Raw genomic sequence first — 288358 nt, forward strand, 5'->3', positions numbered from 1 at the left:
ACTTTATTACGCCTAGGTACTCTTAAAATGTTAATAGGGCAGGATCTAGCTACATTTTTTTTTTGCATCTAGCCACTCGTTTCCGAAACTGACAATTATGTCAGAATTTAACTCGACTTCAAAATTTACTTATTTCTCTCTCATATTTTTAATAGGCTTTTAAGAAAAAAAGCGCTATCCTCAAAACGGTAATAAAATTAAGTAAATCGTAATCATAGGAAAAATTGCTCGGTGGAACAAAATTTTTGCCACTTTTAATGCGTGGATAAACGTATCGAGGGGTTCTAAACCCGTCGGTATAAACCGATGTACTTACATCAAAACTTGATGGTGAGGGGATCGGCAGTGTATTTTAGTAGTCGGTCGGGAGACTTTTATCTTTAATTATTATGTCACACTGAAGCTATGTCATTTTAGTGCGTAGATATGTGTACCGTGGCCTACGCTTCCCCTTGTTTCATATCGAATTACCTACACAATTTGACGGTGTGGGGTCGGTCGTGTATCTTCGTAATCACAAGAGAGAATTTATCTTCAACTTTACCGTCGTGGTGAAGGTATGATGTATTTATCTTCCCATTATAATAGAGTATAACAAGAGTATTTGCCTCTTAAACATAGTTTTACTGGTGTGAAAGATGTCGATCTCAAAATTGATAATGTTCAGCTGGGTGACTTCTTCTCCAATCGGCATAACCAGAGGCAGGTTGGTTCTGGAAGCCGGGAGGTAAAACAGTCTGTGCTGACGCTGTCGGAGATAACATCAGGAACATAAAAGTTGATGCTTTCTAAAATGAATGAAGCGGTTTTGAGTATTATGAACAAAGAGAGGAAGTTACTGACCACTGTCAAAAAAATGAAAAGCCTACAAAAGTTACATTTTCCGCAATGAGAAGTATGCCCTTCTCCAACTTATTATGGAAGGAAAGGTGGAGGGCAGGCGGGGTAAGGGACGGAAAAGAGCATCATGGCTCAGAAATCTCAGACAGTGGTTCGGTGTGCCGGACGCATCAGCGCTAATTAGACTAGCCCAGGGGTCGGCAAACTGCGGCTCGCAAGCCACAAAAGGTGGCCTCCGTGGTGTAGTGATCAAGACGCTTGACTCACACATGGAAGCTTTCGGGTTCGATTCCCGTTGAGAACACAAAAAAAAAGTGATTTTTCTCACGCCTGGGTGTTCTGTGATGCAATTTGTCACTGTTATTGGACATCCTGGCCTGTCGTGGTGCATTTTTTTTATTTTATTATTTTTATTTTGTTTATTAAGAAAAACAACAGCAATACAAAGAAATATACACAACATTATAAAAAAAAAAACATAAAATAAAGCCAAATCAGTTTTCCACATAAATACAATTATAAAAATCCAGTTCAGTTAAATATAATTTATAGAAGTGCATGTGTGCGAGTTTTTTTTTTGTGTGTGAGGATGCGTGTGTAAAAAAGTGGAGTGTGGTTTTGGTAGGTATGTGAATATGTGTGTGATTGTATATGGGTGTGAGGGTAGGTTTAAGGTCAGGGTAAGTGTGTATAGAAACAATTTAAAATTATAATGTAAAAATATATATTTTTTTTATAACGAAACATAATTTTTTTCAAATAATAGTTTTTTAATTTTGGTTTTAAAAGTGAGTTTACTGCAATTAAATATGTCTATGTTATTGAAAAATAAATTATAATTACGCGTCAAGCGAATCAGAGGAGAGTTCTGAGCATAGTTGGTGCGAACTGTGGGTACATGGAAAAGAGATAGATTCGTGTGACGGGTGCGGTAGCCAGAAAAAACTTAATTTTTTTCGCAGTCCTGGGGATTGGTTTGCAGCAAAGTCCTGCATCTCGTCCTCCATTGGTCTCTATTATCTGCAGCCCTCTTCAGCTCGACATATGAGACGCAGTTTAAATCTTCGCACACTTGCTCCAAATATTCCCGTCGAGGGCACCCTCTGTAATTTGTGCCCTCAGCCATTCCCTCTATGATATCATACAGGAGACCCTCATGGCGTATAATGTGGCCGATCTATTGGGCTCGCCTCTCTGAGATGGTTTTGATTAGGTGCCTCCCTTCTAATAATAATAATAATTTTAATATGCGGCTCTTTAGCCACTTGACCGCGGCTCACACAGCGCAAGAATGTCACAACCGCGGCTCACACAAAGAAAGAAAAAGCTCACATCTATTCGATTTATTTCGACTACCGGTTCTAAAGAAAAACTTTCAGGATTATTGCCACTGAAAGTTCCATCATGTGGCGAGGATATTGCAAATGGTGTCATTAAATGCATGGAAAAATATAATATTAAACTCGATAAAATTGTTTTAACGATGCAGATTGGGATTTTTTTGTAAATATTTTGAAGTCAACAAGAATCACTTTGTGCGCAGATATTCCCAGAAAAAAATGATTTAATGATCAATATTGTCATTACAATTTTAACGAAAGATTTTTGTCATAGCCAATTTTAAGAATTTCTAGTTAAAATAAAGAGCAAATACGCATATTTTCTGCTGGCTTTATACACGTACTTAATTATTAAGGTACGTTGCCATTACAGAAGAAACAGTCTAAAACAAAAAGCATTTGCCTCTCAAAGGAAATCTTAATCGTTTAACGGAGCTGATCTTTGGCTCTTTTGACTAATGAGTTTGCTGACCACTGGACTAGCCCCAGATCGTGATTTATTCAGAATTATGGTCGCCAACCTCCGGTAGGAGAAGAAGAAGAAGAAGAAGAAAATGGCTCTAACCAGTCAGAAAAAATGGGTCAGTGTGTAGGTCAAATATTTACGTATTACTAACACAGTAATTTCATTAAATTCTTTTAAACAAACTAAATAGCAATTTTATGTGAAAAATTCATCAGAGTTCATAAGATTGAGAAATTCATAAGAGAAGATAAGAATCATATTTAATGAATTTATATTAAAATACCATAATATAAATCGATTTGTGGTTAATTTGTTATAAAATCGTCACAATAAATGTAAAATAAATGTAGATTGGTTCGTTAGAATTGCTTCCACAGAGATACTAAAGATCTCAATTTGCGCATGCGCTAATTTGCGAATTCAGTACTGGGTGACCGCCCAAAAGGAACCAAAGACTAAAGCAGTTCCATATTTCAGAAACATCAACAGATGAAAGAATTGAAGGAATATTGATGTTGAAATATGGGCAGAATGGTCAATGTTACACAGTGTGTAAAAGTGGCCACTTAAACCAGCCGATGACAGGTCATAAGCCCTGTAGATGCCTAGACTTCTATATTACCTTCTTGAGAATGTTATTCATCTCTGTTGTAAATTGTTACATATTTTAGACATTGCTGGCAATAGATTTCTCGGTGCTTCAAAAGTTCAGCTTCCTGAAATAATTGGTTGGAGGAAAAGTTGAATTTTTACGAAGTATAATTTTGATTATTAGTTTTTTCCTATACTATTTTTTTTTTTGTCTATAGTGCTAATTTCAGTCATGCATAATGCACGGATCTCGACATTTGTGCACCTAAAGTGCAAAATTTAGTATTTTTATCCATACAGTGTCTCGATGAATATAAGTCATATATGCCTAGACTTCTATATTACCTTCTCTAAAATGTTCTTCATCTCTGTTGTAATATGTTCATATATATTTGGCATTTTTGCGGATGTTGGGCCACCGGGAACTTACCGATGTGAAGGTGCCTACGACAGTAGCTTGTTACTTGACCTAATGTCTGCACAATTGTAAAATATATGAGCTGTACTATTAATAAATATACATTTTTTGTCTTTATTTTTCTTATTATTATTTATGTATATGTATCTGTGTGGATTTAAGTATGAATATGTGTTTTTTTATGTATATTTTTTAGATTCCATAAGTATATTAAATCATGTAAAAGAATGCCTCGACCCGGGTTGTGCCCAGTGAGGTATTTAAAAAAAAAAAGTGTTCTGTAAAACTTCTACTTAAAAATACTTCAAACTTTACACTTAAGGCAATGAGTACCAAGACATTAAATTTAGTACATAAAGAACGTCTCTTCCCCTTTTTTTCATGGGTAATAGTTCTAGATAACTATTTGTCACTATTATTTAAAATTGTTGAAACTTCTTTATTAGTGTTTTTTTTTTCGTTTCTTTTCTTGAGTTTATTTATAAGTACGAAATATTTATCTTTATTATTTATTTATTTTTTACATCATTATATATTTGTATGCATAAATATATACTATATACCTAAGTTTTAGTTTTAAATAATAAAACATATAATATATTTTTATCGTTTGGTGTTATTCAAACAAACAAACCATCACGCCGTTTCCCCGTAAGGGTAGGCAGAGAGGATAGAACGCCACAACACTCTATCTTTGCATACAGATCTCGCTCCCTCTACATTCATACATCTTCTCATGCACGCGCGGCGATTATTCCGACTTTTGACATGTCCATCTTTAAGTATTTGTTGGATTTGGTCATGCCATGTCTTTCTCGGTCTTCCTCTATTTCTGCATCCATCAACATTCGCATTGTAAATATTCTTAGCCGTTCTCTCGCTGTCCATTCGTTCTACATGTTGGTTGGTTTTTTTAACTGGTTCAAAGTATTTCTAGTACCAAATTTTTATCGAAAATTTTATAACTGGTAATTTATTTTTTTATATGGTTTATCTTTTTTAGACTTTCTTAATTTATAAATTAATAATATTGTTTCAAATACTCTGTATTACTTATAATTATAACACATGTATGTATATTTAACTGTATTTGTAACTAATATGTAAATGGCATTAAGTGGCGTTTATTTCAATAAAAAAAAAACGTGAAATAAAAATAAATAAATAGTTTGAACACACAGAAGTCGCACCCCGACAGCATTTAGCCTACTTTCACCCTTCATACTTCGCTTCTTCGGTTTTCTTTAAGGGTAGGTTCCAGCTTGAGTCCAACTGTGAACTTCTAATTTCCCCTCTTGCGACAATTATAATTTTGAATAACAGATTCTTTTTTGTTACATTTTGATCGCTCACTTACCTATCTGATGCCTTGGTGTCTATATTACCTTCTCTAAAATGTTCATCTCTGTTGTAATATGTTAATATTAACACCTCCCTAGGGAGTTGAATCCAGTCCTTGTCTACAAAAATTTGGACAGACTCAAAATATTGTTGATAAATCCCCCTGGTCCATAAATAAGTATAGAAATAGGAAAAAAATATAAATTTTAGGCGTTGCCTAGTATGTAAGCAAAATAATTCAATTAGATGAATCTCACCCGCATAAATAAAGGTTTTAGCTCTTTTACTTCTCAAACATCAACAGATGAAAGAATTGAAGGAATAATTATTTTTTTGAAAAATATATGTATATAAAAATGTAGTACTTTATATAATTGGTAGACATTATTATTTATTACAATATTTGAGTTTGTCCAAATGTTCATAGACAAAAGACTGGACTATTTAAGGTATTCTCCATCCCTGTTGTAATTTGTTAATGTATTATTTATGTTTAACTAACATGTATTCTTGGCACATACATATACCATATATTTGTATGATAACTATTTTAAATTTCTTACATTTAAATAGCTAGGCATTTATAATTAAGTAGTTTTAGTTTTTTTTGTTATTGTTGTATTAGTATCGGACTACTTGTGCTCTAAAAAATAAAAAATCTCCATCTTAGAACAGGCTGAGCCATGTTAGATGGAGACTATCATAAACAGAGAACACTCTGTTTTCATTTTCATTAGTTTTAAATAGATTTCCTGTTATTAAATATGTACCTATACAATTTTTTTGAAAAAAAATTATTAAATAAATAATAAGGATGTTCAAATAGAAGCGGATGGTGAATGTTACACAGTGTGTGAAGAGGTCACTTTAACCAGCCAATGACAGGTCACAAGCCCTGTAGATGCCTAGACTTCTATATTAGGCGTAAGTATAGCCTGTGAGCTCGCCAATACATGACAGATGACATTAACATAACCATAGAAAAACATAGCAGTTGAGCTCTCAGAAGTAAAGCAACGTGAATGCAGCAATGCTTGAACTACATGTCAATAATATTCTAATAATAAATAATATTATTTGGCCATACGGAACTTTAAAGCACACCTTGGTTTAATTACTAATAGTATTTTATCGGTTAGGTAGGTGTATTTAAAAAAAATGTTGCGTACCTGAAAAAAGCACAAATAATTATGTTTTTGTAAATGATGTCAGTAGCGACACTCAGAGAGTGGCTTTGTGACGTTTTGACATTTTTTATAAGAAATTCATGGCGTAGCCGAAATACTGTTATAAAAACGAGGATGTTTTTGTTGATTGACGTTAGCAGGCGCTACCCAGGGGCGACTTTGTGACGTGAGAAATTATTTAAAAAAAGAGATTCATGGCGTAGCCGAAATATTGTAATTAAAACGAGGATGTTTTTGTTGATTGACGTTAGCAGGCGCTACCCAGGGGTGACTTTGTGACGTGAGAAATTATTTAAAAAAAGAGATTTATGGCGTAGCCGAAATATTGTAATTAAAACGAGGATGTTTTTGTTGATTGACGTTAGCAGGCGCTACTCAGGGGCGACTTCATGACGTGATGAAATTATTAATTTAAATATTTTTTTCATTTTAAATAGCGCGTAGCCGAGATAAGAAATTGCGTGGTGTTTCGAAATTTAACCGTGTAGGTAGCCGCCTAGTTACAATATTATTTTTGTATTTGTATAACTCCTGTTTTATAATGTTTATGTATTTATCGCTATAAGAATTAAACTAAAGATAGTTTTTACTTTTAATCGCTATCCGTTTTTTAAATTATGTTTGTAACACTCAGTAATATTTATTTTTCAAGTATTCAATGTTATTTTTGCATTTTAATTAATATTGTTAATATAAAGCGTATTTTTATTTATTCGAATTTACTAGACTGTTTTTATTACAAAAAATAAAAATGCATATTTTTCCATGTATTTTTCTGTCATAAACAATTTATTAAAATAATACACATCAAATTTCCATTGTCTGTTGATTTTATTTGCAATCTTCTTTTTTTTCGATGGTTAAAACTCTAGGAAATTCAAAGACAATAAAAATTTTACTGTCATATATTGGCGAGCTCACACGCTATACATAGCCCCTATATTACCTTCTCTAAAATGTTCTTCATCTCTGCTGTAATATGTTTACTTATGTATAAAATAGAAGCTCATTAAAAAGCAAAAAATCCACTTTGAATGGAATAAAAATCTTGTTTATAATAAGTAAGATAAATAAAAATTATAAAAAAAAATAAAAAAATATATAAATCTCAAAGAAACACAACTTTCTGTCCGACGACGCTGTCTCCCAAAAGCCCATAGCCAGAAGTATAAAAATTCTAAATCAAAATAAAATAAAAATCTCAAGTTTAAATTACATTTTGTTTATTGGTTCAACTCTCCTTAAACTTAAATAGGTACATATTCGGTATATCAACTCTATTTATATAAGTACGAGTATAATTATATCAATTGCTACATATTTAATATATACAAGCATCTCATTGCCTAATTTTAAAAACATTTAATAGAACATGATTCCCTAAGCAAATTATATTAAGTACACATTTTGCCAATACTTTTGTAACTAATTATTTTTTCAACTCATGATATTGATCGTCCAGCCCATAAGACACTGCAGATTACAAGCTCAAAAATTTCAGACCTAAATTAATTTCTGTGGATATGAAAATAAAGTTGTATTCTGTACAGGGCCTTAATCATAAACTCGGCGTAAAGTTACGCCTATAGTCCTTAAAATATAGTTTGATTAGAATGACAGTTGTCAGCAAAAGTGACGACATAACTTTGTAGTAATTTATATTGACACACCAAAATCATTCGTATCTGGCATGTTATTTTTTTTTTTAAATACAATGCTTGACATATAAATCAACACAAATGTACAAAATCAGCTTTAAAACAAACAAAAAAACAAAAATAAACCTAATTATCGACGGCGTTCTTACAAGGTTACATCATTTTGCAAAAATGTTAGAGATGGGACAAATTGATCAATGTAAATTGATTGAATAAAAAATATTCATGTGATTTTGTTCATGAAAAAAAGTATAAATGTCTTACTTTTTGGTGAATAATTGTCTTAAACACACTATAAAAGGCTTGTTTTTGCGTTTTTATATCAATTTTTGGAAACAGAGTTTCATGTTTGCATGAAAAAACCTAAATGAAAGAAAGCCTTGACAGATCACTGTGGTTTAATCTAAATTCTTGTTAATATTACGATGTTTTTTTTTAATATTTGCACAATTTTTTTATAACGCACATATTGGGAAATATCACATACTAGGAATACCGATAAAAATATATGAAATGGATTAAGAATAATCAATTGTATTTTCGAAATCAATATTCATGTTCTGGAGAAATGTTTTCATACATAAATGTAAAAAAGGAACCCAATAAAAATACGTTCGTAGAAAAACGCGACGTGTTCTTGGTTGTTGTGACGTCAAGATTCATGAAATTGTTTTACACAAATTTCAATGGCAGGAACAAATAAACATGAATCGTGACGTTTTAGGGGCGTGGCCAATGGAATAACCGTTTTTGCGGGAATTCAAAATTACAAATTTAAAAGTATTTTTATGCCACTAAATACTTTTTACTGGACAGTATTTCATAGACCTTTATTACTTTCAAAATGTTAAAAAATAAACGTGATATTTCCCTATTATTCCACTATACTTATGTGTAACTTTATGCTTAGTTTATGAGTAAGGCCCTGTATTTATTAAAGGAATTATTTAAATTATCATTTATACTTGAAAAATTATTTAACAATTATTTTTAATGAGCTCTGGCTCTCAAAATTATCATCAACGATCGACGTATAATTAAACAGACACGTTACTAGTGTTGTTGGTGATCGGCCGAATTTCCGGTTTCGACCAATAAAACAAGTTTCGGCCGCGGTCTTCGGATTACTTTCCGCCGTACTCGGGTGCATCTTATGGATCGTGATGACAGAAGTTATATGTACAACAGATCGACAAACCAAAACGCGCTTAAAATAAACAAATTAACTCATTGAATTTATGCCTCGTAACACATGAACTTGAAAGGTTTAACAATAAAAACGCCTGATTTGGAGGTTATAAAGTGACTTGGTAATGAGACACAAATAAAGATGAACTAAGGAAAAATGCACATTTCTTTCATACATGAATGATTGTATAAAGATCTTGATTTTCAATCACTTTTTTTTACAATTGTTTGGGGCAATGTAATATTTGTTATGTCTCAGATGCAGCTGGTAAAGGAATTGCGTGTCTATTTTATTATACGTCATTGACGAATAAATTTTATTGTACCAGAGAGGAATTAAACATTAATAAAAAGGTTAATCTCGTTTTTTAAACTTATCTGTAACGGACTAATCGATATTATGCATTTTCTTTTATATACATACAATGAAGAAATTGAGCTCGCTAACGATAATTTAGTTTTTTTTTTATTAAGGAAGGACTTTGAATTTTTTTACTGATGTAATAAATTTTGTATGTTTTTTTACGGTATCTTAATTTCTTTATTGTACCTACATAAATATTTAATTTTAATTAACAATGATTTAAATATTTGTATTTGTAGACAGGCTGGATTTCCTCCCAAGGGAGTTATTTAGATCTGAATATGTTGCAACATAGAGGAAAAACATTTGGGTTTCAGCTCTTTTACTTCACAAAAGTCAACAGATAGAAGAGTTACGGAAATGTGGATGTTAAAACATGGGTAGAATTAGTGAATGTTACACAATGTATAAATAAGCCCTGTAAACGCCTAGACTTCCATATTCCCTTTTCAAAAATGTTTTCCCTCTCAGTTGAAATAAATTTAGATGATTGTAATTGCTTTGTAAATTGCATTTTTTTAGGCATATAAAATTAGTGAAGAACGGTTTTTCTTCAAACAAAATATAAAATAATCACACAATTGGTAAAACATGTTTGAAAAAAATAGTACGGATCCTTTAAAGAAAATGTTGTTTCAATCGATTTCTATGGTTTCACAAAAGCTCATACATAAATATGACAAAACACATGCTTTGCACATTGCACACGTTCGATTCAATATATTAATGGCATTAAATATACCACTGTTTTAAGGTAGTATTATTTCATTGTTTCATTTATAGTTGGAATTAAATCAAGACAGGCGTTGACGGCCATTTATCGTGATTTTATTAAATGAATTAACCGCTTTCAATTAAATTAATTTGTGTTGTTTATAATGATATTTATTTTGCATATGAAAGCAGGTGTTGACACCACTTGAGTAAGGAACGTGTAAAACAGCAGTTGGAAATATTAAAACATGGATTGAAAACATAAATTAGTAATGCGCAACACTGCAAAAGAATTGAAGAAATATGGATGTTCAAACATAGGCGAAATGGTGAATTTTACACAGTGTGTAAAGTGGCCACTTAAACCAGCCAATGGCAGGTCATAAGCCCTGTGAATGCCTAGATTTCCATATTCCCTTATTTAAGGTATTCTCCATCCCTGTTGTCATTTGTTAATCTTAATGACTCCCGAGGGGGTGAAATCCAGTCTTTTGTCTACGAACATTTGTACAAACTCAAATATTGTAATAAAACCAGCTGGTCCAAGAAGAAGTTTAAAAATTGAGAAAATTGTTTTCAGGCGTTGCCTAGTATGTGAAATAATTCAGTCAGATGAATATCTGCACATCAATAAAAGGTTTCAGCTCTTTAACTTCACTAAAATCAACAAATGGAAGAATTGAAGAAATATGAATGTTCAAACATAGGCGAAATGGTGAATGTTACACAGTGTGTAAAGTGGCCACTAAAACCAGCCAATGACAGGTCGTAAGCCCTGTACATGCCTAGAGTAATGTAAAACATGGTTTGGAAATATGGAAAACATGAGTTAGGAACATACATCAGGGGTTGGAAATACGTAAAACATGGATTGCAAACGTGAAGCTTTGGATAGAAACACGTAAAACATGGGTTGGAAATTAGTAAAACATGTGTTAGAAAAGGGTGTGTTGGAAACATGTGTTGGAAACATGTGTTGGAAACATGTGTTGGAAACATGTGTTGGAAACATTTGTTGGAAACATGTGTTGAAAACATGTGTTGGAAACATAAAGCAGGGATGGCGTTAATGAGGAAATTAGCAAGTTTTGAAAATACGGGTATTGCACTTTTTGCAATGTACATTAATTTGAATACTGCAAAACGGAGACTGCTGGTCTAAATGTTGGAAAGTTTCTTAAAACAGTGGTTTATTTATCACAATTATAAGTAGGCCTCAATAATATTTAATATACAGATTTTAAAAATAATAATCTAGTTAATTATAATTTAATATTTACATAATTAGTATCACGGATATTTAAGTAGTTTAAGCACAAATAAATAACCTTTTTACATTGTCAAATAGCTCCTTTAAAAATCTATTTTACAGAAAAGATTTATTTTCAGATTGGTTTTGATAAAAAAACAAATGAATGTAAAATTATAAAGTTTATATTTGAAGCTGTAATTTTGTGGTTATTCATTATAATAAAATAAATAAAACCACGTGTAGTATTTAGTGAACGTGATAAAAATAAAAAAGGAATCAATTCATTAGTTACGTAAACCTTGACGAAGAAGCTTGTTTGCTTTGAAACCGGTCGGTGGAAAATAAAAATTGTGGTTAAAAACAAAGTTGTTTTATTTATTTTATTACAATGTAAAATTCTTCGTCACTTTAAAAATTGATTTCACCGAGGAAGAAAATTAAATAAAGTTAACTTTATGTATGTGAAAATGACAGTTTTATAGAAACAGAGATGAAAACGCTTGTTCTTGTATCTAGCATTTGGAAAAAGTAACATATTGTTGATTAAATCAACTGGTCCAAGAAGTACAAAAATTGAGATGCATTGTATTTTCTGGCGTTGCCTAGTAGGTGAAATAATTCATCCAGATGAATCCGACCCACATCAGTAAAGCTTTTGGCTCTAATACTTCAAAACAATCGACAGATTGAAGAGTTGAGGAAATTCGGACGGTTAAGCATTGCTCAGATCAAATGCTAAGACTTCCATAATATCTTACTAAAAATGATTGAAATGAAATGTTGCAATATGTTTCGACCTACATTGTTAATCAATATTTATTAAATTGAAAACAAATTAAAATTTAAGGCTTCATGGTTTAAAAGCTAAGACGCTTGCCTTGGACAAGGATATCCGGGTTCGACTCCCAGTGAGATCACAATAAGTAAAATATGATTTTTCTCAACTCTCGTTATTCTGTGCCATACCACTGTAATAGAACCTTATACTGTACTAGTGGATCCGACAGATGTCAGATGCCTTGACCAAATGTTGACAAAAGACTTTTTATTGATAAGTAGGTACCTTGGTACTTGTTTGTGATTAAATTCCAAAACTAAAAATTATCAATATCAAAAAATATTGAATTTAAGTAGGTACTTGTTTATAGTTGAAATCCAAAAGATAAAATAAATATTTTTTCAAATATGGCATTCTTTTTGCAAACGTCAAACTCCGGTCGTCTCACCAACAAAGGGATGTATGTACAAAGTAAGAATACGCTTTTTTTAAAATGTATTGAATTTAATATTATTAAAGTGTTCCCAAAAATCCAATAAAAAGAAATAAATGGGTAGAAATTTTAAGGAATTTAAGGAAAGAATGTGATTGAGGATTCACAAAAAACAAACGCTGTTTTTAAACTTTCAAAAACAAACTTTTTTTACTCGCAAAAAATCAACATCTTTCCATTTTTTTGCAAACGCATTCTCCTCGAATGCAACCCTGGTAAATCGATGAATAAAACATTTATGCTCCTAACTTCTTTTTTACATATTCGATTGAAGATTTAAATATCTACGAACACGCACAGCGCAAAGATCTATATTTCTCTGAAAACCGCACGTAAATCGGTCAAGCCGTTTAGGAGCACGGTGACATCACACGTACAGTGGAATTATATATATAAAGATATAAAAAAGTAACATAAAAAATCCTTGTTTCCAGTTTGAAAATATAAAAAATTAAATTAAACAGCAATCACAAATAACGAATGTGTATGTATGTACATTTTTAATTATAAAAACTATAGTTAAAGTTTTATAGTATCTACACATTTTAACTAGATTTTTATACTATTTATTATTTATACTATACAAAACGCTTTAAAATTATTTAGTCCATTTGTTAAAACCAACTTATTACACAAAAAAATTCAGTTGCAACCATGAAGAAGACAGACACAAAATACTGTTGGGCGTTAAGACTATATTTTTTTGCTTCCGTGTGTGACTTAAATCACTGTTGATATTATTAAATACAGGAAAATCATAGAAAGATCAGGGTTTTTTTTATGATTATTTGTTAATACTTTTTAATTAAGTAAAAAAAAAATTTTTTTTTTGTAGGTCTTTTTTTGTATTTTTGAAATTACTCTGCGTGCGACGTCTCAAGTTTTCTTTTTCTTCTCGATGAGTTCTGCTGATTGGTCAGTTGACTTATTGCAAACCGGAAATCTATCACAGCTCTCTTATTATTAGTAAATTCGGAAGAACTAGTGACGTCGTTCAAAGTAGTTCGTTTTTATAAAAAACTTTGTTTTTTTTTTCATACATTTTCAGGAAACTTCGCGACACAATTTAATGCTCTAAATTTTACCGCGCGTAAGAATACATTTTTAAATCCAATTTCCTGTAGGGCTGAACTTTATCATTAAATAAATGAATTTAATCGTTAAAAACAAATTGTTTTGAAACAGCTGGTAAAATGAATGCAGAATTAAAAGTTTAACGTTTTTAAAAAATATTCATATTTTGGTTTATAACCATATAGAATCTCTTCTGCACAGTTGCAACAGATCGTTTAAAAATCACTTTACAAAAATGTACACGAATTTTAATTTATTTCAGACGTGAATGGGTTCCTCTTCTGTGTCCGAGGCCGTTTGGGGCCGAGGGGGCGCGGGAGGGCTGCCCGGGTCCAGGTCTGGGCTGGGGCTGCGGGCCGCCCGATGCGGGGACCCGTACAGGCCCAGAGGGCCGAGCGGGCCCAGGGGGGCGGAGGGGCCGGCCAGGCCTAACCCCAGAGGAGGCATGATGGAGCCGATGGACGGCGGGTATAACCTGCAAGGAAGGAGGGGAGATGTTTGTAAAAAAAAGCGAACTTGAAAGCATTGGTGGAAATAATTGCAGAGATAAAGAATTTCGTAAAATTGTAGAAATGGGTGGACACATTGGCATAAATAATACATTGACATGCCCCATAGAGTAAAATATTTTTAAAAGAAGTGACATCAAAACGTACCCATAGTTACTAAGTACTGTTTATTCACACCAGTAGCTCAATCACAAATGACTATCGACGGGCTAATAAGCGACGTGATAAAAAATTCTCACCGTGATTGTTTATCGTATTCGCGATCACAATGAAACATCCGTGAACACCTATACTAAATGTCAAAATATTTACGTTTCGCGACGTATAATCCTGCAGCGCAATCACATATTTGAATTTCACCGGTGTAAATATGAAAAAAAAAATTACAATACTGCTATTTTTATTTATTTATTTATTGTTTATCATGATATTTATTGCATTTGGCCGGTGGTTGGCAAGCCAAATGTCAAGAAAAGCATTCGCTAAACCAGCTGTCATTTCGTATTTAAGTAAGAAAATCAGTCCTATAAAATTTTACAATGTGCATTAAACCTTATTTAATAAGCATCTAAGGGCGTGAGTCGCACTTTTTTGTTATAAATGGGTAGCATTGTTTTTATGAGCCATTGTTTTCGTCAATATTATCCAGGCGCTTAACGGAATCAGTTCCGCGGAGTGTAAACTTTTTGAATTTCGGTAGTTTTAAAACGTGTTCGAATTCGTTATGTGATTAAGTTATATTTTTACTAACAAAAAAATATTTTTATCAGTACAGATAATTAACAAAACGTTCAGAGAGTGATAAACTTCAAACCTCGGTTGAGGGCCGAAAGAAGAATGGAGTATTTTTTAAAATAATTTTTAGGTTCAATGTGATCCAAAATGCAACTTTTTAGACCCCTCTCACTTTGATGTCTAAAAAAATAAAAAACTTCAAACATCATCGGCCCACTTAACTGGGTACGTCTTTGATAGTTGATGGAAGATGTTTCCACTCAATCGAGCCGCACGGATACTTGATGAGTTAGGGATGTCATTTGAAATAATTTGGCTTGTTTGCTCACCTATAAGGAAGGGGTTTCTGCAGAGTGACTGCTGCTGCCGCAGCAGCCGCTTGTCTGTAGTACAGGTCCGCCGCGGAGGTGGGAGGAGGAGGCGGGCCCCCTTGCCCACCCTGGGCGTAGCCCCAGCACGCCGCGTACCCGCCGCCCCCGTACAGCCGCTGGAAGGCCGCGTAGTTGCCGGCCTCGGCCAGCAGCTCGAGGCCCACCGCCGTCTGGCGCTTCCATTTCGTTCTGAAAGAATGAGACATAAGCGTAAGTTAATGAGACGCAAGTGTAAATTAATGATACGTAATGATATACAAGTGTAAATTAATGACACGTAATGATATGCAAGTGTAAATTAATGATACGTAATGATATGCAAGTGTAAATTAATGATACGTAAGTGTAAATAAAACTCCATGAACCGATTAGAGGCTTTTGAAATGTGGCTTCACCGGAGAATGCTGAGAATTCCGTGGACAGATTTAGTGACCGACGTGGAGGTGCTGAGACGAGCCAGTGCCGAAAAAGAACTACTGTTCTCATTAAAACAGAGAAAACTCGCATATTTGGGCCATATCATGCGCGGAAGCAAATATGCGCTTCTACAGCTGATCATGATGGGGAAGATCGAGGGAAAGCGTGGAGTTGGAAGGCGACAGATGTCCTGGCTGAGAAACATCCACGACTGGACGGGAGTGCGCGGGGTGGCCTACTCTAGAGTGATCGCTAACGTCAAGGAGACCTGATATGGCATAGAAAGAAGAAGAAGTTTAAATAGGTTTATATTTTTGACAGAGAGAGATGCAAAAACCAGTAACATCAATTTAGAAATTAATGTAAATATTATAAAAAACACATTAAATATGTTTTTTTATACAAAAAGAGCACTTTAAAAAAAAGAAAAAAAGTATCTTAGTTTTCCTAATGTGCACAAAATATACTTTTGCAGATTTAACAATTAGTACCATGCAGTAATCATGTTCATTTCATTTATTATTTTTCTGTTTATTCGCATCTTCAAATCCGATTCTCTTTCACACATTCAGCCGTCTCTCTTCCTCGGACTCACCCCATCTCCACGCTTCAATAAATTATCAATTAGTGGCTCACCAGAGCGACGCCGGGGTGAGTACAGCGCCGATAATGGATTCACTGGGTCCTCAGTCCTAACCGCGCCAACCCTGTTGTGGCGTAGCGTGGATAATCCACTTGAGAAGTGGCGATAATTATCGTATTAAAGAATCGCCACCCGACCCTACCGAGTTATGAGGACCTTTTCGGGTATTTGTGATCATGACATAATTGCTAACTTAATATTTCAGTTCGGGGACACAACGGCGTTTTAATCAAATAATTATACAACTATTATGAATCTTTTCTCGGATCGGTTTCTCATTTAATAACATATATACAAAAATCTAAAAATGTTACCTGTGTCGATATTCGCTAATAAGCGGAATGGGGAATGTTGTAGTACGTAAAGTGGCCACTTAACCCAGCCAATGACAGGTCATAAGCCCTGTAAACGCTCGAATATCCATAATCCTGAATTTGAAAAAAATCTACCCCATCTCTGTAGGGATATTAATAAAAAAATAAAAAAATAAATTAAAAAAAAAAATCTATTATGAATGATCACTATTTCTTTATTTATCCACATCCGCTTCTAAATAGAGCGTATGGGCATTACCAGATGTCTCCAGGGAAAGTACTCGTACATTCTTCTGCACACCTTCTTTCCAAACAAAACGTATTCCAAAACGAAAGCCATTTTCAGGAGAAGTGTACAAGTTTGGATTTTGTCTAAGTGAAGAGACCATTGCAGGAGACTGCTGCAAGATATCGCATAGATTTATATTTATTTATTATTTATTTATTTATTTATTGACGGACATTGTCCATGTATACAATTTATAAGGTTTAAATATTACAATAAAAGAGTAGTTTAAAACATTTAAAGAAAAAAGAAAGAAGCATTGACAAACATAAGGGACATCGAGACAAGATCTGGACTATTTATTTAGTGCTCGTTTAAATCGTTGTAAACTTAAACCAAAAAAGTCCAGACCCTGTCTTGAGTTAACAATACGACAAAGGCGGGTCATTGGAGAATTTAGGCCATCGTTTGTTCTATGCTGATCGATGAACAGTACTTCATTGTTTCTCAATCTACGAGTCGGAATATTGAATTTTACTTGTCCCAGTAATGATGGAACATCGATTATACCATTTAGTATGCCGAACATATATATGGAGTCAATATTAGTTCTACGTTTTTGTAGACTAGAAATATTTAACATTGACTCTATTTCAGCACAAGAATAATTATCTCTCTCTAGTCCAAGCATCCACGCTATTTTTCGAAGCAAGCGATGTTGGACTGATTCAATGTGATTTATGCGATTGACATAGAATGGAGACCAGACCACTGAGGCGTATTCAAGAAGAGGGCGAACAGTTGAGCAATAAAGAGTTTTGATTGTACGGACATTAGTAAAATCAGAGGATATTCTGTTAATGAAGCCAAGTAATTTCAGTGATTTATTTACTGTATTCTATATGCTCGTTGTATGTCAGTTTATAGTCCAAAACAACTCCTAAATCTCTGATGGACTTGACTACATCAATTTTGGAGTTTTCTAATAGGTACTCGGAGGAAATTGGTTGTTTTGTTCTATGAAATGACATTATTTTGCATTTTTTAATATTTAGTTCTAATTTATTGACTTTACACCATCGGTTAATTTATGTACTATTAAGCGTGTTTTCCAGATGTTTATTGAAATATATACTTAATTAGTGAAACGGTAACTGTTCTTGCTCTTGCTATTGCAGTTGAATGGGCCGAGGAGGTACAACGTTTTTTTATTATTTTAAACATCAAAGAGAAAGGGGTCTAAAAAGTTGAATTTTGGATCACATTGAACGTAAAAATTATTTTAAAAGGTATTCCATACTACTTTTGGCCCTCAACCGAGGTTTGAAGTTTATCATTTTCTGAACATTTTATTGATTTTCTATTTGGATAAAATAATTTTTTGTGAGTAAAAATATAACGTATTCACGTTACAAATTCGAACACGTTTTAAAACTACCGAAACTCAAAAAGTTTACACTCCGCGGAACTGATTCCGTTGAGCGCCTGGCTAATATTGACGAAAACAATTTCTTTGGCCATACTTATTTACAAGGTTTGTAAACAAGTATGGCCAAAGAACACTTCATTAAATAATTACAATTTTTTTTTAATAAGATTCCTTAAGATGATTTTAAAAAAAAATGTTGACAAAGCTTTTAAGAAAAAAATAATTAAATGGTTAATGTGTAAACGAAGCTTTATATTGATTATCATTTAATGTCATCTATTTTAATTTTTATTAATAAATTTTGTGTAAAAATTAGGTATGCTTTTAGTTCTTAATGATGTTTATATTACTTTTTGAATTTATATAATTTCTTTAACGTTTCTCTTTGTAAAGAAAAAATAAGAAACCTGCTGACAAGCTGGTTTCGCTGTTTAGGGGGTTTCATTATTTTTCCTTTTGTATTTTCTGTTCATGTTTTTACCTTCTTCAATAAAAATATTAAAATAAATAAAATAAAAAAATGGCTCATTAAAACAATGCTACCCATTTATTACAAAACAAAGTGCAACTCACGCCCTAAGATGCTTATTTAATAAAGCGTAATGCACATTATGAAATTTAATTGGAATACTTAAATACGAAATGACGCCGCTTTAGCGCAAAGAGTTGGCTTTTTCGAAAACTTCAAGCTCTGGTTGAGGGCCAAAAGTAGTATCAAATTATTTTTTTTATATTTTTTGCATTCCGATTAATCAAAAAGGCAATTTTTTGGACCCCTTTTATTTCAAAATAAAGAAAAAAATATATCAGCCCACCCTAATGTACAGGTATTTTTATTAGTATTTATCAGATCAATGGTCGATATAACTTATCAATAACTTTCGTTGCATTCTCACGACCGCAATCGATATCAGCTGATTCAATACCCATTCGTTATATGTATCTGTATCTACTTGACGCCTGCCTCTCAACAAAAGTAAATCCATATTAACATCGATACGTCACGCATTTCAGTTTAAGTCCCGCTAAAAGCTGACTACGCGGTCCATTACATTCGATCTGCACGAAAATCGTTTTTTTTTACATCGCAAATACATTTAGAAGAGAATTAGTGAGTAACCGCGTCAAATCAACCCCTCGCATATCTGCTTTTCTATTATTGAACATGATTTATTTTCGTAATTGAAATGATAATGGTCCAAATAAAACGAACCGCTCGGAGGTCCCCTTTCTGCATACGCAGCGCGCCGGACGGTAGCTGTTCGGAGAATGCGCTTGTACGAGCAGAGGGGACAATGGGTCACAATAGAACACTTGAATCGCATGTTAACCCAGGCGTAATGTGATCTGTAAAAATCACTGCTATTTTATTTAATTGTAATGATAATACGTTTTCGTATTTATGTTTTCAATTTTAAAAAAAAAGAAATATTTGCGATCTTATGGTTTAGCCATTTTTTTTTAATTTTGAGGGCCATTTTCAACGATTTGTAAACAACTCACTATTAGAAAATGGGAATCAAGTTTAGGTAGAGTAGGATTCGAGTCCGAGACACTAGCCACAGGACCACAACCCGATTCAAATTTAAATTAAATTTAAAAAATATTTAAATTTTTTTCAGCAGAGAGGGAAAACGTCTTTGAGAAGGGAAAAGAGAAGTCTAGGCATTTACAGGGCTTATGGCCACTTTACACACTGTGTAACCAGCCAATGACAGATCATAAGCCCTGTAAATGCCTAGACTTCCATATTCCCTTCTCAAAAATGTTTTCCATCTCTGTTGAAATAAATTTAAATATGACCAACTCCCTAGGGAGAAAATCCAGCCAGTCTGCAAGCATTTGGACATACTCAAACATTGTTAAAAAATATTATTTAAAAATCAACAACATTTTCCGTTTGTCCGATTTTTTTTAGACAACGACTTTATTTCATTCCCAGGAAAGTTGTTAAGATTAACATAGAACAACAGAGATGGAGAGCATTAAAAAGAAGGAAATATGGAAGACGCAAGACTCAAGGTTCAATTACAACCGGTAGTGTGATTTTGAAGTTTCGGTGGGGATTTCCAAAATTACAAAACTTTCAAAAATCATGGCAATGATAAATACAAAACATTTTTTTTCCTTTGATATTCTGTTAATGAATAAATAAATATTTTAAAAAAACACTCAACTAAACTGGTTGGTAAGGAAATAAATAATTAGTTTAAAACAGCAAAAATAATTTTAATTAAAGCTAAATATTTTTTGCTAGGATCTTTCCATTATTTAGACGACGAAACCAACAATCTGTATGCAGAGATAGAGTCGTGTGAGGTGTTGGATTTGTTTGTGTGTGTAAATAAATACATCGTGTTCATGTCAATGGACGATGAAAGAATGGTAAAACAAGTATATATGGTGAAAATGAACGGTTACTTGAGACGAGGAGGGCCAAGAAAGACGTGGCATGATCAGATAAACCATGTCAAAAGCAGAAAGAGATCTCAGGTTCGATTCCTGACATGATTGATTTGAAATATTTATTCAAAAGTGTGTTTTCACACTAGAATGTTTCATAGTCTCTGGACTGGTACCTGAAGCGTAAGACTGATCATCTAAATTTCATGTAACAAAATAATAATCAAGATACGCTGCGATTGGTGTATCAATACAGTGCCCTATGCAACATTAGGTGCGGAAAGGGAATGATGATGAATGTGGAAGAAGCTAGGAATATAGGTATGCCAGGATAGACGTGTGTGGCGGTCCATTATCTCTGCCTATCTCTACGGGAAAATGGCGTGATGGTAGTAGTAGTAGTAGTAGTTGTACAGGGCTTATAAACTATCATTGGCTGATTTAAGTAGCCACTTTGCACACTCTTTAACATTCACTATTCTGCCTATGTTTTATCAGCCAACTGCCAAATTTTCTCAACCTACATCAATAAAGGTTTCAACTCTTTCATTTTTATTATGTCAACAGATGGGAGAGCAAGAAGGGAATGTGGTTGTTAAAACATAGGCAGAATGGTGAATGTTACAAGTGGTCACCTAAACCAGCCAACGTGTGTAAACTTCCATATTTCCTTCTCTTAAATATTCTCCATTTCTGTTAATAAATATCATCACTACCATCATCATTCCCTTTCCGCACCTAATTGTACATAGGTCACTGCATTGGTACACCAATCGCAGCGTATCTTGATACTTTTTGGTACACGAAGGAAAGATGATCAGTCTTACTATTCAGGTACCAGTTCAGGGACTATGAAATATTCTGGTGTGAAGCGTGTCGGGAATCGAACCCGAGATCTCTTGCATGGTAGGCAAACGCGATCACCATTACACCAGGAGGCCGACATATACATGTGTTTAATATTTTTAAAGTAAATTTCTTTTATTATAAATATTTAAAGCATTAACTTTGTGGTCCAACATTTTAATATTATGTTAATAAAATTTGTATAAAACCACTCACCGACTTATCTGTCTACCGGTTTCGAGACGTAACCCGTCTCTTCTTCAGGACAACAACACTACACCAACATGCAAATATCAGTTACGTCTCGAAACCGGTAGACAGATAAGTCGGTGAGTGGTTTTATACAAATTTTATTAACATAATATTAAATTATTTTATTTTTATTTGTCGTAACAGAAATAAAGAAAACACAATATTATTTTGTATTTAAAAGTTATTTTCAGATATCAACCATTACCAATAAGTAACATCAATATAATATAGCAGACGTAGAGTTTATTTATTTATGTATTTATTTTACTAGGTAAACAAAGAGTATGTACACATATATTGCCAATTTATTTGTATATTAGAGTAAGAAACTCATGCACACACCAAAAAAATTGTTTACACTTAATACAAACATTTAAATTATGTTCCATATAATAAATGTAAAAGAAACGAAATGAAAAGATATTTATAAAATAATAATGTTAAATGTCTGCTTCTCTCAAAATTTCTATAATTTTTGACCAAAATTTACATACGTTGTCACAAAAAAGAGAGTTAAATAATAGTCATCGGAACCCATAGATACATAAGTAAAATAATGATATTTTTTATTGATATAGGATATAGGAAAAGGTTTATTGTAGATAGGCAAATAAAAACGAAACGTTTGCCATCTCCGAACTCATTTTATATAGGACGTTTGCACAAACATGCCTGTGAATTATTTTAAATCTTAATCAGTATGGGTCTTTAATCAATTTATATAAAAAAAACTATTTCAAATGATCAAATTCCGTAAAAAAGAGCGCAATAAACAAACGAAAAGTACGTTCGATACAAAATACATGAGGCGCTCTCTGCCAACTTTAAATAAGCTGGCTTTAGATTCCCATATAAAACTCAACATGAACAGACAAACAGTATATGAGTTTACTGTTTGCATCACATCTGAATTGCGCCGTGAAAAAAGCCCCATAAGAACCCAACATGAGTGAGCGAGATAAGAAGACATCGTGTCGTTCGCGCACACGTTCGAATCTCGGGATGCAAACAGTGCGAACGTCGAACAGATCTCTAATTCTTATGCGGTGCGAAATTCAAACAACGAAATGAATTATTTTTAAGCGTTTGTTCCAAATTTGGTAATTTTAAAGTGAATTAATAGGCAAGCCCGGCTTATGGGCTTCTATGGAAATACCGCCACTGAGTCCAAGTACAGTCAGTTCAACACATCATCGTCGTAACGCTCGCGTGACGTTTGTTGCGCGTACATGCAATAAATACTCACAAAAAAACTCGAACTTGGTGTCTTCTGTCCACCTCCACCTTGGATAGGAGCTCCAACCCTCAAAAACCAACTAAATCCTACAATTTTTTATCGCGTCGGTAATTACCGATAAGTGCGGTCATTATGATTAAACTGCAGGGCCAACAACGGGCTGTAGCGCCACTGATAATGATGATTTATTTGAATCTTCCACCTAGACCTACGTATTCGTTACCAGACGAGTTTTCTATCTCTGTTCAAATATATGTATGCCAAAGATACATCTGTTTAAATGTTAATAAGCGTATTAGCATTTTTAAATCGTGGTTATTACGAACCCTTGAGATTTTTTTTACTCTGAACATCCAGTGACATTTATCAATGCTTTTATTGTACGGTTTTTTGTTAGCTAATAAAATTATCATCAATAAAACACGCGTGGGGCATTCTTCATTCAACTACCCTTATTTTATTGGAAAAAATCGCCCCCTAAATACTACGATTGGGGTAGTTCAATTTCAAAAGAAAATAGAACAAAAAATTAAAATTCAACAATGTTTTCAGTATTTCAATTATTATTTTTTTTTCAACTTGATTAACTTATTTTAAATAATACTTATATCACAAACTAAAATTATCATAAATCAGAAAATACATAAAGAGACTCTTGTCAAAAGGATAAAGGAGAAAAAAAAATTACATGTGGTTAAAAACAAAGTTATTTTATTCATTTTATTATTTATGATTGTATTTATAATATAATTAGATCTTATAAATTTATAAATATTTGTTGGCTTTCCAATGAAATAAAATAAAAATAAATGGCAAACAAAACGAAATGAGAAAGCAAGCCACGAAGTCTATGCAATACGCCAGTTTTATTATAATTATTTTTTTATATTTTTTTTGGTGTTTTATTCAAGTATGAAATAGCTTATTGCGGTAAATACTGCATTTTAACGTTAAAAATGTTAAAAGTGGACTCTTGTGTTTTATCCTCTAAGGCAGTCTAAGGTACAGATTAAGGTCTTAATTTACTTTCCATGACATTAAATTTAAATACTTGAACCACCCTGCAGCTCTAAAGGGTATTTTAATAAAATAATAAATAGACATGCTAACAGAAATCATCCCTTCTGGGGGAAGCAAGTAGCCACGTCTCCACCCAAGTTGAACTGATCAACATTTATCAAATTATTATGTGAATTTGTCTTGTAGCTATAGAGAGGCAACCAACCACGATTGCATTACCAAAATCGAGACTATTATGGTCTGCAACCCTCTCTTAGAAAACGCACTTAGTCAGAGATCTAGAAACGTTATTATTTTAATTTATTTATTGCTCAAAAGACTTTATTGGGTGCGCGCTTACAAGGAATGCTCTTTTGTGAAGCAGTAATTTCTTTGTGTTATACGACAGTACAAAAATAAATTTAGGGTCTATTGTGTTAGTGGTTAGTTGAAATAACTCCGTAGCAACAGCGAAGAAAAACTTTCTTGATAAGGGACTATAAAAGCCTAAGCATTTACAGGGCTTATGACCTGTCGTTGGCTGGTTTTTGTTTTTGGTGTCACATTCGCCATGTCGGCCTCGTGGTGTTATGGTCTGCGCGTTTGCCTGCCATGCAAGAGGTCCCGGGTTCGATCCGACATGGTTAATATGAAATATTTATTTAAAGGGGTGTTACCACACAATAATATTTCATGGTACCTGAAGTCTGTTACAAAAATGGTCAAGATACGGTGCGATTGGTGTACAAATGCAGTGCCCTATGCACCATTAGGTGCGGAAAGGGAATTGTGATTAATATTCACCGTTCTGCCAGTGTTTAAATATCCATTTTTCTTCAACTCTTCCATCTGTTGACGTTCGTCAAGAAAAAGAGCTGAAACCTTTATTGATGTGGCTGAGATTCATCTGGCCGGATTATTTCACCAACTAGGCAACGCCTTTTTTTCCATTTTAAACTTTTCATACCAGTTAATTTAATTGACAATGTTTTGAATGTGTCCAAACGACGAGCTGGATTTCCTCCCTAGGGAGTTATTGAGATCTTCTGAATTAATATTGATGTTTTTTGTTGGTATTTCTTGATAAAACTCCATAGTTAATGATTATGATAAAATTATAAATAAACTTATCAATGAAACTTCTTGGTTTAGTTTTACTTTTTATTATCTTGACCAACGAGCGCTTTCGCCTAAGTAGGCATCTTCAAGACTAGTGAATTGTTTACAACGTTATTTCATTTACCGCGATTTTAATTGAATTTAACTCTATTAATTTCACTGCCCCTTTCACTGTGAGTTTGGCAAATTATGCGCAAGGTCTTTATCCGATATTTTAATATTAAAATCCTATTAGTTGTATAAATGGACAATGTCCTTTAATAAATAAATAATCGTTTTCGAACAATATAGCACAATTCAAAAAGAAAAAGTAAAAATAAATCTACTTAGTCTGTGTTCAGAGAATAAACGTATTCAATGAAATTAATTAAAAAAAATAATACGTATATTAGCCCTTTTAAAACCAGCCGTTAGATTTATTGGATAGAGTTAATCTGGTTCCAGGGAGTAAATTAGACTCATCATTAGGTCTGTTTTGGGGGTGGTTTCGAGTAGAGGGTTGCAAGGGAGGCATTATTATGCTAATGAAATTTTGAAATACGCTAATAATAAGCTCAACAAAAACATAAGTGGATTGATGCATTACCTAGTAATACACAAGGATGATTTTGAATAACACAGGATAAACTAAAATTTAGTTTACATTTATTTACAACAGAGGGAAAATATTTAAGCGAAGGGAATATTAAAGTATAGGTATTTACAGGGCTTATGATCTTTTTTTTGCTTTATTATTTACCTTGCTTATAATATACAAGGTTTAAATTTCAAAAGTGGATTTTTCTGCAATTAAATTTCTTCAAATTTATCTAAACTGTTGGGATCAGGAGGGATATACTAATGTGGGCCAATCAGGAACTTCTCAGCATTTGCTTATGTGGAGAGGAAACCACTCAAAAGTCTTCAGGAGAAGCCGGCCTGTTGGCAGCAGTCAACGGGCCTTCCGTTCCACTAGACTAGAGGAGTGTTCGGCATTTTCTTTCCTACTTTGGTTTATTTTACCAATAGCCTGAACTATATTGATCATGTATAATACTACCTCTCGTGTGAGTTCTTTATTACCTATCACCGGCTTATGATCTATCATTGGCTGGTTTTAGTGATCATTGACATCATTCCCTTCGGGTACCCCAGCGTCTAGTTATTTGAGATCTTAGATAGAAGTCGATTATATATTTTTAGAATAATAATGTTTGTGAAAGCAAATTATTCAACCAAATCCCAAAAGAAACAATCCCACACTGCCAGAAGTCAAACTAGAAGATGTGTCATGGGGTCTATCACAAACTCTGAATTCGGGCAAATAAATTTCAGGTTTCTGGGTCCCAAAATATTCAGTATGTTACCCAAACATTGCTAAGCTATGACCCGGATTCAATTGAATTAATTTATTAAAAATTGATTACTGGGTTTAGGTCTAGAAAAATCATAAAATTTACTCAAAATACATTTTTGAATAATAAATGGTATAAATCAATATAGTTTAACTGTATAGTAAATTAACTCGTGGGTAGTAATGTTATTGTTTATTTTGCATAAAAATGTCTGCCTTAAAACAGGTTGTACCTAGTTAGGCAGACTAGACATGATCCAGATAAATCTATTACCTAAGTGTGTATGTAGTAGATAAAGTAATTTTTATTTTTGTTAAAAAAAAACATGATTTTTATAATAATAATAAATATCATTATTAACATCAAACCCGTATGCTCTACTGAGGATGTGCATTGATAAAGTTAAGTAAATAGGCGGTGTCAGAGAAATTTGATAAACAGGTATTTGGATATAGTTTTTCTGCCACTCTCTCGCAAATGCCTCCACGATCTTCTCGCTAATCCGTCGTCGCTCTATATTCAGTTGAAATCATTGCGCGTGTGTGTCATCGATAAATGGACCCAGGGGCGAATCGTCCCTAGTATTCTCCATTTAAAAACTAGTATTACGAACATAATTTCCGAAGGACTATTTTTTTTTGAAAGTGTACTGTTAACATATTATGTATCACATAGGACATGTGGCGTTCGAGGTGGCCAATTTTGGCATTATTAATTTTAAAAAGAATTGGCCAGCGTTCAGTGTTGACATTTAAATCACAATGGACATATCTACTGAATTTCATTGTGGTATTTTTTTATGAACTTTTGTATAAGTATTGTATTAAAATAGTGTAGAATAAAGCTGCGTTCATCGCATAGTCAATAATAATTGTTGTTTAATTTATTTTCACAGATAAAACAGTCGTTTATAATTACATTACTTACATACTATTATGTTCTTAATGATATTTTTTTGTAGATTACCTATAAAATAAATCACTGCTTGCCACTGCTATGATCACAAGGTAAAAATTCAAGAATAATACATTTAAAAAATGGTTTCTGAAAAATAGTTTACCACCCTTTTTGAATACTGTGTAGGTACCTTCAATATTTAAAAAAATATTTATCGTTTCACTTTAGACTCCCTTTAAGTTAGCTAATTCAATGGTAAAAGTAGCACTTACTTGCGCTTGCGCAGTTTCGATGATTAGATGGGTAATTTTTAATACGCGGTACAATCATTCAAATGCGGTTTTGAAAAATCCTTTGTTATAAAAATAACGCAATCAAATGATAAATCTCGATGGGATTTTAAGAGGGGAGAAATTATTTTGTTTATTTAAATAATTATTCGAAATTCCGGTTGAGATGCGATCTCTTAGACGAAAGTGTTGAAAATCATTTAATGATTATTCTTGGAGCTTTGCTTTGTAGTATGGTGAATTTGCTTAAAATTTGTCGTGGTTTAATAGGATAATGTGCTGCTGCGGTGGTTGTTGTGAGGTTCAGTGATTATGTTGTGGGTTATTTTACATGAACCTATATCAACAAATCTTCTGGTTCTTTCCAAAAATTGAAATTGAAAATGTTACGTTCTCTGTAATATTTTTCTTTAAAGCTTTCAAGAGTACATATTTGTATATTGTTTAGAAATGTTAATAATTAGTACATATGTTCGTGATAATTAGATATAAGTTAATATTAGGACATTCATGTATAATGTTTGTACTATTTTAAAACGAAATAATTTATTTTTTTCAATTAAAAAAAATCATGGTATTGGTTGGGGACTGTGTATTTTTGTTTTTTTTAGTTATTATTTTTTTATTTTTTTATTTTGAATCTTCAAATAGGGGCACGCATAACATTTTCTTATGTGTGCTCTAATAATAACAATGTACATGTATTAAATTTATAATTATTATTATTTATTTTTTTTCCATTATAAACAAAGATTAATAATAAAAATAATGTGACCACACTGGGGTAACCCGTGCCGAGGACACCTAACAATATACAACAACAACAACAAACCATCACGCCGTTTCCCCGTAAGGGTAGGCAGAGAGGATAGAACGCCACATCACTCTATCTTTGCATAAATATCTCGCTTCTTCTACATTCATGCATCTTCTTATGCACGAGCGCATTTATTCCGACTTTTGATGTGTCAATCTTCAAGAATTTGTTGAATTTGTTCATGTTAATATTTTTAGCCGTTCTTTCGCTGCCCATTCGCTCTACATGTCCAAACCAACGCAGAGCACCTTTCTTGATTTTATCGACGATGCTTATCTCTGCCTTACATAATGCACGGATCTCAATATTTGTGCATCTTTCGTACATAGTTTTACGTTTTACCACACATAAACTTATATTACATATTTTTATATTTGTGAATAATCAAAGACTTAATTCTTCTTTGCAGTCTCGATTCTGGGGATTGGTTTGCAGCAAAGTCCTGCATCTCGTCCTCCATTGGTCTCTATTCTCTGCAGCCCTCTTCAGCTCGACATATGAGGCGCAGTTAAAATCTTCGCACACTCGCTCCAAATATTCCCGTCGGGGGCGCCCTCTATAATTTGTCCCCTCAGCCATTCCCTCTATGATGTCGTGCAAGAGATCCTCATGGCGCATAATGTGGCCGATCCACCGGGCTCGCCTCTCTGAGATGGTTTTGATTAGGTGCCTACCTTCTTCGATTCTATTGAGAACCTCGTCATTAGTGATGTGGTCTCTCCAGCAAATTCTTAATATTTTTCTGTAGCACCACATCTCGAAGGCCTCTAGTCTTTTTTCATCTCTTTCGGTAAGGCACCATGTCTCACAACCGTACATCAATATGCTCCATACATATGTCTTGGCAAGACTTAATATACTGAGATAATTAACAAATATTCAGACAGTTTTAAACATTACATTTATAAGTTTATATTTAATTTATGTACACCTATTGATTAGGCCGTTTGAAAATGTGTCACAGCGTAAATAAATTCGTATACCTGTCTCCTTTTCTCTCGCCCACTTGAATCCTGTCCCTTTTGCACCTTTATATTTTCAATAACTTTTCATTTGATTATTTTGCCACCTGGGGTCACTGTCCGCTTTAATCACGATTAAATTTCATGTTCGGTTTGGAGTTTTGCCGCTTAAGCAGTAAAATAAGAAAATCTACAAAAAAAGGTCAGTCCATTCACTCCATTTACATTTACACAATTTAATATACCTACTGTCGAGAACCAGCTCACGCATCGCCACCTATAGTATTTATATTATAAAACGTACAAAAAAGTAAGTTTCGTTTTGTTAGTGAATATAATTTGAACTTTCCCCTTATTGATCCAAGTGATTGTAAAAAAATAACATTTAAAATACGCGTCTTAAAACATACTTTTTTGTCTTATACTTAGTTTCAATAATAAAGTCTTATTTTATCTTATCTTATTTTATTATATTTTATCTCTAATTCTTAATATTTTTAATATATTTGTATTTTCGACACTTGACACTTGTGCAATATTTACACACATGTCCACTCTCATTCCAATATAACACCCACTCACCCACCCTCTCACTCACTTACACTCACACAAACACACTAGTATGTATTGTACGTGTATTTAATGTATTTCTGTGGATATCCGTCATTGGTTTTATTCTCTGTATATTTTTTTTGTTGTATTTTTGTTACATATATTACTGTTGATATCCCCAATAAATGAAAAAAAAAAAAAAAAAAAAAAGAACAAAAACATAACATAAACTATACATTTGTGGAGCAGTTTATTCGATATTGAATATTTAAGATGTTCAATGTCAATTAGTCGTTTATCAATTGTTCTCTCTGCCTACCACTTGAACGGTGCGATGGTGTCTTTAAAACACTCAAATATAATGTTTTGGGAGCTTCCTTCTAATATACATCGTATATACTTCGGGAAAAGTTTCTTTCCAGAGCATATCTCTATTATGTAATCCGCATTACAACTTCCTGAATGCATCGCAAGATGGCGTGCCAAAGTGAAATGCGTTTTCAGCCTGCAAATGTCGCTGCATAAACGTTTCTAAACGCCTTCGTGTTGGCTCGCCATAAGGAAATGCATTTTGCACTTACAAATACCCGCTACTCCTCACGAGTAAACGCTATATGATAGCTTTGCTGTTACGCGAATTGCGGCGAACCAGGCGCCGCGCACGCAACCCTTGCGCATTGTGATTTTATTATTACTACTACTATACACGTCATTTTCCTGTGGGGGTGGACAGAGAGGATGGACCGACATACACGTCTTTCCTGAAATACATTCCTAGCTTCTTCCGCAGCCATACATGCCCTGCGGCGGTGTCTGCTTTTGACATGACCAGTAGCTCAATCACAAATAACTATCGACGTACTAATAAGCGACGTGATAACAATTTCTCACCGTGGTTGTTATCCTATTCACGATTACAATGGAACATCCGTGAACATATTAAATTTATTTATTTATTTGACGGACTTATGCATTCCATTTTAACAAATGACAAAATATTTACGTTTCGCGACGTATAATCCTGCTGCGCAATCCCATTTTTTTATATTTCACCGGTGTAAATATGAAAATATTGCAAAACTGCTATTTTTATTAATTTATTAATTATTTATCATCCTATGGCGGCGGTTGGCAAGCCAAATGTCAAGTAAAGCAGTCGCCATAGTAATTGTAATTTAATTTTCACTTTTTTGTCTTATATACTCGTTACTATTTTGCAAATGCAATGTATTGTATTATTTTTTATAGTTAATGATTTTTTGCCAGAAAACTGTATTTATTTACGAGAAAAACAAAAAACAAACTGAAACGAGCGTTGACCTAGAGATTACTCACGCGTTGACTTATGACTGCGATAACTTAAGCATGTTCATTATTGTTATTGCGATCGCTTAAATGCTTAGCACGTCGATAGTTATTTGTGATTGAGCTGCTGACTTGATATTTTGGTTCATTTATAAAATTTACGGCCTTTGCAAATTACAACAGTTATATTCAGAAACATATGTACAAAAATTGATGTTAAAAATAACATCAAACTATGCAGCAAAGACAAGCAAGGGCAATAAAATACTGGTACACACAATATATTTAATAACACTATCAAGACTTAGAACTTACCCATGCCAATCCATCTTTATCTCACACTGTGTTAATGGCGAAGAGACTTACGAAAATCCGGAAGATCTATTCCCAAGTTCAAATTTGTTCAAAAATCGGATAATGCCATGTTTTTCTTGGAAAGTTCTTGTCCTACGTTACCGTTCATTCCCACCATATATACATGTTGAACCATTATTTTGTCATCCATTCGTTCTACGTGCTCATGCCATCTCAGTTACCCATTCGTAATATTATAATTCATTATTCGTAACCCTAGACTACATTGATTTCTCGCACATCCGTCTAAGAGATCGCATTTCGACTACATTCACTTCGCTTTTATCCTTCCCTTATCAGTTGCATGTTTCACTTCAATACATAAGTGTTGAGACTTAAACCCAGTTGTGCACTATAAAAATGTATAATAAAACAATTAGGGGTGTTTCGATTATTACTGGGGTAGATGATGAGTCAAATATTTTCATCCGAAAGATCTGCTTTTTACGAAGCCACTTCGGGTGGATTCCGAAATATCCCGAACGGATAACGCATCGGGTATTTATGTATTTGCTCACTGGTAAGGATGAAATAAATTAATCAATTCGATATCAACGCTGGACTTTTTTTCAGTACGCCCACTTTGAAGTAATAATATATTCACTGATTATATAACTAACATTGTAAAAATATAAGTTTGACCATTTTATCCGCATAATAAATATTAATCCAAAAACCGTGTTAACCACAGACGGATGAAGGTAATTATTTGTCAATATCGTGTAAATACTAAATAAATACATAGATTAAATGACATAAAGGATGTATTATAAATGTCGCTGGTTTTTGTAAACATTTTAATATTGTGTACCTCCATTCATTGAAAGAAATTTTGTAACGACAACAATGTTTTGAGTATGTCTAAACGCTTACAGACTGGCTGGATTTCCTCCCTGGGGAGTTATTTATATCTAAATTTGTTGCAACAGAGAGGGAAAACATTTTGAGAAGTAAATATGGAAGTCTAGGTATTTACAGGGCTTATGACCTCTTATTGGCTCATAGGTCATAAGCCCTGTACATGCCTAGACTTCCAGATTCCCTTCTCAAAATGTTTTGTTGTAAGATTCAATATGTCCATGTATTTGTAATTTTCTCAAACTGAACGGTTTGGGTAGGTAGGAAGAAATCGCTTTAAGGCAATATGCCCGCCCTTATATGCATGTATATATATTGGATATGCATATACAGTTTAAATAAATAAACTGGTAGAGGAAAGATGAAAGCGTAGTGAACGCTGTCGATATTCGACCTCGTGGACGAATGTGTGGGAAATCAATGTATGACGTGGTTACGAATAATGAAATCAGGCGAGAGTGCGAATCCGAGACAGGTATAATTGATAAGATTTAGAAATGGTCTCTGAGATGTCATGTAGTACGAATGGATGACGAAAAAATGGCGAAACAGATATACGTGGTAAGAATTCAATTCAATTCACTTATTTAAATATAACATATACATTACAAACATATATTAAATACGTACATATTATAAAAAAGAAAAATATATACGAAAGAGACTCATGTCAAAGTAGCAGGAGAATCCTGCTCCGGGAAACCCCTTCGGATACATGGAACAGACCAACATCCAGAGCGATATTGTTCAGCATAGCGGTAGCCCTTCCAACGGCAGGGTGCTCCTGTATATCGGAATGTGAAACAATCTATGCTGACGCTGTCTTAGGTACATACTTGTCAGGAACATAAAAACCGATGCTCCTCATAATCTCAGGATTGTCGACCATACCGCGCAACAATCGATAAAAATGTGTAGTCAAATACACATTCCTTCTAGTCCCTGAACTGTAGTAGCCGAGCATACCCTGGAGAAACTCGGTCGGGTAGAGCCGAGGATAATACCCGCACTCTCTCATGATATCTCAGAAACATTTTTTGGATTTTCTCTATCATAAGAGAGTACTTCAGTTCGTGTGGCTCCCAAACCATCGAGCCATTTTCGAGTCTACTTCTCACCGAGGAGTTGTAAAGAGTTCTCAGTACGCGGGCATTTTCGAAAACCCTGACAGTACGCAGAATAAATCCTAACATCTTCAATGCATTACCACTGATTGAATAATGAACGGTAACGTAGTACAAAACGACCAAGAAAGACGTGGCATGATCAGATAAACCAATATTTTAAGTCATGTCAAAAGTAGGCAGAACCGAGGAGCATGTGTGACACGATGTATTATTGTGGAAGAGCTTGGAATGTATGTCAGGATAGACGTATGTCCCGGTCCATTTGAATCACTTAACATCTTTCAAGTTCTTGGTTCGATTTTTTTTTTTTTAAATGAATATTGGTGGTTCTGGATGATGCTCAAATAACTAACTATCTTACAAGTTCTGAACTCTAAAATGGTATTGGAGGTTCCGGGTGAGGCTCGAGGATACTCTGCTTTAGTTATCGATGACCTCATCACAAAGTACGAACACGTTTCATTCATTATACTGCAGCAGGGAGGCGGTAACCAACACACGATGATTTATCGCCCCTGTCACTAATGACACGAATATTGCCGTATGCTTTATTTATTACTTTCTCACTCGAGACTAGAGTTGACTTCACAAGGATACTGAGGGTTACTCACTTAGTCGTTTTAAAGGGGTGACTTTGAGCAGTGAAAAACGCGTTCATTTTTATTTAAAAAAGAAAACTTCATCATCATTCCCTTCCCGCACCTAATGGTGAATAAGGCACTGCACTTGTACGCCAACTTAACCCGTAAGGCATTCGTGTCCATTTCCAGTGACAACTACAAAATTTGTGATAATTATTATAAACATTAACTAAATGTTACGATGTGGTTAATGTGATAAAAAAGAACAATAGTTCAGCTATCTTTTTCAAAACATAGCGATGTCGCGTAGCCCGTGACTGTTAGTTTAAATATTGACAAGTGAGAACTTAACGCCGGCTGTAATTCAGTAATTAAAACAATAGTGAAAGGTGAAATTGTTGCAATTTGCATTATTTTCGAATAAATGTAAGTTTGTTTTACATGCCTGTAGTTTGGTCTCTTTATAGGGTTTTTCTTGAGATTAGGTAGAAAAATATCAGATGTCATTTTTATGTGACACTGCCGATTTCTGTGAATAAATTAATCTTTTGGTTTGTCCTAAAAAACAGAAAAATACATTTAGAAAGTATAAAAATAAAGTTATTCGCATACATACGCACCTAAAGGATATTATTACTGTTTTAATTAATTATTTTTAAATTAATTTTTTACCTATTTATTACAGGAATTTACAAGTAATTATTTATATAACAAATTAATTAAGTAGTAAAAGTAAACAAATGTATTTTTTATTTTTGCTGTTGGTTCATCTAAACTGCCTAACTAGGGATAGCTTCCCCGTTCTAAGGCAGTAAATTATGTATTTTATTATAATAATAAAAAGTAATTACAGTTTTATCATTGTGTGTGCTTTTTCAGTCTTAAAAGTAAACGATAAATATCCAGAAAAAACATGAATAATACCAAAATCTCTATATCCCAAGTCCTAAGTCATTTCTAGTAAAACAAGAAATCAGCTTACGTCCTTCTACATCGGACAACAATTTCTCTGACTCCCTCCGACCAATATGGATTAAAAATGCAGTCAAATTTAAATTTAAATCAAAGATCTATGTACAGCAATGTCCTTTCAAAAGAACTCAAAGAAAATCCCACAGTACAAGTAAAAAGCTCTTTTGACATGCACTGTATGCTTAATTAAAAAGAAAAAGTGATGTCAAAATAAAAATACACCATTGTTTCATTGGTTGCCATTTCAAGGATTAAGAAATTGTGGCGTATGACAGCACTGAATATTTTAAACCCTTAATTGTGTACACATATCTTCGTACTGGGAGAGCCAAAAATTTCAACAAGAGAGCATTTTTGTTTTTATGCTCCAATATCCAGAATGTGTAGATTAGTCAATTCGTTAAAAATGTGGAATACTTTGGGATAGATCTTTCCGTTTTTTTTAGATCTCTTTGCCATTAACACAGTATGGGATAAAACTGGATCAGCATGGGTTAGCTCAATTGATAATCGTATTAATTAGTAAATTGTATGCCGTTATTTTATTACCCTTGTTTGTCTTTGCTGCATAGTTTTATGCTCTTTTTGTTAAGTTTCTGATACATTTGTTTCTTCATATAACTGTTGCGATTGACTTAGGTAGCATATTTATTCTATTTATTTATTTATGTATATATACGCCCAACGGGTATTTTTAAAGACAAATGTAATTGTTATAAAATAAAGTAGAAAGACACGATGGTATATGGTAGACTTGGTGGGAGTGGAATCGGGAGAGAGGTGTTTATAGTTGAATTTGATTTAGTGATCGTTTGAAAGAAGAACATTTGTTATCAAAGAAATCAAGACTGGTATGTTTGTTGGCAGACCTAAGAATTCTGGGCATAGGGGAATGAAAACTATAGTTAGTTCTATGGTTATCGGTATGAATAAGAAAGTTTTGTCTGAGGTTTCTAGTTGGGATATTTAATGTTATTGAGTTTAATAGTTCAGAGGCATCTAATAGTAAGTTGAGAATTTTAAATAGGACTAAAATGTCAGATTTATTTCGATGATCTTGTAAAAATATATAAATTTAAGTTAGTTTCTACTTTATTATACGTATATATGTTTCTGGATAAGCCCAACTTTCAGCTCATCTTTCTTGAAAATCTTATAAATAAATAAATAACTTTTAAATCTGCGTGAAAGACCATTGTTTAGTTTTTGTTTGAGAATAGTGAGGACGTTAAATAAACCATTAAATATTTTAAAGATGCAGATTAAGTCAGCATTAAATTAGCGTTTTAAAAGATTTGATAGATGGAAAAAAAGTTCATTATCGGTAAAGTGATAATATAATTCTAACTATCAAAAATTCCGGTTTTTAAAAATTGTTTTCGTATTTTCCTTATCAATTTTTAAAAACACTTTTTTTACATATGTCGCCCCTTTACTCGTCAATGTCTAGTTACCCCGTATCACTTGGTCAACCAAATCATTAGTTGTGTACAATAAATGACAGATGTCGCGAACGTTGACACCGAATTTAAATGTCAACTGTCAATTTGTAACCCCTCACTGATATTATTGTTATTTAATGACACCGCACTACATTCGAAATTCAAACGATGTCATATACTTTTTTATTCCTAAATTATATACTCGCGTTGTAATGCTTCCGACTAGCGGGTTGTGGTTAGCGTACTTGCCTGCCAGAAATAAAGTTCCGGGTTCGATACTAGTTTATTAAAAATATCAAATTTATTGTAACACCTCCGTCTCGTGTTCAAATAATAGTCAGCGCGTTCGTCTGCCATGCAAGGGGTCTCAAGTGAAATATTTAGGTGTTAAAAAAGATGTTATAACTTCAGAAAATTTCATAGTCCCTTGACAGGCACCTGAAACGTGAGATTAATCGCCTTAACTTCATGAATTTGATATGAGAAAATGGAAGTTTTGGAAAATGCCGAAATAAATACAGAGCTTTTGATCAATTGGCTGGTTTAAGTGGCCATTTTACACACTGTGAAACAGTCATCATTCTGCCTATGTTAAAACATCAGAATTTTCTCTAGACTTTTGTGGAGTAAAAAATCTAAAACCTTTATTGATGTGGTTTAGATTCATAGGCAATGCCTAAAAATACTCTTAAATTTTTATATTTGTTTTTATACCAGTTAGTACAATTAACAACCCTTTTATTTTTTTGTTTTCAAACAAAAAAACCATCACGCCATTTCCCCGTAGGGGTAGGCAGAGAAGATAAAATGCCATATCACTCTGTCTTTGCATGCATACCTCGCTTCCTCTACATTAATACGTCTTCTCATGCACGCACGCCTTGACATACCCATCTTATTATCCATTAGTATTTGATGGACTTGATCGTGAAATGTCTTTCTTGGTCTTCCTCGTTTTCAACATCCATCAACATTCGCATTGTAAATCTTTTTAGCCGTTCTTTCGCTATCCATTCGCTCTACATGTCCAAACCAACGCAGCACCCCTTTCTTGATTCAATCGATAATGCATGTCTCAACCTTGCATAGTTCACGGATCTGGATATTTGTGCACCTATCATACATAGTTTTACCACGCATTTGCCTGAGGGATCGCATTACTTTCATCATTATTTTTCCAAATCTAAACTTCGCTCCCATAAATTTATTTACATTTCAACATATACGAGTATTAAGCTTTTTTCATATTTATTTTCTATTGCATATATACATGAATCATAAAAATATTTTTTTAATTTTATTGGTTGGTTGGAAGAAAGTGCCATTTGGCAATAAGCCCCCCACCAATATACAATTAAAATTATGTACAAAAAGTTAAATTATTAATTTTAAAAAAAATATTTATCATTTTTTCTTTTTATTGTTATTAAATTTATCAGACTGTGATTTTTTTTCTTATTTGTTTATATTTCCATACATATATTATTTACATAGAAATATAAAAATACACTTTAGAAAAATACATCTTAAAATTAAGCTATGACATAAATTGGAAAAAATGCCCTTAATTATTAATAATATAAATATAAATATGGTATGACATGAAAAGAAAAGAAAAATAAAATAAAAACCAAATTTACAAATGCTGATATTACGAAGATATGATTTATTTGCAGTATGCATTTTTTTTTTTTTTTTTGTTTTTTTTTGTTTTTTTTAAAGAATGTGTCTATCGGTATCTATTCCCTCATTCTTGTATGTGTGTTGACTACACAGCACCGCACTAGAACGCGCGATTTTTTTTAGCATAGCGAGGGAAGGGTTAATCATTAATCTAATTTCAATTCGTTCAATAAATATATTTTAAAAATAATAATCTGACATTGTGAATTTAGTTCACGAATGCCATAATTGATTTACATTCGAAAAAATGTGATTGCTCTAATTATCAAACCGCCCCTGCTCGGGAAACGTACCTAATGCAAATGTAATGCGATTTTAATAAGAGTTTGCGTTTTAGTCGCTTTTACTCCTTATATTAAACACTTAAATACTAAAAATATTTTTTTTTTAGTAATGGACTAAAACACCCTGCCGTGGACATTCTACGCTAAATTAAATGCGTTGTACTTTGTAAAATTTTGTCCGTGAACGAGCGGGTGAAAAATTCATACAGTTTTGTCTGAACCAGGATCGTTGGCCCGTATTACAATGTAGCACAAAGCACAAACAAATAAAATATAAACTTATTTTTATACTTTTATATATATACACACACACATACATACACCCATGCGCATACACATACATACATTCATAAAAACATAGACAAATTATTTATGCGAAATTCCATGGTTGCCATCTATAAATATATTTTTTTTAATTATTCCTTATTTTTATATTTTATTATCGACATCCATTAAGAATCTCCAATCCGTGGCAGGCATCAACTTTTCTGACTCCCTACGACCAATGTCATGAAAGAGCGAGGTCAACACCTTCCGCAACTGGACAACACTCCCGTCTTTCCACGATTCTGGTAAAAGGTTATAGACCTTTTTGCCTACGTAATAGTGTTGTCTCGATGCCAGAACAGTGTTGACCCCTTCACTTAGTATCAGATCCCTATTAGAGTATCTTGTATTATGGTTGTGGTTGACGCTCGGGTAAATGTCTCTATTTATGTGTGTAACCACTACCGTTCTCAATATATACTGTTGAATAATATTCAGTACTCTGAATTATTTGAAGAGCAAGACTTGTTCTTGGATTTGATCAACTTTCGCAAGTATCTGAATCATGAGATAATCTTGTGGCTGTTAATAAACATTTTCCCAAATGAGATAATATTTCCAAAATAAAAGACATGATTCTGCTACTGAATTACGAAATTTTGAGAAAACAGATTATATTTAATTTTATTTATTCTTGTATTCTTTGAAGGGCGGTAAGCCGTGTATTATGATAAAAAAATATCTATCTTTAATTTTATTTACAAAGTAAAATTATGTTTTCCGTGTAAATATTTTGTAAACACATTCAACTACCATAAGGTTACCGGCAAAGATACTTCAAATTTTCATTTAAAAAAAAGGTGGTGCTGTTTTATTTTCTTAATTATTGTTTCTAGTTTTTTTTATTTGAATATTTATTTATTAACCTTTACGGATTACATTCATTTTACAAAAATAATATATAAAATGTTTTATTCATACTTTGTTGTATAATATTTTTTTTTACATCTTTTGAAAAGTTTCTCCGAGTCTTTTGTTTAGATTTGTCTGGTAGTTTATTGTATAATTTCAGTCCCCGGTTTATTGTCTCACTGTCCTTATCTCGTTTTGGAAGCTTGTTTATAATATTTTTCTGATATTCTCGTATTGAGCCCATGTTGACTACAATTTTTTTCAAGTTTTAGTTCTTCGTCTACAATTACATCAGTGGCAAAATTATTATAAATTTTAATTATTCTAGTTTAAAGAGTTCATTCGTATACATATTCACTAACATATTATGGCTTTTTAGGCTGTGCCCGTGTTGAAACATATTAATAAATTAAAATAATTAATAATTTCATTAGATACAATACAAAAAAAATAACAATATTTTTTTTTAAAAGCAATCCAAATGTTTTTATATTTTTATTTTCTACTTAAGTACCTTGAATTATATAACTATATAAGGACATTCAATCCATCTCATCTTCACATTCGTTTGAAACTGCCCTAACAAGGCGAAAAAATTATCACAAAATTTTTGTTTTTATATTTTTTATATTTGTAAAAATAAAATAAAGTGTTCTGTGGACTCAAATCGGTGTTTGATTTCTAATATTAAAAGTTTATAAAATTGATGGGTAGTTAATAAATTTATTTATTTATGTAGGTAAATGAAACCAGTTTTTTCCACTCTGACAAAAACAGAAAAATAACTTTAAATATTTTTTATTCAACTTCTTTTGATGCAACTGGACTTAAGTGGATCAGAACGTTTGGGATGATTATCCTCTAAATGGTCCTTAGACTGGCAAATTATCACCTGTATAACACCGCCAGGTACAAAAACTCAGTCAATTCAAGTGGGTTACCTGGCGGCGTGTTTGACTCACTCTAAGCGACGCAGAAGCTACGAGTTAAAAAAACGTATTCATTTTGCCGGCCTAATTATTTAGTATATAAACTTAAATGGGCTCAGATTTAATATCATTTGAGCTTTCAAAAAAAAATATTTTTTTAAATTTTTTGAACCTGTAGCAATTGCACAGAAATCTTTAATCCGAGTCATTTAAAAAAAAAACATCTCGTTATCCAAGTGACTTGCTCTTCAAAGAATTCAGAGTACTGAATATTATTCAACAGTATATATTGAGAACGGTAGTGGTTACACACATAAAGAGAGACATTTACCCAAGCGTCAACCACAACCATAATACAAGATACTCTAATAGGGATCTGATACTAAGTGAAGGGGTCAACACTGTTCTGGCATCGAAACAACACTATTACGTAGGCAAAAAGGTCCATAACCTTTTGCCAGAATCGTGGAAAGACGGGAGTGTTGCCGAGTTACGGAAGGTGTTGACCTCGCTCTTTCATGACATTGGTCGTAGGGAGTCAGAAAAGTTGATGCATGCCACGGATTGGAGAACCTTACTGGATGTCAAAAATAAAATATAAAAAATAAGGAATAATTTGAAAAAAATAATATTTATAGATGACAACCATGAAGTTTCGCATAAATAAATTGTCTATGTTTTTACGAATGTATGTATGTGTATGCGCATGGGTGTATGTACGTATGTGTGTATGTACATGTGTATATATGTGTATATTTATATATATGTGTGTATATATGTGTATGTCTGTATGTATATGAATCAAAATGTGTATCCGAATAAGTTTATATTTTGTTTGTCTGTGCTCTATATTAATTCGTTAACTATTATAATATATTAAAATGTAATTGCCTAGCTTGGAACGGGGTATGTACCCTTGTTAGCTGGGCAAAGTGAATATGAAATTGTATTTTGATAAAGAGTCTGAATAAATAAATAAATAAATACACTGGCGCGAAAAATCGGCGCTTACTTAAAAAAAATAATAAAATATATTGCATTTGCCAAATAGTAAATTATAATAGCCCTCCAAGCCCAGTAGCTCGGTCACAAATAACTATCGACGTGCTTAAAAATATGCTTAGCATTTGAGCGATCACAAGGAACAATAATGAACATGCTTAAGTTATCGCAGTCATAAGTCAACGCTCGTGTCGGATTGTTTTTTGTTTTCCTCGTAAATAAATACAGTTCACTGGTAAAAAATCGGCGTTTACTAAAATAATAATACTATATATTTTATTTGCAAAATAGTAAGGAGTATCTAATACAAAACTGAAATTAAATTACAATGACTATGGCGACTGCTTTTCTTGACATTTGGCTTGCCAACCGCCGGCTAAATGCAATAAATAGCATGATAAATAATAAATAAAAATATCAGTTTAAGAATATTTTCCATATTTACACCAGTGAAATTCAAATATGTGATTGCGCAGCTGGATTATACGTCGCGAAACGTAAATATTTTGACATGTACTTTGATTTTTTTTTGCACCACAACAGGCCAGGAGGCCCAATTACAGTGGTGAATTACATCACAGAATACCCAGGCTGGAGATAAATCACATTGTAATTTTTATGTTCTCACCGGGAATCGAACTCGGAACCTTCCTTGCGTGAGTCAAGCGTCTTGACCACTACACTGCAGAGGCCGCCTTAATATTAGGTGTTTACGGATGTTCCATTGCGATCGCGAATACGATAAACAACCATGGTGAGAAGTTGATGTCACGTCGCTTATTAGCACCTAGATAGATATTTTTGATTTAGCTACTGATAAACACACCTGTGATTGAGCCCTGGGGTTCTGGTTATATTTCACACACTGATCTGTAGTCTTCTTCCGCCTGGATACAGAAAACTTAACTTTAGAACCACTTTTAGTGACAATGAACGACTTTATATTATATAACTAACGACCTTTTCGGGTATTCTAAAATCAGAGGTCTTTTACAGAACCTCTATAATCTTTTAATTTCGGACTCACATTAAGAAGGTTAATGATAGAGAAGGTTCGCCGAATCTGACGGATATAACTTTTTTGCTGTTATGAACTTAAAAATTGTTATTTGTTTACTTCTACAATATGTTCTAAGAATTAGAGGAACTCATAGAATTGTATTGAATATAATATCTTTGATATGAATTGATAATAGAGGAAAAACTTTTAGATTTTTTTAGTCACACCTTTTCCTCATCACATGAATATTGTGTATGAAAAAAGCATTTTTTACATGTGCAAGCCAAAGCTTTTTATAAAATCGGATAACTAAAAAACAGCTTTAATTTAAAAACAATTATGTATATTTATAGATATACCTACAAGAGATATCAAAAGAAATATGTATTCTAATGTAGAAAGAACGCACAAACAAATTGGCTCGATCACAGTAAAGCAACAAATAAAATATAATTTAGGAATATTTATACATCATAAAAAAATTAAGGGGATAAATTAAATTAAAAAAATATATAATCAAATTTAACCAACAATGTAATACATATGAAATAAGGAATAAAAAAAACGATAAGATTATCAATGAAGATAAAAACAGAATCTCAAAACTCGTACGAGGGATTGAAGCTGTATGTAAATATATATGTAAATCAAAAAACCTAGTACTTTATATAATTGGTACACATATTATTTATATTTTTATGTATTTCATTGCTTTATATTTGTTTGATTATATATTATACTAGATTATTTATGTTTAAGTAACATGTATTCTTGGCACATATATATACTTTATATTTGTATAATAACGATTTTTAATTTCTTACATTTGATTATCTAGGCATTTATAATTAAGTAGTTTAAGTTTTTCTTTTTTATGTGATTGTTTTATTTATTTATTTATATTTGGATAATTTATATAGCGCCGTTTTTGTGAAAATCACCTCAAGGGCGTTTTATTAGTATAGGACTACATATGCTATATGCTATAAAGATAGAAAATCTCCATCTTAGAACAGGCGGAGCCATGTTAGATGGAAACTATCATAAACAGAGAACACTCCGTTTTCATTTTACATTAATTGGTTTTATATAGATTCCCTGTTATTAAGTGTGTATATTATTTTTTTGCAATAAATTTATAAATAATAATAATATTAATAAACAAAATGTTCAGACAGTTTTAAATACTATGTATTTATGTTTATAATTAATTTATGTTCATCTATCTTATTTATATTACAAAACGCACAATTAAATAACAAAAACCTAAAATAAGTTGTACACTTGTGGAGCAGTTGATTCAATATTGGTTTGGGCGAAAGAGACAATCCATTTTACTTCTACCTAGCTCCACTATCCATTTTTTAAAGTCTTTTCAAACATTTTCTCGTTGCTAATTGTTTTAATAGATTGTGGAAGTAGTTTATAAATTTTATTTAAATAATAATTGGATAATTTGTATTCTCATACTTTTCTTTTATTTATTGACTCTTGCGTGGCTGTGATGTCACACTAGTCGACATAGGCCACAATACTTGATACGTCGGAACAAATCCAACACATACGGTATCACCCAAAAAAGAAACATATTAACTGAATTAATTGATAAACTGTTTTTATCTTTATTATTAAGAAATAATTTTTCAATACTGTTATTTATAATAATAAAAATACTTTAAAGTTTTATTCAACTTTTATTTATAATTATTTTATATTTTTTTACCAGTGACCGGGTTTTGTCGTGACCGACATCGTCAGACTGATGGGAGACTAAACAAATTTCTATGTTACTGTTATTTGTATAAAAATATTTGGTTAAAATTTGAAAACATTTGTGTCTATTTGATAATAATTGTTGATTTCAAGTCATCGGAAGCAATTATTAAAGATATCCTAAATTTATTGGATTTACCAGAAAGCATTGAAATATTTTTTATTAATTGAAAAAATATGTGTTAAGAAATTTTTATAAAATTAGTAATGTTATTTAAAGTTTGTATTAGTTATTAAAATGTTATGAATTAACTATAAAGCATTTATAAATGAACAATTCGGTCGACGTATATCCGCTCAAGAAAGTGGTTCCACGGGACTGAAGCTGCAAAAAAAGTAAAAATTGTTCCCCGACCTCCACCGCGGAGTAGTACGTCTGAAAGAAGGGACAAGATCACAAAGTGCGTGAAGATTGATTAGGATACCCATCAGCATGAAATGGAATCAACAATATCAAAAACAAATAATTAATAATCATAAATAAATAAGACCATCGAGGTTATAAACTCAAATTTGATCCACTATTAGGCCCGCTCGGTAGCCAAGAGCTGTTGCTGCTCGCCTGCTGACACCAGATCATTAGACACCGGACCTTTCCCATTCAGTTTATAATGAGCAGAATGACTGGTAGATGGAGTGGCGGTGAATCAGAAGACAAAGTGCCACAGCGGAATAGATCGGCAGCTTAAACACTAAAAACTCGGTGAGTAAATACAGGGGATTTGCCGGCAATCGTATCGTGGCGGGCCCAGACCAAGCTCACGATAACTCGAACAACAGTGGCTCAATCACAAATAACTATCGACGTGCTAATAAGCGACGTGATAACAATTTCTCACCGTGGTTGTTTATCGTATTCGCGATCACAATGGAACATCGACGCCCCTTCTTTATTTACATTTAAGTCAAGATTGAAATGTCACTATCTAAATGTTTAAATTGTTCCTTTATCCTTCTTCTTTCCTTCCTATCCCCTCTCCTTTCTTCATAGTATGGTGTTAATTTTTTTTTTGTCAATCTTTGTTTTTATTTTTTGTATAAAATTGTACGATTCAATGTGTCCATGTATTTGTAATTTTCTCAAACCAAACGGTTTGGGTAGGTAGGAAGAAATTGCCTTAAGGCAATATGCCCGCCCATATGTATATGAGGGTACTACTTGCAAACCCGGCAAAATCCAAAATCTAAAAAAAGTGAGATTCTAAGAGAAACTTGTTCAGAATACAATTTTTTACAATAATTATAACATTGTCAGTACAAAATACGGCTTAATTTGTAAGAACTTGACTTTTAAATTGTCTTGTTTGTTGCAAACATGGCAACCTCTACTTGAGTATTGTAAAATTGGAATGTATAATTTAAATTTATTATTTCTCTACAGTTTCTTGACATAATCATGCTTATGTCAGCACTGCTTACGTGTAAAATATTTACTGATTATAATAAAACAATTGTTTAAAAAAAGTTGAAGTCAAGTATTATATCAGTTTATTGCGATTTGCTCAAAATAAAGAAAGATGGAATTTGCCGGGTTCGCAAATAGTACCCTCATATATGTATTGTAGTGGAGTGGCAATATCCATAAAAAAAAATATTGAATGTACCTACCTATTGTATAAACATTTTTGTTAACTATGTATTTGTTTTTTATATTGGATTAAATAAAATATAAAAAAATTATACAAATATAATGTTTTGTTTTTTAATCAACTTCCGGCAGCCATAAAAAAACTCCACAAGTGCCAATGTATTTAAGAAAAATGTTTGCAATTGGTTGCTGCACATCGATAGGGACGAGGTTGTCAATTTTATTAAAGTTCGAGATTAGCAAAAGTTTACAAATCTGCTTTCCTTTCATACTTTTATTTGCTTTTTATATATATTGATAATTTTATGTTTTTTTCATTATGTATTTTTGTATAATTTAATTTAGTACGTACTATTATTTTGCATATTATTTATTGCTCCTATTTCTTATATTTCTTAGTGAGTTTCTAGAGAACATATCTCAATTATCATTTCAATTATGCTTTTAAATATATATTCTTTTTCTGTTGATTTTAATGATACTCTTATTTTGTTTTTTTTTAATACTACTATATTTTACTATTATTTTGTTGATATTTGATTATGTGTGATTCTCAATTTGTATAATTTATATTTTAAAAATTATTTCTGATTATCTTTTTTGCATTGTATTCTTTGGAATTCTATTATTTATTACATTTACCTTTTTTTCTAGATTGTTATTCTATGTCATTATAACTCGGTAGTCAGATGGCAGAAGGGACCATCTGTAATTTTCAAAAATGTTCAGGAGAGCCGAAATACGTCTCAATTTCAAGACTTTAATCCACTAACTAAAATATTTTAGTGTTGCTTTTCAATAACAAATTACCATTATAAATGACGCTGATTTTTTTATTTTTTTGCTGCGTGTATTTACTGAAATATTAATTATTTTTTTTGAAAACTAAAACATGGACAAAAATACAGATGGTCCCTTCTGCCATCTGACTACCGAATTTGATCTAATTCATTTTACTATGTATTTTTATTGTTATTTACTGTGGCTTGACATGGGCATAGCCTAAAAAGCCTTAATAAGTTCATTAATATTTAAACTAGTGTTATTTTGAATGAATAAATAAATAAAGTGTTAAATAATAAATATTGTTGAAATACCACGTTTTTCTTCTGAATTCGGCAGGCGCCATGGCGCAATGACTGCGCACTTTCGCCGGTTTTTTCGGGGGTCCTCGGGCCGGCGGGCCTTCAGCTCGCACCGATCCCGGTCTACGAGACCCGCCCGACTCTCCATGTCCCTCTCCTGCTAATAACACGGCTCTCTAACCTCCGCGGATACTTCCACGGAGCTATTAGGCCGCGGACCCTGGCTGTCGCTCCGGGCTTTGTAAGCAGATAGGCCCGGTGCACTTATTTGTTTGATAAAGACTCGAACCGCTACTGGTTTTTACGCCTAGAAACGAAGAAGCGATTTCGACATTTTTTTAAATAATCGTTGTTACAGATCCGAATGAGAAAATCGTGAAATATTCTCAGCCGAAATCGCTAATCAAAGTCATCGTTTCGTACGTTCGTTTGGCTATTTGTACGTTGTATTAATATGCAGAAACAATATTAAAAAAATAGATATTTGTGTTATCGGGTGCAGTAAGGTCAATTCTATGTTCTGCTAAAAACAGCCAGACCGCTTTCATACAAAAAAAACTGTAATAATCACGTGCGAAGGTTTTCACGGTCACTGTTATTATTATTATGGATAACTTAAAGCGCCATTTTTGTAATAAAATACCTCATGGGCGCTTTACATAGTGATTCCATACTCTGGTGTTCAAAATAATATTTTTTACATCCTTTGAAAAGTTTGTCTGAGTCTTTTGTTTTGTTTTGTCTGGTAGTTTATTGTGTAATTTCCGTCCATGGTCTATTAGTCTGGTTGTCCTTGTCTTGTTTTAGAAAGTTGTTATTAATATTTTTCTGATATTCTCAAATTATGTCCATGTAGACTACAGTTTTTTACAAGTTTTAGTTCTTCGTCTACAAATACGCTAGTGGCTAATTTATGAATAAATTTTATTGATTCTAGTTAGAGAGTTCAGTCATATATAAAATTGCTTAGTTTGTTTGAAAAGATCTCTAGTTGCTGTTAGATAGGGAAGGTCATACACTAACTTTAATATTTTATTTTGTTGTGTTTTTTAGCACGTCTATAGTTATTTGTATTGAGCTACGGCATGGTTAATAAAGTATATTCGATAATTGTTTCCGATAAATGTGATTTTCTAAACAACATACGTCTAACACGAGGTAAAAGAGACTCCATTATAATCATCAAGTAATTCCTAAATTATAACTTCTACAGTCGCCAACTGTTATACAATTACACATCAAATCTGATCAGAACGACTCATCAAATGAACAAATATGATAGCGATTTTAAAATTATAATTAACAAATATAATAATTAACCCTTTTTTTATATCCTGGTGGCCGAGTCTTGGTTCAGACCCGAGGGTATGGGAGCTTAAGCGTTTTGATATTTTTAAGTTTTTTATTTCGGAAATTTCTCCACGTGTGGCGTTTCAAGCTATCGTCCACTTCTTCTCAATCAGTTTTGCCGATTGGTCCGTTCGCGAATTTTTTCAAAACCCTCTTATCATTGGTTGATTTTCATGAACTAGTGACGCGGTTCAAAGTAGTTCGTTTTCATTAAAATATTTTTAATTATTTTTTTCATACATTTTCAAGAAACTTAGAATTACAATTTAATGCTCTATTTTTTACCGCTCGCGAGAAACATTTTTTCTATCTAATTTCCCGTAGGGCTGAAGTTCCTCATTGGAAAGATAAGAGTAAAAGGTGGCTAATGCTGTCAAAATTTTAAACAACACTATACCTAAAATTTATTACAGGTATAGTTCTCATTTATATTTTAAATAGGCTTCTGTGATAAAAAGTGCCCACTTCAAACCGATTATAAACTCCAATAAATCCTAATTCAAACCAAAAATTCTCGCTTCAACATGAGTTTTATATGACTTTTAGAAATTATCTAGACGGTACGCTTAACGATCGTCTGTATTTATTTCCCGATTGACTACAAAGCCGGCTCCTTTAACTTTTCTATACCCACCACTCAGAAAGATAGGGAAAAAATGTAATAACTAAATTTATTGTTTGCAGCGAAAATTTTCAAACTCTTAGGTATTCTTATATGCTAATAGGGCAGAACATAGCGACATTATTTTTTGCATCTAAGCGTTCGTTTTATTAAACTGACAGTTATGTCAGAATTTAATTCGGCTTCAAAATTTACTTAATTCACTCTCTCAAGAAAAAAAGTGCCAACCTCAAAACGAAAAATTGCTCGGTGGAACCAAATTTTTGTCGCTTTTAATGCGCACATAAACGTATCGAGGGGTTCTGGACACGTCGGTAAAAACCGATGTACTTACATCAAAACTTGATGGTGGGAGGATCGATAGCTTATCTTTTTAATCGCTAGAGAGAATTTCTCTTCAACTATACCGTCCAGGTGAAGGTAAGACGTCTTTATCTTTCCACCATTATCGAGGCCCTGAAATCATCCTTCGTAGGATGAATTGCCAATAATAAAAAAAAATATCAATGATCCATTTCCATTCGAAAAGTTTTGAAAAGACTCAGACTCTTGCCACGTGATCCAATAACTTAAATATTTATTTTGATTTTCCTACCTTCTATTTTGGTACCAAGTCTTGACCTGGGTATCCGTAAGTCCTAGTTTAGCCGCCAACTCCATGCGATCCTGCACACTCAGGTACTTCTGTCTCTCGAAGGACTTCTCCAAGGTCTGCAGCTGGTGGTCCGTGAAGGCCGTCCGGGCCTTCCTCTGCTTCTTGGACAGTGGCCCTCCCTGGCAGCCCTTGCCCGCTGAACCGACGTCGTCGGAGTCCTCTTTCCCACCTGAAGATGAAGAGAAAATTGGATTAGAAGAATAACTTCCAGTATAACTATATAAAATAATTGAACAGCGTGAAAATCCAACTCAACACATAGACTTAGCTAGATATATTTATTGCATACCATATAAATATACTCATTAAAAGGAGAAAAAACGAATGTAAACTCTCTTAATTAAATTAAGGTAAATTGATAGGTTACGAGTCATTTTTTTGATTTGTGAATAACTTGTATTATAAATACAAATAGTCTTTTCAAATGTATTCCCGATAGTAAAAAACTTCAGGGGTTCGGAAAATTGGCCTAAAAACATGTTTTCTTTTACACGGTAAAATAAGGGGCATTTAATGAGGAATTTTAGCCTAACTGGAAATCGGATACAAAAAAGGTCTTCTTACGCGCGGTAGAAATAAGAGTATTAAATTATATGGCAATGTTTCTTGAAAATAGGCGAAAAATATATATATATATTTTTAATGAAAACTTTTTTAATGCGTCTTGGAAATCATCTGTGTACTGATTCAAGATGTCTGACGTAGACATCATAAAATGAAGACTATGGTACCTAAGTATAGTCCTTCACCTGACGACGAATAAATGCGATTAGCTTTTTTCTGGATTCAAACATAACAAAATACGCCTAATTTTAAATACTTGTGTTCTATAATTGAGCGCTGTCTTTACATCAATATTATATTATTAACGTGATTGACAGTTTAACAGTGACATGTCAGCTTGACGGCGCAAAGTTGACAGTTTCTTGTCAATATTTGACATATTGGTTTACTGTGTCAATATTTACGGGGGTTGAAAACACTAAGTGCCTGTAATAGGGGTGACTTCGAGTGAAGGAAAACCGGTTAATGTTTTCAGGAAAATACTTTCAGGTATTTTCATGATGTTCTGATTAATATGGTGGAACGTATTTTATTTTTACTTATTTATTATTTATTTAGAAAGCTGTTATATAGGTTTACGCGATTTCAGCTTTGCTCGATTTTCAACTATCGTTATGAACCGATTTTTCGCCTATACATAGCTATCGACCGTCGTCGACATTCATGTTGGCGAAAAATAATATCAAGTATGTTTCCCAAATGAAGGACATTTATATAAACTCCCCTCAAAACAAATATAACTATTTAAATTCAAGTGTACATTTCAAATCAGTACTTCATCATGTACTCATGTAAACCAGAATAATTTCTTCTTTTGTCATCTGTCTTACAATAAAATATAACAAAAAAAACTTATGTTCAAATTGAGATATTTAAGTTGAACCCGATAGCTCCACCCCTATTTAAAAAAGATTGTCCTTTCCAAATTTGAAGGGGTTGCTTTGTAAAGAAATTGAAGAAATATTGCATTGTGCCCCGCCTAGGACATTAAAATTAAAAATAATAATTCATGACCCTTTTGTAGTTTAAACCGGTTATAAGAACAACTTATAAAGCATTGTTTGTATTTAACATTTTTATTATTATTTGGTAAGGTATCCAAAATAAAAATACTTTAGTTGGATTTAATTTTACTTTTTCTTTTGAAATATACTGGAGTGTATAATGTGACGCGTTTCGTCTTGTTAGGGCATTATCAAATTAATTACATATCTATTTACATCATCTTACAGTAAACATAACATTAAAACTCATTTCATTCTTCATATAACTAAAATTTGTAAAATTATACAACTTCTTTAAAATTTCACAATCTTGATTCATTAGCCCACAGAGAAATATTTTCGATCAGATCCTGCTTTACAAAATTTGTAAATAAAAAAATTGATTAACAATATTTTGAGTTTGTCCAAATTTTTTGTAGACAAGGACTGGATTCAACTCCCTGGGGAGCTGTTTATATTAACATATTACAACAGAGATGAAGAACATTTAAGAGAAGGTAATATAGCGTTGCCTAGTATGTAGGTGAAATAATTTAATTAGATGAATCTCACCCGCATAAATAAAGGTTTCAGCTCTTTAACTTCACAAACATCAACAGATGAAAGAATTGAACGAATATAGATGTTCAAATGTCGGCAGAATGGTGAATGTTACACAGTGTGTAAAGTGGCCACTTAAACCAGCCATTGACAGGTCATAAGCCCTGTAGATGCTTAGAGTTCTATATTACCTTCTCTTAAATGTTCTTCATCTCTGTTGTAATATGTTTAAAAAATTGATTCCCCAGAACTAATTAATCTACTTGCTTACCGTGTCCCAGACCAACTAGGCTGTCTGATATTTTCTATATTCCAAACATTAAGGGCCTTATTTATTAGATTTCCTTATACCAGGTTTATATTACAACAACAACAACAACAAACCATCACGCCGTTTCCCCGTAGGAGTAGGCAGAGAGGATAGAACGCCATAACACTCTATCTTGGCATACAGACCTCGCTTCCTCTACATTCATACATCTTCTTATGCACGCACGCCGATTATTCCTACTTTTGACATGTCCATCTTCAAGTATTTGTTGGACTTGATCGTGCCATGTCTTTCTCGGTCTTCCTCGTTTTCTGCATCCATCAACATTTGCATCGTAGATCCTTTTAGTCGTTCTTTCGCTGTCCATTCGCTCTACATGTCCAAACCAACGCAGCACCCCTTTCTTAATTCTGTCAATAATGCATGTCTCAGCCTTACACACTTCACGGATCTCGACATTTGTGCACCTATCATACATTGTTTTACCACACATTCGCCTGAGGGATCGCATTTCGACAGCATTCAACCTACTTTCATCATAAATAACTATACCCGGTTTAACTATTTATAACCGATATAAAAAATAACTTACTTATTAAAATATTTATTACCTAGAATAACAATTTACAGGTTATTTCATACTTATTTTTTTAAACAGTCAACACTGATATGTGCGCGTGCGCAGTAACTTTTATAACAACACAAACAAACGTCAAAGTCGAATTGAGACTACTGTCAGTGTAATCGAGAACATGGAGAAAACCGTTAGAAAAAAAAATCAAAATTTGGAAGAAGAGAAGTTTAAAACGAATTCTATAATTTATTCGTGTTTATTTTTTTATCACAATTAAGCATGAAATAACCTGTGAATTGTTATTATAGGTAATAAATATTTTTGTAAGTAAGTTTTTTTTATATCGGTTATAAATAGTTAAACCGGGTATAAGGAAATCTAATAAGTTAGGCCTTACATCTTCTAAGAGCAACTTTTGTTTTTATGCCTCAATGTCCAGAATGTGTAGATTGGTCGATTCATCACACGACTTGGAATTCTTTGGGATAGATCTTCCGGCTTTTCGTAGATATCTTCGCGACTAAAACAGTGTGGGATGAGTTGGATTGGCATGGTTTAGCTCGAAATCTTATGCATTTAGTTTTTATGTATATATTGTATACCATTATTGTATTGCCCTTGTTTGTCTTCGCTACATAGTTTTATGTTCTTTTTGTTCAGTTTCTTGTATTCACGTTTCTTCATGTAACTGTTGTAATTGGCTTAGGCCGTATATATATAAAAAAATAAAAAATTAAATCAGTCTCTTTTTTATTGGAATCCAATTGAGTTCGTCTCGCATTTTTTCTATTTTATTACATCTCCCTTTCTTTAATATTTCTCACGGCTTTATTTTAAAGTACTTCGAATTTATTTAAATTTCCGTCATTGGCTGGAAATAATACTGTAGAGCAGTTACATATATGTATGTAAAATAATTAAAATTTTCAATGTGAGTTCTGCAGTATTTTTATCTATTTTATTCTTCAATCTACCTAGAAAATATATCTTTTTTTAAAAACATGCTCAAGCACTCAAAGTTGATTTCGAGTTTTGTGTAATTATTTTGATTGAGTTTATATAAACAATGTTTGAGTATGTCCAAATGCTTGCAGACTGGCTGGATTTCCTCCCTAGGGAGTTATTCATATTTAAATTTATTTCAACAGAGAGGAAAAACATTTTTGAGAAGGGAATATGGAAGTCTAGGCATTTAGAGGGCTTATGACCCGTCATTGTGTGTAAAGTGGCCACTTAAACCAGCCAATAACGGGTCATAAGCCCTGTTAATGCCTAGACTTCCATATTCCCTTCTCAAAAATGTTTTCCCTCTCTGTTGAAATAAATTTCAATAGAGTTTATATTAAACTAGCGGACCCGACAGCCGTCGTCCAGCCCGAACGTTGGCTTGCCTGCTATAAGCTTAAAAACCGACTTTCCATTAAAAAGTAGGTATCTAGGTACTTGTTTATGGTTGAATTATAATCATAAAATAATTATTTTTCAAATATAGAATTCTTTTGGCAAATGTCAAACACTTCTCAACAACAGTGGTGCACTATATTCATGAATGAGATTTTCAAAAATGTATTGAATGCCAGTCAATATTATTTTAGTTTTACCGAAAATCCTGTAAAAATAAATAAATCGAAGAAATTATAGGGAATGAAAGGAAGGAATCAGACTAGGATCCATAAAAAGCGAATTTTGTTAGTAAATATTAAAAAACAATCCCTTTTCAAACACGAAAAAACAACATTCTTCCATTTTTTTTGTATATATGCATTCTCGTCGAACGCAACCCTGTTAGATCAATAAATAAAAAGTTTATGCTCCTAACAACTTTATAATAAATTTAATTTAAGATTTTAATACAAAAATAATGCAACTTTTTTCTTATAAATGGGAAAAAAACCGGGGTACACTTTATTCATGAATGCGATTTTCAAAAATGTATTGCACGACAGTTAATAATGTCACAAAAAAACATCATTCTTCCATTTTTTTGCATTTGCATTCTCTTCGAATGTAACCCTGGTAGATCAACGAAAAAAAAAATATGCTCCTAACTTCTTTATTACAAATTTGATTAAAGATTTTAATATTTACGAACACGCGTAGCGCAAAGATCTACATTTCGCTGAAAACCGCACGTAAATCGGTCAAACCGTTTAGGAAAAGTTCAGTGACATCACACGTACAGAAGAATTTTATATAAAAAGATGAACACCTGATGACGGGTAATTCTGAATGCCCGAAACTTGTCATATTTATATTTTACTCGTGTGTGGCGTAGAATAGTGTTTAATTTTTTTTGTGCGTTAAAAAAATTGATGGAGGTGACATCTAACAGATAACCACGCGTCAAATATTATTTGCCTACGCTTTATACTTTAAACCGATACTTTTTCACTACGGATTTGATGAGGTCACGTAATTTTCTGATTGTATAAGCTTCATCAGCACATTGTCAAGGATAAATGTACCTAGGAGCCAAAAAACAAACCCAAGACCTCACAAATACAAAACATCCATTTAAACGACTACTCTTTAGGCCAGGGGTAGGCAAACCTTTCCCTTTTATTTACACTTACCTGTCAGGGCCCGGTTATTATTATTATTATTATTACTATCATGGATAACTTATATAGCGCCATTTTCGTAATAAAATACCTCAAGGGCGCTTTACATAGTGATTATATTGTTAAATTAATTTAATTGAAGCTTTTAAATTTGTAATTTAATTAATACAATATATTTTGTCGTCACGTGCTACGGATTTATTCAAATGATTTGGAGAACAAGTGGGTTTTAAGTTTTTTTCCGAAACATCACTTCACTTTCACAGCCTCGCACCTCTGCTGGGAGAGCATTCCATGCCATGGGGCCTGCGACCGCAAATGCGCGTTCACTAAATTTAGTGCGCTGTTTGCGTAGAGGTATAATAACTTTTCCTCTCGCCGTAGACGTAGCTGATCTAAGCGTGAGACGCCTGTCAGCTAGTTCATCTGGAATGCGTAGTTCTCTTAGATATTCCGGAGCCGCGGAACTGAGCGCGTTACAACGGAAGTAAGCAGAGTTGTCTTCAATGGGGAAGTTAAGTAGTTTTTTATTTGTTAAACTTAACTAAGAAATTAACTAAAGAACTAATTAAGAAATTAACAAACAAACAACCCATCACGCTGTTTCCAAGTAGGGGTAGGCAGAGAGGAAAAAACGCCATACCACCCTGTCTTTGCATACATACCTCGTTTCCTCTACATTCATACATCTTCTCATGCACGCACGTCGATGATTTCTACTTTTGACATGTCCATCTTCAAGTATTTAATGGACTTGATCGTGCCATGTCTTTCTCGGTCTTCCCCGTTTTCTGTATGGAGGAGAAGAAGAATTTGTGTATCTGGGAAGTATGTTTACTAGGGATGGAAAGACCGAGAAAGATATTGAAAGGAGGGTGAGTGCCGGGAACAGGGTGAACGGTGCACCGAAATCTACTTTGCCAAAAAAATGTTTATCGCAAGAGGCTAAACTAGCAGTTTTCAACGGAGTTCTAATGCCAACTCTAATGAATGGAAGCGAAGTATGGAATTGAAAAAAATATGATGAAAGTAGGTTAAATGCTGTCGAAATGCGATCCCTCGGGCAAATGTGTGGTAAAACTATGTATGATAGGTGCACAAATGTCGATATCCGTGAACTGTGTAAGGCTGAGACTTGCATTATCGACTGAATCAAGAAAGGGGTGGGGTGCGTTGGTTTTGACATGTAGAACGAATGGACAGCGAAAGAACGGTTAAAAGGATCTACGATGTTGATGGATGCAGAAAACGAGGAAGCCGAGAAAGACATGTCACGAGCAAGTCAATCAAATACTTGAATATGAACATCTCAATAGTAGGAATAATCGGCGTGCGTGCATGAGAAGATGTATGAATGTAGAGGAAGCGAGGTATTTATGCAAAGACAGAGTGATATGGCATTCTATCCTCTTTGCCTACCAATACGGGGAAACGGCGTGATGTTTTGTTTTTTTTTCTCTAAGTTTTGTGATTTTAAAATTACTCCGCTGTGACGTCTCAAGTTTTCTACGGTGAGTTATCCTAATTGGTGGGTTGACTTTCCGGCAGTCGGAAATGTATCACAACACTCTGTAATTGGTTGATTTCGGAGAACTGGTGACGTCGTTTAACGTAGTTCATTTTTATCTAAATAATTTTTGTTAATTTTTTCGTGCAGTTTCGAGAAACTTAGCAGTACAATTAAATGTTTTAATTTTTACCGCGTTCTTTTAAATCCAATTTTCCGTTGTATTAAACTTCCTCACTGTCTATTAAGTAAAAGTGAATTGGTTTTTTTTAAAACTGAATTCTCAAAGCACTCTCTTAATTAAAACCTATCCAAAATTCCTTTTTCTTCTCTAACTCATATATTGTCCATGCGGTTTGACTGTGGAATCATCTCCCATCCAACATTAAATATTACTAAAGCATCTCTATTTAAATATACCCTTTCTCTTCCTTAATATATCCTCTTTTTCTCTTTCCCATGGAGTACTAGTATTGATTTAAGTTAATTCGTATGTAAATATTGTTATTTCTTGTTTTGTATATTTTATTGGTTGGTTGGAAGAAAGCTCGCCAATGTACAATTTAATTAATGTATAAAAAGTTAAATAAATAAATGTAATAAAAAATATTTAAATAACAGCGGCCTTGGTCAGCTCGCGGGCCGCAGTTTGCCTACCCCTGCTTTAGGGCCAAAAATCATTAACTTGCTTGTTTAGGTGGTCTTTGGAACATCAAATATCCATCAAAGATAAATCGATTAAAAAAAGTATCGTAGAATAATCTCAACATTGGTTCGATTTGTTTTTTCTATGGACTTTTGTAATGTTATTTGATTTCGACAAGAAATGCAATTTCATGCAATAATTGTAATTTTAAATTATCCGTCCGCCTCGTAACGTAGTGGTTAGCACCTTTGTCTACAGAGCGCAAATTCCCGGGTTCAATTCCCAACCAGCTAAAGTGCTGTTTTTTTTTTTAAATTTTGTTTGGACATTCTGCAGCTCCTTAAAGATGTTAAAACTGTGCTTTATGTATTTTTTGTCTGTGTCTGGAATTTTTTTTAAACTTAAATAAAATTAAATATTTTGAAAGACGTGTTAACCTTTTTTACTCATTATCGTATGCTGCCCGTGCAAACGACAAAAAACAATCCTTTAAGAATAATTATCTCAGTATTTATTTGTATTCTTGTTACAATATTTATCTATTAATTAATTTTTTTAAATGAGTTACGACAGTATTTTTCTTTGAAAATTTATTATTAGATTTTTATTTTAATTCAGGAATATTTTTATTTGCTGATAAAATTTAAATGACTCTTAAGAATATTTTTAGCTTATGTTAGATTTTTGTTATTTCATTGTGCGTTTAGTAATATAAATAATATAAATGTACATAAATTAATTATAAACATAAATACGTAGTGTTTAAAATTGTCTGAACATTTTGTTAATTATCTCTGTTTGTTAAGTTAATCTTCTTTGTTTATTCTCAAATGTAAAAATATTTTTTTTAAGTATATTGTGAAGTGTCCTCGGCACGGGTAACCCCAGTGAGGTCACATTATTTTTATTATTAATTATAGTTTGTAAGAGAAAAAATATGAATAAATAAATACACAGTGACAAATATAATCCAATATACGAAATTGTTTTGAAAATATTCTAGAATTGGTCAGTATAAAACGGTATTGTGAATGCGTCTTCGCAGTTGATTCACCAAGTTTAGTGTGCCGGCCTTCTGATATTACAGCAGCCACGTGTTTCATCCTTCGTGGGACGGATGTGGTGGGCTCGTGGTGGACGCCACTTCACGCTTCGAGTGAGCCGAGGTTCGGTGCACGACATGTAAGGATGTCAGTATTCTTGGACACTTTTAGTCCACCCAACTGGTCGAGCGGGTAATTAATATTTTGTAATATTTAACCGCTGCGTTGAAAGGTTTCACTTTCGCCTGGTTTACACTCGTACTTTTATTAATTTATTTATTTTTGGAAGGATAACAGATAAAATAACAAAAAAAACATATTATTTTGCTAAGTTACGGCGGTTTAAAAAAAATAAAAAATTACAGTTTTTAACCGTTTTGTATGGTAGCGGAGTATGGTATTAAAAAAAACGAGAATAAAAATAGGCTAAATGCTGTCGAAATGCGATGCGATCTCTCGAAATTCAAGTCGAAAATAGTCAAAATATATTCTTCCTCGCTAATTTACAACAATTTAGAGAATGTTCAATTATTATAATTATGGATATCTTATATAGCGCCATTTTTGTAATAAAATACCTCAAGGGCGCTTTACATAGGGATTCTATTGTTAAATTAATTTAATTGAAGCTTTTAAATTTGTAATTTAATTAATACAATTTATTTTGTTGTCACATGCTACGGATTTATTAAAATGATTTAGAGAACAAGTGGGTTTTAAGTTTTTTCCGAAACATCACTTCACTTTCACAGCCTCGCACCTCTGCTGGGAGAGCATTCCATGCCGTAGGGCCTGCGACCGCAAATGCGCGTTCACTAAATTTCGTGCGCTGTTTGCGTAGAGGTATAATAACTTTTCCTCTCGCCGTAGACGTAGCTGATCTAAGCGTGAGACGCCTGTCAGCTAGTTCATCTGGAATGCATAGTTCCCTTAGATATTCCGGAGCAGAGTTGTGCAGTGGCTTGTACATAAGCCAACAGAGTTTGTATTTGACCCTCTGTGGAAAACTTAGCCCTTGTAGTTCCCGAAGTAGTGGAGTGATATGACTGAACTTAGAGATTCCGAAAATAAGTCTCGCTGCAGCATTCAATACAGATTGTAGGCGAGTTATTTTTTTATTTAATAAAGTTCATTATAATATGTTGAACATTATATTAAGTTCTCCAAAACCAAATCCATTTTCAGGAGAAAGGTACAATATTAACGTATCACAACAGAGGGGAAGAACATTTGCGAGAAGGTTATATAGAAGTCTAGACATCTACAGGGCTTATGACCTGTCATTGGCTGATGAAATGCAACATCAACAAATGAAAAAACTGAAGGAATATAGATGTTCGAATATGGGCAGAATTGTGAATATTACAAAGTGTGTAAAGTGGCCGCTTAAGCCAGCCAATGACAGGTCATTAGCCCTGTAGATGCATCGACTTCTATATTATATTCTCGCAAACGTTCTTCGTCTCTGTCGTAATATGTTAGTATCAACAGCTAGCAAGGGAATTGAATCCAGTACTTGTTAACAAAAATTTGGACAAACTCAAAAAATTGTTAAAGTGTACAAGTTTGCATTTTGTCTGGGGAAAGTTACCACTGCAAGAGACTGCTGCAAGACGTTGCATAGATTTGTATTTAAAAAAAAAAAGGATTTTAATAAACTACCAGACAAAATAAGCAAAAGACTCAGACAACCTTTACAAAATATGTTAAAAATATTATCAATTGCAGTAGAATGTGAATTTTAAAAGTAAAAATATTTTGTTTAATGTATGTAACCCGTAAGGGTTTATCAATGAAACTTAAAAAAATATATATAAATATACTATTAAGCGTGTTGTACAGATGTTTGTTAAAATTTATGTTTGTGTTATGATTTTATTTTATTCCTTAATTAATACGCATGCTTCCACTTTCCATTATATTGTATCCAAATAGGGCTCTTAGCCTCGTACAGTTAGGAATACGTTATTATTTTTTTATGGAATGTATCTTTGTATGAATAAATAAATAAATTTGTTAATAATTCATAGTATCTTCATCGTACACTGAGCAAATATCGCGATCAACTTTGGTAGAAAAAGAGAAGAAAGAGGTGTCGAAAATGCTCTCATTCGTCTACTTAACATTGCATTTTGTAGGTTTATAATCAAATAAAATAATTGTGTAACGTAAAAGCAAACTGTTTCATGATGACAGTTTGGAGCCATGTGGGCAAAATATTTAGTTTAGTCTACTGCTGGAACAGTTTCTCAATGTTAATTAATCTGTAATTTGTCACGAGGCACGCTGCTATAAACTGTTATTTATGAAACAGCTTCAGAAATTGATCTCAGGATTAATTTTTTGTTTCCCTGGTGAGTAAGGGAGAGCTACGGTTTTACTCACGCACAGTCACATTGTTATTTTTAGAAACTGTTTAATTTGATGTATGATAAGTGCACAAATGTCGAGATCCGTGAAGTGTGTAAGTCTGAGAAATGCATTATCGACAGAATCAAGAAAGGGGTGCTGCGTTGGCTCGGACATGTAGAACGAAACGAAAGATGATGGATGCAGAAAACGAGGAAGGCCGAGAAAGACATGGCACGATCAAGTCCATCAAATACTTGAAGATGGACATGTCAAAAATAGGAATAATCGGCGTGCGTGCATGAGAAGATGTATAATGTAGAGGAAGCGAGGTCTTTTTGCCAAGATAGAGTGATATCGCGTTCTATCCTCTCTGCTTACCCCTACGGGGATACGGCATGATGGTTTGTTTGTATTTTTGTTTAATTTAATAACTTTTTTTCTTTACTGTAACAGTTTCGGCTATTTCGAAATAACTGTTTAAAAAAATCATCATTTTTTAATTATTTGCATTAGCTGTTTCGGATGAATAACTGTTTTAAAACAACTGTTATATTTTTTACCGCCTTCACTTCACACGCGAGACGGAGGATTTTGATATTCTGCATTCTAAAATAAATAAACAAAAAAAACAATAATTGGCAATACCTAAATCATTGTTCTACCTTACAATGTAAAAAAATCACAAATCGGTCGCATACCGCGAGACATTAGAACATAAGCTTGTATTATATGGGTTTGAAATTGGTACAAGATAGTATTTATCGTTTCAGTATTTACTCTGTGGAAGAACATTTTGAATTTATCTAAAATGAAACACTCTGTAAACTTACACACAAGAGTTTAATACATAAAAACACGACCAGTTTCTGGTATTTAGTATTACCCATCCTCAGGTGTAAATGTGAACTAAACATAAATACATACACAGATTAGTACTGGTAGGGTCGGATGGAAGGGGGAAGGCAATGTGAAGTGGAAGGGGTGGGTTTTTCCTAATAACGGGGAATCAAATTCATAGAAAACTTTAATTATTAATATTATATTTCAAAATTCATCACCCCGCAAATCAGTGGTCGAACATCCCATTTCCAGACAATAAAAAACGATTTTTTTCCGAGTACCTTAGCCTTGTACATGACACGTAAGGCTACTAAATACAGGGGTCCAAAAATATATATTTATAAATAAAACTTAAAAAAACCTTGTACATTTAAAGTTTAAATGAGGTCTCTTTTAATATTAGATTCGGCAGCTTTCTGCAAAATGTTTTCAGCAAAAATTTTAGGCTATGTGGTCAGCCAGACTTTTAAAAAACCCAAACTTCCTTTGATACATAATTAAATTATTTTAAAAGTTAGTACAACAAATTAATTGGGTGATTCTTTACAATTAAGTACCCTTATATGAACCGCGTTGTGGTCCCGTGGTAATATTGTGGACTTACTCCCACTTTGCGGTTATTTTTAATTAATTAGATTTTTTCTGTATCTATCGAAATACATTTTGTAAATTACTAACCAAGTCTTCTTTTGACCAGTCAGTTTTTTGGATTGCTGAAAGATATTTTACAAGCAATAAGTCTGCCAAAGCACGTCTTTGTACGTGAAGATTTAAATAAAAAATAAAATAATGTAATTTTTTTTTTTTTGGTAAACAAACAGTATGTACACATATATTGACCATTTCTTTGTATATTAGTGTAAGAAACTCATGCACACACCAAAAAAATTGTTTACACTTAATACAATAATTTTAATTTTGTTAAATATAACAAATGTAAAAGCTAAGAAATGAAAAATATGTATATAAAAATAAAGTTAATTAAATATCTGTTTTTCTCAATATTTCTATGATTTTTGACTTAAATTTACATACATTATCATAAAAAAATATCAGCCTCAGTAAATCAATTGTTATATTGGCCGCAAATTCTAGGCATTGTAGATTGTTTCAGAGAGTTTGTTGACGCGTTATTTGTGTAAAACAGAAGATTTTGTCTTGTCGGTCTAAATGGCACACGGAATGGAAGTCTGTAAAAATAACTAGTCTAACATTATTTTTCGATTTTTAAAAGAGTTTATTCCGTGGTACTGCATACTTTCAGCATAGTTAGAGAAGTTAATTTTTAACCTGTAGTCGACCTGCCTAAAGAATTTTTGTTGGACCCTTTCTAGTCTATTAATGCTTACATTATAGTAAGGTGACCAAATAGGTGTACAGTTTTCTAGCTGGGGACGAACAAATGTTTTGTAGAGTTTTTCATATGTCTCTGCACGTTTAAATGGTTTCAATACTCGCATAGTACTTGAATTAATTAATTTTAGAGTACCTGCTGTCAGCACTAGGAGTACTTTATTGTTTCGTTGCTCCAGTACTTCTTCCAACCAGTAAAACAATTCATTGATACCGAGACTGCATAGGTCAGGTAACACTTATGGAACGGCTGCAGATATTCTGTCCAATTCTTTACCATCTTATAAGTCCACAATATAAAGTTTATTTGTAGCTGCTCGTCAAACTATTATTGACAATTCAATTTCATAAATTAAAAAAAATACTTACTTGTTTATTTTTATTACTTTATACTTGTTTTTATTTTTTTACTATTATATCAAATTGCACTGTAGTATTGGCAAATACGCATTTCATAGATGCTTGCTTGTTTATTAATTTAACTTTAAAATGTCTTTCTTGCTTACCGTAACACTTTATTTATTGTTTGCCTTACAGAATTTATTTTATAAGCTTTCATAATATTTCATAATCTTTGCATTTTTTGTTTATATGCTTACTGTTTTTTCTTGCATACCTTTGTTATTATTGTTTTTTTTTTTTTTTTACTTCGTAAATTTTTTTATCATATCCTTTTTAACTAATTTCACAATTTTTTTCTGTATACTATGTTTATTATTTAGTTTGTTGGCATGTATTTCATTTTTATTTTTTGTAAATGCCTTTTGGGCGTTAATGAACAAAATAAATAAATAAATAAAAAATAGGTCCGACCATTTTATATGTTTTTTTCGGGACTGATTCAATATGAATATTAAAAATTAGTTTCGTATCAATAATAACACCTAAGTAGCGAATTTGACTATCTGTTATAGAGATCGGGGTATTATTGAAAGAGTAAGGAAAGCTGATCGTCGTTTGTTTGCGCGAAATACAAAAAGAATGACATTTTTTAATATTTAATTCCAGTAAATTTTGATTACAATACTGAAAAAGTCTGTCGAGATCTTCTTGCGTTTTTGCAGTCAGTAATAAACTGCACAAAATCTTGTTCCATTTTCTGACCCACATCATACTCGCTCAACTGATTATTACGAGTTCATATATGAATACTTTGTAAACGCATCAAGTGTATTATGCCAACACGAGAGGTATTCCTTAGTACATCGAACCACAAGCCCTGTAGTTCTCGTGTGAAACCCTACAAAGCTTAAGAATCACTGAAGCGAAAAAGTTGAGACAGACCTGATATTATGTAGGTACACGCTTTAATAACACGGAGTATGTTAGTACTGAGTCCGAGACGCCATTTTGTGCTAAAGATTGCGTTGTCAAGAACGAAATTCATAAACTTGTTGTAGATTTTTTATTTAATATAATATAGAACAAGCTACGATAGAAGTGCTACTAAAAGTGAACTGACATTTATTGATAAATACATAATATTTCAAATATCTGCCTTCTAATAACATATAAAATGATAAATCAAACTTCTATAACTAACTTATACAAAAAAATATTCATGTAAAAAAGTGAATTGAACAGGAATGTTGCTTCTTATAAAATGAAATAATACGGACCAAAATGGACACTAAGTCGTTGGAACAATGGACATAATCCCCCAGTCTACACACGTGCGTTTCCAGAAATTCTCCAGCAGCCAGTGGATCACATGGTGACGGTATCTACCTACTGTCTACAAAAGATTCTCTTCGGACATCTATCTCCCTTTGTTAACCATGGAGTTGATACAGTGCTTTATTTATTTAGTTTTTTTATTGATTACTTCTTGGCATGAACACTTGACAAACTTACTACTATGCTCTATTTTTTGTATATTTATTGATATCATTGTAACTTTGCTAGAATTCCACTCGTCCATGCTCTTTGTAGCTGCACGATGATTTGTTATCTAGCTTTCACATACCAACTTTAAAATACCTAAATTTTGTAAATGGGGTCTAGAATTCCAATCATCTATGCGCTTATTAGCTGCAAGACGTGTTGTAATCTTACTCCTTATTATTATTTGTATTATTTTTTATTTTTTTTAGTATCATTAATACACTAAATTTATTTGTCAATTTTCAAAATGTGTAAATGGGGGCTGAATTTCTAACTGTATATGCGCTCTGTAGCTGCAAGACGTCCTGTAATCTGGCTCCTATCTGTTATAATTTTAGATCGATCTAAATTGAAAACGAGGAACTAGAATCCCAACCGTCCATGCGCTCTGTGGCTGCAAGACGTACTGGGATATTTATTAATTGTACAGCGCCCTTGAGGTGATTTTCACAAAAATGGCGCTATACAAATTATCCAAACATTATTATTATTAAGCAGCAAGAAAGAGCTCTTGCGCTTGAAGAGGGACTTACATTCAATTATCTTAATATTATCTTTATATTTCGCATTACCAGCGCATTATTTTACAACTAATTTGTCTATCGCATCTTTGCCATACAATGCGCAAATATCACGAGCGTCTTTCAAGGAGGTGTCGTAAATGTTCACTTTCGTCTACTTGACATTCGATTCAAAACGTCGAAAGCTTGTAACAAAAAATAAAATAAGTAAAAGCAAATACGATGCCTAGTGGAACAGAAAATTTTCTTTCAAATGACGTACCATTTAAATTTATTTCAACAGAGAGGGAAAAAGTTTTCGAGAAAGGAATATGGAAGTCTAGGCATTTACAGGGCTTATGACCTGTCATTGGCTGGTTTGAGTGGCCACTTTACACACTGTGTAACCCTTCAACACACTGTGTTCCCTTCTCGAAAACTTTTTCCCTCTCTGTTGAAATAAATTTAAATACGAACAACTCCCTAGGGAGGAAATCCAGCCAGTCTGCAAGCATTTGGACATGATCAAACATTGTTGAATTACTACTGGTAAAAGAAGAAGTATAAAAATTGGAAAATTGTTTCCAGGCGTTGCCTAGTAGGTGATTTGGTTCAGCCGGATGAATCTCACCCACGTGATAAAGGTTTCAGCTCTTTCACTTCGCAAAAGTCAACAGATGGAAGAGTTGAGGAAATGTGGATGTTCAAACATGGGCAGAATGGTGAATGTTACACAGTGTGTAAAGTGGCCACTCAAACCAGCCAATGACAGGTCATAAGCCCTGTAAATGCCTAGACTTCCATATTCCCTTCTCGAAAACTTTTTCCCTCTCTGTTGAAATAAATGTTAATACGAACAACTCCCTAGGGAGGAAATCCAGCCAGTCTGCAAGCATTTGGACATAATCAAACACTGTTGACGTACCATTTTGTTAAATTTTTGGTGTGGAGTTTTAAATTTGAAAAAAAACGGATTTGCAAGTTATTTTTCTAAGAATGAGAAAAAAATTATTAAAATTTACATTAAAAAAATAAAATGACATATTTTAAATATCCTTTATATCCTTCAATAGTTATTTTTTGTTTCTTTTATTTGAACAATATTTTGAGTTTGTCCAAATTTTTGTCGACAAGGACTGGTTTCAACTCCCTGGGGAGCTGTTTATATTACCAGATTAAAACAGAGATGAAGAACTTTTTAGAGAAAGAAATATATAAAGCAAAAATAGGTAAAATGTGTCTACTGTTTATGAAGTTTGTGCTATTGGTCTATATAAATTGGTTATGTTTTTTATGATTATTTTAGTTTTTTTTTACTGTTTATTATGTTAATGATTATTAGGTTAATTGGGTTAATTGAGTTTTTTTATTGTTTTTATTATGTTAACTTTGTTAAATAGCTAATCTTAGGTATGTTTCACATTTTGTAAAATGTTTCCCTCGGCACGGGACACCCCAGTGAGGGAACATTATTCTGTACAAAAAAAAGAATACAAACAATGTAAAAGTATAAATTAGCACGTGATCTGTCATAAATCATATTTTCCGGTAGTCAAAATGGAGAGTTTATCTGATTTAAAAAAAAATATAAACAATTTTACTGTCCTGCGACCTTCTTCAAGTGATTTTTAATAATTTGTTTTAATTATATCTAAAATGTTTTAGGTTTGAATGTGTTTTAATTACTTGTGATAAACAAAGAAACACGAATAAACTAAGGAACTAGTTTTGACCTTCTCCTCTTCGTCCCAATTTTGAATAATTTTTTTAACGGTTTTCTCCATGTCCTCAATTACACTGACAGTAGTCTCGATTTGACTTTGACGATTGTTTGATGTTTGTTATAAAAGTTAGTACGCACGCGCACATATCAGTGTTGAATGTTTAAAAAATAAAGCGCGAAATAACCAGTGAATGGTTATTCCAGGTAAAAAATGTTATAATAAGTAAGCGTTTTTTTATATCGGTTGTAAGGTTTTAAGGTAACAAGACAGACATAACAAGAATACAAAGACAACAAAATAAAATTCTTAAACTAACATACAACCTACCCTACCTGACCTCTACGACTGAACTGTACAAAAAAAACGCACCAGTTTGACATAAACTACTTGACTAAAATTGAGACTTGCACAAAATAACACTGGGAAACATACAAGACGACGACATAATATTAGTCAAAAATGCTGACATACACAAATATAACACCTGACAACAACAACACTATCATATTGAAAAAGCAAAGACAAACACAGGACAGTCAAAAATACTACATAATGGACTTAAACACTACAACGACTCACCTTGCTACTTGAACACTTTTACTGGAGACAAATTTAAAATCAATCTGAAAAAGCACATGATGACTGAACTAACTATACTAGACGAGACATAAAATGACTAGACAATATTAAATTTCTAATGTAACCCTAATGGTTTTTTTTAAATTGTAAATAAATAAATAAAAAAAATATATATAAAATTGCCATATAAAATGAATTGTTTGCTTCAAATAGATAAAGATAAAATAAATAGTAGTATTTCCAGGTCACAAAACGTAAGTACGCGACCTAGAACAGGTGGTAATATCTTAATTCCTAAATTAAAAACAACTTTTTTCTATTAATAACAAATTGCAAACAAATTAAAATACAATATTACAACTAAATACAATTTTTAACATTAATCAAATACATATATTTACATTAACGTTTCCCATTACGTAAAAGAAATTAACCATTCTTGTGTACATAATAGGGAGTGACGTCTTACAAAAGATTATTTTATTTTAATCAATAATATTTTAAAAATAACATATATAAATTACAAAAAAGATATTAACGATGTTTTCAATCAGTGTTACAGAAAGAAGAATTATAGATGTAATTTTTTACTTCTTTCTTAAATATATTGTATTCCTGACTGTACATTTTATTATCTTTGTTCATTTCACTACTGCACAACATCATTATACTTACAATGGAATATTTTTATTCAATGAAATGAACAAAAATAGTTATAAGTGCAGTCAGGAATACAATATATTTAAGAAAGAACTGAAAAGTTACATTTATAATTCTTCTTTATGTACCACTGATTAAAAACATCGTTTAAATTTTTTTGTAATTTATATATGTTATCCAAAAAATATTATTAATTAAAATAAAATAAACTATTGTAAGACGTCACTCCCCATTATGTACACAAGAATTGTTTTTTTTTTACGTAATGGGAAACGTTAATGTAAATATGAGTATTTGATTAATGTAAAAAATTGTATTTATGGTAGTGCCAATTTCATTGGTCACATTTGACATTTGTCTGTTTTAGCTTCATAGTGAGGTGACCTGCTTAAAAACATGGATTAAAGTGAATGAATCGATTCGGACTTCAAACATAATATATGTGAATTGAATTCAGTTACTATGAAAAAGTGCTTATAGGTACTGTAATTTTATTTTAAATATGATAAGTCGAATCCCTGTCCGATTATTATTTACTATTGTAAATTTTAGGAACAAAATAAGATAAGTACATAATTTAACAAAATTATCAACGTTCGTTTTTTCTGGGTAACATCCCTAGTGTTAAAAAAGAAAAAGGGTTTACTGATGCAACATTGTAACGAAGTTTAGAACAGAAAAAGTTTATTATGTTTAGAATGGTTTATTAGTGAAAGTAAATCGTAAAATTACCTTCTTTTGTCATTATTACAATAAATATGTAATCGTAATTGAAAAAAGTTAAGCAATTGTGTAGTTCTAAATTCGAAAAAATAAATAATATTTTATTACCGCCCTTACAAGGTTATGTTGTTGAATTTTGATGAAGTGTCAAGTGTGACCTATTAAATTGGCCCTACTGTAGTTGTAATATTATATCCTATAATTATAATTTAATTTTATATCCTGTAATTATTTTCATGACTAAAAATTGTGTTGCTTTTAATTGAAAAAAATCTCTTATTGTTTTTATGTATATTTCATTTTTACTTTTTATGTTTATTCATTTACATATGTTTTATTTTTCTTTTTAATACTAGTATTTTACACGTATCTTAATTTTTTTAATATTATAAATGGTATATTCTGTAATTTATTTTTATTCTTCAATTTTTAATTACTAACGATAAATTTTCAAATTTGTATTTATGCTTCAATTTTTATTATTATCGGTATGTTTTCTAATTTCTATTTTTGTTTAATTTCTTTATTACTAATGTTATATTTTATAATGTGTATTTGTGGTTCAATTTTTATTATAATCGGTATGTTTTCTATTTTATAATAATTATGTCTCATTTCTTTACAATTAATGGCATATTTTCTAATTTATTTTTATGATTCAATTTTTATTATTATTACTTGCATGTTTTCTATTTTATATTTATATTGATTTTTTCTAATGTTATTATTATTCTTTGAATTTATTAAGCATCATTTAATGAAATAAAATTTAAAAAAACACATGAAAAAATAAGGTCCTTCTTAAACACACGAATTTCTTAGCTAGTCGGGACCTGAAACAAATAAACTCTGTACTTTTTAAAACTGTGAAATACATAAATAAATATTGTATTTTTATTCGTAAAAAAATCGGGTATAGTTGTTTCTTAATGTAAACCTGGTATAAGCAAATCTAATAAGTAAGGCCCAATAAAGTTCATGTCGATGAATAAATAATTAAAATATAAGCCTAAATACAACCCTGATGAATATACAATCGTAAAATATACATACATAATTAATGAGGCGTTTACTTACAAGTGTATCCAACACGCACTCTAATGTATTCATTACTTTGCGTTGAATTAAATCAAGTAATATTCAATTAAATTTGCACTTTATTCATAATTTAAAAAATCAGATTAAACGATCATAATCATAAGACTACAATGTTGCAAATCTGCACCAAGTCTCGGCAGGAAAGACATACTTATATTTTATAATACAATAGAGATGAAGAATATTTTAGAGAAGAGAATATGGAAGTCTCGGCTCATGACCTGTCGTTGGCTGGGTTGAGTGGCCACTTTTTTATTTTATTTTTATTTTTATTTACTTAGGAAAAAAAGCTCAACATTATCATCATTCCCTTTCCGCACCTAATGGTCCATCGGGCGGTGCATTGGTACACCAATAGCAGCGTATCTTGATAATTTTTGTTTCATGACGGTAAGGTTGCATCGGGTTGTGGTCCTGTGGCTAGTGTCTCGGACTCACAGACCAAAGGTATGTGGTTCGAATCCCACTCTACCCCAACTCGACTCGTTGAAAATGGCCCTCAAAATTAAATATTTGGGTAAATCATAAGAACGCAAATATTTCTTTTTATTAAAAAAAAAAAAAAAGTTAACAGTCTTACGTTTCATGTACCAGCCTAGGGACTATGAAATATTCTAGTATAAAAACACCCTTTTTCTTTTTTATAAAAGAATACAAAATATATAAAAAAATCGTACATACATCCAGTTTTTCACAAATATAATGAGAGAACATGTTTTTTTTTTAACGGAAAAACTCGCTAAGCCTCTATATTGAGGCTTGTCTTAGATAGAGGAGATATGGAAGGAGGTAATGAAAAATACACCACAATACCCAGACCAATGGGGAAAAAAATGTTTCTTGGATTTTTTTCTTGCAACTGGAGGGAATCGAACCCGCGATGCCAGTTTCACAGTTGGCCGTCTTACCAACTGCGCCATGGCGCCTGTCAATGCCTGTGTTACACAGTTAAGAGTAAAATAGTTTTTGTTTTCAAAGGCATAAAAGTTTATAATAATATCCCCAATGAACTAATAACTATTCAAACGTCTCTAAATAAATTCTGAGTAAATTTAAATAAAAAAATTTAACTCGAGCGAAAACAGCATTTTTTAATTAGTATTATTATTTTCTGTTTTTCTCTTTATTCCGAATATTTTTTTTTTTTTTCTCATTTATATTTGAAATATAACTTCAAATGACTTGAAAACTATAACAGTGTAAGTCACTCTTCAAGCACAAGAGTGAGTCTCTTTTTTGTAATGTTACAGTTGAGAGTATTCGAAACAAACCTATAAATCTCCACCAAAAACGGAAAATTAGTTCATTATTCAAATAATACATAAAAACCTTCCTAACTAAATAAAAGCGTAATTTAAAACCGTCTCTAAATCTTGCATTTTTTTTTTTAATTATACTACTTGACACCGCATACTTCTCATTCTCCATAGAGTTGGTGAAGCATAGTTAGAAATCTCAAAATTCTTTTTTCAAAGTTTTTCGCAAATATCTCAGTAAATCCTTCTACGTAGATTTATTATTCACTTTATTTATTTAACACTTTATATACATATACAATTGATATACGTCTAAGAGCGGGCATACTGCCTTAAGGCGATTTCTTCCTACCCACCCAAACCGTTCAGTTTGAGAAAATTACAAGTACATGGACATATTAAATCTTACGATTTTATACAAAAATTAAAAACAAAGATTAACAAAATAAAAAAAATTAAAAAAATAACACTATGCTATGAAGAGAGGAGAGGGGATGGGAAAGAAAGAAGAAGGATAAAGGAACAACTTAAATATTTGGACAGTGACATTTTAATCTTGACTTAAATGTAAATAAAGAAGGTAGGTTGTTCCACAATTGAGCAGCCACTACTGTGAAAGAAGAGGCAAGAAAATTAGAGCGATGAAACGGTATTAAAAGGGTTTTCTAATTACTAGAACGAAGAAATACTCCGTGTTGTGATGAAGGTTGGAAGAGCTCTCTCAGATAGACAGGCGAAGTGGGATTATTTAAAATATTGTGAAGAAGTGATAGAATGTGAATGTTTCTTGTTTGAGTGATACTGAACCAGTGTAGTTGCGTGCGATATTCGATTATGTGTTTTTTTCTAATACGTATGCGTCTAATACCCTCAGTTATAAGATTAAATAAATATATTAAAGTAGATTATAATAACATTTAAAAAACATGAATCATTTTATGTTACAAAATTAGTTAAGTAATAATTTAGAAAATAATGATCATGAAAATATTCAATTCAATCTAGGCATACGTTGGAATAATATTAATGTTATATTATGTCGATGTATGAAAAGCGGAAATATATTTTATAAGTTCGCGCGCATGCGCGTACAATACTCATTTCCGTCTGAATCCGCGCTGCGATAGCGTAATGGCATATTTGCCATGAAATTGTCACGGTAAATTGATCCGTATTCACGATGGGCATAGCGTGCCTTTTCGTTTTCCCGGCGCGGCGGAGCGATGACGTGTTGTGGCCAAAGCTTAATTCGCTAATTCAGAAATCGCGTGCGGGGTGCTGGCGAGCCATTTGGCTCCCATTTTGGCTTAAAAAATGGCCCTAATGTTGTGGTTTTGTTAACAAATAACATTACTATCGCTTCCCAAAATGTGGGCCCTACAATTATTAAGAAATTCTACATAAATACGACATTACACGACCTAAATTGTTATCGTTAGTTTTTTTACCATTTATTTTTAGTTTTATTTTTGTAAATAAAAAAAACATTAAAATATACGGTAAAAGACAGAGTAAAAAAATATCAATTGAATTAAACATTCTAACCGCACTTACGAACACTAACCCCTCATTGTTATTTCATTATTTTTTTAACACTAACCCCCCATTAAGCTCTTTCGTACAGAAAACATTTTTAAAAGAGGAGTTAAGGTCTGGATTTTCCTTAGTGGGAAGTATATAAGTGGAAAACTCCTTGATGATTTTCCGAATGTTTGAGTATACTGTTTACCATATTGATGTGCCATACATTTGGTTTTTTATTGTTTTTATGATTGTTGTATTTCTGATACTTTATAATATTTGTGATGATATACTCATGAGTCTGTGTCAACTAATTGCTCGTCCCGACTCAACACAGGACTTTTAGTGCCATGGAGTTGGGACGTATGTCTCAAATAATGTGAAATAAACTGTCTTAAACTGAACAAATAAATAATAATGAATAAAAATAATAAATTGTGTACATTTGATATACAAGTATATATTAAATGAGTTTGTAATTAACCCCGAAGAAGGCAATATTTTGCCGAAACTAGATGGTTTATATATATATTTTAAAGTGGTGCATTCAAAATAAAGTTATTTTAATAAATTCCTTTAAAGTAGTTATCACGCGCCATTGTTCTCGGACTTTGCAACAATGGTGATTGGACTCATAAAGGTAATAAACCAAAATCAGTGATCGAACATCTCATTTCCAACATAAAAAAATAACCGTTTTTTTCCGAGTACCTTAGCCTTGTACATGACATGACACGTAAGGCTACTAAATACAGGGGTCCAAATATATTTTTTTGAAATATATACAGGGTGTTCTTTAAACCCTGTCACATCTGAAACCACAATGATCAGTTTGAGCAAGAAGACATATCGGCACATTAAAATATTATTTTAGAACGAATAAAATTTAAAAAAAAAATATCAATAAAAGCAAATGGTTGCTTACTTCTGCAGGGGTGAAACAAGGAGGGGGAAGGGGGGAGTCTGATACTGCGCCGCGCTCCCCTCACTTCTCCCCTGCAGAAGTAAGCAACCATTTGTTTTTTTTAATATTGCATTTTCAAAAATTATCTTTGATCAAAATATATTTTTTATTATGCTAAAATGTCTTCTTTCCCATACTGATCACCGTGGTTTCGGATGTGACAGGGTTTAAAGAACACCCTGTATATTAAATTAAGTTAATGTTTGTGTATTTAAATTAGAAAACGTAGGAATGTGAACATTAGACGAATCAGATAAAGTTCCATTTTCCTTCTATTAAGGGAAAACTGACGCCGACGCCGTCGCCGCCCGGTCCGTCGGCGCAGTTGGAGTAACTTTTGGAAGCTCTAGTTCCACGAGATTGGCGCCATTTCCCCTAATTGCCCCAAAGTGGAAGCACGCACTTCCACAAGTTATTGAAATGCGAAATGGACTGGCCACTCTACCGTGACAATCGGAGCAACGCCCAGAAACAATTACGTCACAAGTGCGGAAAATTGGGGAACTCTCGAACGGCCTAAATTACAATGTGAATTTAATGGGAGTTATCTTCAATGGGGAAGTTCGGTGGTTTTAAAGAAAATATGTTAATAGACTATTAAACTAAGCCAAAAATTTTTTTTTTTAATTTTTATATATCGTATTATCAGCGCTACAATTTTTTAAAGGTTTGTATTTCTGAAATAACTCCGCGTGTAACGTCAGAGGTTCATTTCCGCTTATTCTCATTCAGTTCTTTTATTTATTTATTTATTTTTTAACTTTTTGTACATAATGTTATTTGTATATTAATAATTTTTTCCAACCAACCAATAAAATAAAAGTTTTTTTTTTATAATTCAAGTTACAGAACACATTCAATGGAAAAAGAATTGAAAGCTAAAAATATACAAAAATAGAAATAAACGTATTTCTTTATAAATTACCTTAAATCAAAACTATTACTCAATGGGAAAAGGAAAAAAAGAGGAAAGTGAGGGTGAGGGTGAAAAAACAGTATAATTTTTTGAAATTATGTTGATAATTGTGTTAAATGAAGGTAAGATGATCAGTCTTACGCTTCAGGTATCAGTCCAGAGGCTGAAATATTATGGTGTAAAAACACCTTTTTAAATAAATATTTCATGTCAACCCGTCATGAGACCTCTTGCATGGTAGGCAAACGCACTGACCACTACAATACAAGGCGGACGAAATCGTGAGGTACACAATAATTTTCATTTATTTATTTCGACGGTTTACGCCTTGGACAAAGTATAAAATAATATTGAAAAACAATTATGATTAAACAAAACACCTGAACACAGTATAAAAAATATAGATACATGAAATAAAATCAGCAGAAAATAAGGAAATAATAAATAAAAATTAAATCAGAAATTATAAAACAGGCATGCAGCAAATTAACAATAAATAAAGGGTTTAAATAAAAAAGTATTGAAGTAACAGAGGCAATGTATCATTGCATCCGATCATTGAAAATATTATACTGTTCTCTTGTAAGAAGTAATTTAGATTTTAATTCATCAATATGGTCACCCTGCTATAATGTTCATGTTTATAATATAGAAAACATTCAAGATAAATTTCTACGATATATAAACTACAAACTAAACATTCCAATACAAAATGTGAATTATGACTATTTATTAACACTGCTTAACCCAACAACACTTTCAGAAAGAAGAATTATTAATGATCTCATTGTACTGTATAAAATTGTAAACTCTCTTTTTGACGCACCAAAAATACTTGAATTGATTAATTTTAGAGTACCAGCTGTCAACACTAGGAGTACTTTATTGTTTCATTGCTCCAGTACTTCTTCCAACCAACAAAACAATTCATTGATACCGAGACTGCATAGGTTAGGTAACACTTATGGAACGGCTGCAGACATTCTGTCCAATTCTTTACCATCTTATAAGTCCACAATATCAAGTTTATTTGTAGCTGCTCGTCAAACTATTATTGACAATTTAATTTCATAAATTAAAAAAAATACTTGTTTATTTTTATTACTTTATACTTGTTTTTTTTTTTTTACTATTATATCAAATTGCACTGTAGTATTGGCAAATACGCTTTTCATAGATACATATTTTTATTTCTTATTTTTTCGTGATAATATATGCTTGCTTGTTTATTAATTTAACTTAAAAATGTAATGAGTAATGATTTCAAAGTAATGATTTTAAAGTAATGATTTTAATTGATATAATGATAAATAAAATAAATCTAAGTTTCCATGTTTATTTGCTAACATGTACAACCGTGGAATAGGTGAGTATTTGGCATTGTTTGAACTATGCAAATTAATAGCAAAATAAGTATTTTGTCTCTTCCCACGCTGTCTCATATAAAAATTAACACAATTTAAAAGTTCGGGACTGCCAAGAACCTTATTTAATAACTTGAAAAGCAGCACTAAATCTGAAATTTTCCTTATATCACTAATACATATTAATTTAAACTGCTTCATTAAATATTTAAAGTAAAGCTCTTCAATTGGAATGTTTATTTTGAAATTTATAAATCTTAAAAACTTGTGTTGGACCTTCTCCATACTGTTTATATGGGTAACATTTCATGTTATATCCCAATTCAACACAGGGCTCTTGACCTCGTAGAGTTAGGGATGCGTTTTTTTGTTACAATATATGTATCTTTTTATGAATAAATAAAAAAAAGTAACAAAAATTAGATTCAAACAATAGTTAAAAATAATTAAATATTTTGATCGTGATCGCTAGCACAACGTCCCTAGGCAGAAAAGAAGATAGCGTGAGAATTACAATTACGAAGATTAAAATTTAACAAGCGCGATGTTTTCTTCTGCGCGTTTTCTTTTCGTTTTCTTTTTCTATTGGGGTGAGCATAACCGTGTAAGTATGTAATAGTCGTAATGACTGTGGCGTTGTTAGGATTTGGAAATCTCACTTTGTGGGGTGTAAGGCGCCCCACGTGGTCATTTCAGTAATCGATGTTAGAATTCTATTCAAATGAGCTCCTTTACAACCCTCGTTTAGAAAGTTTTAACAACAAAAAATATAATTTAAAGTTATGTTAATAAAATAAATAAAACAACTTTGTTTTTAACCACTAATTTTTATTTTTCACCGACTGGTTTCAAAGCAAACAAGCTTCTTAGTCAAGGTTTACGTAAATAATGAATTGATTCTATTTTTATTTTTATCATGTTTACTAAATACTACACGTGGACCCAATAAATCAAGTCGTTTTTTCCTTACACGGGTGGTAATTTGATATTTTTATTTTCGATTCAATCTACATTGGAAAAACTAAAATAAATTTTAATATTAGAGTAAAAGAACACTTAAGATGCTTTAATAATAATAATTTTTCTGAATTCGCAAATCATCTGATAGAAAATAATCATAACTTTAATAAAGACACTGGATTAAAAGTACTTCATGTTGAAAATAAAATATTTAAATTAGACAACTTAGAAATCTTAGAAATTAAAAAAGCGATTCATAATAAGAAAACAATAATTAATAACCAAATAGACAATATTTCTTTTAGTCGTCTCCTGTCTTACTTCGAAAATAATTCAAATATAAACTTTATATAAAGTAATGTTATTTAAAATTATTGACAGGGTGACATTTTTGTCAGCATCGTGGTGTAATGGCCAGCTCAAGAGCCTACTATGCAAGAGGTCTCGGGTTCGATTCTCGACATGGTTGATATGAAATATTTATTTTAAATGGTTAGTTATCACTCTGGAATAGTTCATAGTCTCTGGACTGGTACCTGAAGCGTGAGACTGGTCACCTTACCTTCATGTAACAAAAATGATTAGGATACGTTGCAATTAGTGTAGTGTAGTGTAATGGATGCGAATCGTGACACCTCACTAGGGCCCAAAGAAGCAAAATTCTGAGTTTTGAGAATAGGTGTCTCACAAGAATATTGTGTGTGCGGTGATTTGACTTTGTGGGGAATGAAGTAATAATAGAATAAACGCAGCTAATTCCGGTGACAACTGTCATCAAGCGGAGGCGATACGGTTGGCTTGGCCATGTGCTGCGGATGCCTCCTGAGAGCCTTAACCACGCTTGCCTACTTTACAAGGCATCAGGTTCTCGAAATCCTGGACGTCCACGGCTGACTGTTTGTTGGCAATTCGTGTCAGAACATCGGGACGCGAACCTGACTCGCGAGGATGCACAAGAGCTGACAGCAGACAGAGATTCTTGAAAGATCTTTGTGGACACCATATGCTACCAGGGAGTGGACGTGGAATAATGAAATAATGTGCAAGGACTTGAACTGCGCCTCATGCGTTGAGCTGAAGAGGGCTGCAGAGAAAAGAGCGCAGTGGAGGACGAGATGCAGGACTTTGCTGCAAACCATCCCCTAGGGTTGAGACTGCAAAGAAGATCTCAATCTTGCGTGACTTACAGGAATATAATGTTTCAGGGAAATATTTTTAATAAATACACTAAAAAGTTTTGTATCTGTCACCCGCGTTCAAGTAATTTATTCTCCACGCAAACCGAGCTGGAACAATTAACCATAATTAGAGACGGAATAGTTTAGCTACCCTGACACGAACGGCGAACACTTACTGGGGGTAGAAACTAATACTACCCTGGTCATTTCACAACATAGCCCCCGTCCATACAACTAAGGTAGATTCCGAATCTAATTATTTCACTCGTTACAGATAAGATTCCGAGGAGTGATACGCAACTACCCTTGAAAAAACATGCGTTATTATTTTAATTAAAACTTTTAAATTTATAACACGCCACATTATGAATACATATTTATTTTAAAAAAATAAAATAATATAGCATTAACTTAGTGGTCAAACATTTTACTAAATCTAATTAAATATTTGTACATAATCACATACCGGCTTTCATATGTTTACTGGTTTCGAGATAACTATATTTTCGAAATTAAGAGAAATTATTATTTCTACTTTTGACATGTCCGTCTTCAAGTATTTGATGGACTTGATCGTGCCATGTCTTTCTCGGCCTTCCTCGTTTTCTGCATCCATCAACATTCGCATCGCAGATCCTTTTAGCCGTTCTTTCGTTTCGTTCTACATGTCCGAGCCAACGCAGCACCCCTTTCTTGATTCTGTCGATAATGCATATCTCAGCCTTACGCAGATCACGAATCTCTACATTCGTGCACCTATCATACATCGTTTTACCAAACATTTACCTTAGGGATCGCATTTCGACAGCTTTAACCTACTTTTATCATCATTTTTCCAATTCCATACTTCGCTCTCATATATTAGAGTTGGCACTAGAACTCCATTGTGAACTGCTAGTTTTACGTCCTGCGATAAACATTTTTTTTGCCAAAGTAGATTTCAGTTCACCATTCACCCTGTTCCCGGCACACACCCTCCTTTCAATATCTTTCTCGGTCTTTCCATCCCTAGTAAGCATACTTCCCAGATACACAAATTCTTCTACCTGATTCAGAATATCTCCGTTCACACTGATCTCACATTTAGTTATATTTTCATCCCTTTAGAAAACCATCACTTTCGATTTATCAAAATTGTGCGTGTTTTTACTTTAGAATATTTAATAGTCCCTGGACCGGTAAGTAAAGCTTAAGACTGATCATCTTACATTCATGTTACAAAAAATTATCAAGATACGCTTCAATTGGTGTACCGATGCAGTGCCTTACACACCATATGGTGGGGAAAGGGAATGGCGATTATGAAAGAAAATAATATAATAACGAATGCACACAGACCACCCTTAGTGATTTCATAAAGTAAAAACTGAAAGCATTTTCAGAAAGTAATTTTCGCCTTCATCAAACAACACGGCGTACATAATAAAAAAATCTACCCCAAACAAGTTAAATTTTACACGTTTCCTTTAAAATCACTCTCTTTCCCCCTTTCTCCTTCCCACTCCCCCCGTATCACCCCAAAAGCCTAATTTGTAAATCTAATCCTATGATCAGAAAAATATCCCACCCTCGATTATTCGTAAATGGTATGAGTTTTGTTACGGTACCTGATTTTCGATCTTAAGTTGTATGTACACTTAACACGCTTAGGGTTATATTCGTGTTTGCATGATTTAAGGGAGTTTTTTGTGTTATTTGAATTCAAAAGCCAGAAATATAATGACAGCTGTATTTTGAAGTTCTTAATGGGAGCAAAGAACCTTTTTAAATGTATCACCCAGTACCCGCTTTCAAAACGAATTCTAACGGAAAAAAATTCTGAATGATATGGACTTATTTGCACTAATTTTTTTAAAATGATTTTTATCTGGGATTAGCCAACGAGTTGATAACACTCGTCCAGTAGCTCAATCACAAATAACTATCAACGTGCTTAAATATATGCCAAGCATTTAAGCGATCACAATGAACAATAATGAACATGCTTAAGTTATCGCAGTCATAAATCAACGCTTGTGTAATCTCTAAGTCAACGCTCGTGTCGGTTTGTTTTTTGTTTTCCTCGTAAATAAATACAGTTCATTGACGAAAAATCGGCATTTACAATGAAAAATAATACAGTATATTGCATTTGCAAAATAGTAATGAGTATCTAATACAAAAAAGTGAAAATCAAATTACAATTACTATAGCGACTGCTTTTCTTGACATTTGGTTTGCCAACCGCTGGCTAAATGCAATAAATATAGCAGATAAATAATAAATAGAAGATGTATGAATGCAGAGCAAGCGAGGTCTGTATGCTAAGATAAAGTGTTATGGCGTTCTTTCCTCTCTGCCTACCTCTACGGGAAAACGGCGCGATGGTTTGTTTGTTTTGTTTTGTTTTTAAAAATGGTAGTTTTTGAATATTTTCCATATTTACACCAGTGAAATCCAAATATGTGATTGCGCAGCAGGATTATACGTCGCAAAACGTAAATATTTTGATATTTAATATTAGGTGTTCACGGATGTTGCATTGTGTTCGCGAATACGATGAACAACCATGGTGAGAAATCGTTACCACGTCGCTTATTAGCTCGTCGATAGTTATTTATGATTGAGCTACAGGGTTCTGGGGCTCAATCACAAATGACTATCGACGTGCTAAAAAATGTGCTAAGCATTTGCAAACGCCATAAATAAGTTCCGTAGTCAAACTTCAAATCTATTAATCTGTGGTCAAATCAAAAAAGTCAAGGCGCGTGTAATCTCGTGTCGGTTTGTTTTAATTAACAATTAAAATGGCTCTTCCACCAAACGCCTTAAGATATATAAATGTAATATAATATAATAAACTACCCAGTAAAATCAAAGAAAATAAAACGTTGTGTTTGTTGTTTATCATGTTCATACCTTCAACAATTTTTTCGTTTAATTGCTTTCTCAATTTGATTCAAAACAAATAAATAGCATGATAAATTGTAAACAAAAAATAAAATAAAATTATTTTACTTACAGTTTAGGAATATTTTCCATATTTACACCGGTAAAATTCAAATATGTGACGGATTATGCGTTGCGAAACGTAAATATTTTGAATTTTGACATTTAATATTAGGTGTTGCCAAGCATCAGGTTAAAGTATGATAATATTAAAAAATATAATAAATCGATCGATAACTTTCACGGATGTTTCATTGTGACCGCGCATACGATAAACAACCACGGGGAAAAAATGTTATCACGCCGCTAATTAGCACGTTGATAGTCATTTGTGATTGAGCTGCTGGTTCTGTTTTTAATACAGAACTGTATTTTCCGCCCGTCCGTACACAGAGAGTTTATTGAAATTACCGGTTCAGTGGTATTTAAAATTATTATTAAACTATTTAAATAAGCCTACTTTTTATTAAAGCTTTTATGCGTCGTATAATAATATCGCTACGAATTCATAAAGTTTTTTTTACTACTCCGCGCGTGACGTCACTAGTTCTCTTCGGTTAGTGGTCCTGATTGGTGGGTTGGCTTCCCGGAAACAGAAAACTTTTCACAATACTCAACAACATTTATTTCCAGGTTTCCGGCACGCCAATCCATCAATTATACAACTCGCCTAAGAGAATTAGTGACAAAAAAAAATATTTTTTAACTTTGCATATTACATTACATACATTTCTTATTTGTACAAAATTTTCCCAATCAGCAAAAGTGTTGGTATAAGAGGATATGTTATATTATGACACAATTGTTTATAAAAAGTCGATAAAATAACATCACATATAACTCGTCACACGGGCTGAAAGAACTGTTTTATTTAGGTGTTCTTTAAGTGCGTATATGTTTTGTATATTTTTTAGGTCATTAGATAGGTTGTAGAAATTTATTGCTGTATACACTGTAACGATTATATTTCATCCTGCCCCATTTAAGCAGCGCGTAATTAACCACGGGTCCAAATAATATTTTTTGGTACGTCAAAATTCAAGTATGGCAATACCACGTCAGACCGTGCATTTTGAAAAGCAAAGACCGCCCGCGACAAGCAAAATTTGTGAATAAACGTGTAACTTAAATGGGGCAGGATGAAATATAATCTTTACAACACAAAACTGTTTTTTTTTTCTGTTAGTCCTAGGCTGTTCGCAAGTTTGACACTATTGTATTTATTTTATGTATATTCTAGTTAAAATTATATTTAATATTTGTCTTTATTTTGTCCTATTTATCTTAATTATCATCTTAACCTTTTCTGAGTAATTAATTAATTCATCTAAATTGAGCATTTTTGTTATTCTATATAAATCTGTGGTTCTAGTGTATTTACTAAAATCAAATGTTACTTTAAGTGCTTTATTTATTGTTCTTTGTATTGATTATTGCATTTGTTTACTACACTGTGACCATTATTATTATTGATTATAATCCAATATAAATTTTTACGATATATAAACTACAAGTTAAACATTACAATACAAAATGTGAATTATGACTATTTATTAACACTGCTCAACCTAACAACACTTTCTGAAAGAAGAACTATTAATGATCTCATTGTACTGTATAAAATTGTAAACTCTCTTTTTGACGTACCAAAAATACTTGAATTGATTAATTTTAGAGAACCTGCTGTCAACACTAGGAGTACTTTATTGTTTCATTGCTCCAGTACTTCTTTCAACCAACAAAATGATTCATTGACACTGAGACTAAATAGGTTAGGTAACACTTATGGAACGGCTGCAGACATTCTGTCCAATTCTTTATTATCTTATTAGTCCACAATATCAAGTTTATTTGTAGTTGCTCGTCAAACTATTATTGACAATTCAATTCCATAAATTTTAAAAAATACTTGTTTATTTTTATTACCTTATACATGTTTTTTATTTTTTACTATTTTATCAAATTTCATTTTTGTATTGGCAAATACGCATTTCATGTATACATATTTTTATTTCTTCTTTTTTCGCGATAATATATTTTTGCTTGTTTATTAATTTAACTTAAATTTGTCTTTCTTGCTGTAACCGTAACACTTTATTTACTGTGTTTGCGTTACAGAATTTATTTCTATCTTTGCATTTTTTGTTTATATGTTTTTTGTCTGTTCACTGTTTCACTGTTTTTTCTTGCATACCTTTGTTATTATTGTTTTTTTTTTTTTTACTTTGTAAAACCTTTTATTATATCCTTTCTAACTAATTTCGCATATTTTTTCTGTATATTCTGTTTTCTTTAGTATGTTAGCATGTATTTTATTTTTATTTTTTGTAAATGCCTTTTGGGCGTTCATGAGCAAAATAAATAAATAAAGTGTGGAAGTAAAAAAGCATTGTATATCATTAGTTTTGTACTTTTATCGTAGACTTCTGTTCTTTTCATTATTCTAATAATTGGATCCAGTTTTTTTATAACTGCTTTGATATGTTTTGTCCACGCTAATTTGTCATCCACTTCCAAACCCAAGTACATTTGCCGTTTGTTTAATTTGCTCATCTTTAATTAATAGTTTCAGAAACACATCTGTTATTATGTGTAATATTTATTTCTTTCGTTGTGACAAATCAGAACCATTCGTTGAACTCCACAGCACTGCTCTACGGCGCCGGAACAGTATTTTAATAACATTTTTAATGTGAGTTCAGCTCGTTTTCCCCACTTTTCGTTTCGGTGGAAAACGTATAATTTTTCCGGCTGCCATTCATAATGTATGTCCGTACACGCTCGCAAGTAACACGGAGTCAGCGCCTACACCTGAACGGTGCTCAGACACGCCATCCACTTTGGATCGTTTTGTAAAGTGACTGTTATCCTGCCAGGTATCTGTCGATGGAAATCGCCCGATAAATGGCACCCAGTCAATCACTGGGACTCTTACCCTATTGTGAAAAATTTAACGGCATCGATAACAGTATTTTGAACATGTATGTTTGCAGACGAGGCTAGATTTTACTCCCAGTAGAATGGAGAAATTCAGAGGTTTAAAAAAATAAATTGTTCATATACCTACTAGTACTTCTGAAACCAGCCACCAAACTTCTGGTGGTTCGATTTTATAACTAACATTGAAGTCCGAGAACGGACGCAGCAGCCTCCTATAACGAGCGTCTTGAGGATGCGGCGGTGGACCTGGTTTGGACACGTGCTGCGCATGGTTCAGGAGAACAAGTTGCCTCCCAAGTTGCCTCCCAAGTTGCCTCCCAAGTTGCCTCTTCCTCAAACCTGCGGGCTCGCGCCGTCCAGTAAGGCCGTCGATGACGATCTTTCGACTTTATTCGGCGGAACTAAGGGGCGCCGGATTGACGTGGGAGGAGGCGAGAGTGCTGGCTGGCGATAGGGTCTCCTGGAGCCAATTGGTGATGACCGCATGCTCCACAAGGAGCGGATTAGAAAAATAGAGAGAGACTTTTAAACTAAGCCGTTTAAAAAAATAAAATTACATATCGTATTATCTGCGCTATGATTTTTTAAAGATACGTATTTCTGAAATTACTCCGCATGAGACGTCAGAGGTTCCCCTCCGCTTATTCTCTGTCAGTTCTGCAGATAAGTCCGCTTACGGTAAGTAAACCGGATATCTTTTAGAGCTCTCTTATCATTGGTTGATTCATATGAACTAGTGACGTGTTCAAAGAAGCTCGTTTTTATTAAAATATTTTTAATTATTTTTTCGTACATTTTCAAGAAACTTCACCGTACAATTTAACATTCTAATTTTTACCGCGCGCAAGAAAACATTTTTCGAACCCAATTTTCCGGAGGGCTGTAGGGGCTTATTATGAAGGGCGTGAAATAGGCAAACAAGATGTACTTTGGGCATTTAAAAAATATGTCCTTTTTGGAGTCAAGATTCTTTTAGTTTCTCCGGTGAGCAGGTTTTCACTATATATTTTTTGAGTGATTCCCTGTAAGTTGGATTCAAATGAAGCAGTGTAATAAAGTGAACATTAAATAAACAGAAAAATAATTGACGAACATAGAAGAGCGTGTAAACTAAGGCACCCTGAATACTTTATGAACACAGGATATATTTTCACCTTCGAACCAAAGATTTTGAATAAAACTATAAATAATTTATACGTTCATACATTTGGTATTGCCAAAAGTGCTATGAGTCGGCTGGTGAAGATCTGGGAGAATCGCAGTTTAACCATTAACACCAAAAAGAGACTGGTGAAGGCCTTGGTTTTCTCAGTGTTCATGTATGGTGTGGAGTGTTGGACACTGAGGGAATCTGAAAAGAAAAAAATCGAAGCTTTCGAGATGTGGTGTTGGCGGCGAGTGCTCCGGATCCCGTGGACGGCCAGACGTACGAATACATCTATTTTCCAGGAACTGGACATAGGAGAAAGACTGATATCCATGTGCGAGAAAAGAATCCTGCAGTTCTTTGGGCATATTTCCAGGGGAGACTCTGATAGTTTGGAGAAAACTTTTCTCCTGGGAAGTGTCGAAGGGACAAGGTCGCGTGGACGTCAACCGACAAGATGGAGCGGCACAGTCACTGAGTTATCAGAATCATCACTGACGAATGCCTATAGAAGAGCACAAGACCGTTCCAGATGGAGGGAGACTGTCCACAGACGAGCCATGCCTGGAGTCAGGCGTAATCACCATCCTCAGACATGAGGCACGGATTGAAGAGATTATGCATTTAGGGTAATTAAAATACAGACACCTTAATAACATAAACAAAGACCAAGGATAAAATTAAACACGACATGGTACCCGGCATTACACGCTACAAAAATGACACGAAATGTGCCTACTGCCGACTGCGACACGATACAAATTACTGGTACATAAACACACATTTTTTCGTACAAAATACAAAGTTTACCCTGAAGATGGCTCCTGCAATGGTACCCGAAATGTCGGAATGAATCCAACTAATACGGGATTACCCAAAAAAGATACACATTGATGTTATTTTTATATGTTGTGGCGATGAACACCAATAGCCGCGAGATTTGTCAACCTGTCTTGTCGGACCGAAGAAAACCTTGTGAGTTATTAAGATTTAATTTCGAAGCCTAGGCATTTGGCACTGGCTGTTTTCATGAAAAATACAAAAACATGTTTTTTATTCAATTTACTCATCCACTTAACAGTGGCCACTTTAACCGTTCAACGGCAGGTCATAAGCCCTGTATATGCCTAGACTTCTATATTCCCTTCTCTAAAATGGTCTCCTTTTCTGTTGTAAAAGGTCTCAAAAAATTAAGATTGAGATAAACGTTGAAAACGGACAGATGTCGCGTCGCTTGAGGTATTGTTAATACATGTTGATGTATCTACGAAAAACGCGTTTTTCTTGTGCATCGTTAAAAATACCCAAATCAGGCGTGCTAGCTGGCCTACTGCATCCCATTAAGATTGCAATTGATTGCAACATTGTAAAGACATTTTTAAGAGGAAGTCTAGACATTTACATGGATTACGTTGAAATATGGATGTTTTTACATTGGTAGAATGGTAAACGTTATACAGTGTGTAAAGTTGCTCCTTAAATCAGCCAATGACAAGTTACATACCCTTTAAATGCGTAAATCTTCACATTATCTTCGCTATAATGTTTTACATCTTTTTTAAATATGTTATTACCATAGAATTATAACATACCAGAAGGAGCATAGAATCATATTTGTATGCATAGCACTGCGTCCAAAAATCTGAAATCCCGCGTGCGCGCATGCGTGAAGTGGCTGCGAAATGTTACCAGACTGCGAACAATTAACTATCACAACACAAATACAAGATAATTTTGTGTATTTTTATGTTATGTTTTACCACGACAAATATTTTACTGACTGGAGTATAAAAAAGGTATTTTTATTAGGCAAACTTAAAAAAATTAAATAACCATTAAGTAATTAAGTAAACTAATACCGTTTAATTTATACTTAGGTTTATTAATAGAAAGTCGGGTCAAAAAATCAACCACCTTGGCAATACCAACAAAATATCTTCCTTGGTTTATTTAACAATCTGACAGATGATAAAACAGAATTCTGAAATAATATTATTTGTGAATTTGCTACTTACACATAAAATGTGATTCCACCCTATTCCCTTTTAATCCGAGCAGTATTTTGACACTTAAAAACGACACAATTTAATTTAAATCGGCAGATGAGTACTAAGTGACTTCTACACAGTAACTAATGGCCAAAACGTATAACTATTCATTTATTTTTTTATTACATATATACGGCCTAAGCCAATTACAACAGTTACATGAAGAAACATAAATGCAAGAAACTGAACAAATAGAACATAAAACTATTTAGCAAAGACAAACAAGGGCAAAACAATAATAGTATACAATATATTAAAAAAACGAAAGACCAAAAACTTTGAGCTAAACCACGCCAATCCAACTTCATCCCACACTGTTTAGTCGCGAAGAGATTTACGAAAAGCCGGAAGATCTATCCCAAAAAATTCCAAGTCGTGTGATGAATTGACTAATCTACACATTCTGGACATTGGGGCATAAAAACCAAAGTTGCTCTTAGAAGATTTTATAAATAGCAGATTTTGACTTCTGGTGACACGGTTGAGAACATGAAAAGAAATTGATTGTAACAGAGATGGGACATCACTTAAAGCATTAAGTATTTTGAAAATGCATATAAGGTCCATCTCAGTTCTACGTCTCTCCAATGAAGACAGATTAAGAGATTGCTCTATTTCAAAATAAGAATAATTACCCCTTTGAAATCCAAGCAACCATGCCACTTTTCTTAGAAAACGGTGTTGGACAGACTCGATATGGTCAATATGAGTCCTGTAGAATGGAGACCAAATAGGAGAAGCGTATTCTAGATGGGGTCGAACTAGTGAGCAATAAAGAGTTTTGATGGTATTAATATTTTTGAAGTCCGCCGTCACTCTATTGATAAAACCGAGAAGTTTGAGAGATTTGTTTACAATATTATCAACGTGTTCACGATAGGAGAGTTTACTATCTAATGTAATGCCAAGATCCTTTATTGACGAAACCATTGAAAGGGAAGTATTTTTTAGTTTGTAGTTGAATTGTATAGGTTGTTTTCGTCGCGAGAAAGATGTTATTTTACATTTGTCAATGTTAAGTTGAAGACAATTGATGTCGCACCATTCAGTTAAGTCGGCTTCAGTTTGATGCGCGTACGCGGTTTCTGGAATATGATAGTTTTATGGTTAATACAAATGTTATACGTGTTTCAGAAGCTTTTACAAAAAATTCAATTATAAAAATACATCATGTAATAAATTACTTAGACAAACATAGTTAATTACAAATTACCATCAAAACGACATTATTACAACTAATGACTAAGTTTTAATGGCGGCCATAATATAAAATGTGTAATTAGATGAAAAACGTAATGAAATTATTACGGATATGATTATTACCTGTTAATTATATTATGGCGTCATAGGACATCCGATATTCGAAATCTATATTGTTTTACGTGCCGTATCAAAGTCATTATATCTCATTAGCAACAGGTAACATTTCATATTCTCTAATTACGAATTAATTTTTAATTTTTTTTCACACGCACTATCAAAATTGTACAAGAAAGGAAAAAAAGATATGGTCAATATTATTTCCATTTTCAGTCAAATTCAGAATAGAAGCGGCCCGGACGGTATTTAATAAAATAAACAATCTTCTTTGTGACAATAATATTAAATTCACATGTTCTCGGCAGAAAGCGCTGAAGAGAAAAATAATGAATTTTAAAAAAAATATATATATATTTGAAATTTTATTTATAAGCCCTTTTTTTATTTATGTATTTGGACCTCTGTATTTAGCCTTACGTGTCATATACAAGGCTAAGGTACTCGAAAAAAATCGTTTTTGCTTGTCTTGGAAATAGGATGTTCGATCACTGATTTTAGTTTATTACCTTTATGAGTCCAAACACCATTGTTGCAAAGTCCAAAAACAATGGCGCGTGATAACTACTTTCAACTACAGTGTGGATATCTGTTAAGGATATTCCATCTTTCCTGCATTCTGCTTCAAGATTATGGCGTTGTAAACTGAAAAATGGGCACTGAAATAACAGATGTTCGATGCTCTGTGAAGAAATATCATCGCATGGACAATAGTCATCATTCCTTAATTTAAACATTGTTTTCAGGCGTTGCCTAGTATGTGAAATAATTCAGTCAAATGAATCTCTTCACAACAATAAAGGTTTCAGCTCTTTGACTTCACTAAAATCAACAGATGGAAGAATTGAAGAAATATGGATGTTCAAACATAGGCAAATGGAGAATGTTACACAGTGTGTAAAAGTGGCCACTTAAACCAGCCAATGACAGGTCATAAGCCCTGTAAATGCCTTGACTTGCATATTCCCTTATTTAAGGTATTCTCCATCCCTGTTGTAATTTTTTAATCTATATAGATAACTTCTCATAGCTCCGTGTCCGATAAAAATTTGGATATATAATTTATAAACCCTTACGGATTACAAATATTTTTTTATTTTTTAAATTCATATTTTAATGTTAATAACAAAAATTCTAATATTTGTTTTGAAGGTTGTCTGAGTCTATTGCTTACGTTTGTCTGGTAGTTTATTATATAATTTCAGTCCTTGTTTATAGGTTTTAACTGTTTTTTGCTGTTTTAGGCTCTAGTGAGGTGCCACAATTCGCATCCGTAGAGGAGAATAGGTGTTGTGCAGGCATATAGGCAGAATTATGTTTTCACTGAGTAAATATCCGATCCCCAGACAGCCTTCATACTGTTAAATGTAGCGCCTGCTATTCCTAGCCGCACTCCCAGTTCTTTTTGAAAACTGCTATTTTCTGTAGCGTATACTCCCAGGTATTTAAAACTCGACCCTTTCGATGACTATGCTCGACGGTCAGGTTTTGACATCAAGGCCAAAAAACATATAGTAAATGGGTTTTTGCATTACTGACTTTTAAACACATACATAATAAGTATTTAAAACCATGATTTTCTAACACAAAAAGACCAATTAAATTATGTAAAACACAAAAATAAATAAATAAAAAAACTTAAATGAGAAAAGAATAATTTTCAGTTTATAGAGTCTTTATTCAATAAAATATACATATTATTACAATATTAATACATTATAAATAAAACAAAGTATTAAGATATATTTTGTCCCGATAAACTATTCAATAATAGTTTGTCATCGGGTGCTCAGACATTAGTTTTAATTAATAATCAAATAAGAAGAGTACAGACATAATACTGTATACGAATAAAATAATAAACATAAAAATAGTAAAGTAAGTAAAGATATATTTATTTTTATTTTTTTAAGTAAGCAAATAGAGTAAAATAATACAATTAAAATTAAAGAATAGTAATTTACTTAAATATATTACTTAAATATAAGAAAAAAAAAATAAACACATATATAAATAGTGTGTGCTCATAAATGTAATCAAAACAAGATAAAAAAATAAATTAAACAACTATCGTTAACATTTGCGTTTTCCATGGACATTATTATTGGTAATAAATTTTAAAAAAATACGGAATGCACACTCCAAGCCATCCATGCACACATATGTGAACGCATATATAAAAATACACAAACACATACATTACATGAGGTACATATACACATTTACATATTATCAACCACTCAAGATGTACATTCAGCAACATTCCCAATTATTCAACTCTATGATAGAGACATACAGGCCTCTGTGGTGAAGTGGTCATTACAAGTATACACTGTCCGTAAATTGTTGCTATAACACGGTGATACCTATCTAGTAATTCTTCCAGGCACCAGGCACGACGTGCTAATAAGAAATGGGATTTTCGGGATGGAATGGGATTGAAATGGGATTTTTATGTGAGCTTTATCGATTGGTGAAATAAAACTTTAACAAAACTATATATATGCGAAGTTGTAGCGGTTCCAATATCGTGAATTTTTACAAAACGAAATAACTACACTACATAAAGTTTTCACAAAGCGAAATATCTACATATTTTTTTTGGGGTGTTATGTTTTTTAAAATCGAAAAAAAATCACAAACAAAACATGATTTCAGCCAAGTAAAAAGAAGTATAATAATTATAATAAAATAATATTATTTGGCGGCCTCCGTAGTGTAGTGGTCAAGACGCTTGACTCACGCACGGAAGGTTCCGGGTTCGATTCCCGGTGAGAACACAAAAATTAAATTGTGATTTTTCTCAAGCCTGGGTGCTCTGTGATGTAATTCACCATTGTAATTAGGCCTCCTGGCCTGTTGTGGTGCAAAAAAAATGTTAAAAAAAATGTACTCAACAGTCACTATGGCTGCCCAAATTTGGATCCCATGTTCAAGCTTAAACAAGATGCTCGTCTTCGAGGCCACAGTCCCAGGCTGGAGAAAACCAGATTCAATCTAAATCCATGGCAGCATTTTCTGAGCAATGTAGTTTTTTATGGTTTGAATAAGCTGCCACAAGAGCTGGGCCTCGATTATGATGGAAAGATAAAGACGTCATACCTTCACCTTGACGGTATAGTTGAAGATAAATTCCCTCTAGCGATTATAAAGATATGAAACAAGGGGAAGCGTACGTCACGGTACACAAATCTACGCTTTAAAATGACATAGCTTCAGTATGACTTCATAGTTGAAGATAAAAATCTCCCGACCGACTATAAAGGTACACTACCGATACCCCCTCCATCAAGTTTTGATGCAAGTACATCGGTTTATGCCAACGGGTCTAGAACCCCTCGATACGTTTATCTACGCGTTAAAAGTGACATAAAATTTGTTCCACCGAGCAATTTTTCCTTTAATTATGATTTACTAAAAAATTTAATCGTTTTGACGTTGGCCCCTTTTTTTCTTAAAGGCGAGAAATATGAGAGAGAAATAAGTAAATTTCGAAGTCGAATTAAATTCCAACATAACTGTTACTTTAATAAAATGAACGCCTAGATGTGAAAATAAAGTCGCTAGATTCTATCCTATTAACAAATAAGATTATCTAGGTGTAAGAAAATAACCTGTCTAAAAAAATAATTTAGTTATTTTATTTTTTCCATCCGTTTCACTATCTTTCCGAGTGTATGTATGTATCTAGACGTCAAAGAAACCGGCTTTGTAGTCGATCGGTAGATACATACAGACGATTGTTAAGCGTACCGTCTAGGTGATTTCCAAAAGTCAAACAAAATTCATGTTCAAGCGAGCATTTTCTTCTTAAATTGAGATTTATTGTAGTTTATATACGCTTTGAAGTGAGCACTTTTTATTACAGAAGCCTATTTAAACTATAAATGAGAACTATTTTAAATGTTAATGACGTAAGGAACGAGGACTAATTGTTTGTGGTCATTCCATTGGCTTGTTTTAATTATATGATGTCGATATAACAAGTAGGTAGAACATACCGAGGTAAAATACAGATAGTACAAAAGTTAAGTATACCGTCTCGATATAATACAGATGAAGATAGTGTTCATAATCGAGGCACTGATCTCAACGTGTAGTCTCAACGGGTTCAAAAATGGACTAGATTTGTTTCGTAAAAGTTAAAGTGCGCCAGCAGCTAACTTTCATTCAAATAGATTAAGCGCATCAGCAGCTTCAACCTAGCCAGACCGAAGGGGGTATTCGAATCCCTCATAGACCGATTTGGTCAATTTCACTTTATGTACATAAGCATTCGACAAATAAAAATGAATAAAATACACAAATGAGTAAAATATGTGTACTCGTAAACATTAACAAATGATTGCACGGTCATAAACACTTCCAGCGTTTTATTCTCCTGACGCCATATACAAGTAGGCGCTGGGGTCGTTAGGTCCCCCCGTTCGGATCATGTGTAATTTTTGGATGCTTAGTGAGGGAAAGGTTAAGCTGCTCGCTTAAAATTAACATAATAATAATGAAAAAGTTTTCTTTATGAATACAACGTGCAGTCATAAATGTTCATATTAATACTTAGTCCATTATAATTTTTATAATTACGTCTAATAAATGAATTTGAGGTATGTGTTTACACAAGTTGGTATATAAAAAAGGAAATTTAAGCTGGTATAGCGAAGAGGACAACGGACACCAATATTTTGTAAAAGGATCGGCGAATGAACCATATTATTTAGAATAAAAAAAATAAATTTAAATAAAGCATATTTAAGACGCCCTTTTTGTAGTGATTCTACATTAATTTTTATCAAAGATTCGCCGCTATCATTTTAAACGATATTCTAGGCTCTTTAAAAATTTATTTTGAATGTTCTCGATTTTATTAATATATCGTGGTTATACAAATAAAAGGGATCATTTGCAAAAATGACGAAATTGAGATTATTTACTTTTTGGCATCGTATTAGCATAATGCTTGACTGGTAAAAACGCCAAGTCGATCCGACACTCTTAAAAGAATTTAAAATTTAATTTTATTTAATTTAAAAGTAAAACTGACCAACACACGTAGTCACTTTTATTAGTAAATTTAAGATCCAGAAAATTGACTAAGTAACAGTTTGTCAATTTTACTTGTAGGTGATGTCATCAGTAAAAAGTTAGTTAGAGTTAGTAGTTAGTAGTTAGTAAGTTAGTATACGTTTTGTATTTGACAGATACGGTTTTTTTTATAAAAAAATCATTAATTAAATTTGTTCTTTAGATTATTACGTAACACTTCTTAATTATTTGTTCTTTTTCATTTATTTGGATTTCTGGATTTCTTCACAAATATAAAAAATGGAAATTATGAAATAAAAAATCCCAATAACATTATTTATAGTTATAAAATAAAATACTATCTCCCTCAACGAACGAAACAATAATGATTATTTGTAAAATTTCATGTCAAATTTTACAGTTAAAATTGACGTTTTAAGTTTTTCAATTTTTTTTTTATAAAAGTAATAATGTTTTTTAAATACGTTTATACTTAACATTAAAGTTAAAAGTACCGTACATGTATTGTAAAATTACCAACCACCTACTTGAAAAATCTGATCTTTGAGAAGCAATTGAACTCTAGAAAAACACTAAAATGGCTCCCCTGAACATTATTGATTTGTCACTTGGTCAATTTCTCTTGTATGCCCACGATATACATTATACTGGAGGGACTAATGAAACGAATTCGAGTTGACTACGTATTACAAATAAAAAAATAAAATAATGTAATAGGTTATCTGATAACGCCGTCTAACATCGATATATCTTATTGTTTCTTTGTGATCGGAGCTCTAGTTATAAATACAAATAGAGCAGTTAATGTCCTTATTAATTATAGACGGTTAACCTTTAGTGAGCGAGTCTGATTTATGCATAGGATACTTTAACCGTCGCATGGCGAGTGTATTTAGTCCGCGGCTAAGGCTTAGGACTTAATATGAAATAAATTTCGAACAATTACAAAGCTGAAAGGTAGCATTGAAAATTAATGGACTTTTCTATTTTCATACGAAAATAATTAAACCAATTTTTTTTATTTTTTTTTATTTATAAATCATATAACACAAAGTATAATACATTAAATTACATTCCCAGGAGTTACAATTACTCAATTCGGGATATAAAAATAATTATTTATTTGAAAATGAATGATTTTATGTTTTAGAACTAAACCATAAACAAGTACCTAGGCATTAACTTAAATTCAATATTTAAATATTAAATCTTTTTAGTTTTGGAATTCGATCCATGTTTTTATTTTTGTAAAACTAAACTCATTATATTGTTATATTGTAAAAGGCACTTGTGCCGTATAATAAATAAATAATTGCGGGAACGAAAGAATTCTAAATCTATTTTAATATGCCGATATCTCAACAGAGACTGAAGAATTACAATGTGTATCTTATTATTTATTTGAAAAAACGACAGCCATTAAAAAAATACCATATTTACAAATAAAACAAAATTATGTAAATACCTAAGTTGAAGTTTTACAGTGCAACTTTCATGGCAGTTTTCGAGAAATGCGTTCTTTTTTAATACCGACGCCGATAACTCTCCGTCATTATTTTACAACAAATAAGCTATTCATGTATTCTTTTTTGTTCTCCCTCGATTGAAGGCAAATTGAGGGATATGTCGAAAATGCTCACTTTCGTCTACTAGACAATCCATTTAAAGGCTTTTTTAGTTGGTTTTGCATGTTGTTTTAATTAATATCCTGACGAAAAGACGGGTACGTCTCGAAACCGGTAGATATAGAAAAGTCGGTAAGTGGTTAACTCATAAAAGACTGTGGTAAATAATCCCTTTGCGCGCGGTCACATCGTGTTACCACTAGTAAAAGACGGAATGTTCTAAAGTTCAGACATTTAAAAAATAAAAAGTTAATATTACCTTTTTCATAATTTATGCGAATAAACATATAATTTAGCCTTTTTTTAGCAACATAAACCAAAAATCACAAACACGCCGCTCATGTTACGCGCGTGCGTTCCCCATCACTGACATCAACTGACTGAAAACTAAATCTGTTTTAGACAACACCCACCGCAGAATAGCGTCTCTGTCTTTGTTGTTATGCCTTCTATCTTTGTGCTCTCTCTTGTATAAGGTATCTGTATAGATGTGTTGCTGAATTAGCGGACATTCATTTTTCGGGTAGCAAGAATAAATATTTTTTGTATTAACATTTAGCATAGTTTTATAAATTTTACTTTTCAAACCGGGTGTAAAAATGTCCATTTGAAGATTACAAAAAATACGAATTCATCATTTTTTAAAATAAGAGAGATACATCAAGTCTTGTGTCCTATGTCGACTAGTGTGACATCACAGCCACACAAGAGTTAAATACAATATTTAATAACATTTACTGAAGATTTTTTAAATAAGCATAAGTTTTGTGTGTTTTTTTAACAAACTGTGAATTGGCTTAAATTACAATAGCTAAAATGTGCTAAATGCCTCTAAAAAACAGGAACTTAAAAATTCTCTTTAATTGCCAAAATTACCCCACGTTCATAGTCTATTAGTCTTAGTTATACCAATATTATTTGCATTTCAAATTTGTACCCTGTTATTACCTTTTTACATAGTAAAGAGTAATTTGTGCTATTAACATAAATGGAATTAAGATTAGCTAGTGGTGGTAACAAGTAACAAGAAGGGGTGGTCGGTTGAGGGGGTAGCGCAGTATAACAAAAAACGCCCACTGTATGTAATATCATATTAACAATTTGTATAGAGTTATGGTCAATAATATAATAATTTTGATCCATATTGACGAGATTTCACCTGAAAAGTATCAAAATCACTCCAACTAAATTAAACCTTAGATCACATAACATTAATTTGACATATTACAATATCATATCGCCCTCTTCTAGAATATGCCTCCGTGGTCTGGTCTCCATTCTACGTCAATCGCATAAATCACATTGAATCAGTCCAACATCGCTTGCTTCGAAAAATAGCGTGGATGCTCGGACTAGAGAGAGATAATTATTCTTATCCTGAAATAGAATCAATGTTTAATTTTTCTAGTCTACAAAAACGTAGAACTAATATTGACTCCATATATATGTTCGGCATACTAAATGGTATAATCGATGTTCCATCATTACTGGGACAAGTAAAATTCAATATTCCGACTCGTAGATTGAGAAACAATGAAGTACTGTTCATCGATCAGCATAGAACAAACTATGGCCTAAATTCTCCAATGACCCGTCTTTGTCGTATTGTTAACTCAAGACAAGATCGGGACTTTTTTGGTTTAAGTTTACAACGATTTAAACGAGCACTAAATAAATAGTCCAGATCTTGTCTCGATGTCCCTTATGTTTGTCAATGCTTCTTTTATTTTTTTAATGTTTTAAACTATAATTTTATTGTAACATTTAAACCCTATAAATTGTATACATGGACAATGTCCGTTAATAAATAAATAAATAAATCATTATCATTGTAATTTTCTCATTTGCACCTAGTTTTCGATATATATCTGGCATGGTACTTGATATTTGGACGTCTTTTTTCCTGAGAGAAAACATGATTTTTTAAATATTTATCCTTGAAAATCTTAAAGCATAGTCGTGGTGCAGTGGTGGGGGGGGCTGAAGAAGCCACTTACTCACTAATGGTTGAAAGAACATGGAAGAAGTTTCTTTATTACCTCTACGAGCGCACTGAGAACTTTTTACAACTCCTCGGTGCGAAGTGGACTCTCTTATGATAGGAGAATCCAAAAGAAGTTTCTGAGATATCTCTACATGAGAGAGTGCGGGTATTATCCTCGGCTCTACCCGACCTAGTTTATCCAGGGTATGTTTTGCTACAACATTTTAGAGACTAGAAGGAATGTGTATTTGACTACACATTTTTATCGATTGTTAGCGCAGTTTGGTCGATAATCCTGATATTATGATGAGCACTGGTTTGTATGTTCCTGATAATTACCTAAGACAGCGTCAGCATAGATTGTTTCATATTCCGATATACAGGACTAACCTGCCGTTGGAAGGGGTACCGCTATGCTGAACAACATCGCTCTGGATGTTGATCTGTTCCATGTATCCAAAGGGGGTTTCCGGAGCAGGGTTCTCCTACTACTCAATATCAATACATAGATGGTGCTCCAACACGCTAGTGAAAGCTTTCTCATTTAATAAGATATATACAAGAATCAAAATGATACCAGTGTCGATATTCGCTAATAAGCGGAATGGGGAATGTTGTACGTAAAGTGGCCACTCAACCCAGCCAATGACAGGTCATAAGCCCTGTAAACGCTCGAATATTGATAATCCTGAATTTGAAAAAAAAAAAATTCTACCTCATCTCTGTAGGAATATTGATAAAAAATATTCTCCTACTACTTTGAAAAGAGCCTCTTACCCGTATTTTTTTTATTTTTATAATATTTACGTCTTGAATTTTAGTTTATTTTGTATGCGTAATTTAAAAATAAATGAATTGAATACATGAGAGAATGAATACTACCCATTGCACTACCCATCGTTGTTCCTTTTAGGTATGCTCGGTGTCACAAGTTTGCGGACCAGAAGGAGCATTGCCTAGCTTATGGTGGCCTTTAAGCCTTCCGAGAGAGGTGGAGCTTTTCTATTCTGCATTACCAGCTTTAGACTCTTCCTCTCTAACTATGTATCATAATGTGTATTAGTGACTTGTTCGTATTTTTTATTATTGTTTTTAGTAAATAGACTTTACTCGTATGTTGGACCTTAATTAACGTTTGTCATTTTTTTTAAATGTGTTTTGTAATTAACTGATTTCACGCATGCTTTTAACACGTACGACTTTTGCTCACAAAAAAAATATCTTTTGTGACCCCAGATGAACAAATTAAGTTCTCCAAAACGAAAGGCATTTTCAGGAAAGTGTAAAAGTTTGGATTTTGTCTAAGGAAATAGACTATTGCAGGAAACTACCGCAAGGTATTGAATAGTTGTTATGCGTGTTGTCCAGATGTTTGTTTAATAATTTTTAATTTTTACCAATGATCCAATGATCTGCAAGCTTCCACTTTTAATTATTTTGTATTCCAACTCAACACAGGGCTCTTGGCCTCATATAAAATTTCTATTAAAAAATGGATAGTGGAGGTGGGTTGCGCTCGGATCGATGAGCGGATCAAGCCAAATATGTAAAATGTATGCACTGTTTATAATTTTTTTTAAATTAGTCTATATAAATTGGTTATGTTTTTTATGAATATTTTTGTTTTTTATTATTTATTATATTAATTATAATTAGGTTAATTGGTTTAATTTCGTTTTTTTATTGTTATTATTTTGTTAAGTAGCTAATCTTAGGCACGTTTCACATTTTGTAAAATGATTCCCTCGGCACGGGACCCCAGTGAGGGAACATTATTCTGTATAAAAAAAGAATACAAACAATTTAAAAGTATAAATAAATAAATGAAAATAGACATAATGAATAATGAGACTACTTAACCATATTTTTTATTTTATTAATAAAGCAATGCTTCAAAAGTTATAAATGGACAAGTAAATTATTTAAATTTATTTACTATTTTTTTTCTTATGATTTCTGATTTTAAAACTTGATAAAATTAAAACTGCTTATTTAATATAATATTTTACACATAATAAAATCAGCCTATAAACGTCCAACTTCTAAAGATAAATATTTTCTTAGAGATAGAGAAACGCTTTTTGTATGTGGGCTCTAAACAAGTCGCTCTGCCTCGCGGCATGAATGTTTTTTTCAAGGTTTTCTTTCATGAAATGTGTTCAAAAAGTTGTCGTTTTTATAATAAGGAATACTGAGACTACTTAACCGGGTTTTTTATTTTGTAAATATCGCAGTTCTTCAAAAGTTATTTACCAAAAACAAAAAAACAAAACTTTTTTATAATTTTTTTTCCTATTTTTGAAATCAATTTCTATTTAAAATGGTTTTGGAAATCAATTTCTTGACTCCGATTTATGCGAAAATGATACCAAACATGACCTAGTAGTCAAACTGACTTTGATTTAAATCGTAGACTGACGCGCGGCAGATGGACACTTTGACACACCCCCCCTAGCCCCCTGCGGGGGTGCCAACCGGGCTTTATCAACTTAGTTTGACCAGTAAACAACTGTGCTAAGCGGCTTGCTTTAATCACATTTTGCAAAGTCCGTGTCAATACGACCCCTACTAATAAAAATAGATACCCATTTGAGCTCGTGTTTCAAATGCTATAGAAGAAATGTGTAATGTTATACAATTTCTTTCTTAATCGATCAATTAATCAAGTTTGACTCAATAATATTATATTTCACACACTTTTACGTTAGGAAAATTCACGCATTGTTAGCATCAAAAACGAATGCGGAAGATGCCAAGTTAACCCTTCAAAGCGTCAGTTTTTTTTATTAATAATATTTTCACACATTAAATAAATGTTCGTTGCAAGAGGAAAAAGAAGGCAGTTCACGATGGAGTCCTGATCAGCTTTTTCAGCATCAGCTTTTTTATTTCAGCTGGGACTAAAACTAAAACTTAGAATCTCACCGGCATAAATAAAGATTTCAGCTCTTTAACTTCACAAACATCAACAGATGAAAGAATTGAAGAAATATAGATGTTCAAATATGGGCAGAATGGTGAATGTTACACAGTGTGTAAAGTGGCCACTTAAGCCAGCCATTGACAGGTCATAAGCCCTGTAGATGCCTAGATTTCTATATTACCTTCTCTTAAATGTTCTTCATCTCTGTTTTAATATGATAATTATTTGAATAAGTTAAAAGTCACCTCGAAACGCCCATGATTAAAAGGTTTAAATTTAATGAATAAATTTTTGACGCTTTTTGATTCGTTGTTATGTTATACATATAATCAACATATTACAACAGAGATGAAGAACATTTTTGAGAAGGTAATTTAGAAGTCTAGGCATTTACAGGGCTTATGAGCTGTCATTAGCGGGTTTCAGTGGCCACTTTACACACTGTGTAACATTCACCATTTGTGATAAATGTGTGATAAATCCATCTGTGATAAATCCACATGGTCGAAGAAGAATTGAAGAAATATAGGTGTTCAAATGGGCAAAATGGTAAATGTTACACAGTGTGTAAAGTTGCTACTTTAACCAGCCAAAGAAAGGTCATAAGCTCTGTAGATGCCTAGACTTCTATATTTCTTCTTCTTCTTCCTTTTCCAAATCCGCTCCTAAGTGGAGCATGTGGACATCACCAGTTGCCTCCAGGAGACCCTATCGCCAGACAGCACTCTCGCTTCTTCCCATGTCAATCCAGCGCCCCTTAATTCCGCCGAATAAAGTCTAAAGATCGTCATTGACGGCCTTCCAGGACGGCGTGATCCCGCAGGTTTAAAGAGGAGGCAACTTAGGTTTAGGTTCTCTTGAGGCATGCGCAGCACGTGTCCAAGCCAGGACCACCTTCTATATTATCTTTTCTAAAATGTTCTTCATCTCTGTTGTAATGTGTTAATATTAACAGCTTCCCAGGAAGTTGAATCCAGTCATCGTCTATAACATTATACCACGTGTTGGAGCAATAGATGCCAAAAATCAATGTTTATCAGGGGAAAATATTTGAAATCAAATACCTGTGAAAACCGACTCTTTTAACACCTTTGACGCTTCTTCTGCTGCAACCAAACATACTGCAATTCACCATAGTCGATTTTTATTTATTATAACAAAGAAAGCCAAGCACAGCGACAAAAGCATCAGATAGAACCGTTATGTGTTTGTTGTCAGACAAAACAAAATGGCCGCCAATTTGTTGCTAACCAACATCGCTTGCGTTCTATGAAACATGGTGATAGGGCTTCTCTATAGGTTGACGCATCATTACTCTGAGACGAAAACCGACTGACTCAACGTGACAACCATCAACTCACGTCGCAGGTCACAGATCGCGCTGCCGAGTCGCAAGTTCCGAGATGCACCCGAGTACCACCGAACGTAATCCGATTAAACCCGACCCTGTGGATTCGGCTGATAAATTGAAACTTTGGTCGATCGCCAATCTAAAAAACTGCCACTTGCGCGTGAAGGGTTAAGGCCTAATGCCGACTCGAGCATCTAGAAACGTCAGTAGAAGCAAGTGAACGCGGTAATCGGCACTATTGGCGTGATGCACTCCTATTAGGATGCATTGTAATATGCTTAATGTGGTGCATAAGACAAGGTCTGATGACGCTTATGCAACGATTGCAAGAGCTCTCTACAACACGCTTAGTGCATTTATTGAACGAGGAAATACAAAACAGCAGATTTTAATTACAATATTTTGAGTTAGTCTAAATCTGTGACATTTAGGTAAAGAGGTACATGTCACTAAAATATAATAAAATAGTTTGATAGTCCGCACAGACCCAAACTCTGGAAAATTTTTCAACCATATGGCACCCCGCCTATAAAACAAGCCGAATTTATCAAAGCCCTCCACTCAAGTAGCGAATGCCGAATCAGAATCAACGATGTTGTCACAGATCGGTTTGAGGTCACCACCGGAGTTCGTCAAGGTTACCTCCTTGCACTGTTCCTTTTTATAATCCTTATGGACTTCATTTTCAGGAAGTCAATTCCACTAGATCGAGGAATATTCATCTCCTCCTCCCAAAACCCTGCGACCTAGAGTATGATGATGATGCGTTTATAATTGACAATTCAGTCAGGCGTCTTCAGGCCACTGTAGATTACCTAAATAGGTACTCCGCATGCATGGGCTTAAAAATCAATATTGCAAAATCCCATGTACTGTGTACTTTATGCCTTGATGCCCAGGTCCCTTGAATCTGTTTTTTGGTTGTCTGGAAGATATTGCTTTTAGCAATAAGTCAGCCAAAGTACTTGAAGATTTAAATAAATAAATAATGAATTTTCAATTATTGGTGTCCCGCACCCTGTTCATTCACCGCCTAGTGTAAAAAAGGTTCATTGACGCCAGGTCAAATAAATAGATGACATTGATAAATGCATTATTGAATCCAACCCGCCAACCACACACAAGGCGGATACGCGTACTTTTACTAACAAGATAAGATATAATTTGTTTATATCTATTTCCTAAAGATTTATATCTTTTGGTTTACAGAATATGTGCGCTGTCTATGGTTTATAATGGAATGTGCATTGCTATGTAAATCCAATCAGATAAAACAGTTGCATTCGATCGAATACACTTCCTTCTAGATACTTTTATTAAAACAATTGCGGCGTACAATGCACTTTGCTTGATTACTACACTTTCTGATTGTTTTATTAAATTTAAATCTGGTTTGTTTTATCGTTCAAATGTGAACAAACAAACCGCAGTATATTACAACCTAATAATTATTTATTTTATTCATTTTACATTCTAAAACAAAGACAGTAGCTCAGTCATAAATAACTATCGACGTGCGTAAAAACATGCTAAGCATTTGAGCAATCACAATGACCAATATTGAACCTGCTTAAGTTATCGCAGTCATAAGTCAACGCGTGTGTAATCTCTAAGTCAACGCTCGTGTTGGTTTGTTTTTAGATTTCCTCGTAAATATTTTTTTTTATTCATTTATTAACGGACATTGTCCATGTATACAATTTATAAGGTTTAAATATTACAATAAAAGAATAGTTTAAAACATTTTTTTAAAAAATAAAGAAGCATTGACAAACATAAGGGACATCGAGAAAAGATCTGGACTATTTATTTAGTGCTCGTTTAAATCGTTGTAAACTTAAACCAAAAAAGTCCAGATCTTGTCTTGAGTTAACAATACGACAAAGGCGGGTCATTGGAGAATTAAGGCCATAGTTTGTTCTATGCTGGTCGATGAACAGTACATCATTGTTTTTCAACCTACGAGTCGGAATTTTGAATTTTACTTGTCCCAGTAATGATGAAACATCGATTTTACCATTTAGTATGCCGAACATAAATATGGAGTCAATATTAGTTTTACGTTTTTGTAGACTAGAAATAGTTAACATTTACTCTATTTCAGCATAAGAATAATTATCTCTCTCTAGTCCAAGCATCCACGCTATTTTTCGAATAACTACAGTTCATTGGCGAAAAATCGGCGTTTACTATAAAAAATAATACTGTAATATTGTATTATTTTTATTATTTTATTTTATTTTTATTTTTATAATATATTGAATTTGTAAAATAGTAAGGAGTATCGAATACAAAAAAGTGAAAATAATATTACAATTACTATAGCGACTGCTTTTTTTGACATTTAGCTTGCCAACCGCCGGCTAAATGCAATAAATAGCATGTTAAATAAAAAATAAATAAATAAAAATAGCAGTTTTGGAATATTTTCCATATTTACACCAGTGAAATTCAAATATGTGATTGCGCAGCAGGATTATACGTCGCGAAACGTAAATATTTTGACATTTAATATTAGGTGTTCACGGATGCTCCATTGTGATCACGAATACGATAAACATCCATCGTGAGAAATTGTTATCACGTCGCTTATTAGCACGTCGATAGTTATTTATGATTGAGCTACAGTACATTTTGTCAGATTTACAGACAAACGAGTGATAAAGTTCTCCTGCACAAGACGCTTAAAACTCCACCTTTTCGAGGATTACTTTGGCTTTGCACCATTTAAAACAATTTAAAAGTAATAATTTTAAAATCAAACATAACTGAATGAATATGCATCACATTTTGATATATTTAGTTTATCTCTGCCTAACTTAAAAAATAAATTGACCAACATATTTTTATCAAAAAGAGCAAATCATCTTCAGAAGATTGGGTTGGAATAGTTATAATTTGATTGATTAATGTATTTTGTTATTGTATAATTTCTTTACAATATATATGTATTTCAAGTAATTAATAATGTGTACAGTACGAGTGTATTAATATTTCATACTCGATTTTTTTTAAAAATTTATTTTTAAGCACTCTTTATACCACATATATGTAAATGGCAGAAATTCCGTATATAAATAAATAAATACATAAATAACCATAATACACGCTTCACGTGAAACGATGGTTAAGTAGTACCAATAATATGTTATATGTACGGTTAAAAATATGTTATAGGTCTGTGACAATGTATGTAAATTTAGGTCAAAAATTATTGAAATTTTGAGAGAAGCAGACATTTAACATTATTATCATATAAATATTTTTTCATTTCGTTTCTTTTACATTTATTATATTGAACATAATTTAAATTATTGTATTAAGTGTAAACAATTTTTTTGGTGTGTGCATGAGTTTCTTACTCTAATATACAAAGAAATTGGCAATATATGTGTACATACTGTTTGTTTACCTAATAAAATAAATAAATAAATAGGTCTCGGATTCGTTTCTTGACATGTTTGACATGAAATATTTATTAAAGAAGGTGTTTTTACACTAAAATATTTCATGGTCCCTAGACTGGCACCTGAAACGTCAAACTGATCGTCTTACCTTCGTGTAACAAAAATGATCAGGATACGCTGCGATTAGTATACCAATTTAGTGTCCTGTGCATCATTAGGGTCGGAAAGGGAGTGGTGTTGTTGACGATGATAAATATTCGTTATTTTTTTGTTTTTTTAATACTAGTATTTTAAAATATGAGGGTATTAATAGCGTAATTTAAAACGGTCTCTAAATCTTGCACAAACAGATTTCAATTATACTTTTTTCTTTCTTTCTTTTTTCTTTTTCTTTTTTTTTCAAATTGTTCGCAAATATCTCAGCAACTCCTTCAATGGAGATTTCTAAGTTTGTGTCTTTTTTCTTTTCAGTTTTTATTCAAAAAAACATACACATTATAAACAATATTAATACATTATAAAGAAAACAAAGTATTAAAATATATTTTGTCCCGATAAACTATTCAATATTAGTTTGTCATCGGGTGCTCAGACATTAGTTTTAATTAATAATCAAATAAAAAGAGTACAGATACAATACCGTATACGTATAAAATAATGAACAGAAAATAAAATAAAATAATAAACAGATAAAAATTGTTTAATTTGAACCTGGTTTTGGTCCCGCGAAGTATTGTGGACTCACAGGCCAAAGGTCCAAGGTTCAAATCCCACTCTACTACAACTCGATTTCCATTTATCGGGCACAAGTTATTTACAACTTTTAGGAAATGGTCAGAAAATTGAAATATTTGAGTAAATAATAAGAACTCAAGTATTTTTTTTTTTAATATTTTTTTTTTTTATGTAAGAAAATAGAGTTAAATAATACAATTAAAATTAAAGAATAGCAATTTATTAGAATATATTTAAGAAAAAAAATTAAACACATATATAACTAGTGTGTGCTTCATAAATGTAATCAAAACAAGATAAAAAATAAAACAAAGTAAATCTAAAATTTCAATTCAAATCTACAGAAAAAAATAATAATAATAAAATTAAAAGTACCTATTAAAATTGAGACCTAAAAAATGTAAATAAACTGTAAAAGAAATAAAAGAAAAGGTTAACTAAAGAAAATAACAAAAATGTATTTAATGAGAGGTAAAAAAAATGTTTTACATAAATAATAAATTAACGTTCTGTCTACTAACCACTTACGTAATAAAAACATAATTTTATTTTTACTATGACATGTTTTCATGTCAAGTGGTAACTTATTAAATATTTTTGTAATCCAACGTACGTTGTCTATATTTATTTTTAAATTTTGGTACTACTAGGCCATCAACAGATGAAAATCTTGTTAGATAGCTGTGTTCTAATTTATTTTTATACATCGAGCTGAACATCTGTTGAATAATTATTTTGCTCCATTACTTAATCTACCCTTAACTGGTAAAGCTTTTAATTTATTATACATAAATGGAGTATTATGTCTCTGATTGTATACATAATTGGGTGCAATCAATTTGACAAGTGCATTTTGAACATTTTGTAGATATTTAATGTTTGTTGCACAAGAATGTCCCCAAGCGGTGATCGCGTATCTTATTATGGATTCTCCCAGAGACAAATATACTTATCTAAGTATAAAGAGAGGAACTAAAAACTTTAATTTGTGCAGTTGACTAACTACAGATCTTAACTGTTTGCATGTTTTCATAACATGAATATTCCACTTAAAAAAGCAATCAATAGTTATACCTAAATAAACATATTCGTCCACAATGTCTAATTTATCGCATAAGCAAACTCTATCAAAGGTAGAGGTCTGAAGGCATTCAAAATTATGAGTTTTTACAAAAGGTAACATATTTATTTTAGTAACATATTATTTTTTTATTCTCGTACCCATTATGTCGTATTTTGCTCAATGTAACACGACGTTTCAACACCGTCTTTAGAGGAATTTTTTAGCAATGTTTTTTAAAAGTTAAATCGATTTCTGCTTTTATAATACCCGTTGTGACGTCACAAAACCTCGGGGGTCGTCCAATAAACGTGACAAACTCATTGTCAACTATTCCAAATATAATCCCTTTTGACTGTCGAAGATTAGTGTCAACAAACACTTATGACGAAATACAAAACCGTGCTCGCCCGTAAACTCAAAATCAAACATACGGGGCTGAAAAAAAAGTACACGCATTTTCGTTTAAAAACGATTTATAAATTCGATCGTAGTTAATCTTGTTGAAAATATTTTAATGCACATTTCGGGTTTCGTTACTTGCTGTCTCTTTCTATCTCGTGCGTTGTCAGGGGCGAGTGAAAGTGATAGCATGTTAAGATTTATTAAAAATTTAACCTCATTGATATCATGATACGATTTTCATATTTATTGTTAAGTGATAATTTTGTAGTTATTTTGATACAGGACGTTTAAAAAGTGTCTAAATAAAAATATAAAAACAGACTGATTTAAAAAATATTTGTATGGATAACTTATATAGCGCAATAGGGAAATATCATGATTTTTTACATTTTAAAGTTATAAGGGTCTATGCAATAGTCGCATAATTTTTTTTTTTAAATTTATAATTTTGAATACCCTCAAAAACGTTAATTGCATTAGCCACGCCCCTAATACGTCACAATTCATGTTTATATTCAACTTTGTTCCTAACGATTCAAATTTTTATGGAACATCGTCACGAATCTTGACGTCACAACTATCAATGCCAAACATGTCGCATTTTACTAGTGACATATTTTTTTACAATTTCTTTTTTAAAGTTATATATGAAAACATTTTTTCACAATATCCATATTTATTTTTAAAATACATTTAATTATTCTCAATGCACTTCATATATTTTGATCGGTATTTGTAGCATGTGACATTTCCCTATTACTCAAAAATGTTTTTTCTCTCTGTTGCAATAAATTTATATTGTTGATTTTTTATATATATTTTTTTTATCATATTCCATACATAAAATTATTTATTTATTTAACTTTATACAAATATAAGGGCAGGCATATTGCCTTAAGGCAATTTCTTCCTATCTACCCAAACCGTTTAGTTTGAGAAAATTACAAGTACATGGTCATATTGAATCTTACGATTTTATACAAAAATTAAAAACAAAGATTAACAAAAAAATAATAATAAAAATAACACTATACTATGAAGAGAGGAGAGGGGATGGGAAGGCAAGAATAAGGATAAATGAACAACTTAAATATTTGGATAGTGAAATTTTAATCTTGACTCTAATGTAAATAAAGAAGGTAGCTTATTCCACAATCGAGCGGCTACTACTGTGAAAGAGGAGGAAAGAAAATTAGAGCGATGACAGGGTATTAAAGGGGTTCTCTCGTTACTAAAAAGAAGAGATAGTCCGTGTTGTGAAAGAGGTTAGAAGAGCTCTCTCAGATAAACAGGCGAAGTGGGATTATTTAAAATATTGTGAAGAATTGAAAGAATATGAATTATACATGTATGAAGAGTTGTTTTTCTATCTTACTAGGGTTACTAACTCCATTCTAAGCTAGTCAAAAATATATTAAAAACAGTAATCAATACATAAAAACAATAAATAAAGGTAAAAAACGTAGTGAATAAGATAATTAATTGCATGACAAAAAAACATAGTTATTTAAAAACATATTTCAAAAACCCCAGTAAAATACGTGGTAAAAATCTCTACCTCAGAGGCAGACGGATGCCAATCCAAACGTCAAATGTTCAACAATAGCCTGAAGAATCTACTTTCTCAAAGTGATTTCTAATCATTCAGTTTATTAATTTGTATGTTTAATATTTTAATGCATTGGTTCATTCATTGTAAGACTTACATTTCTTCAAAATCAATTGACATGATTATAAACTGGATACGAAATATCATTTCATCAAATTCTGGATTTGAGTCCGTCTGCCTCTGAGGTACAGAAATAAAATACATAGTAAATGACATAGTAAAGAAAATAGCATGGCAAAAAACTAATTTTAGAAAAATACAGTAAGATACGAAGTGTATTTATTTATTTTATTTATTTATGTATTTCATAGTTTTAAAATGTACAGTGTTTCTTTGTTTCAGGTCCCGACTAGCTAGGAAATTCCTGTGTTTAGGAAGGACCTTATTTTTTACATGTGTTTTTTTTAATCTATTATTTCATTAAATGATGCTTAATAAATTCAAAGAATAATAATTACATAAGAAATAATTAATATAAAAATAAATTAGAAAACACGCAAGTAATAATAATAAAAATTGAATCATGAAAATAAATTAGAAAATATGGCATTAATAGTAAAGAAATGAGCCATAATTATTATTAAATAGAAAACATACCGATAATAATAAAAATTGAAGCATAAATTAATATAAATTTGAAAATATATCGTTAGTAATTAAAAATTGAAGAATAAAAATAAATTACAGAATGTACCATTTATAATTAGAAAATTAAAGGTACGTGTAAATACTAGTATTAATAAGAAAAATAAAATATATGTAAATTAATAAACATAAAAAGTAAAAATAAAATATACCTAAAAACAATAAGGAGATATTTGTCAATTAAAAGCAACACAATTTTTAGTCATGAAAATAATTACAGGATATAAAAAGGTCTACCCCTTATAGTTAAAAGAAAAAACAAAGTAAAATATGTAATTTAAAAAATGTAGTATTTTTTTATTATTAAATTCAGATTTAATTTTAAACTCCCTGGTTTTTTAATCCAAAAAGCACGCATGCTTGACTGTTGCATTTAAAAATGAATACATAAAATCTGGTTCGTTTCTGTAGCCAGAGCTCTCACCGGGCTCGGGGCCTGGATTAACTTGTCAAGAGGCCCCCTGCCCTGTTATATTTGAAGATATTGTAATCTGATTACCATTATTATATAGATAGACCCTTTAAATTCACGGGCATGAAATTCCCCCATTTTGAATTGACAATATTTCTACTAGTAAAATAACGTTAAAAGTCAATCGGGGGAAATCCGATCTTGTAGTCTTGGTCAAAAGTCTAAACTCATTTTTCTATCTATTTTTTTGCAACCGAGAGGGCTAAATTTTTTTAATGGTGATTTTGTAAGTTTAGATATTTATAGAGCTTATGACCTGTCATTGGTAAATTAAAGTGGCCACTTTACACCAGGGGCGAACCGTGTATAGAAGCAATTATGCGCAACTTACCATTTTATTTGATTAACCATAATAATGTTTTATTTTGTAACTTTATTTACAGAAAAACAAAAAAATAATACAAAAATTTATTATAAATCATTTCCACCGTTTGAATTTTTATACTAATGTAAATAATTAAATTATAAATAATAAAAATAATAAATAATAATAAAAATAAATAAATTATAAATTTAATTAATTATAAATTTAAATTAAGCGCGCCCAGCGCCTTCGGTGTGCCAAGAAACTAGCCGATTATTCCAGCTTATTTTTTCATACAAATAAGTGTGCTATATTTTAAACATATTAACCCCAGTGCGGGTTTTTCTCCTAGATTAAACTTGAAGATTACACAAATTATTTGAAGATTCTTGATTTGGAAAACAGTATTTCAAACATTATTTCTTAAGGGCTATTTTTCTTGAAAATGGTACTTTTGACATAAGACCATAATTACTGTCATGCGTCATATTAGAACAATTTTATCAGTTGACATTTCAATTGAATACCTAATATTGACTGAATTCATAGTGCTATTTTTTATTTATTTTTTAATGAGTTATTTATTAAAGTAATGGATAATATATCTATATAATATAATATTTGACTTTAAAAAAAATGACAACCTCGTCCCTATTATTTTACATATTACGCTATCTTAAATTTTATGATGTTGATTCAAACGAATAAAAATCATCCCCCGAGACCTATTAAGTATTGGAATATTTATATCGAATCGGACGAAAGTTACTGTGGTATTTGATTCCATATAGAGATGCATTTACGACAATTTTACAGTCGACTTGCTACAAAGGACATCAAAGGACCTTAAGGCTAAGCTTTTATGACATCCTCTGGGACAAAAAAGATCCAGAATATGTTTTGAAACGGTATTAAAAATTTAACCACTGTTTTGTAGACACACTACCTACAAACAAATAAAAATATGTATGTATCAAAACATTGGAGACTTCTATTTTCTAATAGTGAGTTATTTACAACTCGTCGAAAATGACCCCTAAAAATAAATATTTGGGTAAATCATTAGAAAGTAAATATTTATTTTTAAAAAAACCTTTTATATAATGTACAGTTGTACACTGTACAGAATATTTTTTTGGCGGACATAAGAGTATATCTGCAAAAATGACATTTTTCATGAGAGCAAAAACCTAATTGTTTAGCTACAGAACTCAGATTTTGCAAAATGGGTTATTATTTACAGATAATTTTATTTATGTAACAAGATTCAAGTGATTTGTACAAATCACAGAAATATTCCAGATATACTACTTGAACCATTAAAGATGGGACAGAAATAAGTAAAACTAAAATCAATTTTTTTCAAAATTGTGGACTTCTTATGAAAGTAGTTATCTACTACGTTCAAATACACCTGTTCCTTTCACAGCGCGAGTAGCCTCATCAGCATTTAGTCGAGCCATTTAGCGTGTATTCCCTCGGTTGATTTTCGTTTTGAATTAACATAAGGTATTTTCCTAGACAAATGGAAGATTGAACATTGAGAATTTATTACACATGTAATAATTGCGTTTGCATTCGCCATTTCCTAGGCATTGTAAAAGTGATTTAAAAAGATATTAACATTCTACGGCTATAAACAGTGACTTCAATGTAGTTGCATATAAAATTATGAGTTTGAAGGCGATTGTCTTAGCGCGCAATTAATTCGAGTGATTAATTGGTGGCTTCCTGCTTGCACTTTCCCCGCACTTTACTATTGCGAATAATTCTTATTTATTTATTTTTATTGACAGAGTAATTTGATCATATTTTACGCAAAAAAGTACTATCTACTAATATCATAAATGGACGTATATATGCAGAAAAGATCCAACTGTCAAATTACAGTTTTGAGATATTTGAGGAAATATAAGATCACCCTAATATAAAATTACAGATAACTACTTGATTTGAAAAATTATTGTCAATGATGGAAATAGTATTTCTCTTGCCAATGGTGTTTTATTTGTTCAAAAATAACATTTCATTTATCAGTTTTATGCCTATTTATGAAGCTGGATCATTTTTGCTTAAACAGATTTTAACATTTTTAAATGCAAAAAAAGTTCAAACTACATTTCTTAAAATTTGGCTACTGGGTTTGAATAGAGAAAAATCTGAAAATTTACTCAAAAACCCTCTAAAATAATAAATAGTATAAATCAATATTGCATAACTCTTTAATAAATAAACTAGTAGGTAGTCATGTTATTGTTTATTCTGCATAAAAATGTCTGCCTTAAAACAGGTTGTACCTAGTTAGGCAGACTAGACATAATGCAGAGAAATCTATTACCTAAGTATGTGTGTAGGATAAAATATTCTGTATCGATTTTAACAATAAGTTCAAAAAAGATCCAAAGTGAGTTGGATCTTTTCTGCATATATACGTTCAAATGTAAAAGTGTGTTTGTCTGTTTGTGTTTCCTTCACGTCGCAACGGAGTGACCGATCGACGTAATTTTTGCATAGGGATAGTCGGAAAGATGAGCATGAAGAAATAGCCTAATGGACTATTAAACTAAGCCAAAACTTTTTTGTAATTTTTTTTATGTATCGTATTATCAGCGATATGATTTTTAAAATTTTTGTTTTTCTGAAAATTTATGAAATTTCTCTGCATGTGACGTCAGATGTTCTCTTTTTCTTATTCTCTGTCAGTTCTACCGATTAGTCCGTTGACGGTAAGCAAACCGGATATCTTTCACAGCTCTCTTATATGATAATTGGTTGATTGATATGAACTAGTGACGTCGTTCAAAGTAGTTCGATTTTTCGTTTCAAGAAACTTTGCCGAACAATGACGAACTTCAGCCTTACAGGAAATTGGATACAAATTTTTTTTTCTTGCGCGCGGAAAAATTTAGAGCATTAAATCGTACGGCAAAGTTTCTTAAAAATGTACGAAAAAAATAAATAAATAAAATAAAAACGCACTACTTTGATTGACATCACTCGTTCATATGAACCAACCAATGATGTGACAGCTGTGAATAATATCCGGTTGGCTTACCGTAAACGAACTAATGCAAAGAACTAAGTGATAAGAACCTCTGACGTCACACGCGGAGTTATTTCAGAAATACAAAACTTTATAAAATCATAGCCCTGATAATTAGACATGTAATTTTTTTTTCTGGGTTAGTTTAAAAGTCTATGAACAAATAATAAAATTAAAAAAAAACATTTAACTTTCTCATTTAATGCTCTTCTTTTTCTTTTTGAAGCGTTGGAGTGTTTTTATTCTTTAAAATGCTTCTATTTATAAAAAAATTAAGTTATTTCTTTAATAATTTTCCTGTTCAATATATTATCTTTAAATCATTGAAACAAATTTTACACAAATATTTCGTCTTTATATACATAAGTACCATTGTACTAAAGTTGAGTTTAAATTTCACGAAGCGTAATCTGCCGGCAGTAAAGTATTTTTACTTGAGGATCAAACGTTTGAGTATATTTATCATCAGAAGTACCCTAGAATATCAACTTTTTTATCTAATGTTTATTTAACATTTTTTTGGTATATTCAAGGTTGTTAGTCAGGCTGGATTTCTTCTATAGAGAATTATTTAGATCTAAATTTGTTGCAACAGAGAGGGAAAACATTTTTGAGAAGGCATTTAAAAAAAATATACACTTTAAAAAATACATCTTAAAATTAAGCTATAATATAATTTGGAAAAAATGCCCACAAAGGCTTCAGCGTCTGAGCGTGGGTCATTTTTTTTAAATGATGATTATAAGTTCATGGCCTATAATATATATGTTATGATATAACCATGAAAAAAAAAACAAACAAGATAAACATATTATGCTGATAGAACAAAAACAGGATTTATTTGCAGTGTGTATTTCATTTTAAATTTAATTAATTTTTTTTAAGGTTATTCCTTCCATGCTAATCCAAGACCTCAAACTTACTTATTTGTTTATGAACAGCGTTTTAAAATAGAATAATATTATGGTTTATTTACTTTCAACGAGGATTTTTCGCATTTTAAGTACTTAAATATAAAACAGTTTAGAGCGTCATTGGATTATTTATATTCTGAAAAACCTAAACGTATATTTAAATACTTATAAAGCTGCAATAATTAATTCACCCCAAGGCTTCAAAGTAATGCATAGTGGTAACTATTTAATACTATATCTTAAACTCGTCTTTAGTATGTAAAATACTCCATAATCTAAACTATGCAACATTAATACCGAGTTGAACAACCCAAGTTCGATCACAGCATTCAAAATAATAACTAAGCGTAATATTTTTTTCAAATCGTCAACAATAAACGTATGTTTAAAGCTCGTCTTCCTTGTGTGTAAGCCATAATTTTCCTCCCTGAAAACCAGTTATACGCTTTGTATGAAAATCGTTTTGAACGAAACTGTATAATTATTTCATAGATATTAAACTGTTAAAAATTTCGGGCGACTTCCGAATGGCCCCAAGGCGTAAGGGATGCTTTTATTTAAGGTTTAATAATCAGTTGTATCATAGAGTGGACTAGAGTAATGTCCGATCTAAACTTGTGTATAAATATTATTGGGCGATTATAATACTATTTGATCAAAAACCTACGGAATTTGCCCATCCCGAAAATCTTTATTTCATTTTATTTTATTTACTTTTAATCTTCATGTAGAAAGAATAGGTACTGTTCGGAAAAACTACCAACAGCATTTAGTGGCGAGCCTTGAATTATTTTATAGGTTATCTACCAAAAAATGTTCATTAATTTGTACCTTCGTATAAGTACATAATATGTAAGTGATTGTTGACTATTTTTTCTGTGGTTTTGTGAAAATCAACTCTAAAAACAATTACGAAACCACGCGATATACGTAGTATTATAATACACTATTTTAATACAATACTTGTACAAAATGTTATTGACAAATACCTCAATGATATTCAGCAGTAACTGTAAACACTGAGCACTGGTCGTTCCTTTTTAAATGAATAATGCCAAAAACGGCCACTGCGAACGCCACATGTCCTATGTGATACATAATAATATGTCAACGGTATCAAATCAAAGAAAAATAGTCCTTCGGAAATAACGTTTGAAATACTAGTTTCCAAAAATCTTCAAATAATACAACAGAGTATAAATAAAGACTCATGTATTATTTATCTAAAATGAATGTATTAATCCGTGAGGATTAATAAATAAATTTTAAATAAAAAATAATTGAATAAAAAGCTTTTTTTAAAACTTTAATAAACGATTATTTTTTTAAATAAGGGTTTTTACGGTCATAGTTATCAATTTGTTTCTTTTTTGGGTGAAACCGTGTCTGTTGGATTTGTTCCGACGTTTCGGCTACCATTGCAGGAGCCATTTTTAGGGTAAACTGAGTGTTTTGTAGAAAAAAATATATGTGTTTAAGTACTAGTAACTTGCACCGTGTTGCAGTCGGTAGTGAAGATGGCTCCTGCAATGGTAGCCGAAACGTCGGAACAAATCCAACAGACATGGTATCACCCAGAAAATAAATAAATTGATTATTTATTTGTTTTTTAACATTTTTTTTTTTAAGATTTGGATTTTTTTTTTGTTTTTATATTTTTCTCGATATTATTTATTACATGAAGGCATGATAATTAGTCTTACGATTCATATGCCAGTCTATAGATTGGAAAATACTCTAGTATTAAAACACATATTGAAATAAATATTTTTTTTTTTAAAGAAAAAAGAAATATTAGCGTTCTTATAATTTGCACAAATATTTCAATTTTGGTGGCCATTTTCTACAAGTTGTAAATAACTCGTTATTAGAAAATGGAAATCAAGTTGGTGTAGAGTGGGGTTTGAACTTCGGGCCTCTGGCTCGTGAGTCCGCAACACTAGCCACGAGACCACAACCCGATTCATATATATATGTCAACCATGTCGGGCATCAAACCCGAGACCTGTTGCATAGCAGGCAAACGCACTTAGGTTCCAATTGACCACGAGGCGGACGCAATTAGGTTCGGATAAAAGAATAATGCATCATCCATTGTTATTATTTGATCGCTCCCAGGGTTTTAAAATTATTATTTTGCGTTTCTAATTGTTAATTGCTTTAGTATACATAACATTTTTGTGAAAACGGACCTTAAATAATGTGTCAAAAAAAACTATAACTGTTGAATTATGCTTCATTCAAACCATCCCTCCACTCCTAATAAAGTTTGACTGATGTTTCGGTCAACAGATGGCATTGTGTACGCTTCAAAAAGAACGCTTTTTATAATTTAATTCCAAATTTAAATCGACCCTTTGTACTGTAAGCGTATCGAATGACTGAAATGATAGAATCGAGGATGTTGGGCTTTCAGATTATTTTGTGGCGATTAGAATGGCCCATTACAATAGTGGATATTTTACATTATGCGCATTCCTAACGAATTTTGTGTTTTTTCAGATGTAATAAACATTAGTTTTGTCTACTGGGATTCAAATAATGTTTATAAATAATCATTTTCAGATAGAAAAAATTAAATGTGCTCATCATCATCATTTTCCTTTTTACACCAGGTGGTGCAAAAAGCACTGCATTCGTACAATAATGCGGTGTATTTCGATCATCTGTTACATGATCAGTCTTACGCTTCAAGTGCCAAATATGGAACAATGAAGTGTCTACACTTTAAACTAATATTTTTTATTATTAGAAATTAATTGATTATTAGGATTAGGAATCGAATCCAAGACCTCAAAGCACGAAAGGCGAATTATATAAAGCGGACTACTTAAGTCGATTTATGTTTTTATGATTACTACCCAAGAGTAGCTATCGAGTACAAAACACTCGTCCAGGGATGTGATTTTATTTTACATTGAGACTTGTAATGCTTCATTCGCTCGGACAAACAAAGTCATATATATATATACATTGTTTCATCATCACACCCGTTGATGGTAGGTCACATGTTACTTGAAGGCAAGGTGATCAGTTTTACACTTCAGATTCCAGTCCAGGAACATGAAATATTGTGTACTAACCCATAACCTCAAGCATGGTAGGCGAACGCGATAACCAGTACACTACGAGTATGACTTGTCTCCACATCATCATCATTCCCTTTCCGCACCTAATGGTGCATAGGGCACTGCATTGGTACTCCAATCACAGCTTATCTCGACCATTTTTTTTGTTACATAAATGTAAGATAATCAGTCTTACGCTTCAGGTACTAGTCCAGGGACTATGAAATATTCTAGTGTGAAAACACCCTTTTAAATCAATATTTCAAATCAACCATGCCGGGAATCGAACGCGAGACCTCTTGCATGGCAAACGCGCTGACCATTATACTACGAGGTCTTCACTCAATTTTCGTATTCGGGATTTTTACCTGAGACTCAATGAAAACTCAATGAAAATTGTTTCATGTGTTTTATTGTTAATTATTATGGTTTAACACGGGAACAGCCTAAAAAGCCACAATTTGTTAGTAAATATGTGTGCAATTGTAGTTTAAAATGAATAAATAAATAAATAATAATGTTATCAATCGTTAAAATGCACAAGTCGAGATAACTTAATTTTTCAAAGACAAATTTCGTTGGTAAAAGTTTAAATTTCGAAAGACCAAACTTGATTGGTTGAGAATTAAAGATGGCTGGAGAGAGCGGCTGTCAAACCGAATCAAAATCAGGCCTGCGTCTCATTCGCTCTCTCGCAAAGCGGCGGGAGACAAAGCGAGACGGGCCGAGGTATCGTAGGTGGAATTACCACGAATTAACTGTCACAAATCGATTAAGGCGGCTGCTGCGTAAAAAAAAACATTCTGTTCGTTACGATGTCATTCACAATAATATGATTTTAATAAAGTGCCTTGAAATTAGACTATAATTGGCTTAATTTGATCATAGCCGAGTGTATACGTATGTATGAACGGATTATACCTACACAGGGGTGTCAAAAATATTGCGTGTCGCCAAAAACACGGGAGTTTTTTGTTTAGCAATAAAGAATTCAGTATTTTTTTTATTTTTTAACAGACTTCAAACCAAGCCAATTTTTTTGTACAGTATTATCGCTACAATTTTATGAAGTTACGTGATTTAAAAATTACAATTCCTTCGATGTCACGAGTTTAAGTCTGACATTTCAAAAGAGAAAAAGCACTCTTGAAAACAAGTCAAACACGGCTACCCGAAAACCAAAAATCCACCATTTCACATAATTGATTAGCTATAACAATACAAACACGTGTTCTGTGACGTTTCAATGTAGTTTATTTATTTATGTATACGCCCAATGGGCATTTTTGAGAGAAAAATATGAACAAATATATATTTTTTCATTTAAAATTATTATAAAAGAAGGGCACAATGTTATATAGTAGACTTCGTGGGAGTGGAAGCAGGAGAGAGGTGTTTATAATTTAATTTGATTCAGTGATCGTTTGAAAGAAGACAACTTGCTATAAAATAAATCAATGCTGGTATGTTTGTTGGCAGACCTAAGAATTCTGGGCATAGGGGAATGAAAACCATAGTTAGTTCTATGGTTATTGGTATGAAAGAGTAAGTTTATGTTTATTAAAACGCGTTTTTATTATTTTTTAACTTTAATTTACTTTCTCATTGCGTTATAACTAAAGTTAAAAAAATACATAATATTACTGAGACGCATAAATCACTGATATGCACATATCACTAATATGTGCATATATCACTGATATGCATTCATAACTGATATGCATATATCACTAATATGTACATATATCACTGATATACATATATCACAATATATATGTAAATAATATTTATAATTCAGTATAATATGTAAAAAAAATTAAGAGACATTCCCGCGTTTCACACCTTACTGAGATTCCCATGGCACTGTGAAGTTGCTTTTGTTGCAAATTATAAAAAGCAAAGGGGATTTACCCGTAGCAGGGGAATAACATGCATCGACAGCATATCTAGAGATATACTTTTATCCGTATATATAATGTGGTTTAAATAAACAAAAAAATATTTCTTAATTATAAAAATTTGGCTGAGAGCCGTTTTAATAGTACAATTGAATGGTTAAAAAGCGAGAACTATTAAACGAGACTTATAATTTTCCTTTCAATTGGGAACACAACTCTTATTAACACAAGTAAAAAAAACGCAAGCGAGCGGGGGTTTTACTGGCAGAATATATTCCCTCAGGTATGACAATTTGATTTACGTATGGGGTATTTTTTGAGTAATCCCGTGTTGAGTAGCCATCTTGAGGATTAAATATGACTAACTGTTAGTTAACATAACCTACAGAAGAGACTCTCGCGGTCTCTTTAAACGAACTCTGCCACTAGTGGCGCTGTCAGTGCCTTGGTAAAGGGGGCATTGATATAACGTCAGAGTGATAGTTCACTATAGAAGCTTTTTATCTCTATTGCATAGAACAAAAGCGATCCAAATTTTTTGCGTTGGTTTTTTTTTTATTTTTATATTTGTTTTTCAAAAATATTTACAACATAGTCTTAAATTAAAATCCTGCTGAGTTGCATACATACAACCCGTCGGCAGGTTCTTTTAAATTACATCGATTATTTACACTAAACCTACATTGACAATAATTTTACTTGAAAAACATTACATATTACATTATGAAAAATTAAAAACTATCACTAATACAAAAAACGTTTTTCTAATAACTTTAATTTGAGCAAACGTCTCACTCCTGTTTTCACTCAGTATTTTTAATATTGTTTGGTAACATGTTAAATATTTTAGGTATACTGTATTGCAGTGTCCTTTTGCCATATTTATTGGAATATCTAAGAACAGCTAGCCCTTCCATACTAGTAAACCTGGTGTTGTAATCATGTACCAACTTGTGTTTATACTCGGAGTGCGACGCATGCTGACAAATTAATTTGTACCAAAGTAGAGCCCTAACAAATAATTTATTTATAGATTTATACATCAATGATATTGAAATATTGATTTAACAACAATCGTGAATAACTCTCGCCCTCCAAGCCTAATTTTTTAAAGAGCCCGGCTACTGTGTGGAAGGCCAGAGTTCTCATTTTACTAAATCTCTCCTTCCAAGCCCAGATCCGTAAAGTATCAGGCTATAAGGTAACACGCGACCCCTTTAATATCCTCAGGTTTAACTAGTAGTCCCCCGAGGCTTGTTTAATGATGTAGAGCATCACATTTACATGCGTATAGGTGTTTCCTCATCTGCACTGCAGAACCTTCATCTAGAAGTTTCGGAAAGGTTCATTAAGCAATATGTTTGTTCAATCTACAGTGCCCCTTACAGGGCTCTAGTGATAACCCTCACTTGATTTTGGCTGAGCTTTACTGCGTCAAAAGCAAACTCTTCTATCAGTTCCATCGGATGGTGCTGACTATGCTCTGTTTCCTTGTCCATGACCTAAGCTCGTTACGAGGAGGACATTTGGGCAATCCGCAATAGGTCTCAGGGCGGGTAACTCTATTAGTCAGTGGCCTGTTATTGCTCCAAGGATTCCCATAAAATTGAGTTCTTAAAGTTCCCTACGGATTCAATATATTTTTTTTTTAATGTTTTCTCTAGTCACGACACTTTCTTAATTCTGAGATTGCCTTCATTCAAACTATGAAGTCATTCATAGGTTCATTTGGCAACCCTGTTTGTGAGTCGTATTGGATTATAATGGATTATGAGTGTGTGTTGGGCATTTTAAACATTTTTAAGTGACTTTTTTGTGTACTTTGTTTAAATAATAGTGCAGAATCAGTGATTTTGTTAGCAACGCTCAACGAACTAAATACAACGTTATATTATTATTTATTATTTTGAAAGCATTTTTGGTCGTAAATAATGTTTTATATTTACATTATAATGACGTCATCAAAGGCAATTTTGCGCCATAACTACATACCCACTTAAAATCGTACGTATTTGTTTCCGGCAGACACAAATCGGTTTATTAATTGATAGCTTTTTTATCAAACGATTTATAAATTTATTTAACTTTTTGTACATAATTTTATTTGTACATTGGCGGTCTTATTGCCAAATGGCAATTTCTTCCAACCAACCAATAAAATAAGTGACAGAACATATTCAATAGAAAAAAAATATTAAAAAGCAAAAGAAATGTAAAAATATAAATAAACGTATTTGTTTATAAATTACCGTAAATCAAAACTATTACTCAATGGGAAATAGGATAAAAGAGGAAAAAGGAAAGGAGGAGAGATTAAGGAAGAGAAAGGAGATGTTTCTTCAGACGTGATTAAAACAGAGATAGTGTAGTAACATATTTGATGAGAATAAGCGAATGATTGAAATTTAACATGTTAAATACTCAGGACTAACAATAGACATACAATTGACATGGACAATTCAAATCAGTAATTTAATTAGCAATGTTAAAGTTAAATCAGAAATTTTGTTCAAATCGTATCTAAAAGACGTTCTGAGATATTTATAATTATGTAACTAAATATATGTATATTTTTTTAACAATTTTATTCCCCCGTACTTACATTTGGCAGTTCTGGCACATGCAAAACATTATTTTAACTTTTTTGCATGGAATCGCTGGACCCTCCCCACTCAATTACGCCATAAGCAAGCACCATTTGTATCTCTGTCATCAGTAATTTAATGTTTCAAATATCCGTCTCATTGTCTAGAGCATCCATTACTGCACCGCTTGTCTGAAATTCGCTTCAAATTTACAAATAATTAACTTAGCCCGGGTCCCCAACCCCTCCCTCGGGATCTTAGAGATAATTGCACAAGGAACAACCCCTGATATACCTCAATTGTTCAATTAAAATTGAGTCATATCAAATGACATTATTTGAAAGTTTGTTTCGCGTAGCTATAAAATCGGGGTAAGTTGAAACGAACTTTCTACCTTTTAATGGATTTCTTTGTTTGCTGACATCACTAATTTCAACGAGAAAGTTTAATGCCAACCAAAATTGTATTTGATCCTTCTTTTGACATACTCAATATTTATTTAATGTTTTTTTTTGTTTTTTATTTGATTTATTTATTTATTTAATTTTTTTAATTTATTTATTAGTTTATACATACATTGTTACAAAAATGGCACAAAAAACACTCTGGCAAATTCTGCTTGTACTAGGAGTGGGCTCAGTATATGAAGGGTCGGTAAGCCAGAAATATTAGTATGCCTAATGTTACAATCGGTTCCTATATGGGCAAATGCCTGTTCTAAAAAACCGATTTGTTGCGGCAAATATGGTTTTCGAATATGTTTCCCATAAATAAAAAATAATATTGAAGAAATAGAAGAACAGTTATAGCCCAAAAGAAAAGAAAAGAAAAAAAATAGTACAGTTTACATTAAATGTAAAAATACAATTATACATATAAATATATAGCATACATACTACATACATACATACATATATATACAAACATATACATATATACGCATTTCATAGATACATATTTTTATTTCTTAATATTTTCGTGATAATATATGCTTGCTTGTTTATTAATTTAATTTAAAAATGTCTTTCAAGCTTACCGCAACACTTTATTTATTGTTTGCTTTACAGAATTTATGTCATAAATTTATATCTTTGCATTTTTTGTTTATATGCTTACTGTTTTTTCTTGCATACCTTTGTTATTATTGTTTTTTTTTTTTTTTACTTTGTAAAACTTTTTATCATTTCCTTTTTAACTAATTTCACAATTTTTTTCTGTATATTCTGTTTATTATTTAGTATGTTAGCATGCATTTCATTTTTATTTTTTGTAAATGCCTTTTGGGCGTTAATGAACAAAATAAATAAATAAATATACTTATTGCCATGTGTGCTCACATGACATACGTATTTACCAGTGGCGAACGGTAATTTTATAAATAGGTAAGCTCTAAAAAAAATATCATTTATTTGTACCTACACAGTAGGTTCATAATATAATTTAAGTTATGTATACTATAAATAGTTATTTTTCTGTGGTTCTGTGTGATACAACAACTCTCATCTATAAAATCAACTTAAACGACGTATCTTCGTGATATATTATAATTGTATAGCTATATAATCCATTATTTTAACACATAATTTATATAAAAGTTTATAATTTAGTCATTGAGGGGAGATCCTTAAGCCCACCATCCACCCGCAGCTGTTATAGAGTCCTGGGGGACTCTCTGTCAACTGCGCATAGAGGAAAGTTATAATAAATATTCCTAAGGAATACAAACTCTATGCAGATTCAGGAGGGGGGACGAGGACGTATGGACAGAGGCTAACACGTCGTCCCCACCCCTCAGAATCTCCTCAATGCCTCTGTTTTTTTTTATATTAAAAAAATATGCACACAAACAATTTACATAAATAAACGTATCCAAACGTACAAAAACAATTTCTTAAAACTATGGTAACATAACAAACACAACTTACAGAAAAACATAAGTAAAAACACGGATATTTACAATAAGAGAACGGCTTTGGATAAAAAAGGACTCCCTGGGTGGTCAGAGGCAGAGGATCCGAATACCACCCCCGTAAGGGGAGGACAAAACAAAAGAACGTGTGAGTTGTGCGTGAAATTCAGTCAGTATTAGATATTCTCATAACGATTAAAATGTCAACTGGCTAATTTGTTCTAGAAATGAATAATGCCAAAAACGGGCACATCGAGCGCCACATGTGTTGCGAGTCATATGTCAAAAGTATCATCTAAAAGAAAAATAGTCCTTAGGAAATAATGTTTGAAATAATGTTTTCCAAATCGAGAATCTTCAAAGAATTTGTGTAATCTGCATGTTTACTCTGGGAGAAAAATCCCGCTACTGGGTTTTATATGTTCAAAATATAGTACACTTATTTGTATGAAGAAATAAGCTAGAGTAATCGGCTAGTTCCTTGACTCATTGCTGGCGCTGGGCGAGCTTTATTAATATTTTTATTTATATCTGGAGAAAAGTAATGGCAATGATTTATAAGAAATAGTAATTATTTGTTTGGTTTCCTCTAAATAAAGTCACAGTAAAACATTGTATTGGGTAGTCAAATATAATGGTAAGCTGCGCATAATCGCTTCTATACACAATTCGCCCCTGGCACACATATTCATATTCCTATGTGTGCTAAAATAATGACATCACATATATATTTACAGATAATTTACAAATTGTTTGACACACATGCCTTAACGTTAGGACAGACGGTATCCGAATTTTTTTATGAATTGGTATTTGAAGATTGTTTTTCTCTCGTTCTTTCGCAAATGCCGCTGGTACTGATTTTGCCCAACTAAAATCGACAAATCGACGTTTCGCTGTCCCGTTTCTGGCTCCTCAAAACTAAACAATTTTATTGTTTTTTAAAAGAGTATGTAAATAATAAAATCACCTGTGTCGCAATTTTTTAGATTTTCAAAATTATTTATCATATGAAACTAAGTGCTTTTTTGGGTTTTCGAATGGTGCTAGCTCAAAGATAGTGATTATGTTTTTCTGCCTTTCTGATTTGATATAAGGGTAAATTTTATTGAATTATTTTTTTGTGGTTTACACGCTAACATAGCGATCTCTTCACGCGCGATTCCGTTCAGAATACCAGCCCAGAGGGAAAATTACAAAGGCTATCTCCATCGGTACATACCGAGACGGTATACGTAACTTTTGTACTATCTCTATCTATTAATGTAATAATGTTTTCCCTCTCTGTTGCAATGAATTTAAAGGTAAATGTGTAGTTCACGAAATTCTCTACACGGCAATGTTGCCAACTCAAAACCGGTAAAATATGTCATGTTTTGAAATTGGGCGTCAAATTAATTTCATATTTTTGTTTTAAATCACCTTTAAATCCTACATTAATCGCGGCCCAGCTTTTAGCTGCTCGCTTAAAACCAAAATAATAATAAATTTTATGCATCTTCTCTAGCATAACAATTAAACCTAGTCTCCATATTATGATGTTCACATCAAAAATGTTGAATCAGTTCGAGATCGATTTTTGAGAAAGAAAGGCCGGAGGTTGGGCTTATCCAGAGACCAATAAACGTATAATGAGTTAGAAACTATTTTAAATATATCTTCTCTTCAAGACCGTCGAAATAAATCCGACCTTCTAGTCCTTTTTAAAATACTCAACTCACTCTTTGATGCGCCTGAACTACTGAGCCCAATAAAATTAAATATCCCAACTAGAAACCTCAGACAAAACTCATTCTTTCATACCGATAACTATAGAACTAACTGTGGTTTTCATTCTCCTATGCCCAGAATTCTTAGGTCTGCCAACAAACATACCAATCTTGATTACTTTGATAAAAATTTGTCTTCTTTCAAGCGATCACTGAATCAAATTCAATTATAAACACCTCTCTACGCTTCCACTCCCACAAAGTCTACTAGATACCATTGAGTCTTTCTACTTTTTTATATTTATCAAACAAAGATAACACAGATAAACTAACTGTATTACAAAATAAAGCCTTTAGAATCATTTTGAAAAAAAACAGATATACGAGGGTAAAGTCGATGGTAAATGAAATGAAATTATTAACATATAAACAAAGAATATTTTACAATACAATGATATTTGTTCATAAAATTATAAACTCTAATAAAAAAACAGAAATTTGGAAAAAAATTGATCGGAACCAGCATGAACACGATCACAATACTAGAGAAAAGAACAAAATTAGACTTCCATTTAGGAAAAAAGCAAAGTCACAAAATTCGATTTTATTTAAAGCAATTAAAAAGTATTACGAAATGGAAAAAAATATTTATGAAGAAAAAAACATATCAAAATTTAAAATAATGGTCAAGGCATATGTGATAAACAATTTATAAATTAAATATATTTGCAATGTTATTATTAGAACACACATAACAATATGTATGATATGTGTGCCCTACTTTAAGATTTAAATAAATAAATAAATAAATACGTCTTTAAAAATGCCCATTGGGCGTATATATAAATAAATAAATACCTAACCTATCCGTTTGAACACACTTTGGTTTGCATGTCAGCTCTCTATTATACTTGTACTCGCTTAGTAGCCGAAGTTAGGGAATGCATAATTCTCCGCTCACTGCATGTCCGTGTTCTCCGTAATAACTTGTAATTATTAAGCACTCATTTCTTTGATTGCCGATTTGATTAACCGTGTACTGTTTATCTCAGAATTCCCGGAATCAATAGTTATGTAAAGAATAATTAATTCGTAACGTCAACAAAGTAATAAGACAATTGATTACACCAATCAGTCTCAACAGATTAAGAAGTTGAAATATTTTTACGGTATTAATGCTTATGATACGCGATTTACCTACATTTTTCATGCTGTCTTCAAGAATATACATTTTTTGTTGTTTTTTGATAGAGTTGACAGAGAGAAATTGTGGAAGGTTATATCGGAGTATGGAGTGAATGGTAACCTGACAAGGGCTATTGCGTCACTGTATAAGGACAGCACAGCATGTGTGAAGGTAAATTGGTCATTCACATGGTGGTTTAAGATTCCAAAAGGAGTCAACAGGGATGTGTAATGTCACCATGGTTGTTCAACATATACATCGATAACTGTATGAAAGAACTGAAAGATTTAAGAATGGGAGCAAAAATGAGTGGTGTAACAGTTAACTGTCTTCTGTATGCGGATGATGCCGTGCTTCTTGCTAGCAGCAAAGAAGACCTTCAATTCTTGGTAACAAAATTCTACGATGTATGCAAGAAAAGCGATTTGCTTATGAATGTTGATAAATCGAAAGTGATGGTTTTTGAAAGGGACGAAAATATAACTAAATGTGAGATCAGCGTGAACGGAGACATTCTGAATCAGGAAGAAGAATTTGTGTACCTGGAAAGTATGTTTACTAGGGACGCAAAGGCCGAGAAAGATATTGAAAGGAGGGTGAGTGCCGGGAATAGGGTGAACGGTGCACTAAAATTTACTTTGGCAAACAAATGTTTATCGCAGGAGGCTAAACTAGCAGTTCACAACGGAGTTCTAGTTCCAACTCTAATGTATGGGAGCGAAGTATGGAATTGGAAAAATAATGATGAAAGTAGTAAGACTTATGACTGCGATATCTAAAGCATGTTTATTATTGTTCATTGTGATCGCTCAAATACTTAGCATGTTTTTAAGCACGTTGATAGTTGTGATTGAGGTACAGGAATAATGAAAAATTTCTCGCATGCATTAATTTATTTTTTTTTGTTCACATAACCAAAAACTAAAAAATCCCACATGGGCTTGGCCAGAGCGTATGGGTATACTAAATCTAGAATACATTATGAAATCTATGGTGTTGATGCAATTATAAATACATTTTTAAAAAACGTGTAAAATAAAAATTGAAAGTTACATTCTTGTTTTTAAAAAATAAAAATAAAAATTCGGATCCTTACTTCCGCTTTAAATCCATATTTTGATATTTCGTTCTATTTTTTATATCGCTTAAAAAGTTATTTTCTTGTATTTTTTATTACTCTAATTTATAATTATAACATCATTTTTGTATTATATTCTATAAATTTTAATGGTATTATTATTTTGTGTACCTACTGGTTTATGTTTGTTACTTCATAGATATGATTTATATGTTTTTAATGTTATTTCTTTTATTAGGAATATTATTTTTATTAATTTTTCATTTGCAGCACTGACGTTTTTTTTTTTACCGTTTTTGCTTGTATATGTAATTTTTAATACTATTTAAATGTTATTTGTGTTTTTTTTATACTTTTTTTAGCTTGTTTACATAATTTCAATACGTTTTTGATAAAAAAAAATTAACCTGTATTGGGTGTGCGCATATTTTGTTAATAAAAAAAAATGATTTTATTTTGTACTAGTTCAGTGTGTATATATACATACATGTAATTTTTAAACTTTTTAAATTTTCTTTCCCAGATTGCATAATGTAAACATCATTTTGAATTTATTTCCATGCCTAGTATTCTGTTTTTTTTGTTATTTTCAAGTATTTTTCATACCCTTTTTAATTTGTAGTATATCATAATTTAAATTTTTCTGCTTTTGTAAATAATATTATAGTTTAAAATATAAAAACGTCTTTAAATAAATTTGTTATCTGTATGTCCCTAAATGAGTTTTTTTTTTTAAAAACTTCTTGGGAATATTGTATATAATTATGTATAATATGTTTTTCAATTTAATAAAAAAATAAAAAAAAACTTTGCGGTTATTCATTATAATAAAATAAATTATACAACTTTGTTTTAACCACTATTTTTCAGTTTTTCTACTAACCGGTTTCAAAGCTAGGTATACAAGCTTCTTTATCAAGGTATACTTAACTAATGAATTCTATCAATATCGAGCAATGATGGATAACATATATTTACAGAACGCCTTGAAAACTTTGTAATAACGAAAAGGCAAAAATGTTTTTAACAATGTTATTTCCTAAAAAAAAAAGTGAATACAAATCTATATTTTGTTTCGTTTTTGAAAAGCAAAATTATCAATAGTACCTACTTTTATATTTCATCATGATATAAAATTTGAGTAAAAAATAAATGAAATTGAAATAAAAATTTCATGTTCTAAACCAGAGGTTAAAATTGGGTTTATCACTCGCAAATGAGTAGAAGCATATAAAAAAATTCAAAAAAATATTGTGTTATAAATAACATCGTATAAATACCATCATTATAAATAACTCGTTGAAATGGCCACCAAAATTAAAATATTTGTGTAAATTATCAGAATGCAAATAAACCTTGGGATTTACTGTCAATATGAATTCCTAAATTATAAGGAGTTAGCTGACGTTTGTAACAAACAAAACATGTCGGTAATTCTGGCAAAGAAAGCGTCTTTTGCGGTTATCGCATTTTTGCAACATTTTTATCATGTTGGCTACATATTGATCTTAATTTTCAACAATACGTGGATCTTAAAGCAGTGTTAAATAATAATGAAACATGCAACTGGAATTAATAATTTTAGTCCAGTTGCATGTTTTATGGTTAACACATCGAAGCAGTACACAGAATTTGTAAGTTTAAACTATCAAAATATTTTTTTTGAAGTAAGAATATCACTTCTGGATCATGATTCTGTCACTTAATAATTTTTTTCGATTTTGATTTAATAACTTTTGCATCCATGCATCACTAATATTCTTTTTAAATAATAATGTCGTATTTTGCAATATTCTTCTTCTTCGGCCTTCTTCTCTCTCCATTGCTAGATAAAGGCCTCTTCCAAACGTCTCCAATCCTTCCTATCACCCGCTTTCATCATTCATCCTTTACCGACTATCTGGCAATGTCATCTACCCATCTTTTCTGTGGCCTTCCAACACTTCTTTTGTTTGCCCGTGGTCTCCACTTTATTATTCCGGGTGTCCACCTGCCATCATTCGCCTCGCCAAGTGTCCTGCCCACTGCCATTTTGCAATATTAAGCGGAATAAATTACGAAAATTATTGATTTGGAATTCATTTGCTTACTGTAACGCAACATTATTCCAGAGGATTTTTTTAACCCAATTCGATAAGAGGTAATTGACAGTTCAGTTCCTATTCGTATTTACCGGATAACATAGTGTGATCGACTTACCGTTGGAACATATACTCGAGTTGTCGTGATGGCTGGAATCCGAGTCGCTGTCGTCGTGAAGCGGGGGCCGCCGGTGCGCCGGCGGGGGCGGCTCCGGCTCTCTCCTCCCCTCGCTCAGGATGTCCGTGATCATGAAGCGGGAGCGCGCCCCCGGGGGGTGGAGCCGCTGGTGATGGGGCATCGCCTGCACCGTCATGGGCGAGGGGGCCGCGGCCCGCGCGCCGCCCGCGAGTGTCAGCGCCACTGCGGCCTCCGCGATTGATCCACCGCAAATGCTGGCGAGGTTGAGCAGCGTGCTGACTGCGGCGAAAGATTGTCAAATGCCTTCGATCGATAAAAAGGAAGGATTACTGGATCTGTCCGCACTTCAAAGCGATAATAGCATCGTTAATTAATTTTTGCGGCAATTAAAATAGATACATCGCTTCCCTTGCGCGCTCCCAATTAGGAACCCGAAGTTTCACCACTTGATCTATAGTTTTACAGCTCAGTCACACTCTCTCGCTCAGGCATTTTTCCGTTTTTAATTTTTCATATAAATTCAAAAAATTTAATGAGTTTGTGTTTCGCATTTTAAGCAAATCCAATAATGCGATGTCGAAACGTAATGTGTTGTTACACAGAATGGCGGATCGAATTAAGTCGAGCCGACTAATTAATTCTTTCGCTCGAAGAAGTGTTCACTAATTGGTCAAAATTTGTTTCGATAATATCTGCGGCGTCGTTCCGAAAACATATTCTAACATATTTCAATTATTGTAGCTGTTTTGCAAACGCACCCGCCGTGTGATTATACAAAATTATGGAATATAAATATCGGACTATTTGCAGATGAGAAACGCGAAATTATAACGTAGTTTCGCAACGGCGGAAGTTTGCCAAAACAGTAAACGCAAATTAATTCAATTAAATTATTAACACAAACTTAATTTATTTTGAATATCAGTTCGTCGCTTTCAACAATGTTTTAAATTCAGTTAACACAAATATTTTTGGGTCACAACACGATCTTTATCGGAACATGAGTTTATTGCATTTAAAATTTCACGGGCGGGGAAATTTTGCGTTTCGTCATTTGTGTTTCTTTTTGCGCTATTTGCTAATCACCGTGTTAAGTTCTTAATTTAATATTTAAATCACTGCTTTAACTTTATCTGCATTTTGTTTTCCCTTTTCAACAATTCTCGGTTCATTTTCAGTATAAAGTCATTCGCTCGCACCATCCGCTGCCGTGTTGATAATTGCTGTGGCTAATTGCTCAGACACACATGCAGATACACGGATGAGTTCTGCTCGCTGGTCATGGATGATGATTTAGAATCCCTTCACTTTTAACACAAACTGCCCAGATAGCGCTTACATCACTCGACGAGGAAACAAAAAAAAATTCAGACTGGCAATTACAAACGATACGTTTTAAATTCGCGGCAATAAAAACATGTCAAGAACAAAATCTCGTACATTCGGCACATTTTTCTTCCAAATCAACGCGAATTAAAAAATATTTCAATCGGTTTTTTCCACGGGTTCGACCGGTGCGTCGGGAACTATCGGAATTTGGATAAATCGCGTCGGAGCCGCGCGCACTTCCCTCACGGCTGTCAAGAGGCGACTAAAACCGTTTACCCGCGACCGGCTCACCCCACCTGCCCCTGGCGGATGGGCCAATCGGCAGCCGGGCGCGGCGAGGGCGCGCCAATCAGGGGACAGAGATCCCGCGGACGGGAGGAGCGTCGGATAATTCGAAAGGCGGGGCGGGTAATTTTGACGTTTGGGCACAAAACGTCAGAATCGCTCTCCGGTGAATGGACGTTGCGCGCTGAGGAGGACGTTCATTTGTTTTTTTTTCTTCTTTTTTGTTTTGTTTAATCTCTTAAGATTAGGATGCTGGGTATAAAGCTGTTATGGAGGGGGGAATAGTTCTAAACTATTATTAAAACGTTTTTGGATTTATCGTGCGAACGCTCACATACAAATATTTAGACGCGCATGTGTTGGTGTTTTCACTCATTGAATCAATATTAAGGCATCGGTTTATTGATAAATTATTATTTCATTCGAAATATTGTGAGAATTATTAATATCGTTGTAAAACATATCGTCGCCGTTCTGGCAAAAGTCTCTAACCCTAAAAATGACCGTTTTGAGTTAAATACGCCATTCGAAGCGTAAAATTTTGTTTTTTAAGAGCCAAAAATCACCATAGTAACTTAGTTAGAAAAGAGTCCGAATGTTTTTTGCTTTGCGACTTTACATTATCATATATTAAAACATTAAAAAAAACTTATTAAAATTTCATTTTTTTTACCATAAGAAATTTAATTTACAAACCCTTACGGATAACGTACATTTAACATTTTTTTTTTTAATTTTTTAAATTAATATTCTACTGTTAATGATAATATTTTAAACATCTTTTTTATAAGTTGTCCGAGTCTTTTGTTTTTTATTGTCTGGTAGTTTATTGTATATTTTAAGTCCTTGGTTTATTGGTCTTAACTGTCTTTGTCTCATTTCAGAAAGTTGTCTACGATATTGTTATGATGTTCTCGTATTTTTTCCATGTTTAACTTTTTTTAAAGTTTTAGTTTTTTGTCTACAATTATACCAGTGGCTAATTTATGAATATTTTTTTAGGATTCTAGTTGAAAGAGTTCAGTTACATTTAATTTTTTAGTTTGTTTAAAGAGTTCTTTAGTTGGAGTTAGATAAGAGAGATCAAAAACTAGCTTTAATTTTTTATTTTGCCGTCTTTTTAGTCTATGTCATTTTGATTTCCTGTAGGTAGGTACTCTATAGTAGTAGTAAGTAGTAACATATAACGTATTTTAGTTTTTACATAGGCTTCATACATCAGAATTTTTTCCGTTTTTGTAACAAAGTTTTTTTTTTTTATGAAGCCACTTTGCCAATTAAATTTTAATTTCTTTAAGTAAAATTCATTTTGTAAGCACAAAATTATAATAATTACTTATAATGTTTCTTATCTTCCATTGACTCTTAGAGCTTGTATTGTCCAGATTATACACAAACAAATGTCACTTAACCAAATTTTAGCCACCTTGAATCATTAAAACTTTTAAAATATATTTTAATGCATCAGAAAGAAAAATTTACAAATAATTAATTTAAAAAATATGAATTATTTATGTTGAGTACATAAAACCCCAAAATACAAAAATCAGATATTTCCTTCGACTCCAAACTTTCAAATTTCAATTCCGTAAAATTATGTTTTTTGGGTTACTGACTTTTGTTCTATGATGTCACATGAGTCTACATAGAATACCAGAATTAATATTTGTTTATTTTATTTATTTATTTCAAAGTTATGAATGTGTACATTTGAGATTCATGAATTTAAAAATCAATAACACTTTTCTTTTATCATTTTTGAAACTAATGTACTTGGAATTACTAACTAACTAACTTGGAATTAGTAATGAATTTTCGAATTACGATTTTTATTAAAAACATTAAATTTGTTAAAACTTAACGTTTAAAGAAAAAATAAAGACATTAAACTTATTAAAACATCAGCTTATTTTTTCATACAAGTTTAGGTACTTTATTTTGAACATCTCAAATTCAGTGGCGGTATTTTTCTCCTAGAGTAAACATGCAGATTACACAAATTCTTTGAAGATTCTCGATTTGGAAAACAGTGTTTTAAACATTGTTTCTTAAGGACTATTTTTCTTTGAGATGATACTTTTCACAAATTATGACTCGTAACACATGTGGTGCTCGACGCGGCCGTTTTTGGCATTATTCATTTCTAGAACAAAAAGCGCAGTTAAATTTTCAATCGCAATGAGAATATCTAATACTGACTGAATTCATTGTGCTATTTAAAAAAAAGTTTATATAAGTTATGTTAGTTAAATTAATAGATAATATAGCTACACAATATGATATATTAGCAAGTTACGTCGTTTAAGTTGATTTCATAGATGAGAATTATTGTTTCACACCGAATCACAGAAAAAATAGCAATTTATAGTATATACTCGTATATAACTTACATTATATTATATTTCTACTATGTAGGTAAAAATAAATGATATTTTTTATAGCTTACCTGTAAATGAAATCACCTGTTCGCTACTGCTAGACAGGTACTACCGTTTTATAGCAACAATTCACGGACAGTGTATACTTGTAATGCTGTATTAAATAGACTCCAGGAAATCGGGAATAGTTGTTCCCACGTATCGGATATATTAAGTGTAGGATATTGTTCTTATAGATCAAACCTAGTTAACTTTTCAAATATGGTGTATGGTTAATTAATCCTTAGGTATAACTGTTATATGAAACAGTGCTTTATGATGTTCCTGTTATATTTACCCTTTAAAATATTTTATCATTTAATTTGATTTTTACATTTATTTTTAATTGTTTTAAACTTCTACTAAATGCGTTATACGGGTGACCGGAGAAATGACGTTCAAAGGGAAAATGTAGGTGCCTCATATTAAGAGGTATCAAATCACCCCCGTGTAGGTATGTTTCGCGATTTTGCGTAGTTTTCAAGTTATATTTTTTTTACGAGTTTGTCAAAATTTTCGACCGGATCGGTTTTTTTTTTTTTAGTTTCTGTACGGTTTTTTTAATATTATTTTTGTAACTCATTTTTTTTTAAATTGTACTTTTACGCATTAAATAATTAGTAATTAGTTTTGTGTTAGCGAGACGGTACAGCGGGGAGATTCGGGGTGCTTCGGAATCACTCGTGTGCTCCTTAACAGACAAAGGCAGCAATACTTAATAGGCCCAAGTGATTCGAATGATTATTTTCAAAGTTTTACCATTAAATAATTAGTTTTGTAACATTAATGGAAGCTACAAAGGTTTTGACCGAAAATGCAGAATTTAGGTTTGAGCGAGGCAGACTTGAATTTTCAACTTAAAATTAAAAATCTAAAAAGGCAATTTCTTAGTTTCTGAGTAACTTTAAAGACTGCGCTAGACTCTAAGTTTTTGTAATAATAACATTTTCATATTAATAAGGGTCAATAAAATACTGTCCAGTAAAAAAAAAAATTGCCACTAAGTAGCATAAAAATAATTTTTAATTTGTAATTTTGAATTGCCGCAAAAACGATCATTGCTTTAGCCACGCCCCTAATACGTCAAGATTCATGTTCAGAATCAAATTTGTTGCAAAGCATAAAAAAATTTATAGAACATCGTCACGAATCTTGACGTCACAACTATCAATGCCAAACATGATGTCGCGTTTTTCTAGTGACATTTTTTTAGATATTTTTTTAATTATTTTTTTTATTCATAAATTTCATAAAAAGTACATGTTTTTGTAAAATTCTAAACATATCTACTTTTACACATCTAGTAAATGTTATCACTGTAACTCTCCAAAAAAAGAGACTAACTCTTGTGCTTGGAGAGTGACTTACACTGTTTTAGTTGTTTATCAATAAGAGTTTATACAATTTTAAATACGAGTACATGAAAAGAAAAATAAAAAGATAGGATATATAAAGAAAAAACATAAAACAATAATACATTCATACTAATTAAAATTTAATGTTGTTTTTACACGAGTTCAAAAAATTTCTTTAGATTAACTTTAAATTTATTTATTGATATATTATTTTTAATAGTTTTAAGTTCATTAGGAAGATTATTATAATTTTTTACGCCTTTGAATACAAAGCTATTTTGACCATGACTTGTATGGAATTTAGGAATTTTAATATTATGTTGGTATCTGAGTGACTCATTCATTTCAAATTCTTTTTTTTCTTTTTTATATATTTGTATAATATAATTTATTTTATAAATAGTGTCTACTGTATGAACCTTAAATATTTTATATGGACTTTCCGTATTGAATGTTGTGGGTTTCTTTAAAATTACTTTAATAATTAATCTTTGTACTATTTTAAGAGGGTTTAATATATTGGCATATGCACCACCCCATCCTACAATACCATATTGTAACAAAGATTGTACAATTGAGTAATAAGCTATTTTTAAATTATTGATTTTTTTAAATATTCCTTAATCTAATAAATATGTACATACATTTTCTAATTCGTTTAACTAGTTCACTGATATGGTATTTCCATTTTTAGTGGTGGTCTATGTATACCAGTGGCGAGCCGTGATTTATTTTATAGGTAATCTATTAAAAATGTTCATTAATTTGTACTACATATAAGTACTTGCATAACATGTAAGTAATGTAATTATAAATGACTATTTTTTTGTAATTCTGTGAAAATCAACTCAAATAACAATTATTATTAACCACGCGATAAACGTAGTTTTATTCTACACTATTTTAATACAATACTTGCATAAAAGTTTATTAACAAATACCACAATGACATTCCGCAGATATTTCCATTATTATCTGTCATTGACAGTACTGTCAAGACTTGAGCACTGGCCGATTTCTTTTAAAATGAATAATGCCTAAAACGGCCACTGGGAACGCCACCTGTCCTATGTGATACATAATATGTCAACGGTATCCCATCAAAGAAAAATAGTCCTTCGGAAATAATGTTCGAAATACTAGTTTCCAAATAGAGAATCTTCTAAAAATATTTGTAATCTGCAAGTTTATTTTAGTACTAAAAAAGCCGACTTGGGTTAAAGATGAAAAATACAGTGTACTTTTTTGTATGGAAGAATAAGCTGAGGTAATCGGCTAGTTTCATCGTTCAGTTAGAATAGGCTGGGCGCGCTTCATAGATATTTTTTTGTAGAAATATTTAAACGGTGATTTATAATAAATGACCATCACTTTATTTTTTTCCCATAAACATGGTTAATATAATTTATTATTATTTAAAGTCAAATATAATGGTAAGCTGTGCATAATCGCTTACTTTGACGATTCGCCCCTGATGTATACACCAAGATAATTCCTTTTATCTGTTGTATCAAGTACTGAACATGTGAGATCGCAGTTATTTTTGTTACAATTGCTTTGGCGAATAATTATTTTTCTACTGAATCTAAATTTGTTTTGTTAATAAAAAATGGGATGATTTTTGTCTCTACTTTTTACTTTTTTTTTAAAAATACTTTTTTAAAGTTATGTTTGAAATTATTTATGATCAAGATACGCTACGATTGGTATACCAATGCAGTGCCCTATGCACCATTAGGAGCGGAAAGGAAGTATTCGTTTTTTTAATTATTCTAAATCCATTTCATATATTTTTATCGGTATTCGTAGTATGTGATATTTCCCTATTCTGCAGTCAACTAATCCTGTCATAATTTTGTGTAGCAGTAGTGGTACGTTCGAAAAAATGCGCGTTATAAGTTACCCGTGATAAAAACATACACAAATTTTTTTTGGTTGAATCTTCAGACACGTAGGTATTCTTGCAAATTAGCAGATAGTATAATATTTAGGTTCGTGGAAGAGATGTAATTAAACCATGTTTAATTGTCCATTTGCTGGCAATTACATGAACAATGGTTATATTATGCATTAGTGCCTACACGGATAGGCTCCAACTCCACTTCGGCTTGTTAGCTCAGCGGCCCACGATCATTGTGATCTAACGCTTAAACATACGTATTTATTCGTATGTATTTATCGTCATAATCCCCGCTCTCAGCACCCTGCATTGAAGGATTAAATGCGGCCTATCTCTCGATCTATCTAATATGTTTCATTAAGATAAGGTCATTAGTCTTACGCTTCAGGTGCTAGTCCAGGGCCAACGCTTACTTCATCTGTCAGGGACGAATCGTCCATATAATCGATTATGCGCAACTTACCATTATATTTAACTATAAATAATAATGTTTTACAGTAGTTTAAATATTTATTTATTTATTTATTAAACTTTGTGTACAAAATGTTATTTGTACATTAGCGGGCTTATTGCCAAATGGCAATTTCTTCCAACCAATCAATAAAATAAAAGTTTTATTTTTATTATTCAAGTTACAGAACATATTCAATAGAAAAAAAGATATATATAAAAATAGAAATAAACGTAATAAATTACCTTAAATCAAAACTATTACTTAATGGGAAAAAGGAAAAAAGGGGAAAGAGGATAGGAGGAGAGATTAAGGAAGAGAAAGGAGATGTTTCTTCAGACGTAAATCACGTCTGAAGAAACATCTCCTTTCTCTTCCTCAATCTCTCCTCCTTCCCCTTTTCCTCTTTCCTCTTTTTTCCTTTTTCCCATTGAGTAATAGTTTTGATTTAAGGTAATTTATAAACAAGAACGTTTATTTCTGATTTTATATATTTTTAACTTTTTAATCTTTTTTTTTCTATTGAATATGTTCTGTAACTTGAATTATAAAAATAAAACAATGTTTTTATTGGTTGGTTGGAAGAAATTGCCATTTGGCAATAAGCCCGTCAATGTACAAATAACATTATGTACAAAAAGTTAAACAAATACACCGAGCAAGGCTTGCGTTTAACAAAAAATCAAAGATTTTTGAGTCAAATAATATTAATCTAAAACTCCGCAAGCAACTTGTCGAGACATATGTATGAAGCATATTGATGTACGGTTGTGAGACATGGTGCCTTACCGAAAGAGATAAAAAAAGACTAGAGGCCTTCGAGATGTGTTGCTACAGAAAAATATTAGGAATTTGCTGGAGAGACCACATCACTAATAACGAGGTTCTCAACAGAATCGAAGAAGGTAGACACCTAATCAAAACCATCTCAGAGAGGCGAGCCCGATGGATCGGCCACCATTAAGCGCCATAAGGGTCTCCCGCATGACATCATAGAGGAAATGGCTGAGGGGACAAATTATAGAGGGCGCCCCCGACGGGAATATTTGGAGCAAGTGTGCGAAGATTTTAACTGCGCCTCATATGTCGAGCTAATGAGGGCTGCAAAAAATAGAGACCAATGGAGGACGAGATGCTGGACTTTGCTGCAAAACAATCCCCAGGATTGAGACGGTAATGAAAAATATCTAATCTAATTGTTTTTTTTCAATTTTAAAAAGAAAAAAATACATATTAACGTTTCCCATTACGTAAAAGAAAAAACAATTGTGTGCATTATTGGAAGTGACGTCTTACAATAATTTGTTTATTTGATTTTTAATTAGTAAATATTTTCAGCATGAAATGTAAATTCATGTAATATTACATTTTCTAGGATAGCAGTACATTGGCGCATCCTCTAGCGTTGGGAGTAAATTACTACAGAAATGGAGTTTACCCGTTACAACTTTGAGAAATTATTATTCCGGGAGTTTCGAAAGCTCGCTAAGTACGCGGTTTCGGAATCACGAGGGGTGATAAAAAATAAACGACATATTGAGTTCATATAAAAAAAGATGTGTTTCTTTCTGCCGTGTCAATTCTGGTAATTGGTTGGTCACGTCCTCCACTGGGCTCCATTCTCTGCAGCCCTCTTCAGCTCGGTATATGAGGCGCTGTTTAAATCCTCGCACACTTGCTCCAAATACTCCCATCGGGGGCGCCCTCTGTGATTTGCCCCCTCTATGATGACTTGCGGGAGACCCTCCATGGCGCATAATGCGGCCAATCCATTGGGCTCGCCTCTCTGAGATGGTTTTGATGAGGTGCCTCCCTTCTTCGATTCTGCTGAGAACCTCGTGATTAGAAATGTGGTCTTTCCTGTAGCACCACTTCTCAAAGGCCTCTACTATTTTTTTCTCTTTTAGTATGGCACCATGTCTCACAGCCGTACATCAATATGCTCCATACATATGTCTAGGCAAGTTTTTTTATATATTTTTTTAATTAATTTATTTTTTACATATTTATTATAGCTATTTACAAGTAATTATTCATACAATAAGTTAATTAAGTAGTAAAAGTAAACATATATATATATATTTGCTATTGGTTCATCCAAACTGCCTAACTAGGAATAGCTTCCCCGTTCTAAGGCAGTAAATTATGTATTTGATAGTAATATTAAAAAGTAATTACAGTTTTATTATTATGTGTGCTTTTACAGTTTTAAAAATAAATAATAAATGTACGGTGAAAACATAAATAATACAAAAATCTCTATATCCTAAGTCCTAAGTCATTTCTAGTAAAACAAGAATTCAGCTTACGACCTTCTACATCGGACAACAATTTCTCTGACTCCCTCCAACCAATATGGATTAAAAATGCAGTCAACACCTTCCTCAGCCTGGCAACCCCACCACATTTCCATGAATCTGGGATAAGGTTGTATATCAAAAAAGTATTGACTCCTCTCTGTAGAATCAGATCCTTATTGGAGTGTCTAGTATTATGAACATGACAAACCCTTGCGTATTTTTCCCTGTTGAGATGTGTGACCGCTACTGACCTCAATATATACTGTTGACGAATATCCAGCACTTGAAATTCTTTGAAGAGCGAATCACTCGGGTTTCAAGTTTCTTGCGGAGTTTTAGGTTTACTGTGCATATCTATCATGTGCATGTCTATCCTATACACCAACGGGAAAGGAATGATGATCTTTTTTATATATCAATATTTACGTTTTGATGTATCTTTTTTACCCATTTTTTAAACATTTTATTACAGAGATAAATATATAATGAAGCGAATGAATCTCACCCATAATATAATACGTCAATGCTATATTATGTATGACCACCTTCTCAACAAATGTATCACGACACTCAGACCAATCGGGAAAGAATCTTTCTTCGGTTTTTTCTCGCAACTGGCGGGAATCGAACCCACGACGCCAGTTTCACAGTTGGCCGTTTAACCAACGGCACCACGGCACCTGTTACGGCGCCTTGCATTTGTTGATAACATTTTATTTATTTTTTTTTAAAAGAAATATTTGCGTTCTTATGATTTACCCAAATATTTGATTTTGAGGGCCATTTCCAACGAGTTGTAAATAACTCACTATTAGAAAATGGAATCGAGTTGGGGTAGAGTGGGATTCGAACCACGGACCTTTGGTCCGTGAGTCCGAGACACTAGCCATAGGACCACAACCCGAATAAAAATTTTATTTACCTATTGAACCTAGATTACCAATCGTCTTGCATCTTCAAAGTGCATGGACGTGTGGAATTCTAGTAATTAACAATTGTATCTATAAGTTTACGAAAATAAACGTCGAACTGATTAGCAAATTTGTCAAGTGCTCATGTTCAAAAGTAAACAATAAAAAACAAAACAAATAAAGCACCGTTTCAACGTTATTGTGACAAAATGGTCTCACATTATGATGTTCACATCAAAAATATTGAATCAGTTCAACTTCGATTTTTAAGGTAGATAGGCTGGGGGTTGGGCTTATCCAGAGACCAATATACGTATAATGAGTCAGAAACTAGCTTAAATATAACTTCTCTTCAAGACCGTCAAAATAAATCCGACCTTCTAGTCCTAACTCACTTTTTGATGCGCCTGAACTACTGAGCTCAATAAAATTAAATATCCCAACTAGAAACCTCAGATAAAACTAACTCTTTCATACCGATAACCATAGAACTAACTATAGTTTTCATTCCCCTATGCCCAGAATTCTTAGGTCTGCCAACAAACATACCAGTCTTGATTTTGTTGACAACCAGTTGTCTTCTTTCAAACGATCACTGAATCCAATTCAATTTAAAACACTTCTCTCCCGCTTCCACTCCCACTAAGTCTACCTTATACCATTGTGTCTTTCTACTTTCCTATATATATATATTTTTTTTTTAATATATCCTCAATAATGCACATTGAGCGTATATATTAATAAATAAATAAAATAAAGAAAAATATGTAAAAGGGTAGCTTACGTAGATTGTAGGTAGGTACCACCGCACATGTGGCGAACAGGCTGCTTGCTAATTCTTGTAAGAAAGTAATGGCCATGTATAGTTACCGAGGGGAGGGATGATGCCTATCGTTCTAATGACTTGATATCCATCTTCTTCTTCAATGGCGTTCAGCCCAATCGAGTCTTGGCCTCCTTTAACTTTTGCCTCTAACTCCGCCTGTCCTCGGCAGCCATTTTCCAATTCTCTGAATCCATATGTAACGTAAGAGTAAAACCATATCTTGTAGAACAGAACATTTCTATCAAATGACGCATAACATAAACCATTATGTTTTTATGGTGGTTATTTGTTACCTACTAAACGTCGGGTTATGTCGACTGCCTAGTAGGTTCCACATAAATTGCTAAATATTTATCCGCGTTGATGTCGTTCCGTAAAAATCATCTCGTGAGAACGTTACTTGCTTCACGCTCGTTTTGGATAAACCTTCAGACTAACATGGTATGTGTAATACACTGATTGAGTAAAAGATTGTACTTACAGTTTTATTATCTTTTATTAATACAAAAGATACAATATATAAACTTAACTAAATTTAATATAATAGAGAATGGAAAAACTTAAAAATAACTCAAGGAATCTAATTTGTAAAATTTGAAAAAGTATGAAATCGTAACAATTAAAATCAAATCAAGTTTTTGTCTAAAGGACGGGTGTCACCGATAATAGCCAAAGTGTTTCTCGTCCTGTCCGTCGCTCGGACCTGGCGCGCGACGTCACGTGTGACGTCTATAGTGTTGCCACATTTTACTTATGTTGCTATTTTTTTTATTTAAATAAACGGAAATAATTTATATATTAACAGTATTAACATCCACTTCAAAAACAGTTTTTTGTTAGTAATACGATTTATAATAGACAACATTTCATTCTTTTAATTATTTATTTATTTATTTTAATTATTTGGACACCCGCTAGTGGTTTTCGTACTTAAACTGCAATTGCCAAAAGCAACAAGGGAAATAAGAGAATTTGCAGTCTGAACTCGACAGCGCAACATTTTCATCCCTTAATATTAGGCAGTCTCGTAAGGTACTAGTTTCTAATTGTAGGGGTTAGTTTTATTTATGAATAATTAAGTATGTTAATATTTAACATTCAAATTTGTTAGTATTTTTCTTCTATTAATTGTTTTTTACAAACAATTTAAATATCGTTATTTTTGTAACAACATTTATTTTATAATTAAAGATTAAGATGCTTATTTTAATAATTAATATTTATTATTGTTGTTTAAAATATCTGATTAACTATTTTAGCACTATTTTATATTTAATCTTTATCTATAATTCTTCTGTACGCGTGATGTCACTGAACTCCTCCTAAACGGCTAAACCGATTTACGTGCGGTTTTCACCGAAATGTAGATCTTTGCGCTGCGCTTGTTCGTAGATATTAAAATCTTCAATCTAATCTGTACAAAATAGTAAGGAGCATAAATATTTTTCCATAAACCTACCAGGGTTGCATTCGACGAGAATGCACATACAAAAAAAATGGAAAGATGTTGTTTTTTGCGCGTAAAAAAGTTTGTTTTTGAATGTTTACAATCAGCGTTTACTTTTTATGGATCCCAATCAGATTTTTTTCTTACACTTCTTATTATTTCTACTCATTTTTTTTATTTTTAATGTATTTTCAACAATAGTAAAATAATATTAACTGACATTAAAAACATTTTTGAAACTTGCATTCCTACATAAAGTGCACCCCTGATGGTAGAAGAGCCGAGTTTGGCATTTGCAAAAATAATTCTTTTTTGTTTTGGAATTCAACCATAAAAAAGTACCAGGGGCGAACCGTGAATATAAGCGATTATGCGCAGCTTTCCATTATATTTAACTAACCATAATAATGTTTTATTGTAACTTTATTTACAGAAAAACAAATAAATAATTAAAATTTATCATAAATCATTTCCACCGTTTATATTTTCATCCTAATATAAATATAAATTTAAATAAAGCACGCCCAGCGCCTGCGGTGAGCCAAGAAACTAGCCAATTATTCCAGCTTATTTTTTCATAAAAATAAGTATACTATATTTTGAATGTATTAAATCCAGCGCGGGTTTTTCTCATAGATTAAACTTGCAGATTACACAAATTATTTGAAGATTCTTGATTTGGAAAACAGTATTTCAAACATTATTTCTTAAGAACTATTTTTCTTTGAGATGGTACTTTTGACATAAGACCATAATTACTTTCATGCGTCATATTGCAGGACATACAGCGCTGCAGGCGGCCGTTTCAAGCAATATTAATTACTAGAACAATTCGGCCAGTTGACATTTCAATTGAATACCTAATATCAACTGAATTCATAGTGGTATTTTTTATTTATTTTTAATGAATTATGTTATGGATAATATATCTATATAATATAATATATCACGAAGTTACATCGTTTGAGTTGATTTCATGGATGAGAATTGTTGTATCACACAGAACCACAGAAAAATATCAATTTATAGTATATATCACTTATATTATATTATGTACCTTCTATGTAGGTACAAATATATGATCTTTTTTATAGCTTACCTGTAAATAAAATTACCATTCGCCACTGGTACATACTTAGATTTAATATCTGAGTTTAAATAATTAATCACACGTGCAGAAGAATTATATATATGGCTGTATATATTGCACTTTTTTTTTTGCTTTCGGCACTAGAAAATCACACAATAACGAAACGAAAAGAATGAAATGTCAAATGCCACTGAATATATAGTTTTTAAAAAATTCGAATATCAAAAAAACATTTAGTAAACCAGCTAATAGCAGGCAAGCCAACGTTTGGGCAGGACAGCGTCTGTCAGGTCCGCTAGTTTTTATATAAAACATTTCAACTCAACACAGGTTTTTATTAAAGAGCTGAATACGTGTATGTCCACTTCATCATTATTCACTATTCCCTTTCGGCACCGTGCATAGGGCACTGCATTGATGCACCAATCGCAGCGTATCTTGATCATTTTTGTTCCATGAAGGTAAGATGATTAGTCTTACGCTTCAGGTACCAGTCCAGGGACTGTGAAATATCAAAGTGTGAAAACACTATTTTAAATAAATATTTCATGTCAGTAATTGAACCCGAGACCTCTTGCATGGTAGGCAAATGAGCTGATCATCACAAAATCGTGTATGTTCAATTCAATGTAACTGAATTTTTGGATTTGAATAAATAAATAAATTCCCTTACACATATAGGTACCATAACGAACATAAAAAGTGGAAAAAATATAATTTTAAAAATTCAATTAGCATCAATAAAAATATAAAACACACTCAGCGTCGCCTTAATTTGAATGCAACGTAAGTCGCTAAATGATACTTTACAAGTAACAATAAAAACATTACTAATTCATTTTTAAATTTTTTAAAATATGTATTTGTGTTTTTGTGATTAACTCAAATATTTCGATTTTGTGGGTCATTTTTAACGATTGGTAAAAAATTAAATATTGGAAAACGGGAGTCAAGTTTTGGCAGAGTGGGTTTCGAACTTCGGACTTCTGATCCTTGAGTCCGCGACGCTAGCCGCGCGACCACTACCCGGTTCATGGTATGTGTTTTTAAAAAGTAATAAAATTTAAAAAAATATATTATCCAAGCCAGTTTTGCGGTTAAGTGGGATTCATTATTTTTCCTTTTATATTTTCTGTTCATAAATGTATCTTATTAAATAAAAATAAATACTTCCATACTAATATTATAAATGAGGAAGTGTGTTTGTTTGTTTTTGTTTCCTTCACGTCTTAACGGGGCGACCGCTTGAGATATTTTTTTGCATGGGTATGGCCGGACTATATTTTTCATCCAATTTCCCAATTTTTATAATTGTTTTACCGGGTAGTCAATTCAAGAATGTTTTGAGTATGTCCAAAAGCTTGCAGACTGGCTGGATTCTTTGGCTAGATTGAATTGTTTTCAGACGTTGCCAAGTAGGTGAATTGGTTCAGCCGGATGAATCTCACGGACATGATAAAGGATTCAGCTCTTTTACTTCACAAAAGAAAACAAATTGAAGAGTTGGGGAAATGTGGATATTCAAACATAAGCATAATGGTGAATTTTACACAGTGTGTAAAGTGGCCACTTAAACCAGCCAATGACAGGTCATAAACCCTGTAAATGACTAGACTGTCATATTACCTTCTCAATAATGGTTTCCCTCTCTGTTGCAATTCATTTAAATGTGAATAACTCCCTAGGGAGGAAATCCAGCCAGTCTGCAAGCATTTGGGCATACTTAAAACATTGTTGGAGAAAATAAAGTGTTCAGTAGACTGAAATCAAATTTAAAAAGTGTAAATATGGAGTTCTACAAAGTATACGCTAAATATAAATAAACATTCAATACTACTGAGCTCAGTAAAATTAAATATCCCAACTAGAAACCTCAGACAAAACTTACTCTTTTTTACCGATAACCATAGAACTAACTTAGATTTTCATTCCCCTATGCCCAGAACTCATAGGTCTGCCAGCAAACATACCAGTCTTGATTTCTTCGATAGCAAGTTGTCTTCTTTGAAACGATCACTGAATCAAATTAAATTATAATCACCTCTCTTCCGCTTCCACTCTCACCTAGTCTACTATATACCATTGTGTCTTTCTACTTTCCTTAATAATAATTTCCAATGTATAAATATGTCCTTAAAAATGCCCATTGGGCGTATACATAAATTAATGAATACATAAATGGCTGGGAGGTCTGCTGTTTATTACGAGTAACACAATTTAAATCGTGTAAAGTTGAACACTAAACTTATAATACAAAGTGCATGAGTATCTTAGTTTACCTGTTAGCTAATATTATGCGGGTTGTCGTAGGTTTGTTTGCCTGGCCTCAAGTTTACATTCAACCAACCGTGAAATTCCGAGTTCAACTCAAAGCAAGAGCTTTGAAATTACCAATGGTATTTTTTTCCGCCTTACGGTTTAGTTAAACGCCGCAAAAGCAGAAACTGAGGCCTAAAATTATTAACGATTAATCTAGAAATTGAATTCAACACTTTTTTTTTAATTTGGTAAATGTCTAATGAAAGCAAATAAAATAAAAAAAAACAAGTAAATCTCTGTGATATTGTTTTTTTTTTTTTGTAATTTCGTAATTTTTTTATTTCTTAATTCATGGAGTTTTCATATTACAATAACAGAATCGTTTTTTTAAGAATACAATTTTTAAAAAAATAGAAAAGAAGCATTGACAAACATAAGGAATATCGAGACAAGATCTGGGCCTCGATTATGATGGGAAGATAAAGACGTCACACCTTCACCTTGATGGTATAGTTGAAGATAAATTCACTCTAGCGATTATAAAGAGATACTACCAACCCTACCTTTAAATTTGGGTAGGTACATCGATATGAATCAAGGGGAAGCGTACGTCACGGTACACATATCTACGCTCTAAAATGACATAGCTTCAGTATGACGTCATAGTTGAAGATAAAAGTCTCCCAACCGACTACAAAGTTATAGTATCGATACCCCCACCATCAAGTTTTGATGTAAGTACATAATTTTATACCGACGAGTCTAGAACCCCTCCATAAGTTTATCGACGCATTAAAAGTGACAAAAAATTTTTTCCAGCGAGAAATTTTTCCTTTGATTATAATTTATTAAAATTTTTAATCGCTTTGAGGTTGGCACTTTTTTTCTTAAAATCCTATGAAAAATATGAGATAGAAATAAGTAAGTTTTAAAGTCGAATTAAATTCCGACATGACTGTCGCTTTAATAAAACGAATGCCTAGATGTAGAAATAATGTCGCTAGGTTCTCTCCTATAAACAAATAAGAGTATCTAGGCGTCAGACACAAATTATATGCGTCAGAAAGTTACCACTCTAAAAATATAATTTAGTTATTATATTCTTTCCATCTGTTATATTTCCATATTATTAAATTTTGGTTTATTATTTTTTTGCACCACAACAATCCAGGAGGCCCAATAAGTGGTGATTATATCACAGAACACCCAGGCTTAAGAAAAATCACATTCAATTTTTGTGTTCTCACTTTTGAAACTAAAATATACAAAATTAATTCAATATACAGGCATATACACGGTTTTTCAGGGTCAGACTACGAAACTTTAGAGGAACATTCCTAATGGTAAGCTTTAAAAAAAATCCTACTAAATTTTTTCCAAAAAGTTTTTTTTTTATGATCTCAAAATGGAGTAAATTTTTAATATTTCAGACTAGCATCCTTTCCGCAAACTCCTACCCCTCCCCGACAAAAAAAAACGACAAAATGCGAGTTTCGGCACTTTTCCTTCTTTCTCATTGTTCTAAGAAGCTAAACTTTTAGATATAAGACAAATATATTGTTTTCAATGTTTAAAAATTATATTTAAGAACCAAAATTTATTTACACTTTTAATTACTTAATTCAAATATATCAAGTCAAAGATGGAATCGTGTGTTAGAAATACCACATTGTAAAACGAGGCTCGTGTCGGCCTCGTGGTGTAATGGTCAGCGCGTTAGCCTGTCATGCAAGAGGTCTCGGGTTCGATTCCCGACATAATTGATATGAAATATTCATTTAAAAGGGTGTTTTCACACCAAAATATTTCATAGTCCCTGGACTGGTACCTGAAGCGTAAGACTGATCATCTTACCTTCATGTAACAAAAAAGATCAAGATACGCTGCTATTGGTGTAGCAATGCAGTTCCCTATGCACCATTAGGTGTGGAGAGGGAATGATGGTGATGATGTACAACGAGGCTCGCACAGAGACATGCATATTTTATAGGCCCAAAAAATTTTAATTATTTTTTTACTGATAATATTTCACTGATCATAAACTTTCAAAATTTTCCTTCTTTTAAAAACATGCACTATCCTGGATTCAAATTAAAGATATTAACTATTTTTTTCTGTGATATATTTTGTTGCCCTTAAATAATAAGGATTTTTTAATGTTTTCTTTATATTTTTTATTTCCTTTTTTTATTACTATATAAAAAAATACTTTATATATTTATTATAGGAACAAAAATTCATAAACATTTCTTGTATACCCACGAACAGGCCTAGCCTTTGTGGGATTTTTTGTTTAATATTTTTACTGTTAATATGTATTTCACTGCTATGTAATTATCCTTTATTTTTTTAATACTCTGTTTTACCTCCTATGTATATTGTAAAAAAAACAAAAAAAAATAAATAACTATTTTAAATTTAAAAAAAAACCCTAATGGGGTATATTCCTTTAAGCCATATAAAATTAATATGCCTCTATTCTCCAAAAAATAAAAACAGTTAGGTACCGACGTACCTATGCAAAAACAAACGATTATTTTTACACTTAAATGTGGTAACACTTAAACCGTAACATTGGGGTTCTTTATTTGAAATGTAAAACGCGACAACATTTAAATACAGGCTACCATACACGTACGAAATTTGCTGCGTCGATTACGAGACTATCAGAGAGCTTTTTTTTAAACCCCTTCAGTATCTACATTATTATCCGTACAAAGTTTCATCATCATCCTCCTTCTGCACTAAGTGGTGCATAGGGCACCGCATGAGTAAACCAAATGCAGCGTACTTCGATCATCTTTAACACGAAGGTGGTGGAAATCGTCTTACGCATTAGGCTCTATAAAAAATAATTATTATTTATTTTTACATTGGCAACTTTTTTACGCCTAGATACTCTTATTTGCTGACATGGTATAATTTTGAGACATTTGTTTTTGCATCTAGTCACACGTTTCGGAAATTGACAGTTGTGTCGGAATTTAATTCGACTTCAAAATTCACTTAATTCTCTCCTGTCTGGCTGGTTTAAGAGGCCACTTTACACACTGTGTAACATTCACCATTCTGCCTATATTTGAACATCTATATTCCTTCAATTCTTTCGTCTGCTTACGTTTGTGTTTAAGTTAAAAATCTAAAACCTTTATTTATATAAATAAAGCATAAATAAAGGTTTTTTAGGCGTTGCCTAGTATGTGAAATAATTCAGTCAGATGAATCTCTTCACAACAACAAAGGTTTCCGCTCTTTAACTAAAATCAACAAATGGAAGGATTGAAGAAATATGGATGTTCAAACATAGGCAAAATGGTGAATAGTACACAGTGTGTAAAGTGGCCACTTAAACCAGCCAATGACAGGTCACAAGCCCTGCCTAGACTTCCATACTCCCTTACTTAAGGTTTTCTCCATCCCTGTTGTAATTTGTTAAAGTCGATAGTTATTGTAAATTGGAAGTAATAAATACGATTAACCAAATGAAAAATGGTAAAGCACCTGGACCTGATGAAGTATTTGCAGAATTAATTTAGTTTGTAAATAACAATGATATCGATATATTTGTTAAGTTATTTAATCAAGTATATGCTACCGGAGTTATACCAAAAGAATGGCTTGAATCGACATTTATTACCTTACCGAAAAAAGTGAACGCAAAAAGGTGTAGTGAATATAGAACAATAAGTCTTATGAGTCACATTCTGAAAATCATTCACGGAAGAATATATAAAAAGTGTGAGGAAAATTTTAGCGAAACACAATTTGGTTTTAGGAATGGATATGGTACAAGAGAAGCTCTCTGTTCTATTCAATTGCTTGTTGAAAAATGCCACGATATGAACGTAGATGTATATGCATGTTTCATAGACTATGCCAAAGCTTTTGACAAAGTCGTCACCAAGAACTTCTAGAAATTTTAAAAATAAACAACCTAGATTCTAGAGATATAAGAATAATTGGTAACCTATACCGGCATGAAAAAGCTGCAGTGAAAGTGGATGGTGAATTGACATCGGATATAGACATATGTCGAGGAGTCCGGCAGGGGTGCATTCTGTCTCCTCTTCTTTTTAATATGTACTCGGAAGCCATTTTTAGAAATACACTAAATGAACTAACAAACGGCATTAGCATAAATGGACAAATCATAAACAATATCCGATACGCGGATGATACTGTCCTTCTAGCAGATATTATGGAAAGCCTGCAACTATTATTGGACGAAGTTTACACGGCAAGTTTGAATAAAGGGCTAGAGATGAATATTTCCAAGACTAAATGTATGGTTATTCGGAAAAAGCCACAAACTTTCCCAATGACTTTAAAACTTGGAGCGCAGTTTATTGAGCAAGTTCATCAATATAAATATTTAGGATGCTGGCTGAATGATAAATGGGATCACTCGCAAGAGATCAAAGTCAGAATGGAGGTGGCGCGAGACTGCTTTTTCAGGATGCGTGACCTTCTTTGCAGTAGAGACTTTAATTTAGACCTCCTAATGCGCATTACTCGATGTTACGTCTTCTCAGTACTTATTTACGGCGTCGAAACGTGGACACTCACCCAAAACACTTTAAAAAAGATCTAAGCCTTTGAAATGTGGTGCTAAAGGAGGATATTAAAAATCTCCTGGGTGGATCGAGTCCGAAACGATGATGTTCTCCGACGGATGGAAAAAGTTAAAGAGGTACTGAAGACCATAAAGAAAAGAAAACTTGAGTACTTTGGGCATGTGATGAGAGGCGAAAAATATAAAATTTTACAAGTCATTCTACAGGGAAGAATTGAAGGAGGACGCAGTGCAGGTAGAAGGCGCATCTCTTGGCTTAAGAACTTGCGCGACTGGTTCCATGCAGCACTCAGTTCTTGTTCAGGGCAGCTGCCAATAAAGTAAGAATCGCAATGATGATTTCCAACCTCCATCGGGGAGAGGAACCATAAGAAGAAGAAGAAGATAGTTATTTGTAATTGAGCTAGTAGGTTTGTTAACGACAGTTGTAAATCCGTTCATGTGCGTTGCCCTTTTTTAGTGACCATACAAGCCGTAATTACTTCGGTGTAAGTACACCGGTACCTGTGAACGAATTCCCTGCTTTTTATCGTATGAAACATGCATAACAATTAAAAGTTGCGCCATGTATTGTCTGCGATCACGCAACGAGTCCACCCTCGTTTAAACCCGTTTAAATTAGAATATTCATTAACGCGTTGAGCGGCAAAAGAGAAACACTCGTTATGAAGCAGAGGTAAGAACGCTTAGTAAAAAACGACTTTCCAACCTGATATTTTGATTCCGTTTGTTATTTTTTGTCATATCTCTAGTTATGCTTATATCTATATTACTCGACAAGGGCCTGTGGTACACAATAAAAGATTTGACGGTTAAAAGATCGAGGATAATATTTATTTCTTTTTTTATTAAAAAAGAAATATTAGCGTTCTTATAATTTACACAAATATTTCAATTTTGGTGGCCATTTTCAACGAGTTGTTAATTAAATAAATTTATTAATTCCCTTTTTTTAAAAGGTTTTTACTATTTTATTTTATTTTTACATCTGAGCATGTTTTTCATTCTTTATTTCAATTCTTCATTTTTAATTACTCTTACAAATTTTCTTCATTTTTAATTTTATTTCCATTTGTAAATACTCACTACAAACTTTAAAATATCTTTTTTTCACTTAAATTTTAATTTTTAAACAAATTTCATTTATGTTTTTCTTTTTCCTTCTCTTTTTTATACTTTCATATAATTGCTTTATTATATGGAAACTTCACTGGTCCATTAGAATTAAGTCTAATTGTGTAAAATATTAACCTTTCTAACTGTACTGTATGTTTCCTGAATAAAAGAAAATAAAATAAAATAAAATAACTCACTATTAGAAAATGGAAATCCAGTTGGGCCAGAGTGGGGTTCGAATCTCGGACCTCTGATCCGTGAGTCCGCAACACTAGCCAAGGGACACAACCCGATTCTAAAAAACTAAGAGTCGAAAATTTCAAGTGTTGAGGTCTTCTTTCGAGATGTGACCTTTTGACCCGATTAGTCATTTTATTATTCTTAAATATGTTAAAATCAGTTATTAATATGGACGTAGAACATTGAATGAGGAAGTTCAGTAATTTTTTTAATTTTTTTTATTTGTTAATAGACTGTTGAACTAAGTCAAATTTTTTTTTTTTAATTTTTATATATCGCATTATCGGCGCTACGATTTTTCAAAGTTTTGTATTTCTGAAATAACTCCGCGTGTAACGTCAGAGGTTCATTTCCGCTTATTCTCATTTAGTTCTTCCTATTGATCCAGAAGCGACAAACAGACCGGAAATCTTCCATAGCTCTCAGATCATAGGTTGATTCACATGAACCAGTGACGTCATTTAAAGTAGTGCGTTTTTATCAAAATATTTTTTATTATTTTTTCTGTACATTTTCAAGAAACTTTGTTCTACAATTTAATGCTCTAATTTTTACCCCGCGTAAGAAAACATTTTTTGTATCCGATTTCCCGTAGGGCTGATTGTATTTTAGTGTGTGTTATATTTTTTATTTAATTCCTATTGACCTTAGATTTAATAATATGTATATAAAATAAGAAAAAAATAGAAATTGGCTTCTTAATCGAAAAATTTTACATTAACCAACAATTTTTTGAGTTTGTCCAAAATTTTGTAGACAAAGACTGGATTCAACTCCTTAGGGAGCTGTTAACATTCACATATTACAACAGAGATGAAGAACATTTAAGAGAAGGTAATATAGAAGTCTATAGTAATAAGAAGGTAATGTGGAAGAGGCCTCTATCCAGCAGTGGAGAGAATAAGGCTGCAGAAGAAGAAGAATATAGAAGTCTAGGCATGTACAGGGCTTATGACCTGTCATTGGCTGGTTTACGTGGCCACTTTACACACTGTGTAACCTGAAGGAATATAGATATTAAAATATGGGCAGAATGAGGAATGTTACACAGTGTGTAAAGTCGCCACTTCAACCAGCCAGTGACAGGTCATAAGCCCTGTATATTCTTAGACTTCGAAATTACCTTCTTTAAAATGTTCTTCATATCTGTTGTAATTTGTTAATGTTAACAGCTCCCCAGGGAGTTGAATCCAGTCCTTGTCTACAAAAATTTGGACAAACTCAAAATATTGTTGATAAATCCACCTGGTCCATGTAGAAGTATAAAATTTAAAAAATAAAAATTTTTTAGGCGTTTCCTAATATGTAGGTGAAATAATTCAATTAGATAAATCTCACCCGCATAAATAAAGGTTTCCGCTCTTTGACTTCCCAAACATCAACAGATGAAAGAATTTAAGGAATATAGATGTTCAAATATGGACAGAATGGTGAATGTTACAAAGTGTGTAAACTTAAACCACTTAAACCAGCCAATGACAGGTCATAAACCCTGTAGATGTCTATATTACTTTCTCTCAAATGTTCTTAATCTCTGTTGTAATATGGTAATTTTTATATTAATGAAATATAAATAATGTGTTCAAATTTGATTTATATTATATATATTCTTTTTTTAGTGATATGTTTGTTTTTTTTATTATTTTTTCGTTTTTTGATTGAGCGGACGCAGTCTAACAACTGCTTCGTATTTTGACTGTAATTGTTTATGTAAAGATATTAATTTTGAAGAAGGATTTATATTTATACAGGTAAACTTCACCAACAAGCCACAAAAAGTGGCCTAGGTTTTTGTATTTATTAGGTGTACTTTTTTTTGTATGCATATAAATTTTTATTCATGTGTACTTTTACAATTAAATAAATAAATGATAAAACATAATTAAACTAAATTGGTACACTATTTATTATTTTTGGAGTATGGTATGATGGAAGTTCTTTGTTTGCAATTTAACTGTATAGATGCCCATGATATCCTTGCTCAGATAAACCTTAATGTACCTCGCCGTAACTTGCGTAGCAATCCTGTCTTTGCTGTGAGAAATTATAAAACTAACATCGGATTCTTTTCCCCTCTGCCAAGGATCCTCAGAACAGTGAACGAAATCTCTCTAAACGGTACTGTCGATATGTTCCTACAGCAAGGGCAGGCATTTAAGAGGCAAGCGGTGTTGGCTCTCCTGACTCGCGATGCCACACTTGCCATTTCCGCCTAGATTATGCTATATACATACCTTTTGTGAATTATACACTTTGTTTTTTTTTATTTTTATATGGGAGTTGCTTTATTATTTACCTTGCTTATAATATACAAGGTTTATATTTCAAAAAGTAGATTTTTCTGCAATTAAATATCTTAAAATTTATCTCAACTATTGGGATCAGGAGGGATATATTAATGTGGGCTAATCAGGAACTTCTCAGCATTTGCTCACGTGGAGAGGAAACCACTTAAAACTCTTCAGGAGAAGCCGGCCTGTTGACAGTAGTCAACAGGACTTCCGTTCCACTAGAGGAGTGTTCGGCATTTTGTTCCCTACTTTGGTTTATTTTACTAATTTCCTGCGCTATATTGATCATGTATGATACTACCTCTCGTGTGAGTTCTTTATTACCCATCACCGATGGGATGTCGCATAGATCTTCACCCAGGCCTCTGCATCGCGCCTCCAGCTGTTGTCTTTGAACGCTGAAAAGGGGGCAATGCATCAACGGGTGAGGGACATCTTGAGGAGTTTCATCGTCGCATGGGCAGCTGTCGATCTCTGAGAGCTTGAAGCGATGCAGGTAGCTCATGAAGCCACCATGACCCGTAAGCATCTGGGTGAGTTCGTAGCCAGCATTTTGCAGTCAGTGTATACACTTTGTTAATTTAAGTAAATTTAAGAATGTGTAGATTAAGTACTACTCATATGCCAATCTATAAGGGCTTACTCAAGCCTATTAATTGGCTTTAAAAAAAAAAAAAATGTATAATTTTTTGTTTAACATCGTTAATATTTTTTTTTGTATGAGTTGTATGAATTCTGATCAGAAAAACTAAAATCTAAAGTATTGTCACGTCAGAAGCAGACATAATGGAAGGGCATGATTGTATGACAAGATGTATGAGTGTGCGTAACGATCCATCCTGTATGTGTGATGGTAGTTGTAAATAAATTGATGTGTCTATTTTTCTACATAAAAATAGAAAATTTAAAATTCAAATGTGCGGCTCAAACATAAGACTTAACATAAAAAGAATTAAAATGGTCTCCTGTGAAAACAGATAGCAACCTACAGTAATGGCAGCGATTATAAGACAGAACAAGTTTATTATTTATAAGTTAATTGTATTAAAATTCTGAGAACAAGCCATCATTGTAATCAACTTTTAGTTGAGTTATACGGAACAGAAAACTGGACAGAAAATATTGAGTCGATTAATAAAAATTGGCAGACAACTTTTATTTTCGGTATTTTTTTACAGGACCTCGACTCACATGTTTAAACGTGTTATGATTCATATCATTAATTGTAGTGCTTTTGCACTTATAGTTTACGCAGACAGGGTATAGCCTAAGCTTAAAACCGAGTTACACAGTTTAAACCCGCGCTGTGCCAGCGGGTACCCTGAGAGACATCGGACCCTCCCTTTGTTATTATGTTATTTTATTAATATATTATAATATTATAATATCTTCTTGCGGTGCCTTATCAGGTTCCCATGACGTTGGCGATCACTACAGCGAAAGCATCTCGGTCCTGCGATACTCCGAGGCCAGGAGAACTGCTTGTTGGATGTACTCGCTCGATGACTAGAGTGGTTTCCTGTTGCCTTTTCTGGTGGATTGTTCTGTCGGGGTTACCTTCCTTAGCTGGTTGGTTTGGGTTTGGAGGCGTCAGAAACTCGCCTTTCATCCTCTCGTTATCTGCTGTGATCACGCCGTTATGAGTGTGATCCCATTGCCCGGGACTCGTGCCCCGGGGCACTGGACTACGCAGTTTTTATCAGGTCATGTTAAATTTAATAAAAAAATATTTGTTTTTAATATTGTTGCCTCCTCTTCGTGCTGCTGCGGATATCCTAACCAATCTTATATATTGTTTAAAAAAAATTATTTTATTTAAACAATATATATGTACATATACGGAGTACGGAGTTGTTTGCAACTACGAGTACATACGTGGGTACTAACTATGCACGACACTCTCCGATTCCGCGTTTACATTCCTTAGCCAACAAATTTACTTGTGAAATAGACATTTTTAATACGACAATTATTAATTTTAAAACGTTCTTAAATGCACTGTTTGAAGCAAATTATTAATGTCGTAATAAAACTTTCTTTTTCATACAATTCTTTCTCTGTTTTTGATGTGTATTATTATTATCTTATCTCTTTCTGATATTAATTTATCAAATATTTTTGTGTACCGTATATTATATTATTTTCACATATATACTTACTGTTAACTAATTTTCATTATTTGTTTTTAACAATAATTTGTTGATACCATTTTTTTTTTTTTTTTTTTATATACTTATAAGTATGAAAATGTATATATTTTTTTGTTTGAATTCTTTAGAAGTTATTAACAATCTGCTTTTTAATTCAATTACTTTTTAATAAATATAATATAATATTTTAATGGATATAATTATCCATATAAAATTATTTTTTTCTTTTTTACTATGTAAAGTTTCACTTTTTATTTTGCATGGCAGTATGCTTCTTATTGTTTCTAAATGTATACAAAAAAGCATTGTTTATCTTTTAAATTTTTACGCACTATGTTTGTACTTAACTGTATATTTTTTGTAAATGCCCCTTGGGCGTATTGTAAAATTAAATAAATAAATAAATATATACAGTTACATAAGGGTGGGCTTATAGCCGTAAGGCAATATCTTCCAACCTACCCAAACCGATCAATTTGAGAAAATCAGTGGTATATGAACATATGAAGGAACAGCGGCAGGTTGGTTCTGGAAGTCGGGAGGTAAAACAGTCCGTGCTGACAGCGTCGGAGATAATCATCAGGAACATAAAACTCGATACTCTCTAAAATGCCTGAGTTCTCGAGAAAACCTCTCATCAGTCTGAAAAAATGGATCCGAGTCAACCTATCCCTTCTTAGTTGCAAACTGTTGGTCCCAAGTATGCATGATGACGTGTGCGTATCCATTTTAATCTTCTGGACCGTGTAGTACCGACATTACACCGACTTCTTCACACAGCGCCGTACACTAGCGCCTCTGTCGGCGGTAATTAGGAACTAAATATACAATTTTCTTTAACAAACTGAGGCGATTAGTGTGAGAGTTCTTTTTGCTCCGAATCATTAAATTAACGCCGAGTTCACACGTGATTTTACTTAGACGGTCTTTAACTGTGCCATTCAGAGAGCTAATTTGGGAGTATGCAGTATTTGAATTACAGATTAAGGGGACGACGCGGCAGTTGGTTTAATTTAATTCAATTTTGGTACACAACATTGGAGAATAATACGTGAAATACAAAATGGTAAACGACAGCATGCTTCATACTTCCCAACAATTAAATGATTACGCCGCGTGCAAAACCCCTGAAAAAAGTTTAACATAAAAGAAAATGCTACGAATAAAAACGCTTTTCAATCAACAATATATATTCATTATCAGCTGACCCGACAGACGTTGTCCTGCCCAAACGTTGGCTTGCTAATAATATTTTATAATAAATTGTTAAAAATACTTTTTTATTGATTAGTAGGTAGGTACCTAGGTACTTGTTTATGGTTAAATTCTGAAAGATAAAATATATTTTTTTTCAAATATGGCATTCTTTGTGCAAACGTCAAACTCCGGTTGTCTCACCGACAAAGGGGTGTATTTATGTAGGAATACGATTTTCTCAAATGTATTGAATTTAATATTATTTTAGTGTTACCAAAAATCCAATAAAAAGAAATAAATGGGTAGAAATTATAAGGAATTTAAGGAAAGAATCTAATTGAGGTACACAAAAAACAAATGAAATTTGTAAACATTAAAAAAAAACTTTTTTTATACGCAAAAAAAAACATCTTTCCATTTTTTGCAAATGCATTCTCCTTGAATGCAACCCTGGTAGATCAATGAATAAAACATTTATGCTCCTAACTTCTTTTTTACATGTTCGATTAAAGATTTTTATACCTACTAACACGCACAGCGCAAAGATCTATATTTCTCTGAAAACCGCACGTAAATCTGTTGAGCCATTTAGGAGGAGTACGGTGACATCACACGTACAAAGGAATTGTATGTATAAAGATATTTACGGCCTTAGCCTAATACAACAGTTATATGAAGATACAGATATACGAGAAAATAAATAAAAAGAACACAAATTTAAGTAGCATAGACAAACAAGGACAATAAAATAATGATAAACAATATCTTCAAAAACCAATGCCAATCCATCTTCATCCCATAATACGTTAATGGTGAAGAGATCTACAAAAAGCTGAAAGATCTATCCCAAAGAATTCCAACAATCTTCTTCTTTATCTTGGGTGCTTGTTCAATTAACTTAGTCAGTTAGGTCAGTTCTCTTAGTTCACGGTTTACATGTCGGACTAGGAGATTTGTTGTTTGGTTTCTGTTTTACGGCCGGTTGCCATCTGCGCCGAGACAGTAACCCCTCTTTCTAACTGTGGCTTAGGATGTCACTATTGTTCCTCCGCTACTATCCTCAACACAACGTTTTGCCCGACGCCGCTGTCTCCCAACAACCCATAGCCAGAAGTATGTCCGGATGGCCTGAAATAAAAATTGTGCCCCTCGTTCAGCCGTACTGATGAGGTTCATCTCCGTTACCAGTGCCGTTGAGGTCTTCACCCGTGGCCCTGGGAAAGGGATTTGGGTCCTCACCCAAATTTAGCCTTCTAAACACTTTGGACTACTGAAGTGAAAGGTGCCCACCCCCGACGTGTACGCGCTTTTGAGATTTACTCCAGTAATAACTGAGAAGATGACTTAGTCCTCCAAAAGCCGGGTCAATGGTTTCACTTAGGTATGCCCAGAAACCGTCGCCCGAGACCAAGAGTTATATAATTCCAACAATAAAAAGAGACAAAGAAACTCATTCCGATCCAGGTTCTTGCAAATACCAGTACCTCTATATTTGGTTCGTGTGTGCACTTTGCTTATCTAGGTAAATGTTTGCCCATTCCGACATAATAGCGAGTAAGTACTTTTATTCCAATTGTGTGTTTTTGCATCCAATTAGAAACAAAGTTACCCAATAGCATGCCAATTTGGGTTCTCGTGAGAATCAGCCCCTCCATATGAGTGCCTCTGTGCACCTTGCTCAGCTAGGTAAATGTTCGCCCATTCCGACATAATAGCGAGTTAGTATTTTTATAATAATTATGGGTTTTTGCATCCAATTGGGAACAAAAATACCCAATAGCATGCCAATTTGGGTTCTCGTTAGTATCAGTCCCTCGACATGAGTGCCTCTGTGCACCTTGCTCAGCTAGTTTAATGTTCGCCCGTTTCGACATAACAGCGAGTCAGTATTTTTATATCAATTATGTGTTTTGCATCCAATTGGAAACAAAGTTACCCAATAGCATACCAATTTGGGTTCTCGTGAGTATCAGTCCCTCGACATGAGTGCCTCTGTGCACCTTTCTCAGCTAGGTAAATGTTCGCCCATTCCGACATAATAGCGAGTTAGTATTTTTAATTGCCGCTAACCGGCGGGAAGTCTTTACTGCTTGCTCCTAAACATCCGACACGGTTCCGCGAACTCGCCGGAAATAGCGTGAATGGCAGAGTATCGCGGGTGCACATGGACAGTGTCCACTAATCACGTTTACGATCATTTTATAATTTGAGTTTACTTATTTCTAAGTCCTGGAGTTGGTTGTGGAATAAAATCAGAACAGGAGAAAAGGAATGAGGCATAGAATGAAAAAATTATCAATCAAGGGGAATATCACTTTTTTTTACAATTTTAATGTAATAAGGGAGTTTTTACCCTTTATTAATTATTATTATTATTATTATATTTTTTGAGGCTTGTCCGCGGGTAACATTTTTTTTTCTAATTTATAAAATGTAAGTTCAAAATTTAATAATAGATGAAGAATATAATATATTTATGTGTATACTTAAGTTTCACTTGCTGTTTTTAATAAGTTTTTGACTGTTTTTTTGTATTTAGGTTTTATCCTCACGATCTTCAACGGGTATTAAATTAAACAGTTTTGGTACTACACTCCCACTTGTTCTATCTTCATAGCTGCTGTGCACACTTTATATACATATACAATTTACATTCATATAAGGGCGGGCCTAACTACCCAAACCGTCCAGTTTGAGAAAATTATAAGATCATGGACATATTCTAAGCAATTGGGCAGAATCTCATAATTGTATACAAAAATCTAGAACTAAAAATAGTTAAAAGTTTACACTATACTATGAAGAGAGGAGAGGAGAGGTGAGGCGAAGGAAAGAAGAAGGATAAAGGAACAACTCTATCGGAATGTTACACAGTATGTAAAGTGACCACTTAAACCGGCCATTGACAGGTCATAAGCCCTGTAGATGCCTAAACTTCTATATTACCTTATCTCAAATGTTCTTCATCTCTGTTGTAATTTGTTAATAAAAATATTTTGTTAAATGTATGTAACCCGTAAGGGTTTATCAAAGAGAAAAAAAAAAATTCAAAAAAATCTATTTCGATAAAAATTTGCGATTGAGCTACCGATCGTTTGAGAAAAAGCTTAAAAGTTAAATCCGATTTACGAGCAGTATTTTTTTTTTATTATTATGTTTTATTTTATTGAGTTCTATGATTAACATAGTCAAATATATATTTACAACACAATATTTACATCTATACTTCTTCTAACATTATTTATCACTCTTATACACCTAATATCCTAATTTATAATATTCACTGTTTCATATGTACATTTTCATTAATTATATTCACTATTTACACTATATATTACCTAATATTTTTCTCATATATAATTTTAACATTTAATTTCAAATATATTTACATTTATTTCATTTTTTATGCTTTCAGGCATTTCCTCAAATAATTGTATTCCCTTCTACATAAGGCAGTTCTAGGACATGGCTATTGATTTCTTTTCCAGTCTTATATTTTTAGATTCTCTTGTTGCATAGTTATGAAAGAACTTCTTATTTTTTAGTTTATTTTAAAAATATCTCTGAACTATTTCATTAATAATTTTGTTTATTTCATTGGCAACATTGAATTTGATTGTTTGATCAATTGTCGCGATATCTAGAAGTTGAATCATTTTCTTAATTTTTGTTCGTCTCCCACATCTTAATATTATCTTCATCGCTTTGTTTTGTATTATTTGGAGTCTCTTTAGATCTCCTTCATTACTTAAATATAAAATACTGGAGCAATAATCAATGTGGGGAACGATAATACTTTTAAATATCAGCAGAGAGGTTTTAATGTCTAATTTATTCCTTATCCTTCCTAACAGGGATACCTTCTTTGCGATTTTTTACTCGTATAGTCTGCATTTTTTGAGAAAGATAATTTAGAGTCAATCCAAACTCCTAGATATTTTATGCTTATTTTATGATATTTTGTGATATCAACACCGCGTAGCCCACAATCATTAAGTCCATTTGTTCCAAACGTCCCCCGTACGCCATACGGCATGGTCCACGTAATTCCGTATCAGGTTGTAAGTATTTCTGACAATCTTGTTCGCTTTAGTAAACAGAATTAGATGTTATCCGATTAAAGCGCGGTCCCGAATATTTGAATAAAAGGTTTCTTAACGGGACACTTAATTATAACTCGTTTAAATCAGATTGGCGTTAAAAATATTAATGAGCGAATGAGAGTACAATACCATAGCAGTAGTTTATTTTTCAATATAAGCGTGTATGGCCACACATTTTATTTATTACGAAAGTACATATCGATATAACATTTTTTCTAATTAGAGGCCCATCTGGTGTTGCAGATATACACAAATAATCTGCAATGCTTGGTAACAAAAGTCTACAATGTATTATTTATTTATTTATTTTAAAGAAACAAACAGTCGACAATGATACAATAACATTTTTTTAAAAAATACAGTTTAAAGACATATCAGCAAAGTTTCTAAATAAAAATCATACATTTTATCAATTGTTTTACAACAAAAGGATGTGTTTACGTGTATTTGTATGAGAGTAAGTGTAGAAGTGTGTTTATGTGTATTAATGTGGGAGTAAGTGTTCAGGAGTATGCATCATTAAATAGTAAGTGGGATCATATCGCAGCCAGAAATAATAAGTCTAAATTTATTTTTAAATAAATAAAGGGGTATGTAAAACATATCAATAGATGAAAAAAAAACATTTTAGTTAGAGCAAGAACGATAGAGAAAAGAGCAGATGGAATAAATACTTATTTCTTGTCACGCGAAAGGGGACATTAAGATTAATTTTGGAGAATAGGTTAAAAGAGTCTTTATTATTTAATAAAATATATAAATTCAGATATAGTGCGTCTATTTTCAAGCGTCAAAAAACAAACAAACAAACATCTCCTTTCTCATCCTCTCCTTTTTTCCTCTTATTTCCTTCTTTCCATTGAGTAATAGTATTTGTTTAAGGTAATTTATATGCAAACAAAGCTATTTCTTGTTTTATATATCTTTAGCTTTTTATTTACATTTTCTATTAAATGTGTTTAGTTACTTGAATTATACAAATAAAACTTTTATTTTATTGGTTGGTTAGAAGAAATTGCCATTAGGCAATAAGCCCGCGAATGTACAAGTAACATTATGTACAAAAGTTTATTTTTTATTTTTTAAAACCAGAGGCAGGTTGGTTTTGAAAGCCGGGAGGTTAAAGAGTCTATGCTGACGCGTCCGAGATAACCATGTGCATTGCTTCTAATGATGATTACTTTGAAGGAGATAAATATTGATGAATAACTGAGCTAAAGTTTAAATTTATTTTAACAGAGAGGAAAAACATTTTTGAGAAGGAAATATAGAAGTCTAGGCATTTACAGGGCTTATGACCTGTCATTGACTGGTTTAAGTGGCCACTTTACACACTGTGTAACATTCACCATTCTGCCCATGTTTATTTTATTTTATTTTTACTTTATTTTGTTTGGGAAACCAACAGTTCTACATACATCTACTTTTAATTACTTATATTATATATGTTAATAAAATCAATATATTGCTGCTCTTACTATAATGTGTCATTAATTTTGAAGATGTTTTTTAAATTGACCTAAATTTAAATTTACTGTCTTATATTTCACTTAAAGATTCTTCTCATCGTTTCTTTGAATCCCTTAAAATAAATATGTGTTTGTTTTTCCTTTTTTAAAAAAAATGTTATTACTATTTTATTTTATTTTTACATCTGAGCATGTTTTTCATTCTTTATTTCCATTCTTAATTCTTAATTACTCTTACAAGTTTTCTTCATTTTTAATATTATTTCCATTTGTAAATACTCACTACAAACTACAAACCTTAAAATATATTTTTTTCACTTTAATTTAAATTTTTAAACAACTTTCATTTATGTTTTCTTTATCCTTCTCTTTTTTATACTTTCATAATTAACATTAGATTTAATTGCTTTTTAATATGGAAACTTCACTGGTCCATTAGAATTAAGTCCAATTGTGTAAAATATTAAACTTTGTAACTGTACTGTATGTTTCCTGAATAAAAGAAAATAAATAAAGAAAATAAATAAATAAATACATATTTTTAATGAACAAACAGATATAGTGTATAAACTCAGAACCAATAACAGATTTCTACAAAGTATACAAAGTTAGTAAAGAAAATATATTACATATCAAATAAATACATACATATAAAAATGTTATTTTCATGTACTCAATAATCATTTTTTTTTAAAAATATTTATTTTAAGAACATTAAGTTACTGTAAATTGGGCGGGATTAGGACAAGAATGCTGGAAGAGAGGATAAGGAGGGGAGGGGAGATGTACATATTTATTATTATAATGTCTACTAAGTTACATAATACATTTTTAGTGTAAATTCTAAATCACTCACATCACAGTTTGTGTAATCTATATTTTTAAATTTTGTATTGTACATTGAAAAAGTCCTACGAAAAAAGCATTTTTAACATACGATGTTTTACTTATTGGTACATGAAACAGGTGGTACCGTCTACAAATCCTGGCTGGCACATATATTGTTATTAAACCAAGCAGCTCTGTACAGTCAACCATTCCTGTCATAATTTTGTAAAGCAGTAGTTGGTCCGCACACCCTCTGCGGTATTGTAGAGAAATGATTCCATGGAAGGTGGAGGCAGTGAGAGTAGATACATAAGAAATACCGGTTTTGTATTTAAGGTACTTTATAAATTTGTTTTGAATATTTTCTATTCTACTTATATATATATGGCATACTGGGGATTCCATATCTGAGAGGCGTATTTCAAATGGCTTCTGACAAATGTATAATATAATGAAAAAAGGGCCTTTTGATTATTAAAGTGTTTACTCATTCGAATTATGAAACCTAACATGCTCAATGCTTTGGAGGTAATTTTATTGATATGCGATTCAAAAAGTAGTTTTGAGTCTGAAACAATCCCAAGATCTTTAATTTTTTTAATTTAAACATCCACATTTCCTCAACTCTTCCATCTGTTGACTTTTGTGAAGTAAAAGAGCTGAAACATTTATCACGTGGGTGAGATTCATCCGGCTGAACCAAATCCCCTACTGGGCAACGCCTGAAAACAATTTACCAATGTTTATACTTCTTCTTTTGGAAGGGCTGGATTTTTTCCCTAGGGAGTTGTTCATATTTAAATTTATTTCAACAAAGAGGGAAAACATTTTTGAGAAGGGAATATGGAAGTCTAGGCATTTACAGGGCTTATGACCTGTCGTTGGATGGTTTAAGTGGCCACTTTACACATTGTGTAACATTCACCATTCTGTCCATGTTTGAACATCCACATTTCCTCAACTCTTATTCCCTTCTCAAAAATGTTTTCTCTCTCTGTCGAAATAAATTTAAATAGGAACAACTCCCTAGGGAGGAAATCCAGCCAGTCTGCAAGCATTTGGACATACTCAAACATTGTTGAGCCAAAGATGTTTTTTTTACGAATTCCGGGCCATATTTTAACATGGTATAGCCTTACCTAGCTGAGCTCCTGAACTGTAATGATACACGAAGAGAGACTGTTCGATTCATTACAGGGACGATAAAGCAAGCTAAGTTATTCAATCGTGGTATCTAGCTCCTTTTGTTTTTTGTGTCCAACTTTTACGATTTTTTATTTTTTATTATTTGTTAATGTAATATTTCTAGAATTATTTTGTTTATTCTGATTCTGCTTTATTTTTATTATTGTAAGTCTACGGTGAAAAATGTTGAAGTCAACGGAATATAATTTTAAAATATATTCGATAAAACCTTGCTCATAACAAAAACAAGGTACAAATAATTTGCAACTACAAAAAAAAAAAAAAAAAACATGGTATATGTGTGCACTCTTTTGAGCAACTTTTTTTTAAAATGAAGCATTGTAAATTGTTAGATAATAAGTTGGCTAATTGTTTAAGTAGACATATTATAGTTTCTATACGAACAGAGACAAGGAAGGGTACAACAAAGCGTAATTATTAATAAATCAGACATTAGCTGTTCTAAAGAAAACAGTAAATTAATTGTTTTATTTTCCCCGCGCGCTCATTAAAAGACAAGAATCGTTTGAGATCCGTTGACCTGTGTAAACTCAATCTCACGAGAAAAACCACCAATGGTCGGTTTTTTAATTCGTGCTAAAAAATTACAAAAAAAACCGAAATAAAAACATCATAATTCATCAGCATTCCCGTACCGCACCCCGTGGTGCATAGGGCACTGAAGGTAAGTATTCAGGGTAAAGTATGAGAACGGAAAAAAAAATTAACCCAACCTAAACGGGATCACCCAAAAAATAAGACACATATTGAAAACAACGATCGTGAAAATCTAGTGTATTTTTTAATTCTACGTGAAGCTAAAAAGCAGCTATCGAGTCAAAAACACTCGTCCAGGGTTCCGTTTTTCGACAGAACTGTATTTGTCATCCACCTGCACACAACGAATATTAATAAAATATTCAACCATTTTATTGGTCTTTGGGGCTTCGTGTTTCTCGGTCTTCACTCAAGAACGCGCTTCCATCTTGTAACGTGTCATTTTTTTTAGTCAAACGCTCCGCCTTTCAGAGAAATCGGTGCAACCAATCTTTTAAAGTTGTCTATGGCTAACGCATCTTTGAAAAAGTTTTTTCTCAGCTTCTGGCTTGTCCATTTTGGCAAGTCTACGAAAGATCTTTAAAGATGAGAGATGATCGACAATGTACATTGAAGTTAGAACCTTGGGTTTTATTAATATCATTAGATCCATCGTTTCAAGGCATCCTATTAATTCGATTGACTTTCCACAGAATCCCTTCTTATCTTTCTATGTAATTGTTTTTTTTTAATTGATCATAACAAATATGGTTAAACTTCTCACGCCCAGCCGTTTCTGTTTATATAATTATCGATATTTCACAGGAGGAATTGAGAATGAAATGTCCTAATGTCAAAATCCATCCTAGAATCTTTCATATTTGATGACAATGCGAGGCTGATACCTGAAGATTAAATATAATCTCAACATGTGACGTTTGGATGACCTCCACAACGTGAAACCTATCGGTAATGAAGTCTTTAAATAACCTTTAAAATCATTGTTTCACGTCCAGCGTCTGGCCTGCCAGGAACCAAATTCAGGGCCTCAAGAATGGTACACTACGAGGCGGACTCATCTTCACTCGATTTTATCAGCAGCCACCGAGTCTAAAACACTCGTCCAGGGCTCTGGTTCTTTTTAATACACATAAAATTGGGCGTATCCAGAGACCAATATACGTATAATGAGTTAGAAACTAGCTTAAATATTTCTTCTCTTCCAGACCGTTGAAATAAATAAATCCAGTGAAATAAATCCACTCTTTGATGCGCTTGAACTACTGAGCTTAATTAAATTAAATATCCCAACTAGAAACCTCAGACAAAACTTACTCTTTCTTACCGATAAACATAGAACTAACTATGGTTTTTATTTCCTTATGCCCAGAATAAATATATAAATCAATGTAAATAAACCATTATTGAGAATCTAGGTTCACCTGTAGTTAATTGTCGGCTAATGTTTGCATGAAATAAGTCTGTGGGATCCACGGCGCTGTTTTCTTCACGCGTTTAATTAGCATTGGTGATTATAATATACAGATCAGATGTAGAAACTACTTCATTCAAATGATATTGAGAACTTTCTTTGTCATTGTTTGATTTCCTCACGGAATCTCATCGGGCTAATTGATAAAATTCTAATAAAAAACATTAACATCTATCATAAACACATGTAGCAAGACTTATCCGAGACACTGGTCTAATTCATGAAGGTACTAGACATTCACCATCAAACTTATTTGTATCCGGTGGTGAGTAGGGCGGAGTTTCGTTAAATCAAACGCAGCGTATCTCGACCATCTGTTGACTTTTGTGAAGTAGAAGTGCTGAAACGAAGTGGCCACTTAAACCAGCCAACGGCAGGTCATAAGCCCAGTAAATGCCTAGACTTCCATATCCCCTTCTCAAAAATGTTTTTCCTCTCTTATTTATTTATTTCAAACAATATATGAGCGATCAACAATATTTTGAGTTTGTCTAAATTTTTGTAGACAGGGACTGGATTCAACTCCCTGGGGAGCTGTTTACACTAACATATTACAACAGAGATGAAGAACATTTAAGAGAAGGTAATATATAAGTCTAGGCATCTACAGGGCTTATGACCTGTCAATGGCTGGTTTAAGTGGCCACTTTACACACTGTGTAACATTCACCATTCTGCCCATATTAGAACATCTATATTCCTTCGATTCTTTCATCTGTTGATGTTTGTGAAGTTAAAGAGCTGAAAACTTTATTTATGCGGGTGTGATTCATCTAATTGAATTATTTCACCTACATATATACTAGGCAACGCCTGAAAATGTTATTTTTTCTATTTCTGTACTTCTTCATGGACCAGGTGGATTTATCAACAGGCGTTGCCTAGTATGTGGGACTCTTAAATGCCTGCCCTTGCTGTAGGAATACATCGACAGTATCATTTAGTAAAATTTCTTTCACTGTTCTGAAGATCCTTAACACAGGGGAAAAGAATCCTATGTTAGTTTTATAATTTCCCACAGCAAAGACAGGATTGGTACGCAAGTTACGGCGAGGTACATTAAGGTTTATCTGAGCAAGGATATCATGGGCATCTATGCAGTTAGATATTAATTTGTGCAAGGATATCAAACCAGCCAAAATCCTTCTGAATTCTTAGCTAAAGATGTGAAAGTACTCAAGACGATCACAATAGTTGATTATGAAAGTATTTGATCCGATTCTAAATATTAACGATTTTAAAAATTAACGTTGCACCGATTCAATCCGCGTTATATGAATATTATAATTAGGAGACCATATTATAGAATTAAATTCAATCAAACAACGAACAAATGATTTATACAGTTAGTGTATAAATGAATACTTATAGTGTATAAATGAATACTTCATGTAAACCACGCCGGGAATCGAATTCGCGACCTCTTTTATGGTAGGCTAACGCGCTGACTACTACACCACTAGGCCTAATAATAATATATGTACTTTTGTTGATGGATGCAGAAATAGAGGAAGACCGAGAAAGACATGGCATGATCAAATCCAACAAATGATTAAAGGTGGTCATGTCAAAAGTCGGAATAATCGGCGCGCGTGCATGAGAAGATGTATGAATGTAGAGGAAGCGAGATCTGTATGCAAAGATAGAGTGTTGTGGCGTTCTATCCTCTTTGCCTACCCTTACGGGGAAACGGCGTGATGGTTTGATGGTTTGTTGTATATAAAATTTGAAACAAATATAAACTAAAAATCTGCACATTACTTTAAAGAGGGGAGAGGGGATGGAAAGGAGAAAAGAAAATAAGAAATGAAAAACTCAAATATTTATATAGAAAAGGAGCGTCTCTGACATTACATGGTAGGTTGATAATTCCACATTCGGGCAGTTACTATTATGATAGAGGAGGTAAAAAAAATAGAGCTGTGAACGGGTATTTATTTTTTTATTTACGGACATTGTCTATTTATACAATTTATAGGGATGAATATTACAATATAAGAACAGTTAAAAACATTAAAAATAGTAAAAGAAGCATTGACAAACATAAGGGACATCAAGACAAGATCTGGACAGTGCTCGTTTAAATCGTTTTAAACATGATCCAAAAAAGTCCAAATCTCGTCTTGAGTTAACAATTCGATAAAAGCAATACAATATTGAAAGGGTTCTCTCCTTACTAGAATGAAGAGATAGTCCAAGTTGTGATAGACATTGGAAGAGCTCTCTTATATAAACAGGCAAAGTACGGTTATTTCAAATATCGTGAAGAAGTGATAGAATGGGTGATGGGAAAACGAGTTTCTACGCGGATGCGGGGCACAAAATAGCGGGAGCGAAGCCCTAGGGCTTCCACAATATTATTGATCGGAATGGACTCTAATTAAACTTATTGAAAATTAAGTGTGATTCCTCACTAAGCAGTATCAATCGATCACTAATGAGTTGGATTAGGAAGGAATGCCACTAACCTGGTTCTTGTTCTTGATGAACTTGTCGGATCCGATTTGACACTTGTGGTGGCTCTAACACGAGGGCAGGCCTTGTTCTGGAGCTCAACACTGGTAGTTAGTGAAAACAAAATTTTATAATTCGGCACACACGTTCAACGAAATAAACACGCAATGTACGACACGATGTCTTAATATGGCGGGCTATCAAAGGATACAAAGTGAAAGGGGTCTCAAAAGTTACATTTTGGATCACATTGAACGTAAAAATTATTTGAATAAATATTCTATACTACTTTTGGCCCTCAACCGAGGTTTGAAGTTTATCACTGTCTGAACATTTTGTTAATTATCTACATTGATAAATTTTTTTATTAGTTAAGAAATAACTCAACCATATCATAAATTCGAACACGTTTTAAAACTACCGAAATGCAAAAAGTTTACACTCCGCGGAACTGATTCCGTTGAGCGCCTAGATAATATTGACAAAAACAATGGCCCATTAAAACAATGCTACCTATTCATTACAAAACAAAGTGCAACTCAGGCCCTTAGATGCTTATTTTATAAGGTTTAACGCACATTCTAATATTTAATTAGACTGATTTTCTTACTTAAATACAAAATGACAGCCGCTTTTGCGTGAAAATTTTACTTTTTCGGCAACCTCTTTTGGCTCTTTCTAGAGCATATAGGACATGCTCAACGGATGCACTCCCAGTTCTAACGGGCTTGTTTCCTTTAGATCTGGAGGTTCAGCAACGATCTGCAAATTTCCACCTAAAAAGAAGGCGTTCCTTTGATATTGGTGGCATCCGCCTACTCCCAACTGAAGGAATGTCTCAATCGAATATTAAAAAAATGACTTTAAATGCTCTTCTCAATGCTTGGCAATGGGAATCTTCCTCTTCAGGGAGGGTTACCTTTCTTTTTTTTTCCTTCAATCCGTCAACGCTTAGAATCTTCTTGGGTTATCCCTGATCACTGGACTACGCAGTTTTTTTATCAGGTCATGGTAAATTTAATAAAAAAATATTTGTTTTTAATATTGTTGACTCCCCTTCGTGCTGCTGCGGATATCCTAACCAATATTCTGAACACATCCTGTGGTCTTGTCCCTTTCCCCTTCTCTATGATTACCGAACGGAGCTTCTAACTACTATCCGTGGCCCTGTTATAGGTCCTGAAGGATATACAGATCTGGTGGCTTCTAAAAAGAATTTCAAGGCGTTTTTATTTATTTATTTATTTATTTTACATAAACGGCAGAAATTGCCTTTAACATATATTGAACATAAATATGAAAAAAAATTTAAAAAATACATATATAGAAACATAACAAAAAATTATAAAAATTGCATAACTATAACAATAGTAACAAGCAGGTAAATACATAAAAGCAACCAAAAATAATAACGAAATAAATACATAAATATGAAAAAACAAAAAAGGAAAAAACATTTTTAAATAAAAAGAAAAGTTTAAGAATAATATTGCGAGAGAAAAAAAGAAATCAGACTCGTTTTATAACTATCAAGTCCAGAACCAAATATATCAGCCTTGTCCTCATACTGATTGCCATATCTATGGAGTTTCGGTGAATTGATCATGTCCAATCAATTTAATCCCAGGCAGTGTAGAATTCACTTCCCTCTCTTCTCAATCCAATGAAGTACATATTATGTACTTCTGGATTACTTTCTTTCAGCACAAAGTTGAAAAGGCTACTAGATTTCAGAGAGCTCCTTCGGGCAGCTTTTCTCGTTTGACAACGAGCAAATTTTCCGTGTATGTGGGCACCGCCATGGAGACTTATGTCCTCAGATGCGGTGTGCGGTATGTGGTGGGCAAGCTGTTATTATTATGTTAACTTTGTTAAATAGCTAATCCTAGACATGTTTCACATTTTGAAAAATGTTTCCCTCGGCACGGGACACTCTAGTGAGAGAATATTATTCTGTATAAAAAAATAATTCAAACAACGTAAAAGTATTCATAAATAAATAAATATGTAATTAATGGAAATAAAATAATTAAAAAAAAAAAACAGAAAATATGCATTGCGCATCTTAACGACAGCGACCTTGAAAATTTAAGAAATCCGATCTCGGATTGTATAAATACGTACAAGAAAAGCAATAAAAATCAGTATCAAAAAGAAAAGAAAAGAATCTCAAACGAATATTATACAAAATACCTCTTTGTTAAACAAAACTATTCCATTAGCTTATTATAAATAATATGAATACCCGAAGCTGGAATATGAATACAAATCATAGGTTTGTTGGTACTATTAGGTATGGAAGCAATTAATTTACGTCTGTTATTATTTATTATATTCTGATAGATCCCAAATCGGCAGTATTTTTATTACATTGTCATTGTGGCGAGATTGTAAATTGCTGTGGCTAACAACCATATACCCGACATTTACTACAGAACGTAATGAAAATAATCATCTGACGGGCTTCACATTAACTCAAAGGGGAAGCGAAAGATATGACTACAAAAACATATATATATGAGTGAACTGGAATCAAACTTAGACATCTACACTTCTTCTCTTCTTTCCCACATCCACTCCTAAGTGGAGCATGTTGACAACACCAGTTACCTCCAGGAGACCCTATCGACAGCCAGCACTTTCGCTTCTTCCCATGTCAATCCAGCGCCCCTTAATTCCACCGAATAAAGTCTTAAGATCGTCATTGACGGCCTTCCAGGACGGCGTGATCCCACAGGTTTAAAGGAGAGGCAACTAGGTTCTCCTGAGGCATGCGCAGCACGTGTCCAAGTCAGTTCCACCGCCGCATCCTCAAGACGCTCGTTATAGGAAGCTGCTGCATCCGTTCTCGGACTTCAACGTTAGTTATAAAAACAAATCATAAAATGAACATCTACACTTACGGTGCTTTAAAAATCATAGAAAACTGGTCAAATAGGTAATAAGATTCTTGTTTGTAGTATAAAAAAACTAATGCATTCATTATTTCTTCTTCTTCTCTGCGTGCCCTGTCAGGTATCCCCAACGTTGGCAATCACTCTGGCAAAAATCTCCATGTCCCGTGCTGCCCAGAAAATCTGCTCCACAGTCCTGAAGCCAGTCCAGTCTCGTATATTTCGCAGCCAGGACATCTGTCTTCTTCCAGCCCCTCTGTGACCCTCAATCTTGCCTTTTAAAATTAAATGAAGCAAGTGGTACTTTTCTCCACGCATTATATGCCGCAGATATGAAATTTCACGAACTTTTATGGTGGTTATAAGTTCCCTGTTTATTCTAGCTCGATTTAGGACTTCTGAGTTCATTATCAGGTCTGTCCAAGATATCTTAAGCATTATGCGATGCAACCACATCTCAAAAGCTTCCAGCCACTTCTAGCCACTAGTCTTCACTTTTAGAGTCCAAGTCTCACAGCCATACAACCATACAGACCAAACATAACATTTTACCAATCTTTGCCTTATTTTCAAGTTGAGATTAGCATTGCAGAAGAGGGATTTCATTTTATTAAAAGCAGCTCTTGTTGTCTCAATTATGAATTTAATTTCTATATCTGGGTCGAGGGTCTCTGTAAGAATGCTGCCTAGGTATTTAAATTGTTCCACCTTTTCAATGTCAATACCCTTTAATTTGAGAGCAAATGCGGAGTAATCAAGGCGGCTAAATGTTATCCATTTCGTTTTGCCAACATTTATTAATAAACCCAGTTGTTCGCCAAATTCATCCACACTATTTAACAACTTCTGAAAGTCGGCAATGGTATCCGCCAGCAAAACAGTGTCGTCGGTACCTGATATGTTGATTACAACTCCATTGATCTTCAGGCCTCTTTCATTGTTGTTCAACGCTTTCTTAAAAACATAGTCAGAATACAAGTTAAAAAGCAAAGGTGACAGGATACAACCTTGCCATTAATTATTTATTTATTATTTCTTAAAGTCAAAACTATTCCAACTGTTGTGTAGATTTGATTATTAACCCTGCTACTACTACTACGAGTACTACCATCACGCCATTTCCGGCAGAGAGAATGAACCACCACACACGTCTATCCTGGCATACATTTCTAGCTTCTTCCACATTCATACATCTCGTCATACATGCCCTTCAGTTCTGTTTGCTTTTGACATGACCAGACTTAAGATTTTGGTTTATCTGATCATGCCACGTCTTCCTTGGTCGTCTTCGTCTCACGATACCGTTCGTTTTCGCCATATGTACTTGTTTTTTTTTACCATTATTTCGTCGTCCATTCGTTCTACGTGACTAAACCATCTCAGAGACCCTCTCTTAATCTTATCAATTGACTCAGATTTACACTCTCGCCTGATTTCATCATTCGTAACCCTATCATACATTGATTTTGGAAAATTATTTATTGATGCCAAAATAAACTATGCATACCTGCCTACCTTAAATATGACCGAGTATCATCCTTTCGCCCCGAACTCAAGTGGCATCATTTTAATCAGCACGTAAACTCGCAATCTCTCACTTCTTTATAATATTCTTCACAATCCTTGCGCTCCAAAATATCTTTCTGAGAATTTCATTTACCTTTCAGATTGGTCTTTCGCTTCGCTCTTCTTAGGAGAGAACACTTTTCATTTCTCGACATAGCACATCATTTGTCAGCTATTCCTTTTCCTTACCATATTTGAGTTTGTCCAAATGTTCGTAGACAAAAGACTTGGTTTCACCCCCTCGGGAGTCATAAAGATTAACAAATTACAAAAGGGATGGAGAATACCTCAAATAAGAGAATATGGAAGTCTTTCTTATTTTCTTATTTTTTTGTACCACAACAGGCCAGGAGGGCCAATTACAGTAGTGAATTACATCACAGAACACCCAGGCTTGAGAAAAATCACATTTTTAAATTTTTGTGCTCTCACCGGGAATCGAACCCGGAACCTTCCGTGTGTGAGTCAAGCGTCTTGACCACTGCACCACGGAGGCCGCCGAGTCTTGGCATTTACAGGGCTTATGACCTGTCATTGGCTGGTTTAAGTGGCCATTTTACACCCTTAGCTTCACTAACTTCACTAAAACTTTAATAACTTCACTAAAACTTTAATAACTTCACTAAAACTTTAATAACTTCACTAAAATCAACAGATGGAAGAATTGAAGAAATATGGATGTTCAAACATAGGCAAAATGGTGAATGTTACACAGTGTGTAAAGTGGCCACTTAAACCAGCCAATGACAGGGCATAAGCCCTGTAAATGCCCAGACTTCATATTCCCTTATTTAAGGTATTCTCCATCCCTGTTGTGATTCGTTAATCTTAATGACTCCCGGGGGTAAAATCCAGTATTTTGTCTACAAAAGTTTGGACAAACTTAAATATTGTAATAAAATAAATCTGTTAACCGAACGTTTAATTTTCAGGCTCCGACTTTCGGACACGCCGTGTATGTCCCATACACAAGATGGCCGCGAATTATTTTCATTGGACTATTCCCAATTACGTGGAATTATGAGTGAATGATATTTCTGTTGGAATAATCCCGACACAAAGGTTATAATAAAATTACTGTAGACTGAAGATATATTAAGTGGGATTTTATTTCAGTCCGATTCTCCATAATCTGTAGAATTAGTTGTACATAACTGCCTTTGATCGATGATAAATAAATAATGGCCTTTGTATATGTACGCCATGGGCCCCCAACCGACAGCCAGCGAACACCTTTTTTTTACAATGAGCAACAGGTTCCCGGTTTCTGGGATAGCCATGTTTTTCGATGTTTAGCGTGTTTGGGGTACGAATTATAATAGATATTGGTGTTATCGGGTGCAGTAAGATCAATTCTATGTTCTGCCTAAAACAGCCAGGCCGCTTTCATATAAAAAAACTGTAACAAACGCCTTCTGAAAATTAAAAGTGTCTATCTCAAAAACCGCATTTCTTAATTTGCAGAAAACACTTATAGCACAAGAAAATCAATAAAACTGGTCAAATAGGTAATTAGATTCTTGCTTGTAAAATAAAAATAACTAATGTATTCAACAATATTTTGAGTTTTTCCAAATTTTTGTAGACAAGGACTGGATTCAACTCCCTGGGGAGCTGTTTATATTAACATATTACAACAGAGATGAAGAACATTTAAGATAAGGTAATATAGAAGTCTAGGCATCTACAGGGCTTATGACCTGTCATTGGCTGGTTTAAGTGGCCACATTACACACTGTGCAACATTCACCATTATGCGCATATTTGAACATCTATATGACTTAAATTCTTTCATATGTTGATGTTTGTGAAGTTAAAGAGCTGAAACCTTTTTTTATGCGAGTGAGATTCATCTAATTGAACTATTTCACCTACATACTAGGCAACGCCTGAAATTTATATTTTTTCAATTTCTTTACTTCTTCATGGACCAATGACAGGTCATAAGCCCTGTAGATGCTTAGACATCTAAATTGCCTTCTTTAAAATGTTCTTCATCTCTATTGTAATATGTTAACTTATGTATTCATTATTTATCATTTGTTCATGTCAAAACCATTCCAAATGCTTTGTAGATTTGATTATTCACCCTTTTCACAAACAGCTATTATCTCAGTTTCACTTTTCTATGGCTAGCTGCTTTCTGCATTACTACGTTTAATTATACCAGTTTAAAAAAATCTAGATTAAAAACGTATTTGACCAACGTAAAAATACGCACCGAACGTGGACTAGGTATGTAGTTGGCTGGGGGAGGGGTAAGGGTTTGTGGAAGGGATGCTTGTCCGAGACATTAAGGATTTTTATCATTTTCAAATTACAAAAATAACTTTTTTTACTAAAAAAAATAGTTTTTCATAAAAAAATCATTAAGATTTTTTGAAAGGTTTACTTTTAGGAATGTTCCTCTGAAGTTTTGGGTTCTGATCCTAAAACACCGTATATATTTTGTACAGTACATAAACGTATAAAAAAAAACAATATATTTTTATTATTATTATTATTGGTCCCTGATTTAACGAGACTTATAAGTATTGATGTACCAAATAAATTCACCAGATTTCAGTCTATCTTTGCTGTAGCGTCTGGTAGACATTTTAATTTTTTTATTTTTTATTAATAAATTTCACAAAGAGTACATGTTTTTTTTTATCCTAGACATATCAACTTTAACACATCTATACATATCTTTTTTATATCTCATAATTATTTTGTTGATTCCCCAATCATTTGACTACACCGACTGGAAAACGAATACTTAGGAAAAAGCGCTCGTTGGTCAAAATAATAAAAAAGTCAAACTAAACCAAGAAGTTTTGTGGACAATTTTATTTATATCTTTATCAAAATCATTAACTATGGAGCTTTATCTAGAAATGTCATCAAAAAACATCAATATGACTAAATAACTATTTGTGATATGACCAAAAAAGGTTGCGCGTTCCTTTTTATAATAATTATGTCTCCGTCTCGGCTGACCGGTGTTATTTTCACGTTTTGAACCCACAGATCCCGGGCTCGATACGCGGCGGGCACACTACGTGATAGTCAGTCGGAAATCTTAATTACACACCGCTCCGATGCATTATGGCGACCCGAGCTGAATAAAGCTTAGCTGGTATGGAACGAGGAAACCAAGGGTCAAATATGTGATATTTTTCAAATTACCCTTAGCTTCCAGGGGGATGTTGCAATTGAGACGAAAATATTCGTAAGATTTATTTATTGGGGATGTCAACATGTATTAAAAACACCGTCATCAAACCCTCATTTACACCTGGCGGTGCAAAGGATATTTTTTAATTTTTTTATATATATTTGGACCCCTGTATTTAGTAGCCTTGCGTGTCATGTACAAGGCAAAGGTACTCGGAAAAAATCGTTTTTGTTTGTCTTGGAAATGGGATGTTCTATCACTGATTTTGGTTTATTACCTTTATGAGTCCAATCAGCATTGTTGCAAAGCCCAAGAACAATGGCGCGTGATAACTACTTTTAACTACAGTGTGGATATCTGTTAAGGATATTCCATCTTTCCTGCATTTTGTTTCAAGATTATGGCGTTGTAAACTGAAAAATGGGCACTGAAATAACAGATATTCGATATTCTGTGAAGAAATATCATTGCATGGACAATAGTCATCATTCCTTCATTTAAACCTATATAGGTAACTTCTCGTAGCTCCTTGTCCGGTAAAAATTTGGGTCGTTTCGAAAGTACTTTGGTTATGACGGCGGAAGTTTGCTGCATCAGCCAGCGTTGAGAAAAACATTTTAGTGATTTTACCTGTAGAAGAAGCGCGGTAATGATCCTCCCAACGCTGCTGCGTATTTTGTTTTATACACCTTTTAGCAAAGCATGGAGGGTATCGTGACCGTGTGAGTTGAAGTACTCTCTTATGGTGGAGAGAGTTCAGAAGAAATTTCTTCGGCTTCTTAACATGATACTATCCATGACTTTATCGCTCTGAGTTCCTCCAGGGTATGTTCGGTTACAACAGTTTAAAGATCAAAAAGGATTTATATTTAACTACGCATTTATTTCGATTGTTGTTTTATTGACAACCTTGGAATTATGCGGAGCATAAGCTTTTATGTTCCGGATAATTACCTTTGACAGTCACCATGGACTGTTCCACATCCCAATATACAGGACCAACCTGCCAATGGAAAGGTTATCTCCATGTTGAACAATATTACTTTTGACATTGATATATTTCACGCCTCTGAAGGAGTTTTTTGTTACAATATTATCTTAATATGGATAAAACAAGGAGATAGTGGGAAGGAAATTAATAAGGAGTGTTGAAGGACGATTGAAGGAAAGTGGGAGTGGAAAATTGCATTGGATTTTATGATTAAGAGAAAGAAAAGAGACAAAACTTTTGTTATATTGAATCAAACCTTTTAGTTCTCTTCTGTACCTATTATATGGAGTGTTAAATATTGCAGTTCTTCGGGCATATTTCCAGGGGAAACTCTGATAATTTGGAGAAAACTATTCTCCTGGGAAGTGTCGAAGGGACAAGGTCGCGTGGACGTCAACCGACAAGATGGAGCGGCACAGTCACTGAATTATCAGAATGTCTATAGAAGAGCACAAGACCGTTCCAGATGGAGGGAGACTGTCCACAGACGAGCCATACCTGGAGTCAGGCGTAATCACCATCCTCAGACACGAGGCACAGATTAAGAGAGAGAGATAAATATATCAAGACTATTAAAATTGTTGTTAAATGTTTCACATATCCGAGGGATGGTAGAATGTTTCCAATAATTATTTTAATGTAACGAACATAGAAAATATCAGACAGTCCTAAGTCTCGTTTTTCGTTAGCTCGCTTTCGTCTACTTGACATTAAATTTAGACGGCTTCTAACCAAATTATTCTAAACAATGTCTTGTAGACCAGAGAATTTCGGTGAAACGGCGTGATGGTTTGTATATTTGTTTGTTTGAAGACAACTCTGCTAACTTCCAATCGTAATACGAACCCTGGCCGTTAGCATTTACCTCAGTCAGGTGGCTTAGTGGTGCCGTGCGCGCTGGGCCGCGGAGGTCTCCTGTTCACATCCTGTGCGAGAGATGTCAGTGCAGATAGTTACGGCTGGACGCGCAGGTCCTGGTGAAAACAAAAGCGCCAGTGAGATTTTGTGAAATAATTGAAACATGTTTTTTACGACATTGGCACATTTTACACCGTGAAAGGTGTTATGCCCTGACGTAGCGACTTTTATGTTATACATACATATATTTTTTATCTACATTTTAAACGCCCTCGCGAGTTTTTGAATTTTAAATTATTACGTAAGTTTAGGTTTACATATTTGTAAACTACGAAATAATATACTGTGAAAAATAAACTAGTATAAAAATAGAAATTAAAAAAATCAAAACACAATGATGGTACTTTTTTTGCAGACCCCTATTATTTAATCTTTTTTCCTTTATTTATTAACGGACATTATCCATTTATACAATTCATGGGGATGAATATTAGAAAATAAGAACAGTTAATGACATTAAAAAATAAGAAAAAAAGCACTGACAAACATAAGGGACATTGAGACAAGATCTGGACTATTTATTTAGTGCTTGTTTAAATCGTTGTAAACTTAAACCAAAAAGTGCAGATCTTGTCTTAAGTCAATACGACAAATTCAAGTCATTAGCGAATTGAGGCCATAGCTTTTTTCTATGCTGATCGATGAACAGTACTTCATTGTTTCTTAACCTACGAGTCGAAATATGAAATTTTACATGTCGTAGTAAAATGGCACATCGATTATACCATTAAGTATGCCGAAGATATATATCGAGTGAATATTTTTTTTTAATATTTGTTTTTATTTTTTTTTGTTTTTTTACAAAAAACATAAGTGATAAAACAGAGTAAAAAAATAAAGCATAAGTACATATTAATAATAAAAATAGTAAACAAAAAATCCCACAAAGGTATGGCCTGTTCGTTGGTATACAAGAATATGTTAATTAATTTTTGCTCCTATAATAAATAATAGACGGTTATAATATATTTGTGTAACATAAGAAACAAAAAAAAAACAAAAAAATATTCTGTAAAAGATAATATGGTATTTTTTTATAGTAATTAAAAAAGGAAATAAAATATATTTTAACAAACACAAAAATATTCCTTATTATTAAAGGGCAACAAAATAAATCATCGAAAAAAAGAGTTCATATCTTTAATTTGATTCCAGGATAGTGAATATTAGTTTTACGTTTTTGTAGTCTAGAAATATTTAGCATTGATTCTATTAAAATTCTTACAAACCTATTAGGAAACTACAAAATTATTAATTTAAACAATTAAAATGTTTTTTTTTGTTTCTAAACCATTGCATCAGCCATAAAATAGCAATTACAGCCAATATTTACAGTGTTACCTTTAAAAACACTCGGAATAAAAATTAGGAAAATCATCAAGGAGTTTCCTACTCAAATCCCTTCCCACTAAGGAAAATCCAGTCCTTAACTACTTTCTTGAAAATAGTTTTTGTCCTTGAGAGCTTAATACGCTCTTACAAAGTATTGAACACTCTCGGTGCGACAAATGAAAGATGTCTCTGAGCAAAAGTCGTACGGGTTTTGGATACTTCAATTTCAATTTATTTATTTTATAAACGTTTATGTACATTACAAAATATTTCAATGCATACATAACACGAAAAAATTAATACTAAAATTTAAATATACAAAAATGGTAAAATAAAAATACCCATCAATTATAGAGAAAGAATGCTATCCTCTCTGAACTTTTTTTCAATGATATGAAAGATGTCAATATCCGAAGAGATACGGTTGAGTAAAGACATTGCTCTTCCTACTGGCATTACCATCGGCAGGTTGGTTCTGCAAGCAGGAAGATAAAACAGCTTAAGCTGTCTATGTCTAAGTTAGTCATTAGGAACATAAAGAAAAATACTCTCCGTTACACCTATGTTGATCGTTATACCGGGGATCAATCGGAAAAAATACATAAGCAAGTATGCATTTCTTCTTTTCTCCAAACTATTGTAGCAAAGCATTCCCAGTATGAAGTCAGACGGGTACAACCACGGATAATATCCGCACTCCCTTAAGTGAAGATACCTCAAAAATTTCTTCTGAACCATCTCCAGCATAAGAGAGTACTTCAATTCGTGGGGTGCCCAGATCAGAGATCCACACTCAAGTCTACTTCGCACCAATGAGTTGTAAAGAAGCTTTGGAACACGAGTATTCAAGAACACCTTGGCTGTTCGGAGAACAAATCCCAACATTTTGCGCGCATTGTCACAGAAAGGTCTATGTTAGTATGAATATGACATAATTAGTGCTCTGGGAAAACTTCGTATGGACATTCTGCTGAGATCTCTCCTTGTTGTTCGACCAGAAGTGTGTAAGTGCTTTTTTTAGGTACAGTTGTCTCATATCCAGCACCTTCATGTATTGGAACAACTGTTTTGACGAGTATGTTGGAGGGCGCCGGAATATAATTCTCAATAATAATTTCTGTGAAATTATGAGAGGCTTTAAATGGATGAATGTTTGATGAATTATTAAACAGTATGCGTTTTTTTTTTTTTTCAAAAGTCAAAACTTTAGAATATTCCGTCTTTTGCTTTTTGTAACACAATGTTACATCACCCGCGTAAAGGAATTATTTACCACAGTATCTTAAAGAGTTTAAACTTAAATAATTTAACGTATCAGCAGACGTTCTGCACAAACTCAGTATAGAGGTAATTAACAAAACAAAGAACATTCACACATTATTCAATGATAGAGACCGCTAAATGTAAACTTGATTAAGTTTAACTGCAGTAAATTAATTATTCAGCAGTGCGCGGTGAAATTAAATTTAATTAACTCTCAAATAAAAATGTTATTTATAACTAACTACAGTAATAATATAATTGGGACTAATTAAAAGTCCTGGCAATGATTGATCGCTATGATACTAATGAGTTATAACTTCATCTTTTTAAAATTTTGGTGCTACTTGTGAGATATTTTTCTACTAAGATAATACCAAACTAAAATTGGAATAAGCTGCGTGCGTGCGCGTGAAGATGTATGAACGTAGAAGGTCTGTTTACAAAGACAAGGTGATATGGCGTACTATTCTCTCTACCTACCCTTACGGGGAAACGGTGTGATGGTTTGTTTGTATTACAATAAAGGCGGAAAACATTTTTAGAGAAAGGATTATGAAAGTGTAGAGCTTATGCTTTATGACCCATACGATTCCTCTAATTTTTATCTTCTTTGTTCTTTTAACAATATTTTGAGTTTGTCCAAATTTTTGTAGACAAGGACTGGTTTCTACTTCCCGAGGAGCTGTTAAGATTAACATTTAACAGAGATGAAGAACATTTTAGAGAAGGTAATATAGGAGTCTAGGCATCTACAGGGCACATGAGTCATTGGCTGGTTTGAGTGGCCACATTACACACTGTGTAACATTCACCATTCTGCCCATATTTGAACATCTTTATTCCTTCAATTCTTTCATCTGTTGATGTTTGTGAAGTTAAAGAGCTGAAACCTTTATTTATGCGAGTGAGATTCATCTAATTGAACTATTTCACCTACATACTAGGCAACGCCTGAAAATACTATTTTTTCAATTTCTATACTTCTTCATGGACCAGGTAATTTATCAACAATATTTTGAGTTTGTCCAAACTTTTGTAAACAAGGACTGGATTCAACTCCCTGGGGAGCTGTTTATATTAACATATTACAACAGAGATGAAGAACATTTAAGAGAAGGTAATATAGAAGTCTAGGCATCTACAGGGCTTATGACCTGGCAACTAGGGTTTAGGTTCTCCTGAGGCATGCGCAGCACGTGTCCAAGCCAGGTCCACCGCCGCTCGTTATAGGCGGCTGCTGCGTCCGTTCTCGGACTTCAATGTTAGTTATAAAATCGAACCACCTTATTTCTAATATTTTTGATAAAATGATCAAGATATGATGTGTTTAGTGTAGCAATACAGTGCCCTATACACTATTAGGTGAGAAAAGGGAAAGATTTTGATGTACTACACCATAACCAAAAGTCGATAATTCATTAAACTAAATTTTAAGTATTAATTTTTAAAGCTTTAACTTTGTGGTCAAATATTTTACTAAATGTTATTAAATATTTGTATATAACCTAATTAATATTTGTTTATTTGTATATTTAATATAAAATTAATATTTGAATATTTTTTATTTATTTGTTATTTATTATTTATTAATTTATTATTTGTTTGTTTATTTATTTTCATAGATTTATTATTTATTATTTTTTAATTGTTTTTATTTATTTTTATTTATTTATTTATTATTTTTAATTATATTATTTATTTCTTTAGTTATTATATTATTTATTTGTTTATTTATATTAATATTTGTATATTTGCACGTCTCGAAACCGGTAGACATAGAAAAGTCGGTAAGGGGTTTTATAAAAATATTTAATAACATTTGGTATAATTGTAATTTTTATTTAGTCTACCTCAGGTATTTACTTTACCTAGTGAGAATAAACAGTGCTTACTATGTTTGCTTATATGTTAATTATGTTTATTTGTATTTTTTTTACCCTCTTCACTGTATTGCAAACATAATATATTCATATATATATACTACATCTTGATATATGTACACTAGACTCTCTGATATTTTCTATATTCGTAAATTTAAAACTAATCATCGGAAACATTCTACAATCCCTCGTATATGTGAAACATTTAACAAAAAATTTAATAGTCTTGATATATTTAACACTCCATACAATATGTACAGAAGAGAATTAATAGGCTTGATTCATGCTCTTCATTCATAATTCGTTTAATCATTAAATCAAATGCAATTTTCCACTCTCACTTTCCTTCAATCATCCTTTACCACTCCTTATCAATGTCCTTCTTTTCCTTTCCACTATCTCCTTGTTTTGTCCATATTTATCTTATTTTAATATATAGTATATTTATTATTTATATAGTTTAAACTTCAAGCCGTCGTCGCTTTATTACAGTAGTATTTAGTGAATATATATAATTGGATGGCAGGCCCTACTATGTATACATTTTATATAATTTATTTTTAAAAAAAATATTCATTTAACCTGTACATCTGTTTGTATTCGAAATAAATAAAATAAAAATAAAAATAAAATATATATCTGTTTCACAATTTTTTCGTCATCCATTCGTTCTACAAGACCAAACCATCTCAGTGACCCTTCTTAATCTTATCAATTCATAAGAATCAAAAGTAAAAAAATGTTTTTACAGTTTTAGGACCTGATACAGTAAAGTTAATTCATAATATGAAGGTACGTTTAATTCAAATTTGCACTTTGGAGTAATGGCACACATACAATTGTATATTTGAATGTGTTACTTTTTATGAGTACTATTCCCACGCGAAAATGAACGGAAAAAATTCTCGAACCAACAATAATAATTGTTTTGCTAGCTTGCTAGCGGACTGGTTTTGGGGTAAGGTACATGCTCGTACATAAGAACCCCAGTTAGATATGCCATTGAAGATATCGTAAACGAAGCAGTTGTGGTAAAGACAGTCTACACCATGGAGTTCGAAGTTGTGTACTGAATTGTAAATAATAAGCCTTCGATTTTCTTTCTTTTTTTTACGTGTCATGTACATGACTAAGGTGCTCGGAAAAAGTCGTTTTTATTTATCTTGAAAATGGGATGTTCGATCACTGATTTTGGTTTATTACCTTTATGAGTCCAATCACCATTGTTGCAAAGTCCAAGAACAATAGCGCGTGATAACTACTTTTAACGACATCGACAGTGTGAATATCTGTTTAGATATTCCATCTTTCCTGCATTTAGCTTAAAGATTATGGCGCTGTAAACTGAAAAATGGGCACTGAAATAACAGATTTTCGATACTCTGTGAAGAAATATCATCGCATGGACGATAGGCATCATTCCTTAATTTAAACTTATATAGGTAACTTCTCGTAGCTCCGTGACCGGTAAAAATTTGGGTCGTTTCGAAAGTACTTTGGTGATGACGACGGTAGTTTGCTGCATCAGAAGCGTTGGGAAAAACATTTATTGATTTTACCTGTTGAAGAAATGCGGTAATGATCTTTCCAACGCTGCTGCGTATTTTGTTTTATACAGCGTTTAGAAAAGCTAAGGGGAAATTCTGAGGAGAAAGGTGCCGTTCCTTTACAAGTTGCGGCTCTTGCTCGTTCATCTGCTCTCTCATTCCCTACGATACCAGCATGTCCTCTTATCCAGCATATTTAAAAAATCATCCCTCTTATTTTTAGATGCTTAATTTTACTCTAAATATCAACAATTAATGGATTTACCGACCGAGTATCAGTTATAGCTTGAACGCCCGAACGACAATCTGATAATATTTTTGCTATAATCTACCTCTCTGGTGTTTTTTTAATAGCCATTCGAGAGCTTCTTAAAAGCCCTCAGTGCGTGGCCACAGTGGCGAACGCTTTACGCCAGGTGTCAGCGCGCGGACGCCGCGCGCGTCTCAAGGTTTGACCATGGTATCAAAGTACTTAGTAAGAAGAAAGTCAACAGTAGGAAAATGGATTCCATTTCAAGACAAATTACCTATCAGGTCATGCAAGGGATACAGAATAATCTCCCTCAGCTCAGGTTTTGAGTGGATATCCGATTGTATTATAATATATACAGGTTGTTCTTTAAACCCTGTCACATCCGAAACCATGATGATCAGTAGAAGACATATTGGAACATGAAAATAAACTTTTAAAACGAATAAATTTAAAAAAAATATAATTTTAAAAAAATCAAATGGTTTCTGACTTCTGCAAGGGAGAAACAAGGAAGGGGGGAGGGGGAGTCTGATACGCCAAAAACGCGCACCGCGCTCCCCTTGCTTCTCCTCTGCAGAAGAAAGCAACCATTTGTTTTGTTTAGTTGAACCACAAACGTGTAACAGATTTTCGACCTGAGTACATACGGCCCGTTGTATTGCTGTAAACTGTAGCGAACTTCATAGTTGATAATCGTATTTATTTATTTATTTACATATACGCCCAATGGGCATGTTTAAGGACGTATTTGTGCATATAAAATTATTATAAAAGAATGTAGCAAGACACAATGGTATATAGTAGACTTTGTGAGAGTGGAAACGGGACATAGGTGTTTATAATTGAATTTGATTCAGTAATCATTTGAAAGAATACAACTTCTTATCAAAGAAATCAAGACTGGTATGTTTGTTGGCAGACCTAAGAGTTCTAGGCATAGGGGAATGAAAACCATAGTTAGTTCTATGGTTATCAGTATGAAAGAGTAAGTTTTGTCTGAGGTTTCTAGTTGGGATATTTAATTTTTTTGAGCTCAGTAGTTCAGGCGCATCATAGAGCGAGTTGAGAATTTTAAATAGGACTAGAAGGTCAGATTTATTTCGACGGTCTTGAAGAAAATATATATTTAAGGTAGTTTTTAACTCATTATACGTATATTGGTCTCTGGATAATCCCAATCTCCAGCCTATCTTTCTTAAAAATCGATGTTGAACTGATTCAATATTCTTGATGTGAACATCATAATATGGAGGCCAGATAACAGAGGAATACTCTAGGTGCGGGCGAACTAGGGAACAGAAGAGAGTTTTAGGGGAATCGATATTTTTGAAGACAGTTGTGCTTCTGTTAATAAATCCAAGGAGTTTTAAGGATTTGTTGGTAACATGTTCAATTTGAATTGTAAAAGAAAGTTTAATGTCAAGTATAATACATAAATCTCGTATACTAGACACAGTATATTATATATTATTTTCTGATTTCGACATCCTCGGTGAAGACGAGGCTTTAGGCGATGGTATTCTTTACACGCCGAAGCACCAAAGGCAGTTCTGTTCAAACGTTTTAATGACACGACTAATTATGTTCCCGCACTTTGGGGGAACAATCTAGCGATGCCTATCTTCCTTTACCGCCGATACAGCGCTACTGGCGAGACTCGCACTGCGCAAGCGCACTTGCGTACACAACACGTTTTCTTTATTTTTAAAATTTTCTGACCGTCGAATAAAGTAATCAAAAATGTCGAGAGTTTCAATCTCCTGGGAGCGTAAATGTAAAAAAAACATTACTGCATTAAATAGTACATGTACACTGTATGGTCAACCATAGTTAGAGGGATTTGAGTAGGAAACTTCTTGATGATTTTCCAAATGCTTGAGTTTACTGTTTACATTAATGTGCCAAATATGTGTTTTTTAAAAATATTTTTTATAATTATTTTTTATCATTCAAATTCTATATTTGTGGTGATGTACTCATGTGTCTGTGTCATATAATTGCTCGTCCCATCTCAACACATGACTTTTAGTCCCATGGAGTTGAGACTTATTGTCTCAAATAATGTACAGTAACCTTATGTATGTAAATGAAAAAAATAATTTTATTATATATTATAATGTGCAACTGTATGACCAATATTCAAGAATAGGCCCATTTTAAAAAATATGTATTACATTTACATTTTTGGTAATATTATAAGTTTTATTTTTTATTTTTATTTTATTTTTATTTATAAAGGAAAAACAACAGTTGTTATATAAGAATACAAAATATAAAAAAACAGTACATACATCCAGTTAAAGTTTTTCACAAATATAATGAGAGAACATGTTACACAGTAAAGAGAAAAATAATATATTGTATAAAACATGAAAGAAAAAAAAAGAGCTCGTAAGAAAGTTAAGGGATGGGGAAATAGAGTGGAGGGGTGGAGGAGAGGGATTTTCATAATATAGTTGACTAATTCAAAATTTTGATATTATAATAAAATAAACATAATTAAAGGAACATAAACTTATTACACACTAACAAATATTTCATTTTACAGTGTTACAAAAAGTTTTATTTTTGAAGTCACATAATTTTGTATTAAAAATTTCTAAATGGAGACAAAGTAAATTAAATTAACTAACTAACTAACTAACCATCACGCCATTTCCCCGGAGGGGTAGGTAGAGAGGATAGAACGCCACACCACTCTGTCCTGGCACACTTCCTTTGCTTCCTTCACATTCATACATCTTCTCATGCACGCACGTCGATTATTCCGACTTTTCACATGACCACTTTCAAGAATTTGTTGTACTTGGTCATGCCATGTCTTTCTCGGCCTTCCTCGACTTCTACAACCAGACACATTCGCATCATAAATCTTTTTAGCCGTTCTTTCATCATTCATTCGCTCCACATGACCGAACCATCGCAAATTAAATTAGTTTTGTATAATTGGTTATTTTACGTTATGTTTATTTTTTATGTGACAACATTTACAGTAACAATATTATGTGGAAGCCTCCAATTGGACTCCATGATATGTATTTATAATTTTGTCTTATTAATTTATAAATGTCTGTTGGCTTTCCAGAATAGAATAGAAAATAAAATATAATAAAATACATCCTTAGTATTATTTTTTTTAAGTTCACGTAAATACAGTAGTAATGGGGATATATCACATACTACGAATACCGATAAAAATATGTAAAATTGATTTAGAATAATATATTGTATTTTCAAAATCAACATGGATATTGGGGGAAAATGATTTCATATTTAAATTTTTAAAATTATCAAAAAAATTATTACAGAAACAAAAAACTTTGAAAAATGAAATCGCTCATAATACGATATATATATATATATATATATATATTTTTTAAGTTTTGGCTTTATTTAATAGTATTTCAACAAATCGTGGTACCTCACTAAAATACTGAATTTTGAGAATAGGTGTCTCAGAAGAATTTTAGGTGTGCGGTGGTTTGACTTTGTGCGGAATGAAGTAATAAGATAACGGACGCAGCTAGCTCCGGTGACAACTGTTATCAAGCGGAGGCGATATGGTTGGCTTTGCCATGTACTGCGGATGCCTCCTGAGACCCTTAACCACGTTCGTCTTCTTTACAAGGCATCAGGTTCTCGGCGTCCTGGACGTCCACTGCTGACTGTTCGTCGGCAGATCATATCAGAACTACGAAACGTGAACCTGACTTGAAAGGGTGCACAGGAGCTGGCAGCCGACAGAGATGCCTGAAGGGTTTTCGTGGATGATGATGAATCCTTATCACCGACGAATGTCTACAGAAGAGAACAAGACTGTTCGAGACTGTCCACAGATGAGCCAGACCTGGAGTCAGGCGTGATCCCCATCCTCAGACATGAGGCATGAATCGAAGTGAGAGAGAGATTATTATTTTTTTATTATTTTTTAAATTTCTAATCTAACTTTGGACCTTTATATTATACTTGTTATTTTTTTTTTTTTATTTATTAATAAATCATACAACACAAAGTATTATACAAGTTTAATACGTTGAATTACATTCCCAGGAGTTACAACAACTCAATTCGGGACATAAATAATATTGACATTTAAAAAAAAACACAAACTGAGAACAACAAAGAAACAAAGCAAGTTTAGCACCTTTATAACTAAATATAGCGCAACAAAATATACGCCAAAAACCTTTTTCTACACAAGCAGAATAAATATATAAAAAAAACGCTTTTAAGAATAAAAAAGTGTGAATCCACTAAGGGAGATAAGGTCATTAACATCACATGCCATGCAGATGATGCTGCCATAGTGATGATGAGAACATATCCATCTCAGTTAGTAAACATCTGGATGCCTAAGAAATTTCGTAGAGTACAATGAACACATGATTATTGGAAACATAATTCGTGGATTCTTCAAAATGATGTTTTAATTCATTTAAATGTGATGCTTAGTTTGATGTATCGTTATTTAATCCATGCGAAGCTAAATGTTCATTTATCACATTGTATATATCTGTACATTAAAGCTGAAAGGCTTTAAGTCACATTTTTTGCAAAATTGAGTTATGTATGAATTGTCATTTTGTTCATATAGTCAGATTCTATAGATGCTAAAAACATTGGAGTCCTCTGGTATACCACTACTGAAATAGCTTGTTCCAAAACACCAGTAGTGCAGTAATAATACTCCGCTTTCAACAAAATTCAACGGTTTGCTGGTATTAAAGCAGAGGATACCGAATAAATTTCACAATTTTTTATAACAAACTACCTCTGATGCAGCGAAAGATTTTGCGCAAGATTAAGTCTAATTGTCATAATCAACCATACTAAACCATGACGTCATTTCTTTTGCCGCTAATTTCATTACTTTACTTTGCTTTTTTTCACATGCGGTTTTTTTCCATTACTGTTTTACTGCTATTAATATCATGTCATTAAATTAATATTTTCCTATTATTTTCATAAATAACAAATGTTTTAATTAATAACACGTGATTAAATGTTTTTGCATAAAGAAAGTATTTTAAATACTAACAAATTACAACGGGGATGGAGAATACCTTAAATAAGTGAATATGGAAGTATAGGCATTTACGGGGCTTATAACCTGTCATTGGCTAGTTTAAGTGGCCACTTTACACACTGTGTAACATTTATCATTTTGCCTAATTCTTCGATTTGTTGATTTTAGTTAAGTTAAAGAGCTGATACCTTTATTGTTGTGAAGAGATTCATCTGACTGAATTATTTCACGTACTTACGTAATAACAATTTTATTTTTAATTTTTATTATGGATTGTTTAAAGGATGGCAAGCGGATGTATGATTTGTATGCTTGCTATCTTATTTCAGTTTTTATGTACATATTATTACTTGTTACTTTATTACTATTTGTTGCTATATTATTGTTGTTAACATACCTATGTGTAAATATTTTTCTGTCCCAAAATGAGTTTGTTGTAACTCCTGGGAGTACAAAAAAATGTGTATGATTTAATAAATAAATAAATAATAATAAAAAAAAAAAAATAAAAAAAACTAGGCAACGCCTGAAAACAATTTCCCAATTTTTAAACACCTTCTTGGACCAGTTGGTTTCATTACAATATTTGAGTTTGTCCAAATGTTTGTGGACAAAATACTGGATTTCACCCCCTCGGGAGTCATTAAGATTAACAAATTACAACAGGGATGGAGAATACCTTAAATAAGGGAATATCGAAGTCTAGGCATTTACAGGGCTTATGACCTGTCATTGGCTGGTTTAAGTGGCCACTTTACACACTGTGTAACATTCACCATTTTGTCTATGTTTGAACATCCATATTTCTTCAATTCTTCCATTTAGTGAAGTTAAAGAGCTGAAACCTTTATTGTTGTGAAGAGATTCATCTGACTGAATTATTTCACATACTTGGCAACGCCTGAAAACAATTTTCCAATTTTTAAACACCTTCTTGGACCAGTTGGTTTCATTACAATATTTGAGTTTGTCCAAATGTTTGTGGACAAAATACTGGATTTCACCCCCTCGGGAGTCATTAAGATTAACAAATTACAACAGGGATGAAGAATACCTTAAATAAGGGAATATTGAAGTCTAGGCATTTACAGGGCTTATGACCTGTCATTGGCTGGTTTAAGTGGCCACTTTACACACTGTGTAACATTCACCATTCTGCCTATATTTGAACATCTATATTCCTTCGATTCTTTCACCTGTTGATGTTTGTGAAGTTAAAGAGCTGAAACCTTTATTTATACGGGTGAGATTCATCTAATTGAATTATTTCACCTACATACTAGGCAACGCCTGAAAATGTTATTTTTATCACTTAAACCAGGCATTGACAGGTCATAAGCCCCGTAGATGCCGAGACTTTTATATTACCTTTTTTTAAATGTTTTTCATCTCTGTTGTAATATGTTAATAATTATTATGATTATTTGTATTATTATCATTGTTATTATGTTTATTTTACCTTGTGTGGACTTTTCATATGTCGAAAGAAATGAGCCCGTCATTTTTCTTAGATTTGCGCACCGTTAACAATCCTATATCAAACGTAATTTTAAAGCTAAACGTCTGTAGTCTCTTTTAATCGGCCCAGTTCACAGCCCAGTGGAGATGTAATGGGGGCCATTTTACTAACACGAACCCAGTGCACATTTACATAAATCAGTTAATCGACCGCTTTAGGAGCGCTCCGGAAGTACTCGTATACAGGTACAAAGAACCGAAACAGTACTTATGTGATACACGTTGTTAATTTTATGAAGTGTCCAATAAAAACAGGGTGTTTCAATTAATAATTTATTTGTTAAATGTGTACTTAAAAGAAAAAAATCGGAGATCTAAGTAACATAAAATAGAGCAGTCGAAAATATATTAATTAACTAGCGGACCCGTCAGACGTCGTCCTGCCCGAACGTTGGCTTGCCTTTAGAGAAATACTTTTTATTGATAAGTAAGTACCTAGGTACTTGTTTCTGATTGAATTTCAAAACTAAAAGAATGTTAATATTTAAATATTTAATTTAGGTAGGTACCTACTTGTTTATGGTTGATTCCAAAACGTAAAATAAATATTTTTTCAAATATGGAATTCTTTTTGCAAACGTCAAACGCCGGTCTTCTCACCAACAGAGGGGTGTACTCATCTAAGAATACGATTTTTTCTAATGTTTTAAATTTTATATTATTTTAATTTAACCAAAAATCCAGTAAAAACAAATAAATACAGGTAGAAATTATGAAGAATTTAATTAAACAATCTGATTAAGATCCACAAAAAACAAATGGTCGTTTGTAGTAAACATTCAAAAACAATTTTTTTATACACAAAAAACAACATCTTTCCATTTTTCGTAAATGCATTCTCCTCGAATGCAACCCTGGTAGATCAATGCATAAAACATTTATGCTCCCAGCTTCTTTTTTACATATTCGATTGAAGATTTTAATATCTACGAACACGCGCAGCGTAAAAATCTAAATTTCGCCGAAAACCCCTCGTAAATTGTTTCAGCCGTTTAGGAGGAGTACGGTGACATTACACGTACACAGAAATTATAAATTAAAATATAGTCGGATCGACTGTGCCGTTTATATAGTTGGATAATTTATAAAGCGCCATTTTTGTGAAAATCACCTCAAGGGCGCTGTACAATTAATAAATATCCCAGTACGTCTTGCAGCTACAGAGCGCATGGACGGTTGGGATTCTAGTTCCTCGTTTTCAATTAAGATCAATCAAAAATTATAATAGATAGGAGCTAGATTACAGGACGTCTTGCAGCTACAGAGCGCATAGACAGTTAGAAATTTAGCCCCCATTTACACATTTTAAAAATTGACAAATAAATTTAGTGTATTACAAAATAATAATAATATGTATAGTAAAAAGGAGTAAGATTACAACACGCCTTGCTGCTACTAAGCGCATAGACGATTGGAATTCTAGACCCCGTTTACAAAATTAAGGTATTTTAAAGTTGAAATATGAAAGCTAGATAACCAATCATCGTGCAGCTACAAAGCGCATGGATGAGAGGAATTCCAGCAAAGTTAAAACAATATCAATAAATCTATAAAAAATAGAGTATAGTAGTAAATTGGTCAAGTGTTCATACCAAGAAGTAAGCAATAAAAAACTAAATAAATAAAGCACTGTATCAACTCCATGGTTAACAAAGGGAGACAGATGTCCGAAGAGAATCTTTTGTAGACAGTAGGTAGATATCGTCACCATGTGGTCCACTAGGCTGCTGGAGAATTTCTGGAAACGCACGTGTGTAGACCCCAGGATTACGCCTATTGTTCCAACGACTTGGTGTCCATTTTGGTCCGTATTATTTCGTTTTATGAGACGCAACATTCCTGTTCAAATTCACTTCTTTACATGAATATTACACAAACGCGTGTATAAGCGGTTTGATTTAGTTTGCTGGCTGAAATTAATTTTAATATTCCCCTTCGTCGAATTTGACATACTTTGTTACTGAGCAACAACAAATGCAACACCAGAGCAGCTCAGAATTCTCTATTAGGAAGAGCGATTAGTTATTTGGCCAAATTTGAGAAGATGTGCGATCTTGAAATATTTAACAACTCAGCTCTCCGCTACAAACGGAAGCTGAGTCTCATTTACAATAATAATATTTAGCCTTTTTAACAATGTTTAGCCTGGATTAAAATTAGCCTCAGTTAATAATATTTAGCCTATTTTTGAAAATTATTTATTTATTTATTAGTGTATTTATTTATTGGTTGGTGTATACACGGCACAAATGCCTTTTATAAACATAAACATAAATACAATTAACATACAGTGTTCTATTACAAAATTATGAAATAATATAATAACAATATATTTATACATTTTACACAGTTGTTTTATTAATGTTCTACATAATAACTTTGGGATTTTAAAACTTAACATACTTAGGTATAAAAATAATAAAAATAAAGATAACGCGATATATTCGAAATAGCTAAAATCATAAATCATTGATTTGTTGGTATTGTTGCAATGTATATTGAAAGCCCTAGGAATAATACTAACTGTCTCCTGATAAGAGCTCGGGGGTTCTCAACCGTTTTAAAAATAAAATATTAAAAGAAACAAAATAATAAACTTTTTGAAAAAAAATAAAAAAAATATTAAAATTTAAATTTTAAAAACTAAAAAAAATCAAACATCTAGTCGTACGTTTAAAAATTTATTTGATGTGTATTTTTATTTTTTACATTTTTTTTCTCTTTTTATTAATGAACATTAATACTTAAACATCATTAACTATTTCTTTAATAGCAAGTTTAAACTTCATTAGGCTAATGTGAAAAATGTCAATACAACCAATCTGGTTCCCTAGACTGTGCAATCTTCATATATAAAACAAACACCATATTTCACACAAGTAGAATCATGCGTTGAACATATTCTTGTCACAATTTGTTGTCCAGTCAGAAATTGTATTATATATTGTGTTGTGTACGAAATTGGTGCTGTGTTAGGTTTATGGTTTTTGTAATAACACTGTAATTATACTGATATAGCACTGTGTGCACAACAATAAACTAATATAAAAATAAATAAAAATAACTATAAAATATACCAGTGGAAACACGTGTCGAAGACGTTTACAAACTAAATGAAATACTTACGATTTTGTTTATGAGATTTCTAAAATACTGCTTTTTTTATTAGTTTAACCTAATTTAAACAAAATAATTTTACCATCTTAATTTATTGTCAATGGTATTATTTATAGCATCTTTTGTAAAGGTTCTCCTGTGCTCTATCAACAAGTTGGTTTTATATATTTTTGCAACTACTATGAAAAAGGTGCATATCAGAATTTACAGGTTAGTGTAATCGGTGGTTATATTTATTTTTATTTTTATTTTATTTATTTGGATAACCAACAGCTATAATTATATCATATTTATATAACAAAACAAATAACAAATAAGCCAATTACAGGTTTTCACAAGTAGCATCACAGTAAGTTAAAAAAGATTCTCGAACATAAAATGAATAGTAATTAAATGTAAATTTAAAAGAAAAGAAAAAAAATACTACGAGTTATTTTAAAAGCAAACGCCGCACGTTATTAAGATTATTTTCAAATAAATCTATGTTAAATGATTTATTTAGTATATTGAAATTATTAAAAGTTCGCCATAAATATGAATTTTGCCTATAATTAGATGAAACAAGAGGTATGTGAAGAAGAGGGTTATTTCTTAAAACTTTGGAAGGAACATTGATAGTATATACAGCGGCATTGTGTAATGGTTAAGACGTTTGACTTACACACGGAAAGCTAACCCCGCGTTCGAGTCCCGGTGAGAAAACAATTTTTTTAAATATGATATTTCGCAAGCCTGGGGTTTTTTGTGAATTCACTTCTATAAATAGGCTTCCTGGCCTGTTGTGGTGTAAAAAAATACTCAAAAATGCACTAACATTTTTTGATATGTTTGACCACGAACGCAGTACTTTATATATTAAAGGCATTAATAATTTGTGTCTTTGAGGACGCTGACTTTTAAGGTTATCGAATTATAACCAAGAAAAAAATATCACGTTCTTCAAATACCGATAAAAGCATATGAAATGTATTTAGAAAAACATTGAAGAAATGTTTTCATGCATATTTTTTAAAAATAAAATTGCAAAAAATATGTGTTTACAAAAACGCGACATGTTTGGCCTTGACAATTGTGACGTCAAGATTCTTCACGATGTTCTATTTAAATTCAAATGGTCACAGATAATGTTCAATATTTAGCCGAATCTAGACGTATCAGGAGCGTGGTTAATGCAATCAAATGATTTCTCGGGAATTTAAAATTATAAATTTAAAAATATTTTTAATGTTACTAATAAATACATTTTTTTTACTTGATAATATTTAACAGACCCTTATTAATTCAAAATTGTAAATGAAAAACATGGTATTTCCTACAGTCTGAATTTTTTTGAATTCTTAATCTAATTAGTTTCATTATGAATACCCATTATTTTGACTCAATATTTTATGATAGTTGTAAGAGGTGTAGGTAAGGGTTGTATTGTTCCCAATACAACACCTACCTACTGGCCACAAGGTACCCCCACATACCTTGACCAACAGGCCATTCTTCAGCTAGCCTCCTCTGTAGACACTTGTCCACTTGTTACTATTGTTCCTCTGTACATCTTGTAAATATACCATACTAAGTAAAAAGAAGAGTTTTACTACAAGACCACCAAGGCCACCCCATAACAACTGACGACGAGGTGTTGTATTGGGAACAATACAACTCTTACCTACACCTCTTACAATAACCTTGCAGGATAAGAACTGTTTTCTGCCTATAAGGAACACACAACATTGATTATGGCATAGTTAATCTATTCAAGACATCTGTGGGTCATCTAAAGAATAAAAAAAAACATGTTTTTCAATTTAAATGTAGCGCGTCGCTCTGGAACATCCTGTATGAACAAAATACCGCGTAAAACGAACAAATCACACAATAGCGAAAACAACATGGCGGGTATCTGACAAACAATCTAGAACGTTGGTTTATTCATTTAAAACTTAATTACGACGCCATTAAATTATAATATTATTATGTTTCGTGGTTGCCGCTTAATTGTTTCAACTCTACCGTTTACTTCATGGAACCTACAGCTGTGTTTTGTTCAATCATTAATATTAATTAGGCATTGTGTAATAAAGTAAATTGGACCTTTTATAAAACCAATTGGTGTCTTCTTTCTTTACTATTTATTTATTCATTTTTTAAACAATGGCAAACCACAGCAAAACTCACATAGGAACATCTTCTTCTAGCGGTGCCTTATCAGGTCCCCCCGACGTTGGCGATCACTACAGAAAAAGCATCGTGGTCCTGCGCTACTCCGAGGCCAGGACAGATGCCTGTTGGATGTACTCGCCAGAGTGGTTTTCCGTTGCCTTCACTGGTGGATTTTTCTGTCGGGGTTACCTCTCTTTAGCTCTTTGGTTCTGGTTTGGAGGCGCCAGAAACTCGTCTTTCGTGTCTTCGTAATGCATTGAAGGTGTTAGAATTTGTTTTGCGTACTGCCAGGGTTTTTGAAAATACTCGCGTACAGAGAGCTCTTTGGAGCGAAGTAAACTCGAGAGTGGCTCGATGATTTAGGGGTCACATGAACTAAAGTACTCTCTTATGATAGAGAAAATCCTAATAAAGTTTTTTAGATATCTCTACATGAGAGAATGCGGGTATTATCCTTGGCTCTACCCGACCGAGTTTCTCCAGGGTATGCTCGGCTACAACAGTTTAGAGACTAGAAGGAATGTGTATTTGACTACACATTTTTATCGATTGTTGCGCGGTGTGATCGATAATTCTGAGATTATAATGAGCATTGGTTTGTATGTTCCTGATAATAACCTAAGACAGCGTCAACATAGGCGGCCTCCGTAGTGCAGTGGTCAAGACGCTATGCTAAACAACATTGCTCTGGATGTTGATCTGTTTCATGTATCCGAAGGGGTTTTCCGGAGCAGTATTCTCCTCTACTTTGACATGAGTCTCTTTCATGTATTTTTTTTTATAATATGTACGTATTGAATAAATGTTTGTAATGTATATTTTATATTTAAATAAATGAATTGAATTGAATAAATGTGATCCCATTGCCCAGGGTTCGCGACGAGGACGCTAACGAGTTAGACTAGTCAGTAGTGTTGCCGGTGGACTGCAACTGGGCATTTGCTGCATTTTATAGAATCACACCCTCCAGCAAGACGTGACTCACTACGACCCTACTGACGCGACGGTTCGAACCCCATAAAAACATATTAAACTTATTCTTCTTGTTTTCTATCTAGTGTCCCCGAAGTTAGATATCGCTTCCAAAAAGGCTTTTCTGTCTCGCGCTGTCCTGAACAACTTTTCCACGCATCTAATTCCGGTCCAGGCTCCTATTTTGCGCAGCCGGGACAATTGCCTTCTGCCAGGTCCACGTTTTCCCTTATTTCGGTCCATTAGTAGAAGTTGGAGAATTTCATACTTGTCTTCGCGTAGTATGTGATCCAGATAAGAGATCTAACGGACTTTTGTACATTTTTTTTACGATACAAAAAAGACATATAACAATAAAGATGAAGAACATTTCATAGAATATAATCTAGAAGTCTGAGCATCTACAGGGTTTATGACCTGTCACTAGCTGGTTTAAGTGGCCACTTTACACACTGTGTAACATTCACCATTCTGCTCATACTTGAACATATATATTCCTCCAATTCTTTCGTCTGTTAATGTTTGTGAAGTTAAAGAGCTGAAACCTTAATTTATGCGGGTAAGATTCATCTTATTGAATTAAATCACCTACATACTATGCCTAAAATTTTTTTTTTTAAATTTCTTTACTTCGTCATGGACCAGGTGGATTTATCAACAAAATTTTTAGTTTGTTTTAATTTTTATAGACATAACTGTATTCGACTCTCTGGGGAGATGTAAACATGAACATATTACAACAGAGATGAAGAATATTTTAGACTACATCAAAGAACATTTTACTCTCTAACATTTTAGAGAGTAAAATGTTTTTGATGTAGTCTAAAATGTTCTTCATCTCTGTTGTGATATGGTAATGTTAACATCTCCCCAAGGAGTAGAATCCAGTTCTTGTCTCTAAAAATTTTGACAAACTCAAAATATTGTTAATACAAAAAAGAATTTAATAATGTATTTGACCAGTTATAATGATTTTCATGTATGGCAACTTGAGAAACAGGAAACAGAAAACTCTTTTGTACATTGTGTCATTATCTATTGAAAATAATATTTAACATTTTTTTAAGTTATAAAATTGTAATTCATTTATAATACTAACTTTAAAATTTGTTAATTGTTAATTTTTATATGTTATTCATTGTTTTTATAAACGTAAATAATATTATTAAGTCAGTATAAATATAATCTTCACCAACAAGCTACAAAAAGTGGCTTGGTGGGATTTTAGTTTTAGTAAAAATATAACAAGTGAAATTTTTTTTAAATTGTAAAAATGTATAATTATGCTATTAAATCAAATAAAATAAAAAATAAAAAAAATAATTAAATTATGTATTAAATAAATTTTGGGGGGTTTTTTCAAGTCTGGGCTGGCCACATAACCTAAACTATCCATTTTGCAGAAAACAGCCTGAACTAATATTGAATGATACCTTATTCAAACGTTGAATGTGTGAGGTGACATAATGTATTAAAACAGGTTTTTTTACTACGGTGTTTTTTGATTAATGAATTTATAAAATTAAAATACTTGTGCGCTGACTCACTTTAATTTATTTAAGAGATCTATATCCTTTATTATTATTTAAAATTAAGGAATGACGTTTTTGTGATCAGCACTATTTTTCAGCAGGTGATTATACTGATTATTACATTTTATTTTGTATCAAAGTGGCCTGGCTGTTTTTAGCAGAACACAGAATCGACCCTACTGCACCCGATACCACAAATACCTCATTTAAAAAAAAATATGTGGACTGGCTGCTTTTTGCAAAACTACATCGTTCAATTGCCCATTGGAACTAGCCATTAAATAAAACTATAAGCACCAAATGATAATCAGTGTATGCCAGTGGCGAGCGGTAAATTTTTTATTGGCAATCTGCAAAAAAAATGACATTCAGTAGATATTTCCAGGTTGAACTGAAATGATGTGAAAAAAAATAATAATGCCAAAAACGGCTACTTTGAACGCCATATGTCCTATGTGATACATAATATGTCAACAGATTCCTATCGAAGAAAAGTAGTCTATCTAGAAAGTGATTTTTCTGTTTTTAATTTTGTATAAAAAACTATGTTTTTTATTTTGTTTAAATATGTCCATGTACTTGTAATTTTCTCAAACTGAACGGTTTAGGTAGGTAGGTAGAAATCGCCTTAATGCAATATGCCCGCCCTTATATGTAATATAAACAAACAAAACAAACAAACCATCACGCCGTTTCCCCGTAAGGGTAGGCAGAGAGGATAGAACGCCACAACACTCTATCTTTGCATACAGATCTCGCTTCCTCTACATTCATACATCTTCTCATGCACGCACGCCGATTATTCCGACTTTTGACATGTCCATCTTTAAGTATTTGTTGGATTTGGTCATGCCATGTCTTTCTCGGTCTTCCTCTATTTCTGCATCCATCAACATTCGCATTGTAAATATTCTTAGCCGTTCTCTCGCTGTCCATTCGTTCTACATGTCCAAACCAGCGCAGAGCTCCTTTCTTGATTTTGTCGATAATGCTTGTCTCAGACTTACATAATGTACGGATCTCAACATTTGTGCATCTATCGTACATATTTGTACCACACATTCGCCTGAGAGATCGCATTTCGATAGCATTCAGCTTACTTTCATCCCTGTTTTTCCAAGTCCATACTTCGCTCCCATACATCAGGGATGGGACCAGGACTCCGTTGTGAACTGCCAATTTTGCCTCTTGTGACAAGCATTTATTTGCCAAGGTCGATTTAAGTGCACCGTTCACTCTGTTCCCGGCACTCACCCTCCTTTCAATATCTTTCTCAGTCATTCCATCCCTTGTGAACATACTTCCCAGATACACAAATTCCTCTACTTGTTTTAGTATAACTCCATTCACAGTGATTTCACAATGTAATATATATTGTAAATATATACATAAAGTGTTAAATGAATAAATAAAATAAATTATGATGATAATTAAACAATTAAAAATGAGAAAAAAAAAATCTTTTAGGTATGGGAAGGGTTAGTACAAATATATACGTTTATTAATTTATTGATTAATCAACAGTTTAAATAATTTTATACCAAATAATGTTTTGCAGGGATAATCACAGCAGTAAACAATTTATAATTTAATACATAATTTGAAATAAAATACGATATTTAAAACTGCAAAAACAGCGCTATTAACAATGAAAAACCTCGAAATAGTAGATTAATATTTATATATCTTGGACATAAGATAAAACTTGGCAAAGAAAATCAAACGGCGGAACTGCCAAGAAGATAAGGATGAGTTGGGCAGCTTCTGGAAAACTTAGGCACATACTAGAAAATAAAGATATTCCGATGTGTCTGAAAAGGAAAACATATGAATCATGTATACTGCCAGTGACTACATAAGCATAAGGGACCATGGCCCTTACAAAGAGAAAAGTTCAAATGCACACAGCAATCAATGGAAAGATCCATGCTTGGTACAAGCCTAAGAGACAGAATAAGAAATTAGTATATTAGGAACAGAACCAGAATAGCGGATATCGTGGATCGAGTAGCAAGACTAAAGTGGCAATGGGCAGGACATGTTGCGAGACAAGACCCCACAAGATGGACTCCTAAAATTTTAATTCGTTGAAGCATCGGAAGACCTCAAAAAAGATCGTCTGACGACAAAGCCACTGTAGGGGGTAAAAATTGGCTGCAAGCAGCAACCAATCGAAAGATATGGAAGAGGCCGATATCCAGCAGTGGAAGACAAAAGGCTGAAGAAAAAGAAGAAATTTGCATTAAAAAAATGTAATAAATAAACAAAACAAAAGAGCGCTTTTCTCTCTCGTGAAGTTCACTAGTCTTGCGAATATTTTATAAATTACCATAAATTGTTCGAATCAAAAAGATTATAATTTCTTTTTCAGCTTCTTTACACTTTTTGCTATATCATTTACCTTTTAGAATCTAATTTACCACTCGTTTATTCATATATCGTTTATCATTACCTAGTATTAAACGCAACAGCAGATAGGGTGTCATGCCAGAGGTGGAAAATCTTTTTTACCCAAAAGATATATTTTTATATTTTTGCCGGCCCAGAAACCACGAAATAATACCCCTCAAAAAAGTTTTGAAATCAATAAGCATTTCTTGTCCACTCTTGGCTAGAAATCACACCTAGGGCCGCAATTTAAGAATTTTTATTTATTTATTTATATATATGCCCAGTGGGCATTTTTAAGGACATATTCATACGTAGAAAATTATTATAATAAAAGTAGAAAGACTCAATGGTATATAGTAGTCATTGTGGGAGTGGAAGCGGGAGAAGGGTGTTTATTATTGAATTTGATTCAGTGATCGTTTGAAAGAAGACAACTTGTTATCAAAGGAAATCAAGACAGGTATATTTGTTGGCAGGCCTAAGAGTTTTGGGAATAGGGGAATGAAAACCATAGTTATTTCTATGGTTATCGGTATGAAAGAGTAAGTTTTATCTGAGGTTTCTAGTTGGAATATTTAATTTTGTTGATCTCAGTAGTTCAGGCGCATCAAAGAGTGAGTTGAGAATTTTAAATAAGACTAGAAGCTCGGATTTATTTTGACGGTCTTAAAGAGAAGATATTTATAACATAGTTTCTAACTCATTATACGTATATTGGTCTTTAGATTAGCCTACCTCCAGCCTATCTTTCTCAAAAATCGATGTTAAACTAATTTAATATTCTTGATGTGTACATCATAATATAGAGACCAGATAACAGAGAAATACTCTAGGTGTGGGTGAACTAGGAAACAGAAGAGAGTTTTAAGGGTATTGATATTTTTGAAGACAGTTGTGCTTCTGTCAGTAAATCCAGGGAGTTTTAAGGATTTCTTGATAACATGTAAAAATATTGTTGATCAATTTTATTAATCACGATACACTGCCGTTGGATTGAAATTAAGTCGGTTTGCCGACCCCTGATGCACGCAGCCAAAGACCACGAAAATACCTCCGTCTCATTCATTAAGTCATACATTATTTTAATCAGAACATCTAAGCTTTATAAGGTTTTGTATATGTTTAGCATGCATAATGCATTGCGTTCGCGCACCACACCACGGAACTCGTTACTTGTGTGGGGTCGGGGGAGCGTGACGTAATGACCGGAGAGGGCATAACAGGTGCAATTAGGAAATAAAACACCGGCTGAACTATAATAATTAGTGCCTCGGGGCTACTTCTGGTCGGGAGAACTCTGGTCGAGTTACCTCCTGTCATTTAAACTCGTGGACAAGCTGCCTCCCGTTAAAATATGTTTGAAAATGTTGCCTCCCGTGAGTATACCTTTTTTAAATTGTGCTTTCTGTTAAGATACGTTTGAAAAGGTTGCCTCCCGTGAGCATACCTTTTTTTAACTATGCCTCCTGTTAAGATACGTTTGAAACCTCCTATGAGTATACCTTTTTTTAATTGCGCCTCCTGTTAAGATACGTTTGAACAGGTTGCCTCCCGGGAATATACTTTTTTTAACTATTTTGTTTAAAACTGATCAACAGGTTTAAGTTAGCCCTAATAGATTGGCATTAATGAGTAATGCTTAATTTAAACATTCTTAAAATCTACTTAAATTAACAAAGTGTATAATTAATAAAAGATATGTATATAGCATAATCTAGGCGGAAATGGCAAGTGTGAAATCGCAAGTCAGGAGAGACAACACCGCTTGCTTTTTAAACGCTTGCCCTTGGCTTTTGAATGGCTTAGATATTTACAAAATAAATCCACAGATTTAGGACGTTTTATTTGAAATGTGGTCAATGTGATGGTTGAATTGAAGTTTGGTATCAAAAAAATATTCCAAGATCTCGTGTCTCGACGTTCTTTAAAATTGTGTTGTCAATTGAATAATTGAAAACAATTATTTATTTTTTTTGACTTGATAACGGTCAAAATACCTTCGAATAAAAAAACCTCCATTCGAAAACATTTGTTACATGATATCGATCAAGATATATTTGAAGAAAATACCTTCCCTAAAGATACGTTTGAAAAGGTTGCCTCCCATCGGGATACCTTTGAACTGGATGTAACAATTCTTTTAAACGTTTAAGTGCTTACAAAATCCAAAATAAACACCAAAGTTCATTTAAATTCAATTTTAAACCACAGGTACACTATTCTGTCTATTTTCTGTCATTATAATTTGTAGATAAGATGCCTCCCGTCCGGATACTTTTGAACATGATAACATTAAAAATACTTTTATCTAAAAAAATTACATCAGAAAATATTGTCCATGACACCGGTCAAGATAACTTTGAAAAAAATATATCTCGTCAAGATGCATACGTAAAATATACTTTTCGTTAGGATACCATAGTAGATTGTATATGATATCAGTTAAGATACCTTTGCAAAAAATGCCCTCGATCTCGTTTAGAAAAAATACTTTCGTACATGATACCGGTGAACATATCTTTAAACAATTCACCTCTAGAATACGTTTTAAAAATAATCTTTCAGTTAGGATATGTTTAGAAAAGATGCTTCCCGTTATAATACCATTGTATATAATATCAGTCAAGACACATTTGCACAAAATACCATCTGTCACTTTTGGAAAAGATATTTCTGTCATGAAATCTTTGCACAAGATACTTATTCAAGAAACCATTGAACCATACACCTCTAGGATACGTTTCTAAAATATTATTTCTGTCAGAATACTTTTGGGAAAAACACCTCACGTTAAGATACTTTTGTAGAAAATACCTCCTGTCAAGATATATTTGAGAAATATACATTGAATCAAGATACGTGTGAAAAAGATAATTGCCTACCGTTAGAATATATTTTCATACGATACCGGTCAAGACCTTTGAAGACATCTTCAATCAGGATATGTTTGGAAAAGATACCTCCTGGCAGGCATACTTTTGTACATTATACCGGTCAAAATACTTTCGAACAATACACCTGCCGTCAAGATAAACGTATCTTACCAAACGTGGTAAAAATATATCCGGTCTGGATACCTTTTCACACGATATCACCAGTCTGGATACCTCTGAACAAGATACCGTTAGCATGGTGACCCCCGTCATATTACCTCCAGTCAGGAAAGTTCCAGTCAAAATACATTCAGTCAAGAGAACTCTAGTGTAGAAACCTTCAGTCAAAAGCGATTATGTCTCGATACCTTAGGTAGTTTTAACCCCCATGATATATGTTCATAAAAACTATCCTTCAATTTAAACTGTTATCCTGAGAAATTACAAAGAAAAACCAATGAACTGAAATAAATTTTATTATGTTTATGGTAAATTTTCGATTTAGAACAATAACTTTGTTTATGGTAAATTTTCAGTAAATAAAATAAATTACCCACTTTCAGTTTCATGTTCATCATTGGATTCATATAAAAAAATACCAACGAGCGGACAAACACGGAACCCGTATGAATTCAAACGCTTTTTTGTTATCAATTTTGCTATTCATATATTTTTATGGAAACGTACAGAGTTCATTTTTTTAAAAAGTAAACCGATGATGACAAAAACGTGGAAGACCGAGAATTACATGGCATTATCAGATCCAACAAATACTTGATGGGCGTGTAAAAAATCAGAAACATCGAATGTCAAGGAAGCGAGGTCTGCATGCAAAGACATAAACGGGTATATTATTGATTTATTTATTTTACACTATATACAAATACAATTTAAAGATATATAAGGGTAGGCATATTGCTTTAAGGCAATTTCTGCCTACCTACCCAAACCGTTCAGTTTGAGAAAATTACAAGTACATGGACATATTTCAACAGAATCTCATAATTTTATATGTTTTAATAACAATTGAAAACAAAAATTAACTACAAAATTGTTACTTATAATTTTAACAAAAAATTAAAACATAATGGTGTGGCGTTCTATTCTCTCTGACTGATGGTTTGTTTGGTTGTAGACATAATTGAAAAATATTAAAATTGTTGTGTTTTCATTACTTGAATTATGAATACGTGACATTCGACAGTTTGCAAGGTAGTTTGGTTGTTTTCGTGGGTAACAGAAGAAAATATTGTTAATTATATATGTATATATATAATATATGTTTTTTTTATACAGATTATAGATACTGTGGCGAGCAACACCAACAGCCATAAGGTTGGCAGGTCCAAGCTCCGATTTGGCCCGCGACGCGTAGTCCGCTGCAACGTCACCTCGGACGAGATATCAAACGCCGCGCATCAAAAGAACCTACTACATTTCATTTTGGTATTTTGTGTTACCTGTTTACACCTCTCCGCCAGTGCTAGCTATTGTAAATTCCTTCTGTACCAGATAATAGGATGTAACTCGTGTGTAACTGCTTAATAAATAACTTCGATTGTAATCCATATTTCTCATTTAACCTCAAATCAACTCACGCGCACCCGTCCTATAAATTGTGACCCCGACGTGATCCAGCGAGCGGAGAGCTGTGGGCAGGTGACACAAAATACCAAGATGAAATGTAGTAGATTCTTTTGATGCGCGGCGTTTGATATCTCGTCCGAGGTGACGTTGCAGCGGACTACGCGTTGCGGGCCAAATCGGAGCTTGGGCCTGCCAACATCATGGCTGTTGGTGTTGCTCACCACAGTATCTATAATCAGTTATATCTATAATCAATCAGTTAAATATGTGAAATTAAATTGGCCAACCTTTTTGCATGTTCTCTTAAATATGAGCCCAAAGACGAGAAAAGACAAAGACAAAAGTCAACAGATGAAAGAGATGAGGAATTGCGGATGTTTAAACATAGGCAAAATGGCTAATGTACACAGTGTGTAAAGTGGCCACGTTGACCAACCAATTCCATATTCCTTTCTCAAAAATGTTTTCTTCTGTTGCAATAAATTTAAAAGGTTAAGTCGTTAGAATTCCTTCGAACGATAAACCGTTCAGACCGTGTATTTTTTACTTCCCCCTACGTAAAGAGTTGAAGAGAGGACTTCCCTTCGCTAAGTTGGTTAATTAAACGGTAAGTAATCACACGCAAGCTTCATTATTCAAAGCTAAGTCATTCCTTAGTTCACGAGTAATTTATGCTTGATACACACGTACAATTATTTTTTTATATTTGAAGAACTTACTTCATGGCTATTCTTTAAAATAAACATTAAAATATAACAACTTTTCTTACTAGATTATACCTTGATAAGGATGTTTGTGTGGCTTTGAAACCGATTGGTAAAAAATATAAAATAAGTTATTAAAAACAAAGATTTTTATTATTTTTTTGATTTGTTTTCCATTAATAAATTTCATAGAGGGTACATGTTTTTTTAAATCCTATACAGATCTACTTTTAAACATCTATTAAATGTTATCACTGTTACTTCAAAAAAGAGACTAACTAGGTGTAGAAAAATATAATAATCTTCCCAGTGAACTAAAAACTATTAAAAATAATTTATCAATAAATAAATTTTAAGTAAATCTTAAGAAATTTTTTGAACACGTGTAAAAACAACATTAAATTTTAATTAGTATGAATGTATTATTATTTTATGTTTTTTCTTTATATATCCTATCTTTTTATTTTTCTTTTCATGTACTCGTATTTAAAATTATATAAACTCTTATTAATAAACAACTAAAACGTCACTCTCCAAGCACAAGAGTTAGTCTCTTTTTTTGGAGAGTTACCGTGATAACATTTACTAGATGTGTAAAAGTAGATATGTATATAATTTTTTAATAACATGTACCTTTTATAAAATTTATTAATAAAACAAAAAAAAACTCTTGTGCTTAGAGAGTGACTTACACTGTTGTAGTTGTTTATTTTTAAGAGTTTATATAATATTAAATATACGAGTACATGAGAAAAAAAATAAAACATAGGATATATAAAGAAAAAAACATAAAACATGTTTTTTTAAATTTATTTTCATGTTAAGTATTTACTTATTTATTAAATATACGACCAGAGCCAATTAAAACAGTCGTAAGAAGAAAAATATGTACAAGAAACTGCACAAAAATAACGTAAAACTATGTAGCTTTAAAAAAAAAACTGGGAGTATGGCTAGGAATAGCAGGTGCCACATTCAACAGTATAAAGGCTGTCTGGAGATCGGATATTTACTCAGTGAAAACCAAATTCCGCCTATAGCCTACGCCTACGCCTGCATTGCACCTATTATCTTCTATGGATACGAATCGTGACACCTCACTAGGGCCCAAAACAGCAAAATACTGAGTTTCGAGAATAGGTGTCTCAAAAGAATCTTGAGTGTGTGGACTTTGTGCGGAATGAAATAATAAAAGAACGGACGCAGCAAACGCCGGTGACAACTATCATCAAGCGGAGGCGATACGGTTGGCTTGGCCATGTGCTGCGGATGCCTCCTGAGAGTCTTAACCACGCTTACAAAGTATCAGATTCTAGACGTCCTGGACACAGTTCACTGGCGAAAAATCGGCGATTACTTTAAAAAATAATACAATATATTGCATTTGCAAAATAGTAAGAAGTATCTAATACAAAAAAGTGAAAATTAAATTACATTTACTATAGCAACTGCTTTTTTTGACATTTGGCTTATCAACCACTGGCTTAATGCATCTAATAGCATGATAAATAATTAATAATAAATAAATGAAAATAGCAGTTTAGGAATATTTTCAATATTTACACCGGTGAAATTCAAATATGTGATTGCGCAGCAGGATTATACGTCGCGAAACGTATATATTTAGATATTTAATATGAGGTGTTCACGGATGTTTCATTGTGAACGCGAATACGATAAACAACCTTGGTGAGAAGTTGTTATCGCGTCGCTTATTAGCACGTCGATAGTTATTTGTGATTGAGCTACGGGTCGCCGTCTGCCGGAAGATCACCAAAGAAATGGAAAGACAGCTGGAATTAAGCGTCTCAGGAATCATCCTCTAGCCAATAGCAGATCTGCCGATTTAAACAAAAAAGAAGAATTTTTTTTTTATATAAATATATTGAAAAAAACAACAGAAAATATACACATCTAGTGACTCCGAAAGACCACCGTCGGCTCCGTTTTTACACCACGACATAAAGATAAAACATTTGAATAATGTAAGCATGCCTAATGGACTCATATGTAAATCAATCAAATATTACTTAGGTACGCATATAAACTGTTAAAGCATAAAATTTACATAAATAGCTAATGTGTTCATTGTATAAACTATAAACGATAAACGAAACGCATGATTTTATAGTACCATTTTGAAAATAAGGCGCGATTGTGTTAGCTTATGACCTTATTGGCTAGTTTCAGTGGTCACTTTAGACACTGTGTAACTTTCACCACTTTGCCTATGTATAAACATCCACATATCGTCAACTCTTCCACAGAATGCTACACAATGTGTAAAGTGGCCACTTAAATAAGCCAATGACAGATTATAATATCTGTAAATGCTTAAATTTCTATATCCCTTCTCAAAAGGGATTTTTCTCTCTGTTGCATTTTTTTTATTATTATTAGACAGGGGCCCTGCGGTAAACAATAAATTATTTGACGCTAAAAAGATCGAGTATAATATTACAAAACTACAAGTCGAAAATTTCAAGTGTTGAGGTCTTCTTTCGAGATGCGACCTTTTGAACCGATTAGTCATTTTATTATTCTTAAATATATTAAAATCAGTAATAAATACGGTAGTAGAATATTGAATAACATTGTACCTTACATTTTAAATTTAATTCCTACTGACCTTAGATTTAATAATATGTATATGAAATAAGAAAAAAATATAAAATGGCTTCTTAATCGAAATTTTTTATTTTAACCAACAATATTTTAAGTTTGTCAAAATTTTTGTAGACAAGGACTGGATTCAACTCTTCAAGGAGCTGTTAACATTCGTCATTGATTTCTTTATTACGTTCTTTAAAATGTTCTTCGTCTCTGTTGTAATTTGTTAATGTTAACAGCTCCCCAGGGAGTTGAATCCAGTTTTTGTCTACAAAAATGTGTACAAACTCAAAATATTGTTGATAAATCCACCTGGTCCATGTAGAGTATAAAAATTTAAAAAATAAAAATTTTTTGGGCGTTGCCTAGTATATAGGTGAAACAATTTAATTAAATGAATCTCACCCGCTTTAATAAAAATCTCTAATCTCTAACGTTATATTGTATTTTTTAAATTTACGTTGTTAATACACTTATCTTTTTTATTTTTATTTTTATACCAACTATACTTCTTAACACTGTTCCTATATTTTATTTCTTTATATTGTTTTTTTATTTTTATTTGTGTGGTTTATGTACTCAGCTTCTTTTTTTTCCAACTTTACTTCTTAACACTGTTCTATCTTTTGTTGCTTTATATTGTATGTTTTAAATTTTATGTTGTTTATTCATGTGTGTTTCCTGAATAAAAGAAAATAAAAAAATAAATAAAATAAGATAAATAAAAAAATAAATAAAACATACAGATGCTTGGTGTATGTTTAAGAGATAGAATAAGAAATTAAGAAATTAGGCGCTGAACTGTAGTCGGGTATATCACGGAACATGCAGCAAAATTAAAATGAAGCAAAGCTAAAAGGCAAAGGCTTGGGGAGGCAAAATGTTGGCAGGTGGACATCCAGAATAATAAAAAAGAGACTTTGGGCAAACGAAAGAAAAGTTGGAAGGCCACAAAAAATGGGTCGATGACATTGCCTCGATAGCCGGTAAAATATGAATGATAAAAGTGGGTGATAGGAAATAATTGAGACTTTCCGAAGAGGCCATTATCCAGCGCAGAGAGAACACGGTTGAACAAGAAGAAAAGGCAGCTATAATGAGCAAGGTAAATAAAAAATCCAAAAAGAACTGGGAGTGCGGCTAGTAATAGCAGGCGCCGAACTCAATGGTATGGAGGCTGTCTGGAGCTCAGATATTTTCTCAGTGAAAACCAAATGCCGCCTATATAATGCCTGCATAACACCTATTCTTCTCTGTGGATGCGAATCGTGGCACCTCACTAGGGCCCAAAACAGCAAAATCCTAGTTTTGAGAATAAGTGTCTCAGAAGAATATTGGGTATGCGGTGGTTTGACTTTGTGCGAAAATAAGTAATAAGAAAACGGAGCCCTAACCACGCTTGCCTACTTTACAAGGCATCAGGTTCTCGACGTCCTGGACGTCCACTGCTGATTGTTCGTCGGCAGTTCATGTCAGAACTACGAGACGCGAACCTGACTTGGGAGAACGCACTGGAGATGGCTGGAGAATCTTCGTAAATACCATATGCTCCAACTAGGGAGCGGACACGGAATGATGATGAAATAATAAATACAACTCCCATGTAAAAAAACTCATTTCAAAACACGTTAATGATAAATATCATAGGTAAATAAATATGTTTGGCATTACCGCGACCATTTATTTTGAATTAAACAATAATTAACTACGTTTACATTATCAATTTAATATCTTTAACATATTGCCCGAACACCTTGGGGTCAGTTGGCACTAAAACCACAAGAAACATGCCAACACTTAACATAAATTAAACTCTTTTGATAAAGCAGGTATTTTATTTTCTCTTATTTAGAGATAAATGTTTATAAACGATTTTTGGTGTTTTATTCTGTGTCGTTTTTTCCTGTCCGCGATAAACAAAATGCGTTGGTGGAATGCTGTTACTTTTGTAACGAAATAATCACAGTATCGTACTGAGGAATTATTTCTTCAGATTTTCTGTTTATAATCTCCAAGACGATCTTCACTGATTAACAGATTACTATGAATACAATTTCATAAATGTAAATGTCTCAAAACGTTTACTCATTTCTTTTTCACGTAGCTCCAAACCTATTTTTTATAATTATTTTTTTAAGTAATCAAGCTATACAACGAGTTGAAAGTGTTCGTGATCTTGGTGTGATTCTAGATAAAAAACCACATCGAAAATATAGTGAACCGGGCACACAGAAACTTAGGTTTTGTTATCCGCACTTGCCAAGTTTTTAATGATATTGGTAGTATCAAATTAATTTATTTCGCTTACGTTCGCAGTCTCCTTGAATGCCTCCTCTGTGTGGTCTCCCCAGTATTCCATACACAAGATAAGGCTTGAAAATATTCAGAAAACATTTTTGAGACATCTCAATTGGAGATCCAGATTTACGGACCCTAACTATAAAACTTTATTTATTTTATTTATTTAACTTTTGTACATAATGTTATTTGTACATTGGCGGGCTTATTGCCAAATGGCAATTTCTTCCAACCAACCAATAAAATAAAAATTTTATTTTTATAATTTAAGTTTCAGAACATTTTCAATAGAAAAAAAAGATTAAAAAGCTAAAAGTATATAAAAATAGAAATAAACGTATTTGTTTTTAATTACCTTAAATCAAAACTATTCCTCAATGGGAAAAGGGAAAAAAGAGGAAAGAGGAAAAAGGAAAGGAGGAGAGATTAAGGAGGAGAAAGAAAATGTTTTTTTAGACGTGATTTAAACAGAGATAATGTAGTAAAACTTCTTGCCATAAACATAATATACTTAGTTTTAAGGATCGTCGTTTGGTATTAGATATGGGGATTTTACATGATATTTTTAATGAACGTCTTGATAGTCCTGTTCTGGTTTCTGAGTTGGCCCTTATCTCTTTTCCATGTACCTACAGTTCGCACCAACTATGCACAGAACTCTCCTCTGATCCGCTTGACGCGTAATTATAATGTATTTTTCAATAACATAGACATATTTAACTGCAGTAAACTCACTTTTAAAACCAAAATTAAAAAACTATTACATGAAAAAAAATATGTTTCTTTATAAAAAAAAAAATATTTTTACATTATAAATTTAAGTTGTCTATTCACTCATATCAAACACACACTCACCCTGTCCATAAACCTACCTTCACATGGATTCCCGGCATGGTTGATATGAAACACATATATATATATATATATTTGTAAAATTAAATATTTGCGTTCTTATGATTTACACACATATTTAATTTTGAGGGCCATTTTTAAGGAGTTGTAAATAACTCACTATTAGAAAATGGAAATCAAGTTACCCTTTAAAGAATATTTTATTTTTCTTTCTTATGTTACACAAAAATATTATAACTGTCCATTATTTATTATAGGAGCAAAAAATCATTAACATTTTCTTGTATACCCACAAACAGGCCATGCTTATGTCGGATTTTTTGTTTACTATTTTTACTATTAATATGTTTTTCATTGCTATGTAATTACGCTTTATTTTTTATTACTCTGTTTTATCACTTATGTTTATTGTAAAAAAACAAAAAAAAAATATTTTTTTTAAATATTGAAAAATGATGTAGAGTGGGATTTAAAAGGGTGTTTTCACACAACAATATTTTATAGACCTTGGGCTGGTTCCTCGAGCGTAAGACTGATCATCTTCAAATTGATCAAAATACGCTGCGATTGGTGTACAAATGCAGTGCCCTTTGCACCATTAGGTAGGGAAAGGGAATAACGATGATGATTAACAGCTCCCCGGGGAGTAAAATCCAGTCATTGTCTACAGAGTTTTGATAGTCTCAAAATATTGTTGATATTTCACATGGTTTATGTTCGTTTACGTACTCTACTCTATTTACCAATTATTCTTAAAGTGTCTTAATTTCGCAATTTTATAATGATTACGAATGCTAACTTATGCACTCCAATTTCTCAAGACATAATTGATACTTATTCGCATATACACACACCCTCACCCTCACATTCACACCCATACCCTCATAAACACACGCACAGACCCTCACCCTTTCTCTCTCGCACACATACACACAAATTCTCATTCTAAACCCACTTGTTTATGTAGGTATAGTGTATTTGTGTGAATGTCTCTTAATCGTTTTTTTTTTATTTTTTTTTATATTTATTTCTTTAGTTAGCTTATATCAAAACTAATATAAACTATTATGTACATTTACATCATCTATATATATTTACATTTCCTTACAGTAACTTATACATTTATTTTTAAATTCTTTCAGACACTTTTCATTCTTCATACATTCAGGCATCTCATCATACATTTTTAAACCCTTATACATCAAACAATTTTGCGACTCAGCTCTTTTCAATAATGGTAGTCTTATTTTATCCTTTTGTCTAGTAGCATATTCATGACAATTTTTGTTTAAGACAACTTTATCCTTAAAATATTTTGGTAATTTATCGTGAAAAAATTTATGTATAAATATCAACATATTAAATTTAAGTCTCCTTCTTACAGATAACCATTTTAGTTCATCTCTCATTTTTTTTACATTGTTATATTTATTTTTCTTAAGAACTATTCTCATCGCTTTATTTTGTAAAATTTCTAGTTTATTTAAATTTCCTTCGTTTGCTAAAAATAATATTGTTGAGCAGTAATCTATATGTGGAAGAATGATTGTTTTGTAAATTAGTTCTGCAGTATCTTTATTTAATTTATTTCTCAATCTACTAAGGAAAAATATTTTTTTTGATATTTTTAATTAACGTGTTCAAAATTTGCATTTAATGTCAATTTTGAATCAAGTATTATCCCCAAATATTTCATTTCATTAACCTTTTCTATGGTTTCATTATCAATGAGTACATTCATCCTTGGGTTTGGCTTTTTCCTTCCTAACTCCATGTATTTTGTTTTTCCAACATTAAGCTGAAGTTTATTAATTTTGAGCCACTCAGACATTCTGTTTAAGTCCTCGTTTAATTTTTGTAAAGTCTCTGTATAATTTTCTCCCGCTATATAGATTAATGTATCATCGGCAAATAATTGTAGTTTGCAGTGTTTTATTATATTTGTGATGTCGTTTATATGTATTATAAATAAAATTGGTCCTAGAACTGATCCTTGGGGAACTTTTGGGATGTGCAAATGACACACTGATCAAACAAATAATAATTGCACAAAAAGCTTTAAGAAAAATTGTCTTAAGAGTCTCAATCAGAACTAGCTCCCTTGGTATATTTGAAAATCTTAATGTAAAATCTTTAAAAGAACTTCACGTAAAAGCTTTGTTATAATACGCAAGTAAACATTATTCTCTACCTTCCATTACAAATACAAGAGTAACTAGATACTCCACCCTGATGCTGCAAAAAAATAAATACAGCCTTTGGTCAAAGAGGATTGGCCTACTACTCGGTTAAAGTGTACAATCTACTTTCATTATCCATAAGAACAATTAGTAAGTTCTTACAATATAAAATTGCTATTAAGAAATGGATAGTGGAGGTGGGTTTCGCACGTATCGATGAGTGGATCAAGCCAAATAGGTAAAATATGTGTACTGTTTACAAAAGTTGTTATATTGGTCTATATAAATTGGTTATGTTTTTTTTTATTGGTTATTATGTAAATGATAATTGAATTAATTACGTTTTTTTATTGTTATTATTATGTTAACTTTGTTAAATAGTTAACTTTAGGCATGTTTCACATTTTGTAAAAATGTTTTCCTCGGCACGGGACACCCCAGTGAGGGAACAGTATTCGGTATAAAAAAAAAATTACAAACAATGTAAAAGTTTAAATAAATAAAACTCGAATTAATAAAATATCTGATTCGATTCTGTCACATACCATCGGAATCTTGTTCAGACAGTGCCCAATGGAGTATTGAAGATCCATTGAGTTATAATATAATTTATTATAAATAAATGAAACATAGCCAATTAGATTATTATTTTTGCTTAATAATTTTGATATGTAATAATTTTGCGTAAAATCGGTGATATAAATTTATTTATTTCTTTGAACAAAATTTTCTCGACCTTCTTTGGTATAAAATTAAACTTTTGAACGGTAAGTCGTAGCGACGTTAAATAAAAAATCAAAATTTGAAAAGCAATTTCTAAATCAATTTTTTTAAAGCCAGTTTTAAATTGCATGGACAGAAAATTTTTTAATTTTTAAAAATTACCACGCTGGGCAAAGCATTAAAAAAAACTAAAATAATAGGATAATGTTTTTTATTATTGTCAGATAAGAACTTGTTGTTATTAGTGGGAGAGGTTTATACTCTTAAAATAACACTACTATAGTTTCGGGTTTCATCTCATCAACGGGTGATACAAAACCTGTAAGTTTTTATTTTGTTACTACTTCTACTACTACTATCACGCTTTTTCTCTGTAGGGGTAGGCAGCGAGAATGGACCGCCACACTCATCTATCCTGACATACATTCCTAGCTTCTTCCACATTCATACATCTTGTCATACATGTTCTTCAATTCTGTCTGCTTTTGACTTGACCAGACTTAAGATTTCGGTTTATCTCATCATGTCACGTCTTCCTTGATCGTCCTCGTCTCACGCTGCCGTTCATTTTTGCCATATACACTTGTTTTACCATTCGTGCTACATGACTAAACCATCTCAGAGACCCTTTCTTAATCTTATCAATTATACTTGACTCAGATTTACACTCTCGCCTGATTTCGTCATTCCTAACCCTGTCATACATCGATTTCCCACACATTTGTCGAAGAGATCGTATATCAACAGCGTTCACACGGCTTTCATCCTTCCTTTGCCAGTTCCATGTTCCACTTCCATACATAAGTGTTGGGACTAAAACTCCGTTGTGCACTATCAGTTTAGCTTCGATTGACATATTTTTATTAGCAATTACTGTGCTTAGTACGCCGTTCATTTTGTTGCCCGCATTCATTCTCCTTTCAACATCTTTTTCTACTCTTCCATCTCTTGAAAACATGCTTCCCAGATACACAAATTATTCTACTTGTCCGAGACATTCGTTGTTTACATAATTGCAGTCAGTAACCTCACTTCCCTTTTCAAATACCATAATTTTTTACTTACTTTTGTTCATTGCTAGTTCGCTCTCCAGGCATACATCATACATTCTAGAGACTATTTGTTGCAAATCATACTTGCTGCTTGCTAACAGAACTGCATCATCAGCATACAACAAGCAGCTTACTGAAAAATTATCAATTTTTGCTAAAATACCCATACATTCTATCTCTGTCATACAGTTGTCCATGTATTTAACTTTCAATTTCAATTTATTTATTTTATAAACGTTTATGTACATTACAAAATATTTCAATGCATACATAAAGCGAAAAAATTTGTACTAAAATTTAAATATACAAAAATTGTAAAATAAAAATACCCAGCAATTTTAGAGAAAGAATGCTATCCTCTCTGAACTTTTATTCACTAATATGAAAGATGTCAATATCCTAAGAGATACGGTTGAGTAAAATACATTGCTCTTCCTACTGGCATTACCATCGGCAGGTTGGTTCTGCCAGCAGGAAGATAAAACTGCTTAAGCTGTCTATGCCTAAGGTAGTCATTAGGAACATAAAGTAAAATACTCTTCGTTACACCTATGTTTATGTAATACCACGAATCAATCGGAAAAAATACATAAGCAAGTATGCATTTCTTCTTTTCTCCAAACTATTGTAGCCAAGCATTCCCAGTATGAAGTCAGGCGGGTACAACCACGGATAATATCCGCACTCCCTTAAGTATAGATTAAACAACCATGGTGACATTACACATCCCTGTTTCACGCCTTTTGAGGTCGCAAACCAAGATGTAAATCCCACATTAACTCTTACACACGCTGAACTCTCCTCATAGAGAGATGATTTTATAATAATTTATTATGAAAAATTCCGATTAAAAAAGATGACAATATTTTTTTATAACTTAAAAAAATTGAGTTGAAATCAACGCTCGGTGAAGCCGGGTAAAAAATCTAGTTTTGAATTTGGAAAAAGAACAGACATGTAAGTGATAGAAGATTAATTATTTACCTTTCGAGGACCATTGAAGGCCATTAGCGCTGTACAAATTTGTCCAAGTAGAGATAACGTTTGTTAGGGGAACCTTCTAAGGGACTGGTAAATGAAGAAGGGGTCATCAACATGTTTTAAAATAACTTTTTTTGTATAAAATACGAAAAAACCCTTACAGATTATTTTTACATAGTAAAACCAGTCATAACATGTGTTCAACGTCTACGTCACACACTAATTTATTTATTAAAATGATTATTTTGTTTAATTAGCTCCTAGTAATCATTACGAACAAGTATGTTGCAAAAACGCCATACGTGCTGTTTGTCTCATAGGGCGCGAAAGATCTCGTTTTTGGATAATTCAAAATATGAACAGAAAAGAAAACAGAATAATTTCAATGCAGCAACAAGGCTTGTATTACGGGAGTAAAAAATACTTTCACATCTCACAACATCTTCGAGATTTGCACTGGTTAGAAAGACAGTATTCAAATCCTTTAATTAAATGGCTCCAAAATACCTTCTGGACCTTTGAATTAGGGGAAAAAAAAAAAAACATGTCAAAGAAAATCTACTATTAGGTCCGCATTGATTCAGGAAGAGGAAAACTTGTCAAAATCCGGCGCTCCCCAAACACCACATTCGGAGATCTTGCTTTTGCCGATGCCGGCCCCTCTGCCTGGAACTAATTGCTTTTGAACTTACGAATCCTCGACAGTCCTAGTCAGTTCAAATCACAACTAAAATCTCACTCTTTAGATTATCATACCTTCAATTTTCAATCAGAAACAATAATATGTAATTTTAGCTTAGTTAGAATGAAAGTATACAATTGTAAAGCGCCCTTAAGGTAATTTTTCACAAAAATGGCGATACATAAATAATTTAAATGTAATTATTATTATTACTAGGCAGACAGGCGCCGTGGCGTAGTTGGTTAGACGGCTGACTGTGAATATGGCATCGTGGGTTCGATTCCCGCCTGTTGCAAGAAAAAAATCCAAGAGAGGTTTTTTTCTCAATCGGTCTGGGTGTTGTGGTGTATTTTTCATTACCTGCTTCCATATCGTCTCTATCCTGCCTGCTGACTAGCCTCTAAATAGAGGATAAGCGGGTTATTCTTTTTTAAAAAATGGTATTATTATTTATATTTTAAACCTTTTTAGAAATCTTTTCCGACGTCGCACGAAAAAAATCATTTTATTTTCAAAAACTCAAGTAACGAAAATAATAATGAAAAATATAAAGAAAGCCCGTATTGCAGCGTATCTAGATTATTTTTATTACGTGCAAAGTAAGGTGATCAGTCTTACGCTTCGAGTGCGCTGGTCCAGGATCATTAAAATATCGCATTGTAGAACCACCTTTTAAACCAATATTTCACTCTACTGGACCTCAAACTTTACACTACGAGGCCTACTTACGAGTTTTACACAATTTAATGTTTCGAGGATTTTTATCTGAGCGAAGCCATCCAGTCGGAAACACTCGTTAAGGGGTTTTGTTATATTTCACGCAGAGAACTGTATTTTTCATCCACGTTGGAACATACAAAGACATTGGGAATCATATGTTTTTTTTTTTTTTTTAAGAAAAAGAAATATTTGCGTTCTTATGATTTACCCAAATATTTCATTTTGAGGGCCATTTTTAAGGAGTTGTAAATAACTCACTATTAGAAAACGGAATCGAGTTGGGGTAGAGTGGGATTCGAACCACGGACCTTTGGTCCGTGAGTCCGAGACACTAGCCACAGGACCACAACCCGTTATTTTTAATGTTGCCGAACCCTGATAAAAAAAAAAAACATTTTGAAGTACACGTTAGAGTCTTTAAGAAACATCGCCCAGATATGGGGGATATAAAACGGACAATAAGGAACTTACAGCCCTACGGGGAATTGGATATGAAAGATGTGTTCTTACGCGCGGTAAAAATTGGAGCATGAAATGAGGAAGCTCAGCGAATTTTTTTATTTGTTAATAAACTATTGAACCAAGCCAAAAAAAATAAATTTTTTTATACATCGTATTATCAGCGCTATGATTTTTTAAAGTTTTGTATTTCTGAAATTACTCCACGTGTGACTTCAGAAGCTCTCTTCCGCTTATTCTCTGTCAGTTTTGCCGATCGGTCCGTTTACGGTAAGCAAACCGAATATTTTGGACAGCCATATCATCATTGGTTGATTCATATGAACCAGTGACGTCGTTCAAAGTAGATAATTTTTTTCAATTTTTTTCGTTCATTTTCAAAGAACTTTGCCGTACAATTTAGTGTTTTAATTTTTACCGAGCGCAAGAAAAAAAAATGTATCCAATTTCCCGTTGGGCTGAAGTTCGTCATTGTGCCGCAAAGTTGTATAAAAATGTACGAAGATAAATATTTAATAATATTTTCATAAAAACGAAACACTTTGAATGACGTCACAGGTAAGGTAGGTATAAATCAATGAATGTTATTATGAAAGTTGTGGAAGATTTCCGGTTTAATTACCGTCAGCGGACCAATCGGCAGAACTGACCGAAAAGAAGTGGAAGAGCACTTTTGACGTCATACGCGGAGTAGTTTTAGAAATACAAAACTTAAAAAAATCACAGCGCTTATAACACGATACATATAATTTATTTATTTTAATTTGCCTTAGTTTAATAGTCTACTAACAAATAAAAATTGATTTAAAAAATCACTGGACTTCATCATTAAGGAACTAAATGTTATTTTTTAACCACAAATACAATTTCGGTATTAAAAAATCTTCTTCTCCTTTCTTTCTCCGCCACCGTGGACATCACCAGATATCTCCAGGAGACCTTATTATTATTCTTAGTGGTGGGGGTCAGTGATATGCAAGCTCCTGACGTCACTGCGACCTATAAAGATCTATTGTGATGGGTCCCCGTGAATAGTTCTCGCCTTCCAAGCCCAGGTCCATAAAGAACCTCGCCACTGTGTGGAAGACGAGAGTTTACATTTTGCTGAATCTCTCCCTCCAAGCCCAGATCCATAAAATATTGGGCTATTAGGTAGGGGGCGAGCTCTTTAACATTCTCAGGTTTAACCAGCGGTCCCCCGAGGATGAGGCTCCTTTATAATGCAAATCATAACACTCACATATGATGTGTATAGGTGTTTCCTCGTCTGCACTGCAGAACCTACATCTAGAAGTTTGGGAAAGGTTCATTCTAGCGCGGTGTTGGTTCAATCTGCAGTGCCCTGGGCGGGCTCCAGCGATAACCCTCACTTGACGAGGCTGAGCTTTATTAGGTCAAAAGCAAAACGTACTATTTTATCTTCACCTTCCGCAACTTGACAACACTCCCGTCTTTCCACGATTCTGGCAAAAGGTTATGGAACTTTTTGCCTACGTAATAGTGTTGTCTCGATGCCAGAACAGTGTTGACCCTTTCACTTAGTATCAGATCCCTATTAGAGTATCTTGTATTATGGTTGTGGTTGACGCTCGGGTAAATGTCTCTATTGATGTGTGTAACCACTACCGTTCTCAATATATACTGTTGAATAATATTCAGTACTCTGAATTCTTTGAAGAGCAGTCACTTGGATAACGAAATGTTTTTTTTTAAATGACTTGGATTAAAGATTTCTGTGCAATTGCTACAGGTCCAAGGGCGGTTTTTGTGCAAGCTCCCTAACCAATTAGACCGTAAGTCAACACAGAAATTGCCAGTGCATGGTATAGGTGTTTCAAGTCTGGGACTTTCAGTATATTTAACTTATATTTAACTATATTTCTTTAACTTTACAACAATCAACAAACGGGACAATTTAAGAAATGTGGGTATTTAAACATACAAATGAACGACATACCCACCAGCTCTTTGCTATTTTTCATTTCTTTAAAAACCCTTTAAAATTGAGACGCAATGTTTGCGATAATTTTTTTTGATTTTTTGTAATATTTACATAGAATTTTCATTACAAAAATACACTTCAAAAAATACATCTTAAAATTAAGCCATACCGTAATTTGGAAAAAATGCTTACAAAGACTTCAGCGTCTGAGCGTGGGCTATTCCTTTTTTAATAATTCATAAGTTTATCGTACATGAATATGGCATGACATAACGATGAAAAGAAAAATTAAATTGGTGTGATATTTATATTGTATTTTTATAACAAGGTTTCTATCTGTTCCTTCCATGTTAATCCAAGAACTCAAACCCATTTTAAATCATATAAGATATTAAATATTTTTTAATTCCTTAGATATGTGATTGAAGGTCCTGGACCAACATGTAAAGAGTGCCTCTGTGCGAACTTGGTTCTTCATAATGAAACTGACAGTACACTATCAGATCGATTGCTATTTCAATTTAAATGATAACAATTACCAATTTATATGAACATATTTCGTGCCCTAAAATAAATATAATTCTCTAAAATTAAGGAGTCCACTCTCTACGTATAGTTCATTACTAGGAAATAGTCTGTTTTTTGTACATGATCTTAAATATACTTTTCTGTGCAATTTTTACTAAGCAACTATGCACGTCCAAGACTCCTCCCCATCCTATTATCTATCTTCTTCTAGTGCCTTGCCGGGTCCCCCCGACGTTGGCGATCACTACAGCGAAAGCATTTGTATCTGTCCTGCGCTACTTTTATATTTCGCAGCCAGGACGATTGCTTATTGATGTACTCGCTGTAGTGATTCCTGGGAAAAGATGACCAGAGTGGTTTCCCGTTGCCTTCTCTGGTGGATTTTTCTATCGGGGTTACCTTCCCTTAGCTGGTTGGTTTTACCATATGTAATTGAAGATTGAATTAAAGCGTAATATAACATTATTTTATTTTTCATCGATTAAAATATTTTTCAATCTTTGGAAAAGTTAAGATAAATATCTGATTTTGTCTGTTAGTTGAGCTATTTGTTTTTCCCATGTTTTTCTACGTGTAAACCCAAATATTTATAGCTTTCCCCTGAACTTATTTAGGGTTACTTTTGTTTGTGATTTGAAAAGGCAAATGATTAAAATGATAATGGAGTCTATTTATTATTTATTTGACGGACTTATGCAGTCCATTTATGCAAATACAATTTCTTATAATAAAAAAAAGCACTAATAAAATAAAATACAATTAAATAAAATTAAAGCTAGGATAAAAAAAACAAAAATTACTACCCCAAGACAAGATATGGTCTATCTTAATGAATTTAAAAATCTATAAAGACTTACACCAAAAAAGTTCAGATCTTGTCTCGAGTTTACAATACGAATCTAGTCGAAGTCTAGTCATTTACTGGGCCTATGACCTGTCAATCGCTGGTTTGAGACATGATATCAAATTTGTTATTTTTCATTGATGATCATACAATAAAAAGGCCCTCGATGAAGTGTGGAGACCTGAATGGGTTACTGAGCGGCACTCTTAACTCATTGAGATATCATCCACTCGTAAGATTGATCTTTTAATATTACAGATACGATCTACAACAGCGTGAGGTGTTCGTTATTAGGGATCAGGCCACAGGACCGGAATATTTTTTATTAATTTTTTTTGGGGCTAAAAAGTTTAAGTACCTACACAAACGGCTCCCGACCAAAAATATTGACAACGCGTTTTTTTTTTATTTTGTAAACTTGAGGGCATTTGCGAACCCGGCAAATTCCAAAATCATGAAAGTGAGATATGAATAGAAACTTATTTAAAATACAATTGCCTCCATAGTGTAGTGGTCAAGACGCTTGACTCACAAACGGAAGGTTCCGGGTTCGATTCCCGGTAAGAACACAAAAGTTAAATTGGGTTGTGGTCCCGTGGCTAGTGTTGCGGACTCACGGATCAGGGGTCCGAGGTTCGAACCCCACTCTACCCCAACTTGATTTCCATTTTCTAATAGTGAGTGATATTAGTAATAGTGAGTTATTTACAACTCGTTGAAAATGGCCACCAAAATTGAAATATTTGGGTAAATTATAAGAGCGCTAATATTTCTTTTTATTTAAAAAGAACAAAAAATAAAATGTAATTTTCTCAAGCCTGGGTATTCCCCGCCGTATTTGGGCCTCCTGGGCTATTATGATCGTCTATCTTCATTGATATATACATCATCATCATTCCACGTCCACTCCCTAGTTGGAGCATACGGTATCTACAAAGAACCTCCATGCTTCTATTGGCTGCTAGCTTCTTTGCATCTTCCCAAGTCATGTTCTCATCCCGAAGTTCTGACATAAACTGCCGACAAACAGTCAGCAGTGAACGTCCAGAACGTCGAGAACCTGATGGCTTCTAAAATAGGCAAGCGTGGTTAAGACTCTCAGGAGGCATCCGCAGTAGATGGCCAAGCCAACCGTATCGCCGGAGTTTGCTGCGTCCGTTCTCTTATTACTTCATTCCGCACAAAGTCAAACCACCGCACACCCAAGATTCTTATGAGACACCTATTCTCAAAACTCACCTTTTGGATTTACCTTATCTAACACCAACTAAAGAACTCTTTAAGAAAACTTAACAATTAAAAATGTTGGTGAACTTTTTCAACTAGAATCTTAAAATTTTATACATAAATCAACCACTCATATCATTGTAGACAAAGAACTAAAACTTGAAAATTATAATAAACATGTACATAATACAATAATATCAGAACAATATCACATACAATATTCCAAAAAAAGACAAGGACAATTGAAACTAATAAATCAGGGACTGAAAGTACACAATAAACTACCAGACAAAACTAAACAAAAGACTCAGACAAACTTTTCAAAAGGTGTAACATATTATTGTCAAAAACAGAGTATTAGACTACCAATGAATAAAATGACTCGCCTACGGTCTGTATTGAATGCCGCAGCGAAAAATATTTTTGGAAACTCTAAGTTTAGTCATATCACTCCACTACTTCGGGAATTGCACTGGCTACGTTTTCCACAGAGGGTGAAATACAAACTCTGTTGGCTTCTGTATAAGTCACTGCACAACTCTGCTCCAGAATATCTAAGGGAACTCTGCATTCCAGATGAACTAGCTGACAGGCGTCTTACACTTAGATCAGCTACATCTACGTCGAAAGGAAAAGTTATTATACCTCAACGCAAACAGCGCACTAAATTCGGCGAACGTGCATTTGCGGTCACAGGCCCTACGGCATGGAATGCTCTCCCAGCAGAAGTCCGAAACTGTGAGAGTGAAGTGATGTTTCGGAAGAAACTTAAAACCCACTTGTTCTCTAAATCATTTGAATAAATTCTTAGCACGTGGTGACAAAGTACATTATTTTTCGTAATTAAAAAGTTAATATTAAATTTATATCTTTATATAATCACTTTTTAAAGCGCCCTTGAGGTATTATATTACGAAAATAGCGCTTTTTTTTATTATTTATTATATATATTTGGATACCTGTATTTAATAGCCTTACGTGTCATGTACAAGGCTTAGGTACTCGGAAAAAATCGCTTTTGTTAGTCTTGGAAATGGGATGTTCAATCACTGATTTTGGTTTATTACCTTTATGAGTCCAATCACCATTGTTGCAAAGTTCAAGAACAATAGCGCGTGATAACTACTTTTAACTACAGTGTGGATGTCGGTTAAGGATATTCCATCTTTCCTGCATTCTGCTTCAAGATTATGGCGTTGCAAACTAAAAAAAAGGCACTGAAATAACAGATGTTCGATACTCTGTGAAGAAATATCATCGCATGGACAATAGTCATCATTCCTTAATTTAAACCTTTATAGATAAATTTTCATAGCTCCGTGTCCGGTAAAAATTTGGGTCGTTTCGAAAGTACTTTGGTGATGATGACGGAAGTTTGCTGCATCAGCTAGCGTTGGCGCTTTATAAGTTATTCATAATTATTATTATTATTATCAATAAAAAAGGTATATTATTTTTGTAAAGTGAACGTAATAATCCGTAAGGGTCAATAAATAAATCTCAAATAAAAAAAATAAATGAAAACACAAACAAACAAACAAACAAACAAACAAACTCACTTTCGCATTTATAATATTAGTATGGATTACGTCGGATTAATTATTATTAAATTATCTGCCCGTCCAAGAACTGTAGTCGAACATTATATTGCCTTAAAAATGATTTTAATTTTTTTCCCTCGAGTGGGGCCCTGCTTGACTGTGGGCCCGTGTCACGCCGGACCCTGGCGCCAACAGGTTCCCGCCAATTACAGCCCATTAGTGTGCCTAGTCCCGCCCTGTTGGCCATTGGTCGCGTCTAAACCTAAAGAAAGATAACCACCAACTTCGGATCTTCGCGACGGTCCTCCACTGAAACCTCGAAAAACCATTTTTAAAATCCCGGATTTTAATAAATCATTATTTTATTTTTTAACTAACGGACTTATTCAGTCCATTTAGTTACAATCAACCCATTCTTTTTTTGTATACAGGTACAATTAAAATACAAAAAAAGAAAATAAAAGCTTGGACAAAAAAATAAATATGTTACTTACAAACAAACCATCACCATCACCATCACGGCGGCCTCCGTGGTGTAGTGTTCAAGACGCTTGACTCACGCACGGAAGGTTCCGGGTTCGAGTCCCGGTGAGAACACAAAAATTAAAAAATGTGATTTTTCTCAAGCCTGGGTGCTCTGTGATGTAATTCACCACTGTAATTAGGCCATCTGGCCTGTTGTGGTGCAAAAAAAAAAGTAAAAATGTAAAATGTAAAAGCCGTTTCCTTATCCGGTATGCTGAGAGAATAGAACGCTACATCACTCTATCTTTGCATACAGACCTCGCTTCCTCTACATTAATACATCTTCTTACACAGACAAACGCGTCAATAAACTTCTTACAGCCATCTGCAATACCTAGAATATTTGTTTATTTTAAAGAATCAAACCGTCGAAATTGATATTATAATAACATTAAAAAGATACGGTTTAAAGACAGACCAGCGAAGTTTCTAAATAAAAATCATACGTATTAAATTGTGGTACAACAAAAGGGTGTGTTTGTGTGTATTTGTATGACAGTGAGTGAAGAGGTGCGTTTGTGTGTATTTGTGTGGAAGTAAGTGTTCAGGTGTGTGTAAGCGTGAACATCATTAAATAGCAAGTGGGAGTGGATCGCAGCCAGAAATAATGAGTATTAATTAATTTACTTTTTTATTTTATTTATATGCGAGCAATATAACAATAAATTTACCAATGCTGTTATTTTTTATGAAAACGTATGTAAATTTCAGTCAAAAATCATAGAAAAATTGAGAGAAGCAGATATTTAATTATTTTTTTATTATATACATATTTTTCATGTCCTATCTTTTACGTTTATTTTTTTAACCTTATTTATATTATTGTTTAAGTGTAAACTTGTTTTTGTGTTTGCATGTGTGTCCTACATTAATATACAAAGAAATTGATATTTTTTGCACATACTGTTTGTTTACGCAATAAAATAAATAAATAAAACAAAATCTTATAAATAAAATATCATTCCAACTCTGATTTATTTAATCATTTATTTACTGACGGACCTCTGCAGTCCATTCTAACAATGGTACATACATTTTTTAATAATATAATTCCATTTAGGAAAAAGGCAAAGTCACAAAATTCAATTTTATTTAAAGCAATTAAAAAGTATTACGAAATGGAAAAAAATATTTATGAAGAAAAAAACATATCAAAATTTAAAATAATGGTCAAGACATGTGTGATAAACAATTTATAAATTAAATATATTTGCAATGTTATTATTAGAACACACATAACAATACGTATGATATGTGTGCCCTACTTTAAGATTTAAATTTAAAAAAATACAGGTACTAATCAAATTAAATACAACTAAATAAAATTAAAGCTAGGACAAAAAAAATACAACCTCAAGACCAGATCCGGTCTATCTTAGTGATTTTTTAAACCTACAAAGATTTACACCAAAAAAGTCCAGATCTCGAGTTTACAATACGACACAATCAGGACATTGGTGCATGCAAGCCATAGTTTGTGCTGTGTTGATCAAGGAACAGCACATTATTTCGCAACCGGCGGATTGGAACATTGAATGCCACTTGTTCCAGTAACGATGGTACATCAATCAATCCGTTAAGTACATTAACATAAATATGGAGTTAATTTTATTTCTCCGTTTTTGTAGACTTGAGATTTTTAACATTGACTCCATTTCTCCGTAAGTGTAATCTCCCCCTCAACATGTTCATCTTCAAGTATTTGATGGACTCGATCTTGTCATGTCTTTTTAGGTCTTCCTCGTTTTCTGCATCCATCAACATTCGCATCGTAGATCCTTTTAGCCGTTCTTTCGCTGTCCAATCGCTCTACATGTCCAAACCAACGCAGAACCCATTTCTTGATTCTGTTGATAATGCAAGTCTCAGCCTTACAAAGTTCACAAATCTCGACATTTGTGCATCTATCATACATTGAATCATTTATATAGAAATCCCTAATACTCTAAACTTTTAGCTCCATTAAGCACCTATATCATTTAACAGCAATAGGGAAAAATATGACATTTTTTTACATTTTTAAAGAAATAAAGGTCAATGAAATATTGTTCAGTAAAAAAAAATCTTGTTTAATTTTAGTAGCATTAAAATACTTTTAAATTTCCAATTTTAAATTCCCGCAAAAACGGTGATTCGATTGGCCACGCCTCTAATACGTCACGATTCATGTTCATTAGTTTCTGACATTGAAATTTGTGAAGAACTATTTCACGAATCTTGACGTCACAACAACACGTCGCGTTTTTCTACGAACGTATTTTTATTGAATTTCTTTTTCACATTTATGTATGAAAACATTTCTCCACAAAATCCATATTGATTTTAAAAATACAATTAATTATTTCAAATCCATTTCATGCATTTTTATCGGTATTCGTAGTAATGTAATATTTTATTATAGAAATAAAAAACGAGTGATACTTAAATCTACAAATTTGGAATATCCAGTGAACGGTTTCATCGCTTTCGCGACATCTTCGAGACTGGTATCTTTATTAAGGAGTTCAATGTATTTATACAAAACAGAGGTAAGGATAGATATAATTCAAAATTGTATAAAAGTAAAATAAATAGAATTATTTTTATCTTAAAAATCATAAACAAAAAAATTTCTGAATAACTAATGAGTAGAGTAATGAGTAACGAATAATGCTATTTTAATGAGTTTAAGTATTGAATACGTATTACTTTTATTTTTAGTGTCCCATCCTTGAAAGCAATGAAACCGGTCACTGGATATTCCAAATTTCTGAATTAAATTATCACTTCTCTTTTATTTATATAATAAATTACAATGAACTTTTATCAAGAATTTTTATTGAAAACTTAAATTTTTTAATGTAATATTTTCCTATTATTGTTAATATGTAAAGAAACTTTGTAAGTATTTAAGTTAGCTGGATAATGCCCTAACAAGACGAACCGCGTCACATTATATACTCTCGTATATATTTAAAAAATAAAAGTAAAAATTAACCCAGTAAAAGTATTTTACTGCGTTAAATTCCCTGCCAAATTTTAAGCAGATACTCTGTTTTGATTCGACGGTCTTTTTTAATGGTGGTCACCCTAACCGGGAAACAAAGTGATGCGAGTTCCCACAACTTATTAAAAATGGTGCATTATCATAATTGGGGACCTTGTCGGGAGTTCTATTTAATGAATAGACGCTTCTACCATTTCATTCATTCATTCATTCATTCAAGCCTCTGCTCTCATATTTTATTACGCTGAATTATTTAAAGATAAAATGTACTAATTGTTATTCCAACTTTTTTTTTAGATCGTCCATTGTTTTCACTTGAGATCAACATTCGTATGACGATATTGTCGGATGTTTGTTTCAAAGATACCACAAAAATTCGAGTGAAATATTTCGTATGACGAATCGTTGAAAGATATTGCCAAACGTAAGTTAAATGATATTTCCTCAAGTTTGTTTTCCACAAATCACAACTTATGACACCAAAGCAATTACCCGCGAAAACAATACTCACTTATAGATTCAAAAACGACTAACATATTACAACAGAGATGAAGAACATTTAAGAGAAGGTAATATGGAAGTCTAGGCATCTACGGGGCTTATGACCTGCCAATGGCTGGTTTTAGTGGCCACTTTACACACTGTGTAACATTCACCATTCTGCCGATATTTGAACATCTATATTCCTTCAATTCTTTCATTTGTTGATGTTTGTGAAGTTAAAGAGCTGAAACCTTTATTTATGCGGGTGAGATTCATCTAATTGAATTATTTCACCATATATATATGCAATGCCGAATGCATTCTATACTTCTTCAGGTGAAATAATTCAATTAGATGAATCTCACTCGCATAAATAAAGGTTTTAGCTCTTTAACTTCACAAACATCAACAGATGAAAGAATTGAAGAAATATAGATGTTCAAATATAGGCAGAATGGTGAATGTTACACAGTGTGTAAAGTGGCCACTTAAACCAGCCATTGGCAGGTCATAAGCTCTGTAGATGCCTAGACTTCCATATTACCTTCTCTTAAATGTTCTTCATCTCTGTTGTAAAATTTTAATATAAACAGCTCCCCAGGGAGTTGAATCCAGTCCTTGTCTACAAAAATTTGGACAAACTCAAAATATTGTTTTGAAATAAATTAATTTAAAAAATAATAAATGTTTTTAAGAACGTAAAACCCACTGGTTAGCTCGAATAAAGCAATTGATTAAGATATATTAATTTAGTGATTATCATTATTATTGACTGAATTACCGGGCGTGTAAATGATTCCTTTATATCTCTTGGTAGATTGATGTTGGCAGTCCTCTGATAGTTTGATGATTTGACTCGGAGAAGACATGGGCGGAAGGACGCAGAGCTGACTTATACAGAACTAAAGGCCAAGGAAAGATAAGAGTGTGGGGGCGCGGGTATAAAAAGGATGTAGAAAAGAAAATAAATCATTAATTAATCATTCGAAATTCAACGCCTTTTAAATTTATATTAAATAAGAGAGATATTAACGTTTTACATTGGAGATGGAAAACATTGCATTTTAGATAAGGCAATATCGAAATTCATGCATTTACGGGGCGGGGCTTATGACTTGTCTCTGGCTGGTTTCAATTTTTTTTATTATTATGGATAACTTATAAAGCGCCATTTTCGTAATATAGGGCGCTTTACAAAATGATTAAATTTAACAATGTTTGAGTATGTCCGAATGCTTGCAGACTGGCTGGATTTTCTCCCTAGAGAGTTGTTCATATTTAAATTTATTTCAACAGAGAGATGAAACGTTTTTAAGAAAGGAATATGGCAGTCTAGGCATTTATAGGGCTTATGACCTGTCATTGGCTGGTTTAAGTGGCCGCTTTACACACTGTAACATTCACCATTCTGCCCATGTTTGAACATCCACATTTCCTCAACTCTTCCATCTGTTGACTTTTGTTAAGTCTATTCATAATCAAATTTTGTAATTGTGTTTTTTTAAGGAATTTGATGATGCCACGTCCGTCTCGGTCTTTCTCGCTTTCTGCATCCATCAATATTAACATTGTAAATTCTTAAAGCCATTCTCTTGCCGTCCATTCATTCCACATGTCCAAAACTACTACTTTTTAAATATTTTTAATTCCCGTTCACTATTATATTATAATTATATACTATAGTAGATTATTAAATTAAAAATAATTAAAAAATTACAACAGTGCTACTAAAAGTGAACTGACATTTATTGATAAATACATAATATTTCAAATATCTGCCTTCTAATAATATACAAAATTATAAATCAAACCGCTTATACACGCGTTTGTGTAATATTCATGTAAAGAAGTGAATTTGAACAGGAATGTTGCGTCTCATAAAACGAAATAATACGGACCAAAATGGACACCAAGTCATTGGAACAAAAGGCATAATAGTACTACACACGTGCGTTTCCAGAAACTATCTACTAGCCAGCGGGCCACATGGCGACGATATCTACCTACTGTCTACAAAAGCTTCTCTTCGGACATCTATCTCCCTTTGTTAACCATGGAGTTGAAACAGTGTTTGATTTATTTAGTTTTTATTGCTTACTTCTTGGTATGAACACTTGAACACTTGACCAATTTACTACTATACTCAATTTTTTTTAAATTTATTGATATTGTTTTAACTTTGCTGGAATTCCTCTCATCTATGCGCTTTGTAGCTGCACGATGATTGGTTATCTAGCTTTAATATATCAACTTTAACTTTAAAATACCTTAATTTTGTAAACGGGGTCTAGAATTCCAATCGTCTATGCGCTTAGTAGCAGCAAGGCGTGTTGTAATCTTACTCCTTTTTACTATTCATATTATTATTATTTTGTAATCCACTAAATTTATTTGTCAATTTTTTAAATGTGTAAATGGGGGCTAAATTTCTAACTGTCTATGCGCTCTGTAGCTGCAAGACGTCCTGCAATCTAGCTCCTATCTATTATAATTTTTGATTGATCTTAATTGAAAACGAGGAACTAGAATCCCAACCGTCCATGTAGCTGTAGCTGCAATACGTACTGGGATATTTATTAATTGTACAGCGCCCTTGAGGTGATTTTCACAAAAATGGCTCTTTATAAATTATCCAACTATATATATATATATATATTTATATTAATAAATGTGAATTGAATTACAAAGACAAGCGTTGTACGATTAAACAATGAACTTTGAATCAGGTTGTAGTCCTGTGGCTAGTGTCTCGGACGCACGGTCCAAAGGTCCGTGGTTCGAATCCCACTCTACCCCAACTTGATTCCCATTTTCTAATAGTGAGTTATTTACAACTTGTTGAAAATGGTCTTCAAAATTTAATCTTTGGGTAAATCATAAGAACGCAAATATTTCTTTAAAAAAATATATAAAAAACTGCTTTAAAAAAAGTACATTATATTATATACTAGATAAAATGTATACATTAAAAAAATAATTTAATTAAAGTGTTAAAACTTGACAAAACAAAACAATATGAAGCTTTAATAACTGACCAAATAGGAAAATTTAAAAAATAATAATAAAATAAACACAACAATACTTATTTTTTTAAAAACAATACAAAACTTGCTTAAAAATATATAAAAATACTTTCATGCTTAATTTAATAGAAACTGAATAATCCTTTTTTAAACATGAAATAGAAAATAAAACGAAAAATGGTCTAGGCAGATATAGGTAGATATTATTCCGAAAAAAAACACTAAAAAGGGTTAATTCAAATAACTATCCTGGCAGCACCCAGTTAAATAATCAAATTATAAAGCTGTTATGACGGCAGCTCGTCTTATCGAATTTTCAAAGGTGATTAACGGCCCTTTTTGCAACTTTTCTGCTTCACTATATTGTAAAACTGCGTAAGCAATTATTCTAACATCACCACGCACTACTTTTGATGATCACGGCATATTATTTGATGAATAATAGAAAGTAAATATAAAAATCATGGACAATATTTCACCGCGAACGACCGCTTGCAACTAAGTTGCGTGGTGCGGGAAGCGGCAAGGTGGGGGGCGTAAGGGATTTTAGTTATATAAGGGATTTTAGTAATAAAATTAGTGAACTGCCACGTAAGGCTGGTCGACTTCTAGTGCCGTATCCCCCATCAAGTTCCCATCACCCGAAGCCATCCATAGTTATGTAACATTACCATTCTGCCTATGCTTTCAAATCCATTATTTTCCAAATTTGTATACTGTGGATTTTTGTGAAGTTAAAGACTACTACGTTTATCAAATGATTGATTTTTTAAAATATAGAGTAGCACAAGTTTTGTAAACATTTAATTTTGCGTAACTAAATCTTGAATTAAATTGCAATGTTTTATTTTGTATATTTGGAGTCTTATTGTTGTAGTATTTGATAAAAAGGTGAAAAAGTGTAATCATATCCAAATTCAAAGCATTGCTTGTTCAGTTTATCGCAACACTTCATGTTGCATTCGTCTTCTGCATCTGCATCCAGGCTCTGCAGGGTTAGCCGCAATACTTTGTGACAAAATTATTAAAAATTTATTTTTTGTGAAATATACATAAGTCCACATTTTTTATTTCATCATAATCATTCATTTCAATTCATTTATTCATATTTTTTTCCATTTAAACTATGATTAAAAATAAAACCAATCTGACCTCACTGGGGATACCCGTGCCGAGGACACTTCACAATAAACTTTTTTCAAATATTTTTTACATTTGAGAAGAAACAAAGAAGACTAACTTAATAAACATTGAGGGGAGATCCTTAAGCCTACCATCCACCCGCAGCTGTTATAGAGTCCTGGGGACTCTCTGTCAGCTGCGCATTGAGGAAAGTTATTGTAAATATTCCTAAGGAATACAAACTCCATACAGATTAAGGAGGGGGAGGAAGATGTATGGACAGAGGTCAACACGTCGTCTCCACCCCTCAGGACCCTCTCAATGCCTCTGTTTTTTTTTATTCAAAAAATATGTTTATACACTAACAATTTACATAAATAAACGTATCCAAATATACAAAAACAATTTCTTAACTTAATAAACAGAGATAATTAACCAAATGTTCAGACACGTTTATACACAACGTATTTATGTTTATAATTAATTTATGTATATCTATTTTTGATCGCGCCACTTGCTCGTTGGCAGATGAACGCTCGTAATTGTCTGGTTCGCGGAATGTGTTATCTTTATGCTTTGCCACTGAACCCTAAACACAATGAATGCAATTCCTACCTTGCACTGACAACTTTCGCACTATTATGTCTTATGGCATTTTAGTGTGGGGTCGGGCTGCCGATATTACCGCTGTTTTTGTTTTGCAAAAGAGGGCAGTGAGAGGTATTTACAACTTTAATTTTCGCGATTGTTTAAGAAACAATTTTAAAAAAATAAAAACTATGACGGTATATTGTCAGTATATTTATGAAAATATTATGTATGTGCGTAAAAATATATCTCTCTTTCAAAAAAATAGCGACAATCATAAATCATAATACTAAAAATAAAGACAAATCGGTAATCCCGAAATTGAAGTTAAGTAATGTAAACACATCGTTTGTGGGGCACTGCATACGCTTCTACAATAGAATACCCGACAATGTCCTAATTATGACTGACAATAAATTCAAAATTATGATTTTTACATTTTTTTTTTGCACCACAACAGGCCAGGAGGCCTAGTTACAGTGGTGAATTACATCACAGAGCACCCAGGCTTGAGAAAAATCACATTTTAATTTTTGTGTTCTCACCGGGAATCGAACCCGGAACCTCCCGTGCGTGAGTCAAGCGTCTTGACCACTACACCACGGAGGCCGCCAAAATCATAAAAAGCGTACTTCAAAAAAAGGCCTATTATGGACTTAATGAGTACATGGAAGACAGCAGGATATGGAACTAATAGTAATATTTTATTTGTTTTAGTTTATTTGATTATTTTTGGAATGTTTAGTTATTTATTGAAACCTGACTATCTCTTTGTGTTGTTTTGTTTATTTATTTAAATATTGACTTTCAATAAGCGTATAAATTATACCTATATTAAAGAAAAAAAAACTAACAAAAATATTTTGAGATTGTCCAAATGTTTGTAGACAAGGACTGGATTCAACTCCCTGGAGAGCTGTGTATATTAACATATTACAACAGAGATGAAGAACATTAAAGAGAAGGTAATATAGAAGTCTAGCCATCCACAGGGCTTATGACCTGTCAATGGCTGGTTTAAGTGCCCACTTTACACACTGTGTAACATTCACCGTTCTGCCCATATTTGAACATCTATATTTCTTCAATTCTTTCATCTGTTGATGTTTGTGAAGTTAAAGAGCTAAAACCTTTATTTATGCGGGTGAGATTCATCTAATTGAATTATTTCACCGGCATACTAGGCAACGCCTGAAAATGTTATTTTTTCAATTTCTACACTTCTTCATAGACCGGGTGGATTTATCAACAATATTTTGAGTTTGTCCAAATTTTTGTAGACAAGGACTGGATTCAACTCCCTGGGGAGCTGTTTATATTAACATATTACAACAGAGATGAAGAACGTTTAAGAGAAGGTAATATAAAAGTCTAGGCATCTACCGGGCTTATGACTGGGTTTCTGGTACCTTATTGTTTGTAACTTGTCTTGCGGCAAGCAGGATCAGATCAGATCGTGGGGTCATGAAGGAGAATGTTTTTTGATTATTATCATTTCACGACACAGTTGATTAAATTAATTTTTAATCTTAAAAATAACTGGTTAGCGATCGCGGTGAGAAGTGAAAAAGATTCGAGAATAAATACTGACAGTTCGGTTATATTAACAACTGTTCTTTTGTCAAATGCATATTAATAATTTTAAATATGGAACATGTTGGGCCGGAGACAAAATGTGGTACCTACCCACAGTAAGAAACGTAGCAGTTAAACCAGGGCCCAGTATGCAGTGTAGAGAATTTTTTATCATACTCTACTTGATAGTAGCTTTTTGATAGTCCATGTAAAACATATTATGATTGGATGGATTTAATGGATTTAACCTCAAGGAATAAATAAATAAAATAATATAAGTTACTGACAATTTTTGGTTTAGTACACACGAAAATACAAAGATTACAGAAATAATATATTAGAGTGAATTTGAATACTGGTGAAGACAGAGAAGGGCGAGTGACGTGTTACGCATGCTGAATCAACTACCAATGCTGAATCAACTGCTCCACAACTGTATGGCTTATGTTAGGTTTTTGTTGTTTTCATTGTATGTTTTGTAATATAAATAATATAGATGTATATAAATACCTTGTTTTTAAAACTGTCTGAATATTTGTTGATTATGTTTGTTTTTTCAGTGAGTCTTCTTTGTTTATTCTCAAATGTAATAAAAAAAACTAAATTGTTAAGTGTCCTCGGCACGGGAAACCCCAGTGAGGTCACATTATTTTTTATATTAATTATAGTTTGTAAGCGAAAAATATGAATAAATAAATAAAAAAATAAATATAGGTCCATTGGGCACTGTGGCCATAGACAACAACTCTCTGTTTCCCACAGCGGCAAATAAATCCAAAAAAATAAATGTGGCGTAACTAATATTATTTATATTACAAAACGCACAATGAAAGAACAAAAAAAACATAAGCAATACATTTGTGGAGCAGTTGATTCAATATTGGTTTGGGCGAATAAGACAATACATTTTACTTCTACTTAGCTCCACTTTCCGTTTTTTTATATCCTTTTTGAACATTTTTTCGTTACTATTTATTTCAAAGGATGGTGGAAGTAGGTTATAGATTTTAACTGAATAATACTCAAAATCCTTTTGTCCGAAAGTAATATTAGTTTGTATTTGTTTAAGTTGTCTTTGTGTTGAGTATCTAGTGATTATATCATTTGTATGTGATGTATTGTAGGGGTGGTTTACCTCTTCGTTCTAATTCTCAAAGCACTCTCTTAATAAATCTCAAGTTTTGTCATCGTAAAATCAGACACAACATGTATGGCAAGGCGTTTGAATGTGGAAGAGGCTACGAATATATATCAAGATAGATGCGTGTGGCGATCTACCTTATTTGCCTACCTCAAGGGGAAATGGCCAGTAGCAAGTTAAAAAAATGGTGCTATACCTTTTTTTTAAAGTTACTGTCTTTCGGTTGTTGTCGCCACCCAGTTACTTTCGTTAACTTCCCCAAAGTTTCCTGGTGTTTGGACAACCCTGTACTAATAATCAAACTCCAACCCCGAAGCGATGACCACAAATCGTGTTTTCCTTTTAGTATCTTATCACCGAGACCGGACGTGGCTTGTTGGGACCAGAGCCTCTCACTGACCCCATCCTTTGTGCTAAGAAAATGCTCCCACTCAGCAACCGGTCAAATCCCGACAAGTCAATTGAATGCGCAACCCTGTTTTTGTCGATTCTTTTTTGCCGAATCGCATTTTGCTCGCAGGTTTTTTGTGTTGAGAATCTGGTTTATTGGACATTTTAAAAGATGTTGGTTTAGAACGGACCATCGTTTGTTATGTCTTGTAAATTAGGGCCAATAATGAGATTAAATTTAATTTGTAATCAAATAACCGAATGGCATATTGCTATTTTGAGCACGCTTACAAGTAAAATTTGATCAACTAGGTTTATTTATTTTTATGTATGTATTAAACCTTAACCCTGTTCTTGCTAGTAGCAAAAAAGGCCTAGAATAGGGAAATATCATATTAGAGTTTAATTTTACAATATGGTCGGGATCTACGATATCCATAAAAAGCGAATTGAATCCATGCATCGCTAATTTAATTTTTTAATTTTAATTTTAAATCTTAAAGTTGGGCACACATATCATACATATTGTTATGTGTGTTCTAATAATAACATTGCAAATATATTTAATTTATAAATTGTTTATCACATATGTCTTGACCATTATTTTAAATTTTGATATGTTTTTTTCTTCATAAATATTTTTTTCCATTTCGTAATACTTTTTAATTGCTTTAAATAAAATTGAATTTTGTGACTTTGCCTTTTTCCTAAATGGAAGTCTAATTTTGTTCTTTTCTCTAGTATTGTGATCGTGTTCATGCTGGTTCCGATCAATTTTTTTCCAAAATTCTGTTTTTTTATTTTAGTTTATAATTTCTTAGAACTTTCACATGCCGAAACAGTTTAATCAGTACTTTAGATAATTTCTTTGATAGACGGAAATGTTTTCATATTTTAAGCCTGAAATTCAGGAGATCTTTGCTTCATTATTAGTATTACATAAAATTTTATCCGGTAAGATGGATGCTCAAGTTATCTCAAATTTAGATCAATGTTCCAAATGGCGCCACTCGTACTCACACTTTATTTGCTGTGGGAAATTACAGAACCAATACGGATTTTATTTCACCAATACCAAGAATGCTAAGGCTTTACAAGGAAGTGTCCAAAGACAGCTCGGGCGATGTGTTCCTATAGCAAAGTACAGAAGTGAAATCATCAGCTCCCAAAATATGAAATTTACCGACAGGGCAATAATGTATTGTGTCTTGTCTCTCTGAGATAATAATTATTTCTTGGTATATGTTTTTTTTGTATTGTGTTGTTTATTTATTTATTTATTTATTTATTTATTTAGTGGTTCACAGTTTTAAATGTACAGAGTTTATTTGTTTCAGGTCCCGACTAGCTAGGAAATTCCTGTGTTTAGGAAGGACCTTATTTTATTCATGTGTTTTTTTTATTTTTAATTTCATTAAATGATGCTTAATAAATTCAAAGAATAATAATAACATTATAAAAAATCAATATAAATTTAAATTAGAAAACATGCAAGTAATAATAATAAAAATTGAATCGTGCAAATAGATTAGAAAATATGCCATTAATAGTAAATAAATGAGACACAATTATTATAAATTATAAAACATACCGATAATAATAAAAATTGAACCACAAATACACATTATAATATATAAAATGAGTAATTAAGAAATTAAACAAAAATATAAATTGGAAAACATACCGATAATAATAAAAATTGAAGAACAAAAATAAATTACAGAATATACCATTTATAATTTTTTTTTTAAATATATTATAATATGTAACTTATGTTGTTTGATCATACTTATTATTTATATACTTTTTATGTTTCAATAAATCTATAATGGTTTATTTTATTACCTGTTGGAATAAAAAAAGAATAGAATTATGAAACCAGGCGAGAGTGTAAATCAAGTATAATGGATAAGATTAAGAAAGGGTTTCTGAGATGGTTTGGTCATGTAGAACGAATAGATGACGAAAGAATGGTAAAACAGATGTATATGGAGAGAATGAACGGTAACGTAGAACAAGGATGTCCGAGGAAGCCGTGGCATGATCAGTCACACCAACATCTTTAGTCGGGTGATATGGAAGAAGCTACGAATATATGCCAGGATAGACGTGTGTGGCAGTCCATTATTTCTGCCTACCGCTGGGGGGAAATGGCGTGATGGTAGTAGTAATAGTAGTAGTAAAAGGGTCAGCACCAGGACTCAATTGTGAACTGCTATTTTTATTGCCAAGGTGGATTAAAGTGCACCGTTTATTATGTTCTCGCCTCTCACTCTCCTTTCAATATATTATTTACTTTTAAATCAAAAACTTTGGAAAATGGAAAAAACAGAAAAATGAATGTATGAAGCCTATGTAAAAACTTAAATATGTTATATCAAATTGACATAAACAGACCACAAAAACAGCAAAATAAAAAAATAAAGTTAGAATATGTCCTATCTTATCTAACAACAACTAAAAAACTCTACAAACTAATTAATTGAATGTAACTGAACTCTTTTAACTGGAATCTTGAAAATTATTTATAAATTAGCCGCTGATGTAATTGTAGATGAAGAACTGAAACTTGAAAAAAATGTAGTAACACAATACGAGAATATCAAAACATTATAATATTCAACTTTCTGAAATGAGACAAGGACAGTCGAGACTAATAAACCAAGGACTGAAATTATACAATAAACTGTGGCGGGTCGACAACGACGGCACGAGCCGAACATTGCCGAACGCCGACGTAGAGCGTACGAACGGGCCAAAACAGAGGGAGAGAAAACTACCGGATTCCGACCTCACCGCACGCGTCTTCGAGGCACAAAATTACCGCCAATTTAGATTTACCAACTTCATTTTATTTTGCCTAATATAGTTATTAGAATCCTTCTTTCAATGTGTTAGCTTCAGTAGTTTAGTTTCGTGAATAAATCTTTGTGTAAAACGTAAGTACCCTGTTTTACTTGCTCTCATTCTGTGCACCCACATAACTTTGTACATCACAAAATTAGGCCACCAACTAGGTGCCTACATAAAGGTGGTAACAACATTACCAAAGTGGTGACCCCGACGTGATTTAAATCTAATAATTTAAACTTAACTTTTTAATACAACTACACTCATTATTGAATACTTTTATTTCAATATTTTAACTTATACTGTAATCATTATTACATACATTTTTCTGAATTTTTTTTTTTAAAAACGAATATTTTTAAACTGTAAACAATGGCTAACAAGGACAACACTGACTTGACAAATATCAACACAGCAAACAACATGTTCCACACGGATAGGATTAGCGTTAAACTACCACAGCTATGGGTGAACAACATCGAACTTTGGTTTAAACAGATAGAAGCACAATTCGAGTTGGCAAACATAGTTTCAGAAGACGCACGTTATAGTCACTTAGTGTCAAAACTTGAACAAACGCACATAGAACAAGTTTCAGATATTTTACTCATGGAACCGAACCGAGCAAAATATACGAGGCTGAAGGAAGCTATAATCCAACGCATGGGCTGTCCACAGGACAGAAGGAGAGAAAAACTGTTTTCTTCCTTACAGCTTGGGGATCGAAACCCATCCAGCCTACTTAGAGAGATGCGGACGCTAGCAATAGGTTTACAAATAGACGAAACGACGTTGCAATACTTGTGGATACAACAACTGCCCAAGACGATCCAAGCGCATTTAGCCATAAGCGAAGATGACTGGGATAGGCAAGCGACGATAGCAGATCGCCTAATACAGGTGTACACACAGGATAATGTAGCGGTAGTAGGTACCAACAATAAAAATAACATTTGTAGTTTAGAACAGTCCGTACAAGCTCTAACCCATAAGGTAGAGAGTTTATTTCACACAATCAACAAACAGCATAGTCACAACAACAATAACAATAGATTCAAACACACAACAAGTAACAGCAGTAACAATTTCAATAACAACAAATACAACAACAATTTCAACAAAACAAGCTATAGGGCCAACGGAAATAACAAGAAAACTATTCTTTGTTACTTCCACACAAAATTTGGCGATCAAGCTAAGAAATGCGTCACACCATGTGAATTTAAACCGCATCTAGCTTCAAAAAACTAGATGGTCGAATCATAGCGGAGACGGCTGATTCAACCAACACAACACGTCTCTTTGTTAAAGATCGTGATACCGGTGTGTCATACCTCGTTGACTCCGGATCGGAAATATCATTAATTCCTAGATCTTTACACAAACGCCATGGAGAAAAGTCTAAGCTAATTCTCTATGCAGCGAACGGGACTACGATCCAGAATTTCGGAGTTACCACGGTAACACTGAATCTGGGATGTAAACAAATGTTTACATGGAAGTTTATAATAGCGGATACGACACGCCCTATTATAGGAGCAGATTTTCTCCACAACTTCCACCTGTTAGTAGATGTTAGGAACAAACGGTTAGTAGACAATACAAACGGCAAGATAATCAGAGCATTTGACATCTCCACAAACAACAACATAACATGTTCCATATCATTAACAGACAAAACCAACATTTACCACTCACTCATATTGAAGTATCCACAACTAGTAGATATCAATAAACCATACGCAGGGCTGGATAAACACAACACAATCCACCATATAGATACCCGTGGCAAACCCGTTATGTGTAAGACTCGTCGGCTGTCCCCAGAACTACTGAGGCAGGCGAAGCAAGAGTTCGATCACATGGTGGCTCAAGGTATTTGTAGACCCTCCAAGAGTGAGTGGGCCTCTCCATTGCATATGGTGAAGAAGAGCGATGGTACTTATCGCCCTTGTGGCGATTACCGTAGCTTAAACGCACAGACGGTACCTGATCGTTATTCCTTGCCACATATCCACGATATATGCAATGACTTATTTAACTGTAAAATTTTTTCCAAAATTGACTTACAACGAGCATATCACCAAATTCCAATTAATGAAACTGACATTAAAAAGACAGCTATAACCACACCATTCGGGTTATTTGAATTTGTAAGAATGCCATTCGGACTATCATGCGCTGCACAAACATTCCAACGTCACATCAACGAAGTCACAAGAGGTCTAGAAGGAGTACACGCATATATCGACGATATATTGATCGCTTCACCAGACGAAGAAACACATGTGGAACACTTAAAAGCTTTGTTCCAGCGACTTCAAGATCATGGAATGGTGGTAAACCCATCTAAATGCGAGTTTGCCAAGAAAACACTGTTATTTCTTGGTTATGAAATTTCGGCTGAAGGCATCGGACCCTCGCCAACAAAAGTGGAAGCCATCACGAACCTCAACAAGCCAGAAACCATTAAGCAGTTGAGAAGATTCTTGGCCATGGGAAACTTCTACCGAAGATTCATACCACGAGCAGCACACAAATTGATACGACTACACGATTACCTCAAGGGAGCAAAAAAGAATGACAACAGAAAAGTAGAGTGGAACGAAGTCACTACACACGATTTCGAAGAGGTCAAGAACTCGCTGATCAACGCCACTAAGCTTAGCTACCCAGAGGAAAGCAGCAAGATGTCAGTGTGGACAGACGCCTCAGATTACGCAATCGGAGGCGTGCTACAACAAACCACAGACGGCACCAACTACAAACCGATAAGTTTCTTCTCAAAAAAGTTGAACAAGGCTCAGTGTTCATATAGTACGTACGACAGGGAACTACTAGCCATTTTTGAGACTGTAAGGTACTTTCAACATTATCTGGAGGGCAGAGAATACTGTATATACACGGACCATAAACCACTACAATTCGTGTTTAGAAGGAAAAGTCACGACAAAGAAAGCCCCAGACAACTCAGATATCTAGACTACATCTCACAGTTCAGCACGGACATCAAATACATAAAAGGAGAAGACAACGTCGTCGCCGATACCTTATCAAGAATCGACATGATCGAACAAGAGGCAAACATATCGTTCGAAAAGATCCATAAAGAACAAAGGCAGGACAACGAACTACTCGCACTCTTGGACGACAAGAACACTGCTCTGAACCTGATCAAAACCAACATGCAGGGACAAGAAATCGTCTTCGATCTCAACAAAGGCAACATGCGACCGTACATCCCAAAAACGCTACAGAGATCTTTCTTCAACCAAGTGCATAACCTCAACCATGCAGGAGCCGACGCCACGACCAAGACCATCAGTCAAAGAGGCGTCTGGAAAAATATGAAAGCAGACTGCGCAGCTTGGACGAAGGCCTGCACACCCTGTCAGAAGAGCAAAGTCAACAAACACACGAGGACACCGATCATCAAGATCGACATGCCGAGACAGAAATTCTGCGTGGTCCATGTCGACCTCATCGGACCTTTTCCACCATCAGAGGGACTGAGGTACTGCCTCACATGTATCGACCGATACACTCGATGGGCGGAAGTAATCCCTATCGCAGATATCCAGACCCACACAATCATCAGAGCCATCTGGGACAACTGGATTGCGAGATACGGCGTACCGGAGAAAATTATAACTGATCAGGGTAGGCAATTCATGTCTACGGACTTTAACTTGTTTTGTTCCAGATCAGGCATAGCACACTCCAACACGACGCCTTACCATCCACAAAGTAATGGCATGATCGAGCGATTTCATAGAACGCTGAAGACGGCCATTAAAGCTCACCACCCTGTTCCGTGGACAAAATCGATCAGCACCATACTACTCGGACTGAGGGCCACACTGCGCACGAATGCAGAGCACTCAGTAGCAGAGATGCTGTATGGGTGCAAACTAAAGTTACCAGCAGACATCCTGGAGCAGACGAACGACTACATTGACCCGGACTCCTACACTAGGCAACTGGTAAATTTCATGCAAAACGTCAAACCAAGGCCAGTCGAGCACCACAATAAAGGTAACGTTTTCATCCACCCGGAACTAAAGAGAGCCACACACTTGTTTCTGAGGGACGACAGAGTGTACAAACCCCTGATGCCGAACTACAAGGGGCCCTACAAGGTCATCACCAGGGCGGAAAAGACGGTAACACTGGACGTGGATGGCGAACATAAAAAGGTTTCGCTGGACAGGTGCAAGCCGGCGTTCCAGACAGCGGAAGAACGAGCCAGTCCAGCAGAAACGGAAACACCAACAGAACAACCGGCATACACAACGCGTAGCGGCAGGAGGGTGATACAGCGTCAGTTTTGAAAAACAGATTTCAAAACTTGGAAGGGGGCTGTGTGGCGGGTCGACAACGACGGCACGAGCCGAACATTGCCGAACGCCGACGTAGAGCGTACGAACGGGCCAAAACAGAGGGAGAGAAAACTACCGGATTCCGACCTCACCGCACGCGTCTTCGAGGCACAAAATTACCGCCAATTTAGATTTACCAACTTCATTTTATTTTGCCTAATATAGTTATTAGAATCCTTCTTTCAATGTGTTAGCTTCAGTAGTTTAGTTTCGTGAATAAATCTTTGTGTAAAACGTAAGTACCCTGTTTTACTTGCTCTCATTCTGTGCACCCACATAACTTTGTACATCACAAAATTAGGCCACCAACTAGGTGCCTACATAAAGGTGGTAACAACATTACCAAAAAACCATCAGACAAAAATAAATAAAAGACTCAGACAACCTTTACAAAAGCTGTCAAAAGTATTATCATTAACAGTAGAATATAATTTAAATTGTTTATTAACAATTCTTGATGAAATTCCATTGTAATGATGTAGTAACTATAGTTTTTTTAATTAGTAACTTATATGTAAATACAAATTATTTATTTATTAAGGAAATCATAGTCTTTATATACATACATGGTACAAAAGAATAATTTTAAAAAGTAAGACCCATTAAAGATTTAACATAAAAATATTATGAATGCAGGAAGGAGAAGGGAAAAAAAATCTAAAAAAACTTATATATGAAAATATAACAATTAAATAAAAATTTCATAAAAGGGAGAAGATATTGTATAGTTCCAACTCTACTTTCCTCCCCTCTCTCTCTGCTTCCATGAACATTTATAATTCTAAGTAAAAATTCACAACCAACAATAATTAATTAGATGCAAGTAGTAGATGTACATATGAATAAGTAATAATTGAGAGTTGAAATTGAAAGTTAAAATTAAAAGTCAAAATTAAAAGATTAAATTTAAAATTTAAATTAAAAGATAAAGTTCAAAGTCAAAATTTAAAGTTAAAAGTAAAAGCTAAGCAGGAGATAAATTTAAAATGTCTTTAACAGATCTGATAAAAATATAGTATTTACAGTGTAATATGTCGATGTCACTAAAACCTATAATGACTTATAGGTAATCTGTATTCTTCGAAGAGTGCTATTTTTTATATAATTAGTCATTGAGTTATTACATTATATTAAAATAATGATGAAAGTAGGTTGAATGCTGTCGAAATGCGATCCCTCAGGCGAATGTGTGGTAAAACGATGTATGATAGGTGCACAAATGTCGAGATCCATGAAGTGTGTAAGGCTGAGACATGCATTATTGACAGAATTAAGAAAGGGGTGCTGCGTTGGTTTGGACATGTAGAGCGAATGGACAGCAAAAGAACGGCTAAAAGGATCTACGATGCAAATGTTGATGGATGCAGAAAACGAGGAAGACCGAGAAAGACATGGCACGATCAAGTCCATCAAATAATTGAAGATGGACATGTCAAAAGTAGGAATAATCGGCGTGCGTGCATAAGAAGATGTATGAATGTAGAGGAAGCGAGGTCTGTATGCCAAGATAGAGTGTTATGGCGTTCTATCCTCTCTGCCTACCCCTACGGGGAAACGGCGTGATGGTTTGTTGTTGTTGAGTTATTACATCATCAGTAGAATATGAATTTAAAAAATGAAAAAAAAAATGTTTTCGAAAAACGAATTTAGAAGAAAAAATATTTCGTCAAATGTATGTAATCCGTAAAAGCTAATAAATAAATTAATAAAAATTCAAATTTAAAAAATCATATGTTTACGTCCTGGCGGAGATACTCGTACGTACGTTGAATGGCATACGCAAATGTTTGCACAGGCATTTAATCAAAACACAACACCGTCCGCCTCAAGCCGACTAATTAATATTGAGCGATAGCGAGGAATACGATATCGTTTGATATCTTCATCCAAACCCCTGTCCCAATTAGTAGCGTGTCTCAGTCAGCGTGCCCACTGGCCGAATTGACTTTGTGTGTTTCGCTAAGAATGACTTCACTAAGGCGTTACTTTAGTTCTGTTTCCGAGCGAGATAGGCCGTGGAGTTGGGGTCACTCTGCTTATTCGCCCGAGTTTATTTTGTTACAATTTACATATTTATTTGTTTTATAAAAATAATGTGACCTCACTGGAGTTTCCCGTGCCGAGGACACTTGACAATATACTTTTTCTTAAATTACATTTGAGAATAAACAAAGAAGACTTACTTAAAAAAAACGAAGATAATTAAAAAATATTCTGACAGTTTTAAAAACAAGGTATTTATGCACATCTATACTATTTATATTACAAAACACACAATGAAAATAACAAAAACCTAACATAAGCAGCTATACACTTGTGGAGCAGTTGATTCAATATTGGTATGGGCGAATGAGACAATCCATTTTACTTCTACCTAGCTCCACTACCCATTTTTTTTAGCCTTTTTAAACGTTTTCTCGTTACTAATTGTTTTAATAGATAGTGGAAGTAGGTTGTAGATTTTAATTGCATTAATAATACTCAAAATCCCTTTGTCCGAAAGTGGTTTTAGTTTGTATTTGTTTAAGTTGTCTATGTGTTGAGGATCTAGTGATTATATCATTTGTATGTGATGTATTGTAGGGGTTATGTCTTTCATTTGAGTAAGAGTAGTTTTTGAATCTGTAAGTGAGTATTGTTTTAGCGTTTAATCCCGACTAGTCTCGACTTAACACGGAATTTTCTAACAAGTCGGGACATAAAAAACATGTAATTGTGTCAATGTAAAATTGTGTATTTTGTGCATTAAATAAATAAAAAATGTTTTGGTATCATATACTTGTAATACACAACTCAGAAACTTACCTTCTTAATTGTTATGACTGTAAAAATACATGTTACGTAGGCCAAACGGGTAGAGCCTTTAAAACACGCATAAAAAAGCATATACAATCATGGTCTAATAAAAAAGATAATTCTAATGTTACCAATCATTTAATAGAAAATTAACATTCTTTTGATTTATAAAATAATGTAAAAATAATTCATATTGCACCTAAAGGCCATAAACTTGACAAACTGCAAATTCTCGAAATTTATAGATTAAAAAATAAACCCGACGTCGAATTACCCAATGAACAGATAACACACATTCATTCTCCATTACTATACCCATTGTAATGTATTTTGACTGATGACTTTTTACCCTTTGTTTTTCAGAAATCTTAATTGACAAAAATCAAACTAACGAAGAATGGGACACTAAAAATAAAAATAATATATATTCAATACTCATTGAAATGGCAGTATATCAACTCATTAGTTAACCTGACAAAAACTTGTTAATGATCCTTAAGATAATAATACTTTTATATAATTTACTTTCATACCATTTTGAATTCTCTATCCTTACCTCTGTTTTGTATAAATTCACTGAACTCCTTAATAAAGATACCAGTCTCGAAGGTGTCGCGAAAGCGATGAAACTGGTCACTGGATATTCCAAATTCGTGGACTAAATTATCACTCGTCTTTTATTTCTATAATAAAATAAAATAAAAAATGTAATGTAAGAAATCAAACACTGATTTGAGTCTTGTTCTTCTTTCAAGTCAGTCCCTCGATGCTAAGGATCATGATCACCATGAACACTTCTGATTAGTCTGTTCCACTCCAGTCTGTCCTCAGCCCGACGAACTGACTCATCAAATTTTAGCCCCGTAGCCATCTTTATTTAGTCAGTTCATCTATATGGGATTCTACACCGGCTTTTCCTACCTTCAACTCGGCCAGACATTATTGCCTTTTCTAGATTGTCTGGCTCACGTCTAGCAATATGTCCAAAGAACGAGAGTATCCTTCTCGAACACACCACTGATAGACAAGTCGTAATATGTATCGATGAATTCGTCCTTCTGGCTGTCCAAGGCACTCGCAGCAGCCTTCTCCAACGCCACATCTCGAATGCATCGATCCTCTTCCTCTCGTAGGCATGCATTGTCCACGTTCCAGCCCCATATAGGAAAACGGAGAATACCAGGGCTTCTATCAATCGCTTTTTTGTGTTTATTGATATACGTCGATCTCGACAAATTTTCTCCAAACGGTTCATTGCTTCTTTGGCCATTTGAATACTGCGAAAATCTCAGGTCTTCAACTGCCGTTGTTGGAGATAAGCGAGCCAAAGTACACAAAGTCATATATCAGTTCAAGGTCTTGCATCTGTTTTGTCTTTAGGAGGCTGCCAGCTCTGTCTACAATCATTAGCTTTGTCTTACTTTTATTTATTTTCAGATCCAAAGCCTCACTCTCCAACTCAATTTGAGTCTACTGAAAAAAATATTTTATTACTAGACTCAAATCAGTGTTTAATTTCTTATATTATAAGTATAAATATAGAGTTCTACAAAATAAACGCCAAATCAATTATTACAATTACATATTTTATACAATTACTTACAGTTCATATCTTATTCTTGCGGTACCTTGTCAGGTCTCCCCGACGTTGGCGATCACTACAGCGAAAGCATTTCGTTCCTGCGCTACTTTTTTATATTCCGCTTGTAAGGGAGTAAGGGTTCAGGTGTGCGTAAGCGTGGACATCATTAAAAAGTAAATGGGAGCGTATCGCAGCCAGATGGAATAAATTAAGGGGCATGTAAAATATATCTATAGATGAAAAAAAAGCATTATAGTTTGAGTAAGAACGATAGAGAAAAGCATGTTCTGCATAATTAGTGCTACAGACTGACAGATGGAAAAAATATTTATTTCTCGTCACGCGAAAGTGGACATTAAAATTAATTTTGGAGAGTAGGTTTAAAGAGTCTGCTTCATGATTTAATAATTCGTATAAATATTTTGGCATTCACATTTAAAAAGTTGAGAAAGCGTTCAAGCCACACATCGCTACAAAATACTGCGTGGGTCGTGTGAGGAATGTAAATTTTTATATTGCTTTTTAAGTGCATATTTAAATAGTCGATATGCGGTTATAAATATTTATCTTTCTCCCCAGGGTGGGCGAACTTGGGTGACGCTATTATGGCCACCATTTTATCTTATCTTAACTACACTTGAGCGCGAAATATGTAATCGTTGCGCTGCGCGTTGATTCGAAACATAATAAAACGAATTTTTGGGAGAGTATGACCAAATCTAACAAATATTTGAAGATGGAAGAGTCAAAACTCTTCAATCGTCTTGCGCCCCCGTCCACAGTGTGGCGAGGCTAAATGCGTTGAACTGAGAAATACAACATTGAAGGTTTTAACCATATAATTAAGAATAGTCTAGAAACCGCATACGTGCATCAAACAGCATATAGATAATACAGTAAATAAATCACTGAAATTACTTGGCTTCATTAACATAATATCCTCTGATTTTACTAATGTCCGTACAATCAAAACTCTTTATTGCTCAACTGTTCGCCCTCTTCTTGAATATGCCTCAGTGGTCTGGTCTCCATTCTATGTCAATCGCATAAATCACATTGAATCAGTCCAACATCGCTCGTTTCGAAAAATAGCGTGGATGCTTGGACTAGAGAGAGATAATTATTCTTATGCTGAAATAGAGTCAATGTTAAATATTTCTAGTCTACAAAAACGTAGAACTAATATTGACTCCATATATATGTTCGGCATACTAAATGGTATAACCGATGTTCCATCATTACTGGGACAAGTAAAATTCAATATTCCGACTCGTAGATTGAGAAACAATGAAGTACTGTTCATCGATCAGCATAGAACAAACTATGGCCTAAATTCTCCAATGACCCGCCTTTGTCGTATTGTTAACTCAAGACAGGATCTGGACTTTTTTGGTTTAAATTTACAAAGATTTAAACGAGCACTAAATAAATAGTCCAGATCTTGTCTCGATGTCCCTTATGTTTGTCAATGCTTCTTTCTTTTTTCTTTAAATGTTTTAAACTATTCTTTTATTGTAATATTTAAACCTTATAAATTGTATACATGGACAATGTCCGTTAATAAATAAATAAATAAATAAACAGAAGGCGACTAAACTAATCTTTACCGAGTAGTTTTACGTTTTGACCCATTAGCTTTTTTGTAGACGTCGCTCGGTACGCAACTCCCGATTTGAATTCAAGTATGTCGTATTGTGGCGTTTTAAAGTGTAGAACATCACATACCTACAAAAACCACACTCCACGCACTTACACACGCATCCTCACACACATGCACTTCTACATATGAATATCTAACTGAACTGGATTTTTATAACTGTATTTATGTGGTAAAGTGATTTAACTTTATTTCATGTTTTTTTTATATGATGTTGTACATATTTTTTTACAAAATTTTAAAATTTAAAAAAAAATAAATGCTGCTGGGATTAACACGAAACAGGGTGGGATCACATTCCATGTGTAAGTAGCAAATGCATGTGTAAGTAGCAAATGCATTACTGAAATTTTTCATTATTTTTCCGCCTGTCAGATTGTCAAAGAATGGACATTTTGTTTTCAATTTGGAGTCAATTTTTTACGCTACTTTTTATTAACAAGAACATTGGTTTTGATTTATTTAGTGAAATTTTATCTTCCCTGCTGATGAAAGAAGGAAAACGGAGTGGATAAAATAATACAAATAGTACGGCGAGATGAGTTTTGGAAACCAACAAAACGGAGCACAATTTGCTCATTGCCTCTTGAGGAGAAATGTTTTTATGACACAAAAGGTCACTCAGTGTCTATTTGAGAATTTAGTTTAACATTTCAATCATGGACTAGCACTTTGCTCATCTAATGAAAGAAACGAAAATTGGACATAATTCTATGGTTTTCACATTCGCCACACATAAATAGATTAAAATTCTAGATGTCTTTTCAGATTGGATTGATCTTACCGCCGGTGTGCCACAAGGGGGGGTACTTTCTCCACTTTTATTTCCCTTTTTATCAATCCAATAAGAAAAAACCTCCTCTGTTCGTACCATTTTATGACGATGATTTGCAATCGTATGTTCATTTCAAAACCGTTGACATTGTTGAAACACAAAGAGTAATGTCACTTGCACTCGAGCATATCTCTTCATGGACAAAAAACGTGGACTTCTCATAAATCCAACAAAAACCCAAATTGTACTTGTTGGTAATAAACAAATGTATTCAAAGGAGAATTTTTCCACTTTTCCTCTTTTCAAAATAGATGGTATTGAAATTCCATTCATGACTTCAGTCAAAAACTGAGGTATTATCATTCATAAGCATTTAAGGTGGCACGATCAGGTTAACGAAGTTAGTCGTAAACTTTATAGCAATTTGCACTCACTGAAAAGATTACAGAATTTCTTGCCAATTAATGTTAAGCAAACATTAGTCCAGAGCTTACTTCTTCCACTCCTTGACTATGCGGATGTATGTTATCCAGATGCCAACTCTGAATTACTTGATAAGTTAGAACGATTGCTGAATATTTGTATACGTTATATCTTTGATCTTCGCAAATTTGACCACATAACCGAGTATCGTACGCAACTACCCTGGCTCAGTATCAGGCATAGAAGAAACATTCACATTCTATCACTTCTTCACAATATCTTGAATAATCCCACTTCGCTTGTTTGTCTGAGAGAGCTCTTCCAACCTCTTTCACAACACGGACTATCTCTTCGTTCTAGTGACGAGAGAGCCCTTTTAATACCCTGTATCGCTCTAATTTTCTTGCCTCCTTGATTGTGGATTAATCTACCAACGAATGTAAGAGACGCCCCCTTCTTTAAACTTAAATAAAGAAGGGGTCAAGATTAAAATGTCACTATCTAAATATTTAAATTGTTCCTTTATCCTTCTTCTTTCCTTCCCTTCCCCTCTTATCTCTTCATAGAATAGTGTTAATTTATGTTTTTTATAAATTTTTATTTTGTTAATCTATGTTTTTAAGATTCAATACGTCTATGTATTTATAATTTTCTCAAACTGAACGGTTTGGGAAGGTAGGAAGAAATTGCCTTAAGGTAATATACCCGCCCTTATATGTATATATATATATATATATATAGATGTATATAAATTGTTAAATAAATAAAACAATTGACTTAAAATACAGCAATGTTTTGAGTATGTCTCAATGTTTGCAGACTGGCTGGACATTCAATAACCCTAATTATTTATTTAAACGTATATTTAACTTTGCTAGAAACAAAGAATCCAGGGAGCAATTACAAAGGCAATATTCATCGGTACATACCGACACGGTATATTAGATAGATATAAATTCTGTTCTTATCTACCTCGGTATGTTCTACCGACTTGCCAGCTCCACGTCATATGATCAAATCCAACCAATGAATAAAAAGGAATATTTTTTATAACAATGTTTTGAGTATGTCCAATTGTTTGTAGACAAGGACTGGGTTCAACTCCCTGGGGAGCTGTTAATATTAACAGTTTACAACAGAGGTAAATAATATTTTAGATAAGGTAATATAGAAGTATTGGCATCTACAGGGCTTATGATCTGTCATTGGCGTGTTTATGTGTATTTGTATGAGAGTAAGTGTAGATGTGTGTTTATGTGTATTAGTGTAGGAGTAAGTGTTCAGGTGTGTGTGAGTGTGAGCACCATTAAATAGTAAGTGGGATTGTATCGCAGCCAGAAATAAGGAGTCTTAATTTAATTTTAAATAAATTAAGGGGCGTGTAAAATATATATATAGATGAAAAAAAAGCATTATAGTTAGAGCAAGAATGATAGAAGAAACAGTGTTGTGCATAGTTAGTGCTGCAGGGTGGCAGATGGAATAAATACTTATTTCATGTCACGCGAAAGGGGACATTGAGATTAATTTTGAAGAGTAGGTTAAAAGAGTCTACTTTATTATTTAATGATTTATGTAAATAGCATAATGTTTTTATGTTTATGTTTTTTTATATTTTTTATTTCCTTTTTTCGCTTGTGTAAAATATAAAATGCACCTTCTGATCTTTTACAGAATATTATATTTTCAATAAATATGCTTTTAAGAAGAAAAAAAAGGGTTATCTCATAACGATTGAAAAATGAAGAAAATTGTAACTAAAGAAAAAGCTTCCCCAACAATTCTTTTTAACAAAAGTCTACGATGTATGCAATAAAAGTGATTTGCTAATGAATGTTGATAAATTGAAATGGCCGACCGTATGTATGTGAGTGAAATATAAAATTGGAAAAACAATTGTGAAATGCAATCTCATAGGCGAGTGTGTGGTAAAACAATGAATGATAGGCGAACAAATGTCGAGATCCGTGTATTACCCAAGGTTGAGAAAAGCATTATCGACAAAATCTTAAAAAAGAATTGTCGCGTTCGTTTGGACACGTAAAGCGTATGGACAGTGAATAACCAGCTAAAAAGATTAACAATTCGAATTTTGTAGATGCAGAAAACGAGGAAGACTGAGAAATATATGGCACAACCAAATCCAAGAGATTCGTGAAGACGGACTTATCAAATGTCGGAATGATGTGTCGGAAGATGTAGAAATGTAGGGAAAGCGAGGATTTAATAAGAAGACTAAGCGGTATAGATTAACAAATTACAACAGGGATGGAGAATACCTTAAATAAGGGAATATGGAAGTCTAGGCATATTACAGGGCTCAACTATTCAGTCAGATGAATCTTTTCACAACAATAAAGGTTTCAGCTCTTTAACTTCACTAAAATCAACAATGGAAGAATTGAAGAAATATGGATGTTCAAACATGGGTAAAATGGTGAATGTTGCACAGTGTGTAAAGTGGCCACTTAAACCAGCCAATGACAGGTCATAAGCCCTGTAAACGCCTAGACTTCCATATTCCCTTATTTAAGGTATTCTCCATCCCTGTTGTAATTTGTTTATCTTAATGACTCCCGAGGGGGTGAAATCCAGTCTTTTGTCTACGAACATTTGGACAAACTCAAATATTGTAAGCGGTATAGCGTTCTATCCGCTTTGTCTACCGCTAGAGAAAACGGTGTGATGTTTGAATTTGTTTATTTATTTTTTATTTGAGAATGAGTTATTACATTTCTTCAACTCTTATAATTCAGCCAGACGAATCTCACCTACATCAATAAAGCGGTAGTCAGATGGCAGAAGGGACTATCTGTAAATTTTTCTGTTTTTTACTTTTCAAAATTGTTAATCAATACTTCAGTTAATACACATAGAAAAAAAAAAAAAAAAAACACCCTAATTTAGAAAGGTAAATTATTATTGAAAAGCAACACTAAAATATTTTAGTTTGGGGAATAAAGTCTTGAAATTGAGTCGTATTTCCGCTCACCTAAACATTTTTAAAAATTACAGATGGTCCCTTCTGCCATCAGACTACCGAAAGGTTTCAGCTCTTTATTTTTCAAAAAGTCAGCAGATGGAAGAGTTGAGGAAATGTAGATGTTTAAACATAGGCAGAATAGTGACTGTTACATAGTGTGTAAAGTGGCCACTTAAACCAGCCAATGACATTGAAATATATGGGTAAATCATATGATAAAAACAAAAATATTTATTTTAATTTTTTAAAATTAAATAACTATTTTTTTAACAATTTAATGACGGTGAATTCAACCCTGTACAGTTAAGATATATATTTACTTGATTAATTAGTTCCATTTATCAGACCCTTGTTCAAAAGGTGTCTCTGTTATCTATAAAAATAAGAACAGTGGCGTCTAATGAAAAAAAATAGGAATAGGAAAAAATCTCTATTTTAAATCGTAATCATTAAATTGTCACTAATTGGTATAAACCACTTCAATATTATGTTATACATCGACCAGTTTCGAGGTTACTACCGCATTATCAGGACTTATCGTTTGATATATACATGTCAAACTGTATGAAAGAAATACAATTTTGAAAATGGAGATGTATGTTTAATATGTGCCTGTGTTTATAAATTTGTGTTTTTATTAAATATTTTTTAGTGTTGTATTATCTTAATTTTTAAAATTGTTTAATTTTTTATTTATTTTATTATTTTGTTTTGCATTTTTTGTGTCTTTTTCATGTTATTTTGTGTTTACTGGCTCTTGTGTTTGGCAAGTTTTTGCCAAACACAAGAGCTAGACTCTTTTTTAATAAGTTCAACCTTAAATGTTCCATTTTTTTTTACTGAATGTATTGTTTAATTGTTTATTTATGCTAATAAAGGTTTTTATTAAAAAAAAAAATATCCGTATGGGTATTGGAGCAAAAATGGATGATTTTTTAGTAAGCTGCTTGTTGTATGCTAATGATGCAGTTAGCAAGCAGCAACGAGAATTTAAGTCAAAAGTGATAGTTTTTGAAAGGTGAAATGAGGTTACTAAGTTAATAAAACAACGAATTTCTTGAACAAGTAGAAGAATTTGTGTATCTGGGAAGCATGTTTTCAAGAGATACAGGGGTAGATAAATATGTTAAAAGGAGAGTGAATGCTAGCATTCACTCTCCTTTCAACATAGAGGTAAAGGTTTCAGCTCTTTTACTTCACAATAGTCAACAAATGGATGAGTTGAGGAAATGTGGATGTTCAAACATGGGCAGAATAGTGAATGTTATACAGTGTGTAAAGTGGCCACTTAAACCAGCCAATGACAGGTCATAAGACCTGTAAATGCCTAGACTTCCATATTCCCTTCTCAAAAATGTTTTCCCTCTTTTTACGTTTTACGTACGCCACTGCACGCTTTGAGATAACTTTCTATCTAAATAAATAATTTATAGTAAAATTGATAAACACGCGCTGTGAAGATCTTCCTAATTTATGGCGACACCTTGGAAAGATTAGGTAACTTAAAAATAGTAAAAAAATCTGTCTAGTCTGGTCAATTAGGCACGTAAATGTAATATTTTAATAGTCGATCGTTTTTCTGTCGCCCGTCTGGACGACCTGCGTGGTCTAGGGGTAACGCTTCGGCCTGGCGTCTCCGGGGTCGCGGGTTCAAATCCACGTTGCGTCACTGAAGTTTAAAAAATAGACTTGTAATTCCTATAGTATCTACATTTGAGATATAATAAACAAAAACGACCATACAAACGCAAATAAAAAACCAGACGAAAACAACGTTACCACATTAAAAAAAACAGAGACAAATTAATACAGGACAGTTAAAATACTGTTTAATGGACGCTTTATATTCATATGTTACGGAAAATGGCAGCTTTAAAAAAGCACTGGGAGTGCGGCTAGGAGTAGCGGGCGCATTCAAACAAATGAAAATTTAAATAAAATTGAAATGGATGCGATTTGTGGCACCTCACTAGGGCCCAAAACAGCAAAATATTGAGTTTTGAAAATAGGTGTCTCAGAAGAATCTTGGGTGTGCAGTGGTTTGACTTTGTGCGGAATGAAGTAATAAGAGAATGGACGCAGCAAACTTCGGTGACAACTGTCATCAAGCGGAGGCAATACGGTTGGCTCGGCCATGTACTGTGGATGCCTCCTGAGTGCCTTAACCACGCTGGCCTACTTCACAAGGCATCAGGTTCTCGACGTCCTGGACGTCCACTACTGACTGTTCGTCGGCAGATTATGTCAGAACTATGGGACGTGAACCTGACTTGGGAGGATGCACAGGAGCTGACAGCAGCTGACAGAGATGGCTGGAGGATCTTCGTGGACACCATACACTCCAACTAGAAAACATATCAATAGATAAAAAAGAAAAATTACAATAATAGTTTGAGTTTGTCCAATTTTTTGTAGACAAGGACTGGATTCAACTCCCCGGTAACTGTTTATATTAACATATTAACATATTACAACAGTGATGAAGAATATTTTAGAGAAGGTAATATAGAAGTGAAACAAAAGTGTTGTAAAAGGTAATATAAATGTTAATATAAACAGCTCCCCAGGGAGTTGAATCCAGTCATTGTCTACAAAAATTTAGACAAACTCAAACTATTGTTGATAAATCCACCTGGTCCATGAAGAAGTAAAGAAATTGAAAAAAATAACATTTTCAGGCGTTGCCTAGTATGTAGGTGAAATAATTTAATTAGATGAATCTCACCCGCATAAATAAAGGTTTCAGCTCTTTAACTTCACAAACATCAACAGATAAAAGAATTGAAGGAATATAGATGTTCGAATATGGGCAGAAGGGTGAATGTTACACAGTGTATAAAGCGGCTACTTAAACCAGCCAGTGACAGGTCATAAGCCCTGTAGATGCCTATACTTCCATATAACTTTCTCTCAAATGTTCTTCATCTCTGTTGTAATATGTTTTTAAAAAATATAGTTTGCGCATGAACGATAGAGGAAAGAGTGTTGTGCATAGTTAGTGCTACAGACTGGCAAATGGAATAAATACTTATTTTTTGTCATGCGACAGGGGACATTAAGATTAATTTTGGAGGTTTAAAAGCGTCGTAAGAGAGTTAAAGCGTTAAAAGGTTAAACGCGTCTACTTTATTATTTAATAATTTATATAAATAGCTTAATTAAGATATAGTGCGTCTATTTTCAAGGGTAAAGAATCCATTTTGTTTAGCGAATTGGCTGTAAGTGCAAAGCTTTTTATTGTTTTTATAATCTAGGTATTTTCTAATACAAAATTTTCGTTGAACATTTTTAATCCTTTCCATGTTTGTTATGTATTGTGGGCTCCACACAACGGATGCAAACTCCAAGTTACTGCGTACAAAAGTGTTGTATAAAGTTTTCAATGGATTGGTTTTTTAAAGGGTTTGGAAATTCTTAAAATATAAAAAACGCTTAATGTTAACCATGTAAAGAAGTTTTTCTTTGATTATATTCTTTTTTTTGTAATTCATTTTTTCCCGTGGATTTAGCGCTAAATTATCGAAAAGCTTCCTTCCTGATTTTTGGCAGTAGTATTTTTTATTCTCGTCTCTGTAGACCATCTTTAATAAAAATGATGATAATGTCTACTAAAAACAGGACATACTAAAAAGTTTTGTTTATGTTTGTCAGTTATATTTGTTTGATTTGCGTGAGGACCCATTGCATGACTAAACGTACCACATCCGGACTAGACGCTGGACTTCCGAATTGTATAATTACCTAAGCGGACATGGCGACAGGTGTTCTGCGTTCATATGCACACACGTAAACATACTATACCTAGATACGTACTCCTTTCGGTGAAAGGAATCACAATAACATGCTTTTTCCGATAAGCGGTGCATAGGTCACTGAATTAGTTAACCAAACGCAGCTTATTTCTTGAAAATGGACGCACCATGTCTGAATGATGCTATTTATATAAATTACTAGCTGACTGACAGACGTTGTCCTGCCCGAACGTTGGCTTGCCTTGGAAAAATACTTTTTATTGATAAGTAGGTACCTAGGTACTTGCTTGTGATTAAATTCCAAAACTAAAAATAAATATTTTTTCAAATATGGCATTCTTTTTGCAAACGTCAAACTCCGGTCGTCTCACCAACAAAGGTGTGTACTTATGTAGGAATACGATTTTTAAAAAGGAACTATGTCATAATTTTTATTTCTATAAAAATATTTCTTAAAGAATCGCTAAAATTTAAGTTGTAAATACCTCTCACTGCCCTCTTTTGCAAAACAAAAACTGCAGAAATATCGGCAGCCCGACCCCACACTAAAATGCCATAAGACATTATTAAATAATAAAGTAGACTTTAAACCTACAGGTTGTAGATTATGTGGGTAGGCATTGTTTAATATTGTCACAACTTCAACATTCTTATACCCACAACATCTGTTAACTTCCCACCTTTGTATCCTTTGATCATCCGCCACAATAAGACCTCGTGTAGTGAATCGCGCGTTTATTTTGTTGAACGTGTGCCGTATCATAGACTTTGTTTTCACCAAACAACAGTGTTCAGTTTCAGATTGGGGGCCTGTCCTAGTGTTGGCGCCGCTCGCAATCGACCAGTCGGACCACCCCAATTCTATCAAGAACGAACCAGGTTAGTGGCATCTATTCCTAATCCATCTCATTCATTGGGTTTGTGACCGATTGACCGTTTTCCCACCACCTATTCTCCTGCTGTGGGGCAACTGGTGTCCGGCTGCCTTAAGCCCACATCGGTGCACAAACTTTATTCTATAATAGGAATCGCTTCACCCAACACCGGGAGAAACGTAGCAGCGGACACAGAGACACAAACAGATCCATGACTCTAGACACCCTCTTTACGACCATCGAATGGCTCTTCCGAGACTGGGATCGAGAAGAAGTTTACTCAAAGTCACAACTGACTTAAGGACCTCTGCAGAAAAATGCAGAGAGGATTTGTGGAGAGAAGAACTCGGCGATAGGATCTGGATGTCATTTGAAAGCACAAACACCGCCCACAGTTTGAACTTCCCTACGTGGAAAGTTCTCAATAGACTAAGGGTAGGGGTGTCTAGGTGCAAATACAATCAACAGGTTTTCTGAAGGGAGATGACGTGAACTGCGATTTTAGAGAGGTGCAGGATGATCCTCACCTGCTGCGGTGTCCACAAATGCAGTTAACTTGTAATGCTAATGATTTGAGAATGGCCACTGACAAGGGGATATCTGTCGCTGCACACAGGTGTGGTAAGCTCTGAAGTCCGGACTCGATAAGTAAGTAAGTACCTACTATCCAAAATTAATTTTAATGTCCCCTTCGCGTGACAAGAAATAAATATTTATTTCATCTGCCAGTCTGTAGCACTAACTATGCCCAACACTCGTTTCTCCATCGTTATTACTTAAACTATAATGCTTTTTTTTTACTTCTACTGAAATATTTTACATGCCTCTTAAGACTCATTCTATCTGGCTGCGATACGCTCTCACATGCTTTTGTCACAGAGGCCAACTCCTAATTTAAGACATATTGATGTGACTTCTAACATATTATTCAAACAAGATTCTGTTTGATTCGGATGAAATTAGAACAGAAGCCGAAATCTGTCACTTCGACAAGCATAAAATTCTCTTAATTCCTTTTATTTGCTGACAACCTTAAAATCTTTAAAACCATGGAAAAAGGTCAAGGTGTATAACATTCACCGTTCTGCACATATTTGAAAATACATATTCCTTCAATTCTTTCATCTGTTGACGTTTGTGAAGTTAAAGAGCTAAAACCTTTATTAATGCGGGTGAGATTCATATAATTGAATTATTGCGCCTACATACTAGGCAACGCCTAAAAATCTAAATTTTAATTTCTATACTTCTTCATGGACCAGGTGGATTTATAACAATATTTTGAGTTTGTATGATTTTTTTACTTCAATAAAGTCAACAGATGGAAGAGTTGAGGAAATATAGATCTTTGAAGATTGGCAGAATGGTGAATGTTACACAGGGTGTAAAGTGGCCACTTAAACCAGGCAATGACACGTCATAAGCCCTGTAGATGCCTAGACTTCTGTATTACCTTCTCTAAAATGTTCTTTATCTCTGTTGTAATATGTTAATATTAACAGCTCCCAGGGAGTTGAATCCAGTCCTTGTCTTTAAAAATTTGGGCAAACCCAAAATATTATTGATCAATTCACCTGGTCCATGAAGAAGTATAGAAATTGAAAAAATAAGATTTTCAGGCGTTGCCTAATATGTAGGTGAAATAATTCAATTAAATGAACCTTACCTGCATTAATAAAGGTTTCTGCTTTTTAACTTCATAAACATCAACAGATGAAAGAATTGAAGGAATATAGATGTCACACAGTGGATAAAGTGCCAATGACAGGTCATAAGCCCTGTAAATGCTTAGACTTCCATAATTCCTTTTCAAAAACCTTTTCCCTCTCTGTTGTAACAAAATGTAAATTCAGTTCAATATTTGACTGTTCCCTAATGTTAAAACAAATTAACTTCAGAGTGCCTGGCCGGGTTACCCGATTAATAAACTCTTTTATATAAATGTATCTTCAACAAACAAACACTCGCCAATAAGGAGAATTCATGCTTTTGCAAATGAATACGCAAATGATATAGATATATTTAATATAACTCGTTTGAATTTCAAAAGGCAGTAAATCAATTTATAATCTTCAAATTTAAATACCTAAATACATTAATGTTGATTTAAATTGTGTGCCTTTTATCAACTTGTATTATATCTGTTTTACTAATTATTATTTTTCTAACTTATTTTAATTTACAGATTATTTTAATATAACCGATGGAAAAAATGCTCTTCTGTTCTCTCCACTGCAATATTTTATTTAAACTTTTACAATGTTTGTATTTTTTTTTAAATACATAATAATGTTCCATCACTGGGGGGGGATGTTCCGTGCCGAGAAAAAAAATTTACAATAAGTAAAACATGCCTTAAATTAGTAATTTAACAAAATTAACATTATACTTATTCCACAGCTCCACATGTTCGCAAAAAAAAACTCCGTTTTTTAAAAAATATTTTTATACAAATTAAAATCAAAACTTTTAATCACTTTTTTTTTCAATTATAAAAATGTACTAAGTGTTATACTTGTTTTACTGTTTATACTATGATACATCGCCTCTGTTACTTCAATACTTTTTATATTTAAACTCTTTATTTATTAACAAATTACAACAGGGATGGAGAATACCTTAAATAAGGGAATATGAAAGTCTAGGCATTTAAAGGCCCTGTAATTGGCTGGTTTAAGTGGCTACTTTAGACACTGTGTAACATTCACCATTATGCCTATGTTTGAACATCCATATTTCTTCAATTCTTCCATTTGTTGATTTTAGTTAAGTTAAAGACCTGAAACCTTTATTGTTGTGAAAAGAGTCACCTGACTGAATTATTTCACATACTAGGCAACGCCTGAAAATAATTTTTCAATTTTTAAACTTCTTCTTGGACCACCAGTTGGTTTCATTACAATATTTGAGTTTGTCCAAATTTTACAAGAACACTACTTCAGTTTCGGGAGAGCACTCCTTCACCCGTCGAAGGGAGGATCAATAAGGAACATCAGCCCTACGGGAAATTGGATAAAAAAATGTTTTCATGGGCGCGGTAAAAAATAGAGTATTAAATTTAAAACGCAAAATTTCTTAAAAAAGTACGAAAAAAATAAAAAAATTTACTACTTTGAACAACGTCACTAGTTCATATGAATCAACCAATGGTAAAAGAGCTGTGAAAAATATCTGGTTTACTTACCATAAACGGACCAATCGGTAGAATTGACGGAGAATAAACGGAAAAAATCTCTGTCTTCTTACGGAGTAATTTCAGAAATACAAAACTTTAAAAAATCATAGCGCCGATAATACAATACATTTTTTTTAAAAAGTTTTTAGGCTTAGTTCAATAGTATTTTAACAAAAAAAAGATAAATACTGAACTTCCTTATTTGTTTAAATAAATTTTACAAATACGTAAATGAATTTCAGATGATCAGTCTAACGCTTTATGTGCCAAAAGAACCTTTTTTTAAAAAAAATATTTTATTATTAAAGTCAACCTATCTTTGCTACCTTTAAATCCTACTCATCACACTCAAGTTTTTCATACTCTTTTAGATCTTATTATAACTTCCATGCCTGACAAAGTCTCTAATTATGGACAGTTGACCGCTTCCGGATTTTCTCATCATGAATCATTATTTATTAGCTATAAGATCAAATGCCTGCTGCTGTCCGCTGTCGGCTGCTGTCCTCCCAAGTCAGGTTCACATCCCGCAGTTCTGACATGAACTATCGACGAACAGTCAGCAGTGAACGTCCAGGACGTCGAGAACCTGATGCCTTGTGAAGTAGGCCAGCGTGGTTAAGGCACTCAGTAGGCATCCGCAGTACATGGCCAAGCCAACCGTATTGCCCCCGCTTGATGACAGTTGTCACCGGAGTTTGCTGCGTCCGTTCTCTTATTACTTCATTCCGCACAAAGTCAAACCACCGCACACCCAAGGTTCTTCTGAGACACCTATTTTCAAAACTCAATATTTTGCTGTTTTGGGCCCTAGTGAGGTGCCACGATTCGCATCCATTTCAATTTTATTTCAATTTTTATTTGTTTAAATGCGGCACCTGCTACTCCTAGCCGCACTCTTACTTCTTTTTTAAAGCTGTCATTTATCACAGTAACATTTTTCACAGTAACATATAAAGCGTTCATTGAACAGTTAGTTTCAATCACGTCTGAAGAAACATCTCCTTTCTCTTCCTTAATCTCTCCTCTATTCATTTTTCCTCTTTTTTCCTTTTTCCCGTTGAGTAATAGTTTTGATTTAAGTTACTTTATAAAGAAATACGTTTATTTCTATTTTTATATATCTTTGGCATTTTAATCTTTTTTTTCTATTGAATATGTTCTGTAACTTATTCTGTAACTTATTTTAAATATATTTGTATTTGTATTTTTGTATTTTCGACACATGACACTTGTGCAATATTTACACACATGTCCACTCTCATTCCAATATAACACCCACTCACCCACCCTCTCACTCACTTACACTCACGCAAACACACTAGTATGTATTGTACGTGTATTTAATGTATTTCTGTGGATATCTGTCATTGGTTTTATTCTCTGTATATTTTATTTGTTGTATTTTTGTTACATATATTACTGTTGATATCCCCAATAAATAAAAAAATAAAAAAAATAAAATAATTATTATAATTATAAAACTTTTATTTTATTGGTTGGTTGGAAGAAATTGACATTTGGCAATAAGCCCGCCAATGTACAAATAACATTATGTACAAAAAGTTAAATAAATAAAAAGAAAAAAAAAACATGAACAGAAAATATAAATGGAAAAATAATGAAACCCACTAAGCAGATTTCTTATTTTTCCTTTACAAAGAGAAACGATAGCGAAATTATATAAATTTAAAAAGTAATATAAACATTATTAAGAACTAAAATTAACATTTCACGGCCACCGAACCGATCGAACGATCGAACCCATGACCTCAAGAATGGTAGGCTCGATCAACATAATAAGAGGCCAGACATTTTTAACCCACGACAACATTATTAAATGTATAAAATGAAAGTTAAGTTTTTTTTATTATGTTTTTTATTTGTAATATGCCCTCAAACTAAGCCAAAAAAAAATTACGTATCGTATTTTCACCGCTACGATTTTTCACAGTTTTGTAATTGTCTCATTACTCCGCGCGTGACGTCACTAGTTCTCTTCGGCGAGTTGTCTTTGAGAGATTGGTGGGATAGCTTCGGGAAACCGAAAATCTATCACAAATCTCTCCCATCCGTTGATTGAGAAGAACTCATGACGTCATTTAAAGTAGTTTATTTTTATAAATATTTTCATACATTTTAGAGATACTTCGCTGTAAAATTAAATGCTCTGATTTTTACCGTGTGGAAGAATATACATTTTCCCGTAGCACGAACTTCGTCATAAAAATGTCAAGCTTATAGGTGACTGCATAATAAATGTAAACAATGAATGCCTCGAACAAGTAGAAGAGTTTGTGTATCTGGGAAGCATGTTTTTAAGAGATGGAAGAGTAGAAAAAGAGTATGTCCAAATGCTTGCAGACTGGCTGGATTTCCTCCCTAGGGAGTTATTCATATTTAAATATATTTCAACAGAGAGGGAAAACATTTTTGAGAAGGGAATATGGAAGTCTAGGCATTCACAGGGCTTATGACCTGTCATTGGCTGGTTTTAGTGGCCACTTTACACACTGTGTAACATTCACCATTCTGCCCATGTTTGAACATCCATATTTCCTCAACTCTTCCATCTGTTGACTTTTGTGAAGTAAAAGAGCTGAAACCTTTATTACGTGGGTGAGATTCATCCGGCTGAACCAAATCACCTACAAGGCAACGCCTGAAAACAATTTTCTAATTTTTATACTTCTTCTTTTACCAGGTAGTTAATTCATCAATGTTTGAGTATGTCCAAATGCTTTCCTTCTCAAAAATGTTTTCCCTCTTTGTTGAAATATATTTAAAGCAGAAAAAGATGCTGAAAGCGGGCAACAAAATGAACGGAGCACTAAGCACAGTGATTGCTAGTAAAAATTTGTCAATCTAAGCTTAACTGACTGTGCACAACGGAGTTTTAGTCCCAAAACTAATGTGTGAAAGTGAAACATGTAACTGGCAGAGGAAGGATGAAAGCCGAGTAAACGCGGTTGAAATGCGATCTCTTAGACGAATGTGTGGGAATCAATGTATGACAGGGTTACGAATTATAAAATCTGGCGAGAGTGTAAATCTAAGTAAAGGATTAAGAAAGGGTCTCTGAGATGGTTTGGTCACGTAGAACGAATAGACGACGAAAAAGTGGTAAAAAAAGTAAATATATCGAGAAAATTAACGTTAACGTGAGACGAGGACGACCTAGGAAGACGTGGCATGATCAGATAAATTAAAATCTTAAGTCTGATTATGTCAAAAGCAGACAGAACCGAGGGGCATGTATGACGAAAATCTTTTGTTTTACGATGAAATCTACACTTACGATGAAATCTTTTGTTTTACACTGAAAACGCGTCAACAAACTATTTAAAACAATCTACAATACCTAGAATATGCGACCAATATAACAATAAATTTACCGAGGCTGATATTTTTTGTGACAATGTATGTAAATGTAGGTCAAAAATTATAGAAATTTTGAGAGAAGCCGACATTTAACATTATTATTATATAAATATTTTTTTCATTTCGTTTCTTTTACATTTATTATATTGAACATAATTAAAATTATTGTATTAAGTGTAAACAATTTTTTTGGTGTGTGCATGAGTTTCTTACTCTAATATACAAAGAAATTGGCAATATATGTGTACATACTGTTTGTTTACCTAATAAAATAAATAAATAAAATAAATAAATGACAAGATGTATGAATGTGGAGGAAACCAAGAATGTATGCCAGGATAGACGTATGTGGCGGTCCATTATCACTGCCTACCCCTACGGGGAAATGGCGTGGGGGTAGTAGTAGTAGTAGTATATCTTAGTACGTTTTACGCAGAAATCATTAGTACAGCGTCTTCTGGCGGCCATCTTTTTTACCTTCATGATGTATTTTGATGTTAGTGAAAGCTAACGTTTATTTTCAAAGCTGTTTTCTTTTGTGTATAATTTAAAGAGACTTTATTTATTTTTTACTCGATCCGCCTGAAACATTAACTTAATTCGCGTGGTGAAACTGCTGCGTAAATTTTCGTTAATAACCTCAAAATTTTGCCGTATCATTAGAAGCATTTGCGGCAGTGTTTGCGCGGGAAGAATGACAGCCGTGACAGCAGGCAAGCACGACTAATATTTGCTGACGTCACGTCGGTTCACGCATCGACGTTGTTGAGTCAGCCTACGGTACGTTACATATTACAAACGATAATAAAATGGCTTCCAATCAGGAAAACATTTTTTGGAATGAATAGGCAAAAGATTGTTTTTTATATTTTTTTATTAAAATATTATTAGTCACATTGAACGAAATGTTCAGGAAACAAAATTTTGTGATTTTTCCAGTTCCAAAACATCATCACCCTTGAACCAAATGTGATAGTTTTAATCAAATAATAGATTACAATGCAAAATAATTATTATTTTGATGATAATAGTATTAAAAGCATATCTGGGGCTAGCTCAGATTAATAATACGCTAGAAAAGCCCTTCAGGTATATTGCATAGAACAAAAGCGTTCCAAATGTTATTATTTTGTTGATAATAGTATTAAAAGCATGTCTAGGGCTAGCTCTGATTGATAATACGCTAGAAAAGCCCTTCAGCTCTATTGCATAGAACAAAAGCGTTCGAAATGTTATTTTTTTATGATAATAGTATTAAAAGCATGTCTAGGGCTAGCTCTGATTGATAATACGCTAGAAAAGCCCTTCAGCTCTATTACATAGAACAAAAGCGTTCTAAATGTTATTATTTTGATGATAATAGTATTAAAAGCATGTCTAGGGCTAGCTCTGATTGATAATACGCTAGAAAAGCCCTTCAGCTCTATTGCATAGAACAAAAGCATTCTAAATGTTATTATTTTGATGATAATAGTATTAAAAGCATGTCTAGGGCTAGCTCTGATTGATAATACGCTAGAAAAGCCCTTTAGCTCTATTGCATAGAACAAAGGCGTTCCAAATGTTATTATTTTGATGATAATAGTATTATTAGCATATCTAGGACTAGCTCAGATTAATTTGCAAATAAATTTCGATTTTATTTTATACCAGCCTTTAGTTCTCCTCGTTTTCTGCATCCATCAACATTCGCATCGTTCCTTTCAGTCATTCTTTCGAATTCCATTCGCTCTACATGTCGATAATGCTTGTCTCAGCCTGATATACCTATCATGCATCATTTAGCCTACTTTTGTCAACTAAAAATGAACGCAATAAATACTGTATTTTCTGAACTTTAATACGGATAAAAATTCACCTAAAAATTGAGGAAATATTTTTTTTTCTAAAAATTGATAAATAAATTTTGGAGTTAGTCTTGTAGTCCAATGCGTCTTATCGTCCGCAAAATACGGTAAATAAAAATATATATATTAAATGCTACCTACGGCGTTATTTTCAGAGAGCTCCTTCCCCGCGCAAATTTCATAATAATTAATAATTGAGAGGGTATTAATGACATTATAGGTTACGTTGGGGGTTGGTATTGTTTTTAGCGCCATAAATGGAATAATCGAATACTTAAGGGTGACGAACTTTCTCTTCTGGAAATAATGGAGTGTTGGGGAAAGTGATTAAGTGAGCTTAATTAACTGAAAAGAGAATTATCAATTACGAACTATATTTTATATAAATAATTATTCTTAAGCGGATCTGCGGCGAAGAGCGGTTTGATAAATAATGATAAAATAATCATGTTTTATTAACATAAATAACAATTTCTTTATCTACTACATACACACTTAGGTAATAGGTAATATTTATTTATTTATTATTGATTTATTAATTTATTTATTAACGGACATTGTCCATGTATTCAATTTAAAGGGTTTAAATATTACAATAAAATAATTTTAACATTTACTTTTAATTTTAAACATTTGATTTCAACTCTTAATTTATACTTACCTACATCTACCACCTGCATCAAATAATTTATTGTTGTTTGTGATTTTTTACAATTAAATTTAAATGTTCATGGAAGCAGAAAGAGAGGGAGGAAAGTAGAGTAGCTTTACAATGTCTTCTCCTTTTTATGAACTTTTTATGAAATATTTTTATTTTTACTTTTTTAGAATTAAATTATTTTTCCCCTCTCCTCCTGCATTCATAATAAATTAGTGTGAAATCTGTAATTGGTCTTACTTTTTTTAATTGTTCTTTTGTACCTTGTTTTATATAAAGACTGTATGATTTCATTAATAAATAAATAGTTTAAAACATTAAAAAAAATAAAAGAAGCATTGACAAACAAAACGGACATCAAGACAAGATCTGGACTATTTATATTTATAAATTTCTCTGGATCTTGGTATAACTAACTAGGTACAACCTGTTTTAAGGCAGACATTTTTATACAAAATAAACAATAACATTACTACCTACAAGTTTATTTACTATACAGTTATACAATATTAATTTATACAATTTATTATTTAAGAATGTTTTCGAGTAAATTTTCCGATTTTTCTCGACCTAAACCCAGTAACCATTTTTTTAATAAATTGGTTTAATTGAATCCGGGTCATGGTTTTGCAATGTTTGGGTAACATATGGGTAAATAAGTCGGCCACTTTTTCTGAGATGCCTGAATACTGATATTTAGTCGGGCTGATTATACCTAACTAAAAATCAGATAAACCAAAATTTTAAGTCTGGACATGTCAAAAGCAGACGGAACCGAAGGGCATGTATGACAAGATGTATGAATGTGGGAGAAGCTAGGAATGCGTGCCAGGATAGACGTGTGTAGCGGTCTATTATCTCTGCCTAATCCTACGGGGAAATGGCGTGATAGTAGTAGTAGTAAAATTTTCTCAAATTCTGGTGTAGGTTATTTTTTAATTTTTTATTTATTTAATGCCCCGTTTGCATGTTTTACATATGTAAATAAAAAGATTTTTTTATACAAAAGTAGCAGTAAATAAAAATGATTTAAGAAGAATAAGAAAAACTAAAAAATATTTAAAAATACATCCTTAACGCTAGTAAAAAAATAATTGTAAATATGGTACATACATCGTCGGCTTCATGCAAAAGGTCAAGGGTTCAATTCCCGGCATGGTTGATTTGAAATATTTATTTAAAGGGGTGTTTTCACGCGAGAATATTTCATAGTCCCTGGACTGGCACCTGAGTCGCAAGACTGATCATCTTACCTTTATGTAACAAAAATGATCAAAGTACGCTGCGATTGGTGCACGAATGCAGTGCCCTATGCACCGTAAGGTGCGGAAAGGGAATGATGATGAATGCATATGTTACAGTGGAGAGAATAGAATTGCATTTTTTCTCATAGGTCAAATAAAAAGAATCTTAAAATTAGAAAAAGTTAGAAAAATAATATTTAAGAATATAGATATAAGTTAATAAAAGGTACATAATTTAAATTAAAATATTATTATTTAGGAGTTTAAATTTGAAGATAATAAGTTGATACTCAGTCTTTTAAAATTCAAAAGTGTTGTATTAAATATACGAGTATTTATATCATTTGCGTATTTATGTGCAAACACATGAATTCTCCTTTTTGGCGAGTGTGCACTGTAGTTTGTTGTACATTAGAGTGGGCTAATGGTGTATAAGTTTTTTTATATTTTTTAGACACAAATGTGAAAGGGGTCTAAAAAGTTGCATTTTGGATCATATTGAACGTAAAAACTATTTAAAACAATATTTCATACTACTTTTGGCCCTCAACTGAGGAGAAGTTTAGCACTGTCTGAACATTTTGTTAATTATCTATATTTATAAAATATTTTTTTGGTTGTAAAGATATAACTTAATCACATTACAAATTTAAACACGTTTTAAAACTACCGGAACGCAAAAAGTTTACACTCCACGGAACTGATTCCGTTGAGCGCCTGGCTAATATTGACGAAAACAATGGCTCATTAAAACAATGCTACCCATTTATTACAAAATAAAGTGCAATTTAAGCCCTTAGATGCTTATTTAATAAGGTTTAGTGCACATTATAAAATTTGATTGGACTGATTTTCTTAATTGAATACGAAATGACAGCCGGTTAACCGCAAAAAATAGACTTTTTGGAAAACTTTGAGCTCTAGCAGAGGGCCAAAAGCAGAATTTAATTTTTTTTTAAATATTTTTTGCATTCCGAGTAATCTAAAAGGCAACTTTTTAGACCCCTTTCATTTCAAAATTCGGAAATAAAAATATCAGCCCACCCTATTGTACATACATTTACATAAATATAAGAGTTTATTGAATTGGGTAACCCGGCTAGGCACTCGCAAGTTAATGAGTTGTAACAGTTGGAAACAATCAAATATTTAATTTAGTATTTTAAATAAAAATAACAAATCACTTAGTTTTCTACTACTTTCTAATGTATGTACATTAAAATATTTATTTTACTTCAACTTTTGCAGATTCGCAACTTTTTTATTCCCGTGACGATAAAATATTCGTAGCAATGAAAAACCAATTAACAAAATGGCTTCCTTCACACAAATCGAATAATTTCCGGGCTCCCATTAAACTTTAATTCAAAACCTTTAATTCTAGAATAACTCGTAATTGGTCCGCCATCATTAATATTCCCTGTCACTCCATTCGCGCCGATTCGTTACGTCATAATAGAACACTTTTCAAATTGTATCGCGGCCATATTTAAATAGTTACAACAATTTCGCGGGAACAATGGCGGCGGGTGTAACAATATTAATGATATTAATGGCGTGAACGACAGCGAGCTTCTAGCGCCGTAACTCGGCCCAGTCGATCAATGTAGAATGATTGATGGTTTTGTCGTGGCGCGATAAAGAAGCCGCGCGATACGTGTATCGCGCCATCGGCTGTAGAAATACTTTGGTAAACGCCGCGCCGCTTTGACGTCATCGCCCTGCCTCAGTGCGGCGTATCGAGATCATTCATATCACTTGGGGGTGAGATGATTAGTCTAACGCTTTAGGTGCCTGTTCTGATACTACCAAATCCCGAAATACTAAAAAACCCGAAGGTACATTTAAAAAAATATATATATATACATAAATATCAATGTATATGTTCCATATCAAATAGAACTTAATATTCTGTTCATATTGTATTTTATAACATTAGGTACCTGGCTGCTTTAAACCTTTAACTGCATTTCACAGTTCTATATTTTATCACTTTATATTGTTTTTTTTTTAAATTTATTTAAATCTTTATTTAAATCTTAAAATAGGGCACACATATCATACATATTGTTATGTGTGTTCTAATAATAACATTGCAAATATATTTAATTTATAAATTGTTTATCACATATGTCTTGACCATTATTTTAAATTTTGATATGTTTTTTTCTTCATAAATATTTTTTTCCATTTCGTAATAATTGTGATTGTGTTCATGCTGGTTCCGATCAATTTTTTTCCAAAATTCTGTTTTTTTATTAGAGTTTATAATTTTATGAACAAATATCATTTTATTGTAAAATATTCTTTGTTTATATGTTAATAATTTCATTTCATTTACCATCGACTTTACCCTCGTATATCTATTTTTTTTCAAAATGATTCTAAAGGCTTTATTTTGTAATACAGTTAGTTTATCTATGTTTTCTTTGTTTGATAAAAATAAAATGCTACTACAGTAGTTAACGTGTGGTTCAATAATTGCTTTGTAAATAGTTTTGCAGGAGTCCTTATCAATAAATCTTCTGATCCTTCCCAAAATTGATATTTTTTTTGCAATATTATTTATTACCATCTTAGCGTTTTGGTGAAATGTAAGTTTTGAATCCAACATTACACCTAAATATTTAATTTCAGTGACTTCATTAAGTTTTTCATTTTCTATTACAATTGATGGTGTAATTTCTATTCTTTTGTTTCCTATATTCATATATTTAGTTTTGTTAACATTTAATTTTAATTTATTAATTTTTAGCCACAGTGATACACTATTAAGATCATGATTTAGTCTGTCCATAATTGTTTTATAATTTTCTCCCGATATATGTATATTAAGGCATCGTCTGCAAAGAGTCTTATTTTTGAATATTTTAATGTTTCGACAATATCATTTATGTATATAATAAACAAAACCGGTCCGAGAACCGATCCTTGTGGTACTCCCAATGAAATTTTGAGGGGCTCGGAAATTTCATCATTCACCTTCGTTATTTGGTATCTATCGCCAAGGTACTCTTCAAACCATTTTATAGTTTTTCCTTTTATTCCTATTTTTTTCAATTTTTTAATTAATTTATGTAGTTTATTATGAGCATTATTTTTTAAATATTTTTTGTAACAGTTTCTTATGGTTTAATATGGTTGTTATAAGCTCCCCCCCATCCAATTATTCCATAGGAAAGCGATGACTGTACAAGTGCATAATATACCATTTTAATAGTATTTAGCTGGGCGTCAATACTTGTTTGAACACGCATTAAATATCTCAGTTTATTAATAATTACTTCAAGATGATAATTCCATTTAAGTTGACAGTCAGTGATTACTCTCATGTATTGTTTGTTTCTGTGTCTTAATATTAATACAAAAAAGACACGTGCATGTGCAACAAATTATGTCCTGACCCTGATCAGCCTCTCTATAATAATGGACAGAGGATTGAGAAAGTTGACAGCTCTAAATACTTGGGAGTTCTCATCATACCTGAGGATGCATGCACAAAGAGCTCGCAACCCGCCTATGGATTGCTGGAGAAACTTTTAACATGATGCGTGTTGTCTGGAACTCTAGTCTATACTTGTTCAAAACAAAATTTTGCGAATTTTGGCACCTTACCAAAGCTCAAAACACCAAACTTCTGAGTTTTGAGAGCAAGTGCTTGAGAAGAATATTAGGTATAAGGTGGTTCTATAACTAACATTGAAGTCCGAGTACGGACGCAGCAGCCTCTTATAACGAGCGTCTTGAGGATGCGGCAGTGGTCCTGGCTTGGACACGTGCTGCGCATGCCTCGGGAGAACCTAAACCCAAGTTGCCTCTTTTTTGAACCTGCAGGATCACGCCGTCCTGGAAGGCCGTCAATGACGATCTTTAGACTTTATTCGGCGGAATCAAGGGGCGCTTGACTGACACGGAAAGAAGCGAGAGTGCTGGCTGGCGATAGGGTTTCCTGGAGGCAACTGGTGATGTCCACATGCTCCACTTAGGAGCGGATGTGGAAAAAGAAAAAAAGAAGAAGATTTTATGTTTAAGATATACTTTGAGTTTGTCCAAATGTTTGTATACAAAATACTGGATTTCGCCCCCTAGCGAGTCTTGTGATTAATACGCGCATGCTATGAATATACTCTTAAGGTTTAAATACTGTTTAGCACAATTCCACTCTCTATAGACATTTAAACACGCAAAAATAGATAACTGTTTTTTATGTGCTAAAAACAGATTATCATTTTCTGAATCCAATCTGCTGATCAACGCGCCCTGCGCAGCGGTAGAAATATTATTTAACAAGTCACATTGTGTGTAGGAGCCCGCTTTAGGTACGGTGCCAGAGCGCTCTCCCAGTAACTAGTAAACAGCCACTAGCCGACTAGCCGGTGGCTTCTTGTGGGCAATAATGCTTCTATACATCCCGTGGCGAGACATATTTGATTCGCGGCACGTCATATCATAATCGAAGAACGCCTTTTTGTGTTTTAGTAGCCAAAACACCAGAGATGGACTGTGGACGTAACGTGTGTTTATTATGTAGAATTTCTGCTTGTTGGTGCAGGTATCTCATACACCAGTTGGAGATAACAAAAATAATAATATCTGTAGCTCAATCACAAGTAACTATTGACGTGCTCAAAAACATGCTAGGCATTTGAGCGACCACAATGAACAATAATGAACATGCTTAAGTTATCGAGTGAACGTGGTTGAAATGCGATCTCTTATATGAATGTGAATTGGTGGAAGAATCAATGTATGCCAGGGTTACGAATGATGAGATCAGGGCTGGTATTCCAAACGAAATTATAGCGCGGTATAGCGCGTTTTTACGTACTAAATACGCATTATAGCGCGCTGTAAACGCGTTCGTAATACCAGCCTAGGCGAGAGTGTAAATCTGAGTCAAGTATAATTGATAATATTTTGAGTTTGTCCAAATTTTTGTGGACAAGGACTGGATTCAACTCCCTGGGGAGCTGTATATATTAACATATTAACATATTACAACAGAGATGAAGAACATTTAAGCGAAGGTTATTTAGAAGTCCAGGCGTCAACAGGGCTTATGACCTGTTAATGGCTGGTTTAAGTGGCCACTTTACACACTGTGTAACATTCACCATTCTGCCCATATTCGAACATCTATATTCCTTCAATTCTTTCATCTGTTGATGTTTGTGAAGTTAAAAAGTTGAAACCTTTATTTATGCGGGTGAGATTCATCTAATTGAATTATTTCACCTACATACTAGGCCGGTAACAGAGTTAATGGTGCCTTAAAGTCTGTCGTAGCAAATAAGTGTCTATCGCAAGAGGCTAAATTAGCAGTTCATAATGGAGTTCTGGTACCAACCCTAATGTATGGAAGCGAAGCATGGAGTTGGAAAAAAAGGGACGAAAGTAGACTGAATGCTGTTGAAATGCGATCCCTCAGGCGAATGTGCGGAAAAACAATGTATGATAGGTGCCCTAATGTCGAAATTAGAGCAGAATGCAAGGCTGAGTTAAGCATTATCGACAAAATTAAGAAAGGTCTTTTGCGATGGTTCGGTCATGTGGAGCGAATGAATGATGAAAGAACGGCTAAAAAGATTTATGATGCGAATGTGTCTGGTTGTAGAAGTCGAGGAAGGCCGAGAAAGACATGGCATGATCAAGTGCAACAAATTCTTGAAAGTGGTCATGTGAAAAGTCGGAATAATCGACGTGCGTGCATGAGAAGATGTATGAATGTGAAGGAAGCAAAGGAAGTGTGCCAGGACAGAGTGGTGTGGCGTTCCTCTCTGCCTACCCCTCTGGGGAAATGTCGTGATGGTTAGTTAGTTATTTAGTTAGTTACATACTAGGCAACGCCTGAAAATGTTTTTTTTTTTATTTCTATACTTCTTCATGGACCAGGTGAATTTATCATTTTTTTGAGTTGTTTAAATGTTCTACATCTCTGTTGTAATATGTTAATGTAAATAGCTCCCTAGGGAGTTGAATCCACTCCTTGTCTACAAAGATTTGGACAAACTACGATTAAATTTATTTTAAGAGCCTAATTTATTTTCGTTCGAAACTGTTTCCTCCTCAAAGCCAACGAACCTTATTATGCAGTGAAGATCTCTGTACTTCATCACTCCATGTCCGCTCCCTAGTTGGAGCATATGGTGTCCACGAAGATCCTCTAGGCTTCTCTGTCCGCTGCCGGCTCTTGTGCGTCCTCCCAAGTCAGGTTCGCGTAGTTCTGACATGAACATCTGCGAACAGAAGCAGTGGACGTCCAGGACGTCGAGAACCCGATGCTTTGTAAAGTAGGCAAGCGTGGTTAAAGCTCTCAGGAGGCATCCGCAGTACATGGCCAAGCCAACCGTATCGCCTTCGCTTGATGACAGCTATCACCGGAGTTTGCTGCGTCCGTTCTCTTATTACTTCATTCCGAACAAAGTCAAACCACCGCACACCCAAGATTCTTCTGAGACACCTATTATCAAAATGCAATATTTTGCTGTTGGGTTCGAGGTGCCACGATTCGCATCCATGGAAGAAAATAGGTGTGATGCAGGCGTTATATATAGGCGGCATTTAGTTTTGACTGAGTAAATACCTGATCTCCATACAGTCTTCATACTCTAAATATAATATATCGATATTTTTTTACTCTCTTGGTAATTCAGATTTTTTAGTTATTTTTTAAAATTTTTTTCTTTCTGTTATCGCCCATGGGGCTTTTACATTATACATACTATATAATAAGAAAAAGTTACACATTAAACAAAATTAACATTTTTTCAAATATAAAAATTTTAAAAAAACATTTTTAAAATTTAAAATTAAAGTTACATAGTTAACATAATACACTATTAAGACATTATACATACATTATATTATGTTTATAATATAAGGCATAGTAGGATTCAAATAAAACATAATTATTATTTTTTTATTTTTTTACACCCATGACTCTATTTTATCTGATGTGCGATACACTACCCTGAAACCAGCCCTGTGCCATGCTCCATTTGGTCCCCTATGGAGAGTTCAACACATCGACTTAAATGGTCAAATGATTTAAAATACAATGCACTAAGTTTAAAGCAATCTTCTGTACAAAAAGGTCGGTATATTGTCGAGAAAATACCTGCTTTATAAATAATATAATACAAGTTATTCAAGGAAAATAAATCTCGTCACGAAATGCCTCCTCGGCGTAATAGCTAATACGCTTGACTCACAAATGGGAGGTTCCTAGTTCGATTCGCGTTGAGAACACATAAAAACAACCTCAAATCTGGGTATTCTGTCGTATAATTTAGCGTTCTGGTCTGCTGTGGAGCAAAACATTTTTGTTAGGTTTTCGTTCGTTCTTCGTACTTCGTTCCCAATCCGTGATTGCTTAACCATTTCACAATGTTTTGAGTATGTCCAAATGCTTGCAGACTGGCTTGAATTTCTCCCTGGGGAGTTGTTCGAATTTAAATCTATTGCAACAGAGATTTGTTGTCCCTTCTCAAAAATGTTTTCCCTCTCTGTTGCAACAAATTTAAAGCTTAACCATTTAATTGTAAATTTTTTGAATTTTTATATAACTTTTGTAATAAATCGTAATCTGTACCACTTATAATTTTATTTTTTTTAATGTTTATTGCACCGGTTGGTTAATACAGCACTTTAATTCCACTTTTCTCGTATTTTTAATAATTGTGATCGGATCCCAAGTCGGCAAAATAAAAAGGCAATTTTTAACTGATAATTTGAATGCCTCAATAGTTCCCAATTATTAATGAATAGACTCCCCATAGCGCCCTATAAATAAAGCGTAATTTAATAAATAATGGAAGTGGTAGTCAATCGACTACCATTTTGTATTCCTAAGACGAAACAGATGTTATTGCTTTTAAAACGAAATCATTAATTACTAATGATATGAACGGTTTCGGACTCCCGCGGAGAATTACTATGGGAAGAAATAAAAATACGTTTTAGAAATCTTCTTTAATTTTACAGTAATTTATATTTTAAAAACTAGTCGCCGTGGCGCAGTTTGTTTGAAGGCCAACTGTGGAGCTGGCGTCCCTGGTTCGATTTTACAGCCCTTGCTGAAGTATTTCGTCATGCGACGCTTTCGGTGGAGAAATAGCTACAAATAGAGAGAGCAACTTTGGTTTTTATGCCCCAATGTCCAGAATGTGTAGATTAGTCAATTCATCACACGACTTGGAAGTTTTTGGGATAGATCCTTTAGATACCTTTATTTATGCGGGTGAGATTCATCTAATTGAATTAATTCACCTACATACTAGGCAACGCCTGAAAATGTTATTTTTTCTATTTCTATTTCATGGACCAGGTGGATTTATGAACAGGCGTTGCCTAGTATGTAATAAATGAAAGTTTCAGCTCTTTAACTTTACAAACATCAACAGATGAAAGAATTGAAGGAATAAAGATGTTCAAATATGGGCAGAATGGTGAATGTTACGCAGTGTGTAAAGTGGCCACTTAAACCAGCCATTGACAGGTCATAAGCCCTGTAGATGCCTAGACTTATATATTTATATATATACCGTGTCACCAGAAGTCAAAATCTGCTATTTATAAAATCTTCTAAGAGCAACTTTGTTTTTTATGCCCCTATGTCCAGAATGTGTAGATTAGTCAATTCATCACACGACTTGGAATTTTTTGGGATAGATCTTCCGGCTTTTCGTAGATCTCTTCGCGACTAAACAGTGTGGGATGAAGTTGGATTGGCATGGTTTAGCTCAAAGTTTTTGGTCTTTCGTTTTTTTTAATATATTGTATACTATTATTGTTTTGCCTTAGTTTGTCTTTGCCAAATAGTTTTATGTTATTTTTGTTCAGTTTCTTGCATTTATGTTTCTTCATGTAACTGTTGTAATTGGCTTAGGCCGTTTATATATAGTTCTACTTGTTAGTTAACTGCTTTCTTGGCAATCTTTAATTATATAAAAACATAAAATTTACTAATTAATAAAAAAAATTGCACAAAAATCCGTAGTCAAAATAATACGAGTACTTAGAGTTCCAATACAGATATCTACTGAATAAATATTCCACAAATCACAACTTATGACACCAAAGCAATTATACGCAAATTTATCTTATTAATAAAACAGCAGAAGCACGGGGTGCCAGTAACCTATTAGATGAATGGTTAGTGATCAAGGTTTATATAAAATACAGGTAAACGTCGTTTTACGCTGGGGTTCCGTTCCGAGAGACACCGGCGTAAAATGAACACAAATATAATAGAAGATATAGGGTTTGGTTCCGTGTCAAAATTCTAAGAACAATCTAACATGTTTATTTAATACATGTCCTTTATTTTTTTTTTTAAATAAAAATGTATTTAATAAATACAGTTTAAATTCGTTTACAAAATAAATAATAATCTCTTGATATAAATAATGATTTTTTTATTATAAATACTCACCAGTTCGTCGGTGCTAAATTAAATTCTCACACTTTTTTTTAAAAAGGCATCTAATTTCATTTGCTTTGATTGTTGCTTCCTTTCTTGCAGAATCATATCAAAAACGACAAATATTTTAATATTCTTTTAACTTTAATAATAATAAAATAAAAAATATAATCATACCTTTTTATTTTCCTTAAAAATACAACGAAAACTAACTCAGAAACAATTTCACACAAAATAAGCTGCTCGCGTACACGGTAATAGAATAAAACAACTTGTAAAAGTGTGTCTGCTATTAGAATCGCGGACCCTACTGTCGTCTGGTGCTGGCCCAACCGGGGAATTCCACGCTGGCACCAACCGGCGGAATTGTAAATCAGTGTAAATCGAACGTTTACCTGTACTATAGTCTTTAAAATATAGCTTGATTAAAATAACAGCTGCCAAAATAATGCCAGTAGTGATAGGAAATTACTAATTACTGATCATGTACCGACCAAATCGATTTTATCCGTTTTTTCATACAAATATGAAACTGTTTTCGAAAATTATTGATCAATTTGGACATATCTAACATTTGTAATGTAAAATGAAGTAACCATGTAAAAACGTCGTTAATAATTAGGTTTATTTTAGTTTTTTTTTAGTTTTAAAGATGATTTTATATCATTATTTATTTATTTATTTATTAATCATATTACACAAAGTATTTTACAAGTATAATACGTTAAATTACATTACGCGGAGTTACTACAACTCAATTCGGGACATAAATAATATTAACATTTAGAAAATAACACATATTGAGAACAACAAAGAAACAAAGCAAGTTTAGCACCTTTATAACCAAATATTGCACAACAATATTTACGCCTAAAACCTTTTCTTACACAATCAGAATAAATATATAAAAGAAAACGCTTTTTAGAATAAAAAAAGTAGTAAATCTACTAAGGGAGATAAGATCACATGCCATGCAGATGATGCTGCCATAGTGATGATGAGAACATATCCATCTCAGTTAGTAAACATCTGGATGCATAAGAAATGTCGTATACAATGAAAACATGATTATTGAAAACATAATTCGGATATACAAAACGTGTGTCAGACCGATCATGGTGTATACAATAGAGGCGAGGATGGATAGAGAGAAAATAAAAAATACGAAAAACCAAGCTGAAAAACTAAATAGAAAAACCAAAAAACTGCTCAGAACGTCAGAGGTGAAAGTGCTAAAGGCAATCGCAGGGAAACCCCAAAGAGGCAGAATCCAGAGTCAAGAAGTTAGACGGGATTGATTGGATTTTGTTGATTTATATGTCAAGCATTGTATTAAACATAAAATAAGCATACCAAATACTTTTATTTTATTTTTATTTTTATTAATTAAGGAAAAACAACAGTTGTTAAATAAGAATACAAAATGTAAAAAATAGTACATACATCCAGTTAAAGTATTTCACAAATATAATGAAAGAACATGTTACACAGTAAAGAGAAAAATAATAACATTATTTTGGTACGTGTATTTTGTACATACACAAATCTGGATTTCTCCCAAGGGGGAGTAGGTATATATTTTTTATCAATATCCCTACAGAGATGAGGTAGAAATTTTTCAAATTCAGGATTATGGATATTCGAGCGTTTACAGGGCTTATGACCTGTCATTGGCTGGGTTAAGTGGCCACTTTACGTTTTACAACATTCCCCATTCCGCTTATTAGCGAATATCGACACAGGTAACATTTTTTTGATTTTTGTATATATGTTATTAAATGAGAAACCATTCACAAGCGTGTTGGAGCGCCATCTATGTATTGATATTGAAGTTAAGTATTTTTAATTAGCATATTACTTTATTTTATGTATTTAAGACTCTTCCGAGTTAAATTAAGTACTAGTAATCGCCTGCAGATGACTCTGCAATTTATTTATACTTATATTTTGACCAGAACCTTCAATGACAGGTCATAAGCCCTGTAAACGCTCGAATATCCATAATCCTGAATTTGAAAAAATTCTACCTCATCTCTGTAGGGATGAGGAAATAGAGTGGAGGAGTGGAGGAGAGGGATTTTCATAATATAGTAGACCAATTCAAAATTTTGATATTATAATAAAATAAACATAATTAAAGGAACATAAACTTATTACACACTGACAAATGTTTTATTTTACAGTTTCAAAAAGTTTTTTTTTGAAGTCACAAAATTTTGTATTAAAAATATCTAAATAGGGACAAAGTAAATTAAATTTGGAGCAGCTACGATAAATAAACGAGTTTTGAACATAATTTTTTTAGGCAATAAATTATTTAAAAAAACTCATGGTTTTTCGTGTGTCAATGTAAATCACTCCTTAGACGTTACTACAAAGTTATGTCGTCACTTTTCCTGACAACTGTCATTCTAATCAAGCTGTATTTTAAGAATAATAGTATTTTTTTATTACTTTTTATTATTAGTATGAAAGGGAAACAATAGCGACGTCACGAAGGTCAGTTTTTCAAAGGCGTTTTTTTTTAAACAAAAAATAATCATTAGCGTGTTAACAACTCGATGTACAAGAGAATTGCACATTTGACAGTTGTTGTCTGTACGGACTCTTCATGTGTTTAAAGGCGCAATTACTAAAGGCAGTCGCTCAAAACTAAACAGGCCAGTTAGTTCCCTTCTGTCATATTAAAACAAAGGAGTCGTGGGTGCCGACCACTGACCTTTCTAATATTTTGTTTAAAATTTAATGCAATAAATGATAAATACTTCAAAATAGAGCCATGAGCCATGGACATAGAAATAAACAAAATAGAAAAAAATGACAAATCTGTCTATGGGTGGTAAAGTCACATCAGTCAACTTTTATTTTTTTTTCTTTATTTGCTCATCTTGTATGCAACTACGTTCACGCGTGTTCCAAAATACAGAAGTCAACTAACGTTATTAATGATAATATTATCAATGTACTTTATTACATATTTAAATTTGTTGCAACAGACAGGAAACAAACATTTTTGAGAAGGGAATATGGGAGTCTAATTTACCAGGGGCGAACCGTGTATAGAAGCAATTATGCGCAGCTTACCATTATACTATTTGACTAACCATTATAATGTTTTATTGTAATTTTATTTACAGAAAAACAAATAAATAATTGGCATTTATTTTAAATCATTTCCACTTTATATTTTTATCCTAATATAAATATAAAATTTAATAAAACGCGCCCAGCGCCTGCGGCGAGCCAAGAAACTAGCCGATTATTCCAGTTTATTTTTTCATACAAAATAGTATACAATATTTTGAATGTACTAACCCCAGTGCGGGTTTTTTCTCCTAGATTAAACTTGCAGATTACGATAATTATTTGAAGATTCTTGATTTGGAAAACAGTATTTCAAACATTGTTTCTTAAGGACTATTTTCTTTGAGATGGTACTTTTGACATTTGACCATAATTACTTTCATGCGTCATATTGCAGGACATATAGTGCTCCGCGCGGCCGTTTTTAGCACTATTAATTTCTAGAACAATTCAGCCAGTTGACATTTCAATTGAATACCTAATATCGACTGAATTCATTGTGGTATTTATTTTTTTATTTTTTAATGAATTATTTATTAAAGTAATGGATAATATATCTATATAATATAATATATCACGAAATCACATCGTTTGAGTTGATTTCATGGATGAGAGTTGTTGTATCACACAGAACCACAGAAAAATATTAATTTATAGTATATATTACTTACATTATATTATGTACCTCCTATGTAGGTACAAATATATGAAATTTTTTTATAGCTTACCTGTAAATAAAATCACCATTCGCCACTGGTATTTACAGGGCTTATGACCTGTCATTGGTTGGTCAGCAGATGGAAGCGTTGAGGAAATGTGGATGGTCAAACAAAGGCAGAATGGTGAATGTTACACTGTGTGTAAAGTGGCCAATTAAACCAGACAATAAAAGATCGTAAGCCCTGTAAATGCCTAGACTCCCATATTCCCTTCTCAAAAAAAATTTTTCCCTCTCTGTTGCAACAAATTTAAATATGAACAACTCCTTACGGAGTAAATCCAGCCAGTCTGCAAGCATTTGGACATACTTAAAACACTGTTACTTTATTAAACAAGATAAATTAATTTTTATCGGCTACAAAAAAGTTTTCTTGAAAAATAACTATTTTAAACGTTATGACTTATGTATTCCCAATTTTTAATATTTTTGTAAATTTTAAAAAATATATTTATGTTATAAAGTAATGTCTAGTAGAAGAAGACTCGTACTCAGGCAGACTAACATTGACATAACATTGTTTATTTATATATCTCTATATACATACACACATACATATACACATACCCACATACACATACATACATATATTTATTATACGGCACAAGTGCTTTTTACAATATAAAATATAACAAAATAATGAGTTAGTTAGATTTTTTTTTTTTAAACTAAAAAACAATATTAAAACATGGGTATAAAAAGAAAAAGAAAAATACCAAGAAAAACATATATATACATGTATGTATGTCAGCATACAAAATATATAGATAATATATAATGAATTAACACCAGTAGCGTTTGCTAATAATTCGTTAATCGTTACTTTAAAACATTATAAAATAATTATAAAGAGATTATTTGAATTCACAGAGACTTGAGTTAAAAATGTCGACATGCATTATCGACAGAATCAAGAAGGGGGAAGGAAAGGGGTGCTGTGTTGGTTTGGATATGTAGAGCGAATGGACAGCGAGAGAACGGCTAAAAGGATCTACGATGCGAATGTTGATGGATGTAGAAATCGAGGACGACCAAGAAAGGCATGGCACGATCAAGTCCATCGAGGCTCGCACAGAGACATGCATATATTATAGGCCCAAAAAATTTTAATTATTTTTTTTACCGAAAATATTTCATTGATTACAAACTTTCAAAATTTTCCTTCTTTTAAAAAACATGCACTATCCTGGATTCAAACTAAAGATACGAACTCTTTTTTTCTACGGTTTATTTTTTTGCCCTTTAATAATAAGGAATATTTTTGTGTTTTTTTTTTCAAATATTTTTCCTTTTTAATTACTATTAAAAAAATACCATATTTATCTTTTACGAATGTTTTATTTTTTCTTTCTTATATTACACAAAAATATTATAACAACTGTCCATTATTTATTATAGGAGCAAAAATTTATTAACATTTTCTTGTATACCCACGAACAGACCATGCCTTTGTGGAATTTTTTTGTTTACGATTTTTACTATTAATATGTATTTCATTGCCATGTAATTATGTTTTATTTTTTAAAACTCTGTTTTATCACTTATGTTTATTATAAAAAACAAAAAATAAAAAATAAAAAAAATACTTGAAGATGGACATGTCAAAAGTAGGAATAATCGGCGTGCGTGCATGCATGTGGCGTTCTATCCTCTCTGCCTATCCCTACGGGGAAACGGCTTAATGGTTTGTTTGTTTGTATATTTATATCTTATCTGCCTTCTTCACAAATGTGTGAATTATACGAGAAAGTATGAAAAAACAAAAACGCATCGCAATGGCAACTAATGTAACCGCACTAATAGGTAACACTAATTGATTTTTAACTCGTCATTTCCGGTCCCGGGCCCTTGTTCGCCTCCCCTGTAGTTTGGCAGGTTTTTGCGGTCTATTTGGTTGCCCACCGAGTCACAATTCCCGACAGCCAGGGGTACTCAAATACTCCATATTATTGTCACCCTTCTCAAACCAACTATCTTGGTTACTCGACAATACCGCGTATACACAGACTAGGAAACGAATGTACCTCTCATATCGACATTTTTAACTCGCGTCTCTGTGAATTCAAATCATCTCTTTATAAATATTTTATGACGTTTTATAGTAACGATTAACGAATTATTTGCAAAAGCTACTTACGCTAATGATCTGTTGTTAATTCATTTTGTATTTTTTATATCTTTTGTATCCTGACATACATACATGTATATGCATATTTTTTTGTTATTTTTCTTTTTCTTTATACCCATATTTTAATATTGTTTTGAATTTTTTTTATATCTAACTAACTCATTATATTGTTATAAGCATAGAATTAATAATAGTCCAGAAACCGCATACGCACATCAAACAAAAGGCGACTCAACTACTCATAAATGAGTAGGTTTACGCTTTGACCCATTAGTTTATTTGTAGACGTCGCTCAGTACGCAACTCCTGATTTGAATTCAACTATACCGTGTCGTGTCCTTTTTAAGTGTACAAATACTGCTAGTATCTCAAAGAAACAGGATGCAATTACATTTCATGTGTAATTAGCAAATTAATGTGTAAATAACAAATGCATTACTTAAAAATTGAATTATTTTTCCATCTAACAGATTGCCGAAGAAAGAAAATGGAAATTTCGTTAGTGTTGCCAGGGTAGTAAATTTTTTTACCCTACTTTGCACATCTAATGAAAGAACTCATGAAAATTGGATCTCTGATTAAACAGCTCTGTGGTGGACATTTGACTGAAATTATCTTCAAATCATCAAATATTATTTAACATGATATAAAAATATCCGTTTTATGTAAAATAAAATTTGTTTTATATTTTAAGTTTAAAGTTCGTTAATTCAATTACTCTTATTAAATGACCCTTTACTTATTTACTCTGTTGTATAAATCAATATTTCTGCGTGAACAATTAAATTTTAGAGAAATTAACAGATTGCTTTCTTTTTACCATATATTTGTGTTTCGATTTTTTTTTCCCATCAAGCAACATTACTCTGCCACCTCACGAATGCGTGCGGCGAAAGTAGAGCATAGTGGGGGAATTATTGGACACAGTCCGATGTATTCAAATATGATTCTACGCTCCTTCTGGACTATTCATAATTCTATGGTTATAATATTGTAAAAGGCATTTCTGCCGTATATTAAATAAATTATAATAATAATTAAAAATCAGTGGTGTAATGGTCAGCGCGTTTGCCTACCATGCCAGAGGTCTCGGGTTCGATTCCTGACATGGTTGAAATGAAATATTTATTTAAAAGGGTGTTTTCACACTAGAATATGTCGTAGGGACTGTATTATTAAATACGAAATATATTGTTTCATTATTCTTTTTAAAAAAAGATTATTTGATACCATTTATAAAAATATCTCATTATTCAGAAAGATATTGACTAGTCATACCACGAAACGCTTGAATTTTAATTTTTTACCTGTTATGTTAAAGCCCTTTGGGCATATGTAATAATGAATAAATTGTTTTCTTGTAAATTTTAATAGCTGAAACTTTTATTGATATGGCTGAGGTTCATCTGAATTATTTCACCTACAATGCAACGCCTGAAAATATACCAAAAACATTATTATCACAAACAGTAGCTCAATTACAAATAACTATCGGCGTGCTTAAAAACATGCTAAGCATTTGAGCGATCACAATGAACATGCTTAAGTTATCGCAGTCATAAGTCAACGTAATCTCTAAGTCAACGCTCGTGTCGGTTTTTTTTGTTTTCCTCGTAAATAAATACAGTATATTGGAGAAAAATCGGCGTTTACTATAAAAAATAATACAATATATTGCATTTGCAAAATAGTAAGGAGTATCTAATACTCGTACAAAAAAGTGAAGTTTAAATTACAATTACCATGGCGACTGCTTTTATTGACATTTGGCTCGCTAAGCTTTAAAATCGGGTTGTGGTCCTGTGGCTAGTGTCTCGGACTCACGGACCAAAGTTCCTTGGTTCGAATCCCACTTTACCCCAACTTGATTCCATTATCTAATAAAGAGTTATTTACAACTCTTTGAAAATGGCCCTCAAAATTTAATATTTGAGTCAATCATAAGAACGAAAATATTTATTTAAAAAATTAAAAAAACCGCCGGCATTTGCAATAAATAGCATGATAAACAATAAATAATAAAAAAATAGCAGTTTTGGAATAATTTCCCTATTTACACCGGTGAAATTCAAATATGTGATTGCGCAGCAGGATTGTACGTAACGAACCGTAATATTTTGACATTTAATATTGGGTGTTCATGGATGTTGCATTGCGATCGCGAATACGATGAACAACTATGGTGATAAATTAGCACGTCGATAGTTATTTATGATTGAGCTGCAGATCACCAACGATATTTGACCATACTAGTAAGCGCTTTTAAGGGTATACAATTCACGTATTTTACTCGAACAC

General features: G+C 32.9%; 1 protein-coding gene across 1 annotated transcript; it reads right to left on the minus strand.

Annotated features, from left to right (window-relative positions):
* Window positions 1–13651: 13651 nt before the first annotated feature.
* Window positions 13652–131573, minus strand: LOC148278707 (uncharacterized). Its single transcript, XM_088230983.1, has 4 exons — window positions 129960–131573; window positions 49786–50014; window positions 15278–15508; window positions 13652–14179 (listed from the first exon to the last, which is right to left on the minus strand). The coding sequence occupies exons 1-4, from the start codon at window positions 130153–130155 to the stop codon at window positions 13963–13965; spliced, it is 873 nt and encodes a 290-aa protein (XP_088087109.1). The 5' UTR covers window positions 130156–131573; the 3' UTR covers window positions 13652–13962.
* Window positions 131574–288358: the final 156785 nt, after the last annotated feature.

Source organism: Micrasema longulum, unplaced genomic scaffold (genome assembly GCF_059751315.1).
Source record: "Micrasema longulum isolate JH-2025_06_02 unplaced genomic scaffold, ASM5975131v1 h1tg000838l, whole genome shotgun sequence".
In the NCBI taxonomy this organism is placed as follows: domain Eukaryota; kingdom Metazoa; phylum Arthropoda; class Insecta; order Trichoptera; family Brachycentridae; genus Micrasema; species Micrasema longulum.

Coding starts and splice junctions, on each gene's coding strand:
- LOC148278707 (XM_088230983.1), bottom strand. CDS start 130,155: ATGACGGTGCAGGCGATGCCCCATCACCAGCGGCTCCACCCCCCGGGG. Junction 50,015..129,959: donor CTCGAGTATATGTTCCAACG/GTAAGTCGATCA, acceptor CTTCATCTTCAG/GTGGGAAAGAGGACTCCGAC. Junction 14,180..15,277: donor CAGAAACCCCTTCCTTATAG/GTGAGCAAACAA, acceptor CCTTCCTTGCAG/GTTATACCCGCCGTCCATCG.